The sequence below is a fragment of the Taudactylus pleione genome, unplaced genomic scaffold (genome assembly GCF_031769625.1).
Source record: "Taudactylus pleione unplaced genomic scaffold, aTauple2 ptg000309l, whole genome shotgun sequence".
Taxonomy (NCBI): Eukaryota; Metazoa; Chordata; class Amphibia; order Anura; family Myobatrachidae; genus Taudactylus; species Taudactylus pleione.
In genome coordinates, this window is record NW_028284710.1 from 9,275,691 (window position 1) to 9,564,048 (window position 288,358).

General features: G+C 43.8%; 1 protein-coding gene and 1 long non-coding RNA gene across 4 annotated transcripts; both read right to left on the reverse strand.

Moving 5' to 3' along the window:
- Positions 1–8,688: 8,688 nt before the first annotated feature.
- On the reverse strand, positions 8,689–231,153 carry MARCHF6 (membrane associated ring-CH-type finger 6). 3 transcript variants are annotated; one of them, XM_088442345.1, is made up of 26 exons: positions 230,929–231,153; positions 192,490–192,586; positions 166,480–166,553; positions 154,623–154,766; positions 138,794–138,866; positions 137,204–137,372; positions 134,116–134,308; positions 132,842–132,903; positions 115,491–115,523; positions 115,028–115,079; positions 102,227–102,285; positions 100,173–100,253; positions 98,790–98,858; positions 98,551–98,625; positions 74,621–74,755; positions 73,566–73,685; positions 67,487–67,587; positions 57,598–57,735; positions 50,445–50,652; positions 36,423–36,492; positions 34,407–34,603; positions 21,666–21,800; positions 12,675–12,764; positions 11,394–11,526; positions 10,667–10,802; positions 8,689–10,409 (listed from the first exon to the last, which is right to left on the reverse strand). In XM_088442345.1, exons 1-26 carry the CDS (start codon positions 230,945–230,947, stop codon positions 10,316–10,318), a joined length of 2,757 nt encoding a protein of 918 aa, XP_088298471.1. In that variant the 5' UTR covers positions 230,948–231,153; the 3' UTR covers positions 8,689–10,315. The 3 variants fall into 3 exon arrangements, with proteins under 3 accessions (XP_088298471.1, XP_088298472.1, XP_088298470.1); XM_088442346.1 differs by having other exon boundaries at positions 34,422–34,603; positions 192,490–192,589; XM_088442344.1 differs by having other exon boundaries at positions 192,490–192,589.
- Positions 231,154–252,609: 21,456 nt separating this feature from the next.
- Positions 252,610–279,170, reverse strand: LOC148511407 (uncharacterized). Its single transcript, XR_015868741.1, has 3 exons — positions 279,110–279,170; positions 254,390–254,548; positions 252,610–252,748 (listed from the first exon to the last, which is right to left on the reverse strand). It is a non-coding gene; the product is annotated as an uncharacterized LOC148511407 (long non-coding RNA).
- Positions 279,171–288,358: the final 9,188 nt, after the last annotated feature.

Sequence of the window (288,358 nt, forward strand, 5' to 3'; positions counted from 1 at the left end):
GTGCAACCCTTATACTAGGAGCTCTGTTAGTCGATATAGATCAGTCGATAGAAGAGAAGGAGTCAGGCATTTTCTGAAACCTCATATTCAACACATTCTCATGGAATAGGTATGATTAGTCGGCGGCTGAAATCCCAACAGCGGAAGGACGGGTGGATCAGAATGCCGGCAGCGGTGGATACGTAGGCTAACCTACCCCTCCTAACCCCCCCCTTGGTGGTGCCTAACCCTAATCCTCCCAGTGGTGCCTAAACCTAACCCCCCCTCCCCACACTCTAAACATAACCCTCCCGGGGTGGGGATGCCTAACCCTAACCTCCTCCCAGTGGAGGCCAATCCTAACCCCCCCCCTTCCCCTAGGGGGTGCCTTACCCTAATCCCTCCCCCCAGTGGTGCCTAAACCTAGCCCCCCCTTCCCCGGGGACTTTGCTGTTACTTACCCATCCTGACAATCAAGATTCTGTTGCTTCGTGATGCAGGAGTCAGTGTCCAGTTTACTGTCGGGATATCTGCGTCGGTAAATTGCCGGGATGCGGGCGTCGGGATATCGACACCCGGCATTCCGTCCGCCAGCAATGTGATTGCATACTCTTCTCACTCTACAAGTGTCACCTTTAAAACAGGCAAATCAGTTCACCAAAACACACACTAGACAATTTTTTGAGCAATTTGCGACCCCATACAGCGGGATGCGGCAGGGGCTTACCAATCGGGTGGTCAGGCACCGGATCTAGTGTGTACCAGCCGTCCAATATATCAGCCCACCGGCGAGGGGTTGCTGGTCGCATCACTGGGTACACGTCGTTTAGTGTGTATCCAGCTTAAGGCTGAAGAACAAACTGTGGGCCTGACTAATTATGGACTGCAACTGAGAATACGCATGCAGACGGCTGATTGTTGCATTCTGTGCATGTGCACAAAGGGTTCACTTCGATCACACTGTTATCTCAGGCGCTAGGCAGACCCAGGCATGTCAGTGCATTTGAATGCTGTTACAGGAGCATGCATAAATTAGCCACTGCAATGGCATAAGCAGCTTGAGCTCCCATTGTGTGCGACGAGGTTAGCAATTTCTGAGTAAGGTCTGACATTGTGCTATTGTGGCCACAATGGCACTTGATGTAACCGATGGTTTCGCTGTTTTGCAAAGTATTACGGATGTGAGAAAGGGGATGTAGGCCTCCTTATGTTGGGCTGTGATGGCATAGCGATTGCAAACATTAGCATATTTTTGCAGTGGACCTGTGTGTGTAATTGCAGCTGTGATTACAATAGCAATCCATATTGAATCAGGCCCTATGTGTTCACAAACTTCACAAATCCCTGAGGAGAATCTAAGGCCCGTATTCAATTGCCGGCAAAAAGTCCCAGACTTTTTGCATGACGGAGATTTTGCCGTCATCGCTAGTTTTGCCACCGGAAAAGTATCGCCACCGCGATTCGCCCTATTCAATTGCAAAGGATGTGAGAACGTATCCCAACGAAAAGAACGGTGTCAGATTTGGGGAAATTAACCTGACACCCCCCAAAAGATGCAATGACATGGGGTCCACTATGTATAACCCCAAATAGCCCTGCTGAGGTATTTGGGGTGCTTAAATGCTCTCAATTGGTGCCATTTAGCGTCTTTGTACAAGAGGTGAATAGCATTTAGCAGTTTTTCTTGGGCAAAATAAGTAGTCCCAGCAAATTTGGGGTACAAGAAAATGGGTGCAAGCATGGTTAAAAATCGCTAAAGTGCGTTTTTGAAAAATGCACTTTCAGCAAGCACCTGCAATAAAAAAAAAATAATTAAAAAAAAAAACAGGTTGGGGATACTTGGGGGACCCCCTGGAGTCGATTTCTCTAGTTTTTATGCTTGTACCCCAAGTTGTTTTTTTTGCCCCCAAAACGAAAGTACTTTCTTGGGGTGATCTAAAGTATTTTTTTTTACTTTTTTGGACGCAGTTTACCTTTGGGGGACTGTCCCAAGGCAGCAGGGGTGTTGCCGCAACTTTGTACCCCAAACCTGCAATTCTGCACTTTTTTGCACCTCCTTTCATAGGTGAATCTTATCCGCTGGTTTCAAGGCGCAGACTTTTCGCACCGGTGGAAACTCTTTGCAATTGAATGCGGGGAAAAGTTCTCGCCTTGCGAAATGATGTCACCGGCGAAAACTTTTCACCAAGAACGGCTTTTCGCCGGCAATTGAATATGGCCCCATGTGCGAGTTTAACATTTCTGACTCTGTACTCTTAAGAGATGCCTCCTTCCACCATTTCAGTACAGTTCAGTGCGGAGGGCAAATGTAAGGATGAGCAGCACAAGCAATGATGGTAACATAGAAATTGAGGATGCTACGGTGGACATGCATGCATCATTATAAACCGATTGACGGGAAGTGACCATACGGGGGTGTGACAAGGGGTGGTCAGTGAAATGCAGGCGTGCCAGTAAGTTTCAATGCCATTGCAGGGGCATGCAAATTATCCACTGCAATACCAGATGCCGTCTGAGGCGTCATAGCATGCGCAAAATTCAGTATTTCCTGAGTAAGGTCTGCGTTTCATTAACTGTCCGATGTTATAGTTTCTCTATGTTGTCAAAGTATACAGATGTAAGGGGAAGTGGGCATCTTTATGTTAGGCTCTGATTGCAATGCCACTGGATCATTTATAGGTCACCGCTGATATTAGCAACTGCGTTGCGTGCGTATAAGCAGAATATCGATCCATAGTGAGTCAGGATTAATATCCTACCTCAATGCATTTGGTTTTAGACAGTTAAATGAGGTACTGTGTCCCCACTACCTGATTCCATTTTACAAGAACAGCAATTCCTTGGCTGTACCGGGACATTAAAAGAAAACTAGTTCTTGGCCTAGAAAATTTAATTGTACAAACTATCCCCTTAACCACAGATATGTGGACAAGTGGTACTGGTTGAATGAAAGTTGACATGACTATGGCAGCCCACTGGGTGGCTGAATCACCTTAAAAAGCAGCAGCCAGTAGGGGATGGTTATTGAAGAACTGCTTGAACAATCACCTGATTGGAAAATGTCTGGAGTGATAACTATCCCACTTCTGCTCTCATAGAATGTGCCCTGACAATCTCTAGCACCTCACATCTCTTCTTCCTTATCTGATCCACTTTACAAGCAGCTTTAATCTTATCATGGACCTTCAGGAAGTAAAAAGGATTATCTGTTTTTCCCTTATATTTAGAATTCTAAGATAAAACAGCTCTAACCAGATTTACTGTATGCAACTTTTCTTTCTTCTTTATTGGCTCCAGAAGAACAATTTCTTAGTTGACATAAAACTTGGAGACTACTTTAGGCAAGAATGCAGAATTTGTTCACGGCCTCACTTAATTGGAATGTGTACTCAGAAATTGTTACTTGTATATAGACACTTAAATTCTTCCACTCTTCTGTCAAACGAAAAATATTACTTTAGGTGTTAGGAGTGATACTTTTGAACGGGTTCTACTGTTAGTACTTCTATTCCATAGAAGGTCAAAAGATTTTATGTACTGTAGTTTAAAATTATTTTGGCTGCTTAAAAACCACACTGCTCTTGCCTCCAATTTTCATTATTTTTTTCTTTTCCTTTTGACGTAATATACCTTATTTACTTTTTTGTGAACAGGGACCCTCCAATCCTTAGTGCTTAAATTTGTGATCAACAGTCAAAGCCAGTTCTGAGCTGGTACTACCCTCTTTGTTCTTGCCACTAGTCCAGACACTTTCTAGGGTTGTACATTCGTCTTAAAAGTTGACTCAGGGTTCCTGGTTTACAATCTCATTATTTGAGCAGTTTAGTGTCTGACTGTTTTGTACATAACGCTGATGTTCACGGAGTTGAGCAATTTTTTGCAATTGCATGTGTAAGAAAATCCCTAAAAAAATCATATGGTGCATGTGTTAAACAGAGTATACTGTATGCGCAAAGGTGCAGTTGCATTTGAGAAGTACAGCATCAGAAATGTCTTGGAAAAGTGCAGGGAATTCCTGAAGAGTTAATGGGAGGTGGCCATCTTATGGACGTGTTTAGGGAGAGTCACGGGGGCATGTTGCTAAAGTGTTTGCATGCACAGACACTTCATCGTTCACATTGGGGACCATAATCAGACAGAAAATCTGCATCTGTCAAAGGGTTGGTGCAAGTTTCCATGGTGCAACAGATAGTGGAGTCTAAAGACACACCAGGTGGTATAACAGTGGTTACAGACTGAGTGTCTGTCCTTACACATTTATACACATGGATGTACACCAGGGAAGGGATTGGTAGAATTTGCATAAAGTCGTAGAATGGCGACCGTCAAAAATGCAATCCCAGTCGCTTCTGAATACATCTGGGCAATTCCATGAAAATATGGACATACAGCCTAAAACATAAGTAAACATAGGTACAGGATGTTGGCATTGTTAATCAGTTGAAATGCTGTATTTTGAGAATACAGGATAATAGTTTTGATTTGTGATCTAGCACTTCATATTAGGGCTCTTTAAACTATAAGTGTTCACTGAATAAAAATATTATGGGCAGGCTTTTAATTTACATATACAGCAATGAAAATATATGTGTTTGATTAAATGATCACATATAATCTCAATATCAGGATTAATATACTGGAAATAAGGCAATTTAAGTAATAAAGAATAATCTATCCATGATATAATAAAATGTACAACAGTAAAAGTGATTCTGCTACAGAAAAATATAAAAGTTTAAACATTTAATTTTATATTATTACAATATTTTACATTGCTTAAAAATTCAGTTTTGTATTAACATTTCTAAATAGAAGATCACTTTTAAAAGGTGGGCCTAACATTTTTTTATTTAAGCTGTAATTTGTGATAATGGAATCACATTAGGTTGCTCCTTTAATAGGAAGTAGATCTAAAGAGGACGTGCCACCATTTATACTGCTGACCGCAGCCACTGATGCAATGAACCATGTGCAGAGTGATTTTTGAAATAATCCTGAACCAAGGGGTCTATTTACTAAGCTGTTAGAAGTGAAGAGTGATAAGGTGCCAGCCAATCAGCTCCTAACTGCCATCTCACAGGCTGTGTTTGAAAAATGACAGTTGGGAGCTGATTGGCTGGCACCTTATCACTTTTCACTTCTCCTAACACTGCTTAGTAAATAGACCCCCAAGAGTGTTGGATATAATTCTCAAAAAATTTCAACATATCTCTGGTGAATATATAGCATAAAATTTTAACTCTACTTACATATTTCAATTTGTAAAGAGACATATTCAATAGTTCAGAAGTTAAATTTGTTCAAACACCCCAATATCGATAATAGGGAACAATATTATTTAGTCGTCCTGTTCAGTAAAGGCTACATTTCATCAATGCACTGTACTACTTGGCCAATTATGACTTTGCTTTGAATTTACCTATTTGTAGCATACTTGTCTGCTGTCCCGCACACCCCAGGAAGAGTGACCGGAACTCTTGCATCCCACCCACTTCCTAGTGAAGTTGACAGGATGGGGAGATAACTGGAGGGAATTGTTCGTCGGAAGGGGGTGTGGCTAAATTGAAGCAAATCGTGTAATTTTAGCTCCACCCCCTACCCACAACTCGTGGAATTTCACAGTTACAAAGGCAGGGACTAATGTCATAACAGTCCAGCCCTGTCCCCTAAAATGGTCAGCTGCGTCTCCTCTCCGGGCTTAAAACCAAAAGTAGACAAGTATGATTTGTAGTTGATATTTTTGATTTTCACTTCTACTAGGTATCTGAATCTATGTTTCTATGTTTAGGTCAACTTGTTGATAAGTACAAAAATAACCCAATTTGGAATGTAACAATTTTGTAAAATATAATAGGAAATATAAGCAATAGTAATTGCATTAGGAGGTAGCAAACATATTGTAATCAGTACACTTTACCATGCTCATTACCCACTTGGTGATTCCATTACTTTATTAATAACAATATGCCCAGGTTACACAAATGGTCATAATTTACCTTATATAGATGTATCCCATGAACGTCTCCATCTTGCAAAAAAAATTGTGAATCAATTACTGAAGCGGATTTCATCAATTTTATGTACACATAAGTAACATGTCTCATGAATGGTGATTCCATTACTGACTTTCAAAGTAGGCTGATATATCAATAATAACACACAAGACAACACTTAAGCTATTTTGATAGTTTTTATATGGGATTTATTGTGGGCTGTTGGGTTATGATGATTTGGTCACATTAGTGGTGGCAGTTGTATAATGAACAGAATTAATCACTGTAAAAAGGTGATTCTGTTACCAGTGAGACTGCCCACTACTGATTCAGCCCCTTAGTTGCAAGTTACACATATGCCAAAGTGCAAAGGAGAGAAGACTGGAAGTAGAGGAAAACATTTCTAAGAGCTTGAGATATTGCATCACTGAAGATCTGAAAGATTACTGCATCAGATAAGACAGTTGATTAATCTTTTGGATTCCCTTTGTGACACTGATGCAACACTTTGTAAAGGTCAGGGGGATGTAGAGGCCAAATAAAAAACACAAACTCAGAACATGGTGAGGCACTGATGTTGTGGTGAAATTGGTATACATCTTGAAAACACAGCTTTGAGGAAGTCTCAGTCTATTGCTCAGAGAATGAAAATTGACACACCCAATACAAAAATATTTTGTCTTTTCAAACTGATTGTGTCTCCTAAGATTTTTATTTCTCTACCAGGAAGAGATTAGATTAAAATACTATTCTCTTCTAGGAAGAAGGCACTTTGGAAATCACTTATTTCTCCAAAGTGTTTGTATATTGTAACAGACAGCTATTCTAGGTAAGTTTGATTCAGACACTCTCAGCTGAAGAGAAAGGAAAAGTGGAAGGGGTCAAACTAGGGGGCATATGTATCAAAGCTTGATGTGAGATAAAATTGTGAGATATATATATATATATATCACCAACCAATTAGCTTCTAACTTACATTTTGCAGGCTGTGTTTAAGAAATTATAGTTTGGAGCTGATTGGTTAGTGATATATATTTCACAATTTTATCTCACATCAAGCTTTGATACATACGCCCCTAGATACTAAGAAAAGTACCAACTTTTTCCTCTCTATACTCAGCTGACCGAAGTTTAAAGCATGTCAGGACTGGTATGCGGTGTGAAAAGAAACATCTGTTTGACATAGATACTGTATGAAAAATGTTCAATATACTAACAGGTAAATACTTCAGTTACTAAATTTTAATGTAGACACCAAAATCTTTGATACAAAAGTAATAATTACAATGGAGACTAGTCCAACCATATGCCTGTTTTCACAAGTGCTAACATGCCAGAAAATAATACCTGTGAAACTCCCTATTAGAAATCAGTGATACTTCCTTAAATCAGTGATACTTCCTTAAATCTTAAGATATTAAGAAATGGCTTCATTGTTTCAAGTAATTGTTAGTAAAGCTTTTCAATCTTATTGAGGGATTACAGATACCAAAAACAATTACAGGCACATTGTCTCAGAGCTCAAATGTAACATAAAACATATAAAAGTTTTGATTGAATTTCAGAGTAGCTAAGGATACAGCAACCAAAACATATTGTCTAAATTGCAATGTTCCAGATAGACAACATATTTGGAGAAACCAGAGACAAGTTAGTTTGTGAAATGGATCAATTAGGGAATGTGGCTTATGCTAACTTTTCTCTCTGTACCAGACAGATGTGCAAAATGCTTTGTATCCAATGCTCTTATTTCTTCAAACTTAGAAGCTCCAACTGTTTAATAGCACTGTGTTAGGTCTCCAGACTTTGTCAATAAGAATATACAATTTGGGGGAAGTATGCTCACTCATTCCCAAATAGTCATTTTCAGTGAATATATGCCTTTCTTCTTAATGCTGTAGTCCAAAAATTCTTCGCAAGGTCAAAGCCATGGGAATGGCATATTCAGCCTCGTGAACAAAGGCTGAAACTCGGTCATCCTGACTCTAAAAAAATGACAAACTATTTCCTTAGGATTCCCTATGAATAGTTCCTAAAATGTGTAATCTGTTAAAAGTTCCACAAGCAATGCAAGATACAGTTTCTGTTAAAACTTAGAACAGGATTAATCTATCATATGTAGGACAAGGGAAGCACTGGAGCATTTCTAATCCTATATATGTTCTTTTGAGGGGTACTCTTTTTTTTTTTCAGGTGAGCTGCAGGAGCATTATCACAATTGGATTTTAGCTCATGTTGGGTTGGACATACATATTCTTTAGAGCCTGTTTCTTTCTAATTATTTTTTGATTATCAGTAGCAGTGAACCTTTGATATTCTAAATATTTTTATGGCAGATTTAGATACCAATAATCTATACACCTCACTGCAATACTGACATGCCCTTATGGCTGTTGCAGTTAGGAACCATCCTTAATATTACAAATGCAATCATGTTAAGGAAAATATAGAAGACCCATTTTTATGCATTGTTCAGTGACTAAATAATAGTTTGCATATGTTTTAAAGTTAAACTCTCATTCACCACAAATTTCCACAAAACTACAAGGCTGGATGATGTCAAACTAGCTGTTCTCCATTTTAAATGGCTGCCATTGCAGATAGCCATCTCTAATCAAGATTGCAGCTAGGTTTCTGTACTGGCTACAATTCAACAACACAATTGCAGCAATATATTCTTTGTTGTAATTTTATCATCTAATCATGTTTTCACGTATATAATTTATTCTTACGTTTTATTGTTCGCTAGGATTTAAGGATTGTCATCAGTTAGATACAAAATCAAAGAGGATCAGAGGCTTCCAGGATACAACTACAGAGCATTCGGCAACAGTTAATTTGACTCATAATGTGGGCTCATTTCATACATAGAAAGGCAATTTCTGCTCCTCTCTAAAGTTAAAATTTGGATTTTGGTCATAATGTGATATGTGTTTTGTTCCATAATTTGTATGAAATTTTATAGATGCTGGATTATCTAGCTAAAATATTGCATACCTATACATTTTTCTAATTTAAAAAAAAATATATTTGTAAGCCTTTCAAAACAAATAATTTATATAAAACCATTGTGTAAAAGATCTAAAATATTTAATAGAAATGTTAGCTGTTGTATAATTGTTCAAACAGCTATTATGCTGATATCTAGGTTTCATGCTTTCTTCCTATCGGGGGACACTACTACCATGGGGAGGTGTAGCTAGTGCAGGAGGTGGGATTTAGAAATTTACTAGGAACCCACTGAATTTCTTCCTTTCTAAAGCCCATCAGCAATATACCCCAATCAAGACTTAGAGCTCAAGGAGCCAGAGTATAAACTTTCAATATTTCTCAGGGCAAGTTGTCTTGAGCCAATGGTCTGTGTTGGATCAATCCTGATTTAAGTGCAGTATCGTGTAGGTCTCTTTTCCTGCTAATCCAGAATGATAGGTCTCAACTGCATACAAATCCTTCCTTATGGTTAAAGGTGGTGAAATATATTCACATCCTCCAGGAACAGTATGCTTCCTTTTTTGTAAAGGTCTGAATTCTTGCAGAAATCAAGACTTTGCTTCATTTTTCTTAGTTGTTTTTGTGGAAGATCTACTGTGTGGAACTTTGAGATTTTCAGGCAACAGATGCACTTTATAATGTGCAGAAGAGGTTGGCTTGAAACTAAACAGCCCATTACTATTTGGATTAGATGTGTTGTTCATCAGTCCTGCATCTGTTCTGGCATTCTGACTCCAGGACATATTTGCTCATAATATAAAATCGGTGAGTGCTCAGCTACTGCACCAGTTCTATAATCCAATGGTAGCAGTGTCCCCAACAGGATCAGATAAATGAATTCAACAGTACAATAAATACTGTTTTTGGTGTTTTATGCAATGTATCTTAGGTCACCGCAATGTCAGGAAGCAGAATAAATGTCATTAATATGGAGACAAAGCTTTAACAGATCTGCAATAGCCAACTGTGGCAAAAAAAAAAAAAAGTTACAAGAAAAAAAATAAAGGGACAACTAGATTTAATAAATTAATATACATTTTCTGTGTAAGATTTACAATTAAGATATTCACAGGATGCTTCATTAGATGCCCACTTCCCCCTCTGCACATATCTGACCATAACATTCATGAATACAAAGACAATATGGTGCCGATAACAGCAAGTCAATGTATTTGAGCAGGTTCTGACCAGTGTGAATTCTGAAGATGTAACTGTATGTACAGACTGTGCATGTGAACTGCCAAAAACAGAGAACTGTGCTGTAGGACAATAACATTAGTAAATGTCTTTGAAAGGCATGGCATTTCAGGAGTCTCTGAAGGTAATTGAGTCCTTGTCCTTTTTTTTTCCTTTTAGTCATGTGCCAGTTGAGAAGAGTGTGCTGAAGATATATTGGATTTGGCCAATTTTCGTTCATAATTTACTAAGCGTTGACCGACAAGGTATCTGAGAATGAAGAGAAAAACAGAAAGCGTGGTGAAATGTAGCACATTGACAATTACTGTATATGAAAAAAGAATGTACTACATAACATTAATTTATATTAGAAACCCCAAATATGTAGTTTTATTCGTTTACGCTTACAGCCAGTCATTCTAATAAATGAAAGTGTTAAACAACAAAAACAATTCCCCACATTAAAATACAGTTTAAAATGCTTGCCATCAAACGACTTGATAAATACAGTACAAAACTATTCTCACTTGTCATTCTTTATGTGTTCATAAAGGCGCTTAAACTGCCGGATCTGGAAAGATAGTATTCCTATCAATATCACCACCATTAGCAAAAAAGGATAAATACGACGCTGAACTAGATTCTGCATTTCAGGAGTGACACCTGCAAGGTAGAATTCAAAACAATTTAGTATACAACAATAATTGAATGATACTTTGAGAAATTATTGAAAGATGACCACATTTAATGGTTACTCTGTAATATATTAGGAATGCAGTCCATACATCTAGATTTTGAAACTGCAGGACAATGTATGAACGGAAATGTAGTGTTCATGATCTGTAACCTCAATAATGTCTTTGTATAGGAACTCTGCATTCTTCACAGGAAATAACTATGCCTATTTTTAGACTCTAGATAAAAACTGTCAGGGGCAATACACCGAACAAATTTGCAATCTCAACTTTACATCACTGGGAATAAGAAAATGTTGCAAGAAACACTAATCTGTAAACAGGAGATATATATTGTATATTATGTCACAGATTGAAATTGAGGGATAGATCAAATAAAGCAATAATTTCCGTTAATGTCCATTTCAACTCATTTCAAGCTTTCCTTTATGAAAACAATGTGTAAACTGTGCAATTGTGTTGATTTCATTAACATATTATTATACTCTTTTATATTTGTTATAATTTTAGAGGCATGTATACACATGGGTGGCAAACAAAGCACAAATGAGTAACATACCAATTAATGGTACAATTCCTGCAGAAATAATGCATGGTATGCACAGCGACAGCAAAAGTACAGAGATGACTGGAGCAGCTAGTTTGCGTATTATAAAATGTAGATCAATATTGCGTATTCCATTTGCATAAACCTATAAAAAAAAAATAATAGTGAATAACACAAATGTTCACAGTCAAAGTATAGTAACCAAACAAAAACTATATATAGTGAATTATGTTGCAATATATGTCAATTTGATGTTTTGTTGTTGCTATTTTAACTAAGTATGTAGTTTTTGTGGTAATGAATTGCAAAACTTAAATATAGCTTTTAATATACACTTTGGACAAGCTTTTTCTCAATCAATCCTACCCCAAGTATAGCAAAGAGTGGGATTTATAGAGGCCTCTCTCTGGAGCACTGATGAACAATATTAATTCAAGAGAGTACCGTTACTAAGAACACGAATATTTCAAGATGAAGGTGTGTTTCAGAAAAAGGTCAGAAGGAGGTCTTTTGTCTCCCTACTTAAATTTTAAAATTTGTCCATCAATTTACCAACATCAATAGAAGCTCACCTACAGAAGATTAATCCTAAAAGAGAACTTATTTTCTAAAGAATAATTAGTTCAGTATATTATATTACTATAGACTAGAGCAGAGGTACCCAAAAGTGGTTCTCAAGGCTCCACAACAGTTCAGGTTTTAGAGATATCCATGGTTGAGCATAGATGGTTAATTCAAATTGACTGAGGTACTAATTAAAACCCGCAACTAATTAAGCCATGGATATCTCTAAAACCTGAACTGTTGGGGAGCCTTGAGGACTGCGTTTGGGAACCTCTGGACTAGAGAGATGAGCGGTTTGGTTTTACTTTGTTATGTTCGGATGTCAAAACAGACATCTTAGTGGCTGATCCGACTCTCAAGTGTTTTGGATAGCCAATAAGAATAAACTAAACTTGCACTAATTTGGCAAAAAGAACAGAGTCAAAACCGAACCGCTCACCTCTACTACAGGCATGAGTTAAGGTAGTTGTGGACAACATTTTTCTAGGTTGTACCTTCTATAAGATGTATACTGTATCTGAATGTTGACAGGCACTATTGGTGTACATATCAGACATTTGCATTCTGTATTGACTTTTTTTCAGCAACACATACTTTTATTATTAGGCTGTTCAATGCACTATGAATGATGCATTAATACAAACATTTAAAAAAAAAAAAAAAATTATATATATATTTGTGCCCATTTTGGCATATCAACAACAAATTTTCTATCAATGTTTTACTTACTTGTTCAATTACAGTTTTCAACCACCACTGAGGACCCATCAGAGTTATAGCAGCAATTATTTTGGCATGTAAAACTCCAAGAGCCCAGTCCTGCAAAAAAAAAAAAAAAAAAAACACACTTTAATGACTATTTATGCTTTCAAACCAATAGCATTCTTTCAACAATTATTTAAAGAGAAAGTTACAAAAAGCATTAGGTTTTGGAGCAAACATGATTTATAATGGTACATTAGAACTTCTCTACATTAGTTAATTTTTTGTTTTAAGTAGCTTTAATTCATTTAATAACACCTCACCTCAACCTTTGTGATTTTCAGTAAAAAAAAATTCTCTAAATTAAACAAATGTTTTTAAACTTTTTAGATTCATTCTAATTTTTACATATCATGATTAAAACTTAGAAACCTACACTAATTTACAATAGTTTTTATTTCTTTAAATTACTGTGGTGTGAATGGCATTTTGTTTTTGGATGTTAGTTTTGATATAGAATTAACCATTTGCCTGGCATGGTTGTATCAGATACTGCCAGCGGCTACTGGAAGCTGATCTTCCGGGAGCCGCCGGGATCAGCCTACCAGGCTGGCTCCTCCATTGCAACCTTTCCCTAGCCTACTCCTGCTAGCAGGGCTACAAGAGGGGGACAAACCTAAAAGTCAGTCTTCCAGCAGCCCGACTTGTAGGAGCTCAGTGCAGCCGCAGGTAGCTCTTTTCGGCCACTCACACTGATTGGCGATCTTAATAGGATCGTCCCCAGGCTGCAGCGGGCTCCCCTCTACAGCACAGCCATGCCCCCCCCCCCCCCACTGAGATGGGCAATACAGATCTGAATGTTCTTCTTGCTCAAGTCCTGCAAGAAGTAGCTTTAAACAGTAAATAACATACAACAAAAACACCAATGCTAACACATACATGTGTATTTATATACCTACACAGAGTAAAGGTTTTTTTATTTTAAACTATATAAAAACTATATAATTTTTTTTAAAAAACAAACAAACATTCTCCCAAAACTTTCCCAAAATAGATGGTCTATTTTTTTTTTTTTTCTGCAAATTACATAGACTTCATTCAGTATAATTTTATCATATCATATCAAATCAGCAGGTTTAATTATCTGTTATTTACATAATTTGATCATTTGGGGACATATTTATAAAAAATATTAGTTAAGTGATTAAATTAATCCTTTCATGCATAGATGCCACTACAGTAGACAGCCGTTTATCAGTCATTATCTTCAATAAAAATATTTTTACATCACTAGTGCAGGTATCCTCTTCATTGTACATCTACCAATCATAGAAGGTATGCCACCTAATGGCAGCTTTTAATTCCTACAAAAACAATAAGGTCAAAATAAAATGGCTGAGAAAAGTTTACCAGCACGAGCACTTCAGTGATTTCTGTAAAATATTTTTACTTAAATTTAGCAGAGCAGGTAAAAAAAATAAATTCAAGGAAAGCAATATTTAGGGCATAATACTGTAGATGTTTTAATCAAATACTCAATTTATTATTTTCACAGCTGACGTAAAATTATATGTCCACTTCAGTGGACGTCGGCAATACAAAGATACTGCGAGCAAGGCTTATCATGGTATATAGGTGTAACCTTCATATTGTCCTCATATAATAGCTATATCTGCATACCACAGCTTTGACAGCAGATAGATAACATATAATGATGTATATAAGGCTAACTTTTTAAAATTGTAAATTATTCAATTATCATTAGTAGCAGCTCTGGTAATAGTGGTGAATGCTTTAGTAGTATTGTTTTTATTTACTCCAGACATCAGGAGCATCTAGCAACAGGGTTAGGGACAGACTAGTAGAAGAGATTCCATCAAATTCCAGTGGTACCGACACTGACTGTGATGATGGTGAATGGCAGCCAGACCTGAAGAGAGAAGGAGCAGGGAGCTTTAGTAGCTGCAGTGAAAGTGGTAGTGAAACAAACGATGAATATGATGATGAAATACTTCAGGTAGCAAAAGGAAAACAGAAACACAGTAAATTGTGGAAAACCAAAAAGACAGTGATTTTGAAGGTGTCTTGTCCACATTTTTAGGACAGCACGAAGTGAATGCTGATGGTACAGAACCCATACACTTCTTTATGCACCTATTTTCTGTTACCCCGACTGACTAAAGTGTCCACAACACAAATTTGTACACACTCCAGAAAGGGAAAGAATATCTGTCACTGACAAGTCATGAATTGAAATGTTTTCTTTGGAAAAAATATGGTATATGTCCAATCTCAGATATCCCAGATCCAGAATATATTTGTCTGCAAATGAAGGGACTCGTCTTAACTGGATTGCAAATGCAATGTCTGTAAAAAGATTTGTAGAGCTTCTCAGTTTACTTCACTTTGTAGACAATTATTCTCAACAGCAACGAAACAAAGACAAACCTGTCAAAGTTCAGCCTGTGTTAGACAAACTGAAGGCATCCTTTAGTGGAGCAGTTGATCCTGATGAGTTTCAGTTTGTTGATGAGCAATTCATTCCGTCTCAAGGGCCATCAGTCCATCAAGTAGTGCATTCCCAAGAAACCCAAGCCATGGGGTTTGAAGGTGTGGGTGAGAGCAGGAATATCTGGGTACATGTATAGATTGAGATGTATTGTACATACCAGGGAACAAGTGGAGACAGGGCTGAAGTTAGTGCACTGGGTATGTGTGCTGGCATGGTTCTTGGCTTGTGTGATGACATCCAAAACAAAAATCAAAAGGTCTTTTTTTGATAACTTGTTTTGTACCTTTACTCTCCTCCAGAAGTTACGCAACTAGGGCATCTATGCAACAGAGACATGTATAGCTAACAGGCTCATGGGAACACAATCAAAGTTGAAGAGTAAGAAACAGCTGAAGGTAGAAGGAAGAGGCGCATTATCAGTTGTTACCAATGGTGAAAACATAACCAATACATAAATGAATAGACAGTTCATTGATTCATGTTGTATCACCCTGTGCAGGCATGCAGCCACAAGATTCTGCCCAGAGGTGGAGCAAGAAAGAAAAGAAGTGATCCACATGCCTCAAACATTTGTTATTAAACTTTATAACACGAACATTGGGGGGGAAAGTTGTGGATCTCATGGATCAGTGTGTGGCGATGTACCCACACAGACGCAAAAACAAGACATGGTATGTTATGGTGTTCTTTTACTTTCTTGATGTGACTTGTGTAAACACATGGCTGCTGTATCGAATGTATGGATTCAATGACAAAAATCAGTTGGATTTCAAAGCATCTTTTGTTTGAGAATTGATCAACCCTGACTCTATAGAGCAACGTCGAAAGAGTATGACCAAGCAAGACACCATTTCTGTTTAAGCGCAGAGCAGTGTCAAAGGCACTCCACTGAAATCAGGTTTAGTGATGGGAAATCAAAAGCTTTTGGCTGCAAAACATGTTAAAAGGTGCCACGATGTAGCTTGTACACGTAAAACTAAGTACATCTGCATGCAGTGGCTTGAGCCTTAGAAGCCAGGGTGCTTCTGTAACTTTCACATGAAGTGTTAAAATCAGTCAAATTTGTTCATGAAAAAGGTAAAACTTTCTAGATAAGAAGCAAGCTCAAAAGTAAATGACAATATTTGTGTTCTAAATACTGAGATTTTTACTTCTGGATAACTATAGCCATAAATCAGCATAAAAAATGCATGGTTTCAACTTAAGAGGTTTTTTTTGTTATGGAGAAAATAAATACAGTAAGCTACTTGATCAGAACAAATTGCAAAAAAATAAAAAATACAAATGTCTGGTATGGTTTCAAAGTTAAATGAAAAAAAGTACTTTCACGGTTAAAATACTGCACCACAATAAATAGAGCAATTTTTTATGTTGATGATGCATGATGTCCACTCAAATGGACAAGTGTATACCTTCTTTAGTTTTACAATTTAAATAAAGCAAACATTTTTTGTATTTTTAAAAGCCCTGAAGACTAATAAGAAAAAAAAAAATATTTTACAATGTGATAATAGTGTTATAGTACTGACTGGGTAGCATTAGAGGAAATATTTAATTTATATACTGTACTCATGGTTTGGATTTACAAAGTATTATGTGATCAGTGATAATAAAGTGTTTATTTTTTCATTTAAATATTTGATTCAAGCACTTAAATAATTATCTTTAATAAGTGGTGGAATTCTTGCTTTCAATGTGTGAACAGGTACACTTTAAGAAAATGAAGCAGGTAGTTTTCTTAATGCATCAGTTCTAGTATAGCAATATTTTCAATATATTAAAATAGGTTATTGCACTGGTTACTAGTATGTTTGCTATATCTCTATCTAAAACAAGTGATATAGCATGCATAAATAGAGTTTTATTTTACATGTATTTTTGAAAATTGATTGTTAAATGAATATACATATGACTTTAGATGAAATTACGTCTTGGGTGCAATCCTTGATATAAATATAATTGTCATTGCAGCAATTTAAGCAGATAAGGTGCACTGATACTTTGCAAGTAGTTTGTTAATGAATTACTTATGAAAAGTTAATGGTCAATAGTAGATTTGGTTCTATAATAAAAACTCTCAATGCTAGGGAAAATATAGAGAAATAGCACTTCCTTTTACACTATTTATAAAGATTATAATAAATCATACACTCATTACTCATATAAAGACGGGAGTCAAATCAATAAGCTAAGCTCCAAGCGTTTCCTATGGAAGTGTTCATGTAACTCTCCAGGCACAGTACAAGAAATAAGAGATGCCACTAGGGCAGCAACAAAGGTGCATGGACTTGCACTCTCGTGTTGGCGACACTGCTCACACACCCCTATTTACGCCCTTGTGGGTAACTAGCACAGAGAGGACCTAAAAAATGCTATTTATTTGGCTATAACTGAATTTGGCCATCTACAAGCCAATAAATTGGCACAATCTGAAAATAGAAAAACACTTTTACATTGGTGGTGTACCATCTGCGTAATACCCATATGAATAACATTCCAAACTATTTTTAAAATAGACAATCTATAATGTGTAATGATATTCATATACATATTTGTGCTGCCCAACAGTATATTTTGCCTCAGGCATATATGCTTTGCTGATTTGACCACACACAGGTTTATTAATGTTTTTCAGCAATATATATCAATTGTGTTTTAGTAAATGAAGTCCATATATGTACCATCTAGCAGACTGTAGGCCATATTCAATTAGATACGAAAAGCCAGTATCCGCTGAAAAGTATCGCCAATCCCGGCTTTACGTGTGGTTGGAACTTCTCTCCAAATTCAATTCCAGACGGTTTTCGCGTACGCAGAAAGTCAATGCAATGTAATAGGCGAAAAAGATTCGCCTAAGAATAGCAGGAGAAAAGAAGTGCAACATTTTTATTTTGGGGTGCAAAGTTGGGGAAACCACTCAGAACCCTTGGGACAGCCCCCCAAAGGACAACTATGCCAAAAAATCTGGGGCAAAATAGCCACCTTAGGGGTCTGCAAGGATGGGTCAGGTGTTTTTAGAATTGCCGATGCGTTTTTCAAGTTTTTTTGAAACATCACTTTAGAGACTTTAAAACATGCTAGCACCCATTTTCAAGTACCACAAATTTGACTGGACTACTTATTTTCACCAAAAAATACTGATTAATGCCATTCTTCACCACTTTAACAAGAACACTAACAAGGATTTTAAATAACTTCAGTACCCCAAATACTTTTATTATGGCTTTTGGAACACTACTACAGTGATCCCCAATGTTAGTTCATCTTTTTGGGGCGTTCAGCCTGATTTCCCCTATTCTGACAGTACTTTCCGCCTGTTTTACATTCGCCACTTGCCGTTTTCGCCTTGTTTGTAATTGAATACAACGAATAGCGGGGACGCACACGATAAGTTTACGCGTTCAAAACACACGATGTAGGTGAAAAGTCCAGCAGGCGGAACTTTTTCACGGACGCAAAACTAATTGAATATCGCCCTGTGTGTGAATAATTAAAGACTCAAGAGAATGTGAGGGAATCATGATGTAGAAAACGGGATGCAGTCAAAAAACCTACTATTGGGATGCCGTCTATTGAAATCCTGGCGCCGAAATCCAGAACTGCAAACAGAAGACCGGCGCCGGGATCCCAACAGCCGGCAACCCGATCATAAGTACAGCGGTGGCTCTTAGCAGTTACCTGCGGGGGAGGGCTTAGGAACTAACGGGGGAGGGTTAGGTTTAGGCACTAATCAGGAGGGTTAGGGTGCGGAGTAGGGAGGTTTAGGGTAGAGAAAAGGAGAGTTAGGGGGTGAAGGATAGCATACCCCTGTCGGAAAACTCAGGATCGGGATGCCGCTATCGGTCTTTAGACAGCCGTCATCCCGACTGCCTGGGATTCCATAGCCAACCCCTAGAAAACACCTACTAACAGGGCACATAGTAGAAGCTACGTCTGTTCGCTACTTTTGATCACATGGAAACATTTAATCAGATTTTTCATTCTGCTTGTTTCCCTGACAGCAGGGTATCTGCAAAATATCCATCAGCAAAAAAATTACAAATCACTAGGGAAACCATTGTATTAAGTATGCTGGTATTGTATTTTCGCGTGCAGATTATGATTGGTTAAAATTTACATATAGACCTGAAACATATTTGACTTGCTGAATATCTTATACACGTTGTACAGCTTAATTATGTTCCCATTGTATGAACAACGTTTTTCAGCTCCATTATATATGTTTGACGCGTGTGAGGATTTAACAGTCTTACATACATGATTAATTTCCCGCTGAACTTTTTGAGTCCTCTTATTTGCGTCATAGCCTATTATTCTTTTGTGAATATAGGCATTGGAGATCTATGTTAAATGATATACGATACATAGATTTTGACAGTGGCGACAGTATAGGATCAGAATTATTTTAATCACGTTTTTAATTCTTTTCACCATTTGTTTTATTTAAAATATTTTGTTATATAGTATATTAAAAGTTTAAGATTTTATTATTATATTATTAAAATAAGCAAAAATAGTTAATCTCCTACAAGCTCTAGCAGTGACTATCCCTCGTGGGTGGTTTGCAGACCTACACTAGGGATTAAAATAATTTGTGTGGGGTGGGAGATCATCTCGGTTTAAACATGATGTCCTCTTTAGACGATGTCACCTTGGTGGACTTCAGCTCCCTCATATTCACACATACTAATGGGGTGGTTATGCTAAACAATGAGTGTTCATTGAAGGCTCTGTTTTTACAGTCTCCTATATCCTTTCTGCCCTGGCTCTCTTGTCTGCCTAACATATCTCACCCGACCGTGAGCCCTACACAAGCCATTTGGAAGTGATTTATAAGATTAGACTATCTCCTCTCTCTCCCTACCCCCCCTCTGACTATGATATTTGCAAATCAGCTTTTCCCCTCTGGTGTTTCCAAAACGGCCTCTAAACTTTGGTCTCAAGAAGATATTGAAGATATTTTATGGGTAGGACAGTTGCATTCATTTAGTAATATCCAGATCAAACTGCATTTACCCAACTCTGAATTTGGCGATACCTCACTATGAAACATTTTCTCAAAACAAATGATCTCTTATGAGTGGGAACTCGAAGCTTAAAGCCCTTTCAGCAGCTGACTGTCTCCTACTTATCCCACCCAAGTTTGTCAAACATTTATAGAGTTAAAGGCCACTTTTCCACCTTTCAGAAATGTACTGGTCTCAATTCAGATTTTTAAATAAAGTGGTTTCTAAAATGAAACACATACAAAAGGTTTGTTCTCCCCCCCCTTCTTCTAGAAAAGATGAACAAAACAAGTAACTGTTCCATCTAATGCGGTTTAATAAGGATGGCAGGAATATGCTAAAATATGTATTTGTACCATTTTTAATTATTATTAAGTGTTGAACGCTGCTCTACATCAATGGCAATAAATAGGGATGCTGGAATATGTTAATTATAAGGATTGACAATGAATGTGAGTTTGGTAATATTTTGCAAGCTTTAAATGTATTTATTGGAAATTGTTTTGTTAATTTTTTTATGCTGTTTGAATTGTATTTAGTAAAAATACTGGGTAATTATTATGCAATATCAGGAACACGTATATAGTATAAGTGTTGGCAATGTGTACACTGGATGTTTGAAAATACAAGTATGACCACCTGACCACATTCAACTGTGCCTTACCAAAGAACCATTAGGGTAGACACGCGTCAGCAGCAGCAGATGAAGATAGTCATTTATTGTGGAAACTAGTATTCCTACTATACCACTACCGGACAGCGGAAGAAAGGAGGCGGGTGTCGGAACCCAGGTCCCGGGCTAATAACTTGTCAAACTTTTTCATCATAAAACACTCATTGTTTCCAAAGTCGGGTATGCAGATTTATTTAATAACAGTTTCTTATATAGCACAGCATATTCTGTTGCGCTTTGCACCTGCTTACAGTGACAGCTGTAGTCCTGCTTTTTAAGACTGCTCTTGTTTTTTAAGACATGATATATATTGCAGCTGTGCACTTGTTTTAAGAACATGTAAATGAAAAGTGTGGCTAGGCACTTAATTTTTTTTAATAAATACATTTTAAGAGCATGTTCCGTGCTGTCAGTAGAAGAGTACTTCCTGATAAGTGAAATCTACTTTTATTAAGACAAAAGGATTTGCTTTATAGACAAGGATGGATGTATGCACTGAATCTGTATACGAAGCACAACGGACCTTGGTGTGAAAAAAAAAAAAAACCAGCAGCAGCTGCATTGTAGCACTCGTATACACATTCAGACTGTTATACTAAAAAAAACCTTAAGTTTTAAATACAAGACATAATTGTGTGAAATGAAAATGCTTTGCTCGCACTGTGAAGTGCATCTGATTTTTCCTGTATATTGAATAATACACCTGTACGAACTGCTTATCTTAAAATATTGTGTTTTATGTTAATATTTTGCTAAATCCATTATTAAAAGTTTATTAGGGAAAATAATCACTGTTAACAAATACATAACTAACCATTTCAACTTACCTGCCATGGGTAAAAAAGTGGAGTTTGATCCAAAGGTACCCGCAGAGGTGCAACGATTACTAATTCAAATAAAAGCCCAAGTAGAAGAGGAATAGCACCAGCCAAGAGAAGGGCAACGATCAGCGTCTTCAAGATCTAATTTGAAAATATGCATGTTAAAGTGTCTTTTTCTTTAAATAAACATGGTTACGGCAGAGTTTCCCATACTCAACTATTACAGTACAGGTTTTAATGATATCCATTCTTGAACACACGTGACTTAAGTACCTCAGTCAATTTGATTTAACCATCTGGACTCAAGCATGGATACCCTTAAAACCTGGACTGTGATGGCAGAGTTTGGGAAACTCTGTGTTATGGTATAAACCAAATGGTCATGTGATACTTTATTATACAGGTTGAGTCTCCCATACCCAAATATTCCGAAATACGGAATATTCCGAAATACAGAATAATTTTGGCATGACTGAGATAACGAAACCTTTGATTTTTAATGGTTCAATGCACACAAATTTTGTTTAAGGCACAAATTATTAAAAATATTGTATAAAATTACCTCCAGGCTGTGTATATAAGATGTGTATGACATATAAATTAATTTCATTTCTGAACACAAACTTTGCTTGAGCCACAAAATTATTGAAAATATTGTATAAAATGACCTGCAGGCTGTGTGTATAAGGTGTATATAACACATAAATGCATTCTGTGTGTATATTGGGGTCCAATTCCCAAGATATTTCATTATGATATGCAAATATTTCAAAATACGGAATATTCCGTTATCCAAAATGCCCCTGGTCCCAAGCATTTTGGATATGGGAGACTCAACCTATATAATGAACTCAGTGGATGTTTAAAGTGTGTACTATATACCAGACCAATATGAGTGGCCACGTCATGCCACCCGACATGTATAGTTATGTTTAATCTGCAACTTTGTTCACATTTTATACCAATTCCTTTGCGACTAAAGTACTAATTAGCATCCTTAAGTACACTCTCAGCAACTTTCTATGTGGACTATGATGCAACTAACATGCAAAGTTAAAAAAAAGTACACATTGTTATCTGTGGCCGTGATTACACCAAGAGTGTCACGCCATATGGTGCAAAAATGCTAGGTGAATGAGTTCACATCTGTAAGTGCCAGTAGGACGCTTGGATAAGAAGCAACATAAGGCCAATGTTGTTTTTATAGTCCTTGTGGTAACAGCACTGCCAGTAAACTATTGAATGCTGGTTGTAAACATATCAGTCACATGCTTAGCACCAACCATAGCCTATTGCTTATGTCTATATGCTGCTTGTATCAATATTTTGTCTTGGTTAAGCAGCATTTAACCACTTTAGTGACATGGTCGCAATTTTCAAACAACACCAGGCACTTTATCTGATCTGGTCGCAAAATTTCGACCAGTCAGATAAACAGTGAGGGCGGCTGCAGGAAGAGAATCTATAGGGATACTAAATAGTAGCCATGGTGATATAAACATAAACAAGATATACACATCGGTGGAATATCCGAACCTCATTTACATATTTGCTACTAAATATATATGATCAGACCACATTACCATGATTAAAAGTAATTCAAATACAGAAGAAAAAAATTAAATATACATAAAAAAATTAAATATGCATATATATATATATATATATATATATATATATATATATATATATATATATAAAAATATTTATAAAAACATAAAAAACATTTAATAAAAAACATAATTAAAGAAACCATTTAACTTCCAAATCATGATTCAGACCTGCGGGCTTCAAAGTATTCAAATTGTATATACATCTCATTTCTGTTTGGGCTAAACGTAAATCCCTATTGTTTGATCTCCAGTTCTCTTTAATAATCGAGATACCACAGAATCGTTGAATACTCTTGGGTGAACTATTATGTTGGCTTTTAAAATGAGCTGAAAAAGGATGACCTTCCAAACTTTTTGCAATATTTCTTACGTGTTCTGCCCATCTCGTTTTTAATGCCCTTTTAGTTTTACCTACATAAACTAAATTGCAAGAACACTCAATAGCGTATATAGCATAACGTGTATGACACGTAATAAAATCAGTGATTTTATGGTTTCTACCTTGTGTTTTACATTCAGTAACTCTAGATAAACTACTAGGACAAGCCTTCTAAAGCTTACAGTCACCACATCTATAGAAACCCTTATTTCTCGGGAGAAACCTTTTACCATCCATAGGTAAAGCACTAGATACCAAAGAATCCTTAATAGTCGGTGCTTGTCTGTATATAAATTTAGGTTTATTAGTAAGAATTTTCCCAAGGGCTTCATCCTTTAAGAGAATATTCCAGTTCTTTTTAATAATACTTTCTATATTTTTATATTGCCTATTGAAAGTAGTACAGAAAGACATAGTAAACTTGTTCTCTACACGTTCCTTCTTCTTTTCCCCTAAAAGGACTCCCCTATCCATGACTGCAACCAGTGCCTGTTATCACCATCCATCCGGTACGGAGGTTTTACCCCCTATCTTTTTAATTGTTTGTTTATTAAATGTAGTTTTAAATACTACACCATGTGAAGTTTTCTTTTTTTCTCTGAGAGATACTGCTCTTAATGGAAGATAAAGAAACCTTTAGGAGATTCATTACAGTTATTCTCAAGTAAGAACCAATGTGAGCATCTTGCTATTCTATCTGTGTGATGGTTAAAGAAACCTTGATGGGATTCAAGGGAATCGTATGAGAGATCGGATCTGATACAAATTGCCCGTGTATGGGCACCTTTACGGCTGTGGCCTGCAGCATCACTGCTGCAGCAGCACCTTAGGATCACTCTTTACAGCATGTTGCGAACCTGTTGGCCTTGAGCCTGCTACTGCATCGTTATAGAGGAGGGTGCCTGTGATCCTCCCCTGACCATATTTCCTAAAACACTTTATCTCTGTGAGAGAGCTTGGAACCAGGCTGGACCAAATCTATACAAGATTAATCCTTTCTGTCCCATTGGACACTCAGGGAAGTCTCTGGCAACAGCTGGGTATTAGAAAATTCTATTTCTTTGACCCCTTTTTATATATTTCAGTAGAGTGGCTTTGTGTTTCGGGATGTAGTGGGCAGGGGTTGGGAGGGTTAGGCTGCGGGAAAGGTGGGTTGGGGTGGGTTACTTACCTAATTCTGTCAGGATTCAGATGCTGCTGACGGTATGACCGCCGGCATCCCGACCACCAGGATCCTGTACCTAACCCTGTGTTTCTTATTATTTCCAATGCACAGCTGCAATCCAGTGCACATTAGAAATATCACCTTTAACTACTCTGTTGTGACTGTTTCCTGCGGAAAAGTTACATACTGGACACTGTGCTAGAACATTGAAGGCTCAGGGGGCTGCACTGTACCACTTTTTACCTTATTTCTTATTATCCATACACATTTCCAGGATACGCTCCCAGTCCCGTGACAGTCATGTGGATTGACCTTCTGACTTAGCCGCAGGGCTTGTGGTGCCAGGGACAGCACGTCCCCTGAAGGTCCCTCTCCGGGGACCCCTAGACACACTCCGGAAGGCCTTAAAGCTTCCCCTGCCTTGATCCTGAAAGGAATGAAACCTAGGGGATTTCATTTTTGGTGTAGTTACAGGAAGGTAAGGACTTGTAACCTGAGAAACAATTTTTGTTAATTCTGGACCAAACAAAGAACCTCTTTAAAGAAGCAATGCCTCTAAAGCATGCTTGGATTCCATGCCTGCCTTCCATGTTTTGAGCCACAGCGAACTCCTGGCGGAAATGGCTAAAGCTGAAATAAGAGACTGTACCTGAATAGTATCTATTAAAGTGTTTATATATGTGTTGTGGTAATAACAGTATTCCTAACCAATCTAGCAATAGGAGCATCCACCGTGGGTGGAATTTCCCAAAGCTTGGCAACCTCTTCCGAAAAAGGATAAAGACACTTAAATTTTTTCGGAATATGAAATTTGGAATCGGGTTTTAACCAGGCTTTTTTTTTCAAAATGTGAAAATTCTGGGAAAATATACATCTCTGTAATAGCTGTTTCTTGCAGATGCAAAGTCTCCCTGACCGCATCTATCAATATAGAAACTCCTGAATCATAATGGAAGTCACCCTCCTAGTGTTAGGTGTCTTCCCAGTCATAATCCAATTCCCCTTATTCCTGGGAAGAGGTTGTTAAAACCATTTTATTTAGGGAAGTTGCCATCTGAGCGAGACATCGTCCCATATTCTGGGCCCATCTGGGCTCTACCGGGGATCAGAGGAAAATAGGAGCTTGAGCACAGGGTATCAGATTTTCTGGAGAGTGAGGTAATTCACCTATGGCCTCAACCATAGATCTGGCCCAATCAGGCATCACCGGCTGTTCAGCCGAACCTCCTGGTAATGAAACCCCCTGTGAACAACCAGCACAGAGTGACCCTGAGTCCCAATCTTTTGACAATTTTTCTCACATTTTATACAAGTATAAAAAGTGACTATCCCTGTTTTTTTAGAACCCTTGTCTGGCTTATCCATACAGAATAAGAAAGACAAGTCTAACCAATACAGATAGCTACCTAAATTCCTACGAAAAAAGCACTTTTAAAAGGTGTAAGTTTTTTCCACCCTTATTTCGGAGTTCAAATTTCAATTGTGTTTCCTTATGGTGCAAGCCTTTTTACCCTACGGAAATGGGATTTTTTTTAAGAGCAACCCAAGTAACTGACTAACAATCATTCTTTACTAATTGGTTATATAAAGCTGTCTTATAAAGTATGAGAGATTAATACAGTTTCTAAAAGTACTAACTAAATGCCGGCATAAAAAGTTATCTGTGGCCACAGTTTGATACTAATATAGAAATTGACAATATTACAATTTTTTTGGAATACTGCGTGTTTATTATTAATGTATGTGTAATCTTGCACCATTTGTTTTTAATTCCTTGTCAAATGTATGGATTTATGAATATATCAATACTTTTAGCAAAGCCTAATTTTTATTAGGAGATAAAAATTGTTCAGAACAGGCAGTTTTATTTGAACTATTTTTCATTTGTTGACATATTTTGGTCAAAAATGTGTATTTCAGTGAGGCAGTGGTGTGCTGCTTTTCTGTGAGCAGTGTCTCTGAGAGAGATCTTAATGTTTACACTTGTGGAGTGATACAGCTGTGGCTTTGTGATGAGGTTCAGATAATAGTAGGAAGTAGATCAGGTGTTAGGTGTGCGGTCGTTGGGAAACAATGTACGGTCTTGTGATCTAGTGTGTCCAATCATGTTGGTTTACACACACACACACACACACACACACACACACACACACACACACACACACACACACACACACACACAATGAATCTGGCACTCATTAGTTTATAAAGTGTAATACATGCCAGGTTGCCTTCCAACACAGTCCAAATAGGAATGTGTAAAAGAACAATACTAAATGGCGGGACTTAAAAACATTGAAGCTACACACTCAAGGATCCATGATGAAAATGAAACGCTTACTGGAACATTGGAATTAAGGAGTGTGTAGCTTTCATTTATTAATCCCTGGAGAGCAGCCATTTAGATATAGAGAGATATATATATAATATATATATATATCTCTATATATCACCCAAAATAGCCGGCACACTCAACAAATTTGAATAGGTGCCTTCCTTGTGTATCTCACATACACCATATAATCCTCCAATCTTGCGGCGGCACTCCTAGGACTTTGAACATTGATAGAAAAAAAAAAAAAACTGCAGACACGCAGATCAATAATCCAACATTTCAATTCTTCTATGAATTTTCTGCAGGGATATAACTATATATAAAAATCGCTGCTCTCCAGGGATTAAGAAATGAAAGCTACACACTCCTTAGTTTTTTTTTTTTTCTATCAGTGTTTAAAGTCCTAGGAGTGCCGCCGCAAGATTGGAGGAATATATATTCCCCCCCCCCCCACCGATCAGAGTCAGGCTCGACTTTTCCCGCCTGACTCGGATCTGAAATCGAGGCAGAACGTCATCATCCCGCCTTCCGAGTCTCGCGGGTTTTGGATCCTATATAAGGCACCCGCGTCGGCGCCATTTTCTCACTCGGCTGTGGACAGTGAAAAGGGAGGGTGGGAGTTATGGCTGGCTGGGCTGTGTAGTGTAGTGCAGTGTAGTGTTGTGCTGTGCTGCTGTTGTCCAGAGGGGCTGTGTCCACTCCAAAGTCCTGTGCAGTGTCCCAGTCCTAAAGGGGTGCTGTAGTGTTGTCCAGGGGGTGCTCTGTCCATCAGAGGTGCTCCCCCCAAGTGCAAAAAAAAAAATATTTTTTTTTCTGTGTTTGTGAATTGTGTGCACTGTGGCTGCACGTGCATCAACAAAGAAGCAGCGCCAAGCGTGCGCCTGTGTCCCATAAGTAAAAGGCCGGCTGGCTTGTCCATTAAAGGGTGCTGTAACCCCCAAAGGGCACTCCAAACAAAATAAAAATATATATTTTTTTGTGTTTGTGAATTGTGTGCACAGTAGCCGCACGTGCATCAACAAAGTAGTGCCAAGCGTGCGCCTGTGTCCCATAAATAAAGGGCCGGCTGGATTGACCGCTAAAGGGTGCTGTAACCCCTAAAGGGCACTCCAAACAAAATAAAAAAAAAAATTCTGTGTTTGTGAATTGTGTGCACTGTGGCTGCACGTGCATCAACAAAGGAGCAGCGCCAAGCGTGCGCCTGTGTCCCATAAGTAAAGGGCCGGCTGGCTCATTTCTTAAAGGGTGGTGTAACCCACAATGTGCACTAGTCGCCAACAAAAATAAAAAATTATTTTCTGTGTTTGTGTGCGCCTTAGCCGCACGTATATATATCAATATAACATAAATGGAGGACCAAACTTTCTCCGATAAAAATAAAATAGGGAAAGATCAAAAACCACTTCCTCCTAGTGCTGAAGCTGCTGCCACTAGTCATGACAGACGATAACATGCCATCAACGTAGTCTGCCAAGGCCGATGCCCAATGTCATAGTAGAGGGCACATCCAATCCCAAATGATAAAGTTCAGGAAAATGACCTTAAAAAAAAACATTTAAATCATCTGAAGAGAAACGTAAACTTGCCAATATGCCATTTACGACACGGAGTGGCAAGGAACGGCTAAGGTCTTTCCCTATGTTCATGACTAGTGCTTCAGTTTCACATGACGATGGAAGCCCTCCTCCCGCTAAAAAAATCAAACAAGTTAAGCTGGCAAAAGCACAGCGAAGAACTGTGCGTTCTAAGAAGATATCACAAATCCCCAAAGAGAGTCCAAGTGTGGTGGCGGTTGCGATGCCTGACCTTCCCAGCACTGGACGGGAAGAGGTGGCTCTTTCCACCATTTGCACGCCCCCTGCAAGTGCTGAAAAGAGCAGCCACAGTCCACTTGCTGAAATGCAAATTGAAGATGTCACTGTTGAAGTACAACAGGATGATGATACTGGTGTAGCTGGCGCTGAGGAGGAAGTTGGCGAGGAGGATTCTGATGGTGATGTGGTTTGTTTAAATCAGGCTCCGGGGGAGACAGTTGTTGTCCGTGGGATGAAAAAGCCCATCACGGTAATGCCTGGGCAGAAGACCAAACATTCCACCTCTTTGGTCTGGCAATATTTCTATCCAAATCCGGACAACAACTGTCTTGCCATATGTACCATATGTAAAGGTGAAATAAGTAGGGGTAGGGACGTTAACCACCTAGGAACATCCTCCCTTATACGGCACCTGCAGCGCGTTCATAAAAAGTTACTGTCAAGTTCAGAAACTTTGGCTAAGACCATAAGCAGTCCAGGGACACCTAAATCCCTTTTTCCTGTTTTATCCAAGGAATCGGTGGATGAGGAGGATGAGGACGACATCTTGCCTCCGTAGAGCCAGTTTGTGCAGGGACACATTAATTGCCAGCTTGTTTTGTGGGGGCCCAAACGAACCAATCATTTCAGCCACAGTCATGTGGCAGACCCTGGCGCTGAAATGATTGGTTTGTTAAAGTGTGCATGTCCTATTTATACAACCATAAGGGTGGGTGGGAGGGCCCAAGGACAATTCCATCTTGCACCTCTTTTTTTTCTTTGCAGTATGTACTGTTTGGGGCCTAGTTTTTCAAACTGCCATCCTGTCTGCCACTGCAGTGTCACTCCTAGATGGGCCACGTGTTTGTGCCGCCACCTCGTGTCGCTTAGCATAGTCATGCAGCTACCTCGGTGCAACCTTTTGGCCATTAAAACAATATTGTGAGGTGTTCAGAATAGACTGGAAATGAGTGGAAATGAAGGTTATTGAGGTTAATAATTGAATACGAGCATAAAAACCCACAAATTCTGGGATTTTAGCTGTTTTTATGCTTTTTTAAAAAAAAATACAGATCCAAAACACAAAACCCAGAACCCAAAACACGGAAGGGTGGTTTTGGCAAAACCAATCCAGATCCAAAACACGAAGATATATATATTGTATATACAGTGGGGCAAAAAAGTATTTGGACAGCCACCGATTGTGCAAGTTGTTGCATCATAGGTACACTTCAGCTGTGAGAGACAGAATTTGAACAACCAATTCCGGAAATCACATTGTATGATTTTTAATTTGTATATTCTTGCTGAAAATAAATATTTGGACAATCCAAAAGTTTAACTCAATACTTTGTAAAGTAACCTCGGTTGGCAATTACAGAGCTCAAACTTTCCTGTAGTTTTGGACCAGGTTTGCACACACTGCAGCAGGTATTTTGGCCCACTCTTCAATGCAGATCTTCTCTAGATTAGTAAAGTATGGATTTTCTCCACTGAAAACCGTGTTGGGGCTGTCGCCGGGCAACACAGATTTTCAACTTCCTCCACAGATTTTGTATTGGGTTGAGGTCTGGAGACTGGCTAGGCCAATCCAGGACCTTGAAAATGCTTCTTACGGAGCCACTCCTTAGTTGCCCGGGCAGTTTGATTGGGGTCATTGTCATGCTGGAAGACCCAGCCACGTTGCATCTTCAGTGCTCTTACTGAGGGAAGGAGGTTTTTCCCCAAAATGTCACAATACATGTCCCTATTCATCCTCTCCGTAATACGGATCAGTCCTGTCCCCTTTGCAGAAAAGCATCCCCAAAGCATGTTTCCACCCCCACGCTTCACAATGGGTATGGTGTTTTTGGGATGCCACTCATCATTCTTCTCCCTCCAAACATGGCATGTGGAGTTTATACCAAAAAGTTCTATTTTGGACTCATCTGACCACATGACATTCTCCCAATCCTCCTCTGGATCATCCAGATGGTCACGGGCAAACTTTAGACGGGCCTGGACATGTGCTGGCTTAAGCAGGGGGGCCTTTCGGGCGCTGCAGGATTTGAATCCATGACGACGTAGTGTGTTACGAATGGTAACCTTTGTGACTGTGGTCCCAGCTCTCTTGAGGTCATTGAACAGGTCCCCCCGTGTAGTTCTGGGATGATCCCTCACCGTTCTCAAGATCATTGATACCCCACAAGGTGAGATCTTGCATGGAGCCCCTGGTCGAGGGAGATTGTCAGTGATCTTGTATTTCTTACATTTTTTAATAATTGCGCCAACAGTTGATCTCTTCTTACCAAGCTGCTTGCCTATAGTCGAGTAGCTTATCCCAGCCTTGTGCAGGTTTACAATTTTGTCCCTGGTGTCCTTAGTCTGGTCTTGGCCATGGTGAAGAGGTTGCAGTCTGACTGTTTGAGGGTGTGGACAGGTGTCTTTTATACAGTTAACCAGTTCAAACAGGTGCCATTAATACAGGTAACGAGTGGAGGATAGATGAGCTTCCTAAAGAAGAAGTAACAGGTCTGTGAAAGCCAGAATTCTTGCTGGTTGGTAGGTGTCCAAATATTTATTTTCCACAAGAATATACAAAAAAATTGTTTAAAAATAATACAATGTGATTTCCGGAATTTTTTGTTCAAATTCTGTCTCTCACAGTTGAAGTGTACCTATGATGGAAATTACAGACCTCTCTCATCTTTTAAAGTGCAACAACTTGCACAATCGATGGCTGTCCAAATACTTTTTTGCCCCACTGTATACAATATTTATACGGGATATATATGTATCCCCGTATAACAAAGTGGCACTCTGTCTGCTTTCAGTGGAGAAAATCGATACTTTACTACATCAGTGTATCAATGTTTCGGGGTCCATCCCCCGTCTTCAGGACACGGTTATATATACAAAATTTCGATACTCCTTTACAAATACAGGAATAACAGGAATGGCGACACTCTGCATTTTATGCTAAATATTAATTTCTTTATTCCAACATTTCGGGACATGTCCTGAAACTTTGGAATAGAGAAATATAATATTTATTTGTCACCCATGTAATAAGTAGTTTTAGGAGATATATGGTATTGTAGAATGTCTCATATGTTTTCTTCTAAATAAAGAGAATACAAAAAGATACAATTTATCGAGCAGCTATAAAAAAAATATCCTAATGCTGGGTACACACCGACAGATACATTGGCCGATCAATTGATAGGCCAATGTATCTGTTGCCTGTCGGCCAGTGTGTACCTGCGATATGTTGGTGAACGTCGCTGTTCACTGACATATCGCATTGGCTGTGCTGCAGACATATCTGTCCATCGGCAATTGTGTAGGGGCGGTCTGCAGACTGTCCGTACACACACAGCGGCAGCCGCGAGGAGGGTGGCCGGACACGCCCGCCGGGTCCCGACCCCGGGAACCCGAGGGCACAAGCAGATGATGGCCGTTCAGTGTTTATGAACGGCCATCATTTGCAGATATGTCTCCAGATCACTCCATCTGCAGATGTATCTGTCAGGTGTGTACCCACCTTAAAGCTGCCCATCCACTAGCAGACCATAGAAACGACAGCACGATTACGACATTGTAATCGTGCAGTCGTATCTATGTCTGTGATAAGCCTACACTGAACGAGCAGTCGTTCAGTGCAGGCTCATCAATCATCTGGCAACATGCTGAACCTGACGTTATCGTCAGGTTGACCAGCATGTTGGAAAGATGATAGATGTCTAAACGACCAGCGGGCACGCGCATCGCTGGTCGTTTTAGACATTTTTGCAAACCATTTGCAAACGATTGAACGATCGTTATCGTTCAATCGCTCAACTTAATCGTCTAGTGGATGGGCAGCATAAGTGTACCAAAAGAATGAGTTTTGGAGGCACAGAAATCACTAAAATTTTAATCTTCAAACAGCTGCGTTTATTATATAGTAGTTCAGAGGCTTAAAATGCAAAGGGTGGAGATGTGCAGCGGGTCTAAAACACCCCAAATTTCCAAAATTCATCATTATTTTAGTTTAATAACAAAGTCCCAATTAATGAAACACAAAAGGGGCAGGGTCTGGTGCAACTCAAGTGATAAAATACCAATGTTCAGCAAAAGTTAGAAACTCTCTACTATTCTGAATAAAAACAGCTCTACAAGCCTCTATGTTTAGTGGAGATTTGAGCGATTTATAGGTCTTTGTCTTTTGGTACACTGGATATGTTTTATAGCTGCTCAATAAATTGGGGCATTTTTAATGAACTATGGATCACTTCCTTCTCATTTGTCTAGATTCGAATGAAGCCCCAGAGGATTCAGGTAAAAAAAAAAAGTCACAGATGGAATAAAATTTTTAGTGCAGAAGGAACAACAGTATAATACAATGTTGTATTGAATTAAGAAAAAACAGTTCTAATTATAAGCAGCAGCATAGTCAATTACTAGTGGTCAAATTATAGACCAAAGCTCCAGATACATCAGCAATGGACTGGGCCAATTCCCTGATCCCCAGATACTGGGATTGAGGCTTCGGTGAAATCCAATGGTTGGATTTCCCTGATGTGCTGAAATAAGATCATGATCAGCAAATCAGGGATTTTGTAACATGAAGAATTTCACAGATTCCTCGATGGATCGGCGATCATTAATGGCAGTTGATCTGTGATTTCAATGAGCGGATTAGCAGTTCTGGTCAGATCGGAGAAACAGCTGCCTGACGCCCTTTAGGCAGGGTTTCCCAAAATCAGTCATGAAGGCACCCTAACTGTCCAGGTTTAAAGGATATCCATGCATGTGCACATATAGTATAATCATACTGACTGAGGTACTAATTCATTCACCTGTGCTGAAACATGGATAGCATTAAAACCTGGACTGTTAGTCTAATGGTTCCCAAATTCAGTCCTCGAGGCACTCTAAGACTATGGTGAAGCGCAGTGTCAAATAAATAAATTACATATTACAATATCTTATAAAAATCATAATAGTCTCAGGTGCTCTTGCCACCAAATATTAAATACACTATAAAATCAATCTATAATCTTTAGTCAGCAAAGATTGCATGGTTTTAAATACATAAATATACATGCACACACATATACAGTACACAATGCAATGTATATATATGAACCAGTTTTAGTTTAATGGTCAAATGTCTGAGTTGTTTTAGTGCCACAGTCATATATAACCAACTACATTTTGGGATTCATCTATGTGGCTTCGAGTTACACTACTGACACCACCTTTGCACTTCTGTCCTAACCAATTTTAATGACTAGATTTCATGATTATTCTTATAAAATACCATAAGGTCCTGAAGAGGAGCATAAAGTTAAAAAATTTAAGAATTGGAAACATTTTGACTTCCAGATCAGGTTCAGTTAATGTAACATCATTTATTAATTTGTAGGAATTAATGGGTTTTACATTTTTAAAATTAAGGCATTGAACATGCAAAAAGAAAAAAAATGTGTAAATGTTACCTCTAATGGACTCACCATGAGAGACCATTCTTTAACTTTCAATAGAATCACCTGGCGGCCTTGAGGCATCCATGCAACCAGTACGGTTACTGCTCTAATGGTTAGCCAACAAACATAGAGGCCACAGGCAGCTGTGTATAATTCATGTATTTTTGCAGTCCCAGTCCAAAATGACATTAACCAGCGTCCCGCAAACACTAAACACAGCAAAAAAAATGTATGTTGGCATCTTTTAGAGTATACAATAGTCATATAAAACATTTATTGGTATACATTGAAGAAGTTATGTTAAATATTTTGTTCCAAACCTTCTCAGAATACTATTTGTAATATTACTCAGGTGAAACCAAATAATTTAACTACATTAGCATAGTTAATATTCAATGTTACAAATGGAACAAAGAGAATAAGAGAGCACTGGACAAAAGGTATAATATTTACATTTAAAATCGCTTATAACACATACATTTAAAACAAATTACGTAATATATAAAATAGACAATAAGAAAATTAATGATACTAAAACCAGGATCAACCAAATTAGTACATGCTAAAAAGTTCAGTTTAATTCCGAGCACTTCAGAGGTTAGAAAATGGTCAGTTTGCTAGTGCAGATCGATTGGCATAGATTAAAAGTGGCAGCAATGTTACAATTACATATATGTTTTCAAAGGTCTGTGCTCCGAGAATTCTAAAGGAACAACTCTGGTTTGTTTTAAATTTAGACTTGAAGAGCTTTAGAACACAACAAACATAGTTTGTGAAAATTATGATGCTTGAAGAAGGTAAGCCCTGCATCCTAGCACAAAGCAAAAAAATATTACCTGTCTGCTTAAGCTAGAGACAGGAAAAGACAAAGTGGAAGAGGAGCTCCATTATATAGCAGTCAGGGAAGCATAACCATTCCACCAAGATGGTAAGGCCATGCTCTCTCAGTGACAGCTTCTATTGAGAGCATCTAAAGGGGCCACACCTAACCCAGTACCGGGGCCAGGCACATCTCTTCACTGCCCTAAGTATCACAGACTCCTGTGTTTCAACTGATGTTTGCAGAGTTTACTAAATGATCATTTAGTACAATATTTTTCCCATATGTGCATTTGTCCCAACAGGTTCCATAGATTGGGTACTGCAGACTGCTAGCTTTTAGGAGTGCCTAGTACCCCTGGTTAACATCTGAGCTACTTTGTCCAAACCAAATGTATAATTATAAAGTACTTATCTTTTGGTTGTGTAAGTTCATTGAATAACCGGTTATATGTATTATGAAGATAGATTAAATTAATTTGCTTCTCATATAGAGCTATGGCTATATTGCAGTGTCCTACGTCTGTTCAGGGCTGTTATACAGTATAACCTGAAATTAGCACAGCAATGCTATGTCCTGTATTGATTTCTGATTGTTACAGTACGAACAAACACTACTATCTTACAGATAGATTGCTATTTGCCCTAAATATTAACCTCCCTGTACAATTTAACTTCAGGATTCATGTTGTGCCCCATTCTTTCAAAGCAATTTTTGTTGACATCTGCTTTGTGCAGGCACCACAGGAAGTAAAGAGAAATGGGGGGGGGGGGGGGAGGGGGGGAGATAGATGACAGGAAGAGAGAGAAATGGGAGGGGGAGAGAGAGAAATGGGAGGAAGTTAGGCAGTGTGTGAAATGGGGGGGGGGGGAGATAGATGGCAGAGAGGGGGAGATTGCAGGAGAGAGAGAGAGAGAGAGAGAGAGAGAGAGAGAGAGAGACAGAGAGAGAGAAGGCAGAGAAAGTGGGGCAGATGGGACAAAGGGGAGCAAAAAAAGCCCTAAACTCTGGGAACAATAACTAGTGACCTAACGAATGAGAGGTCCAAACCACTAATTTTTAACATATAAAATGTCTTTAATATGTAAATTTAAATGCCATTATAAAGCCTACTAGGCTAGCAATTAATAATGTTATGCACCTGAAAATTGTAAACCAAAAAGGTCTGAAAGACAAAATTTTTTTTTATTTTATTATACACACTTTACCTGGCAACGTAAGGCATACGAGACTTGCAATTAATAATGTGATACACATGAAAATTATTAACATAAAGATCTGAAAGACAAAATTTTTTAAACATTAAACATACTGTGTAATACAAATGTTATAATGAAATATTAGAAATAGTTTAAGAATCACTTTCAGTAAATTGTGTTCAATAATGAGGTTTACATGTAAAGTTTATTATTCTATATACAGTACTAAATCCCAAAACAGTAGTTAAGACAATTCTAAACACTTCAAACATCTATACAAAGCATCCTCAGTCACAACAAGATACATGGACTGACAGCACCACCAGTTTAAATAGCCATGAACATGCTCTCTCTCACTTTTATGAGAGAATTAGGCTACAGACACCCCATTGGCATATTGTTCTAACAAGTCGCCAGGTGGCAGTTGTAAAGCACTGTTGCAGGGTTATGTGGAATATGGACTGAGTTTATAGGGGTCACACCAGTCAAGATTTAGTTTCAAGAACAGCAGAACAGGGATTGATAATCTGCAGGCACGACTGCACCCTTAGAACAATACAAATTCCATTTATAAAATAGCAGTTTACTCCCACAGACTGGAGGCAGAATCGACAGGAAGTCTGTAAAACAATAAGGAAGATAGGCGAAAACTCCAATCAAAAGAAAGTAAATACAAATAATGACCGATTGAATCAGTTTTGGCTACTGCAAGCAAGGCAGACAACAAAGAAAGAAGGGATTTAGGCCCTGATTCAGACCCACTTGCGAGCGGCTGTCCGCTCGCAAGTGGGTCAATGGTCTGCACTGCGCATGCGCAAGACGCGACGAGCGAAGGACTTTCCTTCGCTCGTAGTGTCTGATCAAAGGGGGCGTGCTGTCGATGTTGATTGACAGCACGCCCCCTTTGGTGGGCGTGCCGGGGGCGTGCATGCCAGACGGAGGCGTTCCCAAGGGAACGCCTACCGTCAGAAGCCGGCCCCACTGACATCACTAGTGATGTCAGTGGGAGTGATTTTGGCTCTGATAGAGCCAAAATCACTCCTGGCCTTGCGGTTGAGAAACTCAACCGCAGGCTTCTGCTCGCAGTGGCGATGGTCGCGATGGTCAAGACCATCGCGACCATCATCCTGCACGCTCGTATATGCTGTGGGTGGTGACCCACAGCTATACGAGCGTCCAGGAGGACGCTCCATATTTATGTAGGTGGGCCCTGATTCAGAGCGAGCGCTCTGGTCAAAGCGTCCGGCTCTGAATCAGGGCCTTAGTGCCTTTTGATTCAGACTGGTGTAGGATGCGGTTTACAGTTGCTGGCAGAAATATCCAAAACCCTCCTTCATCCAAGTCTCCTACAAGGATGACCAGCATGCTCAATAATAATTGGGCAAAGCAGCAGAGAGCAAGCTCCATATTGGTAGGGTAACCCATTAAAGGCTTCCAGGTATGCCAGTTTGGCACCAAAGGCCACCTTTTTCAATGCACACCAGTCAGCTGTGCAGCAAAACGCTAATCACTGGCCTAGTACTCTGGTAGTAGGCAAATATTTATGCTGGGTCACCTTGGTTTGCCCCTCACTCCTCCCTGACTCCAGGGTGGAGAAGAGGGGTTGTAAAAGTGTTCACCTACCATGCAGTGTAATGATAAAGGGGGTGAAAAAGTCCATTATTTTAAGAAAAATAAGTAAAAGGTTTATGGGTCCATTTACTAAGCAGTGTTAGGAGAAGTGAAAAGTGAAGGGTGAAAAGTGATAAGGTGCCAGCCAATCAGGTCCCGTCATTTTTCAACCACAGCCTGTGAGATGGCAGTTAGGAGCTGATTGGCTGGCACCTTCTCACTTTTCACTTCTCCTAACACTGCTTAGTAAATAGACACCTATGTCACTTCCTCTAATGTAATGTTTAGAACACGTGCAGCTGCTCCACAGTCTAGAGGGATAAGTGTAAATATCCACTAGGTTAAAGCTGTGATAATTTACAGCTGAGTTTTGGTGTTTAAATGGTCACCTTTTTGTAATAAATGTGTATGGTTACACAATGCACAATAAGAGCTTCTTAGACTAATCTGCATAAACACAAAAATGTTGACAAAAGAGGGAAGGATAACGGAACAATTCAGAGTATAATATAATGGATAAATAGATCTCAAAACGGAAAATTTTCAGATATCAAAATATGAAGTAAATAATATATTATTCAGCGGTAATCCAATATCCTACTGCAGCTACTCAGGAATACACTTCTAGTAGTATATGCCAAAATATATATGTACTATATATTATACTAATATGTACCAATAGTACCAAGTTAAAATAGCACTATCAGTTGGAAAACTTCATGCCCTTTTGAAACATGCCCTGTCCACAGTTATCAGAGATCTGCATTTCCCTGCCATCTGAAATTGGTTGCTGTCGTACCCACACAATTAAAAAAAAAAATTAAGAGTTATGGTAAGAACCCTTGTTAACCATTTCCTCGAAGTCAATAGGGTCCACAGGGATTACCATGAGGTGTAGTTGATTGGAGTGAGTCTGGGACAGTTAAAGCTTTAGCTCCCAGGACGCACTGGCCCTCCTCCACATATACCCCACCCGCAGCCAGCCAGTTTTGTAAGCAAGCCCAAGGGAGGAGTAGGAGAGAGGAGAAGGCAGAACAATCTACACAAGAAACACTCACAAAAGATGACAGAATCAGTGGCCGAGAGAAAAATACCCAATGAAGCCATGTGCATCAGGGTGGGCGCCCTGTGGACCCTATGGACTTCGAAGAAATAGAGTTAACAAGGGTTCTTAGATAGCACCTGATTGGCTGCACGCTTCCTTCCAGCTGGCTCTGCTTCCATCGCTCCCGTGAGCACAGAGACGGACACGCTGCCGTATTATAGCTAACTGGGACATACACATTGGAGTTGTCACGTGGACCTCCACTTTTGGCTCCCCTTTGCCGCTTGGACCCTTAGCGGCCAACAGACAGCAGACACGCTGTTGCTCATCAGCTATACATTGGAGCGGTTACCCGGACCTCCGTCCCTGGCTTCCCCCCCTCTTGCCGCTTGGACTTACAGTGGCCAATTGGCAGTGGTTTATTCTCCCTGGACGGCTGACAGTTAACATCATTTCAGCTTTGAGAAGCAGCAGACGCCACCTAGTCACTTTGCCGGGACGCCGGCTATCAGTTCAAAGGTGGTAAGATTCTACTGTCAATTGACACCTACATAAGGCTCACACTGCCGTTATTGTCCTGAGCTAATATACTTTTCCAGCTGGAATGACAATATGCATGTAAGCCTCTTGTCTACTAACAGCCTGATTCACTAACGCTTTTCAGCTCAAATGTGGAATGCATGAGATGCTTTGCAACTAATTTTATGTTTATAAAAGCTGTTTGGTGCATGCTGCCCTTTGCTAAAGTATATGTTGATTCCCTCTTTGGAGGATTTCAGGTGGTTCATTTAATCTGGGATTCATGGATTTATACTGATATTTATGCTTATAATTGATAGTTTTTTTATTATATTATGCTATGTTATTGTCATTGATTATTAAAACATTTACCTCTGTCCAGCGCTCTCCATTATTTTCTTTTTGTATATCTTACCATAACTCTTAATTTCTTCTTCAGGGTCCATAAGGGGTCCACAGGATTACCATGGGAACATCCTAAAGCAGATTCCCCTAAGGGTGGGGACGCTCCTGAGCAGAAAGGAGAATCCTGCGCCCAAAGGAAGCATCCCGAGAGACTCAAAGACATAGAACCTAAGGAAGTTGTAGACGGAAGCCCAGGGGCCACCTTGCACAATTGCCTAGCAGAAACGCCACGGCAAACCGCAAATAAAGGTCCGACAAACCGGAACCACACAGAAACCCCTAAAACCGTAGAGTCATAACGTCTGGGTGAGCACCCTTGAAATTAAGAGTGCTAACCTTTGTGACAGATGTGGGCTGAGGAAGGCTTCCTCGCCCCGAGCATCGCCCTGACCACAGAGCTAGAGACATTTTTGGCTCTTAAGAAGGAAAACTCAAGAGCCTCACAGTCAAAGACAGACGAGGGAGTCAGAGTGCAGACAAGGACCCAGTGCTAACAGAATAGAGGAAGTGGAAAAGGAGTGTCTATGGAGAGAGTGGCACATGGGCTGTGGTTGTGATGTGAGGCCATGAGGTCTACGTCTGGTAGGCCCCATTTGTTCACCAGGAGTTGAAAGACATCCGGATGAAGAGCCCATTCCCCTGCGTGTACATCCTGATGGCTTAGGAAGTCCACTTCCCAGTTGAGGACTCCGGGGATGAATACTGCAGAGATTGCCGGGAGAGAACGTTCAGCCCACATAAGGATGTGTGATACTTCCAGCATGGCTGTCCGACTTCGCATGCCTCCCTGATGGTTGAGGTAGGCAACTGTGGTCGCATTGTCGGTCTGGATTTGGACCGGCCTGCCTTGGAGACTGTCGCGCCAAAGTGAGCGCTCTGTTCACAGCTGGAAGCTCCAGGATATTTATAAGCAGGTGACTTTCCTGAGTATTTCATCTTCCCTGAAAAGTATGATGACCTGTCACTGCTCCCCATCCGCGAAGGCTGGCATCCGTAGTGAGAAGTTCCCAATTTGGAATCCAGAAGGGGCGACCCTTGTCCAGACGGGACATCCATAGCCACCAGAGGAAAAGCCGAACCTCCGAAGAGAGGAGGATCATCTGGGACCGGATCAGATGATACTGTCCGTTCCACCAGGAGAGAATCAGATGTTGAAGGGGCCTGGAGTGGAACTGGATGTATTCCACCATATCGAAGGTGGATACCATGGACCCCAGGGCCTGCATTGAATGGATACTCTTCAATTGCAGAGCAATTTGTGCACACAGAATTGCAGTACCAAAATCTTGTCTGCTGGCAGAAAGATCCTTTGTATCTGAGAATCTAGGAGTGCACCCAGATGTACCATCCTCTGTTGGAAAGAGGGAGGATTTTTTCCAATTGATGATCCAGCCGTGTGCTTGCAGACAGGCAATGGTCAGTTGGAGATGGCATTGTAAAATAGCCTGTGACTGTGCCAAAATTAAGAGGTCGTCTAGATATGGCAGGATTCTGACTCCCTGATGCCTCAGCTAGGCAGTCATAACCGCGATTATCTTGGTAAAGACCTGAGGGGCCGTTGACAGACCAAATGACAGTACCTGAAATTGGTAATGCAGATACGCATCCTGAATGTCCAGGGTAACCATAAATTCCCCAGGCTCCATTGCCAGAACAATAGCCCGTAGAGTTTCCTTATGGAACTTGGGCACTCGGATAAACCTGTAGAGGGTTTTGAGATTCAGAATAGGCCGATGAGACCCATTCGGTTTCTGAATCAAAAAGAGAGTGGAATAGAAACCAAATCCTCAAAGAGCTGTAGGAACAGGTATTACCACACCTGAACTTAGCCTTGTCCTTGATGGGGTCTGATGGAAGACTTGTACAAAAAAATTGATGAGGAAGACGTCTCTGGAAAGTGAGAGCATATCCATGAGAGACCACCTCTGACCCAGGCGTCTGTGGTTGTCTGATGCCACGAGTCGGCGAACCGAAGAAGTCGGCCTCCCACTTTGGGAATGCCCGCCCCATCAGGCGGAGGGTTTGTCATCAGACGTAGGAGCTGGACATCTGGCCGCCCAAGATCTAGACTTGTTGATCTTGTCTGAAGCAGGCAGCCTTGGAAAGGACTGTCCTTGTGCCTTACATTGGGGACAAAAGGCCCAAATGGAATACCTATTAGGCTTAGGAGTAGCTGCTGACGGCAAAAAGGTAGATTTTGAGGCTGCCAGAGTAGCCACTATCTTGTCCAATTCTGCGCCAAACAGTACATTGCCAGAGAAAGGCAAGGATTTGAGGGCCTTCTTAGATTCAGAGCCTGCTGTCCAGGATCGTAGCCAAAGGACTCTGCGGGTGACTACCAAGGTCGCAGATGCTTTAGAAGCAAGGAGTCCAGTATCCAATGCAGCTTCTTCCAAATAAGAGGCCACCTCCCGGATATGGGAGATGAAGGAGAGTTGCTCCCTGGTACCGTCTGACGACATGCAGTCTTGCAGTGCATTCGTCCATTCTTCAATAGCCTTAGCACCCCAGGCTGCGGCTCTAGTCGGCCTAGTAATAGTGCCAGATAAAGAGACTTAAGACAAGTCTCTAGTTTTCTACCTGTAGCATCCTTAAGGTAGGATGCGGATGGTATAGGCAACGTAGAGCTCTTAACTAAACGTGCTACATGGGAATCCACCATACTGTAGGAGGGACTTCCCATTTAGTACACTCACCAGCTGGGAGAGGGTAAAAAGACGCTAGTCTTCTTGGAATATGGAACAGTTTGTTAGGAATATTCCATGCTTCCCCCATAAGCTCAGTGAGCTGTTCTGATTGAGGGAACAGCCTTAACCACTTTTTGTCTTTTAAACACCAGGGCTTTAAGCTTAGGAGCAGGTTCCTCATCCTCTATATTCAAGATTGATTTAACCGCCTTTACTAAAGAAGGAACATCCACTATCGAATGAGGGCCTCCTCACCTGAGGGAGACCCTGGAGGAGAACCCTGTGCATCATCTGCCTCCTCAGATGATGTGGAATATGATGGGAAAGGGGAATGGGGATATCTGAGCACTGGTATGAAACCTCTTATTTAGTAAAAGGTACTGTATGTGCAGAGATGATAGTGGTGGATATGCTACCGTGATAAAAAATTAACCCAATATTAGTTAAAAATTAGTACACAGGGGTGCTCTCATGAGAGTAAAATAGAGTACACAATAGGTTGCTCTATATAATTGTGTTGTATATTAAAATTGTTCCTAGACTTACATACATGATATATTGCACTATGAAGATGACAATCTTTTTTGAAGACCTTTGGAATTTGATATAACTTTACCCTATATATTTTCGCCAGGGGGTAGTATTGCATTATTTCAAAAGAAAGAAATTGATTATTTTTGCATACACCTTGATTCACTATATAATGTTTGCCAACTGTTCCCGATTGGATTTAATATGATTCTTATCATACGCAGAAATCTGTGGTTATTTAAAGTATACATCTGATGAGTCTGAACCATATACTGTATGTATTATTTCAAAAATTATGGGACCAAAAAAAAATCTTCTTAACGACATACCACTGATTTGTGCCATTATTTGTTTGTGTGTTGTTCTATTGTAATATATGTGAGTTCTTTCTTTTTATCTTTGATATATTTAATTAAAAGTTAAGTTTTAGTATATATCAAAATTTGCTGATTTCAGGTGTTGGATTAGTTTCCCACAAAGGAGAGTGTCCCTTTTTCCTTTATCCTCAGATGATGTGTCAAATTTGAAAGCTGGGCAGACTGAAATAATACAGGCCGCCTATGTGCTTTGGTGGCTAAACGGTCTGTCTGCCTGTAACATATCTTGCTGAAGGGCGGCAGATGTATGAGCCATATCCTGAGCTGGGTGGGCATAAGCATCCATCCAGGAAGGATGTATGGGGGGTACAAACCTAGCGGGCTCTAACTGTTGTGGATACCCCACAGTGGGAGGAAGCGTGGAGGCTGATAAGCGATCCACTAACTTCGTCATAACCTGTGCAAAGGAGGACACCCAAGGTGGCTCCTGCACCAGTACTGGTAAGGTAGGCTGGAGAGGAGGTACATGACAATTAGCACACTGACCATCTTGCACAAAATCCTGAGAGGACAAGCCTGATGAACAGGTTATGCATGTAACCAGCACAAGGGTCGATACCTCTTGTTTACCCTTGCCTTTGGATGACATAGTAATACCAGTAAGCAGCACACAATAAAGTGTATATCTAATAATGCCATGTGACAGCCTTTACAAATACAAGTAAATGTGAAGTACAAATGAACCCCTACACACCTGGTAGTGACGGGTTAAGAAAGAGCAGGGATAGATTAACTGACAATCAGAAAGTTAAAAGCAGTATATCACCACAGCAGAGTTAGCACAAGTCATATACTGCAAATGAATACAAATATAAATATACTTGCAATGGGCACTGAATCAACTACTCAACCAACACTAGGCTGGTAGGATTTGAGTACTGTATAACCTGGCTGGCTCCAGGGAAAGGTATACAGGGAGACAAGACCCAATCTCCTGAGACCTACAGCTTCAGAAAAGCCCTGATTAAAGGCACCTGAGCATCTCATTAGGAAGAAGAGTGTAGGAGGAGTAGCTCAGATGTCGGAAGACTCCTGAGAAACCACACTCTGAGCTGGAGGAGGAGCTGTCAGGGAAGAGCTTACTTCCCCACTGCTGTATTAACTCCCAGGTCTACTGGCTTAACAAAGGCCCCAGGCGCCAGATTTTACTGCCCTGGTGGTGTAGTGGGGGAGCGGACGCACCAGTTGCCCCACAACAGCGGCCTCCGGCTGGTCTCCACAGCTGGAGGTAAGGACATGGTGCTGGTGACCGTGTAGGAAGCATAAAAACTGCATAAATAAAACTGCATAAATAAGTCTAACAGCAGCTGCTGCCAATGACAACTCTGTCGGGCGCTTGAAAAAAATCTAGAGCCCCTGACAGCAATAGAGATCGAATAGATTAAGCTTTTGAAAGTGCCCTCTATACTCCAGTGTCCTCTATGAACTTTAGAGTAGATCATTTAAGCACTCTCAGGAATTATTTATTAGATAGAAAAACATCTGGATTAAAGAATATCTGTAAGCATACTAACAATCATACAGTAAATTGTACCTTTTAAAGAACCAATTAAATAACTGTAGTTAGTTGGAGGGTAGCTTCACTGACACATCCAGTAAACCAGCCTGCACACTGAGCTATGTGTACCCAGCGGATATGTCAGCCCGACATATCAGATCCTGGATACACATCAGAAAGATGAGCCATATCCTGAGCTGGGTGGGCATAAGCATCCATCCAGGAAGGATGTATGGGGGCACCAACCTAGCAGGCTCTAACTGTTGTGGATACCCCACAGTGGGAGGAAGCGTGGAGGCTGATAAGCGATCCACTAACTTCGTCATAACCTGTGCAAAGAAGGACACCCAAGGTGGCTCCTGCACCAGTACTGGTAAGGTAGGCTGGAGAGGAGGTACATGACAATTAGCACACTGACCATCTTGCACAAAATCCTGAGAGGACAAGCCTGATGAACAGGTTAAGCATGTAACCAGCACAACGGTCGAAACCTCTTGTTTACCCTTGCCTTTGGAAGACATAGTACTACCAGTAAGCAGCACACAATAAAGAGTATATCTAATAATGCCATGTGACAGCCTTTACAAATACAAGTAAATGTGAAGTACAAATGAACCCCTACACACCTGGTAGTGATGGGTTAAGAAAGAGCAGGGATAGATATAACTGACAATCAGAAAGTTAAAAGCAGTATATCACCACAGCAGAGTTAGCACAAGTCATATACAATGCAAATGAATACAACTATAAATATACTTGCAATGGGCACTGAATCAACTATTCAACCAACACTAGGCTGGTAGGATTTGAGTACTGTATAACCTGGCTGGCTCCAGGGAAAGGTATACAGGGAGACAAGACCCAATCTCCTGAGACCTACAGCTTCAGAAAAGCCCTGATTAAAGGCACCTGAGCATCTCATTAGGAAGAAGAGTGTAGGAGGAGTAGCTCAGATGTCGGAAGACTCCTGAGAAACCACACTCTGAGCTGGAGGAGGAGCTGTCAGGGAAGAGCTTACTTCCCCACTGCTGTATTAACTCCCAGGTCTACTGGCTTAACAAAGGCCCCAGGCGCCAGATTTTACTGCCCTGGTGGTGTAGTGGGGGAGCGGACGCACCAGTTGCCCCACAACAGCGGCCTCCGGCTGGTCTCCACAGCTGGAGGTAAGGACTGCATTCAGATGCGAATCCCCGCAAGTGGTAATCGCCTTACCAGACATCCCTGTTGCAGTTCAGGGTCTCCCAGGGAAGCGCTAGCTAAGCTCCGCTGGTGTCCGTAATCACCAGACCGCTCACCGATGTTGCGGCACCGGCGGGGGTAGTAGGAGCAGTCCCGCAGGTGCCCTTTTGGACGCTCAGCGCAACTTGCTCAGAAACCAAGTAAAAACTTTAAAACATAAAATAAAGATGTAATGAACAACGGAACGATCACTAGCTCCATCCTTCATTACACTGCATGGCGTTGCATGCAATATCATCAGGTTTGAAGTGTAGCACAATAAATCTGACTACGTCGCATGCGACCACGAGGGGCGTGCGTATCGTGCATACATAAAGCAAAAATATGCAGAATTTTGTTGTTACGATTTGGCCAAATCGGAATGACATCGCTCCAGTGTGTCCCCAGCAGATTCAGGGATGTACGCAAACCTGATAGTTTGTGTACATCTCAGATTGCTGGGGGCCTGCATGAACGCTCACAATTCCCCCTTAGCAGCAGCATGTTTGACATGCTGCAGCGTTTGGGTGTGGATACAAGGACCGTTCTCCAAAACGGAGGAATGTCGCCCTATTTTGGAGGTGTGCAGAACCAGAGTACACCTCTCGGATGCAGACTCCCTGGACCCGGCTGTCCAGATCCGACCTCCAGGTAGAGTAAGTCGCAGCCTGGCCAAACCAGCGTCGACGAAAGCTGCTCTTGGATCGCCGATGCATGCAGATGTCTGTAGGAACAGACACCTCCTGATGAATTAGCATTTTAGTCGAACGGTATTGCAAAGTCGCTTGACTGCGGATGTGCAATACCATCCATCTCTGATAATCAGCCCCTTATACTGCTGGTCTAACTGGCCTGAAGAAACCTCCACTAACGGTACTTTATTATATGGTATAGGAAAATAATTATTCTACTAACAGCACAGACGGTTGACTGGAAAATTGTGCTATAGTAACAATGTTGAATATTTGATTTCATCAGTTTTAACTCTTGGTGCTTAATTTGTTATTGACAAATATCTATACTTTGATGACATTGGAATCAAGGAGAAAGGGTTTTGCAATACTTGGAAACTTTGCTGTCACTTGGAGGTATGCTGCACAGGATTAATAATTATCTGTCTACTAGAATCAATTCTAAAAATCAGAACTTGGAATCACTAAGTTAGTTGGCTAATCGTCATCATTGATATTTCTATCTGACTTGGGGGTAAATTTTGCTGAAGATCGATTTTGGGGCGATTTTCTGATTTTCTGTGATATTCCATCGTTTTTACAAATCGGAGATTTACTAAAGGCAAAACCAATGGGAAATCACACGTCAAAACACAACTTTAGAGCGCAACAGACAGCATTATACCATTTGTAAAAAAATGGAATGCTTTACATTAGGGATGTGCAGGCTTGGATAGGTTCGAGTTTGCACGCCGAGTTCGGATTTTTCCCTCCAAAAAAATGGAACTCAGAAAGAGGTTAAACGTCATCTTGCATGGACAAACATCATCATTCCTGGACTTTTGTCCAGGAATGATGATGTTTGTCCATGCAAGATGACGTTTAGCCTCTTTCTGAGTTCCGTTTTTTTGGAGGGAAAAATCCGAACTCAGCGTGCAAACTCGAACCTATCCGAGCCTGCGCATCCCTACTTTACATAGACTACAATTGTAAATTATTTGATTTGGTTCTGGACCATCAACCCATGGCACCCCTGCGGAACACTGGAAAAACAAATAAAAAAGTACACAATTGTGTATATTGGCTCCATCCGGACCACTCCCCCAAACACTTGTCCTATCTCCTCACAGTGGCAGCTGGCTTCCACTGCAAGTACATTGAGGAGACAGGACAGATTTTCTGAAATTAGATAGAGAGGGAGGGAGAGATGCACTGCAAGCAGAAAAATTGCATAAACTATAGTAGATGAATATTTATGAGCAAATAAACTACTATAGTTTATGCATTTATCATTGGGATTAAATACACTTTATAAAATGAATAATTTTGAAATTTATTGCATAGCAACATGATCAGCTAACATTGATCAATCATAGATGTTCAGTCCCATTTAAGTTAGCCAGTTGTTTTGTGTTGTCACCATATATATTGTTTTATAGCAACTGTGGCTTGAGCCTGATTTAGCGTTGCTAAATGCCTACACTAACCTACCCCATTACAACTCCAATTCGGCATACAGTATATAATTCACCAACTTGTCACACATTTTAACATAAGTGGTGATTTTAAAATATATTAGCTTTTTTAGATGTACTTAAGTGAAGTGTGTTTGAATGGTGCATTACGTATCCTACATTTAAATATGTTCATCTTAATTTAGTATACATTCTATGTTACTTTCCATGTTTTCCGTTTACACCTTTCTTGCATAAAAGATGATGTCGCCATCATGGAGCACATGTACTGCACTTAATATTCTCAAACAGTTTTACAGAAAGCATGGCAATTATACTGGATGACATTCAAACAGAGGAAACTTATAATGCAGTGGTTGCTAAACTTAATGGTGGTGTGATATTTGCCTTCACAAATGCTACACAATTCAGAAGTTTTCATTAGAAAAGCAACTGTAAATGGAAAAGTATAGGGCCAGCTAACAGTGTTCTTTTACATCACAAGCTAATACTTCGGCTGAGGCATGACATTACTGCAGATATTTTGCTTAAATCTGAATTCAGGGCCTAATTCACAGATGTATGTTAATGCTGTCACTGCTGCATCTTTGTACACAGCAACTGTGCAAGAATATGCAAATGTGCAAGCGCTGGGATATGTATTGTGACATCTAGCTGCGGTGGGGATGGGATGGAGATGTGTAATGCCACAATTAAAGAAACTTAGTTGATAGAGGTATTTTAAATTAGGTAAAAATGGCACCGGTCACTGGGGGAGAGGTGTGTGCAAAAATGGGCACTTATAACACTGGGGGAGGGGGTGTTGCACAACTGGGGATCTACCACCACTAGGGGGGTAATACAAACAGAAAGCTAACTGGAGATGGTCTATTTCCAATAGGGGTGGGAGGTAATTTTACAATGGGGGCCTACGGACACAGAGGGTCAGAGGAAGTAGAGCTAGACATGGGGAAAAGCGCGAGGAAGCGTTAACATATGGTACTGAAATAATACTATGGAAAATGAGGTGTGCATAGCAAACTAGTGTTATTCAGCACAATGAGAAAGTGCCAGGAGGACCATCATTGTAGAGGTAAACAAAGATCCCAAACCCTGTAGAAGACTGGTCATGAAGAAGACTGGTGGGAACTGGTAATATACTCCATTGATGTCACATACCAGACTTTAATTTATCACAGCGGATATTGAAAGTGCTACAAGCATGCCTATGATGGGGTGATTTGTACTAGCAAACATGGGGTGGTGCCATATATATATGTACTAGCATATGGTGGCTGGAGGTTTACACAACTACCAGCCACCCTAGGCTAAGAGAGCCTTGGGAACCAAACAACCTAGGACCTGGGTATAAAGGTCTACAATATCATGCCTTGAAATTTGCACATAAGTACCCCTTATGCCACAGCATCTCCAGCACTAATCAGATATCAGTGAATAAATGGTATTTACTCTGATGGGGACTAAATGACATTTGACATACAATACATTTTAGAAGTATTTTCTCTTTTAGTGTTGTAGTATCAACTTTATTATTTTAAATAATGTATAAAGAAAGTGGCCCAAAGCTAAGAAGAGTCATTGAAAAGCTGTGAATATTTTGTTTATTCAGGAAAAATGGCACTGCCCCTTAAATTATACCACACATATTGCACTTTAAAATGAATTAAAGATTGAATGGACAAGGTGAACTCACAACAGAAGCAATGGCCCTGATACAGGCTTCATTTTCATTGATGGACCTAATCAGGCTGCACTAAGCACTGGTGAGTGAAGCCTCTAATCAAACGTGCCATATTTAGAAATAACCGTGTACTGAAGAATAACTTCTTTTGAAATGATTTGTTGAATGTTGTCTTTAGGAATAAACCAAGAGCTGACCACATTGAAAAGTTGAGATAAAAGTTACTACAAACTAATGTGGAATCCTAGATTACAAATAAAAAATCTTAGATAGTCTTTTCCATTTAAGCATGCACAACACATAATAAAGTTACCCTGAGAGGAAATTTGATGGGCCTGTGGTAAGGCTGAAACCCTACAGGGCCTCCTTGTTGAAGTATGGCTTGGTGGGCTGCATGCAGACCTTCCCCAACTACTGGAACAGCGTTGTTGTTTCTAGCATGTTGGTTATTGTTGGCAGCTTGTTGATTAGCATTGTTCTCATTCTCTTCTTGGTCTCCAAGAAGGTAAGAGTGTAGGTCACTAGATAAAGCAGAAATCATGTTTCACATATTAGCACATGATCTTGAAAGAACATATGTTTTAAATATAAAAAGTTTATGGGAGGTTCGCGCTCAAGGTTATGCTACACAGTGATAGCCTTTAGCTGGTTGGCACATGGAGGGTATCCCAACCTCCTTTTGTAGTTTCAAGAATATGGTAAAGTGTCAACGCTCGGAGGACTATCTATCAGTACTTTACAATCATATGAAATTATAACATAAAGATATTAGTTGTTATTCAAATGGGTGGGTTTGGAGGTTGTGTCTATAATAGTCTCAATGTTTTCCACCCAATGCAGACAGTGGGGTGGGTGTTCTTATATTAGCAACGTGCAGTCAGAAAAAGTCAATCAGCTAGTAGTGGGTCACTGGTCGGCAACATCTTGGGGCAGAAAATTTCATCTGTATAACACGTATCAATGGCGGTGATAATCTATAATAGTTGCGTGTTGCAGATATACTTCTCCCCTCTCCAGCTGGTCACTGTGCCAAAAAATGCTGCCACTCCGCCTCAGAATTCACACCAGAAAACAAAATAACATACAAACCAGGGTGTCAGGTATGATGGACAATATAGTGCAGAAACGGTGGGTAAGATATGCAGACTTACCCAGGGTCCGATGTATTCTTGCTGGTCCACCTGACGTCTTCCTCTGGCTCGAATGATGTATGTTGGTGTAGGCGGGGTGGGGGAGGGAGTGAGCAGAGGACTCTCTGGTCCAAAAAATATATAGATGACACTATGTGCTGGATAAATAAAAGGTTCCGTTTATTTGTCTGTCCACATGCCTGGCTCGGCTTCTGTGGTGTCAGATGATATAAAATGCTGATATACAGCTAAAATACAAGTGCCACAAGTTTAGGCATATACATAATGACAGAATGGTAATAAATCAATGGGTGGTGTACCAATGTATTCCAACGCGTTTCGTCCTGTTTGAGGACTTTTTCAAGGGTAGGTGAATGGTAAACCAAAGTATAAGAGCTTAAATACCTGGTGTTCTGTATCGCAATTGGCCAAATCCTGTTACTTCCGGTTTTCGCGCTCCGTTTGCACACTCTGCAACAGCCGCTAGAGCCTGCTCTGATGTCCTGTATGTCTAAGCAACTGCGCATGCTCTATGGGCTTCGCGCACACCTTATTCATTATTGCAGTCTGTCCCCATGGTCTTCTATGTTATTAGCAATAGCTTGGTCTCCGGGTGAGGGGAATGTAAGGAATTGGTCTCTACTATGCGGGCGGCCATTTTGGGTATGACTTTTTACAATAGTGTCTCTTCTGTTTAACATCTTTTATATGATTAAGAGCATTGTCCATCAAAGATTCTGCTGATCGTTATTCATTATTGAATGGTGATTATTTGAAATGCTCATTTATAAACACAGCCACTATATTTGTTATGCAATATTGGAATTAAATATATTAAATGCTGAAACAAAATTGGTATATTCCTTGGTGGTCCTATTTTGTGAAATAGCTATGGGTCATTATTAATTATCGTCGTTTAATGTAATTTTACCACCATGTGCGGAGGAGTGCTATGTTCCTTATGCCATATGTTATATATTAATGAGCTTCCAATATATATACCGTTCTGATCACTATAGCATACTATCACCTTCTGTTATCATGTTTTATTGAAATATTACTTAGTGGTATCCTGAATCGAGAGGATGTTCTTAGATTCTCTGTAACACTCCCCAATTTGTTATGGGTCTATATTCAGGCCCTCGGGTTGGAGTGTCTTCATCTCAAAGATCCATCGACTCTCCACTTTGTCAATTCTTTTGGAATGAACGCCCCCTCTCCAATTTGGTTCCACTTTCTCTAATCCAGTGAATTTTAGTCCATCTGGTTGGCAATTGTGCTGTGTTCTAAAGTGATCTGAATGCTGTGGCCTATGAACCCCTTCTTAATATTGTTAATATGTTCATTTATCCTCACTCTCAAATGTCTCATTGTCCTACCTATATACTGAAGTTGGCATGGACATTCCAGCACGTATATGATGTTGTGGCTATCACATATGATTATATCCTTTATTCGATATGATTTCCCAGTTTTCAAGGCAAATAGTTCCCGAGTAGGTGTGGTACTGTTATACTTGAGTAGTCTGCATGCCTTACACCCCCCACAGTGATAGAACCCTGATTTGACTGTTTGACCGTCTAGAGTGGATTGTATCTGATGTTTCTTACTGTCCCTAATGTGATTGATCACTAGTTTTTTCCCCAAATCTGGCGCTTTTTTGAAAACCAGGTCTGGTGTGGGTGGTAGTACCGTCTGTAATTGTTCATCCATATGGAGTATGGACCAGTGCCTCTTCATGATGTTCCAATTTTATTGGCAGATTTTGTGTAATTGGTAACGAAATATATCTTTAGTCTCCTTCTGTGTCTTTTTCTCTTTATATTTTAAAAGGGGGCCTCGTGGATTTGTTAGCGTTTTGTTAAATGCCTTCTCAACCCTTTCCATATCATAATTTTTCTCCTTAAAAAGTTGTTTTAGGTTGGTGCCCTGTTCTACAAAGTCCTCTATATTTGAGCAATTTCTCCTGACTCGTGTGAACTGACTCAATGGTACACTATTAATCCAATTGGGGTGATGGTTACTATCCGCCCTGATGTAGCTGTTTACATCAACTTTCTTGTAGTGTGTTTTTGTGTGTATCTCATTATTCAAGATAAATATATCTAAGTCCAAAAACTGGACCCGGTCTCTGCTGTATTGTGTTGTGAATACCAAATTGCGGTCATTAATGTTGATATAGGTCAAAAAATTCTGCAGTGATAATTCATTACCTTGCCACACAAAAAGCATGTCATCTATATAACGCCTCCAGAGAACAGAATTTTTTGACCTATATCAACATTAATGACCGCAATTTGGTATTCACAACACAATACAGCAGAGACCGGGTCCAGGTTTTGGACTTAGATATATTTATCTTGAATAATGAGATACACACAAAAACACACTACTAGAAAGTTGATGTAAACAGCTACATCAGGGCGGATAGTAACCATCACCCCAATTGGATTAATAGCGTACCATTGAGTCAGTTCACACGAGTCAGGAGAAATTGCTCAAATATAGAGGACTTTGTAGAACAGGGCACCAACCAAAAACAACTTTTTAAGGAGAAAAATTATGATATGGAAAGGGTTGAGAAGGCATTTAACAAAACGCTAACAAATCCACGAGTCCCCCTTTTAAAATATAAAGAGAAAAAGACACAGGAGGAGACTAACAAGATATATTTTGTTACCAATTACACAAAATCTGCCAATAAAATTAGGAACATCATGAAGAGGCACTGGTCCATACTCCATATGGATGAACAATTACAGACGGTACTACCAACACCACCAGACCTGGTTTTCAAAAAAGCGCCAGATTTGGGGAAAAAACTAGTGATCAATCACATTAGGGACAGTAAGAAACATCAGATACAATCCACTCTAGACGGTCAAACAGTCAAATCAGGGTTCTATCACTGTGGGGGGTGTAAGGCGTGCAGACTACTCAGGTATAACAGTACCACACCTACTCGGGAACTATTTGCCTTGAAAACTGGGAAATCATATCGAATAAAGGATATAATCATATGTGATAGCCACAACATCATATACGTGCTGGAATGTCCATGCCAACTTCAGTATATAGGTAGGACAATGAGACATTTGAGAGTGAGGATAAATGAACATATTAACAATATTAAGAAGGGGTTCATAGGTCACAGCATTTCAGATCACTTTAGAACACAGCACAACTGCCAACCAGATGGACTAAAATGCACTGGATTAGAGAAAGTGGAACCAAATTGGAGAGGAGGCGTTCATTCCAAAAGAATTGACAAAGTGGAGAGTCGATGGATCTTTGAGATGAAGACCCTCCAACCCGAGGACCTGAATATAGACCCATAACAAATTGGGGAGTGTTACAGAGAATCTAAGAACATCCTCTCGATTCAGGATACCACTAAGTAATATTTCAATAAAACATGATAACAGAAGGTGATAGTATGCTATAGTGATCAGAACAGTATATATATTGGAAGCTCATTAATATATAACATATGGCATAAGGAACATAGCACTCCTCCGCACATGGTGGTAAAATTACATTAAACGACGATAATTAATAATGACCCATAGCTATTTCACAAAATCACCAAGGAATATACCAATTATGTTTCAGCATTTAATATATTTAATTCCAATATTGCATAACAAATATAGTGGCTGTGTTTATAAATGAGCCTTTCGAATAATCACCATTCAAAAATGAATAACGATCAGCAGAATCTTTGATGGACAATGCTCTTAATCATACAAAAGATGTTAAACAGAAGAGACACTATTGTAAAAAGTCATACCCAAAATGGCCGCCCGCATAGTAGAGACCAATTCCTTACATTCCCCTCACCCGGAGACCAAGCTATTGCTAATAACATAGAAGACCATGGGGACAGACTGCAATAATGAATAAGGTCTGCGCAAAGCCCATAGAGCATGCGCAGTTGCTTAGACATACAGGACATCAGAGCAGGCTCTAGCGGCTGTTGCAGAGCGTGCAAACGGAGCGCGAAAACCGGAAGTAACGGGATTTGGCCAATTGCGATACAGAACACCAGGTATTTTAGCTCTTATACTTTGGTTTACCATTCACCTACCCTTAAAAAAGTCCCCAAACAGGACGAAACGCATTGGAACACATTGGTACACCACCCATTGATTTATTACCATTCTGTCATTATGTATATGCCTAAACTTGTGGCACTTGTATTTTAGCTGTATATCAGCATTTTATATCATCTGACACCACAGAAGCCGAGCCAGGCATGTGGACAGACAAATAAACGGAACCTTTTATTTATCCAGCACATAGTGTCATCTATATATTTTTTGGACCAGAGAGTCCTCTGCTCACTCCCTCCCCCACCCCGCCTACACCAACATACATCATTCGAGCCAGAGAAAGACGTCAGGTGGACCAGCAAGAATACATCGGACCCTGGGTAAGTCTGCATATCTTACCCACCGTTTCTGCACTATAGTGTCCATCATACCTGACACCCTGGTTTGTATGTTATTTTGTTTTCTGGTGTGAATTCTGAGGCGCAGTGGCAGCATTTTTTGTCACAGTGACCAGCTGGAGAGGGGAGAAGTATATCTGCAATACGCAACTATTATAGATTATCACCGCCATTGATACGTGTTATACAGATGAAATTTTCTGCCCCAAGATGTTGCCGACCAGTGACCCACTACTAGCTGATTGACTTTTTCTGACTGCACGTTGCTAATATAAGAACACCCACCCCACAGTCTGCATTGGGCGGAAAACATTGAGACTATTATAGACACAACCTCCAAACCCACCCATTTGAATAACAACTAATATCTTTATGGTATATTTTCATATGGTTGTAAAGTACTGATAGATAGTCCTCCGAGCGCTGACACTTTACCATATGTTTTAAATATACCTGCTTAGAACACTAGCCAAATAGGGTATCTGGAGTTTGGTTATAAAACTAGGCAAAGATATAACAATGTTAAAGTGCAAACATCTTATGTACCTACATGTGTAAATTTTCAGTATGCATTGTGCTTATTACACAAGGAATTTAGATTGGAGTCCAAACCAGTGTTGGAAGATATCTGTGTCACAACAGTAAACTGGAAATATTACAAAATACAAAATTAGAGCTGTATTGAAGTGTCTTAAAAAGGGACTTGGGGGGGGGAGGTTGGACAAGTGACATGACATGGTTCTACAGGAGCAAAATCGAAGAAAAAAAAATACTTAAGCACATATTAATGCTTACATAGTTTTCATTAATTAGAGGTTTATTCCACTATATTTCTTTCAATTTTAACACCTGCACAATATTGCACCAAGTATTCGAGATGCCGTGAGATCAGTCCTTCATCTACTAGACTTATATATCCTCAGACTATTCGTTCTTGCATTGGCTGCTGGACAGTGCTACTTTACTATATCCCTGGCTGCATTCCATTGGCAAGGTAGCATAATCTTTACCACAACCTAAGTGCATTACCATACACTTGATTATATATGCAAGATTGTCCTGCTAATCAGAGAATACCAATAATAATAATACAAATACATAAATAAAATAGATAGGAGAGTCTCCAGTTCTGATCGATCACTGAGGTCCCCCAGTAACAACTTCTACCCAACCTAAACATGTTCCATTTACACAATCCCCTGCTTCTGACGCTTAAGCTATTAAGCAGCCATGTACTTATCCAAAGTACCAGAAACCAGTATTAAATAGGGGTAAATAAGGCAATTCAAAATCTCAAGTGTACTTTGAAGTGTTAGGCAGAATTACATTCAATATAATGGCAGTCATGAGACATACTAAAATAAAGGATTTTCAAAAGTTACACCAAACCTTCTAAATAAATACTGAATAAGTGTTCTAAAGCTAGGTACACACTACACAATTATCTGGCATATAGGTCAGATTTTTATGTTCGGCCAGAGAGTTGTGTAATGTGTACGCATGTACGATATCCATTTATCACAGATATATCGGTCTCATCTCCTCATTGCATCTTCAAGTGTGCTTCAAAAATGAGTTAAATTTGGTGACTATCTTACACATCTTAGTGTGTACGGCCTAATGACCAACTTGCAGACAGATCTTCCAATAGCCGAGGATGTAAATTTTTATTCATTACAATAATTAGGACAGATACATAATGAGGAAAGAACAACTGTATAGTGTATATGCACGAAATTGGATGTTTCCTCGCAAGGAAAAATTGTGAGTTGAGTACATCAAATCTGAAGTGTACCTAGGATTAGGTAATGTTAAAAAAGCTGCTCTAAAATTAATTATTTTGTGTCTTAACTGCCTAATAATGAAATTCATCAGTTTCAACTTACAGTAGGTAACCTGCTGTTACAGTCCAAGCCCTGACAAGGCCCTTCAGCCACTGCCTGGTGTGCCCTTGTTCCAGTAAGGCAGGAAGAACAACCTGCAAAAGTAGCAACTCCAAAGATAGTTCACTCACTGGAGCATCACTAGAAAAAAATAGCGGGAATATACATCACATTTAATAATAGACTGATTTAATTGCAATTATTTGCCTAATCAATTTAATAAAATAAAATGAGTGCTGTACATTAGATACTGTTTACTTGAAGATTTAGAGAAAACCCTATACCAATAAAAAGTTTGACATTTATTTTGATAATCTTTGTGCAAAAAGCAACTATAAAGGAATAAGTGATATTGGGGGAAATTCAGTTAGCCGTGATAATCTGTTTACCAGGGGTTAATGCAGATAAATGCAACTTAAAGCGGCTGGGTGCAAATTTTTTGCTATTCAATTAGCTTCACAAATGAAACAGTATTAATTCTCCATAGGATTTAATGCGTTTGCTGAGGTAAAATGATGAGGAAAATCCCTATTTTAAGGTAAAAGTGATGGGACTTGGTCCAGAACCATCCATCCTAATGATTATTGAGGTACTTAGACATTTTTAATTACCTTAATTTGGCCAATAATGACATGTTATTTTTGGGATGATATTCTGGAAAAATGAAGAATAATGGGTTAAATGATGTGGAAAATGTATTTGGGGGTGTTGTAGGGACGGGAGAGTTTTTGAGACTTACAGGTGGGAGTAAAGTCTGGTATCCACTAGCCGATGAAAATGAGCGATTGAATGATAACGATATAGTTCATTAATCGTTCACAAATCAGGCATGAAAATGTCAAAAACGAGCAGCGATACGCGCTTCTGCTGATTGTCTTTGACATCTATCATCGCCTGAACGTGCTGGTCAATCCGCTGATAACGACCGATTGACCATGTTCAGGGATGAGGGAGGGTGCCTACACTGAACGGCCTATCGTTCAGTGTAGGCACTGCAGGGGAAGAAAAACGACTGGACGATTACAATGTTGTAATCGTACTGTCGTTCCACTATCTGCTAGTGGATACGCATCTGTATTAGTGCTTTTTAACACATTTTTAAAAGTGCCAAAAAAAAAACAAAAAAAAACTACTTATAGGCATTTTTATGCTCCTCAAATTCATTTAGAACATTGATTTGCTGAAAAGCACATGCTTTTTATTTTTTTTACTGTTTTTAAAAATGCAAAAATCAGTCATTTGACAGCTTTGAAGAGCCCCAAAAACAGTTTCTTCCACTAATATACTTCTAAATTGTCCATCACTAGTTTTTCCTTGCACCCCATAGAGGTGAGCAGGAAAACTTGAGATATTCAATCTACTATACTAGGTAAATATGTGCTCAGCCGAATATCATAGGATGTCAGCGTCAAACAGCCTCTAATTATATATATATATATATATATATATATATATATATATACACACATACATATATACATACACACACACCTTACACTATTTTTGTTTTATAATAGACACAAACACCTAAAACATATATATATATATTATGAGATATGGTAAGAACTTACCTTTGTTATCTCTATTTCTATGAAGTCCATAGGGTTCCACAGGATACCTTGGGGTATAGGTGATGACGTCAGGCATCGGGCACCATAGAGTTAAGTTTCAGCCTCCCAGGATGCACTAGGGTCCCCCTCCTATACCCCGCGCCAAGGCATCTCAGTTAGGTACCAAGCCATAGGCCGGAGGAGGAGAAGGAAGAGAGAGAAGAAAGATCTGAACACACACAAGAATCACATTCTCACCAGAGGGAGACGGAAAAACCAGTGACCAGAGCAAAGCCCATCTGCAGCACAGGTGCGACAGGGCGGGAGTCCTGTGGAACCCTATGGACTTCGTAGAAATAGAGATAACAAGGGTAAGTTCTTACCATATCTCATATTTTCTACTTCAGGGTCCATAGGGTATCCACAGGATACCTTGGGGATGTCCCAAAGCAGTATTCTTTAAGGGTGGGGACGCTCCTGTGCTGAAAGGAGAATCCGCCGCCCGAAGGAAGCATCCTGAGAGGCGAAGGTGTCAAACCTGTAATACCTCACGAAGGTATGGACAGAGGACCATGTAGCAGCCTTGCAGATCTGGACTGCAGAGGCACCACGTCGAGCTGCCCACGAAGGACCCACAGACCTAGTGGAATGAGCCTTCACAGAAGGAGGAACCGGCAGGCCTTCATGAAGATAAGCTTCAGAAATAGCCATACGGATCCAGGCTGCCAAAGTTTGCTTTGAAGCAGGCCAACCCTTTTTACGGAAGCCATAGAGGACAAACAAGGCATCCGACTTCCTAAACGAAGAAGTGCGGTAAACATAAGTCCTTAAGGCCCGCACAACATCCAAAGTGGCCTCACCCACTGAAAGGCCCGGTGAGTTAAAGGCCGGAACAACTATTTCCTCGTTAACATGAAACTGGGAAACAACCTTGGGAAGAAATTCAGGACGAGTGCGTAGCACTGCCCTGTTCCCATGAAAAATCAAGAAAGGGGGTCTACAAGAGAGAGCCCCTAAATCAGAAACACGTCTGGCCGAAGCTATGGCCAGAAGGAAAACAGTCTTAGCTGTTAGCCATTTAAGGTCCACTGAGCCCAGTGGTTCAAACGGCGGTCCTTGGAGAGCCCTCAGGACCACAGCCAAGTCCCAAGGCGCCACAGGTGGAACAAATGGCGGCTGAATTCGCAGAACACCTTGCATAAAGGTGCGCACATCAGGGATTGAAGCAATCCTACGGTGAAACCAGACAGACAGGGCCGAAACCTGCACCTTGAAAGAAGCAAGGCGAAGCCCATGGTCTAGTCCCGCTTGTAGGAAGGAGAGTACCCGAGACAGACGAAACCCCCGCAGTGCATAACCTCTCGGTCGAAACCACTGGAAGAACGTATGCCACACGAGATGGCATATTCTCGCGGAAGATGGTTTCCGAGCTCTTAGCATGGTACGCACTACAGAGCTGGAAAACCCCCTGGACCTTAACATGGCTGTCTCAACAGCCACGCCGTCAAAGACAGCCGAGTCAGGTCCGGGTGAAAACAAGGACCCTGTGACAGAAAGTCCGGACGGAGCGGTAAGCATATAGGACTGTCCACAGACAGACCTTGAAGGTCTGAGAACCAGTGCCGTCTGGGCCATGCGGGAGCTATCAACAGGAGCGTCCCTCCTTCCTGTTTGAATTTCCAGATTACCCGTGGAAGAAGTGAAACCGGAGGAAAGAGGTAAGCAAACCGGAACGTCCACCGGACGGACAGAGCATCCACCAGAGACGCCTCTTCGTCTCTTGTGCGAGACCCGTACACCAGCAACTTGTTGTTGTGCCGGGACGCCATGAGGTCGATCTCTGGAAGACCCCACCTGTCCACCAGCAGTTGAAAAACGTCTGGGTGCAGGGACGATTCCCCTGGATGAACGTCCTGGCGACTGAGAAAGTCCGCCTCCCAGTTTAGCACTCCCGGGATGAAGACAGCTGATATGGCCGGAAGATTGCGCTCCGCCCATACCAGTATCCGAGACACCTCCACGAGAGCCGCCCGAGTTCGGGTTCCTCCTTGCCGGTTTATGTAGGCCACGGCGGTAGTGTTGTCTGACTGGACCTGCACTGGGCGACCTTGGAGAACCCGATGTGCCTGCTGGAGAGCATTGAAGACCGCTCGGAGTTCCAAGATGTTTATTGGAAGCTCTGCTTCTGCCGGAGTCCACCTGCCCTGGAACAAGTGTGGACCCAAAACTGCTCCCCAGTCCCGAAGACTGGTGTCCGTTGTCAACAGGACCCAATTCGCCACCCAGAACGGACGACCCTTGTTGAGATGGGTCGTCTGCAACCACCAGGCAAGGGACAGACGAACCTCCGGAGTGAGCACCATCGTCTGGGATTTTAGAGACTGAGGCAGTCCATTCCATTTGGACAGGATCAGGTGCTGCAGAGGTCTGGAGTGAAACTGGGCATATTCCACCATGTCGAATACCGACACCATGGAGCCCAGTAACCTCATCGCCGAGTGCAGATACAACCGGCGGCTCTGCAGACAACTGCGCATCCTCGACTGTAAGGCAGAGATCTTTTCCCCCGTCACAAAGATCCTTTGCTGTCCCGAGTCCAATAAGGCCCGAGGTTCAGAATCCGCTGAGACGGGATCAGGGTTGACTGTAGTAACGCAATGGTCAGGTCCAAGTGGCGGAGGAGTTCCGGAGAGCCTGCCACTAAGAGAAGGTCATCCAAGTACGGCAACATGCGGACTCCCTGCAGCCACAGGGAAGCCGCCATGACCGCCATCACCTTGGTGAAAACACGTGGTGCTGTCGCCAGTCCAAAAGGTAACGCCCGGAACTGAAAGTGGTCGCTGCGGATTGCAAACCTGAGGAACTGCTGATGGCGCAAAAGAACAGGGACATGCAGGTAAGCGTCCTGTATGTTCAATGACACCATGTAGTCCCCCGGTTCCAGCGCCAGAATGATGGACCGTAGAGTCTCCATCCGAAACTTCGGCACCCGCAAAGATTTGTTGAGAGCTTTGAGGTTGAGAATCGGACGAAACGACCCATTGGGTTTCTGCACCAAAAAGAGATTGGAATAGAAACCCTGGCCCCTCTGGGAGAATGGAACAGGCACTAGAACTCCAGCCTGGAGCATAGTGTGCAAAACCTTCCGCAGCTCCGTGGCTTTGTTCCGGGCTGATGGTAGACCTGTGGTGAAGAATCGAGCCGGGGGTCTGTGCCGGAAGGAGAGGGCATACCCGTGTGAGACCACCTCGAGAACCCAAGTGTCTGTCGTGATGACCGACCAACACCGGGCGAACTGCAGCAGGCGGCCTCCCACTTTGGGATCCCCCAAAGGGAGGCCCGGACCGTCAGGCCGCAGACTTGTCATCTGACTTAGGGGCCGGACATCTGGTACTCCAGGCCTGCTTCCGGGGCTTGGCCGATTTCTTGGGGCCAGCCTGTCGGGGAAAGGACTGTGCCTTAGGCCTGCCCTGGGCCCTATAAGGCCGAAAGGATGGAGTACCTGAACGAGAAGGAACAGCAGCCGAAGGGAGACATGCTGATTTAGTTGCCGCCAGCGTGGCTACAATCTTGTCCAGGTCCGGACCGAAGAGAACTTCTCCGTTAAAAGGCAACGCCTCCAAACCCTTTTTGGAATCAGCGTCCGCCTTCCGGGATCGCAACCACAAGGTGCGACGAGCAGCCACAGCTGCCGAAGAAATACGAGACACCAGGGTACTAATATCCAAGGCCGCTTCATTGATATAAGTGGCCGAATCCCGGAGATTGCCGATCAACTCCGTCTGCTAAGTCGGAATCGACGGACGCCTCCAACGTATCAGCCCAGCGCTCCATAGCTCTGGCAACCCAGCAAATGGCCATAGCTGGCCGCGCTGCCCCCCCCGCATGGGAATAGACGGACTTCAGGCAGATCTCCACCTTGCGGTCCGTAGCATCCTTAAGGGAGGACATGGATGGCTTGGGTAATGTGGCACTACGGACAAGGCGTGTCACATGAGAATCCACCTGTGGAGGGGATTCCCACTTGGCAAAATAATTGTCCGCAAACGGATACGCCACTGCTAAATGCCTTTGAGGCTGATATCGTTTGCCTGGCTGTTTCCACGCTTCCTCTAGGTGGTCAACTAATTGTCCCGAAAGAGGAAACACTGTGGTATCTCCTTTAACATCCAGAACGGACTGCACGAATAAGGCCAGGTATATACACCTTAGACTTAGCGTCCGACTCTTTAGGACGGGGAGGTTCCTGGTCAGAAAGATCCAGAATCTCCCCATCGTCGGTCATCCCGTCGTCGTCCGACCGCTAGCTGTGACCCCAGATGCCTACCAGCATCCCCGGATCAGTACCGGCGTTCTGGTACCGGCGGGGGTGTAGGGAAGACAGCATGGACGTCAGAACTGACTGTCCATGCTGTACTTCCAGATGTGCAGCCACAGCTGCAATGAAGAAACTTCAGGGGCTCTTCATAGCCCCCCTCTAACAGGTGCATCCGACTCCGGCCGGGCACCAAACTAAACTGAGATGCCTTGGCTCGGGGGCGGGGTATAGGAGGGGGACACTAGTGCATCCTGGGAGGCTGAAACTTAACTCTATGGTGCCCGATGCCTGACGTCATCACCTATACCCCAAGGTATCCTGTGGATACCCTATGGACCCTGAAGTAGAAATACATATATAGTAAATTTGTCCTTGCAAAGAAACACTCTCGACAGCAGTTGTCCTTGTGTCCTTGCCAGATGGCTTTTTATTGATGAAAATGTTACATCTTCACATTTCCCAAACAGCATGTGGCTCAGACACTCAGCTAACATTAGCAGTTCACTATCACCTGGCTGACTAATACAGCATTAGGAGCACCTTCCCCATGACTGCCAGAATGCTTTATGCTTCACACAGACACACACCAATCAAACCCATGCGGAGCAGCTGTATTTTAAAGCTATCCAGCAGGGTACAACATCTTTACACAGGAAATGAGCCATGTTCTTTATAGCAGAACATGTCAAAGAACCCTCTTTGCCTCTACCTTTCCCCTTAGCTTCGCCATGCTTGGTGAAGCAGACCCTTTAACTGAAAAGGATTTTACTTTTCCCATCTCCCCATCACTTAGCTTTGCCAACTTTTGCAATACAGCTGCCCTGTAAAGCGCAAACTTCCATGAGCTGGCATCAACATTATTTTGGGAAGCCACAGTTTTGATTTTCTTGTCAGCTCCTTCTGTAAGCTGTTGGAGGTGGGGGTCGAGGACGAAAGGGCCTACGGAACCCTATCACTTGACAAGGGACTGGTGCATGTGTACACCATTTGGCCTTTTGGTCAAACTTCTTGTCACCTGCATTATAGGAGCCTATGAAGGCTCGGGTGTCAGAACCCTCTTTCGCTCCCTTGTGCCACCTTTAAGCATTGCTTTGCTATTGAACCTGGGATTGTATGAAGGGTTACCCGGGGAACTCTATAATTAGGTCTAGGTACAGTCTGTTGGAAGATTGTACAAGCTTGGCAGTATTTCTTAACCGCCATGCGAATGCCTGGCCATTACAACCTTTGGAGTATCCAATTGAGAGTTTTCTCCTCTCCCAAATGCCATCGCTTGGGGTGTATATGGGCCGCTGCCAATATCAAAAGAACATGTGCCCGTGGTACCAGGAGCTGTTTAACTCGTTTCCATTGAACCACCGCTACTCTACATAGCAGGTCCCCTTCTAGTCTAAAGTTTGGTTCTCTTTTAGCCAGTCCCGCAGATTTCCACATTCCATTCATTTCACTATTTGCATCTACCCCTGAACACCTAGAGATAATATGGTGTGAATGCATTCACAATAACAAACAATTACTGTACTAGGCCTACATTGAAACACCCCTGTCCTGTCCCATACCTTCAACCAGGTTAAAAAGTCTACCATCCTCCTCCTTTACATGATCTCATCAGTAGAGGACAAACCTAGGTTGTACACACACACACACACACACACACACACACACACACACACAGAAAATCATAACTCCATGTGTACTGAATCCAACGTTTCAGATTTTACTCCTTTATCAAGGAACAAATGTAAATACAAGACACACATACAAATAACATCAGGATGGCATTACATCGCTCCGCCATCAGAAGGGCACTGAGTGGCAAGAACATAGATCAGCCTGTTGCCAAACATTTTGTAGAAGCAAAACACAACTTGGCTGCATTGCACTATATCATCATTGACCAGGTATTCGAGGATCCAAGAGGAGGCGACTGTGACTAGAAATTATTGCAGAGGGAAACGCAATGGATTCATCGTCTAGACACTGTGAGACCCAGAGGGTAAAATTAATACATTTCTTATGCAGTGTTCCTGTAGAGAGTTGAGACCGCATACATTTGTGCATATATGAGTGCACCTTGAATAGACCACTCTTCTTGTTTCCTTTTCTCTTTTTATTTTTTGTATTGGTTATGTCATTTTTCAGTGTTATTTTTTGTTTTGGGCATACAGTGCAGAGGGTTCAAGGTGGTATCACATGTTCGCATGTCAGAAGCGCTGTACTCAGCTTTTGCACATACATGAATATGTTCTATTAGTACATCTGGGATTATATACATTTCATTTTTTGTGAACATTATGTTCATGAAATTTTTTACTTCACCTGTATAGATACAGGTGTTGTGCACACTCCCCATCAGACATACATATGCTCCTGCAATATCCATATTCGCACTAGGATGCAGAGCATCATTAATCATAGATATTATTTATATGTTAGATTGTGAGCTAGCTTTGCCACAATGTGTTATTGTTGCGCATTGCTTTTAGTCCTTTTTTTATATTCTTTGTAACATAAATATTTTCTTCTGCACAGCAGTGGGCATGGTGTGGGTCCTCGCACGATGCAGTTTCCATGGTCACGGAGTCAACTTACCAACTGACGCGCTTCCGGTTTTGGAAACCGGAAGTTACTGTGAACCGGAAGTGCGGCTGATGCAGACACCGGACGAGCAGCGTGAGGAGGGACCTTTCTGTAGGCACTATTTAGATAAGAAGTTATTTGTATGTGTGTCTTACATTTATTCCTTGATAAAAGGAGTAAAATCCGAAACGTTGGAATCAGTACACATGGAGTTATGTTTTTCTCAGTCCAGATGAGTGCCGCAATTGGGGATAGATTACACACACACACACACACACACACACACACACACACAGTCAAAAGTTTGGACCCTCTCATTCAATGGTTTTGATTTATTTTAATTATTTTTAACATAGTAGATTAATACTGAAGACATCAAACTAGGAAAGAACACATATGGAATTATGTTATAAACATAAAAGTGTTAAACAAATCAAAATATGTTTTATTTTTTAGATTACTCAAAGTAGCCCCCTTTTGCACATTTAACCAGCATGGCTACCACAGCATTCTGCAGCGCCATGCCATCCCATCTGGTTTGCGCTTACTGGGACCATCATTTGTTTTTCAACAAGACAATGACCCCAAACACACCTCCAGGCTATGTAAGGGCTACTTGACCAAGAAGGAAAGTAATGGAGTGCTGCATCAGATGACCTGGCCTCCACAATCACCCGACCTAAACCCAATTGAGCTGGTTTGGGATGAGTTTGACCGCAGAGTGAAGGAAAAGCAGCCAACAAGTGCTCAGCACCTCTGGGAACTCCTTCAAGACTGTTGTAAAACCATTCCAGGAGACTACCTCATGAAGCTGATTGAGAGAATGCCGAGAGTGTGCAAAGCTGTCATCCAAGCAAAAGGGGGCTACTTTGAGGAATCTAAAATATAAAACATATTTTGATTTGTTTAACACTTTTTTGTTTATCACATAATTCCATATGTGTTCTTTCATAGTTTTAATGTCTTCAGTATTAATCTACTATGTTGAAAATAATTTAAATAAACAAAAACCATTGAAGGAGGGTGTGTGTCCAAACTTTTGACGGTGTGTGTCCAAACGTGTGTGTGTGTGTGTGTGTGTCTGTCTATATCTTGTTACTCCAACCACCCTGCTATATTTTAAAAACAGCATCTGTAATGTGTGAGTTGAAAAATTACAGTCTTACATGGAGGTTAGCAATACATTGTTATAGCCCTGAGCAAAATGCCTCTTGCCACTGATTTACTATTTTATTGTGTGACTGGGACCAAGCACATGTTACAATCTTCATACATATTACACACACATTTCAAACACTACATTTTGTTGCCAATATAACATATGGACAAATAAAGGATATACTGAAGGTATGCTGTAGTGTGCATTAAAAAAACAAAAATAAATTATATGTATAATAATGAGCTCTATGTATTTAAATGTGTACAAATAATCAGCATTACTCACCTGTACAACATCACATTATATGGCAAGAATGTAGGCAGCAAGTGTTTGATAATACGAATAGGAAGCCAGAGCATAAGCAGCACAATAGACCCAAAGACAATCTGAGAATTGAAATACAAATTACTTAAAATCACTTTTCGAAAGATTGTTTTGACTGAATTTTACACACAATTCCCTAAAAAAAAATCCTGAAAGACTACACATGACTTATGTATATCAATGTACCGTGCAAAATATCACGTAATACATTTAATATCCAATTACTAGCTTGTTACTATAAAATGTGATGGAATCCATCTGGGGGATGCCATTACCTCTGGGCACTAACTTATTAAAACTGACTCCCACCCCCTATAAAACCCCTCCCCTTCCACTAGAACCTCAGTCTAGGTTTAACAAAGCCAGAAAAAGACCCATGGCAGAACTGAGAAACCAGAAACCAACAGGTAACTAGTATGAAACCAAACAAGGGAGGGATCCTGGCAACTCCCAGATGGACTTCAAGGAAGAGATTTTTTCGGTGAGTAAAAACTGTATTTCCTTTTTCATCCATCTGGGGGATGCCATTACTTATGGGAAGTACCAAAGCAAGCCAATTAAGGAGGGGGGGGTGGTGGAGGGGGGGGGAGGGGGAGCATTGGAACCAACTGCTCAAAGAATTTTTTGCCCAACACTGGCGTATGGAAGGGGTAAAATTTTGTACAAGTGTGTACGGATGACCAGGTAGCTGCTTTGCACAGCTACTCAACTGAGGAGCTTCTAGCTGTACAGCCCAAGAAGCCCCAACAGCACGAGTCGATTGGACCCAAATAGAGGTCGTAACCGTAACATTTGACGACAAGTATGCCTGCGATGGATCCTTTCGAGGCTGGCCAGCATCTTTTTGGTGCATCAATCAACAACAACAAGGAATCCGTACGCCTCAAAAACGCAGTACTCTCCAAGTAAATGTGTAACGCACATACCACATCCAACAGTGCTAAGGAAGAAGCTTCACTAGTCACTGAATACTGGCAAAAACCTGGAAGGACAGTATCCTGGTTAATGTGGAAAGCAGATACTACCTTTGGAAGAAAGGAAGGTTTAGTGCGTAACATTACCCTAAGCGGAGATTTACAAAAAAAGCCGCTAACTCAGATACCCTTTTAGCCGAGGCAATGGCCAACAGGAAAACAACCTTCAAAGTGAGATATCGCAATTCTACAGATTCCAAAGGCTCAAACAGTGCCTTTTGAAGTGCCTCCAAAATTACATTTAAGTCCCAAGGAGGAACCAGCAGGACATAAGGAGGATGTATGAGAAGAGCCCCCCCCCCCCCTGCAAGAAGGTTTGAATTCAGGAATGGGTGCCAATTTCCTCTGAAACATGATTTATAGAGCTGAAATTTGTCCCTTAAGAGAGGACAATCTAAAACCCTTAACCAACCCCTCTTGCAGAAAAGACAAGAGACAAGACACTCGGAAAAATTCTGGTTTGAACTTGTGTCGTTCACACCATGAAATATTTATCTTCCATATCCGATGATAAATATGGGAAATGACTGGTTTGCGAGCCTGTATCATGGTTTTCACAAAAGATTCTGAAACCGCTTTGGCCCTCAAGATATTGGATTTAAGAACCATGCCGTCAAAGCCAAGGGTGACCATGCGAGGCAAATCAGGGTGACGACATGGACCCTGAAGTAGCATCTGGATGCAGGGGCAGACGATATGGAACATCTGTCAGCATGCTCCGAAGAATTGTGTACCAATGATGGCGTGGCCAGTCTGGAGCCACCAGAATAACTGGCCGTGCTACTGATCGAATCCGCTAAATTACCTTTGGTAACATTACCAGAGGAGGAAAGATGTATTCCAGCTGGAACACCCAAGGTGTTGTCATGGCATCCACCAGAGATGCCTGAGGATCCTGGGACAGACATCCATATGTTGGAAGTTTCTTGTTGAGACGAGAAGCCATTAGATCTATGTCTGGTGATCCCCATCTGGAAACTAATTGCGCAAACCCTCCTGGTGTAATTTCCATTTTCATGGATGCACACTGCGGTGACTTAAGAAGTCCGCCTCCCAGTTGTCCACCCCATGAATGTAAATTGCCAAAAAAGCTGACACCCAATTTTCTGCCCAATGGAGGATGTGAGAAACCTACCTCATTGCTTGCAAGCTGTGTGCCCCACCCTGCTTGTATATATAAGCAATTACCGTGGCATTGTCTGATTGGATTCACACTGGTATGCTCCTATGTTCTCTGAGCGAGTGCGGGTGTATCTGCATGCGAAATGCTATGTTACAGTGTCAGCGGCTGTAACACTGTAATGTAGTGTTTAGCATGCAGATACACCCAAAGACGCACCTTGACTCTGTAAACATTGCCCCATGTCTAAAAGGGATGACCTCTCAAATATACGGCAGTCTCATCGATGCTACGCTCCCTACTAATAATCCCCACGAGTCCTCTTGGGAGATATATCTTGGTCCTCCACCTGATGAATAGGCTTGGGACGACATGAGACTGGCAATTGCTAAAACCTCTATCTCTATTCGCCTCAAAGAAATGTCTTACAAATTATATTAGCGCTGGTACTGTATCCCAGTACGGCTCTCCCATATGTTCCCCTCTGCTTCACCCCTCTGTTGGAGAAAATGTGGCCTTCGAGGTACCCTCACCCTTACCTGGTGGAGCTGCCAGACCCTTGAACCTTTCTGGACCGCGGTTCATGCTCTTCTGAACACTGTCTTTGGGACCCAGATTCTGAAGGACCCATGGACCTTCCTTTTATGTTACCCCCCTCCTGATCTTAGTAACCACTCTGTTAAATTGTTATCCCACATTGTAGTTGCTGCTAGAAGTTGATTGCTCGTAACTGGAAAAACCCTCTTCCACCAACCCTCTCTGCCCTAAAGTCACAAATCTGGCATATAGCAGAGATGGAAAATATTACCTACTACCTTCATGGATAGAGGCCATATGTTCTATAAGGTTTGGGCTCCATGGCTCTCATACGATGACACTTGCTTCCTCTGCTCTCCATGCTCACTACCCATGTGTGATTCATGCGCGATGGCTGAGTCTGCTCCCCCTAATCCAACCCCTCTGTGACAAACTCCCCCCAATTAACTAAATACCTTTCTCTATTGTTCTCCAAGCGGCACGTTTTTTCTTCCTTTTAATGCTTCCTGTCCAGCATCTGGTATTCTCTATGGTACCTTGCTTCCCTTGGTAGTCCCTTCCCCCCTTCATATATGGCCTCAGATATAGACCTGGCCCAATCAGGCATCACCGACTGTTCAGCCGAACATCCCGGTAATGAATCCCCGTGTGAACAACCAGCACAGAGCGACCCTGGGTCGGTACCTTTTGCCAATTTTTTCTCACATTTTGTACAAGTATAAAAAGTGACTGATCGTTGTGTTTTTGGAACTCTTGTCTGGCTTCTCCATACTGAGAGAGAAAGACAATGCTAACCAATACAGATAGCTACCTAAATTCATCTGGAAAGTGTAGCACTCTTTGAACAGAAAAAAAAAAAAGTTTTTTTTTTTTCTTTTTTTAAAAACAACCACTGCTACTGAATAACAGAAAAAATTTGGAGGCTAAATAAGACTCTAAATCGCCTATATGTTTAAATGCAAAAAAAAACCCCGAACTCCTTGAAGTCCATATTCACTTGCAAATACAGTTTAGATTCCTGAGAAACACTGCAGTAAAAAATTTTTATATATACACATCACAATGTTATAAGACCAACATATATCACCAGTTTAATACCCAAAAGTAATAATCCCAGTTAAACTGCTTATCTGTAACATACAGCCACCCCCCTGTAATTTGCAATGAGTCTCTGCCAAGCAGAACTGCCGTCGGCTTCCTGCTTCATTCAGGACGCCTGACTTCAATCCTAGGCGTTACCTAGCCTCCGGCGTTTCTATCCAAAGACCACAGAGCTCTGAGGTTACCACGGCTCATATAGATGACGTCACATCTATATGTGCCGCGCTGCGTCCTGGGGGCGTTCAACAAACCTCTCTCTCCCACAAAGCCAGCAGCATTTTGCTGCTCTGTAATCCCAGCCGTCGGTCCCCCAGGAGGAATAGTTTGGGTTTGAAAGCGGCTGGTGCTGTGGAAACCCGGGGAGGTGTGAGGCATGCCGGGCCCTACAGCTGCAGCCACTTGAGTAATAACATGCCCGGCTGCTCTTCTTAAAAGCAATGCGCCGGGAGGCAATAAATACAGAAACAAGGTATTTTACATAAAAAATTTATACTACTTAGCTTTTTGCCAGCGGCCCCCTCAGAGGTGTGCCTGGTATGGAGAGAGACCCAGGGACTAAGTAGTTTGATGACTTTTAGAGTGGGATACAGGGTTACACTCTATTCCATCAAACTCCCACTGCTAGTTATGGTCGTCTTTTGCCAGGAACTAAATACCCAAACCAAACAGCAAAATAAAGAAATTAAACCTAACTAGAAGCTAGGACCTAGCTAGTGCCTTACTCCAAGGGACTAAAAATAAGACTGAGGTTCTAGTGGAAGGGGAGGGGTTATATAGGGGGTTGGAGACAGTTTTAAATAATTAGTGTCCGACTCCACACCTCACTACGCATAGCATCCCCCAGATGGATGAAAAAGGAAATTAGTTATAAAGATCGCAATGTTTAAGAGCATACAAATGAATCCTGTTTCAATAAAAGCACCTACTGGACCTGGCTCTTGTAATTTGTGAGTTATAATTATCACTTAGATGACCTCACTCTGCCAGGCATAGATTGGTATTGTACATAGAAGGAGAAAGAAGGAAACGTGCAGCCCCCGTCAGGCTCCTACACCAGCACCTGGAATGCCTCCTTTCTGGCTATGTGAAGTTGCGCTGCTGCAACACCTCCTGGTTAGTGTAGGCTAACTACCCACTGATCATTAACCAGGGACCAGCCTACACTTGGAAGCTGGCAGAGGCTTGAGCTTGGAGAAACTAAGTTCAACCCAGAACAGCCAAGCCAGAGCATACAGATGTTCTTCACAAATACACTCTTCTCAAGATTATCAGAGGATAGATACAGATTATATAGAGATAGATAGATTTTTTATATATATATATATATATATATATATATATATATATATATATTAAAAAAAAAATCTCTCTCTATATAGTCAGGGACAACTAGTGTGTAGTAACCTGTGATCCCTAAGAAGGCCAAAACCTGTCGCTGAGTTGTGGGCTGGGGCTAGTCTTGGATTGCTTCTGCTATCTATATGATTTAGGCTGCACCTTGCTTCCCTCCACACAGTGCCCCAGGTACTGAACTTCTGACATCCCCATTTGGCACTTGTCTGCCAAGACTTGTCCACTGAATCCTTTCTAACACCAGTACCACTTGCCTCAGGTGATCTTCCAAAGTTCGTCAGAAGATGGCTATATCATCCAAGTGGGCCACAGCAAAATCTGTTTCCAGACCATTCAGCAGGTCATCGGCTATGCTCTGGAAGGTGGCTGATGCATTCTTCATCCCAAAGGTATATCTTAATCTTAAACAGACCAAATGGGGTGATAAATGCTGATTGTTCTTGAGCCTCAGAAGTCATTGGTATTAGCCAATACCCCTTGCTCAAATAAAAAGTTGAGATGTACTTTGCCACTGTCAACTTGTCTAACAATACATCAATGCAGATTAAGGGATAGGCGTCAGATTTAGTCACCTCTTTCAACCGGCAGTAATCTACACAAAAACCGAATTGTCCGGTCCTTCTTGTGAATGAATACAATGGACTGTTGGAGTGCATAACTGTGCCTAGCACGAACATCTCCTGTACCTCACTATAGATATTCGCCTATATCAGGCATGGATAGTTTGACAATTAAATGTAAGGGAACGTGCCTTGTTTGTATGTATAAATTATGTTTTTATTACCATGGCAATATAATACTAACAGCGAAGAACTTATACGAAGAACTTTTCTTTTTCTAAAAGCTGAAAGTAGAATGGCACAGTATCAGAACTAAATACAGTATATACATCTTCATATCACCAAAGCAAAATTTTACAGTACTTAATGTTGAGTAAAGAATATTATGTAATTACCACCGATAATATAAATCTCCTGAGATGTCTATAAATTGGCAAGTGAATCATTTCTTGAACTGGGTTAAAATCTGGATCATTCAAATTTCTGAGAAACCACAAAACACCTGGTCTTAAGACCTGAAACAAACCAAAATGAAATTAGTCACCTATATTACCAACTCAAAGTTCACATGTATCTGCAAAGTATCTAATGTTTTTAGAAATCTAAAACACACATTGTAATGCTATTTAACTGTGTATATAATATATTAAATGAAAAGTATTTATCAATAATAACTAGGGAATACCAGCGGTAACCGCATTAGTTATGGAGGATAGTTACTGAGCATATTATGGAGATAATGAGTCCGTAATTTGAGGACATTTGTCATAAAGAGTTCTGCTAAATATGGTGGAACAACCCTTTCCATTGTGACTGCTGTCTGAGAAATGGCCATTCATCTCCTTTACCAAGAAGTGTAGGGCACCACAGTTCACACATTGCACGTCCATAGGACCCAAAGAGTAATATTGTGGTGAATAGGTCATGTCCAACGCAAGCGGCTTATCAACTGATCTTGTTATATGTTAAGATCTTTGAACTGCGCGCTCTGGATCACCTGTAAAGGTTCCACCACGTCAACATTCTTGAGGCCGGCCCCTTGGCAAGTTTGGTGTAAACAATGCGAGGTAAAGTGAATAATGAAATAACACAGCAGTTGGTCCCCATAAGACGCGCTGATATACGTTGCTGAAAAGCTGTCACAGTTTCCAGATCACCCAGCAGGTCACATGCTCCAGGTCATCCAGCAGGTGCACAGCGAGAGTTTATCAACGGTTACATTTTCCAGAGCTCAAAGGTGATGCATTGTAAATGGCGGGCAGACATATTGCTACATAACTCCGAAACAAAGCAACTAATTACAATGCCAATATTTTTCTGCAAATCTATGGACCAAGTTCTTTAATTTGGTATATGATATGCACTACTCAGACAATGACATCAAAGAAATATGTCACTCATAAAAGTCATTCTTCTGCTATTAATATATAAATAATCTGCTATTTCTTACCTCTCTTAGTAGTAGAATGAAGGATGCAAAATAAAACACATAAACCATTCCCACAAGCCAATGAAGAAACATTGTGGTACCAGGTGCAGACTGAAAGCTAAGCTCCCGGTCTTTCAAAGTGGCATCAAACATTTCCTGAAAAATATAATTATACAGTATCATAAACTATGAGGCAAAAAATCTATATGTTTATCAAAATTACATAACCTAAGCAACTTTCTATTCAATCATGTTCCACAGATAAGAGTGATGAGCAAACATCATGATGTTTTTTTTATATTCTATGTTAGATATAGAAAAATTGTCTAACTGAATAGAATGCCTCAAAATACAAGTATATGAGTGTGTCTGAAAAATGAGTGTGCTGTTCTATAAACACGTACAAATGTAGGCAAAATAAATGTAAAACCAAAAACAAAAAGGTAGACCTGGAGAAGTGAGGGACACCAGACTTAAGGTGCCCATACAAGGTGCGATTTGCACCTTGCAACACGATGGGGGATCCGACGGCCGACATATTGGGCAGTCGCCACACACAGTGCGATCAGGTGGCCACCGGCCGATATTCCAGCACCCCCCTCCCCCACCTGCATAGCGCTACATGGGATCGTACATCGCATCCCCAGATCAAATGAACCTGCAGTAAGATCTGGAGGTGGGATGTAGGACCCCACGGGAGCGCGCTCTGTCCGATATCATGCCCATACACTCTAAGATATAGCAGTGATATCGTACAAATCCGTTGGATCATCTGCTATATCGCACCGTGTATGGGCACCTTCACTCAAATCAGGGGCTTGTAAAATAGGTGTGGTTCATTAGCTAATTGAATTCATGGCTTCAGTTCAACTTTTAAAAGGGATGATTGTTGTGGTGCATCTTGTAGAAGCGTCAGTGACAAAAATTGTTCAATTTGCTAATGTTACATGAGAAAGGGTGTCTATGGTGATGTAAGCATGGAACTCGGTAGGAAAAACATAGTCATCAAACTTCAAGAGTAAGGGAAAGCGCATTTAGCAAGTATAGGTGAGGTTCATTTATAAACAGTCTGGTGGGAACTCCATAGGGAAGAATGTCATAAGTTTGGGTTGCAGTGGATAAACTCAGTACACGTACAAACACACTAGACTGCAATCAAACGGCTATGTACATTTGGTCTGCACAATGGTAGCAAACAAAAATTTTTATTTATTATGTACTCAATGTAAAATCCTTTCCTTGTAATCCATCTGTGGGACACTGCAGAGCTGATGCTGGGTTAGCTGCGCTGGACCACAGGAGCAGGCACTAAAGTGTTAACTATCTCCGCCCCCTACTAACCCATCCTGCCTCTCTCAAACTTCAGTTTAATTACTAACAAAGCCATATGGAAGTAGCAAATCCGAATGTCAATCAAATAAGATAGATAGGAACAGCAAGAACACTAGAAAGGGAGGGAACATAGCGTCCCCTAGATGTATTATAAAGAAAGGATTTTACGTGATTACGTAAAAAACATCCAATTTCCTCATTTGATCAGTGGGACATTGCAGAGCTGATGCTGATGCTTCCCAAAGCAAGCCCAACAGGGGGAAGCCACCTCAGGCAAGACCGCAAGCAAAACACGGCGGCAAAAACCAGCATTGGAATAACCGAAAGTATGAAACCGGCAAAAGAGGGCCACAGTTCGCCGCTCTCCATAATTGCTCCACTGAAGCACCATGGTGCACCACCAAAGAGGCTCCGACTGCACGAGTCGAGAAGACCCTGAGTGAAGGCAGAAGTGTTGCATCCGAGGACAGATATGCCTTATGAAAGGCTGAAGTGACCCACCTTTGAGGTCGGCCAGCCATGCTTGGAGAATCCACAAGGACCAAAAGACAATCGGTACAGCGAATGGCCGAGGTACAATTCATGCTAGTCCATAATGCCCGCACCACATCAAGGAGATGGAGTGTAGAGGTGGTATAGGATCCAGGAAAGGAGAGGAGAACGATGTCCTGGTTCAGGTGAAATTTAGAAACTACCTTAGGCAAAAATGAAAACTTAGGACTTGATTCAGAGATGTACGTTAATTCGATGATTAATGTGCATCTCAGATGTTTAGAGTCTGTGCCTGCGTAGGACCCGTTCTGCGCATGTGCAGAACTGGTCCCCCGATCTTGCTTGCAGGCAAGCCACAGCACGATTGACATTCTGCAACATGTAGGTGGTTGAGCGGGAGCACGTCTGGTTACAGTTTTCTAGAAAGAACAAAGCCAGGTTAGGGGTCGGTGGACACAGATTCCTGGTCTCTTAAATGACCACCACACGGTTAGACTGTGGGAAGATTCAGCTCCGGCAGCCTGACCAAACAAGCAACAATAGCGAACATTGATGGTTACAATGGTGAACCCCAGCCTGGGTCGTCGGTCGCAGTGCTGGGATCGCAAATTGAGCAAGGAGGTGTCTGACACTTCCTTCTGCATTTGCATCGGAGTTGGACGGAATTGCAGTGTCGCTTGTGTGTATCTCTGCAAAACTGTCCATCTCTGAATCAGGTCCAGACCATAACACCACCCTATAGGAATGAAAAATAATTAAAGGAGAGGTGTGTGCCAATTCTGATAACCACCAAGCTGAGGCAGAGGAAAACAACTTTTAAAGGTAAGGTAGCGTAGTTCTACAGACTCAGGAGGTTTAAAGGGGGCCCTTTTGAGGGATTCCAGAACCAAATTTAAATCCCATGCAGGGATAGAAGGAATATATGGTGGATGGATGCGAAGCACCCCTTGCAGGAAGATCAGCACCTTAAGGATTGATTGTCAATCACCTTTAAAAAAGCACAGAAAGAGTGGACTCCTGACCCTTCAGAGAGGAAAGGCGAAGACCATTTGACAGCCCCTCATGTAAAAAGGATAGTAGATGTGAGAAATGGAAGAGAATATAAAAGGCACCAGACCCGATAATGTATCCTGGAAGTGAAAGGCTTTCTAGCCTGAAGCATGGTAGAAACCACTGGCTGCGAAAATCTCTGCGCTCTCAAATTTTTGGTCTCAAGGGCCACTCCGTCAATTGAGGCAAACTGGGGTGAAGGCACGGTCCTTGTCAAAGTAAATTCTCTGGAGAGGGAGATGTAACACCAGAAGACCCTGCAGAGACAAGTACAAAGGCCGTTGTCGCCAATCCGGGGCAATGAGAATGATCGGAAGCCCTTCTCACTGAACTTCCTGAATCACCCTGGCCTCCATGGAAAGATACCCCAACCGGAAGGACCAGGGAGCTGACAGAGCTTCCACTAAGGTTGCCTGAGGGTCCCTGGACGGTGCTCCGTACACTGGAAACTTCTTGTTAACGTGAGAGGCCAGGAGGTCTATGTCGGGCGTTCCCCAAAGCTCTGTTATCTCCTGAAAAACTTTCTGATTGAGTTCCCATTCCCACAGGTGGACTGTGTGATGACTGAAAAAGTCCACCTCCACCCCGGGAATGTGAGTGGCTGAGATGGCAGGCACCCAGGCCTCCTCCCAAGATAGCATGTGAGCAACTTCCACCACAGCCTGTTGAGTCCTTGTTCCACCTGTGGTGGCAATGTACGATTGAAGGGAAACTGGCTTCTTGTGCAGGACTTCCTGAGGCTGAAAGAGCCAGTCATACTGCTCTCAATTCCAGAATGTTGATCGGGAGAACTGACACGAACTTGGACCAGTGGTCCTGTAGATGAAGCTCGAGGGTCACGGCTCCATGCCAATAAGGCTGGTGTTGGTAGTGACCAGGGTCCAGTCCCAAATCAAGATGGGGGAGCCTTTTGTCAAACTCTGAGACTGAAGCCACCACTGGAGAGATTGATACGTCTGAGGTGACAGGCAGATAAACTGTCTAAATTAGGTCCCCTTCGGATTGAATAAGCAAGGAACTGGCTCTGCCGGAGGAAGGAAAAGTCGCTAACAGCTAAGACCCGAAAAGAGGAAACCTAAGAAGATCATTTGCTAGGACTGAATGAGATTGGACTTTGGATAGTTGAGTCACAAACCGTGAGACTCTAGAGTGTATTTGACCACCTGCAAGTGCTGAGAAAGAACAGACTCCGAGCTTGCCTTTACCAGGATCCGGTATTGGAAATTACAGTATCCCACCAAAAAGCTGAGCAACTGTTGATTATCTTCCCAAACTGGGACGAGAAGATAGGTATCCTTGATGTCTAGGGAATCCCCTTCTAACATGGAAGAACATAGGACCTCTCTATTTTGAAGTGCCCCAACTCCAGGTGAGGATCGAGCGGTTTCAAATTCAGAATTGGACTGAAAGAACCATTTGGATTTCTCACCAGAAAGAGGTAGAGTAGAATCCTTGGCCCTGTTGGCGCACAGGAATTAGAACAATAACTGCTAAATCTAAAGCAAAACAACCACCGTCTGGAGGGTCTACCGGCATATCGGGTCTTGAGGTAGAGGAGTAGCAAAGAAACGCCTTGGACTGGGACCCGTAAAATCCAGAAAGTAACCCATTTCCAGAAAGCCCCAGACCCAACGGTCCAACGCCAACTGGATCCAGACATCCTGCAAATATAGTAAGCAGGCTCCTACTATCTCTAGGACGGAGGGAACCCCCAAAGCGTCAAAGATCATCTGTAGAACAAGCTGGACTGACCCCTGAAAGAATTTAATCTACCATGTCCCGTGCACACCAGGATCACAAAAGAGCACAGGGGGCCACTGGTTCTCATCGACAATTGGATCATTTTGCATCACATTTCCAACGAGGAGGAGATCTGTTTTGAGATTGAGGTTCTCTCTCCTTTTCAGCCATGCTGTTTGAGTACAGAAACACCCAATAAGTGATGAGTGTAAAAAAAAACAACCTGCCTCAGTTCACAGAGAAGAATTGCAGGTACAATTTCAATATGTCCGCAAACTTAACAATACCGGTCTAAATTCACAGACAAAAAATAAAGAGTTATGGTAGACTCACAATGGATAACTTTTTTTTCGAGGTCCATATGGTCCACAGGGGTAATGCGGTTGGAGAGATCCAGGCACCAAACAGTTAAAGCTTTCAGCTCCCAGGATGCCTCGGATCCTCCCTCATATACCCCACCCCCAGCCACTGGCCTTCAGTTGTGTAAACAAGCCTCAAGGCAGGAGAAGGAAAGAGGAGAAGGAAGAACAATCGTACACCAGAAGTACTCTCACACAAGATGAGGGAATCCATGACCGAAAGAAAAAATACCCAATGTAGCCAGGTGCGTCAGGGTGGGTGCACTGTGGACCCTATGGACCTCAAAGAAAAAAAAGAGCTCTCAATGGTAAGTCTACCATAACGCTTATTTTCTTCTTCAGGGTCCATACGGATCCACAAGAATACCATGGGGAATCCTAAAGCAGTTCCCCTAAGGGTGGGGGACGCTCCTGAGCAGAAAGGAGAACTCGTCACCCAAAGGAATCATCCTGAGAGGCAAAAAGTATCAAAGGTGTAGAACCTAGGAAAAGTGTGGACAGAAGACCACGTGGCTGCCTTGCACTATTGTTCAACATCACGACTAAATGCCCACGATGGCATTCCAGACATAGTAGAATGTGCTGTCACCGTGTTTGGGACAGGGAGATCAGCCTGTGTGTACACCTGAGAAATAGTCATACGTAACCATCGAGCCAGGGTCTGCTTGCTAGCTGGCCATCCTCGTTTAAACCATATAACACAAAAAGAGCATCTGATTTTCTAACAGAGTTTGTACGCTCCACATATAAACGGAGAGCACGAACTACATCCAGGGAGGCTTCACCTACACAAAGGTCTGGAGCCTGAATAGCTGGAACTACAATTTATTCATTTACATGAAAACGGGACACTACCTTAGGAAGGTAAAAATTAAAAAATGGGGAGCGACAAGAGAGCGCTGTCAAATCAGAGACTCTACATGCAGAAGAGATAGCGAGGATAAAAAAGGGTCTTCGCTGTCAACCATTTCAAGTCTACAGAGTCCAGAGGTTCAAACGGTCGAGCTTGTAGCCCCTTAAGAACCAGACAGATCCCACTGTGCCACCAGTGGGACAAAAGGAGGCTGAACTAGGAGAACTCCCTGAAAAAAAATTCTAACATCTGGTAAGGAAGCAATCTTTCTCTGGAACCAGACTGACAATGCAGAAACCTGCACTCTCAAAGTGGCCAGGCGGACACCAAGGTATAAACCAGCCTGGAGAAAAGCTAGCACCCGGGAAACCATAAACACCTTAGAATCATACTTGCTGTGGGAACACCATTGACCAAAAAAATGCCAAACCCTGTAATACTGTAGATACAGGCTTTCGTGCCCTAAGCATCGTTTGAATCATAGAGCTGGAGAAACCTTTGGCTCCTAAGATGGAAGATTCAAGAGCCACGCCGTAAAAGCCAGACGAGATAACACAGGGTCCCTGCAGGCATCCGGACTTAACAGATCCTGCCATAGAGGAAGAGGATACAGACTGTCTATGGATAGATTCTGTATGTCGGTGAACCGTCTGGGTCAAGCCGGAGCCACTAGTATTACTGTTCCGCCTTCCTGCTTGAATTTCCTGAAGACTCTTGGGAGGAGGGAAATTGGAGGAAAGATATACCCCAGCTTGAAGTCCCATCTTACTGCCATGCGTCCACAAAAGCTGCTGATGGGTCTCTGGACCTGGACCCGTACCTGGGGACCTTGTGGTTGTGACATGATGCCATGAGGTCTATATCTGGTAGACCCCATTTGTTCACAAAGAGCTCAAAAACTCCCGGGTGGAGAGACCACTCTCCAGCGTCTATGTCCTGATGACTAAGGAAGTCTGATATATGAATATTGCTGAGAATGCCAGAAGATGACGTTCTGCCCAACTCAGAACTTTTGTCACTTCCTTCATGGCTGCATGACTTCCCGTGCCTCCCTGATGATTGACATAGGCCACTGTAGTCGTGTTGTCGGACTGGATCTGGACCTGCCTGCCGTGGAGCAGGTCCTGTGCCATGATAAGTACTTTGATTGTTGCTCGCAGCTCCAGAAGGTTTATTGGCAGACAACTGTCCTGATTTGTCAATCTTCCCTGAAAGTGTGATAACCTGTTACTGCCCCCCATCCGCAAAGACTGGCGTCCTGCGGTGAGAAGCACCCAATATGGAATCCAGAATGGGTGCCCTTTGTCCAGATGATCCTTTTTCAGCCACCACAGGAAGGAGAGACAAACTTCTGGAGTGAGAAGGATCCTCTGGGACCTTATTAACTGATACTGTCCGTTCCACCTGGAGAGAATAAATTGTTGCAGACGCCTGGAATAAAACTGAGCATAACCCACCATGTCGAAGATGGATACCATTGATCCCAGGACCTGCATCGCTGATAGAATGGATACCCTTCGCTTGCGTACTCTCAATGATAGGGCTGCAATCTTGTCCTCTGGTAGAAACACCCTTTGTACCTGAGAATCCAGAAGTGCTCCAAGATATAACATCTGCTGTGTTGGAGAAAGAGAGGATTTCTTCCAATTGATGATCCAGCCATACTTTTGTAGGCAGGCTATGGTCAGTTCAAGATGGCATTGTAAAACAACTGTAGTTTGTGCCAATATCAGAAGATTGTCCATATATGGTAGTATTCTGCTAGCCAGACGCCTGAGATAGGCCGTTATGACTGCCATTATCTTGGTAAATGCCCGAGGAGCCATTCATAGGCCAAAGGGCAGTGCCTGAAATTGGTAATGTTGTTGTAGGTCAGCAAACCGTAGAAATTGTTGGTGGGATACGCATCTTGAATGTCCAGGGAAACCATAAAATCCCCAGGCTCCATTGCCAAGATAATTAAACGGAGAGTTTCCATACGGAACTTGGGTACATGGATAAACCTGTTGTATGTTTTTAGATTTAGAATAGGGCGATGAGACCCATTTGGTTGCTGAACCAAAAATAGATTGGAGTAACCACCCCTTCCTTGTTGCAACACAGGAACCGGGATTATTACCCCTGCCTGCAGTAGGGAGTGAATGACCTCCTGAAGGGCCAAGGCCTTGACCGCAACTGATGGAGGATCTGTGCAAAAAAACTTCTGGGGAGGATGCCTCCAGAAAGTGAGGGCATACCCCTGAGAGACCACTTCTCGGACCCAGACATCTGTTGTTGTTTGATGCAAGTAATCCGCAAATTGGAGAAGTCTGTCTCCCACCCTAGTATCCTCCCAGGAGGAGGCCCACCCCATGAGGCTGAGGGTCTGTCGTCTGGTTCAGAGGCTGGACATCTGGCCGGCCCAAGCCTTTGAAGCCGCCAGAGTAGCTATTATCTTATCTAACTCTGCTCCAAAAGTATATTTCCATAGAAAGGTAAGGATTCAAGTCTCCAGCCATAAGCTGGATGAGTAACAGATCCTGATGATGAAAATATTGCCTTAAAACATGTTTCAATTTTCCGATCTGTAGAATCCTTAAGAGAAGATGCTGACGAAATCAGCAACGTAGTTCTGACTAAGTGCGTCACGTGACCATCCACAGCAGGAGGTACCGCCCACTTAGTACATTCAGAAGCTGGGAAAGGATACAACGATGCTAATCTTTTATTTACATAAAACAGTTTATTTGGGTTACCCCATGCCTCTTCCATAAGCTCAGTGAGCTGCTCAGATTTAGGAAACTCCGTTTTGACCACTTTTCGGTGTTTAAAAACTGGAGACTTTACTAGGGGCTGGTTCATCCTTCTTTGGTGAGGGTGGTTAAATCAATTCTACATATTCAGGATGAACATCCACCGTGGACGGCTGGTCCGCCTCTCCCGAGCTAGACCCTGGGGAAGAATCCGATTCCACTGATGATGCGTCTGAATCCATATGCTGAGCAGACTGATAAAAAGATAACTTGCAGTTAGGCGCCTTAGTAATTACCGGTCTGCTTTCAAGAGTCAACTATGCCATACACATCCCTCCAGGAAGGCTGTATAGGAGGTGCAAACATGGCATGCTGTGGACAGCCCATACAAGGAGGCAGCACGGGAGTAGCCATACGATCCACAAACTGCTTCATTACCTGAGACAAGGAAGACACCCAAGATGGCTCTTGTTCAGAGGCAGGATAACTGGACTGGTGAGCTGGCTCTTTAATACAGACAACACACAAACCATCCTTTAAACTAGCACAGGGGCCTCCACCTACTTTTTTCCTTCCTTTTGACATTCAAAATTAAAGGCAAGAAATGCAATACTATGTGGCAGCATTCACAACTACAAGTAAATATGAAGTACCCAGAAAACACCCCCACCCCAAAGGGAAAAAAACAGTGATAGCTATAATTGAAACTCAGAAATAAAAGACAGTATCAATACAGCAGCTAGCAAACAGTCACATACAATGCACATGTAATATACTGTAGTTGCAATAGACTCTGAAACAACTACCCAAACACGAGGAATGGTAGGATATAGAACACTATGGCCCTCATTCAGAGCCGTTCGCTATTTGCGGTCGTTCGTTTAAAAACAAGGGGTGGCTATTCAAATGATCCGTACGCACATTGCAGTCTGTTCACACCTCTAAGTCTGAACGAACGAGCAAAACATACGCTCGTTTATTTGTTAAAAACGCCCCCTGGCCGCTCGCACCATACGTCATGTCCGCTATTTATTAGATTAATCGAGTACATCGACCAGCGTATGAACTGCTCGCTATTCTTGTGGTTGGTGTTTGCTACCACAAATTTGCGAGCAGTTCTGGCTATAAAATAACCCAGTGACGTGGACAATGACGCTGCTGTTTTAAATATACACACCCATAAAACGCCCGTTTTGACCTTTAAGCACGCCTGCGTTCGGATCTCCACTCCCCATTTTCAAGCACCTTCCCCTGTTACCACCCACATACGCCTCATTCTGTCACTCAAAATAGCAGGCACTCGCAATATAGCGTACAAACGATTTTCGGCCGCACTGACTAGTTCGCACATGCGTACTAAAAACCGTACGCATGCGCAGATGTGCAAACATCGCTCGGAACGAGCGTACTGCCGCTAACGAGCGGCTCTGAATGAGGGCCTATGTACCTAATCCAAGGGAGAGGTATACAGGGAGACTGACCCAAACCCTACTGAGACCAACAGCTACAGCAGCACACAGAGAGTGGACTGTGAGCATCTAATATACACGTGGAGGTTCGGCGGTGCGACCCAGACGCGCAAAAACCTTTGATGGATCTGCGTCTGGGTCGGGGGAGGAGCGCCTACCTCCCCCTAAGCTGCATCAACTGGCCGGGTATGCTGGCCTCGTGACAGTAAAAACATCTGCTGCCTTTCCCCGGCGTCAAACAATAAGGCCCCGGCGGTCTAGTGAGGACACGGACGCTCCAGGCCCTGACCGCAGTGGCTTCCGGTGAGTCTCCGATGCCAGAAGCAGGGATTGCCACTCACGATTCCCATTAGGCAAGGAATCGCCTTACCCGACCTCTCCATGCGTCCAGTTGCAGTCCGGGTCCCAGCCTCGTTGCTAGCGAGCTCAGCCGTGAACCACCGAAATAAACAGCCCCGTTACTGGGGTTGTGGCCCGGTGGAGGTAAACGGAGTCGCAGTAAATGCGTCTAAATTCAGACGCTCAGTACTGCCAACCCAAAAACATAGAATATAAAATAAAACATAAAATAAAAGCTTAGGACTGCCTGAGCAGTCCCCTGTTACAAAGGTGCGTCTGAATCCTGCCACACCAAACGAACAACTGAAGGCCTGTGGCTGGGTATATATGGGGGAGGACCCGAGGCATCCTGGGAGATGAAAGCTTTAACTGTTTGGTGCCTGGATCTCTCCAACCACATTTGCCCCATGGTAGCCCTGTGGATCCGTATGGACCCTGAAGAAGAAATACAGGAACTAGATGCAGCATCGTTACCAGACTTTGTGGCTATACACACTACAGGTCTAAGTAAGGCTATACACTGTAAAAGGGAGCCTGACTTCCTAAGGACTAGCTTAATAAACAATACAATAAGGAACAGTGTGAGCCTACTGTGCAATCCCCCTGCACAGTAATGCCTGCTCACCCCTCGGAACCAGTAGCAAATTTAAACAGATCAGAGGAATTTGTAGAAGTGGCTGCCTGACGCTGAACTGGATCTATCACGATGGCGCCTCAGCGTCCTGTCCTTAGAAGACCGCCAAGGAGGGGAAGGGCGGGGCTTACCACCGCTCAGCAGAGTGCCTAAATGGCGCATGAAGCGCTGTAAAAGAGGCATCTGGTCACAGGGTCTGTGTTCAGGTGGCGGTGTTGGCACCTCCTCCCAGATTTCTCTAATGACCAGATCCTGGAGCCACTAGTAAAGGGCCAGTGATCTGAAGCCAGCTGTGCTGCTGCAGAGTAAAGGTGGGCAGAGCGTGCATCTTACCTAATTAATTACAACCACTCTAATGCTGCCTGAGCTGGAATTGAGGCCAGTGACAAAAAAAGAATATCAGAGTTATGGTATAACATACCTAAGATAACTCTTTCTCTTCGAGGTCCATAGGGTCCACAGAATCTACCTTGGGGTATGTAGTTGGGAGATCCATTGCACCAAACAGCTTTAAAGCTCCCAGCATGTACTGGTCCTCCTCCTTATATACCCAGCCTCCAGCCACAGGCAGTTTGTAAACAAGCCTAACGACAAGAGACGGAAAGGGAGAAGGAAGTACAATGTATCCAAGAAACACTGAAAATACGAAGAGGGAATCAGTGATACAAAAAAGCAAAGAACAGATCCCAACTGAGGGCAGGTGCATCAGGGAGGGGTGCTCTGTGGACCCTATGGACCTTGAAGAAAAAGTTATCTAAAAGGTTTGTTATACCATAACTCTAATTTTCTTCTTCAGAGTCCACAGAATCTACCTTGGGGACCTCCTAAAGCAGTTCCCTTAAGGGTAGGGACGTTCCTGAGTAGAAAGGAGAATCTGCCGCCCAAAGGAAACATACTGGGATGCAAAAGTATCAAATGCAAAGAATTTGATAAAGGTATGATGGAAGACCAAGTGTCTGCCTTGCACAGCTGTTCAGCCAAGGAGCCATGTCTAACTGCCCACGACAGTCCGACAGACCAAGTAGAATGTGTTGTCACCTTGTTAGGAACAGGGAGATCAGCCTGTATATTGACTTGAGCAATAGTAGTACGCAGCCAGCGAGCCCACGTCTGTTTGTTAGCTGGCCATCCTCGTTTGTGAAACCCATATAAAACACAAAGTTGCGAATCTGATTTCCTGATGGAGCTGGTACGATCCACGTAGATACAGAACCACATCCAGAGAAGCTTCACCTGTAGACAGATGCGGGCTGAAGCAGGCTCCCTTGTCATCATCGTATGGATCACAGAAGCAGAGAAACCTTTGGCCTTTAAGAAGACACCTCAACAGCCACGCCGTCAAAGCCAGCTGAGGTAAATCCGGATATAGGCAGGGACCCTGCACTAGCAAATCCGATCATAGAGGCAGTGGAAGTGGCCTGTCTATGGATAGACATGTAAGATCGGTAAACCAATGCCTCCTGGGCCTGGCAGGAGCTATTGGTATTAACCTGCCGCCTTCCTGCTTGAACTTTCTGACTACTCTTGGGGGGAGGGATATAGGAGGAAACAGGTATGCCAACCTGAAGTTCCGCCTCATCGCCAGAGCGTCCACAAAGGCGGCTGAGGGGTCCCTCCTTCAAGAGCCGTACCTGGGGACCTTCTGCTTGTGGCGTGATGCCATGAGGTCTACGTCGGGTAGTCCCCACCTGTCCACCAGGAGTTGAAAGACATCCGGATGAAGAGCCCATTCTCCGGCGTGTATGTCATGATGACTTAGGAAGTCCGCTTCCCAGTTGAGAACTCTTGAGATGAATATTGCCGAGATTGCTGGAAGATGGCATTCTGCCCACAGCAGAATGCTAACCACCTCCCTCATGGCTGCCGGACTTCGTGTGCCTCCCTGATGGTTGATGTAGGCCACTTAGGTCATGTTGTCGGACTGAATCTGGACAGGCCTGCCGTGAAGAAGATCCTGCGACAGAACAAGCGCTCTGTGCTTTGCACAAAGCATCCGTGGTGAGGAGTACCCAATCTGGGACCCATAACGGATGACCCTTGTCTAGATGAGTCGCCTCCAGCCACCGAGCGAGGGAGAACAGAACCTCTGGCAAGATGCGGATCATCTGGGACTTTATCCGATGATACGGCCCATCCCAATGAGACAGAATCCATTGATGCAGGGACCTGGAGTGGAACTGGGCATATGCCACCATATCGAATGTGGATACCATGGAGCCAAGCACCTACATTGCCAGCTGAACTGACACTGTTTGCAGAATACACTGCGCACACGAGGCTGTAGTGCCGAGAGTCCAGCAGCGCCCCCAAGTGCACTATCCGCTGAATTGGAGAAAAAGATAACTTTTTCCAATTTATTACCTAGCCGTGTTCCGCAGGTGACATTGGAACAACTACTGTGATTGTGCCAATATCAGGAGGTCGTCCAAATATGGCAATATCCTGATCCCTTGTCGTCTGAGATGAGCCGTCATCACTGCCATTATTTTGGTAAATAACCGAGGGGCTGTGGCCAACCCGAAGGGTAGAGCCTGAAATTGGCAATGTGATCTACCACCAATCTTGGAAATCTATGGTGGGATTGCGCAGTCAGAACATGCAGCTATGAATCCTGCATGTCCAGGGAGACCACAAAATCTCCAGGCTCCATTGCCAGCATAATTGACCGTAGGGTTTCCATATGGTATTTGGGCACAAGGATGATTCTGTTGAGAGACTTCAGATTCAGGACAGGGCAATGTGACCCATTTGGTTCTTGAACCAAAAACAAATTTGAATAATAATCCCTTCCCTGTTGCGTCACAGGAATGGGGATTAGGACTCCCGACCTCAGGAGGGCTCCAATAGACTCCTGGAAGGCTGAAGACCTGACCGGGTCTAAAGGTAGAGTTGTACCAACAAACCTTTGAGGTGGATGCCTCAGGAACATGATGGCATAACCCTGAGAGACCACCTCTCGAACCCAGGCATCTGTCGTGGTCTGATGCCAGGCATGAGAAAACTGTAGGCGTCGGCTTCCAACCCTGAGACCCCCCAGGGGGAGGCCCACCCCCTCAGGCAGTGGGCTTACCATCCGGCTTGGAAGCAGGATGCTTGGCTGACCAGGACTTCTTGGTCTGCAGTCTCCTGTGGGAATTATCCTCTCTAGAGGAAGACTGTCCCTTTGCCCTACCCTGTTGGTGAAAGGACCAAGCTGACGACAGCCTACACTTAGGGGTAGTCGTAGATGGCAACCCCGCAGATTTAGCTGCTTATTTGGAGAAGACCATGCTTCAGACAAGAGATTCATCAGTTGCTCAGACTGAGGAAAATAATCTCTAGCCACCTTTTGACGCCTAAAGACCGGAGTCTTCACGTTCGGCGGCACCTCCTCTTCCTCTATACTGAGGACAGATCTAAACGCTCTCACCAGAGAGGGGACATCCACAGAGGATTGATGGTCTTCTTCCACTGAGTAAGACCCAGAACGTTGACTATCGGAGTGTGATGAGGGTGGGTCAGAATCCTGAGGTAATGTCTGAAGAGAGACTCTCTTATGTCCCTGCCTCTGAACTGTCACTGGTCTATTCGCCTGCACCACCTGCGGAGGGGCTATAGACGGCAGCATACTCTGACTAGTGAGCAGAAGAATCAAACCAACAGGGATTCATAGGGTACATGTACATAGAAGAATGCAACTGCTGTGGGTATCGCGACACTGCGATCTTATCCACTATATGCGACAAAACCTGCGACCAAGATGCCACCCAAGATGGCTCTTGTGTAGGTGCAGGTGTACTAGACACGAAAGGTGGCTGTTTACAACCGGCACTACACAATCCATCTTGCACAAAATCCTGTTCAGACAGGCCTGCCAAACAGGATTTACATGACTTGAGCACCAGAGGCTCGCTCTTCTCACCTTTACTCTCAGACATGCTAAATGTGTGATCGGTATAAGGTGTACAGTATGAAAGCAAAGTGACTGACTTGAAAAACCCAACACACCTTTCGGAGGGATGAGGAGAAACATAGTGATAGGTATAACTGACAGTTTAAAAAACAAAGTCACATACAATGCATGAATACAAACATTTGCTATTGCAAATTGACTCTGAATCAACTAACCAGCCCTGCCGGGGTATTGGCAAGATATAGAGCGCTGTATACCAGACCCAGAGGAGAGGTATACAGGGAGACAGACCAGACCTCTGAGACAACCAGCCTGCAGCAGTATGCACAACTGTGAACTGCGAGTGTCCCACACACGAGGTGGTCAGAATTAGCAACCCAGAGGCAGGAATCTGTAACTGGAAGTTGCGTCTGGGTTGGGGGAGGAGCTGCCGGGGGAGCGCCCATCTCCCCTAAACTGTGATTTTAACGGCACGGGTATGCTGGCTTCACAGTAGTAGACGCTAACTAGTGCATCTACTACCCATCCCCAGTGACAGACGATAATATGAGATATGTTAAGAACTTACCTTTGTTATCTCTATTTCTATGAAGTCCATAGGGTTCCACAGGATACCTTGGGGTATAGGTGATGACGTCAGGCATCAGGCACCATAGAGTTAAAGTTTTCAGCCTCCCAGGATGCACTAGGGTCCCCCTCCTATACCCCGCCCCCGAGCCAAGGCATCTCAGTTACGTACCAAGCCATAGGAGGATAAGGAAGAGAGAGAAAAAAGATCTGGACACACACAAGAAGCACATTCTCACCAGAGGGAGACGGAAAAACCGGTGACCAGAGTAAAGCCCATCTGCAGCACAGGTGCGACAGGACGGGAGTCCTGTGGAACCCTATGGACTTCGTAGAAATAGAGATAACAAGGGTAAGTTCTTACCATATCTCATATTTTCTATATCAGGGTCCATAGGGATACCTTTGGGATGTCCCAAAGCAGTATCCTTTAAGGGTGGGGACGCTCCTGTGCTGAAAGGAGAATCCGCCGCCCGAAGGAAGCATCCTGAGAGGCAAAGGTGTCAAACGCATAATACCTCACAAAGGTATGGACCAAGGACCACGTGGCAGCCTTGCAGATCTGGACTGCAGAGGCCCCACTTCGAGCAGCCCACGAAGAACCCACAGACATAGTGGAATGAGCCCTCACAGAGGATGGAACTGGCAGGCCTTCATGAAGATAAGCTTCAGAAATTGCCATACGAATCCAACCTGCCAAAGTCTGCTTTGAAGCAGGCCAACCCTTTTTACGGAAGCCATAGAGAACAAGCAAGGCGTCCGACTTCCTAAACGAAGAAGTGCGATCAACATAAATCCTTAAGGCCCGCACAACGTCCAAAGTGGCCTCACCCACTGAAAGGTCAGGTGAGTTGAAAGCCGGCACAACGATTTCCTCGTTGATGTGGAAACTTGTAACAACTTTAGGAAGGAAACCAGGACGAGTGTGCAGCACCGCCCTGTTCCTATGAAAAATCAGAAAAGGGGGTCTACAGGAGAGAGGCCCTAAGTCAGAAACACGTCTGGCCGAAGCAATGGCCAGAAGGAAAATTGTTTTAGCCGTCAGCCATTTGAGGTCCACTGAGCCCACTGGTTCAAACGGGGGTCCCTGGAGAGCCCTCAGGACCACAGCTAAATCCCAAGGCGCCACCGATGGAACAAAAGGTGGCTGAATTCGGAGAACACCTTGCATAAAGGTGTGCACATCAGGGATTGCAGCAATCCTACGATGGAACCAGCCGGACAGGGCAGACACCTGCACCTTCAGAGACGCAAGGCGAAGCCCATGGTCCAGTCCCGCCTGAAGGAAAGCTAACACCCTAGACAGAAGGAACTCCCGAGGAGCATAACCTCTCGGCCGACACCACTGGAAGAACGTATGCCACACACGATGGTATATCCTTGCAGAAGATGGTTTCCGAGCCCTTAGCATAGTTTGTACTACAGAGTTGGAAAACCCCCTGGACCTTAACATGGCCATCTCAACAGCCACGCCATCAAAGGCAGCCGAGTCAGGTCCGGGTGAAGACAAGGACCCTGTGACAGTAGGTCCGGTCGTAACGGAAACCGCAGAGGAACGTCCACGGAGAGTCCCTGGAGGTCTGAGAACCAGTGCCTCCGGGGCCACACGGGAGCTATAAACAGGAGCGTCCCTCCTTCCTGTTTGAATTTCCGGATTACCCGTGGAAGAAGGGAAAACGGAGGAAATCGATAAGCAAACCGGAACGTCCACTGGACGGACAGAGCATCCATCAGAGACGCCTTTTCGTCTCTTGTGCGAGACCGGCAACTTCTTGTTGTGCTGTGACGCCATGAGGTCGATCTCTGGAAGACCCCACCTGTCCACCAGAAGTTGAAAGACATCCTGGTGCAGAGACCATTACCCCGGATGAACGTCCTGGCGACTGAGAAAGTCAGCCTCCCAAGTTTAGGACTCCTGGGATGAATACTGCTGATATGGCCGGGAGATTGCGCAAAACCAGGATTCGGGACACTTCTACGACTGCCGTCCGACTTCGGGTTCCTCCTTGCCGATTTATGTAGGCCACGGTGGTGGCGTTGTCCGACTGGACCTGCACAGGGTGACCTTGGAGCAACTGATGGGCCTGCTGGAGAGCATTGAAAACCGCGCGGAGCTCCAAGATGTTTACTGGAAGCTCTGTTTCCGCCTGAGTCCATCTGCCCTGGAACAAGTGTGGACCCGTGACTGCTCCCCAGCCCCGAAGGCTGGCGTCCGTTGTCAACAGGACCCAATTCGCCACCCAGAACGGACGACCCTTGTTGAGATGGGTCGTCTGCAACCACCAGGCTAGGGACAGGCGAACCTCCGGAGTGAGCACCATCGTCTGGGACTTTAGACTCTGAGGCAGTCCATTCCATTTGGACAGGATCAATTGCTGCAGAGGTCTGGAGTGAAACTGGGCATATTCCACCATGTCGAATACTGACACCATGGAGCCCAGTAACCTCATCGCCGAGTGCAGAGACACTCGGCGACTCTGCAGACAACTGTGCACCCTCAACTGCAAGGCAGAGATCTTTTTCCCCGTCACAAAGATCCTTTGCTGCCTGGAGTCCAATAAGGCTCCGAGGTGCAGAATCCTCTGAGATGGGATCAGGGTGGACTTCTGCCAGTTTATTAACCAGCCGTGCCGTTGCAGTACCGCAATCGTCAGATCCAAATGGCGTAGAAGGAGCTCTGGAGATCCTGCTACAAACAGAAGGTCGTCTAGGTACGGCAACATGCGGACTCCCTGCAGCCGCAGGGAAGCCGCCATGACCGCCATAACCTTGGTGAACACACGTGGTGCTGTCGCCAGGCCAAAAGGTAACGCCCGGAACTGGAAATGATCACTGCGGATTGCAAACCTGAGGAACTGTTGATGGCGTAAAAGAATAGGGACATGCAGGTAAGCGTTCTGTATGTCCAACGACACCATGTAATCCCCAGGTTACAGCGCCAGAATGATGGACCGTAGGGTCTCCATCCGAAACCTCGGCAACCGCAAGGACTTGTTGAGTGCTTTGAGGTTGAGGATCGGACGGTACGACCCATTGGGTTTCTGCACCAAAAACAGATTGGAATAGAAACCCTGGCCCCTCTGGGAGAATGGAACAGGCACTAGAACTCCAGCCTGGAGCATAGTGTGCATAACCTTCCGCAATTCCATGGCTTTGTTCCGATCTGATGAAAGACCTGTGGTGAAGAATCAGGATGGGGGCCTGTGCCGAAAGGAGAGGGCATATCCGTGAGAAACCACCTCGTGAACCCAATTGTCTGTCGTGGTTACCGACCAACACTGGGCGAACTGCAGCAAGCGGCCTCCCACTTTAGGATCCCCCAAAGGGAGGCCCGGACCGTCAGGCCGCAGGCTTGTCATCTGACTTAGGGGCCGGACGTCTGGTACTCCAGGCATGCTTCTGGGGCTTGGCCGATTTTTTGGGGCCAGCCTGTCGGGGAAAAGACTGTGCTTTAGGCCTACCCTGGGTCCTGTAAGGCTGAAAGGATGACGTACCTGAACTGGAAGGAACTGTAGCAGACGGGAGACATGCAGATTTGGCTGCCGCCAGCGTGGCTACAATTTTGTCCAGATCCGGACCAAATAGGACTTCTCCATTAAAAGGCAAAGCTTCCAAACCCTTTTTGGAATCAGCGTCCGCCTTCCAAGATCGCAACCATAAGGTGCGACGAGCAGCTACAGCTGCCGAAGATATCCGAGAAGTTAGGGTACTGATATCCAAGGCCGCTTCATTAATGTAAGTGGCCGAATCCCGGAGATTGCTAACCAACTCGGTCTGTTCAGCCGAACAGTCGGAATCCAAAGACGCCTCCAAACTATCCGCCCAGCGCCCCATGGCTCTGGCTACCCAACAAATGGCCATAGCCGGCCGGGCTGCCCCCCCCTAAGGGAATAAACGGACTTTAGGCAGATCTCCACCTTACGGTCCGTAGCATCCTTCAAGGAGGACATGGAAGGCATGGGCAACGTGGCACTTCGGACCAGGCGTGTCACATGAGAATCCACCTGTGGAGGGGGTTCCCACTTAGAAAAATAATTGTCGGCAAACGGGTAAGCCACCGCCATGCGTCTCTGAGGCTGATACCGTTTACCAGGGTTTTTCCACGCCTCCTCTAAATGGTCTACTAACTGACCCGAAAGAGGAAACACTGTGGAGTCACCCTTAATATCCTTAAAAAAGGCATATTTTGACTTGGACACCGGAGGATCTTCATCCTCAATCACTAAAGCCGTACGGACTGCCCAAATAAGTCCAGGAATATAAACCTTGGACTTAGCGTCCGACTCTTTAGTACGGAGAGGTTCTTGGTCAGAAAGATCCAGAATCTCCCCATCATCAGACGTCCCGTCGTCATCCTCATAAGGAGCGGACAAAGACGCCACCGGCCGCTTATGTGGCCGCAACACAGACTCCCCTTGTAACACGTCCGACAAATGCTGTACAGAACTTGTCAGTGAATTAACCCACGCAGGCTCCTGAGAAACCAGGGGAGGGGAAATAGGGAGACTGTGGGGTACCATCAATTGTCTCGGGAAACCCTGCATGGGTGACGACACCACTGACTGCTGGGACAATCCCATCTGTGAAAAAGCAGGCTGCGGAGCTAACTGGCCCACCAGGGTTGTAAGCGCTTTGGCGAAACAAGCCCAGGGCGGCTCCTGTACCGAAGCCGTGAAAGTAATTGGCCGCGCCAATAAATAACACTGCCGACATAGCGGAGGGGGAAGGTAATGCGGAGGGGCTATTGGTACCTTACACGTAGTACACAGAAGCTGGAGAGGAAAATCACTCTCAGACATGATGGTAAGTATGTGACCCCTCTCACTGATACTTGTTACTATAGTGGGAGAACCACCCTGCAATCACCGCACCGCAAGGGCTTTAGCAGAAGAAGAGCAGGGACAGTGAAATGGCTGACAGTAGAAAGTGAAAGTACAGGCAGCAGACGCTAGCAGAAGTCACATACGAAGCAAAGAAATCAATTCCTGCATTATCAGCGCTGATCCTCAACTACGCAGACACAGAGCCTGGTAGGACACAGCGCTGCATACACAGACCTGTACCAACGGAGGAGAGGTATGCCGGGGGACCCAGACCACGATGCCGCCAATCATCAGCGTCCAGCAGCGCTCTCCATGCTTCCAGCAAAGATGGCCACCGAGGAGCAGAGAGGAGGCCGGCCTGGGGGAGGAGCGCTGCCACAGGGCCAGTCAGCAGATGCAGAGAGGGCTGTGTGCAGCGGGGGAGGTGCCGGCTGTGTACAGGGAAGGCGCGCTCCACTGGCATGCAATTAACCCCTGTGACGCCGCAGCGCTACCGCTCAACCGCAGTCCGCTGTCCCAGGGGGGTAGTGGAAGCGCAGGTTGGTTACCAGGCTCCACGCTGCAGCCAGTCCCCAGGGAGCCCCCTGCCTGGGGATTCTGGACCATGTTCTCAGCAGGGACCCACCGCGGGACCCCGCTGCTTACCTGCTGCCCCCTTGAATCCAGCCATGGTCCCAAACATCTGGGGTCACCGCTAGCTGTGACCCCAGATGCTTACCAGCATCCCCGGATCAGTACCGGCGTTCTGGTACCGGCGGGGGTGTAGGGAAGACAGCATGGACGTCAGCATTGACTGTCCATGCTGTACATCCAGATGAGCAGCCACAGCTGCTGTGAAGAAAACTTCAGGGGCTAATCTTAGCCCCCCTCTTAACAGGTGCATCCGACCAACGAAAAGTGAGGTGCCTTGGCTCAGGGGCGGGGTATAGGAGGCGGACCCTAGTGCATCCTGGGAGGCTGAAACTTAACTCTATGGTGCCCGATGCCTGATGTCATCACCTATACCCCAAGGTATCCTGTGGATACCCTACGGACCCTGATGTAGAAATGGCCCCGGCTGCCATAGCGAGTACACGTTACACGAGGCCTTCACCCGCAGCCGCCTCTGGTGCGCCCTCTACACCGGAGGCCTGGACTGCGTCGTGCACGTTTCCCCTCACGAGGAATTGCTTACCTGCCATCTCCGTGAATCCGATCGCAATCTGGACCCCAGCGACGCCACTAGCTAAGCCTCACTGAGGCCCGCCGAAATCCCCAGGGCATATAGTTGTACTGGCGTTTCGGCATCGGCAGAGGTAGATGGAGTTGCAGTACCTGCGTCCCATTCGGGACTTAGTACTGCTCAACTCAGAAGCTCAGAAAACTAAGGTAAATCATAAAAGAAAAAGCCTGGACTACCTAGGCAGTCCCGCTGTTAACAGGTGCGTCTGGATACTTGCCACGCACCAAACAAAAAAACTGAAGGTCTGTGGCTGGAGGTGGGATATATAGGGAGGAGGACCAGTGCATACTGGGAGCTTTAAAGCTGTAGCTGTTTGGTGCAATGAATCTCTCCAACTACATACCTCAAGGTAGATTCTGTGGACCCTATGAACCCTGAAGAAGAAAAATGAAAAAACCTGAACACTAATACTAATGCTGGGCATACACTATACAATTATCTGTCAGATATCTGTCCAATCTGGCTGGCTGGAATGAATATCTGGTAGTGTATGGGAGCAAATGACAATCGAACATTTGTTCACAATAACTGTAAAACAGACAAAAACGAACGTTCAGTTAAATTAGTTAAATAAAACAAATTTAACCAATTTGAACAATCGTTTTTGCCTGTTTTCCAGTGTTTAAAACCATATAAAATCGATTGTCATTTGCTCCCAAACATTACCATATTTTCATTCCAACCAGCCAGATATCTGACAGATAATTGTATAGTGTATGCCCAGCATTAGTGCGTAACTCCACAGGCACTTAGAAAAAAACAAAGTATGAGGGAAGGGTTAGTATGGGACGGAGATAGATAACACTTTAGTGCCTGCTACTGTGGCCCAGGCAGCTAACCCAATGTCAACTCTGCAGTGTACCCCAGAGCGGATGTATGATGAAATCAAGTTCTAAAATAGGCACCTTAATACTGATTAACTCATATTGCACAAAGATAATCTTAAATTACTAATTCATTTGCATGTGTTATATGTTCTAATTTTCAACTAATGTTTCTATCATATTAATTGTTTTAATAGTGGACGTCTTTTGTAATTGACACTTTAGTACTGTTAAGTATCTATAACCTCCACCATTTATAAGGAGGTAATCTTGTTCAGTTTTCTATGCATCAATTTCTGTCACAAGACAATTATGTATAACTTTGATGCAGGGCGCACTATGGCCCAGGTTAACCTGGTCTCTTATCATGGGGCTGCCAAAACTTCCCAAAGTGGTATATTTCTGCCAAACTACACGTTTATGGATTTTTTTCTTAATAAAGGGTATCCCACTTGATCTATTATCATCTGAAATTTCTTTAAGCATTTTATATCCAGGAAGGGCAACAAAGATGACCTTAATGCGTTGGGCCTTAAGTAAACAAAGCTCTTAATACTAACATAAAAGCACATATTAACACTGTCTCCTAATACCACAAATGAACTTGACCTATTTCTGGTCTGGTGCTAATCCCCCTTCTTAACTACACTATTGGGGCGATGCAATTCAGCGCGAGTTAAATAGTGCCTGCAAATTGGTCCTAGAGCTATTTAAATAAGTGCGCTGTTTAGTCCAACTGTTACAAGTGTCGGAGAATGCCGGTCCTCATGACTTAATCTGGGTGTTAAGTTGGCATTCTCCGACTAAAGTGCTGGCTGCGAGGCTGTTAGCGCAGCGCTTAGCAGGAAAACAGCATGACGGCCGGCACTTTAGTTGGATTTCTCCTCGCACCTTCAGGAGGTTGCGAGAATAAAAGAATTGAGTCACCATAGCAGCGTGCTGAATTGAATAGCTACGGGACAAAGTTCCCTGCGCTATTCAGCTCCCGCTGAATTGAATCGTCCCCTATATGACTTAAAATACTGTATGCAGTTGTTTAACATCTCAGTTCGAAACCATAGGCAAAAATATGGTGATTTTAGAACATGACTCCTGGGATACATATCCACTCAAACAAAAGAGCATTAAGCAGCCATTCGGCAAACCGTTTTTTGATGTAGCTTGCTTTGTGTAGAGGACCATTGCCAAGCTGTTCCACAAAATTGGAAGCATACAGTTCTCAAAAACGTCAGCAAAAATTGTCCAGGCTTAATTGTGAGAAACAGCTCCAAAATTTTTTCCTCTTACACCAAACTTTACAGTTGGCTGTACACATTTGGGCAAAATAACATTCTCATGGCATCTGCCAAAGCCAGACGGTGAAGATAATGATTTTCCACTGCACTAATGTTATGTGCCTTTGGCATGGAAACCTAATCTATGAAGCTCTCACTAAACAGTTCTTATGAGGACAATGCTTTCATAGACAGTTTGTAATTTGGTAGTAAGGGTTGCAAACAAGAGCAGACTGTTTTTACAAAGTACGCGATTTAGCACTCAGAGGTCCCGGTTCTATGAGCTTCAGTTCTATATGTGATCAGAATCCTACTATATTATGCAAACATACACAATTGAAATTCTTACCAATGAGCAAATATCCAACCACCAGCCACAAATCAGAGGGAACACACCAATTTCAACAACCACTAGTAAAGAAACCTTTAAGATAAAAATAGAAAAAAAGTTATTCACCATAGGTTACCATCCATAGCTTGTCACAATTATTTTAAACATTTTACATAAAATAAAAAAACATTAGTCCTAGAGTTTACATGGAATTAACACTTTTTTACATGCAGTAACTATAATGATTCAAACATTACCTTTACAACAATGTAGCAAATACCCAATAATCGTCGTGAACGCTGAAACTTCACAACTGCTGCTATACCCTGGAAAGATGTTTTAAGGAAAGTATTATGTATAATAGTATTAGAAGTTAAAAAAGAAAGCATTGGGAGGTAAATGCATTTAGAAATTATGCAAAATCAGTGCAATGCACAAACCGTGTATAGGTGGTAGCCTCAATACTCGCATTTTTAAACACACCCCTATGGAGCTGTGAACTAAAATTAGTAAGCTAGAGTGCTGTTGCCAGCTTGGATGAATATAAAGAGATGGATAGATAGACTATATGGACAAAAGTATTTGGTCACACCTGTTAATTAATGAATTTAGGTGTTTTAATTAGGGATGTGCAGGCTCGGATAGGTTCGAGTTTGCACGTTGAGTTCGGATTTTTCCCTCCAAAAAAACGGAACTCAGAAAGAGGCAAAACGTCATCTTGCATGGACGAACATCATCATTCCTGGAGTTTTGTTGAACCTTTCATCAGGAATGTCAATTCTACATTGAGCAATCTCATAATGCAAGGCGGGCTCAGTAGACTTTATTGGGTTGGATTTTAAAAGTTGTTTGATTTTTTGTTAAGTAAAACCATGCATGTATAGTATTGGGAATTCTTTAAACCACGGCTTCATCATCCACTGGGGCCGACTGCTGTAAGAGGATTCCTTTCCTGTACAAGTCAACCCCCACAATAAGCGGCTGACCACTTCTCTATGGTGTACACTGTCCCCCCCCCTTCAAGTTCCCAATAAGTAACTAAAAAAAAAAAAAAAAAAAGTTGGAAACAAAAAAAGACAAAAAAAAATCTAAATCAACTGCTATTAAAGCTTAAAATCTTTGTGTGTGTTTTTAGTGACTATTTGTTTAACTTATAAAACATGTCTTCCTCATTACACTACACACATTAGAAAAATGTACAACCCGCTTAACTATTAATATAGAAAATAAGAAAAGGCCACAAATAAACTATCTTGTACTGACTGGCTTTAATATAGAATAATAATATTTTTAAGAATTTTAGCAAACCTGTGAGTGGATTGGTGAAACACAAACCAGTGACCTCTTCTGAGCAAACCCCCCACCCCCAAAGTCACAATAGAAAGAACAAGATATTAGCTAGATTTGTATCAGTCAGAGCATTTTGGAAACCAAACCGTGCACCCAACTCTACGGCTAGTTACAACATATGTCAAAGGAAAACTAAAAGGAAACAGAACTATGTTCTATCATCATATGGTTAGAAATATTGTGGGAAATATCCAATATGTGAGCAGAAACTCCATAGTGACTTGATATCACTTTTTATCAATACATTATCTTACACAACACTAATCTGTTGAAGTTCAATGTAAGGATACATGGCATAGAATCAAGGTGACTGCTAGCAGCACATAACCGACTATTGTGGTTATGAGGCCTTCAAAGTGAGATGCTTTTACCTGCAACAACAAAAAAAACAGCATAGCTGTACATATTAAATCTTTAATTAAGTTTATGTGAAGTTCAGTTTAACTTTTCTAACGGGCATTTTTAGTGCTGAAGATCTAGTTTAAGACAAATCACAGAACATTCCAATCACCACAAATTACTTTTATCTACCGCTTCTGGTGGAAGCTTCTTACAAGATGTGTTTTGACTTGTTGTCAAGATCATTAAGACAATATTTAGATGGCCATACACTTGAACAATATTGTTCCAACCAACCAACTAGTTGGCTTGTTGGAACAATAATCTGCTAGTGTGTGGGAGCAAATGTTAATCAGTATTTGCTCCCACACACAGGAAAACATCCAAAAACATTTGCTATAATTAGTAGGAGAAAGACTTGATGTCTCTCAATTTGTTGGTAGACTAATACCTCTTTTCCACCAAAAACCCAGGTCCGACCTGGGTTTTTGGACATTGTTCCAACCCTGGTCAGACCCATTTACACTGCACCTTTGATTTGGGTTACTTCCAGGTCAGCCCTGTTCACACTGAACTCAGGTCTGCCCTGCTAAACCTGTGAGGTCATAAAAAGTGGGAGGTGAATGCCCCACAACCACCAATCAGCTCATTTTAGGGTTGCACCGTTTACACTGCACCATTACCCGGGTCCAACCCTGGTAGCTACCTGGGTTGGATTGCTGGGTCACTTGACCTGGGTTATTTTTCAGGGACCCTTTTACACTTAGCTGCGACCCGGGTAGACCCAGCAAATACCTTTGCTCTGGTGTAAAAGGGGTATAAAGGTTCCCATCCACTAGCAGAGATGAAAACGACTGAAAGATTACGACATTGCAATCGTGCAGTCGTTTGTCGGTCTGTGATGAGCCTGCACTGTACGAGCAGTCGTTCAGTGCAGGCTCATCAATCATCTGCAAACATGCTCAACCTGACGTTATCGTCAGGTTGACCAACATGTTTGCACGATGATAGATGTCTAAACAACCAGCGGGCACGCGCATCACTGCAAATCGTTTGCAAAAATGTCTAAAACGACCAAACGATTGAACGATCGTTATCGTTCAATCGCACAACTAAAGGACCCCATACATCTGCGATGGATTGCCGCGATGCTGCAACCCGGCATCGCAGGATCGCAAAAATCCAACATTTTGGATTTTCCCGATTTCACAATCGCGATCAAAAAAATGATCGTGATTGTCTAATTGGGGACATTTAACATGGAAATTTTCAGCGATTCTGCGACGGATCGCTGACTATCGATGGTGGCCGGCTGCCGTTTCCACTCGGAAGATTGGCATTTCCGATCGCGTCACAGGATCGCGGAAACCTCTCTCTGATGTATGGGCACCTTTAATAGTCTAGTGGATGGGCACCTTAAAGATGCCCATCCTCTAGACGATTAAGCTGAGCGATTGAACAATAATGATCGTTAAATCGTTTGCAAAAATGTCTAAAACGACCAGTGATGCGCGTGTCCGCTGGTCATTTAGACATCTATCATCGAGCAAACATCGTGGTCACCCTGACGAGAACGTCAGGTTGAGCATGTTTGCAGATGATTGATGAGCCTGCACTGAACGACTGCTCGTTCAGTTCACTCTCATCACAGACAGACTGCACGATTACAATGTCATAATCGTGCAGTCGTTTTCATGTCTGTCATGTAGTGAGTGGATGGGCACCTTAAGATTTCAGTGTCGGGTGAAAGTTGGGGGGAAACGTGTCAGACTTTCCACTACACTGAAACGATAATCATCCCGCTACTGTAGTTGGGAGAAATCAAACAGGTTTAATTTCTTCTGCAAGTTGGACAGACTGACTTCTTCTGTTGTTCAACATCGGAGTAGATGACAACCACACACTACTCAATTAAGGTTCCAACCAGCCAACTAGTTGGCAGGTTGGAAGAAAATCGTTCTAGCTTTTGGCTAAAAAATGTGAGATAATGCTGCTGTATACTCACATAGCGTTCAAATCCAAGACCAACGACAGAGAAGTGCCCAATGTGATAAGGACAAAATGCTGTAAAAGAAAAATTAATTTAGGCAAATACATAATTATAAAAATATCTAGAACACAAACGTATCTATAACATAGGACATTGGAGAAGGTGACAGTGCCACACTGCTAAAGGCATTATTTAGCTAATTATTGAACTACAGGTTGAGTCTCCCATATTCAAAATGCTTAGGACCAGAAGTATATTGGATATCTGATTTTTCCGTATTTTGGAATATATGCATACTATAATGAGATATTTCGGGAATGGGACCAAAGACTAATCACAGAATGCATTTATGTTTCATATACACCTTCGATCAGTGTTTTTCAACCGCTGTGCCGCGGTTCTCAGATGTGGTGCCGGGGAGCTGCCCATCAGTGCATATCCGCGCTGGTGGTTTATCTTCAAACTTTGGGCCTGGACAGCACTTGGATCTTCCGGGTTGCTCAGACACAGCCCAGGCCATGACCTGTGTCCTGTCCTATGGAGATGCGGTGGCGTGACATCATAGGTCATGCACACTGGGTCGCTCTCTCTCCCGCCTGCACAGTGCTCTCTGCTCTGCTCTGAAGTGGGCGATTAAGCAGGCAGGCTCTTTCTACTCCAGTGCTTCAAGCAAGTCCTGCCGATGAGGGCTAGGGACAACCATTTTTCTCTGCTACTGGAAGATATGGGCCAATGTGCTTTATTTTGTTCTGTGGGGGCCACTGGGATTGTGGTGGTTCTTTGGAGGCCACTGTTTGTGTTTTTTTTCTGTGGGAGCCATTGTTATTGTATTCTTTTGTGAGGGCCACTGTAATTGTGTTTTTTATTTTTTCTGTGGGGGCCATTGTAATAGTTTTTTTGTGTAGGGACAATTGTGATTGTGTTTCTTCTGTAGGGACCCATTGGCATTGTGTTTTTTCTGTCGGGACAATTGTGATTGTGTTTCTTCTGCGGGGGCCACTGGCACTGTTTTTTCAGTGGGGGGGGGAGAATTGTGATTGTTATTATTTCTGTCCAAATTAGAAATAAAAAACAGATATCAACTTATATTAAATATATATTTGTTTTTTTATATATTATATTTGAAAGAAAAACTAATGGTGTGCCTTGGCAGTTTTAAAATTTTGTTTAGTGTGCCACGAGTTGAAAAAGGTTGAAAATCACTGCCTTAGCTTATAAACATAGCCTGAAGGAGCTTTTATACAATCCTTTTAATAATTTTGTGCATCAAACAAAGTTTGTGTACATACATGAAATTCATATATGTTTCATATACACATTATACACACAGCCTGAAGATAATTTTATACAATATTTTTAATAATTTTGTGCAGTAAGCAAAGTTTGTGTACATTGAACGATCAGAAATCAAAGGTGTCTATCTCAGTCGCACTCAAAAAATATTTGGATATGGGAAACTTAACCTGTACTGTCATTTTTAATATATATGAGTCAGCAAATGCTTTTTCTTCATTTAAAAAGACACAAACCACATCACATTTCATTTAAAAAATATTTAGAAATGATGGCTTGGAAAATGGGAGAATTCTCTTAGTAAAATACTATTTACCTGCACTGACCGTAGTATCAATTCATTAGTATTGTTTATAGAATAACATATCAAATTATATCATTATTATTATTTAATGCTTCAGAATATAAGAGATGGGAACCTAGTATTTAAATAATTCAAAATCGCATATCGCTGCCAGATATTAGAAATATCTGGCAGTTTATATGCGGTAAATGACGAACGACAAACGATATTAACAGCAGTAAGAAAGCACTGGAGAGGAAAAAATCCACTCCCTGAATGATGTCATGCAATTTCGTTAATCTTTTGCAAAAATCTGTCATGTACATGACCGATATCTTTCAGCACAGCCACCGGAATTTTCGATATCTTTTGTCTTTCATCGTTCAGAAAAACATCTGCTAATGGATAGGCCCCTTGACACCCCCTCAAAAGATGCACTGACATTGGGGAACACTATAGATACCCCCGAATAGGCCCGCTGAAGGTATTCGGGGTACTTAAATGCTCTCGATAGCTGCTAATTAGCGTCTTTGCAGAACTGGTGAAGAATAGCATTTAGCAGGTTTTTTTTGCAGAAAATAAGTACCGTAGTCCCAGCAAAGTTGGGGTACATCAAAATGAGTCTTTGGAACTGAATACGGCGATACGTGTTCGCCAGACGTAATGACGTCACCAGCGAAACTTTTCCACAGAAAATGACTTTTCGCACCTAATTGAATACCCCCTGTGGCTCCTAAAATGATCCGGGGAAACACTGTTTATCCGATTCTCATATGGAGCCTGGAGACAATCCAGAGAAGAGGTTGACAAGCATACATTAAAAGAAATCAGAGTTATGGTATACCTTAGATAACTGTTTCTTCGAGATCCATAGGGTCCACAGAATCTACCTTGGAGTATGTAATTGTAGAGATCCATTGCACCAAACAGCTACAGCTTCGAACCTCCCAGAATGCCTGGTCCTCCTCCCTATATACCCGCCTCCAGCCACAGGCAGGAAGGAATGTACTCAAGAAACACTCTCAAAATACGAAGAGGGAATCAGTGATACAAAAAAGCAAAGAACTTATCCCAACTGAGGCCAGGTGCTTCAGGTTGGTTGCTCTGTGGACCCTATGGACCTTGAAGAAAAATAATTATCTAAGGTGTTATACCATAAGCAGTGTTCGCAAATACGCGCTATAGCGCGTATTTTACCCACATATGAGGACCCGGGACCCACTTTTTCAAAATGGGAGGGTCCCCAGGGACGCGCTCCTCTGCCGGGCAATCCCAGGGCTTCTGGTTAGATTAATGACGTCTGTTCTGGCTTAACTGCTGGCAAGACTAACAAGGGGTGGAGCCAGCAACAGCTCATACGCGAGGACTGGTGATAACTGCCGCAGAGTGAAGACTGAAGCCCAGCCCCTGGAGTGAAGACTGTGACCCGGCTCCCGGCTCAAAGACAGCACCTGGTATACAGACGGCGCCGCGGACCAGGCAAGACACTGGCTGCACTCCCTGGGACCTGTAAGTATATAGCAGTTAGCGCTAGCGCTGCGATAGTGGGAGCGGGGGGGGGGGGGGGGGGGAGGGGAATGTTGGTGGCGGGTGAGGAAGTTGTTGGTGCAGTAGCGGGCTTGTTAGTGTGATCGGGTTTTGTCATATTGCGCTGAGATCAGGCTCACAAGGTGGAGCAGAAGGCCGGACAGAATAATGCTTTCAATTATGACGGAGAGTACGCAACGTGCCTGGCCCCAGCAGTCCTCGGCTTTGTACCTCTAATCCCTGCCTCCTCTCCACATCTAATACCCTCTACCCAGTCCCTTCTCCTGTCCCTGCTTAATTCTGCAATCCGTAGTTCCCCTCCACCTCCTGTCTGTGGCTCCCCTCCAAATGAAATACCGGCACCCAGCCCCTTCTCCTGTCTCTGCCTACTCCTCCTGTCCCCAGCTCCCCTCAACATCTAATACTGGCACCCAGCCCCTTCTCCTGTCTCTGCCTACTCCTCCTGTCCCCCAGTTCCCCTCAACATCTAATGCTGGCACCCAGCCCCTTCTCCTGTCCCCGCCTACTCCTCATGTCCCCAGCTCCCCTCCACCTATACTCTGACGCACCGATTCTTCATGTTCCCGGATCCCCACCTCCTCCTTCTGTCCCGGCTCCCCACCTCCTACTCCCGTCCCCCCACCTCCTACTCCCGTCTCCGGCTCCGCCTCCCACACGTCAAAAAGACGAGGAGCCATAAGCACCTGCAGGATGAGAGCAGCCCTCCCCATCCATTTCACACAGAATAAAAGGACAGAAGAGTGCACAGCTAGAAGCAGATAATTCTTGAGCATTTTTTTCAAAGGTAAGAGAAGAAAATCTTTTTGGTATATTTTTAAAATGTATTTATTGGGTCGTGGTTTTTCATAAATTTTATGTAGCACCACTATGTAAAAACAGTCTAAAACAGAAGATTTCACAGAAATCTCCTGCAGCAGACTAACTACCGCAGCAGACTGCAGTCCCCATTATTGTTAATGGGTACTTAAGTCTGACATTATGTACAAGACTGATGCCTTTGGGGGTATTAGATGAGCATTCTATGGTTATGTGGGAAAGTGTGGTGGCATGTGGGGAGGTCTGGGGGGTATGTGGGGGGTGCGCTGAAGCATAAATTACAATGGGACACAGAAATGGTCAGGTAGGATCCCATTTTTTTTAAAGTGGCGGCTCCCTGGGACCCACATATTTTGTCGCTGTGCGCGATCACTGCATAAGGGTCTTCAGGGTCCACAGAATCTACCTTGGGGACATCCTAAAGCAGTTCCCTTAAGGGAGGGGACGCTCCTGAGCAGAGAGGAGAATCCGCCATCCAAAGGAAGCATCCTGGGAGGCAAAAGTATCATGCATAGAATTTGATAAAAGTATGGACAGAAGACCAAGTGGCTGCCTTGCACAGCTGTTCAGCCGAGGCGCCATGTCTAACCACCCACAACAGTCCAACAGACCAAGTAGAATGTGCTGTGACCTTGTTAGGAACAGGGAAGATCAGCCTGTATATAGACTTGGGCAATAGTTGTACGCAGCCAGCGAGCCAAAGTCTGTTTGTGTTATATGGGTTTCACAAACGAGGATGGCCAGCTAACAAAGAGCAAATCTGATTTCCTGATGGAGCTGGTACGAGCCACGTATATACGAAGGGCTCGAACCACATCCAGGGAAGCTTCACCTGTAGACAGGTTTGAAGACTGAGCCGGGACTACAAATTTCCTCACTTATGTGGAAACGGGATACTACCTTCAGAAGGTAACCCGCCTTAGTACGAAAGACAGCTCTATTTTGATGAAAAATCAAATATGGAGAGCGACATGACAGTGCTGCCACATCAGAAACTCTACGAGCTGAGGAGATAGCTGTCAACCATCTTAAGTCCACCTTACCCAAGGGTTCAAAGGGGGGAGCTTGCAGCGACCTGAGAACCAAGGATAAATCCAATGGTGCTACTGGAGGGACAAACGGAGATTGCAGTCGTAGAACCCCCTGCAAAAATGTTCTTACATCTGCCAGGGGTGAAATTCTGTGCTGGATCAAAACTGACAAAGCAGAAACCTAAACCCTCAAGGTAGCCAGGCGCAGACGTAAGTCTAACCCAGCCTGCAGAAAAGCAAGTACCCTTGAAACCCTTAGGGTCATACTTTGCTTGGGAACACCAACGAAAATATGAATGCCAAATTCTTTGATAGATGCGGGCTGAAGCAGGCTTCCTTGCCCTTATCATCTGGATCACAGAAGCAGAGAAACCCTTGGCCTTTAAGACGGAAGTCTCAATAGCCACGCCGTCAAAGCCAGTCGAGGTAAAACCGGATATAGGCAGGGACCTTGCACTAGCAAATCCGGACGTAGAGGCAGTGGAAGTGGCCTGTCTATGGATAGACATGTCAGATCGGTGAACCAATGTCTCCTGGGCCAGGCAGGAGCTATTAGTATTAACCTGCCACCTTCCTGCTTTAACTTTCTGACGACTCTTGGGAGGAGGAATATCGGAAGAAACCGGTATGCCAACCTGAAGTTCCACCTCACCCCCAGAGCGTCCATAAAGGCGGCTGAGGGGTCCCTCGTTCTGGAGCCGTACCTGGGGACCTTGTGGCGCGATACCATGACGTCTACGTCTGGTAGTCCCCACCTGTCCACCAGGAGTTGAAAGACGTCCAGATGAAGGGCCCATTCTCCGGCGTGTATGTCCTGACTACTTAGGAAGTCCGCTTCCCATTTGAGAACTCCTGGGATAAATATTGCCGAGATTGCTGGAAGATGGCATTCTGGACCTGATTCAGACTTGGGAATAGAAAGAGATATCTCTCTCAACTGATCATTTTGGTGAAACCATGCTGCACTGCAGGTGGGGCAGATCTAAAATGTGCAGAGAGATTTAGATTTGGGAGGGAGGTGTCCAAACTGACATCCAAATTGTAGAGTAATAATAAAGCTGTGCAGTATTTGTGGGCTACATGCAAAAGCAGCCAGTGTTTACCCCACATGTAATAAAATGTATGTATTTACACCCTTTGCATTGCAGTATGGTTTGTCCAGGTTCACAGTTAAGTGCTATCTCTCTCTCTATTCCCAACTCTGAATCAGGCCCTCTGCCCACAGCAGAATTTTCGCCACTTCCCTCATGGCTGCTGGACTTCGTGTGCCTCCCTGATGGTTGATGTAGGCCACTGTGGTGACATTGTCGGACTAAATCTGGACGAGCCTTCCGTGAAGAAGGTCCTGCGCCAGACTGAGCGCTTTGTGCACTGCACAAAGCTCCAAGATATTTATTGGTAGGTGACTTTCCAGTGTCGTCCACCTTCCCTGAAAGGTGTGATGCCCTGTCACTGCTCCCCATCCTCGCAAACTTCCATCCGTGGTGAGGAGTACCCAATCTGGGACCCATAACGGACAACCCTTGTGTAAATGAGTCGTCTCCAGCCACCAAGTGAGGGAGAGTCGAACCTCTGGTGAGATGCGGATCATCTGAGACTTTAGCTGATGATACTGACCATCCCAATGAGACAGAATCCATTGATGCAGGGACCTGGAGTGGAACTGGGCATAAGTCACCATATCAAATGTGGATACCATGGAGCCCAGCACCTGCATTGCCAGGTGAACAGACACTTTGTTTGTCGAGTAGACTGCGCACGCGAGACTGTAGTGTCGCAATCTATTGAGAGACTTCAGATTCAGGATAGGGCGATGTGACCCATTTGCTTTCTGAACCAAAAACAAAAATGAATAATAACCCCTTCCCTGTTGGGTCACAGGAACAGGGTTTACGACTCCCGCCCTCAGGAGGGCCCCAATAGAGTCCCGGAAGGCTGAAGACCTGACCAGGTCTAAAGGTTGGGTTGTACCAACAAACCTTTGCGTGATGGCATAACCCTGAGAGACCAACTCTCTAACCCAGGCTTCTGTTGTGGTCTGATGCCCGGCCTGAGAAAACTGTAGGAATCAGCCAATCCTGAGCCCACCCAGGGGAAGGCCCGCCCCATCAGGCAGTGGGCTTACCGTCCGGCTTGGAAGTGGGACGCTTGGCTCACCAGGACTTCGTTGTGGGAATTATCCTGTCTAGAGGAAGACTGTCCCTTTGCCCTACCCTGTGGGCAAAAGAACCGAGCTGACGACTGCCTATACTTAGGGGTAGAAGGCAACCCCCGCAGAATTAAATGTCGTCAAAGACACTATGTCATCCAGCTCTGGTCCGAACAGTACTTTCCCCACAAAAGGCAAGGAGTCCAGGGCTCTCTTGGAACCTGTATCCGCCTTCCAGGTTTTCAGCCAAAAGGGTTCTTCGAGCTACAACTGAAGCTGCCAATACCCTAGACCAGAGGTTCCCAACCACGGTCCTCAAGGCACACTAACAGTCCAGGTTTTAAGGATAGCCATAGTTGAGCACAGGTGTCTTAATTAGTACCTCAGTTATTTGATTTAACCATCTGTGATTAAGCATGGATATCCCTAAAACCAGGACGGTTAGTGTGCCTTGAGGACCGAGGTTGGGAAACACTGCCCTAGACGCTAAGATACCTGCGCATCTGACAGAGGGAAGACAACTGTTCTCTGGTAGCATTAGGCATGCTATCGTCCAGAGACTTCGTCCATTCTACCGTAGCCTTGGCTACCCAGGCTACAGCCATAGCTGGCCTGGTAATAGCTCCAGATAATGAAAACACTGACTACAAATAGTTATCAAGTTTTTTTCATCTGTAGCCTCCTTCAAAGAGGATGCAGCAGGAATGGGTAACGTAGAGCTCTTGATCAATCTAGTCACGTGAGCATCTACTGATGGGGGAACTTTCCATTTGTTACATTCACCCTGAGCAAATGGATATCGAGAGGTTAAATTCCTTGTAGTATGGAAATGCTTATTTGGAGCTACCATGCTTCAGACATAAGATCCGTCAGTTGTTCAGACTGAGGAAAATAATCTCTAGCCACCTTCTGACGCCTAAAGACCGGAGTCGCTTTCACCGGCACCTCCTCTTCCTCTATACTGAGGACAGATCTAACCACTCTCACCAGAGAGGGGACATCCACAGAGGATTGATGGTCTTCCACTGAGTAAGACCCAGAACTCTGACTATCAGACTGTGATGAGGCAGCAGAGTCAGAATCCTGAGGCAATGTCTGAAGAGAACCTCTTATGCCCCTGCTTCTTTACTGGCACTGGTCTATTCGCCTGCACCACCTGCTGAGTGGCTATAGATGGCAATATACTCTGACTAGAGTGAGCAGAATATCAAACCAACAGGGATTCATAGGGGACATGTACATAGAAGGATGCAACTGCTGTGGGTATCCCACAGTAGGAGGGAATATCGTGGCAGGAGCACGCAACGCTGCGACAAAACCTGCGACCAAGACACCACCCAAGATGGCTCTTGTGTAGGTGCAGGTGTACCAGACACGAAAGGTGGCTGTTTACAACAGGCACTACACAATCCATCCTGCACAAAATCCTGTTCAGACAGGCCTGCCAAACAAACAATATTTACATGACTTGAGCACCAGAGGCCCACCCTTCTCACCTTTATTCTCAGACATGCTAAATGTGTGATCGGTATAAGGTGTACAGTATGAAAGCAAAGTGACTGACTTGAAAAACCCCACACACCTTTCAGAGGGATGAGGAGAAACATAGTGATTGTTTTTTAAACTGTCAGTTATACCTAAGTCACATACAATGCATGAACACAAACATTTGCTATTGCAAATTGACTCTGAATCAACTGACCAGCCCCGCCGGGTATTGGAAGGATATAGAGCGCTGTATACCAGACCCAGAGGAGAGGTATACAGGGAGACAGAGCAGACCTCTGAGACAACCAGCCTGCAGCAGTACGCACAACTGTGAACTGCGAGTGTCTCACACACGAGGTGGACAGAAGTAGCAACCCAGAGGCAGGAATCCGTATCCGGAAGTTGCGTCTAGGTCGGAGTGACCAGGGGAGCGCCCATCTCCCCATAGCTGCAATTTTGACGGTACGCTGGCCTCACAGTAGTAGACGCTAACTAGTGCGCTCTAGTGCATCTACTACCCATCCCAGGCGATAGACGATATGGCCCCGGCCGCCTTAGTGAGTACACCCGTAGCCGCCCCTGGTGCGTCTCCTACACCGGGGGCCTGGACTGCGTTGCGCACAATTCCCCTCACGAATCGCTTACCTGCTTCTGTGTCCAAAAAAAAAAAAACCTACAAAAGTTTAAAATATAAAAACAAAAATTATTTGGGGTTAACCCCCGGAATCCCGACGCCAGCTTCCCAACCGTAAGTAGAGGGGTTAGGGCTTTGGGTTAGGCACTAGGAGGCAGATTAGGTTTTGGCTGGGAAGGAAGGGGGGGGGGGTTAGATTTAGGCTGCGTGGAGGGAGGGTTAGATTTAGGGGTAGAATATTTACAGACGTGTCAGTATTCAAACTGTTCAATTCTGTTGGGATGCCAGCGTCGAGATATTGACTGCCGGGATTCCGTACCCAACCCGACACAGGGGTCCCCCATACTTCATCATCCTGTACCAGGCTCAGTGAGTCAGTCCTGGTTGTAGAAATACGGGGGACAAAATGAGTAGGGGTTCCCCATATTAGCCACAAGCAGCAGAGTCTTTCTAGCGGGGTTGTAATGCCACAGCTGTGGGACGCGTTTCACTGGGTCCCCCGGCCAAACTATTATCACCCCACGCTAGTAAGCAGAGGCCGGGGATCCCTGGGGAGGTGGGGAACCCCCTAATAAAAAAGGGTTCCCCTTCTCAAGAGCACCCCATGCCTGGGCTGATACCCCGGGGCTATCCCCGGCACCCTTGGCAGGTGGATGACAGGTTGATTGTGTGAAAAAAATCTATAAAAAATATTGTCCTTTACATAAGAACTAGAGGTTCCAACAAGCCTCCCCCACATTCTGGTACTTGGGAGAACCACAAGTACCAGCATGCGGGGCATTAAGGGCCTGCTGGTACCTCTAGTTTACCTGCTAAAGAAATATAAACACACACAAAAGTTTTATTTTATTACACATGCAGTCACTCATTCACTCACACTACATAATTACCTTGTCCCTAGCACCGGTCTTTCCACTTGTCCAGTAGAAACAAGATAGTGACCTGTAAAAATTAAAAAGAAAAAAAAAAAAAAAAAACATTCTCACCTACCCCTTGTCTCTTCGGTCCTTGTAGACATCCTTGCTCTTCTTAAAATACAAAAAAGGTGGACCACCGGACATAAGGTACTTAGAGCATGACGGCACAGCTGCTGCATTTCCCATAGAAATCCACTGACTGAATGTTCATTGGCTGAGAGAGGCTCTCAGCCAATGAGCGGTTTCCACCTTGGACTTCCATGATGGGAACCGCTGGGTTACTAAAGTGCACCAGGGATCTCCGGCCTGGGCTAACTAGAGTAGGGTGATAATACTTTGGCCGAGCGACCCAGTGAAGCTGGCACCTCGGCTGTGGTATTACACCCCCGCTAGAAACAACTACTCATTTTGACCCCCGTATTTCCACAACCAGAACTGGCTCACTGAGCCTGGTGCTGGTTGATGAAAATATAGGGGACCTCTACGTGTTTTTCACCCTGTATTTTTACAATCAGAACAGTCTCAGAAATGCCAGGTGCTGGTTGTGCTTTTAGGGGGGACACCCCACGTAGTTTTTTCAGTTGTTATTTTAACATTTTTCTAGTTTTTCTAACAAAGAAGCATGCCCGGATCTCAATGATCTGTGCATGCTTCTGTATAATTCGCACCTACTTGCTAGCCAGAAGCAGGTCTATTTTTTTTCAAGTTTTAAGTGGGTATTATTGTGCGAGTTAAAAACTTGCAATCTATTACATTGGCCGAGTTGTATGTTTTCCATGGGACAACATCTGGATGCGAGTTTCGGAAGTGCGAGTTGCGGGGTGTGAGAAACATGCAAATTTACATGTTCTCGTACCTTACTACATAGGGCGAGTTCTACAAAATGTGTGAGTATAGCACTAAGCTCGCACATTTACAAAAATCGGACCAGATCACATTTAGCCCATAATTTGTAGTGGCAGGCCTTATACCTACTGGCATTTGATTTGCATAAACACAATAAACAAACACACAAAGGGGGAATTCGATTAGCTGCGATAAGCCATTTTTCGCAAATTTGTACTTATCGTGCAATCCTATTATCTGCGACTTTTCGTGGGTGCGAATTCTCCATACCATTTACCGTGAAAAGTTTTCACCCCCTCTTGAATAGATGAAAAGTTGTGCAAAACCCGTTTTTGGCTAAAAATGTCGGGACATACTTCAGAACCGCTGGGTACCCTCCTTAATGACGAAGACAGACTAAAATTTGGCCAATAATCACGTCATTTTTTTTTTGTGAAAAAGTGCAAAGTGCAGGAAAACTGGTTAGTTGATGTGTTCAGGTATAAGGGGATTTTTGGTTACTTACCGTTGAATCCTTTTCTCTGAATCAGGCTGGGGCACTGGACTTTTGGGGTTGTAGATGGGACTGCAAGTAGCTGGCACTTAACAAAACTCTAACTTTAACCCAAGCGTCTCCCCTCTACAACCCAATGACTGCACTACAACTTCAAAAGTTCTTAGTAAGGAGAAGCAGTAACTCAGTGACACTGTCATAACAATAACCAAATTAACGGTACCACCGGGACAGACGTTGTCAAAATTACTACGCAACACGACTGAACGTGAGGGAGGGAACGCAGTGTCCCCCTGCCTGATTCAGAGAAAAGGATGCGACGGTAAGAAACCAAAAATCCCCTTTTTTCCTTCATCAAGGCTGGGGGAAACTGGACCATGGGACGTTCAAAAGCCGCCCCAGGGGACAGAACGCTCTGGTTGTCTGACCGGAATACTGTAGACCAAAGTGGGTGTCACCGAAGGCAAAAACAAGAAACCTGTAAGAACACGCAAACGTGTGGACAGAAGACCAGGTAGCTGCGCAACAGACCTGTTCAGCCGAGGCGCAGTGGCGCGCTGCCCAGGAGGTCGCCATCGCCCAAGTAGAATGAGAAATCTCACAGTGTATGCCGGCGACATCTGCGGCTGGCAGCCGGCCAGATAAAATGTCTGTCGGTCTGACAGGCATTTTGTCTGGCCGTGTATGCCCAGCATTAGGCATTTTTGGGCATCCCCAATTTAAGTAGAACATTTATTTTGAAAAAAATTAAATAAAACACTTGTTTTCGATCAGTATTTGACTATTTTAGAAATATATATATATATAAAACAGACATTCGACACAATTTAAGTACTACAAATACTTTTACTAGGGACACTTCTATTTTGTTATCCTATATCACTTTGCCTTTTTTGGGGGTAAAGGATGATTTCCCCATTTTCACCTATACTTATGGCAGGTAAAAGCAGGAAGTATTTTAGTGTGAATGCTGCTTTGTGGCTTTTGGGATTGAACTGCGTGAAAACAGCTACGTGCAGAAACGCAATAAGGGGAATTCACGCAAGAAAGGTTACCGCAATTTTCCAACCAATTTCATACCCCCCCAAAGGCTTGCCAAATGCAAACACTTCAACTGGTGTCCAATGCAGTTTTCAATGGATAAAATCATCTTAAAGAAAAAAAAATAATAACTGGCAAATTACCAATAATCACATGCTACTTACTCTATACATACATCACACCACCTGTTTTGTTAAATATAAAACTCTCAAATTGATCTACAAACAGATTCTATGTAATTACATTTTCTTTAAAATGTAAGAGCTGAAATACATACCAAAAACAAGTATGAAGAGGGTATTTAGAGATACTACCCAGAAGACATGTTCCTATGTACGAAATACAAATCAAGAGGCATTATCACTAGCAAAAAAATAAAATATAACTACAGGTAACATACAGTACTTGAAAAAGCATAATTTCTTAAAAATTAATTATGAACATCTTGCTCACAGAATGAAAATATATTGTTCTGATTCAGTAAAACATTTATACTGTAATATATTTTCAGGGCAGCAAATTTTATTTACAAGCTAGTTGTTTTACTGGTCACATCTGAAACAAAGTTTTTTTGCTAACTAGTATATAAATCAAAACATTAAATTCTTCTGTTTTGCCCTAGTTAATAACCCTGGTACTGTACTTGCACATGGTAGATCTATCAATCAGAGAACTGTAATGTCTGTATTAGAATGTAACTCCATTGTGTGCTAGCAAAATAAAGACAGACAATGTCCTACCAGGAAAACCAGAGATCCATCCAGCCCCAGCATCTAAAGTAAAATAAACATTTTCAATCACTATCATACAATATCTATCATTATTAAATACAGAGACTAATAATAAACACATTTATGATAATTAATGATAAATTGCCACTATGCAAAAAACACAGTAAATGCAATCCCCTGACATGGCTACGTCACTTATATTTTTTTTATACCCAGTACCTAAAAACGCAATTAAAGAGAGTGCTGTACATCTTTGTATACCACAACCCTAATTTCATGTACCATGTTTGGAACCCCCCATGGATGTGTCCTTTTGGCAACGTGTGATGTAGAGTTGCTCTACACGAGCATCCAACATAAAATGGGTATTCAATCAATTAGATTCTTCCTTGAAAAGTTTGGTCATTTTCTTGTCAAATTATTGACTTTTGTTTTGATGAAAAAAAATTCTCATCTTCAATGACCGTTTCTACTTACAAAACAGAGGCACGGCAATGGGGGCGGCTTGTGCCCCCATGTATGCCAATATATATTTAGGTTGGTGGGAGGAAACGATAGTTTTCAGTGAGACGCACGAGAAGTTCACTTGCCATGTACTGATGTGGATAAGATATATAGATGATCTCCTGATAATATGGGATGGCCCCCAGGACAAATTTGAGGAGTTTATTAATCTTTTGAATCAAAATGATTTAAACTTGAAGTTTACCTATGAGGTAAGTGACACTGGAGTAACGTTTCTGGATCTTAATATACGAAGAATGAAGGATGGTAGGATATCAACGGACTTATATCGTAAACATACAGCAACAAATAGCGTCCTGCATAGAACTAGCTCACATTTTCCACCAGTTGTGAAGGGGATTCCGAAAGGGGAGCTCCTACGACTCAAAAGGAATTGCTCCGATCCTGTGCAGTTTGCTTTCAGGTCTGAGGAACTAACCAATCGATGAATTAATAGAGGATATAGTAAAAGAGCTATTAAAAAAGCACGATATGAAGCAAATCAAAAGGATAGGAATGCTCTCCTATATTCCAATCGAGTTAAACCCAAGGAGCCTGAAGTGGTTAGATTTATTGGAGATTTTTGCACAGAATGGCAAGAGATCCAGCGTATTATACAGTAGCATCGGTGCGTACTGACATTGGATCCAGACCTTGATAAGGCCTGGGGACCAAGAGCCGCAATTAGCTGCAGACGTTCAGCAAACTTGAAGGATAGGTTGGTTCAGAGCCACTTCACAATAAGTGGGAGAAAGGAAGCAGCGATCAAAGGCTCACATAAATGTGGGAACTGCAAGGCTTGCAATTATATGAGTCGTACTAACAAATTCCTAGACAAGTATGTTAAAAAGCACGTTATACGTGACTTTATCAACTGCAATAAATCCCAGGTAATATATTGTATCACATGTTCATGTGAAAAGCGATATATTGGCATGACAATGGAACCCCTTAAACAGACGGTACTCGAACATGTGGGAAGTGTGAGGAATTCAAAATTGTATTTGAGTAAGTTTAAGCAACTGACCTCGGTTGCCAGACACTTTCATGACTACCATCAGTGACCCCAAATATATGAGAGTTCATGGAGTGTAGAAATTACAGCTTGGCATTAGAGGCGGAGATATTACGCAAGTATTACTCAAACAAGAGAGTCACTGGATATTTCTGCTAGGACGACTACAACCAGAGGGACTTAATGAGAACATTAGTTATGGGGTATTTCTCAGGCAATAATATCAGAGAAGGGTCTAGATAAGGTACTTGAATATGACGGATGATTAATGAGAATATATTATATACTGGAATTAACTTTATTATGTATCCATATCAAGGATATGATTTCAGACAGGGGATTAGTGAATATTATTTTTCACATTCTTTTTTATATATTCTAGTTATCTGTGTGGTTTCACTAGTTTTAGTATTAACCCCTCTTTTTTTTTTCTCTCTTTACTCACTGATACCTATACATTATGATAGACACAGTCCATTTAGTCACTATAAATTCAATTTATGTAAATATAAATTATACACTATGCAAATTATTAATTCATAGTTATATCACTTATAATATTCACATAAAGATTTGAGGTGGTTTTAGTTCACAGCACTATTCAACGGTGTCTTCTATGTATAAGGATAGAAGATATTAATTCACATGATATTCACATAATACCAATGAGAATTTTGTTATATGATTTATTATTATATGCCATTTAATGGATTTAGAATTAGACACCTGGTCTTCAATAATAATGATAGGTATAGATTAAGTGATTTGCTCAATTCAGTATTTTACATATAATAATCACAATCCTTTTCCCTCTGACCCTCTACTTTTTACCCTATAACCTCTATATTCGCTAGAAGTATCGATGGTGAGTGCTGATAAGGTGATATTATTGTTAGGTAATCCAGCTAGGTATTTATTTATATATTTCCTTTTTATATTTTATTTATGTATATATATCCTTTGTATATTCCTATCATCTCTAAAGTAGAGGCAGAACAGCCAATGAGGAAGCCGACAGGCAGATCTCATTGGCTGCACAAGCTGTCAATCACGAGCTTGAGCTGTATTGACTAGAATGAGTGTTAGTCATTTTTATATTCTTTAGAAACACGGATGATGAGTGCCTATATGATGATAGCAACAAGCCTAGCAACAAGCAGCCTAGTCAGATAGTTACCAGAATATTTACATGTTGCCGTTATCTTCTAAACAGAGACAGTGCAGCCAATGAGAAAGCTGACAGGCAGAGCTCATTGGTTGCAAAGCCTGTCAATCGCGAGTGGTTTTCCCATTAGCTGAGGGGAATGTCAGTCATAGCCAGGGTCACTGACTGGTGGAGAATCATGTTATAGTAAGAGGCAACCCGGAGGTCGGGTTGCACCTACGATTAAGCGGAAAGCGAAACGCATGTCAGGACTGAGGGACACGCTATGCTGGCGTGTCCCATGTGTTTTTAAATGTTGTGTCTCCGCAAACCAGGCTATTAAGCTGATATATGTGACCGATTGTTCGCACACTAAACACAGACTTGTAATAGACCCATCCTCTGTATTAGGTATACTTGTATACGCTGTGAAAGGATGTTGATTTATGGGGAAACATGACTCATTACCTAATGTGATAAGAGACTGAATCAGTGAAGATTAAATTACTAAAGATTAAAGAAAACATCAGTCTCTAACATAATATGAGGTGTTTATAATGCGCATGTGCCATTCACCTGACTAGTTAAATGGATTAATCTTTATATACAAATCCAGCACATGATACTTTGAGAACATAACATTGTATCATCTGAGTTACATCTATGGTTTCAAATGACAATAATAGCATGAACACTTTAATCTGAGGATTGTGACTATATTAATCAGGTCTGAGGTCTATGATATAGCCTTTATCTGTGATATAGTGGACTTTTGTTATATTTAACCCTATCAGCCCCTGCAGCATTTAACTACTTGATTTTTGTGTCTCTGAATTAACAGTCCTTTATTAATAGATAACACTATTTAGTGTGATAATTACTCCATTCCGGAATGAATCATTAATTTAATTGAACTGCATTCAGGGTTAATATGCAAGTTTGTGGCAATCAATAATTGTGGAGACACCAACTTTTTAATTCACGAACACATTTTTTATTAATAACCATTACATACATTAATAAATATAATATAAATATGACACATTAATTAACACGTTTTGGTTTAAATTTTAAGTTTTAATATTTTGCTGACCTTATTTTAAGGATTTATTCAAAGTTAAATTTTAATACAGTGTATGGGTTACTAATGATATACCCCTTAGCTTTATTAATCCATGAGTGCCCCGTTATAGGAATACTTGGTCTTCTTTTTGAATTGTGTTTATATTATTATTTCTGGGTGCACCTCCCCTTACTTTGATGGTGTATTTATTTCATGAATTGAATATTGGGGAAGGATATACTATATAAAAGGGTCTGTGCAGATTTTTTTTCGATTAACCCCCCCATAGTTAGACTGCTGCCTCTCACTAGCAGCCATGAGAGCATAGGACCTGATTCATCATGGATTGCAATTGCAACAGCGTATGCACCGCAGTGCACAGGCCAGGATTACGATACCATTGCAATCACGTACGTAGACAGAAAGTCATCTGAAAGTGAGTGATGAGATGTCAGCGTTTGGGGGTGATGACAAGGGAGTGGTCGGAGAAACGCATACGTGCCTGTTCGTTTGAATGCAGTTTCCTAGGCATGGATAAATTAGCCACTGCGACGGCATTAGCAGCTTGAGTACTCACTGCGTGCGACGAGATTTGCAATTTCTGAGACATCTCCTGTAATTCTGCATGAGGGTCCGATGTTACAGATGTATACGCAGGACTGCGAGGTCTTACATATGTGAGAAAACAAGAGATATGGTAAGAACTTATCACTGTTTCAACGAAGTCCATAGGGTCCACAGGGTTGACCTTGGGATATAGCTGGATCTGGATCCACGGGCACCACGCAGTTAAAACTTTGCTGCTCCCAGGATGCACTTGGGTCCGTCCTCCTCTATACCCCGCCCCCGAGCCACAGGCACCTCAGTTGGTAAGCAGGCAAGGCCGGAGGAGAAGACTAAACAGAGAGAAGGAAGACTGGAACACACAAGAAACCATACTCACAGAAATGGGAGACGGAAAACCAGTGACCAGCCACACAGCCCATTTGAAGCCAGGTGCGTCAGGGCGGGCGCCCTGTGGACCCTATGGACTTCATAGAAACAGAGATAACAAAGGTAAGTTCTTACCATACCTCTTGTTTTCTACTTCAGGGTCCATAGGGGTCCACAGGGTTGACCTTGGGGATGTCCCACAGCAGTTCAACTAAGGGTGCGGATGCTCCTGTGCTGAAAGGAGCACCCAGCGCCCAAAGGATGCATCCTGAGAGGCGAAGGTGTCAAACGCATAGAACCTCAAAAACGTTTGAATTGAAGACCAAGTGGCCGCCTTACACAGCTGAACAGCAGAGGCGCCACGTCTAGCAGCCCAAGAGGGACTCACAGAACGAGTGGAATGAGCCTTAACAGAGGCTGGCACAGGTAAACCCTCCTGCGCATAAGCCTCACAAATAATTGAATGAAGCCAACGGGCTAACGTTTGCTTGTTGGCAGGCCAACCCCTCTTATGAAAACCGAATAGGACAAACAATTAATCAGACTTCCTAACCGAAGCAGTCCGGTCCACATAGATTCTAAGTGCCCGGACTACATCTAAGGAAGCCTCACCAGCTGAAAGGTCAGGTGACTGAAAAGCTGGCACAACAAGTTCCTGATTAATGTGGAACTTCGAGACCACTTTGGGCAAAAACTCAGGACGAGTGCGGAGCACCGCTCTGTCCTGGTGAAAAATCAGGAAAGGAGGGCGACAGGAAAGCGCCCCCAATTCAGACACCCTCCTGGCAGAAGCAATTGCCAGAAGAAAAACGGTCTTAAACGTCAGCCACTTGAGCTCCACCGACTCAAGAGGCTCAAATGGAGGACCCTGCAAGACCCGTAGCACCACCGCCAAGTCCCAAGGAGCCACAGGAGGCACGAAGGGAGGCTGGATCCTGAGAACACCCTGGAAAAAGGTGTGAACATCCGGTAGTGTAGCAATCCGTCGCTGAAACTACACGGACAAAGCAGACACATGAACCTTCAGAGAGGCCAGGCGTAAGCCGAGGTCCAAACCTGATTGAAGGAACTCCAAGATTCTGGAAACCCGGAATACCTGAGGATCATAGTTTCTGGATTCACACCACTGAAAATAAGTGCACCACACCCTGTGGTAAATCCATGCGGAAGCAGGCTTGCGTGCCCTAAGCATGGTACCAATGACCGAACTGGAGAAACCCCTAGACCTCAAGACGGCTGTCTCAAGAGCCACGCCGTCAAAGACAGCCGACCCAGATCCGGGTAAAGGCAGGGCCCTTGAGACAACAGGTCCCGACGCTGAGGGAGAAGGTACGGAGCGTCGATGGAGAGGCACCTCAGATCGGAGAACCAAGGACGTCTGGGCCACGCCGGAGCCACCAGCATGAGCATGCCGCCGTCCTGCTTGAATTTCCGCAGAACCCGAGGAAGCAGGGATATCGGAGGAAACAGATACGCCAGGTGAAACATACATTTCACCGACACCGCGTCTACCAGACTGGCGCCTGCGTCCCTGGTCCTTGACCCGTACACGTGCAACTTGTGATTGTGATGAAGGCCATCAAGTCCAGCTCCGGCAGCCCCCACCTGTCCACGAGTAGCTGAAACACCTCTGGGTGAAGCGACCATTCCCCGGGATGCACGTCGTGACGGCTGAGGAAGTCCGCCTCCCAATTGAGGACTCCGGGAATGAAGACTGCCGAGATCGCTGGAATGTGACACTCCGCCCAAGCAAGGATGCGAGACACCTCCGACATCGCTGCCCGACTGAGAGTTCCTCTTTGGTGGTTGATATATGCCACCGTGGTAGCGTTGTCGGACTGCACCTGAACCGCCCTTCCATGAAGAGCGGGACCGGACGACTGCAGGGCCCTGTATACTGCCCGCAGTTCCAGAATGTTGATGGGCAGAAGAGCTTCTTCCGCAGACCAACGACCCTGAAGTGTCAACGAGCCGGTCACTGCCCCCCAACCCCGAAGACTGGCATCCGTCGTGAGCAAGACCCAGTCCGGGATCCAAAAGGGGCGCCCCTCGACCAGATGAGCTGTCTGAAGCCACCAAGCCAAAGACTGCCGAACCTCCGGGGACAACACCAGCAACTGAAAGCGGATCCGGTGAGGTAACCCGTTCCATTCAGATAGAATCAGCCCCTGCAGGGGCCGGGAATGGAACTGGGCAAATTCCACCATGTCGAATGTCGACACCATGAAGCACAGAACTCTCATAGCCGAATGGACCGACAGGCGGCAACTGCTCAGGCAACTGTGTATCCGCAGCTGCAGGGAGGAGACCTTCTCAGGAGTCAGGAAGATCCTTTGCTGACGAGAATCCAGCAGGGCTCCCAAATGAACCATCCGCTGAGATGGAATCCGGGAGGACTTTTTCCAATTCATCAACCACCCGTGCGCTTGCAGGCAAGCGATCGTCAGGTGGAGATGTTGAAGCAGTACCTCCGGGGAGCTCGCCAGCAACAGGAGGTCGTCCAGGTACGGCAGCAGCCATACATTCTGGTTCCGAAGATGTGCGGCCATGACCGCCATAATCTTCGTGAAGACCCTCGGTGCCGTGGAGAGACCAAAGGGTAGCGCCCGGAACTGATAGTGGTGTTGAAGGATAGCGAACCTCAGATACTGCTGGTGCGAAGGTGCTATCGGAACATGGAGGTAGGCGTCCTGGATATCCAGGGACACCATGTAATCCCCCGGTTCCATCGCCAGAATGATGGAACGTAACGTTTCCATCCTGAACTTGGGAACTCTGAGGAATTTGTTCAGAGACTTCAAGTTGAGGTAAGGGCGATGAGAACCATTGGGTTTCTGCACCAGAAACAGAGAAGAATAGTACCCCGTCCCTCGTTGTAATTGAGGAACGGGAACAATGACCCCTGCTTTCAGCAAGGACTCTATAGCTTCCTGAATCTGTAAAGTCTTGGTCGTATCCTGAGAAGGACTCGTGCAGCAAAAACTGGTGGGGCGGTCTGTGTCGAAAAGACAGGGCGTACCCCTGGGAGACCACTTCTCGAACCCAGGCATCCGTGGTGGTATTGTGCCAGCACTGGGCAAATAGAAGAAGTCGGCCTCCCACTCTGGGGTCCCCCAGAGGGAGGCCCGTCCCATCAGGCAGAAGGTTTATCTTCCTGCTTGGAAGAAGGGCGCCTGGCACTCCAGGCCTGTTTCTTGGGCTTAGAAGCGGCCTTGGTTGCCGACTGCCTCGGGAAGGACTGACCTTTGGCCTTGCCCTGAACCCGAAAGGACCGAAAGGCAGAGCTCCGTACCTTGGTAGGTGCAGAAGCCGAAGGGAGGAAGGCTGATTTAGATTTAGCCAGAGTGTCCACAATTTTGTCCAAGTTTGGACCAAAAAGCAACTCCCCATTAAAAGGTAAGGCCTCCAGTCCCTTTTTGGAGTCAGCGTCAGCTCTCCAAGACCTCAGCCACAAGGACCGACGCGCCGACACCGCTGCAGCCGACACCCGAGAGGTCAGCAGGCTTGCATCTAACGATGCTTCCCCAATGTAGGAAGACGCATCCCTAATTTGTCCTATCAACGCTCTCTGGATCTCCGGAGCATCCTCCGGAAAGGTATCCTCCAAAGCGTTGGCCCAGCTCTCGATGGCCTTAGCCACCCAAGAGATGGCCATGGAAGGACGGGCCACCGCCCCCGAGAGAGAGTAGATAGACTTCAAACAAGTCTCCACCTTCCTGTCCGTGGGAATTTCAGGGAGGAGATCGACGGCAAAGGCAGCGTAGCGCTTTTAATTAAGCGGGTAACGTGGGAATCCACCGCGGGCGGAGTTTCCCACTTCCTGCAATGAGCCTTCGGAAACGGATAGTACGAAGCCAACCGTTTCTGCGGTTGGACCTCTTGCTGGGCAACTGCCAGGCCTCTGCCATATGATCCGTTAACTGGTCGGACAGGGGAAAAACAGTCGAAGCTACTTTTGCCTTCTTAAAATTTGGGTACTTTGACTTGGGGGCCGGCACATCCTCCTCAATGTGAAGGATGGCCCGCACCGCCCTAACCAATGCCGGCACATTAATGGAAGACAGCCTCCACCTCCTGGGCCCCGGCATCCGAGACAGAGTCCTCATGGATCTCCCTGTCATCCGAAGACACGTCCGTGTCCGTGAACTGAGCCACCAGTGAAGCCGGAACGGGTCGCTTGGACGCCCGTGGGGGCAAATCACTGTGCAACATAGATTGAAAGGCCGATGACGAAGCCGCCAGGCTCTGAACAGAGCTGGAAAGAACGTCCACCCAGGGAGGGGGTACCGCCTGAAGATACCCCTGAAAAGGTACCATCGACTGCTGAGGCACCGTGGGGGATTGCACAAATACAGGCAAACCCGCATAAGGACCCACAGTCTGAGACCCGGGAGGAGACTGCACCAGACGCGTCACACCCGGGGAACGGGGGATGGTAGGCTGGGGCAACGCCATAGAAGGGGCCGCAGTCGGGACCGCAAGTCGGTCCGCGATCGACGCCAGCACTTGCGTAAACATCGCCCACGGAGGATCCTGCGCCACCGGGGGTTTAGAAGGTCCAGGTACCAACTGGCACCGCCCGCACAGACAGTCCTGAGACAAATCCTCCCCGTCAACTCCTGCCGAACAGCGTCGGCAGGAAAACAACACAGGAGCCACAGAGCGCTCATTCTCCTCATCAGACATGACACAAACTTTTCGCAATAAAAGTGTATCACCGAAACGAGGTAAGGCGTAGAACACCTATGCACTCCCAAGCATGCAACACAAACAGCCCACCAACTGGTACTGAGTAGCACACCGCAGTATGTGACGGACCTCACAAATACGTAGATTTATATAAGCGAGGTTACACAGAAAGAACACCCTCCCCCACGCACTTGCGGGCCGTAGGAGAAGGAAAGGGATAGGTAAAAAGCTGACAGTAAGTAGCACAACACAGACAGCAGCACTAGCAAAAGTCACATACCATGCAGGAAGATATACTCACTGCACCTTCAGCTACAATCAACCTCCCAGATTCAGAGTCTGGGAGGGCTATAGCGCTGCGAACACAATCCTGATCAGGGGAGAGGTACGGAGGGGGACTGGTCCACTGGAAGCCTGCCTGGGAGCTCTGCGATGCTGCCTGAAGATGGCCGCCGGAGAGCACTGAGGAAGAGTGGCCAGGAGATAACAGCCCAGCGACGCCAGCACACATGAGAGAAGGCGCGCTGGGCTGAGAGGAGGAGCGCTAAAGCAGGGAAGGCTGCCTCCCCTGCTAGTATTAAACCCCCAGGGAAGCCGGTTCCCCGCCGGTCTTACACCCTGGAGGTCAGCAGACACACGGGGAATGCCACATAGGGGGGGAGCCCGCCGCCGCTACTAGCGCCGCCGGTCTGTCCCCAGAGACCGGCGGCTACAAGACTGCATTTCCCCCGCCCACAGCGCGAATCGCTGCACGCGGTTTACCTGGCCCCTTGTGTCTGGCAGCAGTCAGTGGGAGCTCCCGGAGCCACGCTAGCACTGACTCCGGGGTCCCGCTGCGATCCCCGGATCAGTACCGGCGTCGCAGCGCCAGCGGGGCTGTTGGAGCGGCAGCGTGGACGTCTAAAAGGACAGTCTGATGCTGCCGTTCTGAAGATAGTAAAAATAAAGGAATAAAAATCTTCTTTAAAAAATAAAAATAAAGCTATGGGGCTGCTTATGCAGCCCCACTGCGCAGGGTGACCAGACTCCGGCCGGGCACCAACTAAAACTGAGGTGCCATGTGGATCGGGGGCGGGGTATAGAGGAGGACGGACCCAAGTGCATCCTGGGAGCAGCAAAGCTTTAACTGCGTGGTGCCCGTGGATCTAGATCCAGCTATACCCCAAGGTCAACCCTGTGGACCCCCTATGGACCCTGAAGTAGAAAGCGGTAGTAGGCATGTCTATGCTGGCTGAGCAGTTGCCAACATTAGCATATTTCTGCAGCAGAACTGAGTGCGTAATCGCAGCTGCGATCGCAAAAGCAATCCGCAATGAATCAGGCCCATAGTGCAGTAAGTGTGAAATTGACTGGATAAAGCTCTGCTCAGTACATAAGTAAATCGGTCTCCTGAAAAAAAAACATAAAAAACACTAAATGTATTCAAGACCTTAAGTCTTTCAGTGATAAGGACAAGAGTTACTCATCCTTGGCATTGCTTATATGAGATACTCTTCCTTCGCACTGCACGATTTCCAGATGTGGATGATTTGTACACACTTATGTAGCTCCTCAATGCACATCCTGTATGAATTACTGACACAGGGTTCTGCTTAAGCCATTGTCATTCAGTCATTTAACATTTTTAATAAATTTTAGGTTTTAATATAAAGTTTTTTTTTTCTAAAATAGGGCCCCGTTTATCAACTATGCTAAACCGCTAAAGTGGTTATGTCATCCTTTCTTTAATCAGCGGTAATCTAAGATTACCGCTCTTTGTCAATGCATCGCTCTCATCTTTAGCCTTTCAGGCATTGCTGGGTCCCCACCAGGTTAAAGTGTCATGCATATATGCAGACGGACAGTCGCGCACGCACATTACACAGAAGCCCGCTGCTGGCAGCGTTAGGCTGCCAGCAGATGAGCACAGGACTACGCTGAAGGGGAGGACATCGGTGGACCTCACCGGTGAGGTAAGTAATGATGAATACCAGTGGCAATTTCTTTTTTATCATTGTGATACTTAACAAATTATGCCACTAGTATTAAGCTTAGTTAATAAATTGGGCCCATAGGGCCAACACATCAGATACCATTTTCCTCTGTCTGTACCCCAGTAGTTACTGCCAGTTGGAGCAAGGGCAATAACTATGCCATAACACTGTGGTGTGATGAGGTCAATAATAGCCACCTCTTCCCAGCCACTACACACAGGAGATTCTGAAGAGAAGGAGAAGGATAGTATTTGTGCCTCATTTACCCCAACCTGGCCATTGCACAGTCAAGGGCACAATTATTTGAAAGACTGAAGATGTCAATTTCAAATGATGAGCCCTTTTACTAGGTATTTACTACTTATCACCAGCCAATAAAATTCTGTACTATAGAAAGTGTTAAGCCTTCCAGGGATACAAAGTTATAATTCCAAACTCAATCATCATGAGACAAGAAAAAACAGGTGTACCCTGTCTAGTTTTAAAATGGTCGAGTTACCATATTATTCTTGAACATTTTAAACATTTCATTCAAAATGGTGCAAACTAGAAAAACAAAAAAAAAAAAATCAAATAAACATTTTATCGGGAAATCCAATGTACAGTATCCCGCTGTTTGTGGTTTTGGACATGTGGAATTATACATAGCAAAGCCACAAAGTGTTTCTTAGTGGTTGTTAGAAAAATACGTTTCCTTTCAGTTCTCTTCACTGCAATAAAAAAAAGAAAAAAAAACTAACTTTTTTTTTTTGCTATGTTGGAGAGATTTTCTTTACTGTAAAAGGAGGTACCGATGTGCCCACATACATCTATTCGCCGTGCGCTACAAGTCGCGCCACACAACGCGGGAGCTCTGTGTCACTCGGTAGCGCAGAGTGTCTTTTTGTGCGTCTTTTTTCCTTCAAATGCGTCTTATTTGCACAATGATGCAAATATATAGCACAAGCAGCTTCTGCTGTTTAATATGATATGCAGCATGCCTAAGTTCCCAGAGCGAGCGCGGGTGTATCCGAATGTGAAATGCTACGTTACAGTGTCAGCGGCTTTAACACTGTAACGTAGTGATTAGCATGCAGATACACCCGCAGACACGCAGAGAGAACAAATGCATGCTACATATTTTAATTAGCGGAAGCTGCTTGTGCTATCTATTCGCATCGTTGTGCGAATAAGACGCATTTGAATTTAAAAAGATGCACGAAATGTATGAGATTTCAGGCTTTAAAAAAAGGTACTGCATAAGAAAAAAAAAAAAAAAAAAAGTGTTATGGTAAAACTTACCTTTAACTCTCTTTCTTCGAAGTCCATAGAGTCCACAGGGAGACAATGGGGTGTAGGTGGGACCTTGGAGGACTGGACACCTTCTCCCTATACCCCGCCCACAGCCTAAGGGCAACTCAGTTTTGTTAATAAGCCCGAGGCAGGAGCAGGAGAGGAGAGAGGGAAAGCTGGTACACTGAAGAATCACACACTCACACAGAGAAGGAAACAAGTGACAAAGAGAAGAAATTCATAGAAGCCAGGAGCCTGAGGGTAGGTGCCCTGTGGACCCTATGGACTTTGAAGAAAGAAAGTTAACTAAAAGGTACTGTAAGTTTTACCATAACTCTCCTTTTCTTCTTCAAGGTCCATAGGACTCCACAGGGAGACAATGGGGATGTCCCAAAGCAGTTGTTCAAGGGCGGGAATGCTCCTGAGCTGATAGAACCCTCTCCCTCCTGAGAGGAAAATGTATCAAAGGCATAAAATATAAGAAAGGAGTGGACAAACGACCAGGTGCCTGCTCTGCATTGCTGTTCAGCTGAGGCGCCATGCTGGGCTGCCCACGAGGGACACACAGAGCGAGTAGAATGAGCAAATACTGTAGCCGGCACATGAAGGCCAGACTGCGTATAAGCCTGTGAGAGTGTCATGTGAATCCATCTGGCCAGAGTGTTTGTTAGCTGGCCATCCCTTCTTGTGGAATCCATATTGGACGAAGAGGGAGTCCCGATTTCCTGATGGAATTAGAATGGTCCAGGTAGATCTTTAGAGCACGGGCCACATCCAAAGAGGTCTCACCTGCCGAGGAGGTCTGGTGATTGAAAAGCCGGAACAACAATTTCGTCATTTAGGTGGAAACGAGACCATCTTGGGAAGGAAGCCCGGGCTTGTTCTAAGAACCGCCCTGTCCTGATGAAAGATTATAAAAAGGGGGAGTGACATGAAAGCACCCCTAAATCCAATACACTACAGGCAGATGCGATAGCCAGAAGAAACAGTCCCCGCAGTGAGCCACTTGACATCCAATGATTCCAGTGGTTCGAATGAAGGTTCTTGAAGTGCTTAGAGCACCACTACCAAATCCCATGGAGGTACAGGAGGAACATAGGGAGGTTGTGTACGTAGAACACCTTGCAGGAAGATGTGAACATCTGGTAGAGGAGCAGTCTGCGCTGAAACCAGATGGATAAAGCAGAGACCTGCACTTTCAAAGATGCTAGGCGGGGGCCTAGATCCAATCCAGCATGAAGAAAGGCAAGAATTCTAGACACCTTAAAAACTTGGGGTCATAGTTTCTTGGAGCACACCATTGGAAATATGTATGCCATATTCTGTGATAAATCATGGCTGAGGCCGGATTACGGGCCCTGAGCACGGTCTGGACCACAGAGCTGGAAAATCCCTTAGCCGTTAGGAGAGGTGTCTCAAGAGGATGGCCGCCGGTCTCAATCCCAGCAAGGTATTTAACAGTCGAAACACCAACGCCTATTTTAATCCCAATGCTGGAACACTGAGAGGACGCCGGACCCATTTGTCCACCAGGAGCTGAAAGACTTCAGGATGTAGAGACCACTCTCCTGCATGCACGTAATGACAGCTGAGGAAATTTGCTTCCCGAATGAGAAGTCCCCGGGATGAATACCACAGAGATGGCGTTAAGTCCATGTGAGAATGTAGGACACTTCTGCCATTGCTGCCCGACTCAGAGTGCCTCCATGGTGATTGAGGTAGGCCGCTGCCGTGGTGTTATCGGACTTTTACTTGTACTGAAGAATATCCTGAGCCAGAGTGAGAGCTCTGTAGATGGCTCGAAAATCCAAGACATTAATTGGTAACTCTGCCACGACTGGGGTCCAACGGCCCACCCTGACGGTCACTGCACCCCACCCTGGGAGGCTTGCATCCGTGGTGAAGAGAGCCAAATCTAGAATCCAAAAGGGGTGACCTTTGTCTAAATGGAATGTCTGTAGCCACAAGGCTAGGGACAGCCAAACCTCCGGAGGGAGGCACAACGTCTGGGATCAAAGTAGATGGGGTAGCCTATTCCACCTGGAGAGGATCAGGTGTTGTAGGGGCCTGGAGAGAAACTGACCGAACTCCACCATGTCGAAGGTGGACACCATTGTACCCAATGTCTGCATTGCAGTGTGAATTGACACTCAGAGACTGCGGAGCAGTCTGCACACTCCGTGTTGCTCTTGTCTGTTAGAAAGATTCTCTGAACCTGAGACTCCAAGAGGGCTCCTAAATGTACCATTCCTCGCCTTAGGAAGGATAGCGCACATTCGTGGGACACCACTTCTCTTACCCAGGCGTCTGATACCAAAACTGGGCGTATTGAAGAAGTCGGCATCCCACTCACCCTGAGAGCCCCAAGGGAGAGGCCCGCCCCGCAAGGCTGTAGGCTTGTCCACAAACTTGGCAGGTGGAGATCTAGTAGCCCAGGCTTATTTGGCCCTAGGCTTGAAGGCCTTGGCTGATGCCTGCTGCCGTGGAAAGGACTGACCTTTATCCTTTCGTCCTCAAGGAAAAGCTGACATCTGAGGCTTTGTATTATATGCAGAGGGCAGGAACGCAGTCTTGGAAGCTGCCAAAGCAGTCACAATTTTATCTAATTCTGGACCAAATGGGATATCTCCAGAATAAGGAAGAGACTCCAGAGCCCTTTTTGCGCACGAGTCTGCTTTCCAGGAACGGAGCCAAACAATACAGCGGGCCTCTATTGAAGTGGCAGATATACTGGAGGCCAGGAGAGCCGTATCCATAGCTGCTCTCCCAAGTAGGAGGCTGCATTTCTAATGTGAGATATGTAGGATAGTTGTTCCCTTGAAGCATCAGGGGGAAATGTTTCTTCTAGGCCCTCTTCCCAACTCTCATTGGCTTTTGCCACCCAGGCCGTAGCCCTAGCAGGACAAATAGCTCCTGTAAGAGAATACATAGATTTATGACAAGCTTCTATACGCCTATCTGTAGTCTCCTTCAAGGAGGTTGCCGTATGGATGGGTAAGGTGCAATTCTTAACCAGACGTGTTACATGAGAATCCACTGCTGGGGGAACTTCCCATGTAGTGCAATCCATAGCCGAAAGAGAGTAAAAGAAACGGAACCGGTTTGGAATTTGAAACCTTTTGGCATATTCCAAGCTTCACTCATGATCAGATAGCTGGTCAGAGTGAGGGAACACTGATAAAACTACCTTGTGTCGTTTAAAAAGTGGTTGTTTTTCCTTAGGAGCGGGTTCTTCCTCTTCTATTTGTAAATGAGATTTTACAGCTCTCACAAGAGCAGGCATACGGAGTCAGAGTGAGAGAAGTCTTCCTCCCCAGATGTAATATTCAAATCAGATAACTGGGTGGACTGGAAAGATAACACAGCACGTTTAGTAGGTAAAGGCTTTTACTTTTGCAGCATTTGCTGAAAAACTGTAGAGGTATTAGCAAAACTCTGTACTGAGGTAGACAGTACATCTACCCATGGGGTAGGCAACGGATTTGCAGGTACTACCTGCTGTGGCCATTCCACAGGGGGGCAACCACGGGAACTACTAAGTGGTCCGCAATCTTTGACAGTACCCGAGAAAATGTAGCCCAGGGTGTGTCCCGAGGAGGAGACACCGGGGCTGAGGGGCCTGAGTATGTGCAACAATTTGTACAAAGACCATCCTGAATAAGGTCCTCTGGGGCAAAGCCCGCTGAGCAGGACTTACAAGACACCAAAGTAGGAGCAGCAACATTAGCCTGCATGTTATTCTTTCCTGCAGTGGCTTGTAGGATTTAGCGCTGTATAGCCTGGCCAGTGGGAGAGTTATACAGGGAGACCTGTGAAGCAGAAACTGGCTGCGAGGCATCTCTGAGGGGGCGGAGGGTGTAAGGAGCAGCTCAGGGAACGGCTAGACCGCAGTTGAATGGCGCCCTGAGCTGGGGGAGGCGCTGCAGGGAGAGCGCCTTCTCCCCGTGCTGACGTTAACCACGGGGTCCCCTGGCCTTTGAATATGCCTTTGTGCCAGTATATTAATGCCTGGGTGGTCTAGTGGAGTCGTGAGCGCACCAGTGTCCACATCAGTGCCTACGGTCCATCTCCTGAGAACGGAGGCTAGACTGCGTAAAGACGCGGGCCCCCGCAAGCGGGTGTCCGCCTTACCTGTCCCCTGGATTCCGGGCTGCAGTCTGGGCTTTGGGGAGCTTGCTAGCTAGTCGCCCCAGGAGAGCCCCACGGGAGTAGCTAGCCGGGGCTTGGGGTCACGGCGCCGCGTAGGAGTGATGGAGCAGCAGTGCAGACATCTAAGGGACAGTCTTTTGCTGCTGCTCAGGTTAAAAAAAACACTAGAAATAAAAAATTATAAAAAGAAGCTTGGGATGCTTGAAGCAGGCCCACTGTTAAAAATGGTGACCCAGCTCCTGCCAGACACCAACGAAACTGAGTTGCCCTCAGGCTGTGGGCGAGGTATAGGGGGAAGAACCGGAACATCCTGGGATTGAAAAGTTTTGCTGTTGGTGTCCGGGTCCTCCAAGGTCCCACCTACACCCCATTGTCTCCCTGCAGAGCCCTATGGACCCTGAAGAAAAAATTACAAATACTGATTTGGTGAGAAGACCAAAAATTGCCAAATTAGGATCATCACAGCGGTGATAAAAAGTCACCTGTGAAAAGGGGATATAGTAAATTTTATGTATTTGGTACAGCAGCATCAACAACATAATTCCAATAATAGTGGGAATGTTCACCAAAGGGTTACATCGTTCAAATTATCAGATATTACAAGGCCTGTGTACTCACCCGTTCCCAAGTCAGCTCCTCTGCAGCTCTATCCCATTCCAACGCATTCCAGTTCATATCATCTGCACCCACAACACAAAACAAGTTCAAAGACAACTTTATTTTAGTGGAAAAAACAACATTGTTGCATCCACTTCAAGGCTCAGAATCACATAGATGTGTCCTTCTACACTTTTGCTGCAGTCGCGCCAGACGGCCCTTCTCGGTGCATCAGGTCTCATGCAACTCTACTTGTGTTGAGCGTCTTTTTCGCCCAATAATGAGTCTTTGTTACAACTAGATGCGACAAACCACTAATTATGGAACACTTGTATAGCTGAATCTGTACAGAAAGTGCTACGATGCAGCAGCTGCACCTATTTTACACGCCAAGAGCCTGATTCAGCAAGGAACACACGAGAGATTGCATGCACTTGGCCGATGTTTTTGCTCTGCGCATGCATCGCACTACGCGTGCGCGAACTTGCCAGTGCGATCGGATTATGGAACGCAAACACGCAGACCCTTCTGAAGTTGATTGACAGGAAGTGCCGTTTGTGGGTGGTGACAGGGGGGGGGTTGGGCGATCGCAGGCGTGATAGCAACGTTATAGGGGCGTGCATAATTAAGGCAGTGCGGCAGAATACGCAGCCATACCGTAAACTGTACGCAGGAAGCAGCCAAATTACTGCAGCAAGGCAGGTCAACCACTATTATGCTAATGGGTCCGATGATTCTCAATGTTTATGCTATCTTGCGTGCTGATCAGGCTGTGAGTAAAGGGAGATGGGCGGCATAGTATGGGGCTGGACGTCTGCATCTTGTGCTGCGGTCTCCCTGCGCATGCATGGATTATTCTCTCAGCGGACGGGTGTGTGCGTTCCTTGCTGAATCAGGCCCCAAGTTCCATAACTTCAGTATACAGACTCAGACATACACAGCTATACAAGTGTCTCATATCAAATTAATCAGTGCAGTCTTCTGAAGTGGTTAGTCACATCCAATTGCGACTATAATCCATTTTCGGTCAAAAAAGACGCGAAAAAAAACTAGGCACAAGCCAAGTTGCATGGGACATGGTGTATTAAGGCTAGGTGTAGGAGGACGAGTGTATAAGAATTCTGACTACATAATCATTTTAGTGTATAGTAGTAATACATGAGGTTACAGTTGACTAATGATAAATTACAAACTAATTAATTACATGTTGCATTTATTATTTATTAACAATCATGTATATCGCACCAGCATATTCCGTAGTTGTTTACAGCTGAAAAGAAATGCATCCTAAATACCTTGTGCACCATTGTTTGGATCAGCTGCATCTTCAATAACTGCATCCTCCTCATCATCATTGTCTTCCTCCTCCTCATCTGCTTGTTCCTCTGGCATCTCAGGATTTTCGCCAACCACCACATTATCTACCGGAGGGTTGGCTAGCTGGTCAAAAGCTACATTTTCGGCAACTGCATTTCCAGCACCTTGTACCTGTAAACATCAGAAGTACATTCTTAAGCTGTATGGAGAAGTTGCATCGATAAGAACAATTATTTCTACAAATGTTTTATGTGCTGGATCAAGCTACATTTCTGAATAAATATATATCTGCTCGGTATTGAGGCACAACATAAAATTTCTATGTTAAAATAGTTTTTTTTATAGCAAGAAAAGTAATGTTTGGAAGATGCAGCTAGGAAGATAAAATATATAATTTTTATTTATTTTCTTTAAAAGAAATGTGATTCATAACACAAACAACTTTTAAGGAAATTGGTGTGTAATAAGAAATAAGCGAAATAAAAAGCTGTTCAACCGTGAACTTGTGTATAGTCTGGTATTTAGAATTGTTTATCCGTGTTCATTCTAGCTGGTGACCAAAAACAATGAACTCTATTATACTGAAGTGTAACTTTCTTTGTAGGTCTAAGTATAATCCTTTAGCGTTTAACTGTGAATCCACATATTACTCTCCTTACGGAGTGCCATCCTTCCATGGCTTGTAATAATGCTCAGATTTGGTAGTAGAATGATATGTATTTCCAAGTATTTTTTAGCAGTAGCTGATTAGCCGCTAGTTTTTAATAGTGTTATATCTCCATATATGAAGTGTGTGTATATAGGTAGGTAGTCTTAAATCTCTATATATTAATAATAAAAGTGTTTAACAATCTGCTTCTGATGGAAACATTTTGACCTATTATTGACTCCGTAACTGAAATTGAGACCATTTTCTATGTTACATCCCACATAGTTTGGAGTTCAATTAGCTCCATTAGCTCAGAGTTACATTTCCCTTCTAACATTAAATAGTTTTTATTTTCAAGCATCCAGACAAGAATCACATGAATTAGGGTGAATTAGCTAGTGACTGAACACTACCAGTGAATGAACATTTGCAGGTTTAATACAGTAATCTTAAATTTTAGTACATACAATGTAAGATTAGGGGGGAATTCAATTAGACCAGACATGTTTCCGGATGTGAAAAACAAGTGTTTGTTGCGGGAGGTTTTTTTTTTTGGTTTTTTTTGATATGCCCAATCTAACTGGGTTTCCGTTTTTCCACCCCAAAAAATATTTTTCGGGTGGCTAAAGCACATAAATATGTGTGCTAACGCAGATCCTATGTGTATTCGCGGCCCCGGCCGCAATAACGGGGCTAGTTATCGGGCATTTTTGTATACCTTCCTCGGCCCAATAAATGCCGGTTTCCTGTCAGCAGCCCAGCAGACGCGAGTGCAAGCATACAAGAGACAATGAAAGTGTAGGATGAGAACAGAGGGCCCCACACGGGATGCAGTCAGAATGCAGCCCACTGGGATTCCGGTGGTCAGAATACAGTCGCCGGCATCCCGACCGCCGGAATACTGAAGGTAAGTACTAGAGTTAGGGGTAGGGTTAGGCCCTAGGGGGGAGTGTTAGGTTTAGGCACCGGGGAGGGAGGCTTACTCATCTGGGGCGTCGGCATTCTAACCTGTTCGGGATTCTGACCGCCGGGATCCCATACCCAATCCCTGCACAAATATCATAAATTGAAGTCTGCATTTCTGCCCACTGTTTGTGGATAATGTTTTTCCCTCAGAGATACATAATGATATCTACAAACACCGTTGCTAGTGAAATGTTAAGAAGTTGGGCCATCACGGTAACTGAAACTCCCCCAACAATCACCCCACTTTCTTCTTGCAGCCATGCTAGCAATAATTACTGGTAACCAGCTCAGTTTACCATTCTTAAGCTGGGTACACATTAGAATATGTGTACCCAGCCGATCTATCGTGCACGACGGACCCGGCGGAGGTGCAGGCATCGGCAAGTGCATACACACTTACCGATGCTGGCAGCGATGACGGTGGGGTTAGCGGGGGGCCATGCTGCATTCGGCAGCATGGCATCTCAAGGTGACAGTCTCAGATCTTTCTGCATGTACAAAAGATCTGAGGATGCGACGGACGACCCATGAGGAGTGCGCATCCGCATTGAGATAGTGGGTACACACTGGACGATTTGTCAGTACAATGCGTTAGAATGGGCCAAATCGCTCAAGATATCGTCTAGTGTGTACCCAGCTTTATACATGTTCCAGACCATGCTGAGTGGTTATTTAACACGAGCCACACTTGGATAAAGCATACTGAAAGTAAGGGCTTAAAGACATGTGGTTTAATTTTTTTTGTTCACTAACGGTTGATTGCCCATGTTATTACTATGTGAAAAAGTCAACCCTCTAATTTAATGCCCTGACAAAGTTCACATGAAATTATTGTTACTTTGCAAGAGAGTTTGACCTAGACTCACATTGCATTGATTTAAATGGGAAGAATACTAGACTGCTTAATTTGCAGGGCTCACGGACAAGCACATTTGTTCTTACAGAGTAAGAAACCAAATCTTTTGTGACCAACTGACATATTAATATGTTTTAGTATTGTGGCTTTAGTTGACAGGAACTAGTTTACCCATTTTGTTTTTTTAAGATATACCAACTCCAGCAGCCTATCCACTGTAACACATGCATATTAAGAATCACAGTTTTTGATTTATTTTTCTCATTCTACCTTCATAACGTACTTACCTGCTCCTGTTATGCTGAGCTTCAGTGAAGGAGAGCTACTGTGGTAACACTGCCCTCGCACACAAATGGAAGACCATCTTTGTCTTATCAAAGCAGCATGAAATTATACTTGCAAGAACAGACAGAGATGGCCTCCGCTCTATGAGGCGACAGTGAAACTCCTGCAGGGAATACTTAGTCATGAAAGAGAATACACATAGATTTGATGATGCCTTCAGTCTCCATAAATTTTATTAGGATGGCCAGACATTTTCTATTAAATTTACAGACTAAAGTGATGGTTTTTTTACTTTAATTAAAGGCCTTACCTCATTTCGCTGGCCCAAATCATTTAGAGGCTGTGGATGATTTTGCTCCAGCCACTGAGGTGCTCCTCCATGGACTATTTGTTCTCTTAACCAAACAAGACTTATAAATGCACAGAGTGTACACGTGACAACAAAACACCCCTGCAAGCAGTCTGCTAATAAATTTTCTCTGCAAAGAAACAAGAGTAGTGATCAATGGCAGTCTCAAATTAGCTCACTGTTCATGCATAAGAAAGAATTATGTAAAGCTTAACAAGGGCATGGCATTTGCTCAGCGTTTTTTATATTTAACCTGTTTCAAGTCTATACTAGTCTTAAACAGACTGGTCAACGACAAACTTATTACTACAGTTCCCGTCCACCAGACCAATGTTCACGGTGTTCTAAGTAAACATTGTGTAAAACAGAGTGCTTCTGCACTTATAAACTCCATGTAACCTCGAGTTGTCCTATTATACAACCGTTCTGGGAGGAGGTTTGTGTCCTCAATATTAAAATCCCTAATATCTCACTCTCACCGTACCCAGTGCTAGCCCTACTCCATGGGTATCCTTTTTGAAATTACATTGTATCGTTATTTCCGTGGACATATCCAGATAGCAGCTTGAGCCATATAGCAAAAAAATCCAAGTCCTCCCCCCCACCCCATATACCCAGGGATATCTCCAAGATCAAATATCATTTTGCAATGGAAACTACAGGATAATCATAGTGCACACAAGCCTCATCGTTATTAATAAAGTGATTTCTCTGGCATGTATATATTACTGAAGAAGAGAAGGCTTCTCTCCAGAACTGCAACTTTCAACTTGGAACTCTGAAAGTTGATAAAACCTTTGATTACCATGCTATAGAACAATGTACTCTGTAAATCACATGCCTTCTGTTATGCTCATGTACTGAATGAGGTCTCTTCCTTGTGCAACTTCCCTTCACCTTTTTTTCCTGCACTTGCCTGGCGGTTTTCCCTGACACTGTTCCATCTGGGGTCCTCGGTGGTCCTACGGTAGTAACTCACTACCAGGTACGGCGGGAATTATAGATGTATAAATCATAGATTCCCCACACACACACCTATCCCCTATCTCTTTGTATTTCTGCTTCATCCAAGCTTGCAGAGCTGGTGAGGTCATGTCAACTTATTGACCTGTTATTTTGAAAGCTATTCTGAGTGGCTGCCATCATGGCCATTTAATTAAATTACTTATACACTACTTTGATCTTAATAGGTTTTTTTATTCTTCTCTACTTCACTGCATTTCAAAGTACTACATTGTACAATGTCTCAAAATATATGTAAATAAATAACAATAGTTATAAAAGTAGTTGATACTGTTAGTTCAATAAATAACAAAAACAAAAGCATAGGTCATATTGCAAAAAAAAAAAAATCTAGTGTTTTCACTTTCCTTGACCGTGCAAGAACAGTGCTATTAAAAATGGTAAAGTCAAATATTTGCAAAGATAACACACAGCTTTGTTTCAAGTTTAAATATAAATGCAACTTCAGTTTCAAATAAAGACAAATAAAAGTTATCAGACATAGAAAATTGCATTTGACAGCAGTAATGATATGAACTTCTTACTTACGTAGACAGCATATCTAAGGGCAGGGTCAATAGTGAGCTCACAGAGCCAGTAAACAAGCACTTGTAAATACGACCTATAGAGGAAAAATAAATATTATTTACTGCACTGTCTAATGTGTTCTCGAGCAACCACAGGAATGTAACTTTAACATGTGCAGATTATAATAGACATTACCAATTTTAATGTTAATGTGTTTAATAACAATATATACAGGTTGAGGCTCCCATATCCAAATATTACGAAATACAGAATATTCCAAAATACGGAATATTTTCCGCATGACTGAGATACTGAAATCTTTGCTTTTTGATGGTTCAATGTACACAAACTTTGTTTAAGGCACAAAATTATTAAAAATATTGTATAAAATTACCTTCAGGCTATGTGTATATGAATCATAAATGCATTCTGTGTTTAGATTTGGGCCCTATTCCTAAGACATTTCAATACGGTATGCAAATATTCCAAAATACATTTTGTCCCAAGCATTTTGGATATGGGAGACTCAACCTGTATATATGTGCGGTCAGGTGAAGAAGAGCCTTTCCTGTCATACTTGGGTATACTCCACAGTTTTTACTATAAAAATAAGAAAAATTTTAAGAAAATACTATAAATATCTTCTTTGTATCATTTTAATAATTTTTTTGAATATTTTTATTGAAGCAATGAATGTTATAACATATAACAAATAGATTAACAAATTAAAAATGGCAATTAGATGAGAGGTGTATCATATAGTCCGAAAAGTCTAAATACAGAAATAGTTATGCAAGGTAAACAATTCAACCAGTTTTCATTACAAATACAGTTATTTAGGAACAAAGTGGTTCAATGGATAACAGTAACCTTTTAGCACTGAAGGCACACAATAAACAGGAAACAGACCAAATAACACCACCATCTCAATATACAAGAAAAATAATTAATATAACAATAAATAAAAGAGAAAAGAAAATTAATAATAAAATAAATAAATGAATTGTGCTCACTCTCTCTCCCCCAATACCATGCAACTGGCTGAAAAAAAAAAAAAAAAAAAAAAAAAGGAGAGGACAATGGGTGGTTCACCCTCTACCATACGGGACATGTACCAAACAGTATTAGACAATGAGCCGTGGAGTTGAGCTCTAACTGCACAAGATAAAGTTGTAATGTAGCTCTCCCATACAGCAAAAAATTGTTCCACTTTCTCGTCTCCCTCCAACACCACTCCCACCCATTCCATCCGGAAACTATAAGATAAACGAGTTTAGCTTTAAACAACGACAAAGATGGCAATTCAGGGTTTATCAAAGTTTGTAAGATAGCCTTACGAGCTGCTGCACTAATTGCAAGCAACAATTTTTTACCACTTCTACCTCTATTACTCCCCTTGGAGTAATACTAAAAAGCACCCATTCAGGGCTTAAAGGCAGATAAATTACGAAGTGCTCAATTGAGAAGTTACGCACCTGTACCCAGAACCTACGAACTAGGGGACAGAGCCAAAGGCAATGGTAGATTTCTGCGTGTGATTCCCCACATTTAAAACCGTTATGAGTGTTAGAGATTCCTATAAAAAATCGTTTATGTGGGTAAAGATAGGTTCTATGCAGCACATTCACAAGCATTTCCTTATACATTGAGGAGAAAAACATTTGGCATGATCTAGAATGTGCCTGCAAAAGATCATCTACTTGAAAATCAGGGAGGTGTCGAAAGATGTTAAAAGTTGAAAAATATGTGGTAGAGAGTTTAGATATATATACAATAAAATATCGCCTGCAAAGGCGGTCATCTTTGTTTCAAGGGATTCAGATTGGACGTTAAGAAATAGAGGGGTCATTCAGAATCTGTCGCAAGCGCTGAGCGCTTGCAACCTAGTCGATGTTGCCCCACTGGGCATGCGCACGACGGAGCCGGCTCCGTCGTGCGCATGCGCGAGACCCGTCGCTAGGGGTCTCGCAGCAGACGGGGCGAGCTGTCGATGGTGAGTGACAGCTCGCCCTGTTTGGGAGGCGGGCAGGGGGCATGCCTGCCCAAACGGAGGCGTTCCCACCGGAACGCTTGCCATTTGTGGGCGGCCCCACTGACATCATTGCTGATGTCAGTGGGGAGCTTCCTCCTAGATCAGAGCAGGAAGCTCCCTGGGGCTTACGAGTGCCCAGACCCAACCTTAGGGTCTGGTCGTAAGCCGTGATGGTCACGATGGTCTTGTCCATCGCGACCATCACCCATGTCGGTCGCTAGAGTTGTGAGTGTTAACCCACAGCTTAGTGATTGACAATGAGGTGGTCGTTCAGGATGCAAGCAGCCGCTTGCAACTAACAACCGCCTCTGAATGAGGTCCAGAGTGTCATCTTGTAGTAAATAGCCAAATTGAATAAAAGTGGAGAGAAGGGGCAACCCTGGCGTGTTCCGCGGTGCATAGAAATAGGATCGCTGCAATAGCCATTGAGCAGCAAGGAGGTGGAGGGGGACGAGTAATATATTTAATTATTTAATAAAGTCCGGATAGAAATTCCTATGTTACAACACTAAAAACAAGTGCGACCAAAACACAGTGTCAAAGCTCAACAATACGTTTTGAGAATTAGAGGTTTGCGAAGATGTAATGACCACAGAAATTGCTGATCGAACCCCTTTAACAGAGTTTGTTGCGGACATATCCAAGTTGGTGACATGTCAGAGCCTGGGGGAGAAATGCTTGAAGCCTATCAGCAAGAAGTTTTCCTAGTAATTTAATATCCATTTTAAGTAATTTAATAGGCCTATAAGAGCTTACAAACTGTGGATCTTGGTTGGGGTTAGGGATTAAAATTGTGTGGGCGGTATTAAAGTGCTGAAACGGGGTGTAATGCTGTACAATATCATTAAAAAGCTCCAGTAGAGTAGGAGAATTTTATAGAATTTGTTAGAAAGACCATCCGGACCTGGGGAGCTATGTATATGAAGTTTTGAAATGGCCGCATTGATCTCCTCAAGGGTTATAACACTGGTTAAAGATGCAGATTGGGACTGAGTAATAGGAAGCAAATTAGCTCCCCTCAATATTTGGGCATGGGTTGCTTCATCAAAGGGAAGGTCGGAGTATAGCTCCGTATATGTTTCATAATGGTTTAGTATGGCGGAAGAGTCTTTGAGGAGTTGTCCAGTATGTTGATATTTAATAGCTGTAGCAAAATGACTAGCTCTTCGTTTTCTGGACATAGTTGCCAAAAGGTGGCCCGCCTTATTCCCCCATCAATAATACTTAAATCGGGAGAAAGTTAGATCTCGTTTGGCTTGTGATAATAAATAATCATTCAACAATTGCTTAGCTTGGATGTATAATTGTAAATATTCTTCACTAGGGGAGGTCAAGTGCATCTTGAGGGAATTGGCCAAGGAATTGTGCAGAGTGGCACGTTGCAGACGATTTTTTTTTTTCTGTCTAGTAACATACTCTATTATTTGGCCACGAAAAACAGTTTTAGCAGCACCCCAAAATATAGTTGGTCTATCCCAGTAATCCAAGTTGTCATCAAGGTAATTCAGCCAACTATTAGTTAAGAAGTTATGAAATTCATCTTTACCCGATTGTAACGACCTCTCAAGTAATAAGGAAACTGGGGCGTGGTCGGAGACTAATATACTATGAATATCAGTATGCTTAACCTGAGCTACCGGGGAGTCAGCTATTAAAATAGTATCAATCCTGGACCAGGAGTGATGGACTCCAGAATAAAATGTATAAGTTCTATCTGTAGGATTCAGAAGTCACCAGATATCTGTAAGCTGGAGAGTGGATCACATGATTTGGACCTGTTTCCACGCGTTAGAGCCAGCATTGCATGGTGGATGCCTTTTGTCCAAGATGGGGTCATCCACTGAGTTCAAATCCCCCCCCAAAATAAGTGGGAAATTATTACGTTGTAGCAAAAGACTGATTAAGTCTTGCAAACAATCAGGAGTAGCAAGATGGGAGGTATAAACATTACCTAATGTGTATTTGGAACCCCAACTTCCACATCTAAAACCAAATAACGGGCATTGGGATCCGCCACCGAGTTCAGGACAGTGTAGTGAAGGTTTTTGTCAAATAGTGTAGCCACTCCTCTAGCTTTTCTGTGGAAATCAGCTGAAACACACTGTTTCAACTAAGGGGCTCGAAGAGTGTTTTTCTTGAAGAAAAATAATTTGAGGGCGGATCCCTATTAAGTGCGTCATCACCCCTTTATGCTTAAAAGGGGAGTTAAGGCCGCCCACGTTCCAGGAAAGAATCTTAAAATGTGATCCGGCAGAAGATTTAGCTATCGAGGGAACATTTACATCTATAGTAGCCAATGCCTAGCCGAGGATAGATATGCAAAAAAGGAATGTGCATGTCATTCCCAATCTCCCCATCACAGCAAGTAGGGAGAATCCGGGGGAAAAATTCCACTATGATAACGTGGGAATATTCAGTGGTTCAGGGGAGAGGAGCGAAACACAAACAAAAAAGATTTGAATCATTTTTATAGTCAAAACTCTGGACTAAAAAGTGAATGGCACACACACATACATAAAACAGGAGATATGGTAAGAACTTACCTTTGTTATCTCTGTTTCTACGAAGTCCATAGGGTCCACAGGGTTGACCTTGGGGTATAGGTTGGTAACCAAATCCGGGCACCACACAGTTAAAGCTTTTAGCTCCCAGGATGCACTTGGGTCCACTCTCCCTATAACCCCTCCCCCCAGCCAGAGGCACCTCAGTTTGTAAGTAGCCAAAGGCCGGAGGAGAGAAAAAGAGAGAAAACTGGAACACTCAAGAACCACTCTCACAGAAAAGGAGACGGGAAACCGGTGACCAGTAACACAGCCCATATGAAGCCAGGTGCGTCAGGGCGGACGCCCTGTGGACCCTATGGACTTTGTAGAAACAGAGATAACAAAGGTAAGTTCTTACCATATCTCCTGTTTTCTACTTCAGGGTCCACAGGGTTGACCTTGGGGATGTCCCAAAGCAGTTCGACCAAGGGTGGGGACGCTCCTGTGCTGAGAGGAGAATCCGCCGCCAAAAAGGAAGCATCCTGAGAGGCAAAGGAAACCAATGCCTAGAACCTTAAAAAAAAGGTGTGGACAGAAGACCACGTGGCCACCTAGCAAGGCAAAACAGCCAAGGCGCCACAGCGAGCCGCCCACAAGGGTTACATGGCCCGAGCAAAAACAAGCATCAACAACAGAAAGGCCTACCCATGTGTAGGCCCCTGAAGAAGACATACGAGGCCATCCAGCCAACATCTGGCCATAGGCCGGCCATCCTTTCCTGTTAAAACCAGAAATCTCAGACCACCAATAAGGAGTCCGATTTCCGTAAGGAACTTGAACGGATCACATAAACCCACAGAGGCTGGACCACAGTCAATGAGGCCACACCAGCCGAGAGGACTGGGGACTGAATGGCCGTACCATAAGTTCCAGAATAATATGGAACCTAAAAATCACTAAGAAGAAACACAGGGCGAGAGCAACTCACACCCTGACATGATGCCCTCCAGAAGAGGGAGCCACATGAGAACGCTCCCAATTCCGACACTCACCTGGTCGATATAAACACCCTGAGAGAAAGAGAGCCAAATCAATAGACCATGTAATGGCTATCACAACCAGCGGTTCCATTGACTGTCCCCGGAGGGAACGAAGAACCACTACTAACTCCCAAGGAGCCCCTAGGGAGGATAAATGGAAGCATAATCCAGAAAAACACTCCAAAGGATGAACTGGATACCAGAGTGGAGCAATTCCACATCTTAACCATACTGACAGTGTAGAGATCCACACGGTCAGGAAGGCCATGCTGAGGGTGAAACCCAAGCCAGCCGGAAGGAATGCCAGAATATCTGGAAATCCTGGACACCGGAGGATCGTATCGACAGGTACGATACCATAAGAATTATGTATGCCACAGTCCGTGGCAGATGCCAGCAAAGTCTGGCCTATCTGCTCTAAACATCTCAATGAAGACAGAGCCAGGGAAGCCCTAGGACCACAGTAGGAGCGCAGTCAAATAACAAACGATCCAGGTCTAGGGAAAAACAAGGACCTGGAGACAACAGGTCCAGATAGTGAAGCAGTAGGAACGGAGCATCGATGAGGAGACTCCGAAAATCTTAGTACCAGTGATGTCTGGGACAAACTGGAGCCCCCAGAAGGAAAGCCCCTCCGTCTCGAATTAAACTTCCGAAGACCTCGAGGAAGAAGGGAGACCGGAGGACACAGGTACACAAAGTGGAAGGACCACTTCACTGACAAAGAGTCACTGAAGGTAGCTTCAGTACTCCTAGAGCTGGACTGTAACACCGGCAATGTGTGATAGAGTCAGAAGGCCATAAGGATCAATCACCTCAGGGAGGCCTCCTCTGCTCACCAGGAGTTGAAACCTGTCTTGGAGAAGAGACTAGTCCCCGGAATGCACGTCGTGACGGCTGAGGAAGCCCGCTTCCCAAAGGAGAGCTCCCGGAATGAACACTGCAGAGTTGGCCAGGAGAAGACCCTTGGACTATGTAAGAATGTATGACATTCCTGTCATTGCCACCCAACTACCAGTGTTGCCTAGATGGAAGCCACTGTTGTGACACTGTCGGACTGAACCTATTCAGGGTTCACCGTGACATATGGGTTAGGCCAGAGTGAAGGCCCAAGACAGCCTAAAGTTCCAACAAGTTAAGTGGCAGGGCGGAAGCGACAGACGTCCAGCTGCCCCGAAACGAATGCGGACCAGACACCGTCTGTAGCAAAGAATACCATGGACGAGATGGCCATAGCCACCCGGACAGAGACCGACTCGCCTCCAGAGAGAGCATCATCGTGCGAACAGCGATCCGATGGAAAAAACTCGATCCATCCGGAGAGGAGTCAATTATGGTAAGGCCTGGAATGTAACTGAGCACATTCCACCCTACCAAAAGGTAGACACTCTGGTAGACCGCGCATCACCAAGAGTAATGACATATGTCGACTGCGTAGACATCCGCACACTCCAAGTTGAAGAGCTGAGATCTTGTCTTATGCCAGAAAAATTCTAATATTCTGAGAATCCAGCAGTGCTCCCAGATGAAGAATACCCTGTGAGGGATGCAGGGAGGACTTTTTCTCCGTTGACTACTTATCTGTGCCGAGAAGAAGTCACGGTTAGCCTGACCTAGCGGTAAAGTACCTCGGTGATCCTGCTAAAAGCAGGAGGCCGCCCAGATAAAGGAGCATTCGGATACACTGAACAGGTGAACTGTCAGAAAATCCATAAAGCTTGTAAACCCCGGTGGAGTTGGGGACAGTCCCAACAGGCAGAGCCCGAAACTTGCAAATGTTGCTGTGGCACAGCAAACCTGAACCCATGCTGATGAGAGGGCTATGTATGTACCCGTAGGTACGTGTCCTGAATACTCAGATATACCATAAAATCCCCAGGTTCCAAATGTCGGATGATGGAGCATGAAGGATTCCACCTGAGTCCAGGCACCCTTGGAATCTGATTCAGGGATTTGAGACAGAGTATAGGCAAATGAGGACCAGTCGGTCACTGCCCCAGAAAGAAAGTAGAACAACCAGTCCCTCACTGAGATAGTGAGGCTGGCCAAAATAGCTCTGCTTACCGCCAAGACTGTATAGCTTTCTGGGAATGTAAGGCCCTGATCGTCTGAAGAAGGGCCCGTGGAACAACGCCTGTGAGGAGGCCGCCTGAGCAATGAGAGGCCGTTGAGAATCAGTACCTCACTCTGGAATTCCCCAGATGTAGACCTGTCCCGTCAGGCTGAAGGTTTATCCTCAGGCGTAGGGTCGTCCGTAAGTCCAGGACTGCTCGGTACTGGATATGGTGGCCCCCGTGGAGGCCGACAGCCTAGGAAAAAACAGGCCTTTAGGCTGACCCCGAGGACAAAAAGACTTAACAGAGTTAGTCCGAATGTAGTGGGACTAGCTAAAGACAGTATCTCTCCATTAGTGATACTGCCAATGATGCAACAATCTTGTCAAGGTCAGGACCAAACAAGATCTTCCCCATGGAAGGAGTCTGCACCTCTGCTTTCCCATAACGTAGCCATAGGGTATTGCGGCGGATACAGTCGCAGCCGAAACCCTGAAAGCTAGAAGACCGGCATCCCATTTAGGTAATCTCACACGACCACTGCATATTTTATGTGAGCGGCAAAAGACATTTGAACCCCAGAAGTGTTGGAGGGGAAAAACTTTACAAAAGCATCACCATGCGATGGCCATGGTAGGACGGGCAACAGGCCCTGAAAACGAGTACATTGATTTCAGGCAAAGCTACCACCTACGGATCCGTAAAATCCGTCCAGGCTGGGATGGGAGGCGTATTAATGCCTGTAATCCGATGACGAACATACAAATCCACCCCAGAAGGAGATTCCATTACTTGTGAGGACCCTCAGGGAATGGGAAACAGGAGGCCTTTGTGACTCCTCGTATCTGGCAACAGCCAGACTTCCGCCATGAGATCCACCCACCGGGCAGAAACGGGAAATGTATGATACAGGTGCAGGATCGACATTCTCTATATCCAGAATGAACCTGGCTACCAGCCCCAAAGCAGGGATAATAATACTTGAAATCGGCTCCCCCCATGTGAGAGGGAAAGAGCCGAATACATCATCCAGTTCACGGCAGAGCCACTGGGAAGTAACCACAGGGCGTATATCACGCCATTTAGTATTTCGTAGAAAACGACATCCACCAGGGTGGCCATTGTGGTAATCCCTGCAAGGGGAATGACAGACCGATGTGGTATCGGAGGTAATTCATGTACTGTGAAAAACCCCGTCAGGGAGCGATAGTCTGTGACACAGGGGTAAACTGCAAGAAATTGCGAGATACCCCGAGTTGAAAAGGGCAGTATGGTGAAGTCACTCCAAGCGAGTGACGACAATGGGGCCCGCCCGGCGATCCTCAAAGGAGAGGATCCTGAGAAATAAACCGCCCTTTAAGGGGGTCGTGCAAGGGGCCCGGCACCAGATGGCGCCGCATACATAAACCTTTCTGAGTTAAAATCCTCCGCACTAATTCCTGCAGGCTATGACTTGCAGGATAGCAATAATGGGTGCAGTATCGTGTGCAATCTCCTGGTCAGATATATTTGACTATCTTGACGGAAATATTAAGCAGCGCCATACCGGTCCTGACTAACGCTAAGAGTAGCTGCAGGGACCCATTATCAGCGTATGCAACTCACAGTTCCATCTAAAATATGGCAACGTGCAGCACGCAACAGTATGTGACAAACCTCACAAATATTAACAAGTATATATATGTGAGGTCTCAGAACCACCCCAGGTACACCTGTATTAGGGCAGATAAAGAAAAGGGATAGATATACACTGACAGGTGAGAGAAAAAGCAGACAGTCAGCACTAGCATAAGTCACATACAATGCAGACATATACACTGTACATACATAAGCATGACATATAATATACTGCACAATGTCGCTACATTCAACTGCCCAGATTCAGTGTCTGGGAAGGCTATAGCGCTGTGTACACTCACCCAAAATGGCCAGGTACGCAGGGGGACTGGGCTCACTGTCATCCTAGGAGTTCTGCAGCACCACCGAGAGAAAATGGCCGCTGGAGACCTCAGAAGAAGCGTGGCCCGCGGAGGAAGCAGCTCAGCGACGCCAGAATGTAGTATTGAAAGGCGCGCTGAGCTGAGGGGAGGAGCCGCTAGACAGGGAAGGCTTCCTCCCCTGGCTAGCAATTAACCCCCCGGGATGCCGGCTCCCGCTACCGCTATAATCCCTGGTGGGCTGTGGACACGCGGGGTATGCCTCCATGGAGGGGGAGCCCGCCGCCACCGCTAGCGCCTCCGGTCTGTCCCCAGAGACCGGAGGCATAAGGCTGCATGCACACGCGGGTCACCGCAAGCGGTGACCACGCGACTTACCTGTCCCCGTCGATCCGGCAGCAGCCCAGGGAGTCCTCCAGAGCCCGGCTAGTACAGACTCTGGGGTCCCGCTGCGATCCCCAGATCTGTACTGGCGTCAAAGCGCCGGCGGGGTGTAGGAGCGGCAGCTTAGACGTCCATTGGACAGTCTGATGCTGCCTCTCTGAAGCGTAGTAAAAAAATAATAAAATAAAACTCTTTAAAATAAATTCTAAGCCCCCCTGCAGTAACGGTGACCCGACTCCGGCCGGGCACCAACTTAAACTGAGGTACCTCTGGCTGGGGGGAGGGGTTATAGGGAGAGTGGACCCAAGTGCATCCTTGGAGCTAAAAGCTTTAACTGCGTGGTGCCCGGATTTGGTTCCCAACCTATACCCCAAGGTCAACCCTGTGGACCCCCTATGGACCCTGAAGTAGAAAGAATGAAGTGCCGAAAGTCATAGGATAGATGCCTAGTATCGTGTAGGACCCCCTCCAGCCACAAGTAAACGTAAGGCCTCAAAACCTCTGGAAAGATGTTTGGATAGCTTCCCACAGCTCCTTGATATTTGTAGGAGCGGGATCTTGGGTGCGAATGGACCTCTCCACCACGTGCAATGGGGGTAAAAATAAATAAATCAAGTAACTTTGTACCTGGACAAACCATGTTGCAGAGCAAGGGGTGCAAATGCAAATACTTTTATTTTTTTTCATGCAGGGTAAACACTAGCTGCTTTTGCACGTAGCCCACAAATGCTGGACAGCTTTATGTTTATACAACAATTTAGATTTGAGTTTGAACACGCCCCTCCCAAATCTAAATTTTTAATCTCCCTCACCTGCAGTGCAACATGGTTTCGCTTTGCTCCCAACTCAAGGGGCTCACACAGTACCGACTGATCGCCACAATGTTGCGGTCCTGTACTGCAGGATCGGTAAAATCCAACATGTTGGATTTCACTTATTTTCAAAATATGATCGGGATTTGCACATCGGTAAAATTTAATATGGTAAATTTCACCGATACTCTGAGGGATCGCGGAACATCGATGGCCACTGGTCGACATTTCCGACCCAATCACAGGATCGTGCGACCGGCCGGTAGGTGAATGGGGGCTATTAGAATCATTCCCATAGTATGCTCTCTGTTTAAACTGCATATTTTAAAAAGAAAGAAAAAACAGAACATGTCACACTTGCTATGGTAGCAAGAATGAAGTTCTGTAAGGCATGACCTATAAACAAATTCATACATTTCAATATACTTTTTCCTAGAAAATAGACCTGTTTTTCAGCAAGTGTGACATTATTAAGGTGGGCATTACACAACCACATATGAAAGTTTAAACCACAAACTTTAAGCAACGGGAAGCCTATCTACAACTAGGTAGTTGAACATAATTATAGTGTTCCCGCTAGAAAGCTGGCAGGGTGCTGGGGTTGCCGGCCGGGAGCTTCTGCTCGTGCTCCCAAATAGGGAGCGTGGCCGATCGGGGAGGGGCTTGTCACAATTAGTTACACTTGGGGGTGTGCCCAGCACTTATGGAGGTGCTGGGCTTACCCCAAGCTCTCCCCTCACGGTGAATAGATGCTGTGCGCACTGCAGCCCGCAGGTGGGGAAGGCTCAGGGCAGGCTGTTTTAGCGGGGCACCGCTAAAAGGGCAGGGCACATTTTGTCCTTTTAAAAATCGGACATTGCAGCAAAACTATCATTATACGATGTAGGGCAGCATCACACTCTGGTGCCAACCTAAGTAACTGAGCCTGCACTTGCACACTCGATTCTAAATAGCATGGAGTGGAGATATTCGCACAAATGGTCAATGTTTTTCAACTGTGCTTGCATCTAAGTTGCCGAAAAGTAGCACAGCACGTGTCCCTCTGTGTGTGCACAGAGTTGCAATAGCCACTAAGATGCACGGTCTCAGAAATCGACTGAAAATGTAGTGGGCATTCCTGAGCTATTATGACACAGAGATGAACTGTCTAATGGGCGCGCTATGGAAGTGTCACCTAGCATGGGGCAAGTGCAAACTGAGATGATGCAAAAGATGGTAGCGTCTAAAGAGCCACCAAACAGTATTTCGGCATCTAGAGATGCACAAAGTGGGCGTCCCAGTCCTTGCACCAGTGTTTCCCAACTCCAGCCCTCAGAAAACTCTAGTGCATGTTTTCCAAGTTTTTTTTTTTTTCTTCCTAGTTTTAGCATTACGTTGCTGATGTGACTAAGGGAAGAGATGCCAAAAATGGTTGCGGCAGCAGCAAGCAAATCAAAATCAGTCCCTTAGGGAATTATATTATAGGAAAATGTGCCATTTGCTGCTGTAGGGTAACAATGTTATTTATAGGCTCCATAATTAAATGCAATAAGAGGTAGGGATGGGTGTGATGTAAAAAATGCATGATATGATTTTCTGGGATTTAAAATTTGATTTTGAGGATTACCAAGCACAAAGTAATTACTTTTTATGTGCAAGAGCAGAAGTCATCTAAAATATGAAGCAGTGTCTTGGAACAGATTATTGAATCGACTAATGTCAACGCAGTCCAACGAGCCTTAGGCCCTGATTCAGCAGTGCACGCATGTTCACTGCTGAACGCAGATTCCCGGTGGTCGGGAACCTGCGTAGGCGCCAGACCCGCCTGTGCTAGGTGACACATGTGCAGTATGGGTCCTGCGTGATCGCGCGCAGAGCGTCAGCAGACTGCAGGGATTCATAGTCTGCAGTTTGCGGGAGGGGAGGGGAGGTGGCGGCGACGACGGCCTCAGTTTCCCTAAACGAAGGTGTGTCGCCACCGTTGGGGGGTAGGGAAAAGGCCAAAATCTCAGTTGGCTGACGGAGATTTCCTGGCCTCTTTGTTGCATCTGCGGTGGTCAGGCTTGCGTGACCCTGTGGGTCACTCAGCCGGCCGAGGATGATCACAGATTATCCGTTGCTGCGTCTTTGGTTGGAGCTTGGATAAGGAATGCATGCAGGAGGCGTGACGCCTCCTGCTGCATTACCATAATGGTGCTATCGCAGCTGCTCACATATTAGCAGCTGCGATAGCACTTGCGACCGCAGCTGAATCACCCCCTTAGTACACAGGATGTGCAAGTACACTAACCGACATCCACGTTTCCCAGGCGACTGGAGAAAGAACATAACTAAATTGTCTAAATGAGTTTCTTGCTCACATAATGTACAACAAGAATGGTCTTCTTATCATGTAGACACCTGACTTTTAGTAATACATTAGGTCAGTGGTTCCCAAACTTTCTAGTCACAGCACCCTAGAGAACCAGCATTATTTCCACTGCACCCTTAGGGCAGTTTCGTATTAGGAAATTCAGCAAAAAAAGAAGTCCTCTTTAGGTTCAGTTATGTGGTGGTGGACGAGATGCACTTCTGTTTGTCCACACATTTCATAATTGGCAGCCATCTGCGCTGGTTTGATATTAAATAATTTGCTTTGGTACTAGACCAACAACTCGTGGCACCCCTACAAGTTTACCACGGCAACCAAATTGGGAACAACTGCATTAGATGCTTTGTACACCGACAAATTCACATTTAGTTTAAAAATATAACAGGCTAATAATTGTCTGCCTACTGACCGCTGGTACAAGTAATACAGCCTGGGGTCTTCTGAGACGCCAGTCAAACACTCCAATAGGATGGAAATTTGAAATATTAAAATACTATTTTTACTAAAGCTATTATGCCACTATACACAGAGCCCACATACAGTCAGGTACATAAATATTGGGACATTGACAGAATTTTCATATTTTGTCCTCCATTCACCAACACAATGGCTTTGCAATGAAACAAACAAGATGTGCTTTAACTGCAGACTTTCAGATTTAATTTGAGGGTAATTACATCCAAATCAGGTGAACGGTGTAGGAATTACAACGGTTTCTATATGTGCCTCCCACTTTTTAAGGGGCCAAAAGTAATGGGACAAACTAAACAATCCTAAATCTAACTTTCACTTTTTAATACTTTGTTGCAAATCCTTTGCAGGCATTTACAGCCTAAAGTCTGGAACGCAAAGACATCTCCAGACACTGGGTTTCATCCCTGGTGATGCTCTGCCAGGCCTCTACTGCAAATGTCTTCAGTTCCTGCTTGTTCTTGGGGCATTTTCCCTTCAGTTTTGTCTTCATCAAGTGAAATGCATGCTCAATCGGATTCAGGTCAGAGGATTTACTTGGCCATTGCATAACATTCCACTTTTTAGCCTTAAAAAACTCTTTGGTTGCTTTTGCAGTATGCTTCGGGTCATTGTCCATCTGCACTGTGAAGCGCCGTCCAATGAGTTCTGAAGCATTTGACTGAATAGGAGCATATAATATTGCCCGAAACACTTCAGAATTCATTCCGCTGCTTTTGTCAGCAGTCACATAATCAATAAATACAAGGGAACCAGTTCCATTGGCAGCCATACATGCCCACGCCATGACACTGCCACCACCATGCTTCACTGATGAGGTGGTAAGTTTTGGATCATGAGCAGTTCCTTTCCTTCTCCATACTCTTCTCTTCCCATCACTCTGGTACAAGTTGATCTTTGTCTCATCTGTCCATAGGATGTTGTTCCAGAACTGTAATGGCTTTTTAGATGTTGTTTGGCAAACTCTAATATGGTCTTCCTGTTTTTGAGGCTCACCAATGGTTTACATCTTGTGGTGAACCCTCTATATTCACTCTTGTGAAGTCTTCTCTTGATTGTTGACTTTGACACATATACACCTACCTCCTGGAGAGTGTTCTTGATTTGGCCAACTGTTGTGAAGGGGTTTTTCTTCACCAGGGAAATAATTCTTCTGTCATCCACCACAGTTGTTTTTCGTGGTCTTCCGGGTCTTTTGGTGTTGCTGAGCTCTCCGGTGCATTCTTTCTTTTTAAGAATGTTCCAAATAGTTGATTTGGCCACACCTAATGTTTTTGCTCTCTCTCTGATGGTTTTTTTTTTATTTTTCAGCCTAATGATGGCTTGCTTCACTGATAGTGACAGCTCTTTGGATCTCATATTGAGAGTCGACAGCAACTGATTCCAAATGCAAATGTCACACCTAGAATCACTCCAGACCTTTTACCTGCTTAATTGATAATGAAATAACGAGGGAATGGCCCACACCTGTCCATGAAATAGCTTTTGAGCTGATAGTCCCATTACTTTGGCCCCTTAAAAAGTGGGAGGCACATATAGAAACCGTTGTAATTCCTACACCGTTCACCTGATTTGGATGCAATTACCCTCAAATTAAATCTGAAAGTCTGCAGTTAAAGCACATCTTGTTTGTTTCATTTCAAAGCCATTGTGGTGGTGAATAGAGGCCAAAATATGAAAATTCTGACAATGTCCCAATATTTATGCACCTGACTGTAGCTATATTGAAGCAATGATTTTGAATTACTTTCCTCACCCACCCAATGCTTATAAATTGGTGACACCAGAGTCATGGGTAAAGAAACCAGCAGATTAGAGGCAAATAGAGGAAGGTGCAATAAATGTCCCCTTCGCTCATTACCGAACATCATGGGTTGAATGTGAGAATGTAAAGAGACAAACAACAATAATTCGATTTGATCAACTTCAAAAAAATAAATAACCATTATGAGTATGGGCCAAAGCCCTAAATTAGAGGTATAGTCAGATGCGTGTCGCAGCACAAGTTGGAAGTAAGAGGTTACTTTTCCTTCACATGTCACATTATGTGACAACAAAAATTGACCAGTAAAATAACCTAGGAGTGAACAAAATAAAGACACTGCTTCCTGTACAAAATTAACTCCATGAGTCAACTTTAATATCTTATTGCAACTCGTGCAGTACGGGCTGATTAATCAGACTATGCATACAGATGGTGGTTAAAAGAATATAGTGTTCAGTTTATGGTTGGTCATCATTTTAATTTTCTAGGCATTAAAATTGTAGAAAGCACATTGATACTTACATGCTGTAAGGGGTACCACTCCCAACCATGCAAACGCCACTAGCGTGTAGTGAAACCAGTATCTAATTGCAGTGCCAATACTTGTAATTAGTCCAGCACAGATGTCCTGGATTGGAAGCCGAGAAGGCATGTCTGGGGAATAAACTGTAAGAAAAACAAATTAATTCAATATTCAAACATTACATTTTTAAATGAAAACAAAATATACAGTTGTAATAGTATTTTTTTTTTATCTTGTTGTAATCCACTTGATTTTCCAATATGTTCAATACCAATATTTAGCCTATATTATGACTGTTACTAAAACAGTTTAACATATAAACAAGGAGCTGCTGGCTCCACATCAAGCAAGGTGATAGAGGTACCGCATTCTGCCTGTATGTGGGACCCTGATGTATGTATGTATGTATGTATGTATGTCATGTGACCCTGCCTGTGTGTATGCATGTGTCTGTATGACCCTGCCTGTATGTGTGTATGTATACGTATGTATGACCCTGCCTGTGTGACCGTATGTGTGTATGAATATATGACCCGGTCTGTATGTGTATGTATGTGTCTGTGCGTGACCCTTGGCTTAGGGGTGCCGTTAAAAAAAAAATTCTGAAAAAATAAGGGTGCCAAGCACAGAGAAAGTTTGGGAACCAGTGGTATACGCTATTAAATTAGTGCAGGAGGGGTAAGCGCTATTAATTTAATGAAGGGTAACTACTACTTTTGGAGTGATTGTTGTGGGCACTACTTTATGGTGGAGTGACAGGACTGATCATTTTAGAGTTGAAATGGTTTAGAGGCTATTAATTAAATGTGGGACTGCATTTTATGTAGGACTATTTGTTTGGTGTGATAACTATTAATTTTAAGGGTTTAGCTGGTTGGGGAGGGTGATAGGTCAAGTTATGCTATAGAATGCTAATTATTTGCATTTTGTGTATAGATGGGGGTAGAGATGCCTATTTACTAATCATATATATAATTGTTTTAATGTGGGAACTGTTTGGTGGGAAATTACTATTTATGAAATGTGAGACTTTGTGACTTTTCCACAAGGTGAATATAAAAAAAAAAAAAAAAAAAAAAATAGGATTACCTTTGAATCCTTTTCTCTTGAGCAGGCTGGGGGAACACGGGACCATGAGATTGTAGGTTGAGGCTGGAGCTAGAACTTAAAATTAAACTGTAGCTCTATAAAGAAAGCTCTTCCTCCCCCCCCCCCCCCTGCAATCCCACAATGCCAGTACTTTTTTAAGAGTCTGGAGAGAAACAGCAGGAACCCCGTAAAACTGTTAGATTAACCAAACAAAACAGTAGAGGAGAAATACGGTCAAGAAACAAAATCTCTCACAACTGAGCGGGAGGGATTGCAGTGTTCCCCAGCTTGTTTAAGAGAATAGGATTCAACGGTAAGTTGACCAAAAATCCTATTTTCTTTTGCAGCAAGGCTGGGGAACACTGGTTGTTCAAAAGCCGCCCCCAGGTGAGGGAACGCTCAGGCTGCCTGACTGGAGAACTGTACGCCTATAGTGGGTGCCGCCGGAGGTAAAAAACCTGAAACGGAAAAAAATTAGCAAAACGTGCAGACGGGACTAGATAGCCACACAACGAACCTGTGCTGAAGTTCCGAGTCGCGCTGCCAATAAGATCGCTGCCGTCCTAGCGGAAGGCGCTGACACCCGGTCTGGTGGGTCCTGCATCAGAATAGGCTTGAGTAATGACCGAGCGGATCCCACGTGCGGCGTACAAAAAGATGACATGTCCAAGGAAATCTGCAGAGCTCAGCCCAACTAGCAGAGAGAGATCATCCCAGTCGCAGAAGGAGGAAGACCAGAAGGACAATGTCCTGAGTAAGTACAAGGCCAAAGCAAGTGTCGGCTGGAACATAAAACCTGTGCGGAGCAACCGCACAATCATTATGGAAGACAAGATAAGGCGGCTTGCCAACCCCAAATAATGAATGATGCAGAGGAAAGACAATAAGCCCTAAGGAAGACCAGCTTCCAAGCAACAAACTGAAGATCCATTGAATGCAACAACGCCAAATGGAGCCTGGGTAAGACTAGATTAAAATTCCACGCCTCCACCTGCGGATGAAACGGTGGCTAAATACGCAGCACACCTTGTAAAAACGCTTTGGACCCTCGGAAGAAGAGCCAAACACTGCTGGAAGAAAATAAAAAGGGCCAAAGCCTGTATCGTCACAAAACAAAGTAGTCAACCGGCCTCCAAACCCTCCAGAAGGAAGGCCAAGAAACAGAGGCAAAAACATGTAACAGTTACACCACAAGAGGTAGAGTTCCAAAACCCGGAGGTAAGCGTGAGATGGAACCAGAGTCCAGGCTCGCAGCCTAGTACAGACCACAAGAGAAGAAACTTGCAGCTTTCTCATTCTCAGTCACAGAAGTCCCATGGCGTAAACTAACCAAGGAAAGTGTCCTTGTAGAAACGAGTCAAGTTGCAGCAAGTCTGGATGAAGTGGAAGACGCCACCCTGGACCTACCGACCTTGGGAGAACGTTCACGTACCATGACTAGCGTATTCAGCCTGGAGCCACTAGGATTATCCTCATTCGGGAAACCTCAATGCCCCTGGAGACCCGAGGGATCAGTGGGACGGTGGAAACAGATGTTCTGGATGAACAATTTCACGGAACAGGCAAGTCAGCAACTTGCGGTAGCCAGTGGATACCCAGATACCATACCAAATGGTGGAGCCACATAAACAGGCCAAGAGGTCCCGAGATCCCCACGTGTCCACCCCGGAAGACTTCAGCATCGCGTGCAGCACTTTTGTACCTGCCCGAAAATGTACATATGCCACTACCGGGTCGGGGCCCGACCGACTGCCGTGAGGACGGACAGGCCCCCAATATAGCAAGAATGATGGCGTAGAGCTCAAGCCCATCGAACAGCCTGGCCTTTGTGGATGGTGACCCAAGGCCGCGAAGCTGAAAAAGCAACTGCACCACAGACCAGGATACTCGTGGCTGTGGTCACAATGAGCCAATCCGGAAGGACCAAGGATTGGACCTGAATGCAAAGAACGGAAACCCTCCACCAATGTAGAGTGACGGGAACTGTCAGACAGAAGGGGAACAGAGACAGGAGGGATGCTGAGCAATCCTGTCCAGTTTGGAGAATTACCCACTGGGACTCCCGTGAGGAGAACCTGGTCCCCTGAATGGTCCCCTAAGTGGAGACCAACATGCCCAACAACTGAATGATCCACAAGGTTGACTGATGAGGCATCGACCAATCCTTAGACCAAGGTCGGCAGGATCCATTCACTGTCCGCCGCAAGAAAAACACCATGTAGAGCGGTATTGGATGCCACCCACGGAACTGAAGGAGCAGAGAAAGAAGGGAGACCTTGCATAGTCGGAATACAGCACTGATCCGAAAGTACTTGAAACCTTCACAAGTTGACCACCGAAGAATCATTCGTTCTGTGCGCACAATACGCGGGGGCAACAACCGTATTATGTTGCAAAACCATGGAACCGGGGCTCCAACGAACGGTAGGGTCCGGACTAGACGGGACCAAGTCGATTACTCGCTGAAGAAGCATAACTACCCGCCCAAAACGAAACCTAAATACACACGTTCCAGACTTGTTGGCCCCCGCGTTGTGGATCCCTGATCGGAGGGAGTTTCTGCAAACTGAACGACCCCTTCCCTGGTGCTCAAGGCACGAAGAGACAAGAACGGTCCAAATTATCCACTCGGCATTCGAACTAATAAGGGGATAGAACCCCAGTTTCCGTACCTATGGCGGTACTGGAGCAAATGATAGCACGGACCAATGTCACCGCGTTCCACCGCTTCCTGGGGGGAAAGCGGTGGGAAAAGACAAAACACAATGCCCTGGTGGTGGACTCAAGAGGTCCCAGATGGAACCATGGTGAAAGATGCCAAGCACTGACTGACTGAAGACATCACTTAACGATCACTAAACCGGAGCAACCACCCTACCACTTGCAAGCAAACTGGATAGAGAGAGAGACACTTTGTTAGGCCCTAGGCTTCCTTGAAGCAGTGTCCCCAGAACGTAGAGTGTTACTAAAAATGCCCCCGGACCTCGAACCCATGCGGGGGAAGAATCGTCTCACATCAGACTGACCTAAGACGCACCACCATGAAAGAGGAGCAAAAACCTGGAAATGCAGACCCACCGCATGGACGCCCCGACAGAAAAGTGCTTTTCCGATCGGTGGGAATTATCCAGTTTTGGCCAAAAGAGAACGTCCTTATCCAACCGATAAAAGTGTAAGGAACACCCTGATAATGAGTGCCTAAGCAAAGCGCAGAGCCACAGGGTCTTTCAAGTCAAACCGGCCTTAGCTGAAGCCCGGAAGCAACCTGTGCCTCATCTTGCCTGGCCTCCCACACAGAGCCTGCCGCGAATGTCTCCCCAATTCTACAGGGAATCACAGGGCAAATCACTGTAAAGCCCCTAGACAAATTCATTAGCAAAAGAGACCACATCTCATGCCACCCATGTCACAGCCCAACAAGGCAGGATAAAGACCCTAGAAACTATCAAAACAGACCGGAGAAAACCCTCCCAGGTCTAGTTGGTGGATCCCTGGCAGACTGAGCCCTGGACATTACCTGGGGAGGTGTTTCCACTTGGATATTCAATCCGCTGGAAGCGAATGTGTGAGAAATGGATCCCTCTGAATCCAGCGTCTCCTAATCCTCCCTGTGGAGACCGGAGAGATACGCCGATGGGAAAGTAGCGACTTTCCATCGCCAACACTTGGACAGACCCACAGCCACCGCTTGGGAATCCATACCTAAACCACCTAGAGAGTGGCGCAGAACCGCAATGAATCGAAAAGGACAGCAGGTTCTCATCCTTTGGGACCACGCAAAGTTTCTGTGCATGCGAAACGTCTAATGGGGCCCTGGAAAAAGGAATATGTCTCTAAGACCAACCTCCACCTGTGCCGCGCACAGCAGAGGAGTCCTGAAAAAGTGTATTAGGAACATGACATAAATCATGACACCGCCCGCTGCCAAGAATGGAGCCAGAGCGGGACTTACCATTTACCCTATATAGGGAAAGGAGCCTGCGCCCGAGACGAGGTAATACCCCAGCCTGAACTTGGGTTCCCTGCAAAGCGAACCAGCGCCACTAGGGTGTACACTGACCTGATTAGAGCCTGAGCACACGTAGGTCCCCTCCAGTGGACGCAGCACCCCAGATGCCTTCGCTTAACCGGACCCATACACACAAGGCGTTCGAGGCCAACTGCCCAGTACCCAGCACAGGAGAGAAAACTGCCCAACAAACAGTCAAAAACCCCACATACAAACTCCACACAGTTAGGGCTGTAACATGAAACAAAAAGACAACCGCCATGCGGTGAGGCTGCAAAGCTAACCATTACACAGTCAGCGCCAATTACGCCCTCTTGCTAACCGTTCAACCAAAGACGGCAGGAGCGTTTCACTTTAAAGCAGGCAGTGGTGACAACAGTGTGAAAGAGCCCACGTAGACATAAGCACATCTGCAGCTGAACACATAGGCAGCTAATACTATTACAAGTATAAAGTACTTAGCCTTCCAGGAGCTGCAGGGGAGAAGTGTGGATTCGTCCCAGGGCTCTGTGTTTGTTGAGACTGACAGCTGTCGTGGTGAGCCACAGCCATCCCTGTGAAATGCAGAGAGAAGTTAGCTGTCCCAGCAGAGGCAGGATGCTCTGTGCTGGCATGCTGCGCTGCTGCAGGAGGGGAAGTGTAGCGTTTGAAGCTCCGCCCCCTCAGTCTCCACGCTCCTCAAACCTGGAGTACTTTCCAGTGCTAGGGAAAACTCTGATCGTCAAGCCCTGTTGTTGACACAAGGGCTGCCTGTCAGCGGGCGTACACCCCATGTTCCGTGAGAGGGGAGCCGCCACAACAAGCCCGGCGAAATGGCGTCCGCCATCCGCAACCGCACCCTCCGCCAGCACCCTCTGAAAGGGCGACTGCATGCGCCGGTACCCGGGCCAAGGCAGTCTTTCTGGAGACCGGTGTGCTGCGAGTGGTCCCTGCGATGCGCGAACACCACCACGTCGGGCCACTGACCAAAACCAGCAGCCGCACTCAGACTATACAAGCGGCGCACAGGTACCTAGCTGAGGAAGTAAGTGCCAGCTCCAGACCCAGCCTACAATCCCATGGTCCAGTGTTCCCCAGCCTTGCTGCAAGAGAAATAAACTAAATCCCTTTTTACAAATTGTCAAGCAGCAACCGAGTTTAAGGGGCCTATGCATCAAGCTGTTTCGTGCAAAAAAAAAAAAAAAATTGTAGAAACTTCAGTTTCTGCAGATTTTTATGTATTGCACCGATGTATTTATAGCACAATGCAGATTTCACATAAATCCTTGGCAAAGTGCTAATAAGCACTACAGATCGCAGTCCCCATTGTTATCAATAGGGACTATGATCTTATCCCTATGTACCAAACCACAAGAGGTAAAGCTTTTAGGAGTTAGGCCCCGGTAGTTTACATCATCTTAAGATGGTGTAAAATGTATTAAGCCTATGGATGCTCCAGGAGCACAAGAGAGACCTTTCGCTCTCTCGCAGCCTCCGGCCGGCTCTGGAAGCTGACACTGTGCATGCTCAGTGTCAGCTTTCCCAGGAGAGGTCTTGCACAAACATGAAAAGACTTCTACAATTTGCTGGGGATATAACTCACAGGGACCCTTCAAGTTCCTTTTTGTACATAGCTGGGATATTTTCATTAAAAATGAAAATATCCCTGCGATATGGATACTTCGTAAACGCGTGAGTTCCCCGATTATTAGTACTTAGACTCCTAAGACACCAGCCGCAGGTATTCAAAGCTGGAAGAACAGGAAGGAGAGATAATCACTGTCTGCTGCCCCAATTCTGGTGGGAGAGTCCAAATTTAATAGGGAAAGGCAGAAGGAATAGATGAGGAATATAAAGCTCCCATAGTAATACAGCAGTGAATGAAAGTCTCTTTTATTACAATACCATTCACAGCATCAACCATCAGTATTTCACTTCCTTATCACTAAAAGATATAGTAATACACAAACACACCCACAGGGATGGTCAGGAAGCCGACGGCCCTCCCGACTGTCAAATCCCGGCAGGGTACTAATGACAGGCGTCGAAATCCCGACGCCTGTCATTATACCTACGCCGGGAGCCCGACGCTCAGCATACCGAACGAAGGTAAGCCAGGCGGCGGGCGCAGACAGCCGTGGGGGGGAGGGTTAGGTTAGGGGCTCCCGGGGGGGCCTTAGGGTTAGGCAAAACCCCGGGAGACTTAGGTTTAGGCTGGGGGGGTTAGGTTTAGGCACTAGAGGGGGAAATTAGGGTTAGGCACCCCATAAGGGAGGGTTAGTTATACTTACCTAAATCCCCTGTTGGAATTTTCACTATCGGTCTGCCGGCATCGGGATTTGAACTGATACCGTTTCAAACCCACATGTGTCAAAATGTCAGTGTATTACATCAGCATCGATTATGGGACCCTTAGACAACTCTCTATAGTTTGCAGCTGTCATTAGACATCTCTCCATATTGTACAAATTACAATATTTTATTTATCGTAAAATATATGGTTATATTTCTTATCACCACTGTCAAGGGGTTATTGTTTTGTTATCACTCAACCCAGTCAGAAGGTATGTCCTGCTTCATGCTGTTAGGTGCATGCAGCTTCACCTTTAAAGACCGAACAGGTAGCATGAAGCATGGTCAATGTATTTAAAGGGGAAGGGGCTGGATGGCAAGCTTGCGCTGTCTAAAATGACAGCCAAGTGCCTTGCATTAGGGCTACTCCCACTCAGGTGGTTTGTTGGCATCTAGACTGGCAGAGTAGTGGTACATACACTGACCGCCTTCTGACAATTTGACACCACCAACTAACAATTTGGATATACCTACAACATTAAGCAACATTCGGACTATTTTCAAGGGCTACTTTAAGTTCCCAATCCGACCCTATTTCCATAACAACCTGTTAACCACTATCCAGGAAGACTGTGCAAATCTAACGATAACAATGACTTGAAGGATGCTGTCATTTCATCTATATCATTTTCCACAAAGGAATGGCCATATCATATGGGTTTAAACCATTTTGGTGGGAAATAAAAAAATTTGCCTTAAGCTCTTCTCTAAATCTTGCTCCCATAACGAGTAAAGTAAATATTTTTCTGTTCAGCTGTGAAGGATTAACTTCGGCAACTTCGAATATCAGCAAGTCAGTGACATGCAACAAAGTGATCCTCACCGTTCTGTAGCAGATACTTTATACACAGGAGCATGGAATCGGTATGATTTACCGCCGAACCCATGCCCGGCGGTTGGAATCCCGACAGCGGCATCCTGGCAGAGGAAATTCCGATCGTCCTAAGGTAAGTATTGACTAACCTATATCTACCCCCTAACCCTAAGCCTCCCTTAGGGGTGCCTAATCCTAACCTTCCCCCCACTGCCTAACCCTAATCCCCCCTGTAAGAGTATGGCCTCCTGTGCTAATGGTTGTGCATCTTTGGATGCAGCCATTAGCCCCGGGTTTATCGCACAGGGAATTTGCATAATAATTTAACAGCTAGGGCCGTTAAACCATAAAAATAAAAAGATATATAATATTAGAATCCATGACTAAGCTTTAGACAAACGCATATCAGAGATCTCTTCTGCATTATGACACGGGGTAAAGTAACCTTGGGGGCGGAAAAATAGGATCGCAGAGTAAAGTAAGCTAGGGGGCGCGAGAATAGGATCGCATGCAGGCGTTGGCATATGCCGTTACTAATACAATTGGAGATAACTGTGTGACTAGGTGGTCTACAATTTTGATATTTGTGTAATGTAGTTGTAATTTTCATATCTTCTAATTTTGGGATGCTATTAGTAGCTGCTATTATTCTGGGCTAAATTAACATAGGGTGCCTTAGAATATTTTGTCCAAATGTATGTTGGAGAATGCCCGGGTGTCGGAAATTACCAAGGAAAGGACACTGGAAAAATAGCAAGGACATTGGAGAACATGTATTGCATTTGCAGTTGCTAATCTATGTGGAGAAGATCCGATTACTATGCAGATGTGTCCACATGCATCTTACCTCCGTGCGCTACAAGTCGCATTAAACATAACGCGAGTGCCCTGCAACTAGGTAGCGCCGAGAATCTTTTTGTTCACTGTTTTACCTTCAAATGTATCTTAAATACAAAGCAATGTGAATTGGACGCACAAGCATCTTCTTCTGATTAAAATGATATGCAGCAGGCCTATATTCTGTGTGCGACTGCGGGTATATCTGCATGCTGCTTGTGCATCCTATTCACATTACTTTGTGAATAAGATACATTTCACGATAAAAAGTTGCATGAAAAGACGCTCGGTGCTACAGTCACGCCACTGCATGGCGCTACGCAAGGAAGGAAGATGTACAATTGTTAGTTGTAATTGACTTAATCTAAGGTAATGGTACTCAACTTTAACCCTCAAGTTTTCACAAAAGTTCATATTTTGAGGATTTCTGTCTGCAAAATAGGTGAACTCACCTCTGTGCATGATTAAAGAAATCCCAAAACATGACGACCTGTTGGTATGACTTGAGGACTGCCATTGAGAACCACTGAGCTAAGGTATTGTTCACAATACCAAAACATTTTCAGTGTCTTACCAACTCCACATTGGCTCCCGAAATATGGGTGCCCCTGCAACTTGGAATTACAGATATGTCCATATACATCTATCCTCATACATCTACAAGCCGCACCATAAATAACGCGGGAGCTCCGTGTCACTCGATAGCGCTGAGCGTCTTTTCATGCAACTTTTAACCTTCAAAGGCGTCTTATTCACATAGCGATGCTAATAGTTAGCTCAAGCAGCTTCTGCTGATTAAAATGATATGCAAGCAGGCCTATGTTATTTGTGCGACTACAGGTGTATCTGCATGCTGCTTGTGCGTCCTATTCACATTGTTTTAGGAATAAGATACATTTGAAGATAAAAAGTTGCACGAAAAGATGCTCGGTGCTACAGTCATGCCACTGCATGGCGCTACGCAAGGAAGTTAGATGTACAATTGTTATGTGTAATTGACTTAATCTAAGGCAATGGTACTCAACTTTAACCCTCAAGTTTTCACAAAAGTTCATATTTTGAGGATTTCTGTCTGCAAAATAGATGAACTCACCTCTCAAAGTAGTAAGATGAATGTGGACACATCTGTAACTTTACAATTGTTATGTGTAATTGATTTAATCTAAGGCAATGGTACTCAACTTTAGCCCTCTGTGTGCAACTCTCTTCTGTGTGTAGGTGTATCTGCATGCGAAATGCTACGTTACAGTTTTACAGCTGCTGACTGTAATGCAGCATTTCGCATGCAGATACACCCACACTCACACACAGAATATAGGCATGCTGCATATTATTTTAATCAGCAGAAGCTGCATGTGTTAACTATTCGCATCGCTATGCGAATAAGATGTATTTGAAGGTAAAAAGTTGCACGAAAAGATGCTCGACACTACCAATTCACACCACGGCATGGCGCGACTAGAAGGCCTGTTTAGTGCACAAGGAGGCTAGATGTATGTGGACACATCTGTAATAACAAGGGAATTTTTAATGCCATTTAATAAAACTTTTACCCTAGTGCATTGTATTACAAATCTTGAATTATTAAAATAAAAATTACACTGGTGAATAAAAGAATTTCCCCTAAATTACTGTATACGCATGAGATGAGTTTTAATACTTCAAAACATGCAAACACATGTATTTGGCACTGGTGTAAAAAAAACTACACACACCAATAATATATTCGATAATTGCAATGTGTGTCCTTACATTGAGAAACAGCAAATATAAAGATTATTCAGATTAAACCACCCTATTACATCTGAATGGCATTTAAGGACCATATGAAAAATATAGATACTAACTGAAAAAGTGTCACAATTATTGTAATTTTGTACAATAGTACCCTTACAAGATCCTGGATATTTAGTAGGGTGAGGTATCTATTGATCTCAGAAGATTTAAAATTATTCACTTATTGCTATATTTTTTGCTAAACTTGAAATTACATAAAGGTCAGACCCAGAGATCGACAGATCGAGAATTAGAAGCGATATCACACTAATATTCACATAAAAAAATTATATTTTTAAAACGTAATTGACACTAAAAGCACAGTTGAGAAAAAAAAAAACGTTTTATGGCACATGGGGGGAAATCAATTCAACACGAATTGAATCGCGCCTGGAGGGAGCTCCCGAAGCCATTCAATTCAGTGCGCTGTTATGTCGGAGAATGCCGGTTCTCGCGCCTAAAGTGCCGGACGCGTGGCTGTTAGCGAAGCAGGAAAACGCGTGCTGAGCACTTTTGTCGGATATCTCCTTGCATCCCCAGGGGGTGCTAGAAGAAATCCTTAGCCCGCCCAAACACCGCGTTGAATTGAATAGCTTCGGGAGCTCCCTCCCACAACTATTAAACATCGCATTGAATTGAATTACCCCCATAGGAGTTGCATTTCCTATGTGAAATATATTCTGCTACAAACTTGGTGCCTGCCTTACTGCATTATTTGGATGCATATTAGGCAAGCATGAACTTATTAAAAGTATTGTGACGCTTACTGTTTTTTCTTTTGTACAAACACTGGACAGTTTTTTCTGCCAAATCAGCAATATAATATAAATAAGACAGTTTAAGCAAATCATCCTTTGGTTTACAAGAACAGAGATAATTTATAGTTTATGTGTATAATGACATATCCTGAAATTATGTGAGACACTAAAGCAGTTAGTGTCAAGTTCTGCAAAATCAACTTAGTATCTGTTCAATTAAAGCACTGAAGAAATAAACTTACTTGGAGTAAAGGCAAATCTGTGCTTGCATAATTCACAGTATTCTTTCCTGCTGTGTTTAAGCCACTGAACTAAGCTGAAAAATGAAAGTGCAACATACTGTAAAGAACATTACAAATAACATTACAAGCAAACAGATTATTCAGATTTAACTGTTGAAATATCGTGCTTAACCTAGACTTGTGTGCCAGACGACAAACAATTTACTGGTTACACTATATTGAATCTTTTACAAAGAGTTGGGCCAAGGTGATAACTGGGTGATTGCGTGATTTATTTATTATGTGCATCAGCTGAGATTTAGGGGTTTATGTACTAAGCCTTGGAGAGAAAAAGTACCAACCAATCAGCTCCTGTCACTTTACAGGCGGTGTTTGAAAAATGACAGGAGCTGATTGGTTGGTACTTTATCTCCAAAACTTAGTACAGAGACCACCATGTCTTCATAGTAACTATAGGAAGAGTAACTATGGGAATGCGTCCAAGGAGTATCAATTAATGACTTTCTGAATAAAGGGCCTGATTCAGAGCCGGATGCAATTAGCGCTCGCTCGTCCTGAAAATAGGGGTGGCTATTCAAATGAACCGTTCGCTGTTTGCGGTCTGTTCACGCCTCTAGGTCTGAACGAGCGAACAAAACTTGCGGTCGTTTTTTGGGAAACTACGCCCCCTGGCCGCTCGCATCCTACGTCATGTCCGCTATTTATTAGATTAATCGAGTACATCGAACAGGGTATGAGCTGCTCGCTATTCTTGTGGTTGGTTTTTGCTACCACAATTTTGCAAGCAGTTCTGGCTAAAAAAAAAACCCAGTGACGTGGTCAATGACGCTGCTGTTTTAAATATGCACACCCATAAAACGCCCGTTTTGACCTTTAAGCACGCCTGCGATCGGATCTCCACTCCCCGTTTTCAAACACCTTCCCCTGTTACCACCCACATACGCCTCATCCTGTCACTCAAATTATCAGGCATTCGCTATTTTGCGAGCACATGAATTTCGGCCGCACTGACTGGTTCGCGCATGCGTATAACGATCCATACGCATGCGCAGTTGGGCAAACATCGCTCGGAGCGAACGAGCTGCCGCTTACGAGTGGCTCTGAATCAGGCCCAAAGTGCTTCCATTTAAGAAATCTTTATTTTATAAGTAGTTTAGAGTATTATTTTTCAATAGTAGCTTTAATTGTGACTTTAAAAAAAAAAAAAAAAAAAAAAAATTACAATCTATCACCACTTACTCCGCATGGTATATGCACAGCAAAAGACTACACTGAGTGGGTAGGTCTCCATTGACGAACATTATCTATGGTCAAAGCTCTCAAGAGTTCCACTTTCAAATAAACTTAATGCTAAGGGGAGATTTACCAAGAGCAACGTTTATGGCATTTTGACACCAAGATTTAAAACACACTACTTAAGCCGTTTTGTATTTCAGGATATAATTAAACTAAGAAAGAAAAGAAAACACTTCCTCTACATTTTCTCAAAGCCCAGTCTGCTCAGCAATGGGTCATTGCTGGAAAGGGAGCTGATAAATTAATATGCTGAAGTAGAACTGGGACCCTCATGGTACCCTGGATAGTGAATAAAATAAATGTACGTTCCCACTATAATGAATAAAATATAGATGCTCCCATAAAAAAATAAATTTTATAGTGTTCTTTTGTATAAAACAGGGACCTCAAGGAGCAGTGACAGTTCATGTTTTCCAGACCACCTGTGGATCTTTTAAAATGTGTTAGTAATAAATACATATGTACCCTAGCTAGGGGATGTAGAGATATTTGACGATTAATGCAGGCCATACATCTGCCGGGCATTTCCTTGATGCTGATCAGTGATCTGATACGTACTCCAATGATCTGCACTATTTTGTGGGAGTGAGGAAATACATGTTGAAAATCCCCAATTCCAATCTTTTTTGGGCTGAAATCAGCAAATAGAGATTGTCCAAAATGTTGGATTTTCACAATACCCGGGGCCCAGTCATCTGCAGAATGGGGAATTGCTCCAATCAATTGCAGATGTTTGGGACCCACATGTTTGGCCACCCCTGGTATAAAACATGCAATTAATACTGCCACCTTATTAAAATATTATGTCCCACAATAATTTTAAATAACTTTTTTCCTAACACATACTAACCTAAAATCATCTTACCTAATTTGATGTAATCTCTGTGGGTATTAAACACTAAGGAAGCAATGGAACAATGCAAAAATATTTAATCTTAAAAGATGTGCAACCAATTAGGAAAGGTCTCATCTGTGATTGACTGAGCGATGTAAGAGACCGCTCCTATAAGTAGACAGGGCTACCAGAAACCATCTTCTATTGCATCTGGTGCTCCTTGGGAGCACTCAATGTCATTCATAGGTATTTGTTTTGTTTCCCCAAAATCGCAAATAGATTAGGTCGAATCAAGAAAACAGCAAAGTATATTTATTCTTCATTCCTTTTCCTTGAAATACTCCATTGCAGTCATTATAGTGGGTAACTTCCTTTAGGTTAGAGACAGGCTAGATAAAGAGCCCTATAGACCATACGTAAAGCAACTTCTCCTCTAAACATTGGTCTGAGTAACTTCCCAAACAGTTTCTGAAAAATATATATAGCCTCTCTGACAACATGGGTAGAAAACCTGGGCTGCCATAGAGTATTTCAAGGTGAATAAATATTATTTGCAGTTTTCCTTTTCAATATTCCATGGCAGCCATTACAATCACATGTACCCAAGCAAAATAGTACCGAGGGATAATAAGAAAGCTAAGCCACGTATGCCAAATAGTCAAGAGAGTTTATTTATTTAAGTGGATTTATGGAGGTACAGATGTGTCCTCACTCATCTTTGCTGCAATCGCGCCAAACAGCCCCTCTTGGTGCGCCCGATACTGTGAGACTCTGCTAGCGTCGGGTGTATTTTTTGCTGAAAATATATCCAAGTTGTAATGCAATGCGACTAGGACGCACCAGGATACTGCGCTGATTAATTTGATATGCGACACTTAATTCAGCATGTGAAGTGCTACAATGTAGCAGCTGCAGCTTTATTCCAAACCAAGTTCCATGTACAGACTCAGTCGCACACAGATATAGAAGTGTCACATATCAAATTAATCAGCAGTCTCCTGGTGCGTCCTAGTTGCATTGCGACATAGATGCATTTTTGCTAGCAGAGTTGCACGAGACCTGTTGGCTCACTCACTCCATGTCAGTATAGAACATTATATCTAATGTGATAGTGACTATATAAAGTATGCAAAGATTTCCAAACTGCTCCCTTTCAAAGCATGGTTACTGTAGTCTGAGCAGTTTATGTACAAAAGGTAGCCACTATTTATGAGGAGTGGGTTTTCAGGATCTCTAGCACCTTATGCCCATTTATTTTGTATGCCTGCATGATTACTTCTCTGATCCATCCTAAAAAGGCATGTTTGAAAAGGCCATGACCTTCCCTGGGTCCTCTTGTAATCAAGAGCAGCAGTTCTGTATTCCCTCACTACTGGATACCAGTACAGTGATCACAACAAATCTAGTACACTTGGTTACCACTCCTTTCAGCCACAACTTGTGGGTAAAAAGATGGTAATAGAACCCCCTGGTTGATATTACATGTAGATACAACTCTGGCAAGAAAGTTGCATTACAACTTAAAATCCCCTTCATCTTTGTATATACTAAAACAGGGTTCCTTGCTAGTAACTCTATAACCATTCTGGCAAAATTAACTGCCATTAGAACATAACAAAAGAGGAAACCTCATCACCACTTGAAAAAAGGAACTTATGAATTCTACTGAGGCTAACTTGGTATACAATAAGGCAAAGCACCACTGATATTTGTACATTGGGCACGATTCTATTCTACGAGATGTGAATAGCGCCGGGAATCAGCTCCCGGAGCTATTCAATTCTGCGCAATGTTAGATTGGGGAAGGCTCGTTCTCGCGCCTTAAACAGGGTGTTTAGGCGCGAGAACAGGCATTCTTCGACTAAACTTCCCGGCGCGATGTTGTTTTCCCGGCGCTAAGGGCAGAAAACAGCATCGTGCCTGGACTTTTGTCAGATTTCTGCTCGCATCCCCGGAGGGGTGTGAGAAGAAATACTTAGTCGGGCTAAGCAGCGCGGTGTACTGAATATCTCCGGGAGCTCACTCCCGGAGCTATTCACATCGTGTAGAATAGAATCGAGCCCGTAGAGTGTGGACAAGACTTGAATCCATTCTTCAGAAAGTCAAGAATGTGTGGAATGGTTTATTGTATGAATCTAACACAATTACACTCAATGTCATCATTTTCAAACTGTGTTTCTGCCTGCAAATGTGTGGATTACAAACTCTGGCACAATCACACACTGCACATCCTTTATGCTATCTTTACCTGAATGATAATCACGTGATTTGCACAATTATACCTGCTATGAGAATTTATACATATCTGTCTTGAGGCACAACTGTTCTCACATGACTATGTTCATGTTTTATTTTGTGTCCTTGCAGGTCTGGCATTGTAGAACTTTTGATAGAGAGAAACCTGCTTGTGATCCAATAGGGTCAATAATTCCAAGAAGAGACAACACATGTGCCAGCTTGCTCATGAGCCAACCCTTATGGTGGAAGAAAACATTGCTAATAGTTGAATCCTTTCCTTACTGTTGGGCACTGCTGGATTTACAGCTGATGCACCAAGAACTGTGTCTGGACACACCTTTCTTATGACAGTATTATTTTGTTTTGTATAGTATTTACTTGCACACCAAGAAATGTTATTATAGAACAAGATGACTGTACTTTTCACAATCCAGGCAAACTCTTGTAAAACAGTAATTACTTGTATTGTCTTGGAACTCACAGCATGTTCCAACCTTCCTATTACCAGCATGTCATCCAAATATGGTTACATACTGACTCCATGTTTAGTTAATTCAGCCACAGCACTTTTGCTAAAGGTTCTTGGAGAAGGCCATAAGGCAGACAGGTGAATTTTAAGTGTTGGCCCATGACCTCAAAACCCGAGAAAATTTCTATGCTAAAATTGAAATATGAAAGGAATTAAATAGAAGCTCTAAAAATATAAGAAAATATCCTTTGCTTATAGATGTCGCCAATTCCATTCAAAATTGTTTAGCATTGACAACGTTCATGAGTCTCCTCAAATACAGAATAGTGTGAACAGCTCTTGAGTTTTTTGAAAAAGGGAATAGTTTAGAATAAAAGTCTTTGCCCTTCTGATGTGAACTGGGGCAACTGTGCTCGCCTTGATTAAGGCTTATTGAAGGCCACCAGCGATGCAGAACCTGACCAAGTCTGCTGTTAAGAGATGTGTTTCAACCAGATCAATGATCATATAAACCCCTGTATTACAGTGAATTAAAATAGAAACAGAATGAAATATATTTTTTATTATATATCACACACACACACACACACACACACACACACACACACACACACACACACACACACACAGCCTTGCAAAAGTATTCACCCCCTTGGCTTTTTGTTACATTAGACCCTGTAATGTATTTTATTTTTTTTATCTGAATTTTATGTGATGGCTCTGCACAAAATAGTCTAATTTGGTGAAGTGAAATGAGAAAAATATATATAAAAAAAGAAAATTGGCATGTGCATATGTAATCACCCCCTTTGCTATGAAGCCCCTCAAAAGTTCTGGTGCAACCAATTACCTTCAGAAGTCACATAATTAGTTAAACGAAGTCCACATGTGTGAAATCTAAGTGTAGCGTTCCCGCTGGGCTGTTTTAGCGGGGCGCGGCGCCCTCTTTCTGGAAGGCAAAAAGCGCCCTGTCCTCTAAAAGGAGGGCAAAAAGCGCCCTGCCCTAACAGCCTGCGGGAACTGCCTTCACCCGCGGGTCGCAGTGTCCCGCGGGTGAAGAAATGTGCGGTGACCCGGTCACCGCCGGAGAATAGACGCCGGGCACATCTATTCTCCCTGTCTGCAGGGATTGGGGGCTGCCCGGCGTGTCCGTAAGTGCCGGGCACACCCCCAAGAGTGACGGAAAGGGCGCGCGCACAAACGTGCCCTCTCTAGCTCCGGCGCGAGGCCTCGCGCCGCAGCTACAGTGAACACTATAAGTGTCATATGATCTGTCAGTATAAATACACCTTTTCTGAAAGGCCACAGAAGCTAAGCAAGAGGCATCACACCATAGAGACCAAGGACACCTCCAAACAAGTCAGGGACAAAGTTGTTGAGAAGCACAATTCTGTGTTGGTTTATAAAAAAATATCCAAATCTTTGATGATCCCCTGGAGCACCATCAAATCCATAGTCATCAAATGGATAGAACATGGTACCACAACAAACCTGCCAAGAGAGGGCCGCCCACCAAAACTCACAGACCGGGCAAGGAGGCCATTAATCAATCAGAGAGGCAGCTCAGAGACCAAAAGGTAACCATGAAGGAGCTGCAGAGTTCCACAGCATGTGACCACAATAAGCCGTACACTCCATAGAGCTGGGCTTTATGGAAGAGTGGCCAGAAAAAAGCCATTACTGTGGGGATGTTTTCCAGCAGCAGGGACTGGGAAACTGATTTGAGTCGAGGGGAAGATGGATGGTGCTAAATACAGGGATATTCTTGAGCAAAACCTGTTTCAATCTGCCAGTGATTTGAGACTGGGACAGAGGTTCACCTTCCAGCAGGACAATGACCCGAAGCATACTGCTAAAGCAACACTCGAGTGGTTTAAGGGGAAACATTTAAATGCATTGAAATGGCCTAGTCAAAGCCCAGATCTCAATCCAATTGAGAATCTGTGGTCAGACTTGAAGATTGCTGTTCACAAGCGGAAACCAGCCAACATGAAGGAGCTGGAGCAGTTTTGCCTTGAGGAATGGGCAAAAATCCCAGGGGCAAGATGTAGCAAGCTCATAGAGCCTTATCCAAAGCGACTTGCAGCTGTAATTGCCACTAAAGGTGGCTCGACAAAGTACTGACTTTAGGGGGGTGAATAGTTATGTACGCTGAAGTTTTCTGTTATGTTGTCCTAAATGTTGTTTGATTCACAATATAAAAACAAAAACACAACTGCACAGTTGTAGGCATGTTCTGTGAATGAAATGATGCACACATTCAAACAATCCATTTTAATTCCAGGTTGTGAGGCAACAAAACATGAAAAATGCAAAGGGGGTGAATACTTTTGCAAGGCACTGTAATATATATATTAAATATATTTTTTTATTTATTTTTTTCTCTATCTGTGCTAACTAGTTTAGGAGATTGAAAAAGAAACAAGGCAGGCAGCATTGCAATTCCGTCCTTGCTAATATGCAAATGCAGCAGAAGGTGCATGACACCCCCTGCTGCATTTGCGCTCCCAGCACTGCAACTGAGGTCGCAGGCTGGGATCACCATCGAGATCATCAGTCGAGATGGTGGACGGCCCCCGGCCAGCTGAGTAAGCCTCAGCTTACTCCGGCTGGCCAGCTTACGACGCCAGGAAACTGCATCTGTGGACGCAGCTCCTGGCCTTGCCACTCCCGCAAAAAGTTTCCAGGAATGCCTAGCATTCCCGTCCCTGCACTACCCCTTAAATGCCTCTGCCTGGCAATTAGGCAGAGGCTGTGCGTGATCACGCAGGACCCATTCTGCACATTTGGGAATCTGCATTCAGCATTGTACATAAATGCAATGCTGAATCAGCCCCTAAGATCGCTAATAAAATAAGAGTTATGGTATAACATACCTTTGTTAACTCTTTTTCTTCAAGGTCCATGGGGTCCACAGCCATTACGTTGGGTATGAATCCCGGTCACCAAACAGTTAACACAAACGAGCTCTCTGCTCCCAAGATGCACCGGGTTTCCTCCTCATATACCCCACCTCCTGCCTCAGGTAGCCAGTTCATTACCAAGCTCAAGCAGGCAGAGACAAACAAAGGGTAAGAAAGAAAAGACCCTTACTTACGAGTCAGGACTCTCAAGAGAAGAAACTACGGAAAACCTCCCCCAGAACTACAGGTGCGTCTGGGTGGGTGTCCTGTGGACCCCATGGACCTCGAAGAAAAAGAGTTAACAAAAGGTATGTTATACCATAAATCTTATTTTCTTCTTCGGGGTCCATGGGGTCCACAGCCATTACGTTGGAGATATCCCAAAGCACTAACCCTACGGACGGGGACACTCCTGACTCTCGGAAGAGAGGAGAATCCTACGCCCGAAGGAGGCATCCTGAGGCAAAAGTGTCAAAGGCATAAAATTTGACAAAGGTATGGATGGAAGACCATGTGGCTGCTTTACATAATTGCTCAGCAGAAGCACCCCGGCGGGCCGCCCATGATGGACCTACCGCCCTAGTAGAATGTGCCGTCACTGAATCCGGCACACGCATACCAGCCTGTGTGTAAGCCAATGAAATTGCCATGCGAATCCACCTGGCCAGTGTGTTTATTGGCTGGCCAGCCACGCTTATGACAACCATAAAGCACAAAAAGTGAATCGGACTTCCTCCATTTGCTCGTGCGTTTAACATAAATTCTCAACGCACGGACCACATCCAGGGAAGCCTCACCTTGTGAGAGACTTGTGCCCTGAAATGCTGGAACTACTATTTCTTCATTAATATGAAATTGAAACACCACTTTCGGAAGGTAACCCTCCCTAGTACGTAGTACTGCTCTATCTTGATGAAATATCAAGAATGGCTCCCGGAAGGAAAGCGCAGCTAAATCCGACACTCTACGTGCAGATGCCATAGCAAGGAGGAATACCGTCTTTGCTGTTAGCCACTTGATGTCTATTGAATTTAAAGGCTCGAACGGAGGAGCCTGTAAAACCTTCAGAACTAGAGTCAAGTCCCACGGAACAACCGGGGAAACGAAGGGAGGCTGAATCCTCAACACCCCCTGAAAAAAAAAAAAAAAGTCTTTATATTCAGTCTCAGAGCAATTTTATGTTGGAACCAGACTAAAAGAGCTGACACCTGTACCCTTAAAGAGGCCAGGCGTAGCACTTTTTCCAGACCGATTTGAAGAAAATCCAGCACTCTCGATATCAGGAATTTATGTGGATCATACCCTTTCAGTTCACACCACTGAAAGAAAGTATGCCAAAACCCTAGAATATATACGGGCTGAGGATGCTTTCCGTGCCTTCAGCATCGTCCGTATAACAGACTCAGAAAACCCCTTTTCCCTCAAGACGGAGGCCTCAAGAGCCATGCCGTCAAAGATAGCTGATGAAGATCCGGGTACCAGCAGGGACCCTGTAGCAACAGATCCGGTCTCAATGGCAGAGGCCATGGAGTGTCTATGGAGAGAGACCGTAGATCTGTGAACCAGTGCCGTCTCGGCCATGCCGGAGCTATTAATATGACGGTGCTGCCCTCTTGTTTGCTCTTCTGCCCAGAGTGGTCAGAAAGATCAAACGGGGGAAACAGATATACTAGCTTGTAACGCCACTTTACTGTCAGTGCATCTACAAACTCGGCTCTCGGATCTCTTGTCCAAGATCTGTACCTGTGAACCTTGTTGTTCCTTCTTGATGCCATCAGATCTATTTCTGGTAGACCCCACCTGTCCACAAGGTTCCGAAAAACCTGTGGATGTAGGGCCCATTCCCCTACATTTATCTCTTGCCGACTGAGAAAATCAGCCTCCCAATTCAGGATTCCTGGAATGAACACGGCAGATATCGTGGGCAGATGAGTCTCTGCTCATACCAGGATTCGTGATACCTCTGCCAAGGCGGCCCGACTCCTCGTGCCCCCTTGATGATTTAGGTATGCGACCGCGGTGCGATTGTCCGACTGTATCTGCACCGACCTGCCCTTTAAGATTTCCTGGGCCTGCACTAAAGCTTTGAATATAGCTCTTAGTTCCAGAATATTTATCGGTAGCCGGCTTTCCGTCACTGACCACTTTCCTTGGAAAGTGTGTGACCCAGTCATCGCCCCCCAACCTTGAAGACTGGCATCGGTTTTGACTAATGTCAAATCCGACACCCAAAAGGGGCGACCCTGCCTGAGATGCTTTGTCTGCAACCACCAGGTCAGGGACAACCGTACCTCTGGAGAGAGATGCAGCAGCTGGGAACCTGATCGTGCGATGATCCTTGTTCCAACGAGACAGACTGAATTGCTGCAGTGGTCTGGAGTGGAATTGAGCGTATTCCTCCATCCTGAAGGTGGCCATCATCGACCACAGGACCTGCATGGCTACTAGAACGGATATTTGCCTGTTGCGAAGCAACCTGCGTATTCGTCATTGTAGAGCAAGGATCTTTTCCTCCGGCAGATATATTCTCTGCACCACGGAGTCCAATCTCACTCCCAAATGACACATCTGTAGTACCGGACAGGGTGACGACTTTTGCCAGTTTATGATCCAGCCGTGACTGTACAGACATGATACTGTCAGCCTCAAATGATCCTGTAACTGCTGTGGGGACTGCCCCAGCAACAGGAGGTCGTCCAAGTAAGGCAAAATCCTGACGCCTTGGCGCCTGAGGCATGCCATCATCACTGCCATCACCTTGGTGAATACCCGAGGGGGCGTGGACAGGCCAAACGGCAGGGCCTGGAACTGAAAATGTTCCTCCCCTACCGCAAAACGAAGACATTTTTGATGAGCCTGTGTGATTGGGATGTGAAGGTAGGCATCTTGTATGTCAAGGGATACCATATAGTCCCCCTGTTCCATTTCCAACACAATCGATCGCAATGTTTCCATCCTGAACCCGGGGGCTCTAACAAATTTGTTGAGCTCTCTCAGATTCAGAATAGGCCGGTATGACCCATTCGATTTCTGAACCAAGAACAGATTGGAGTAAAACCCATCTCGGAACTGGTTCTCTGGCACCGGAATCACTACTTCTGATGCTAGTAAGGCAAGAATAGCTTTCTGAAGGGCCAAAGCTCTTTCTGAACCCACCTGCGGGTTTACACAAAAGAACCTTTGAGGAGGAGTCCTCCAAAACGTCAGGGCGTACCCTCGGGAAACAACTCCCCGAACCCAGGCATCCTCCGTCGTGGGGTGCCAGGGCTCTGAGAACCGAAGCAGTCGGCCCCCCACCCTGGGATCCCCCAGGGGGAGGCCTGTCCCATCAGGCCACTGGTTTATCCTGGACGTTTGTTCTGCCAGGGCTTCCTGGGTCCTGCCTTTCTTGGTGGAAATCTCGCTGAGAGCTGACCTTTGGCCTTTCCCTGCGGCAAAAACCCCCCAAAAGGACGCCCTCCTCAATTTAGACGAGGTTGCTGATGGCAAACCTGCCGTCTTTGAGGCTGCCATGGAGGATACAATTTTGTCCAGTTCTGGACCAAAGAGCACACCTCCTGTGAATGGAAGGAATTCTAGGGCCTTTTTGGACCCGACATCTGCCCTCCAATCCTTCAACCAGAGGATCCTACGTGCCACCACGGACTCAGCTGAAACTTTAGAGTAAAGGATCCCTGCATCCAAGGCGGCATCACCCAAATAAAAGGCCCCTTCTCTAATAAAGGAGATAATATCCAGTTGCTCCTTAGAGGCATCTGGTAAAGTTTTGGCCCACTCCTCAATAGCTCTTGCTACCCAGGCAGTGGCCATAGCTGGGCGGGTGGCCGTTCCTGCCAGCGAAAAAATTGATTTGAGACAAGTCTCCAGTCTCCTATCAGTGGTTTCCTTCAGCGAAACTGCTGGGATTAGCAAAGTGGTACGTTTAATCAGCTGTGCCACATGCGCATCAACTGATGGTGGATTCTCCCACTTGGCACAGTCCTCTGCTGGAAAAGGATATAGAAGCGCCTTCTTTTAGAAGAATGGCTTATCTTATCCGGACGGACCCAGGCTTCCTCCATAAGTTCTGATAAATGTTCAGACTTTGGGAATTCTACCTTAACCACTTTTTGGCACTTGAACAGGGGGGCTTTCCTAAGCGGAAGATCCCCTTCCTCGATATTTAACACTGATTTTACAGCCCTTATCAGAAAAGGGACATCGGCTACTGGGAAATGATCATCACCCTCCTCGGAGCTAGACTCCTGCGAAGAGTCCTGTGCCTGTTCCTCCTCGGAGGAGGCACTCGAGTACTCACCCATGTAAGGCGGTACATGGCGCCTAGATTTAGGCTGCTTTGGCTTGACAGCCTGAGGCTGAAAAACCCCCGAGGATGATGCCATAACCTTACCAGCACCAGGATCCATCCAAGGCGGCCACATCATGGGCATAGGATGCATCTGCTGAGACAAACCCCAAACCGGTGGTACCGGGGAAGCCAGCCGTTCCGCCACCTGAGCCATAACCTGAGAAAATGACGCCCAGGGGGGCTCAGGGCCTGAAACAGGCAAACTTAATTGGTGTCGTGGCTGTCTGAAACAGTTCCCACAAAGCCCATTTTTTAGAAAGTCCTGTGGGGACAAAGCTGCCGTGCAGGCTACACAGGATATCAGCAACGGGGCTCCCGCCACCTGACCCTCAGACTCCTTAGACATATCAACTATGCCACTGGTTCTGAGTGTATATGTGCTGCTTTCTACTCTCAACCCACACACCTGTAGCAACGGAAGGGGAGAGACAGTGACAGTATACAGGAATTACAGTTCTTTTACAGAAGAAACAGTATCCATAAACAACAATCACATGTCATGCATAAATACTCTGCAAGCCATATGCATATAAGCTCTCACTACCATAATCAACCTCAGCTTAGGTAGGATAGAGCCTTGTAAAAACCTATTCCAGCAGTAGGCAAGGTATACAGGGAGACTGCCCAGCGTTCCTCTTGTAGGAGCAGCGTTCAGAGAGCAACTGACATACACTCTGGCTGCCCTATATGGAGGCTGGGAGGTGTAATCCACAATCAACTGTGCCAGAGGACTGAACTAGTGTGTGGATTGGTGGAGGGGCCGCCGGGGAAGCGTACCTCCCCTATGCTGCTTGGACCTGCCCGGTAAACTGACCTGGCCGCCGCCACAAGCCCCGGCTGGTCAGGAACATCAAATCCGGGCGGTCTAGGCTAGGAGAACAAGCCGTATGCCTCCTGACTGCAGTGCGCCCCCGGCAAGTCTCACCGCCGGAGGCCGGACCGCCACGTGGTCAAATGATCCAGACTATCCACATAAATAAGTCTTGGATGTATACATGTAGTATTGCAGGTGATTCTGCGCCGAGTCAGATTTCTGATATCAAGATAGAGTCTCAGTATGACTCAATGTAAAAAAAAGGCTTCACATAGTGTATTTACTTTCATTTTTAAATAAGTTATTTCCATACAAACCAAGACATATTAACAATGTTATCCACCAATAGTAAAGAGTGACTGCGTAACAGATCAGGAACAATATGTCGCCTTAAGGATAAACAGGATAGTAATTAGTCAGTCTGGAGTACAAATAGTAGTCTCCTTTCTAAGCATAATTCTGTGTAATTTATTTTGCGTACTACTATTTGTCTTAATTAAGCATCGATACAGGTGCATCTTACCTCTAATGAGAGGTGATATTTAAACATGCAATGAGAATTACATTTTAGACTGCCTTTGAGAAAGCTGTCTGTGACAGGGATATTCGTCAGGCCCACCACCAGAGGTCTCCTCATTTTTGTTGGACCATTCACTAAACATTCTTCCCGGGAAAGGACTCCTGTTCTAATAAGGAACCGTATAACTTGAAGATAAGCCACTCTGAAACAAACTATCTTTTGGAGTTTACTATAGCCAAGGGACTGCACAGGCTGCAGGTTATTATTACCCTGCTGGACATTGTTACTTCTACCCTAAGTGACTAACCGGCAACTATATACACTATATGGATCCTATATTCAACCAATATACAGTGATTTAGTTTTGCGGAACTGGTCCTTCCGCCTGGTGGATTATATAAAATATATACCCCCATACACATGAGTAATAGGTCTAACTACTATTCATTTGAATGATGTATATGTCTTGACATTTTTAAGAATGCACAGTGTGCTTATTAAATGTGTTTTATTCCTTAAATGTTACTCACAAGGTTTTTATTTATTTTTATAGCATAATTTGTTTTACATGCACAATACATATGGTAACATTAGTGCAATGATAGATTTGCAATTTATGTGCTGTTTAGTGTAATCAATTTAGCTCCTTTTTTGATTGTGATATTCTAGACTTATCTCCATGACCATTTGTTAACTATTAAAAAACAAAAAAAAGCCAGACATAATTGCTTGACTAATTGCTATAAACTGTTTCAACTTTTACCCGTTGTTTGGACCTTCCTGGTTTATATAGCTCACTATATGCGAGTTAAGTATTTGTCCTTTGAGTCACAGACACAACTATCACAGATGATTCACATTCATGGGAACCAAGGGTATTACCCCAAGTAGAATTACAGTGTCATAGACACTACCTCTAGTGTATTCCTAAACACATTTAATAAGGGTTCCTATCAGTGCCGGAGAGTACTTTTCCTTTTACAGACTATCCCTAGGGTCTTGTTTTCTCATTTGGCTGCAAATTCAAACACAACTTTGTTATGCCAATCCCATTTCTAATTTTGCCAAGTGTCTATTTTAAATCAATTTGCATACCCACATATTTCTCACATAGGGGCAGATTCAATCAGCGTCATTAGCAGAAAGGAAAAATCTGCGTTAAATACACCATCTCTGGGACTTAACGCATGGAGTAAAGGCCCCCATACACTGCAGCAATCGTGAAATTTGCAATCGATTGTGTATAAAAAGGTTTCCCTTTTTCAATCGATTGCAAATTGCACGACTGCTGCAATCAATCTCTGATATATGGGGGCCTCGAGACATAGATACCTGCAATTAACGGAATCTATGGGTAAACAAGCATTACCTTTGCAGTAAACACCACAAGTAATTGAATCTGCCACATAAACTTTAGTCTACAACAGTGCAGTCTCAAAGGCCAATAAAGGAAATCCAGTCCAGGACCATGTAGGGGATCCTTGAAAACATATATCCAAGCCGGACAAATGGGTTGTTAACGTCAGATGATTCAGCTCTATTTCGGTCCAAGGAAAATAAAGAGAGTTATGGTATAATATACCTTTGTTACAGGAAGTCAGTTATCAAGCCCAAGCAGGAAAGAAAAATTGAAAAAGGAAGGAAGTACCCTTGCATTCCAGACACACACTTTGTAAGAAGAGGCAATCACAGAAATACAACATAAAATAATTTCCCAACAACAACAGGTGCGTTAGGGTGGGTGCTCTATGGACCTCGAAGGAAAAAGAAAAAAAAAAAAATTAACAAAAAAGTATGTTATACCATAACTCTTTTCTTTGGGTTCCATAGGGTCCACAGAAATTACCCTGGGATGTCCCAAAGTAGTTTCTCCTAGGGGTGAGGACGCTCCTGTGTCTCAGTAGAAAGGAGAATACTACGCCCAAAGGAATCATCCAGAGAGGCAAATGTGTCAAACGCATAAAATTTGACAAAGGTGTGGACGGAAGACCACGTGGCTGCCTTGCAAATCTGTTCAGCAGAGGCACCCCGTCGCACCACCCACGATGGTCCCACAGATCTCGTAGAATGTGCTGCAACAGTGTCCGGAACAACAATATCAGCTTGTGGGTAAGCTTGAGAAATTGTCATACGCAACCATCTGGCCAAAGTCTGTTTATTAGCTGCCCAGCCTCGCTTATGACAGCCATACAACACAAATAAAGAATCTGTCTTTCTAATGGAGCTAGGGCGGTCTACATAGATATGTAGAGCCCGCACAATATCCAATGATGCTTCACCAGCCGAAAGGCCAGCAGCTTGCAAAGCCGGAACCACAATTTCTTCATTCATATGAAACAGAGATACCACCTTATGAAGGTAGCCGGCCCTGGTACGAAGAACAGCTCTATCCTGATGAAATATTAAAAAGGAGAGCAAAAAGATAAGGCTGATAAATGAGACCCTGCGGGCCGAAGCGATAGCTAGAAGAGAAACGGTCTTCTCTGTCAACCACTTCAGGTCTACTGATTTCAGGGGTTCAAATGGAGGAGCCTGTAAAGCCCTGAGTACCAATGTCAAATCTCACAGGGCCACCGGGGGAACAAAGGGAGGCTGAACCCTCAGAACACCCTGAAAAAATATTCTTACATCAGACAAGGTGGCAACCCTTCTCTGAAACCAAACCGACAGTGCAGAGGCCTGCACCCTCAGAGTAGCCAGACGGAGACCTCTGTCCAACCCGGCCTGAAGAAAAGAAAGCACTCGCGAGACCCTAAAACACCTTAGGGTCATTCTTCCTCAGTTCACACCACTGAAAAAAAATGAGTGCCAACTTCTGTAATAAATGCGGGCAGAGGATGGTTTCCATGCCCTCAACATTGTCTGTATTACAGAATCGAAAAAACTATTTGCCTTTAAGACGGAGGCCTCAAGAGCCATGTCGTCAAAGACAGCCAAGGAAGGTCCGGATACAGGCAGGGACCCTGTATTAACAAGTCCTGCCTTGGAGGAAGAGGCCACAGATTGTCTATGGAGAGACTCTGCAGGTTGGTGAACCAATGGCGTCTGGGCCAAGCAGGAGTTACCAGCATTACTGTACTGCTTTCCTGCTTGACCTTCCTGATGACCCTGGGAAGAAGGGAAAACGGAGGAAACAGATACGCCAGTCTGAAATTCCACCTGCCAGAGCATCCACAAATTCGGCCGCAGGATCCCTGGTCCTGGACCCGTACCTGGGAACCCTGTGGTTGTGCCTTGAGGCCATGAGGTCTACCTCTGGAAGACCCCATATGTCCACTAGGTTCAGAAATACCGGATGATGAAGAGCCCATTCTCCGGAATGTATATCTTGCAGACTTAGGAAGTCAGTTTCCCAATTTAGGACTCCTTGTATGAACACTGCAGATATTTCCGGGAGGTGGCATTCTGCCAAGACCAGAATGTTTAACACTTCCAACATGGCAGCCTGGCTCCACGTGCCTCCCTGATGGTTTAGGTAGGCTACTGCGGTGGCGTTGTCCGATTGTACCTGGACAGGCCTGCACTTTAATATTTCCTGAGCCTGAACAAGCGCTCTGAATACTGCCCTTAGTTCCAGGACATTTATACTGTAGACAGAAGACTCTCTTGCCGTCCACTTTCCCTGAAAAAGTGTGACATCCTGTCACTGCACCCCATCCTTGGAGGCTGGCATCGGTTGTGGAGAACCCAATCTGGAATCCAGAATGGGCGACCTTTGTTGAGCCGAAACGTCTGCAACCACCAAGACAGGGGTAGTCACTTCTGGCGAGAGACTGATTATCTGTGCCTTTATTAGGTGGTACTCCCCTCTCCAGTGAGAAAGGATTAACCTATGCAATGGTCTGGAGTGGAACTGGGCGTACTCCACCACATCGAAAGTCGACACCATGGAACCTAGGACTTGCATTGCTGCATTTATTGATACTGATCGGCTGAGAAGAAGCTTGCATATCTTCAGCTGAAAAGCCGCAATCTTGTCCTCTGGCAGATAAATCCTTTGTGCCAGAGAATCCAACCTTACCCCTAGATGCACCATCTGCTCTACTGGAAGAAGCAATAACTTTTTCCAATTTACAATCCACCCATGTCGGTATAGACACACTACCGACAGTCTGAGATGACGCTGCAACTCTTGTGACAACTGAGCCAATATCAGCAAGTCGTCCAGATACGGCAGAATCCAGATTCCCTGACGCCTGAGGCAGGCCGTTATTACTGCCATGACCTTGGTAAACACCCGAGGGGCCGTTGATAATCCAAAAGGCAGTGCCTGAAATTGGAAATGCTCCTGTAAGACTGCGAACCGCAGGAATTGCTGGTGGGATTGTGCAATTGGCACATGAAGGTATGCATCTTGGATATCCAAGGATACCATGAAATCCCCTGGCTCCATGGCCAACAAAATCGACCGCAGAGTTTCCATGCGAAACGGGTTGAGCCCTCTTTGATTCAGAAACCCAACGGGTCTCACAGGCCTATTATAAACCTAAGAGGTTGGAGTAATATCCCTTTCCCAGTTTATTCACTGGAGCCGGGATTATAACCCTTGATATCAGCAGAAAGTATATAGCTTGCTGGAGGGCCAAGGCTTTCGCAGAACCCGCTGCCAGAGTTGTGCTGAAAAACTTTGTGGGGGACTTCTCCAGAACGTAAGGACGTACCACTGGGAGACCACCTCCCGAACCCTGGCATCAATTGTTGTAAGATGCCAGGCGTCTGAATACTGAAGAAGCCGGCCTTCCACCCTGGGATCCCCCAGAGAGAGGCCCGTCCCATCAAGCGGCAGGCTTGACATCTGACCTGACAGCCGGACGTCTGTTTGACCAGGACTTCCTAGACTGTGGTTTCCTATGAGCATTGCTTCTGGCGGAAGACTGACCTCTTGCTTTTCCTTGCGGCCGAAAGGCTTACCGCTTAGGTTTAACAGTGGATGCCGAAGGTAGACCAGCCATTTTAGAGGCTGCCACTGTAGCCACAATCTTGTCCAACTCTGTGCCAAACAAAATGCCCCCCGTGAACAGAAGGGATTCCAGAGCTCTCTTGGACCCTGTATCTGCCTTCCAATTCCTCAGCCAGAGGGCTCTCCGGGCCACCACTGAAACCGCTGATGCTTTGGAGGATAATATCCCCGCATCTAAAGCTGCCTCTCCCAAGTAGGACGCTGCTCCTTTAACATAAGAGATGGTTGTCAGCTGTTCCCTGGAAGCTTCTAGAAGAGAAATTTCCAGTGTCTTCATCCATTCCTCAATGGCCTTAGAGACCCGAGCTGTAGCCATGGCTGGTCGGGTAACCGCACCAGACAGAGAAAATATTGCTTTAAGACAGGCTTCAAATTTCCTATCTGTGGGGCAATTAAGCGAAGAAGCAGAAGGTATAGGCAATATAGCACTCTTAACTAAATGTGCCACATGTGCGTCCACTGATAGGAGGAACCTCCCATTTAGTGCATTGATCCACTGGAAAGGGGTATAAGGCTTCCACCTTCCTTGTAATATGGAACTTCCTATCTTGCAATTTCCATGCTCCCCCCATGAGATCCGAAAGGTGCTCAGGCTTGGGAAACTCAGGTTTTATAACCCTCTGGCATTTAAACCCTGGAGCCTTTCTTTGCACTGGCTCCTCCTCGTCAATGTTTAGCACAGCCTTGACTGCCCTAAATAGATAAGTGACATCTGCAGCTGGAAAACTGTCTTCCTCGTCTGAGGGCGATTCCTGAGAGGAACCCTGTGTATCCCCCCGTCGTCAGAAGATGTACCAGAATCTGAAGGCTGAATGGTGTATGAAGCAGACCTCCTTCTGGACTTTGGCTGTACCGGCCGAATCGTCTGTTTAGGCTGCTGAACAGCTGCTAACGACGAAGCCACATTCTGACTTGAATTAGCATACATGTCCAACCAGGACGGATGCATCGGGGGGAAAATCATAGCAGGTTCCAAATGCTGAGAGGGCCCCATCATTGCAGCTGGCCCAGGGGCTGCCAATCTCTCAGCAACCTGTGCCATAATCTGGGAAAAGGAAGTCCAGGGGGGCTCCTGCCCAGAAACTGGTAAATTTGACTGATGTGGAGACTCCTTGACACAGCGGCCACATAACCCATCCTGTATGAAATCCTGTGGCGACAACCCCGCTTTACAGACCATACATGATACCAGCACAGGAGCCTCAGCCACCTGTTTTCAGACTTTTGGACATACTAATATCTCTATTGATATGCAAAGTCTGAGTACAAATGTGACAATGTTTCACACCCAATATACACACCTGCCACAGTGTGTTAAATGAGGGGAAATAGCAGTGATAGATTATGATGGTCAGTTATTCAGATAAAGGCAGCATAACACACAGTAGATTTCAAAATAGTCACATGCAATGCATATAGATTCATAGTTTGATATATATATTATAACCATATGCACCAAGCTCTTTTAGCCACTACCATATAGCCATACATGACACAGCAAAGGCCTGGTAGTATATTGAGCTCTGTATAACCTGAACACCGTAGAGAGAGGTATACAGGGAGACTGAGCCAGCCTCCCGAGAACCTAGCCACCGAGAGCACCTGAGAGTGGTCACTGGCCGACTCATATAGAGGGATGCTGGGAGGAGCAACCAGGAGGCGGGAAGTCTTACGACTGAACCAGTATCCAAGTCGGGAGAGGGGCCACATGGGGATAGAATACCTCCCCTCATGCTGTATGGATCCACCAGGCACACTGACATGGCCGCCGCCATCAAGCCCCTGGCTGTCAGGATCCCTCATGTCCCAGTGGTCTAGTGCCGGAGACAGTTTCCACATGGCTCTGCACAACAGCGTCCTCTGGCAGGTCTCCTACCGCCGAAGGCATGGACTGCCACACCCGGTCCCCCTCGTCAGCGGCCTCAGGGAACCCCTTACCTGCCGTCCCCAATGTTTTCCGGTTGCAGTCTTGGGCTGGTGAGGCCCGCCGAAAGTACTAGCCTGACGCTAGAGTTGCAGCCTGGCAGGGGAAGACGGAGTGGCAGCACGAGCGTATATATAGATGCTAAGCGCTTCAGGTCTCCCCTCCGTCAGCCACACGCTGCCACTCGGAGAAAAAGAAAAAAAAAACGTTTGGGGACTGCTCCTGCAGTCCCACTGACCGCATGCTGCTCCTGCGCCAAACAGCAAAGAACTGACTTCCTGTAGCCAGGGGCGGTGGAGGAGGACCCAGTGCATCCTGGGAGCTAAAGCTTGTTGACTGTTTGGTGCCTGGATCACTCCAGCTACATCCCAAGGTAATTTCTGTGGACCCTATGAAACCCGAAGAAGAAATTGTATCTACCATAGCTGAATCTGGGTCCTCCAGCTTATTCTTCTAACCATTGTTTCAATATCTCCAAAGACATCAGCAGTAAAAAAGCAGGTAATTTCAGCAAAAGTTATCACTAAATTGTGAATGTTCTCAACTAATTAACTGTCAACTTTCCATAGGTGGGAATTATTAGGTCAGGAAAGGCACTACTAATTTAAGCCTTTTTTCCATCCCCCTTTATTAAGCAAATTTGAAGAACCATTCTTCTATTTTTTTCCTAAATACCTAAACTCTTGAATTACCTAGTGTAGTGATAGACAACGTGTGACACTCCAGCTGCTGTGGAACTGCACATCTCAGCATGCTCTGCCACAATTTTGTGTATGCTAAAAATGCGGCAGGGCATGCTGGGGCGTATAGTTCCACAGTAGTTGGAGAACCACAAATGGCCTACCTCTGACCTCCAGAATGCCTCAAGGGAAACCAAGGCCTCTACACTCATCCAAACCACTACCACAGGGTCCAGTCTGATCTGCCGTTCTGCATGCATAAAGAAAATTGGACGTGGGAAATTCAAAACATTTTAATTGCCCAAGTCTCCTGAAACCTAGCAGAGTTGAAACTCACAGGTAACCATCCTGTCCTTCAGTTTCGCAGGGTATCTGGTGCATCCCCAGAAGATAAGCCCCACTGCCTGCACTAACTAGAAACAGGAAAAGACACAGGAGAAGACGAGAATCTCCTACATATACAATCATGGGGCATGCCGATAATATCTAGTACGGAGTTTAACCCACTGTAATGGTTGCCATAGAGTATATAGAAGAAAAGGAATGATCAGCAAGCATAATTACTACTGTTTTCATACATAACTTGAATGCTGTATACCCATATTTTTTTTTGTTTGGGTACATTCCATCAGGGCTGCTATGGAGTCCAAGAAAGAAATAAGCAAAATATGTTTAACTATTTATTAATTTCTTTGAAGAACTTCATGGCAGCACTAATATTTCCCTCCCACATTTCTGTTCGGATATTTTTCAGAGGCAGTTTGAAAAGTCACTTAAAGAAAATGTTTTGCCTTTAAAAATATTTAAAAAATTGGCACTTTAAATCTAGCAGCTAAATCCCTGAAATCTCGCAGGGTATTTCATTTGGCCCCATCTCTCTACTCAGCTGAACAAGAATTAACCCGGTATCAAGAGAGAAGATTTACAATGTCTAGATAGATCGTCAATAGGTTGACACCAGATGGATAACAGGGTCAAAAGGTCACCATAGAAAAGGGCGTCACATGGTTTTTCATGATTTTTAGGGTTAGGCACTTGGCAGAGGGTTAGTGTTAGGCACCAAAAAGTGTTAACCATTTCTGTATCAACCATTTCACCCTGTCAACCTTAGTTCCCTGAGGAAGTTTGGCTCAAACGAAACGCGTTGGAAGTTCCTACTCACGGTTTTCCAAAGCTTGCAGCAATTGCAGAAACACCATTGCTGTCTGGAGTTCCCAGAATTCGGTACCATTTTGGTTGGACTACCCAGATCCCGGGTTGGGTGATTCATATTTGTTTACATGCATTGTGTCAAGTGGTTTTCATGTAAGTGTTTTTAATCCTCACTTTTTTTGATAAAGTCGATACATGCTACCTTATGAGTTTTTTCTGATCTTGTTTTTGGTGCTGTGCTGTATTCCGAATTTGGAGGCTTTAAAGAAGTATTGGGTCTTGATTCATCATACCATCGATCAAAGTGGAATTGAGATAAGCTTAAATATTCTTATTTAATGTACGCACAATACTTACCATAATAACCAAACAGGTTTTGAAAATACTACACTATCAGCGCCTTCTTGTCTTGTTGTTTGCAACCTTAGTTCATGTAGACATTTTAACTGTCAACCATTTGACCCTGTCGGCCTTCTGGAATGTCGACCTAGTGACTGTCTATATAGATACTTTTGATCTTTTATGCCACACCCAACGACACCATGGACTTCTTCAAAAAATGACATCATAAATTAAATAATTTACTTTTTTTTTTCTCACCACGGGAACGCCTTTATTTATGGGAACACCAATTTATTATGGTATTTATAGAGGCACTATGAATTAGTTTTAAAAATAATGGGGGCATTAGTAATTATTTACTTCTGGAGCATTATCTTTTGACACTATTAAGGTCAAGTATGCGCCAGTGTATGCTGGTGTTTACAGTGCCAAAAGAGTATGCACTATATAATAAGATTATGAACCTCATATTCAACGGCCAAAGATACCAGAAATGGCTCAGTATTACTCAGCATTTTTTTGGGACCACTACCACTCGACTACCAAAGCCAATAATAGTTTGCAAACCACCCCACATTGGATGCAGTTTGAGTTTTCAGTCTCCAAACTACAATATAGTAAATCCTGCAGTTAGGGACTGAAAACAGCATACAGTTTACAAACTGCCACTTAGGATCTATAGAGTCTACAATGCTCATCTAGTATAATGGATCTATTCAATCTATATAATATTTGAATATGACCTGTCCTTTCTCCGCCATGCGCAGTGGGAGTGCACCCACCATCGGATCCTACCGCAAAGATGGAGACGGGACAGACCAGGAGAGGAGAACTGGCTCAAATTAAGTATAACAGTGCAGAAGCAGTCCCGACATATGAAGGGTCCGAGACTACTTGTGTTTATATAACATAAGAACATGATGAGACTCCTCTTTCGGGATCCCAGCAAACTGCACAACATATATCTGCAAATATATAAAACTTAGTGAGGAAAAGGAAAGATGCTGAGTTCACAAGTTTGTCAAAATCCCAGCACAAATTACTTTTGAAATTAATGTTATAATGTAGAAACGCCTATTAAGTAGAAGAGGAAACAACTTCTTAAAAAAAGGCAGGGTCACAATAAGTCTTTATAAGCATATTAACTGACAGGACACTAGTAGATTAAAGATATTTTTCTTTAGTGACAAACCGATCACAGCAACTTACTAATTAGTCTAGTGCTGAGGGTTATAGGAAGGCATCTGGCTCAAACCCATTTTTAGTTAAGGGTGCATAAAAACATGCAATTTTCATAGTACTATTGTATGTTCGGTCTGAGCTGTTCACCTCTGGGTCAACAAGCAATGTCAATAGGGAGAAACCAAACAAAACAGTGCCTACAATACACACAACCGTGGATCCTTAACACGGATGCAGCATGTACTTATAGTCTTGCATCCATGTCGTATCGGCACTGAATGCTTTTGTTTACTTTCCTCAGAGTTTTTCAAATCAGTGGTTTAAAATACAGTATCAAGAAAATTAACTATTCACAATGTCCTAAAACTTTATAAATCTAATTTCATGCAACAAATAATATATAACAGACTTCACACTGTTAATATTAATTAATTGAAAATAAAATAAAAACAAAGAAGCAGTGTGAAAATAAAGTACATCTTCACTATTTCAGAACAATAAAGAAAAAGGTGAAATTGAACCGAGGGCTGAACAAGTGCCCTTCATTATTAAAGTAACGCCTTCGCTGCTGAGGGTTTTCTCACCTTTGTGCTGAGGTAATGTTTTTAACATTTGCATTCGTCACATATCAGCATCGCTGATTTTTTTTTTTTATATGGTACCCACACAAATTATGCCTATTTTTTTTCCGAATAATATGTACTTTCTGAAAATATAATCTTTTTACTCATTATAACAACATGTCAATAAAAAGTGTTATTTCAATTTCCTGAGCGAGAACAAAAATCAAATGTGATTTTTTTTTTTTTTTTTTTTTTTTTTTTTTAAGCACCACAAAAAAATATTTTGTGGTTCTTTTTCACCAGTAATCCACCTTTCCAAAATAGTAAAAAGCAGGATTTTATAGGGGGAATTTCATTAATCTGCATTTTCCTTGTGCGATGAGCTATGGGTTGACAAAATTTAGCAAAATTCCACCCGCTGGGGCGTAGCGCGCAGGGTTGCCACAGCTAACTGAATCATGCACGTGTTCAATTAGCAGCAAAGTAAACCCTGCACATAATTGAATCTCCCCCCCATTTGTAGAAGAAAAATCTCAAGATGATCAATTATTTACAAAATAGAGAACACTATAGGCATACTCAATCTTGCCAACTGTGGGTAAATGAACTCTTATGTAAATCTCAGAGTAGATACAAAGAAAAAAAGCCATGGGTCATGGACCTACAGGCCCCTGTATGCAGGAAATATTAATATTTTTGAGTCTATGCTCATAAAAAAAATATATGACCATGGAAGGGTGGCCAATGTTGCAAGAGACTATGGAACAGAGGGCCTGATTCAGAGTTGGTAATAGAGTGAGATACCTCTCTCAACTGTGAACCTGAACAAACCATATTGCAATGCAAGGGGTGTAAATACATACATTTTGTTTACATGTGGGGTAAATACTGGCTGCTTTTGCATGTAGCCCACAAGTACTGCACAGCTTTATTATTACTCTACCATTTAGATGTCAGTTTGGAAACACTCCTCCCAAATCTAAATCTCTCTGCACATTTTAAATCTGCCCCACCTGCAATGCAGCATAGTTTCACCAAGACGATGAGTTGAGAGAGATATCGCACTCTATTCCCAACTCAGAATCAGGCCCAGATTCCTCTGTAGAGATTCCTCTGTAAAGGTTTTTATTTGACATTATTCAACTCATTATCCACAGTTGAATAATTACAAATAAAAACTTTTAATGCATTATCATACAAGATTAGATTTATAATATTTTAGGGTTTAGTGAGTATTAGAGAATTGTAATTTTAAATAGGGGTGTATACTATTTTTAAAGTTTTGTAATAAGCTTTTGAAGCTTTGCTCAAGTACAAGATTCTGGACTTGAGCAAAACTTCTTTACAGTTTATGGATGAACTGTATGATGCAAAGAAATAAGTTGGTCAGGTTGCAGGTACAAGGAACAAAAAGAAAACAATGCAAAACATATTGCTGGGGTGTGTCTGGATTATCGGTTCATAATAGTGTCTGAGCAGACTACAGACAAATTAAGTCAATTAATAGTTCAACTAAATTTAAACATTACAGGTTCTTCATGTGGGCTATAGTTATTACATTTCCTTCACCATATAAATTAAGTTTTTTGTGCTTTGAAATGTATTTTTCTGCACCATTCTAGGGGAAAACAGCACCAAAATGCATTTAGATTAGGGTTTTAGTGGTCATCACCTTGGCCAGAATGTCTAATAGAGATTTATGTAATCCCAAATCGGTGAAATTAATTCAAACATAATGAGACAACTCAGGAACAAAATAAATAAATGAAAAAAAATAAACTTACCACTCTTGATGAATAAATTTAATACTGCCAGTGCAAACACATGGGTGAAAGAGAGGCTTTTCTGCAGTTCCTTCTGATCGGCACACCCTGCATATATCTTCTGAGCAAAAACAGAAAAGGTTATCAACCTTTGCCACCCAAGTAGAAATAGGTATGTAAAGCACAAGAATAGATAAAAGGATTAGAACTCAAAGCCAACCACATCTAAAATGTACTATTAGCCAACACAACCCATCTATAGTGTTCCTTCTAGGTCTGAGGCAGCGTAGAAAATGGCCAAAAAAAAGGGGCGTGGCCACTAGAAAAGGGGGTGTATCATTCTCATTCTAGGGGATGTGCCCAGCACCTACGGACATGCTGGGCTGCCCCAAAGCTCTCCCCATGGCATCTATTCACTGACTGTGAGCGCTGCACTGCAATCCCTCCCACCCCACATGGACACTGCAGGGATGGCACACGGCACCCCTGGCAGGCTGTTATAGCAGGGTGCCGCCTTAAGGGCAGGGTGCATTATGCCATTTAGAAATTGGGCAGGGCACGGTGCCGCTCCCTGCTAAAACTGCCTAGTGGGAATGCAACATCTAGCATAAATGCAGAGGAGGTTTCATAATTACAACTGTTTTAGTTCAGGAGAACTCATCTGAAAGAGTGTTACAATCCCTTAATGCAGTGGAACCCTGACAGTGCATGTTTTCCAGGCCTCCATACAGAATCACAAGCAATATAATGAGTCAGCCAGTGATGAATACACCCGTGTTCCAGCACAGAAATATTGACAACCTGCTCTGTTAGGGTTCCCTGAGAACTGTTGCTGGGAAACACTGGCTTAATGTAGAGATGTGTCCACATACATCTAGCCTCATTGAGTGCAATGCAGTGGTGTGATTCGGTAGCAATAAGCATCTTTTCGTGTGACTTTTGAGTCTTATTCTCACAAGCAGCTTCTGCTGATTAAAATGATATGCGGCATGCCTATATTCTGTGTACGACTGCAGGTGTATCTGCATGTGAAATGCTATGTTAGTGCCACAGCTGCAGACACTAACAACATTTTGCATGCAGATACAACCGCAGTTGCACACAGAATATAGACATGCCGCATATTTTAATCAGCAGAAGCTGCTTTTGTGTAATAGTTGCATCACTTTGCGAATAAGACGCAATGGAAGGTAAAAGGTTGCACGAAAAGACGATCAGTGCTACAGAGTCACAGGGTGCTCACGCGTTGTGTAATGAGACTTGTAGCACACGGAGGATAGATGTATGTGGACATATCTGTAAGTACATGTGCAGTGCAACATGGTTTTGCCAAGGTGCACAGTTACTTGTACTTTTCTGCTTTACGCCCAACTCAGAATCAATTCCTACATGTATATCTCTCTGATCTAAGAATACTCCAGAAAAAGGAACTATATACCAGACCTACAAAAGATCAAGAAGATAAGACTCATTATCACATATTTCTAGCACACAGATTGAGGCCATATACTTGGTTTACATAGGCACTAATACATTGTTAGCTGTCAAAACTATGCACACTATGCTGTACTTTTGCGTTCATTTCTAGAACTTATCTTAACGAGGAAGATATGACTATCAACACTTGATCATCACTTGGAAGCAAGAATTCCATGTAAGCCATTATTTTTTTGCTGTACACAAATCATTAATCACGAGCATTTTGTTGAAACGAACGATTATAAAATACATTAGTACGTGCACTCTCCCTTCCCACAATTACAGATAGTCACCACAGGACCACCAAGCCTGCATACCAGGGGGTATATTTACTAAAGTGCAGGCTTTTAGAAGTGGAGATGTTGCCCATAGCAACCAAATCAGATTCTACTTATATATCTAGCACCTTCTGGAAGATAATAGCTAGAATCTGATTGAGAGTTTTTAGAAGGGGAGATATTGCCCATAGTAACCACTTTAGTCAGCAGCCTAAGAGTCAGCAGCCATCCAAGATTAACTAGGGGATTACTTTGTTTATTGTATCTATAAACAATTCTATGATTATTAGATGCCACAGTATTACCTCTCTCTTTATAAACACACACAAATAATCCACAAATAATTTTATACACAAATACACCCATTATTCAGCTGCCTGTCATATGATCAGATTTTTGGGTGAATTTATTGGAATGTGTACTCCATTTGTAAAATAATATACTAGAATGGAGGAATTCAAATTGCTTGTGAATAGCCTTATAACCCTTTGCAGAAGGATTAGCCGTAACAATTCTAAAATAATTGTAGAGTTTTTTTTTTACTGCTTAGATGCTGCACTATAACATAAAATACAGAATTATGGTGTGAACATACCTGTTGATAATTATTTTTCTTCGAGGTCCATAGGGTCCACAGGAATTACCTTGGGATACATAGTTGGACGACGTCCATTGCACCAAACAGCAAAGCTTTGGAGCTCCCAGCATGCATTGGTCCTTCTCCCTATATCCCCTGCCCCCAGCCACAGGCATTCAGTTTGTGACTAAGCCTTGTGGCAAGGAGACAGACAATGTAAAAGGAAGAAACATCTTATGATACATCTAGTCTTAAGAATAGGGTCCCCCTGAGGCCAGGTGCGTCAGGGAGGGTACCCTGTGGACCTCGAAGAAAAATAATCATCAACAGGTACGTTCATACCATAAGTCTGTATTTCTTCTTCGGGTTCCACAGGAATTACCTTGGGACGTCCTAAAGCAGTCCTTAGGGGTGGGGACGCTCCTGAGAAGATAGGAGAATCCGCCGCCCAAAGGAAGCATCCTGGGAGGCGCACGTGTCAAAAGCGTAGAACTTAATAAACGTACTCACAGAAGACCAGGTGGCCGCCTTGCACAGTTGTTCAGCAGAGGTGCCCTGTCTTACTGCCCATGACGGTCCTACTGACTGAGTAGAATGGGCTGTCACTCTGTTAGGTACAGGCAAACCCGTCTGCGTATAGACCTGTGAGATGGTCATACTAAGCCAGCGAGACAATGTCTGCTTGTTGGCTGGCCAGCCTCTCTTGTGGAATCCATATAAGACAAACAATGAATCTGTTCTCCTGATGGCCTTTGTTCGGTCCACATAAATCCTGAGAGCTCAGACCACATCAAGTAAAGCTTCGCCTGTAGACAGGCCTGAAGTCTGGAAGGCCAGCACCACAATTTCCTCATTAATATGAAAATGAGACGCTACCTTCTGGAGATAACCCGCCTTGGTCCCGAGGACAGCTCTATTCGGATGAAACACCAAATACGGGGAGCGACATGACAAAGCTGCCAGATCAGACAACCTACGAGCTGACGAGAAGGCCAGGAGAAACAGAGTTTTCGCCGTTAGCCACCTCAACTCTACTTTATCCAAAGGTTCAAAGGGAAGTGTTTGAAGTGCCCTGAGAACCAGAGCCAAATCCCACAGTGCTACTGGTGGGAGAAAAAGGAGGCTGCAGTCGCAGAACCCCCTGCATGAACATCCGGAAGAGAAGCAATTTTACATTGGAACCACACAGTCAAGGCTGACACCTGAACTCACAAGGTGGCCAGGCGGAAACCCAAGTCCAATCCGGCCTGGAGAAACCCCAACACTCTAGCCACTTTAAATATTTTAGGGTCATATTTCCTGTTAGGACACCACAGAAAAAATGACCGCCAAACCCGGTGATATATGCGCGCAGAAGCTGACTTCCGTGCCCTGAGCATTGTCTGCATCACAGACGGAGAAAACCCACTGGCTTTTAACAGGGAAGACTCAAGAGCCAAGCCGTCTATGCCAGCCGGGGTAAATCCTGGTAACGACATGGACCCTGGATTAGCAGGTCTTGTCGCAGAGGCAGTGGAAATGGACTGTCTACTGACAGATGCCTCAGGTTCACAACCAATGCCTCCTGGGCCAGGCAGGAGCCATTAGCACCACCCTGCCACCTTCCTGTTTGAACTTCCTGACCACCCTTGCGAGGAGGGAGATGGGAGGAAACAGGTATGCTAGTTTGAAGTCCCATCTTACCGATAGAGCATCCACGAAGGCTGCTGAGGGGTCTCTTGTCTTGGACCCATACCTGGGAACCTTGTAATTGTGACGTGACGCCATCAGGTCTACTTCCGGTAGGCCCCATTTGTCTAACAGGGTTTGAAACACCTCCGGATGAAGGGCCCATTCTCCAGCGTGTATATCCTGGCGACTTAGGAAGTCTGCTTCCCATTTGAGCACTCCTGGGATGAACACAGCTGTTATCCCCGGAAGACTGCTTTGTGCCCAACGTAGAATCCCTGCCACCTCTCTCATCGCCGCTGGGCTTCGTGTGCCTCCCTGGTTTATATAGGCCACTGTCAACACGTTGTCGGACTGAATTTGGACATTTTTTTCCCCCGAAGAAGGTCCTGTGCTTGAAGGAGTGCCCTGTGCACTGTCCGGAGCTCTAACACATTTATTGCCAGACGACTTTCCAGGTCTGTCCACCTTCCCTGGAAAGTGTGCTGACCTATGACTGCTCCCCACCCTCTGAGACTTGCGTCTGTGGTGAGAAGTACTCATTCCGGGATCCACAAAGGATGACCCCTGCTTAGACGATTCACCCCCAGCCACCAGGCTAAGGAGAGACGAACCTCCGGCACGATCAGAATCATCTGCTGGTTTATCTGATGATGTTGCCCGTCCCACTGCGCCAAGATCCACCGTTGTAGGTCTCTGGAGTGGAACTGCGCATAAGCCACCATGTCGAACATGGCTACTATTGAGCCTAGCAACTGCATGGCCAGGTAGACTGACACTACCTGACTGCTCAATAGAGCGAGTACTCGTGCCTGGAGCATCCCAGTTTTGTCCTCCGGCAGAAAGATCCTCTGTTGCTGAGAGTCCAGTATCGCACCCAGGTGTATCATCTGCTGGATTGGTGATAGAGAGGATTTCTTCCAGTTGATCACCCACCCGTGCTCCTGTAGACAAGCTACAGTTGTCCGTAGATGACACAGTAATGTCTCCTGCGACTGAGCAAGTATGAGAAGGTCGTCCAGGCATGACCGCCATTTACTTTCGTAAACACCCTTGGAGCTGTGGCCAGCCCAAAAGGTAGAGCCTGGAACTGAAAATGTCATTGGTTTACTGAAAACCTGAGAAATCTATGGTGGGATTTTGTGATTGGGAAATGCAGGTATGCATCCTGAATATCGAATGAAACCATGAAGTACCCTGGTGCCATTGCCAACATGATTGACCGTAAAGGCTCCATGTGAAATTTTGGCGTCCTGACAAACTTGTTGAAAGTTTTCAGATTTAGAATGGGTTCTGTACGACCCATTGGGCTTTTGGATTAAGCATAAGGTTGAGTAGTAACCCCTTACCTGTTCTGTCACAGGGACTGGGACGACCACCCCTGCTTTTAGAAGGGCCTCCACCGAATCCTGGTAGGCCGGAACTCTGACTGGGTCCCCTGGCAAATCCGTAACCACGAACCTCCGAGAGGGGCGGCCTCTGAAAGAAATGGCATAGCCGCGGACTTCCAACTCCCGTACCCAGGCATCCGTGGTAGTCTGATGCCAGGCCCGGGAGAACTGTACCAGTCGGCCTCCAACACCGACATCCTCCAGGGGGAGGCCCGTCCCATTAGCCAGCAGGCTTACTGTCTGGTTTGGCTGTTGAATGCTTGTTTGTTCAAGACTTCCTGGGTGGTCCCTTTCTCTGAGACTGCCGTCTCTTAGCTGAGGACTGTTTCTTTGTCTCTTGCGCCCGAAAGGACTAAGACAGTCACTGTCTTCTGGTCGTAGAGGTAGTCGGTAGTTCTGACGACCTTGGTGTAGCCAGAGATGCCAGAATCTCATCTAAACCTGGACCAAAAAGCACCTTACCTGTGAATGGCAAGGATTCTAACGCTTTCTTGGACCCTGGATCCGCTCTCCAGGGTTTCGACCATATGGTCCTACGGGCTGCCTCCGAGTTAGCCGACACTCTCGATGCCATTATGCCCACATCGATGCCTGCTTCCCCCCCCCCCCAAGTATACCGAAGCCTCCTGTATCTGACCCAGCAAAAACCTCTGTTGGGTCTACAATCGTCTCAACCAAAGCTTTGGTCCAATCTTCCATTGCTTTAGCCATCCAGGCTATCGCCGTGGCTGGTCTGGTCATTGCCCCTGACAGGGAAAACATGGTCTAGAGATAATGATCCAACCTCCTATACACACCGTCCTTTAGGGAAGATGCCATATGGATAGGCAATGTAGCACTCCTAACCATTCTAGTAACATGAGCGTCTATTGTGGGGGGAACCTCCCATTTGCTACACGCTCCCAACGCAAATGGGTACCTAGCAGAAATCTTTTTAGTAGACGAAAAATACTTGCAAGGGGTTTCCCATGCCTGAGAAAAAAAGATTTGTTAGCTGCCCTGAATGTGGAAAATAATCTTTTGCCACAGTTTGACGTCTAAAGACCATCTCTTTAGATGCTGGTAGGACCTCCTCCTCCTGTATATTGAGGACAGACCTCACTGTCCTCACCAAGGCAGGAACATCCACCAAGGATTGGTAATTATCATTCAATGAGCCTGACTCAGAAACCTGAGACTCCTCCTCTGATGAATCAACCAGGTCTGATTCTGGAAGAGACATACGACGACTCTTATGTCCTCTTTTCCTAGGCCCTTGAGGGGAGGACCAAACCTCTTGACTGGGACCGCCCACTCTGGACCAACCAACATTCATAGGGGTATCCCCATAGGGAGAGCCCGTTGTGGGAAACCCATAGCCTGAGGAAACTCCATAGCTGGAGTCCACCCCTCTGCAACCTTGTTTATTAAGAACGATGGTACCTCTGGACTGACAGCCACCCAAGAAGACCCACCGGGCACCTGTTTACTGCAATTTTTACAGAACCCTTCCGGATTCACATCCTGTTCCGATAGGCTTGTAGCACAGGACTTACAAAACACCAGCACTGACAAGGAATAGTAATACCTGACAGTTTGTGAAATACAGGCAGTGTACATACAGCAGCTGGCACACAGTCACATTCAATGCCTAAAGACGCGCAACTGCGTCCGCAATGTGTACTCAATCAACTAAACCAACCCCCGGCGGGGGACAGTAGGATATAGAGTATACTATATACAAAACCTAAGGGAGAGGTATACAGAGAGACTGACCCAAACCTCTGAGTACTCCGCTGCAGCAGCTGAGCAAATGCTAAACTGCGCGATTCCCATGCACGAGGCGGCCATTTATACCAGATGCTGGAATCCCTTGCCGTAAGTCAGCGTCTGGGGGGAGGAGCGGTCGGGGGAGCGCCAATCTCCCCTAAGCTGCGTCTATTGACGACTGGGTACGCTGAACTACAAAGTGGAAAGGCGCCGACCAGTGCACACTAGTGCGTCCTGCCATCCAACCCCGGCAACAGTCAATAAGGCCCCGACCGCTGTGGTGAGGAATAGTCTGTGTTACGAGTACAACTCTCACACACAGTGGCCTCTGAAGCGTCTCAACACCAGAGGCTGGGGACTGTTCGCACATGATTCCCCGAAGGGAATCCTTACCTGACATCTCGGTTTGCCCGGCCGCAGTTCTGGACCTCAGCGTCTTCCGGCCACCAGCTAAGCCATGCGGAGGCCGGCCAAAAACACTCAGGGCTATACAGCGAACTGGTGTATCGGCTGTCGGCGGAGGTAGATGAAGTCGCAGTATAGCGTCTAACCTGGCGCCGTTACCGCTAAACTCCTGAAGTCTCATAACTTTAAGGTAAGAAAACATATAAAAAAAAAAAAAAAGGCTTAGGACTGCCTAGCAGTCCCACTGTATAATAAGTGCGTCTTGCCGCGCACCAAAAGAAAAAAACTGAATACCTGTGGCTGGGGGATAGAGAGAGGAGGACCAGTGCATGCTGGGAGCTCCAAAGCTTTGCTGTTGGGTGCAACGGATGTCATCCAACTATATATCCCAAGGCAATTCCTGTGGACCCTATGGAACCCGAAGAAGAAAATTATAATAGTCAGCAAGACTCCATCCCAAATACTCAAGCAGAGTGAGGCTGGAATAGTTTCCACTTAAAAAAAAAAAAAAACCCTCTCTCCCTCCTGATGGGAGTTTTTCTGGCCTCCTTTTCCTGTGGAGACCAGACTAATTACTGGCACTCCTAAAGCATTAACATCCTCATTACAGTATATTAGTTCTACTAAATTTGCACATGTTGTATTTAAATGTTATATATTAAATTACATTATTTACAATCAGTAAAATGGTGAAAATATTGAAGTATTTTAGGAGAAAGAAAAATGCTATATTCAGATACTAAAAAACTAATTTCCAAATATGCTGCTGGGATGACCAGACAAATCCTTGCATGTAATAAAAATAGTAAGAGTAAGGTATACATTAAAATTCCATAGTGTCTAGTGTTACCATACACATATTCAGAATGCTATGACGACCATCGTGAATGACAAATTGCGCATACACACTGCACGATCTCTATGATATATCGTTCTGATCCACAACGGAATGATATAGATCATACAATGGATTGTATCAAGTGTATCTAGCATTACAGTGGGCCATTCATATAAGACAAATATAGCTCAGGTAAACATACTAAGTACTTTCTCATTCAAGCTGGATAGTTTTTAATATACACCCTCATGTATCAGAAAGTTATTTCTCACATTAGTGACAAATTCTCTTTACTTATTTTTATTATACGAACAACCACATTGTAACTGAATTCCTCTAAACCAACCTGCATTGCACTAATAGTTAAAAGTAGTAAACCTGTGAGGTGTACGGTTTTTCCTTTTTATTTGACAGAAGAAAAAAAATGTAGCAGGCTTATAAGAAGCAGAATTGTAATTATTTTTCATTTAGTTTGCATATTCAGATAACTTTCAATTTGGTAAATTTAATTGAACGCGATTTTGTTTAGCTACGGGCAAGAATGCCCGGAACTATGTAATAGACGACATCGAATCTGACTCTTAAGTCGGTAGATGCTGTTTACGCGACTATATGCCTGGGGCTTAATTGCGATAAACTGCATTTTCCAAATTGTTTGCGCACGTGGAAACCCCACAACTAGTATTGGAGCATTAGTTAAGTCAGATATCTGCTCACACCTCAGGAGAGTGCGAGCAGAAATGGACTACCAATGGCAACAACAGTCATAGGGCCTGAGTCACTACTGATCGCAACTGCGATTGCAATAGTGATTACGCAAGCATAACATAAGGGCGCCCACTTTACCTTACACACATCCGTAATGTTTAGCAAGCCTGCAAAACCATTGGTACAATCAAGTACCATAGCAGCCTCACGCACACTTGTAAAAGCTCTGACCTTAAGCTGCATACACACGGGACGATTTTCCTGAACGATAACGTTCAATGATAATTCGTTCATATCGTTCATTTTTATGCAGTGAACGATCGACCAACGATGCGCGTTCGCCGCATGAACGATAACGATATCTATGGTCTTTCATGAATGCAGGCCAACTTGGACGATTTTGTCAAGATTTGCCTGTATAAAAGATAGATACTTCAGTGAAGCTATCAGTGTGTACAACCAAAATCGTTTGCCCTGCACTACAGAAAGTTGGAGGGAAGTCTATCAACGATATCTATGGTTGTTCAAGTCGTACAGTGTGTATGCAGCATTACTCAGAAATTGCTAACTTCATCGCACGCTATGAGTACTCAAGCTGCATAAGGCATCGCAGTGGCTGATTTATGCACAACCATGCAACAACATTCAAAACGCCCTGGCACGCCTGCGTTTCTTCAAATCCACCCCCGTCACCTTCCACAAACAGCACTTCCTGTAAATCAATCAGCGATGGGTCTGCGTAGTCACTGCGATTGCAGTCCCGATTTCAGTGGCCGGTACAGACACTGCAATGCATACGCAGTACGTAACAACTGACTGCGTGCGTAATCGCAGTTGTGATTGGAAATTAAATCAGGCCCATAGTACAGACCAACCTCTCCTCTCTTTGCCTTCACATGACGGTGCAGCAGACCATGGGGTCTCTCTAGGAGCAACGCACATTAAGGTTCTGCACAAATTGCCAGCGTTTATAGTAACAAAAACATTGGTCATATTTGCAGAGCGAGCAGAAATGCGCTTAGATCATTAAACATTCAGTGATCGCAAATACGCACTACATTGCATATTTTACCCGGTATTGAGGATCGGGGAATCACTTTTAAAAAAGGGCCAGGTCCCCGGGACGCGCTGTGCTGTGGTCAATCCCTAACAGGCCGTCAGGGCTTGGCCGCAGCACAATGCGCCCCCAAGAACCCGGCCCAGCCGCCTTTAAGAGAGACAGCGCTGTCATTCAAATAGGCGCTGCTCGTGAACCAATCTAAGCTTGCAGACAGCAGCTGCCGGTCTGTGAGCTCCGATTGGTGTGTGACCGGCGCTAGATTCTAATCACGGCATGGCGCCATCTGTCAAGGCCTGCAGTGCCGATGCAGCTGCCTTCTGACTCGGGCATGGGGAGCAAGTGCAGATGAGAGCTCAGAGGCTGCTAGAGGGAAACAGCGGGAGCTCTCAGGTAAAAGGCTGCTGGGGAGACATGAAAAAGCATAATGTATAAGGGGTATTACTGTGTGGCATAATGTGTAAAGGCCGGGCATTACTGATGGCATAAATGTGTAAAGAGCATTAATGCATGGATTTAATGTGTTATAAGGGGCACTACTGTGGTGTAACATGAAATAGGACACTACTGTGTCATGTAACGTAAATAAGTGACACTATACAGAGAAGAGCTAAAATAGTCGTCGCCAAATGCGGGTCACAACTTCCAGACCTCCTCCACCGCCAGCCATCACACTGCCCGGCGTTTGATCCCCCCCGTTAAGCTTACCTAGCTTGCTCCTCACCTCTATCTGCAGTCCGTACTGCCTCTGCCCTAGGTGAGTGATAACAGGACAGCTCTGACCAGATAAGCCCTCTGCTTCCAGCTACTTCTGGGACCAGAACAGACCATTTGGAGCACAGAGTAGAAGATGTAGTCGCTTCCCAGCAATCCCCATGAGGTTGCTCAGATCAAAGAAGGCCTAGAGGACCAAGACAATAGAGCCCGACGGAACAATATACGCATCAGGGGCATACCTGAAGACGCCGAGCTCCCTTATCTAGAACTCTTTCTCAAAGGCCAACTTTCCCCTGCGACCCCAGAGGACCACCTAATCTTTGACCAGGCCCATCGTGCCCTGAGGCCGCACTTTCAAAATCCGTTGCAGCCATGTGATGTGATTCCTCGCATGCACTACTACACTTTATGAAAGAGACCCATAAGCTTTCTTTGGTTACCTTTATAAACTCTACCCTCCAGATATTTCAAGACAGCTCCCTGCTGACCTTGGCTAAGCGTAGAAACCTTAAACCTTTCACTGCCCGCCACATCAGATACCGTTTGGGTTGACCCATTCGTCTCCTGCTCTGGCATCAGAATCAACTTCACGTGCCTCGATCTCTCGGAGTATAGCTGAAGATTTTGCATATACATCCTCTGCCCCACTTCCCCAAAGGCCTCTTTATTTATTTATTACCAGTTATTTATATAGCGCACACATATTCCGCAGCGCTTTACAGAGAATATCTGGCCATTCACATCAGTCCCTGCCCCAGTGGAGCTTACAATCTATATTCCCTACCACATGCACACACACATACACACTAGGGTTAATTTGTGTTGGGAGCCAATTAACCTACCAGTATATTTTTGGAGTGTGGGAGAAAACCGGAGCACCCGGAGGAAACCCACGCAAGCACAGGGAGAATATACAAACTCCGCACAGGTAGGGCCATGGTGGGAATCGAACCCATGACCTCAGTGCTGTGAGGCAGTAACGCTAACCATTACACCGTCTGTGCTGCCTCTTCAGACGACGTCTCTATGCCCCCCCCCCCCCCCAATCAGAATGGTCTACGGTCCACACGGTCCCTAGATCATACAGGGCATCTACTCCAGTCTCTGAAGTGTAAACTCTTCTAAAAGGTTTACGGTTTTAATGTTTCTACTGCTTTACGTTGGTGCCCCCTAGTTTGAGGAGATCTTCCACTTACTGTGTAGATTCTCCACTGATGTCTCACTGAGCGCCCCTGGACCCGGCCTAATCCTCCTTTAGTCCAACGGGTGTCATGGCCCTCTCTTTTGACCCTTCTGCTAGAGTTTCTATCAACAGAACACCGTTTCTGTCAATGGAATGCCAAAGGCACCAGGCAGGGGATGCCCCCTTTCCCCATTAATCTTTGCCCTGATAATTGAGTCTCTAGCCTCCCTTGTCTGCCTTAATCCTAGCATCAGGGGTGTGTAGGTCGAGCTCATATCCTCTAAAATTGCCCTTTTTGTCGACGACACCTTTACAGCCTCCTGTATAGTTAGAGTAATTGATTTTCTCCCCGGAAAGCTATGAGTCAGAGGCCATGCTTCTTGTCCCCCCTCAGGACAAAGCCCTTAAGTCCTTTTCAAATTTTAAATGACAACACAAAAAAACTTAAATACCTTGGGGATTTTCCCGACTTCTCACTATGACTTTCTGTACCAGGAAAACTATGCACAACTTTTCACAAAACTACGTGCAGACCTGTCCTCTTATCATATCGTGGCTGGGCAGAATAATTGCTGTCAAAATGAATATTCTTCCTAAAGTGCTCTATCTATTCCAGACACTCCCTATAGCTGTTCCCCACTATAGAATCCAGAAGAGCATTACCCGCTTTATTTGGAATGGCAAACCCCCCAGATTATCAACCTTCATCCTTAAAAATCCCATTTACGGGGAAGGTAAGGGTCTTCCAGATTTTAAACTCTAATACTTAGCTACCCATTTCTCCCAAATTGCTTCCTCCTATTCTCCTTCTGGAACAACCTCCTGGCTTGACATTGAAGGCAGCCTAATTAACTTTTTTCGGATCTGTCCTCTCTCTGGGGCTTACATAAGACGCACAGTTCCCACTGTACTTAAATTTCTATTACATCTGTGGACTCTATACTCCGTTAAGTTCTCCATCACCTCTCCTATATCTCCCCTTACACCCATATGGAGCAATCCCTGTTTTCCACCGGGCCTACAAACGACCTGCATGACATGGTGGACACATTTGGCCCCCAAATTTCCTGTGGATTTTAGCGCAGGTTGGCTCTGGTTTTCCCTCTCGGATCTACAGTCGAAAGCTCCTGCCCAACCCCTCAGTCCCTTCAAATATTGCCAAATACGGCACTTTCTACACTCTATGCACAAAATTCACTTCCACGTACCCTCACCCCCTTTGAACGCCTCTGCAGGTTCCACCCCATGTCCAAGGGAATGATTTCCCAAATTTATGGCACCCGCATTGATGCTGCTCTTCCCACTCGCAGCCAACACAAATCTTCTTGGAAGGCAGACCTTGGCCCCCCACCAGACAAGGAGGCTTGGGACGACATGAGACAGGCTATTACCAAATACTCCATTTCCACATAGCTTAAGGAAATCTCATACAAATTAAAGTACCTCTGGTACTATACCCGGTAAGACTCTCGCAAGTGTTTTACTTCCGCCTCACCCCTCTGCTGGAGAAATTGTGGCCTCCGAGGCACTCTTACCCATAGTACTTTTTTTTACCTCGGCCCATACCATTCTAAAAAACCTATTGGAAGCTCCGACCCCACGGGATCCATGGATTTTTTATATTATGCCACCCTCCTCCCGATCTCTCCAAGCGCTCCCAGAAGTTGTCGTCCCATATTCTAGTAGCTGCCAAAAAATTATAGCTCACAATTGAGAAAAAACATCTCCCGCCATTTCTCTCTGCCTTAAAATTGCAAATATGGTATATTGCGGTGATGGAGTACATCACTTATCTCCACGATAGGGGCCATCTGTTCGCCCAAGTGTGGGCTCCATGGCTCTCCTATGAAGGCACCCTCACTCTTGAACCCTATACTTCCTCCAATGAACCCATGCGGGTTGGGGAGGTAGCCAGTCTCATCGCTTCACCCGTTCTTGCTCTATTACCTTGGATAGGTACTCTTCTTCCTAGCCCTGAGATCTTCTGTACATCCTCACGATGTTCTGCTTTCTCAAGTAGCCCTGTTCACTCTCACACACAGACCATGATGTCCGGCTCTCCCTGTATAGGTCAATAGTGCCGGGTGCCTGCACAGAGGGAAATTTCCAATACAAACAGGGATGGTGCAGCACTCCTTGCGACTTGATAAAATAACAGACTCTTAGGGAGACGTACTTTGGCAACGTTTCATTGCCCTTTATTGCGGCACTTTCGTCAGGCTCCACGAAAGGGCACTGAAACGTTGTCAGAGATAGCAAAAGCATTACGTGTGGTCAAATCAACTGTTTGGAACATTCTTAAAAAGTAAGAACGCACCGGAGAGCTCAGCAACACCAAAAGACCCGGAAGACCACGAAAAACAACTGTGGTGGATGACAGAAGAATTATTTCCCTGGTGAAGAAAAACCCCTTCACAACAGTTGGCCAAATCAAGAACACTCTCCAGGAGGTAGGTGTATATGTGTCAAAGTCAACAATCAAGAGAAGACTTCACAAGAGTGAATATAGAGGGTTCACCACAAGATGTAAACCATTGGTGAGCCACAAAAACAGGAAGACCAGATTAGAGTTTGCCAAGCAACATCTAAAAAAGCCATTACAGTTCTGGAACAACATCCTATGGACAGATGAGACAAAGATCAACTTGTGCCAGAGTGATGGGAAAAGAAGAGTATGGAGAAGGAAAGGAACTGCTCATGATCCAAAACTTACCACCTCATCAGTGAAGCATGGTGGTGGTAGTGTCATGGCGTGGGCATGTATGGCTGCCAATGGAACTGGTTCCCTTGTATTTATTGATGATGTGACTGCTGACAAAAGCAGCAGAATGAATTCTGAAGTGTTTCAGGCAATATTATATGCTCATATTCAGTTAAATGCTTCAGAACTCATTGGACGGCACTTCACAGTGCAGATGGACAATGACCCGAAGCATACTGCAAAAGCAACCAAAGAGTTTTTTAAGGCTAAAAAGTGGAATGTTATGCAATGGCCAAGTCAATCCCCTGACCTGAATCCGATTGAGCATGCATTTCACTTGATGAAGACAAAACTGAAGGGGAAAAGCCCCAAGAACAAGCAGGAACTGAAGAAATTTGCAGTAGAGGCCTGGCAGAGCATCACCAGGGATGAAACCCAGCGTCTGGTGATGTCTTTGCGTTCCAGATTTCAGGCTGTAAATGCCTGCAAAGGATTTGCAACAAAGTATTAAAAAGTGAAAGTTAGATTTAGGATTGTTTAGTTTGTCCCATTACGTTTGGCCCCTTAAAAAGTGGGAGGCACATATAGAAACCGTTGTAATTCCTACACCGTTCACCTGATTTGGATGTAATTACCCTCAAATTAAATCTGAAAGTCTGCAGTTAAAGCACATCTTGTTTGTTTCATTGCAAAGCCATTGTGTTGGTGAATGGAGGACAAAATATGAAAATTCTGTCAATGTCCCAATATTTATGTACCTGACTGTATGTGGGCTCTGTGTATAATGGCATAATCGTTTTAGTAAAAATAGTATTCTGTCACTGTCCCAATATTTATGTACCTGACTGTATGTGGGCTCTGTGTATAATGGCATAATAGCTTTAGTAAAAATAGTATTCTGTCAATGTCCCAATATTTATCCACGTGTGTGTGTGTGTGTGTGTGTGTGTGTGTGTACGTACGTGTATATATATATTGATAGAAGCACTGGAAAAGTTGTGGATGGCACATAGGTGTGTCCCAGATTTCTCACATATCTTTTAAACCCCCAGGAGAAGTCTGTTCTGCTGAACAGATTGGAATGTCGGCTTTGGTGAAAAGCCGCTATGGGTCCTGGGGGTGTGGATGTGGGGAGAGGGAGGGCTCCATCCACAGGCCACTCCGGGTGTTTGGCCTTTCAGCCTGGTAGCAGCTCATTAGGGCTTGCACCTGGAAATGGCTGTTATAAGCTGGATTTAGTTCTGGCTGAGTGTCTCACACCTGGGAGAGCAGGCCCACAGGCTAGCTTGCTCTGAGACACTGTTTTGATGCAAACCAGTAAGTACTGTGGATGTGAACTTATTTAGTGTCCTGATAGTGAGGGAACCTACTGTCTAGTTAGAGCCCAGACGGGCTAGGATTTTGTTTATGTTTTATTTTATTTATGTGTCCTGTACAATAAAGACTGGCTCCAACCAGCTTGTACGAGAACCCCAGAATTATGTCCAGTTTCTCCGGCTGCTGTGTGTGTAATGAGGGAGTCCATCTAACCAGGAGAGGGACCCCTATCCCAACTGTGTCACAATAAATGAGATTATATATATATATATATATATATATATATATATATATATATATATATATTTATTTATTTTTTTTATTTGAAAATGTGGCTTATTGTTAAGGCTATCTGCACTCATGTGTATGTTCATATGCGAAGTCTGTCTACTCTGAGTTCTTTAAATGAAGAATTTAAAAATAAAAATGGGCATTCTAGGGGCATATGTGGAGCTCTAAAGCATAATTTATGATGGAACCCAGAAATGGTCAAGCAGGACTCCATTTTTTTTTTTTTTAATTTCATGGGACCCACATACTGTGTCACTCAGTGCAATCACTGAACAGCACATGAAAACATAATGCTACTATCAGGACCCTAAACTAATTGAATTGTCCCCAATATCTGTGGCTGGCAATCAGACAATGCATTTTGTGTATGCGCTATGCACTTTAACTTTGATAAAGCCTCCCTAGAAGCAAAACTAGTGAGAGGACTACTCCCATCTGTCATTTGGTGCTGCTATACCATCTCCATGCTGTACACTGGACCCAAAGAACAACTGGTCGCCAATTGTTTTGATTTTCTGCTACTGCTGCAAGACTGGTTTGTGAGCTCACATGGAGGACAATCTGTTTCCCTTGGTAGTGCTGGTACAAGAGCATATACACTGAAGTGCCAAATGTAATGGGACATAAGTTTGTAAAGGTAATGGTAGGTGAAGTCACCATGTGACATCTTTGAAATGCCCAGACCTGCTTCAGTTGTAATCTGACAGCTTGAAAATTGGCTAGACTGTTGAACAAGGCACAATAGAGGGTGCCCGACGGATAGGACAGTCCATTGCCGTAGTGGTGCGGATATTCAACATTCCTCCCACTGTGGACAACACAGTATCCGACCACAGGTACTTAGTCAAGTGACATGGCTCAAATCACATCCACATTCGCATATCCAGGTCAGTGCAGTGTTCTTTAGCCTCCTTCGAATAAGAAGAAGACCCACCAGAGTGTGTCTGTTAACACTACACCACCGGACACAGTGCCTCACCTGGGCTTGTGATATCGTTTATTGGACTCGAGGACTTGCAACATGTGGCGTGGTCTGATGAGTCAGTTTCAGTTGTTTCGGGCTGATAGTAGGGTTTGAGTGTGGCGCTGACCCCAGGAAGTCATGGACCCCAGTTGTCAACAAGGCACCGTGCAGGCGGGTGGCGATTTCATAATGGTGTGGGGTGTGTTCACGTGGCATGGGTTGGGCCCGCTGGTCCGTCTAAACAAGTCATTGACCTGTAACCGATACATTGAATTGCTTGATGACTTTAAAGTACCCCCACAACAATGGAATATTCCAGAAGGATAATGCAACACGTCATCAGTCCCAAGTTGTCTAGAATTGGTTCGAGGAGCATACTGGAGAGTTCAGACTGATGGTGTAGCCTGACATGAACCCAATAGAGCATTTATGGGACATGGTGGAGTGGTCCATTCTCACTCAAGATCCTGCACCTACAAATATCACTGAGCTGTGGGAAGCTATCTAGACGGCATGGGTCAAGAGTTTACACTTGTGGAGTTGATGTCACATCAAGTTGATGTACGTCGCTAGGCTATAGGGTGTCCTACCCGATACTAGGGGGTATATTTACTAAAGTGCGGGTTTTTAGAAGTGGAGTTGTTGCCCATAGCAACCAATTAGATTCTACTTGTCATATATCTACCACCTTCTGGAAGATAATAGCTAGAATCTGGTTGTAATGGGAAACAACTCCACTTCTAAAAACCCGCACTTTAGTAAATATACCCATAGGCATCTATCCCATGACTTTTGGCACTTCTGTGTACACCTTGTAGATTGTGCTCTGCATGGATTCTCAATTTAAAAAAAAAAAAATCATCATCTTCATACAAGCCGGACATTATATTGGTAATTTGGGACATGCAAGTACACCATTTTGGTGCATATTTAACCATTAAGCCATCACCTGCAGCAGGTGTACGGACAGCTTTTATAGTGTATACAGATGGAGATTCCATTAACTAATCTGATTATTTCTAAACAGCCTTTTATAGAATACCTTATTTTGTATATTGATATTAATGTGATAACTTTTATTGTTCTATGTTGTGCGATTTGATTTTTATGAAAAGTGTTATTGTTTAGTAATCCACATGTCTTTAGTAAATCATTCTGCCATACCAATACCTCTGTTTTCACATTATAAGCGAAGCACCACTCTATTACTTATATTTTTTCTTCTTAGAAAGGTATTTTAGAAAGTGTCCACAAACTCATAATCAGGGAGCTGGTTTTACAATGTTTTTAATTATATTTCAGTATTATTCATTAATAGATTTGACCTTTACTCATTAGTATCTTGACTAACAGCACAAAAAACAAAACTTTGTAAGACATTAAAAAATATATGTATGAAACGTCTATTTGGTTTTAATCTTTTGACAGCTGTTGATAATCAAAATGTAAAACTTGCAGTGCTAAAACCTTGGGCGGGTTTACAAAAGGTTTAAATACATATTTAACTGCCAAACATAAAATAAAAGTACAATAAAAGAGGCCATGGCCATACCAAGTTTAAGTCAAATGAACATTGAACCACCTATGAAATTGCTTATTATTTTGGGCCTTCAGAAAATACACAACTAGAAGCGACTTTACCGTGAATGACAGTTTTGGAATGACTGGTGTTCCAAAAAATGTTCTACATCACAGGAGTTAAGGAAATTATTGATTGCTAAAATATATGTAGATTTACCTTCCACCCCGACTGCCATAAGAAATAGAGATGTGAATTATGCCCTGAAAATCAATTCAAAAGTCATCCAGGAAATGAGTGCTTTCAAAATGATGAAGTGGGTGGACATTTTCTGCGGCATTTGACAAATGGACCTCTACGGCAAATAAATTATATGATTATCTTACATGGCCAAAAAAACTCTAGCGTTTGGGTCTTTTCAGAGTTCACGGAAAAAAAGTGACTGCAGAAAAAGGTCTTGAAACTTTGAAATCATGTTTAATATAGTCTAGTTTGTAGTATGAGTTGGATAACTTCTAACTGCTGAACACCAGTTGTGTCGTCTAGTGCACTTTGCAGTATGTGGTGTTATCTACAAAAAATATGAGATATGGTAAGAACTTACCCTTGTTATCTCTATTTCTACGAAGTCCATAGGGTTCCACAGGATACCTTGGGGTATAGGTGTGACGTCAGTCATCAGGCACCAAAGAGTTAAGCTTTCAGCCTCCCAGGATGCACTAGGTCCCCCTCCTATACTCCGCCCCCGAGCCAAGGCACCTCAGTTAGTTACCAAGCCATAGGCTGGAGGAGGAGAAGGAAGAGAGAGAAAAAAAAAAAGATATGGATACACACAAGAATCACATTCTCACCAGAGGGAGACGGAAAAACCGGTGACCAGAGCAAAGCCCATCTGCAGCACAGGTGCGACAGGGCGGGAGTCCTGTGGAACCCTATGGACTTCGTAGAAATAGAGATAACAAGGGTAAGTTCTTACCATATCTCATATTTTCTACTTCAGGGTCCATAGGGTATCCACAGGATACCTTGGGGATGTCCCAAAGCAGTATCCTTTAAGGGTGGGGACGCTCCTGTGCAGAAAGGAGAATCCGCCGCCCGAAGGAAGCATCCTGAGAGGCAAAGGTGTCAAACCTGTAATACCTCACGAAGGTATGGACAGAGGACCATGTAGCAGCCTTGCAGATCTGGACTGCAGAGGCACCACGTCGAGCTGCCCACGAAGGACCCACAGACCTAGTGGAATGAGCCTTCAGAGAAGGCGTAACCGGTAGGCCTTCATGAAGATAAGCTTCAGAAATAGCCATACGGATCCAGGCTGCCAAAGTTTGCTTTGAGGCAGACAAACCCTTTTTACGGAAGCCATAGAGGACAAACAAAGCGTCCGACTTCCTAAACGAAGAAGTGCGGTCAACATAAGTCCTTAAGGCCCGCACAACATCCAAAGAGGCCTCACCCACGGAAAGACCCGGTGAGTTAAAGGCCGAAACAACGATTTCCTCGTTAACATGAAACTGGGAAACAACTTTGGGAAGAAACTCGGGCCGAGTGCGGAGCACTGCCCTGTTCCCATGAAAAACCAAGAAAGGGGGTCTACAAGAAAGAGCCCCTAAATCAGAAACACGTCTGGCTGAAGCAATAGCCAGAAGGAAAACAGTCTTAGCTGTCAGCCATTTAAGATCCACTGAGCCCAGTGGTTCAAACGGCGGTCCTTGGAGAGCCCTCAGGACCACAGCCAAATCCCAAGGCACCACAGGTGGAACAAAGGGCGGCTGAATGCGGAGAACACCTTGCATAAAGGTGCGCACATCCGGGATTGTAGCAATCCTACGGTGAAACCAGACAGACAGGGCCGAAACCTGTACCTTCAAAGAAGCAAGGCGAAGCCCATGATCTAGTCCCGCTTGTGGGAAGGCAAGAATCCGAGACAGACGACACTCCCGCGGTGCATAATCTCTCGGTCGACACCACTGGAAGAACGTATGCCACACGCGATGGTATATCCTCGCAGAAGACGGTTTCCGAGCTCGCAACATGGAACGCACTACAGAGCTGGAAAACCCCCGGGACCTCAGCATGGCCGTCTCAACAGCCACGCCGTCAAAGACAGCCGAGTCAGGCCCGGGTGAAGGCAAGGACCCTGAGACAGAAGGTCCGGTCGTAGCGGCAACCGCAGAGGACTGTCCACGGACAGACCCTGAAGGTCTGAGAACCAGTGCCGTCTGGGCCACGCGGGAGCTATCAACAGGAGCGTCCCTCCTTCCTGTTTGAATTTCCAGATTACCCGTGGAAGAAGGGAGACCGGAGGGAACAGGTATGCGAACCGGAACGTCCACCGGACGGACAGAGCATCCACCAGAGACGCCCCTTCGTCTCTTGTGCAGGACCCGTACACCGGCAACTTGTTGTGCCGGGACGCCATGAGGTCGATCTCTGGAAGACCCCATCTGTCCACCAGCAGTTGAAAAACGTCAGGGTGTAGGGACCATTCCCCCGGATGAACGTCCTGGCGACTTAGAAAGTCCGCCTCCCAATTTAGCACTCCCGGGATGAAGACCGCTGATATGGCCAGAAGATTGCGCTCCGCCCATACCAGGATCCGAGAGACCTCCACGAGAGCCGCCCGACTTCAGGTTCCTCCTTGCCTGTTTATGTAGGCCAAGGTGGTAGCGTTGTCCGACTTGACCTGTACCGGGCGACCCTGGAGAACCCGATGTGCCTGCTGGAGAGCATTGAAGACCGCACGGAGTTCCAAGATATTGATTGGAAGCTCCGCTTCTGTCGGCGTCCACCTGCCCTGGAACAAGTGTGGACCCGAAACTGCTCCCCAGCCCCGAAGACTGGCGTCCGTTGTCAACAGAACCCAATTTGGAACCCAGAACGGACGTCCCCCGCTGAGATGGGTCGTCTGTAACCACCAGGCAAGGGACAGGCGAACCTCCAGGGTGAGCACAATTGTCTGGGACTTCAGAGACTGCGGCAGCCCGTTCCACTTGGACAGAATCAGGTGCTGCAGAGGTCTGGAGTGAAACTGGGCATATTCCACCATGTCGAACACCGACACCATGGAGCCCAGTAACCTCATCGCCGAGTGTAGAGACACCCGGCGACTGAGCAGACAACTGCGCACCCTCGACTGTAAAGCAGAGATCTTTTCCTCCGTCACGAAGATCCTCTGCTGTTCCGAGTCCAATAAGGCTCCGAGGTGCAGAATCCTCCGAGACGGGATTAGAGTGGACTTCTGCCAGTTGATTATCCAGCCGTGCCGTTGCAGTAGCGCAATGGTCAGGCCCAGGTGGCGTAGAAGGAGCTCTGGAGATCCTGCCACCAATAAAAGGTCATCCAAGTATGGCAACATGCGGACTCCCTGCAGCCGCAGAGAAGCCGCCATGACCGCCATCACCTTGGTGAACACACGTGGTGCTGTCGCCAGGCCAAAACGTAACGCCCGAAACTGGAAGTGGTCGCTGCGGATTGCAAACCTGAGGAACTGTTGATGGCGCAAAAGAATAGGGACATGCAGGTAAGCGTCCTGTATGTCCAATGACACCATGTAGTCCCCAGGTTCCAGCGCCAGAATGATGGACCGTAGGGTCTCCATCCGAAACTTCGGTACCCGCAAAGACCTGTTGAGAGCTTTGAGGTTGAGAATCGGACGATACGACCCATTGGGTTTCTGTACCAAAAAAAGGATTTGAATAGAAACCCTGGCCCCTCTGGGAGAATGGAACAGGCACTATAACTCCAGCCTGGAGCATAGTGTGCAATACCTTCCGCAGCTCCGTAGCCTTGTTCCGGTCTGATGGTAGACCCGTGGTGAAGAATCGAGCCGGGGGTCTGTGCCGGAAGGAGAGGGCATACCCGTGGGAGACCACCTCGAGAACCCAAGTGTCTGTCATAGTGACCGACCAACACTGGGCGAACTGCAGCAGGCGGCCTCCCACTTTGGGATCCCACAAAGGGAGGCCCGGACCGTCAGGCCGCAGGCTTGTCATCTGGCTTGGGGGCCTGACGTCTGGTACTCCATGCCTGCTTCCGGGGCTTGGCCGATTTCTTAGGGCCAGCCTGTCGAGGAAAAGACTGTGGTTTGGGCCTGTCCTGGGCCCTAGATGACCGAAAGGACGATGGTCCAGAACCAGAAGGAGCAGCGGCCGACAAGCCGATTTGGCTGCCGCCAGCGTGGCCACAATCTTATCCAGATCCGGACCGAAGAGAACTTCTCCGGTAAATGGCAACGCCTCCAGACCCCTTTTGGAATCTGCGTCCGCCTTCCAGGATCGCAGCCACAAGGTGCGACGAGCAGCCACCGCTGCTGGAGAAATTCTAGACACCAGAGTACTAATGTCTAAGGCCGCCTCGTTGATATAAGTGGCCGAATCACGGAGATTACCAATCAACTCCGCCTGTTCGGCCGGACAGTCGGAATCAAAAGATGCCTCTAATGAATCCGCCCAGCGCTCCATCGCTCTGGCAACCCAGCAAATGGCCATAGCCGGTCGTGCTGCCCCCCCCGCAAGGGAATAAGCGGACTTCAGGCAGATCTCCACCTTGCGGTTCGTAGCATCCTTAAGGGAGGACATGGATGGCATCGGCAATGTGGCACTACGGACAAGACGGGTCACGTGAGAATCCACCTGTGGAGGGGATTCCCACTTTGCAAGATAATTATCCGCGAACGGATAAGCCACCGCCAGGCGCCTCTGCGGCTGGTATCTTTTGCCAGGCTGTTTCCACGCCTCCTCTAAATGGTCCACTAACTGACCTGAAAGAGGAAAGACTGTGGCATCGCCCTTCACATCTTTAAAAAAGGCGTACTTAGATTTAGCCGCTGGGGGAACTTCGTCCTCAATCACCAAGGCTGTGCGGACTGCCCGAATAAGTCCAGGAATATATACCTTGGACTTAGCGTCAGCGTCCTTAGTATGGAGAGGTTCCTGATCGTAAGGATCCAGAATCTCCCCATCATCAGACGTCCCCTCGTCATCCTCATAAGGAGCAGACAGAGACGCCACCGGCCGTTTATGTGGCCGGATCACAGACTCCCCTTGCAACACATCCGACAAGTGCTGTAGAGAACTCGTCAGGGAGTTAACCCACGCCGGCTCCTGAGAAACCGGGAGCGGGGAAATAGGGAGACTGTGGGGTACCACCAATTGTCGTGGGAAACCCTGCATGGGTGACGACACCACTGACTGCTGGGACAAACCCATCGGTGTAAACGCGGGTTGCAGAGCTAACTTGCCCACTAAGGTTGTAAGCGCCTGAGCGAAACAAGCCCAGGGCGGCTCCTGTACCGGTGCTGTAACCGTAAGAGGCCGCGCCATGGACAAAGACTGCCGGCAGAGGCCCTCCGCGCTACCCTCCCCCTCCGCTAACGGTACTTTACACGTAGTACACTGTAGCCGGAGAGGAAAATCACTTTCAGACATGATGGCACCAAGTATGTGACCCCTCTCACCAATTATATATCAAATAGGCGAGAGACCACCCTGCAGCACCGCACCGCAAGGGCTTAGCAGAAAGAACAGGGATAGTAATAAAGCTGACAGTTGAGAAGAAAAGTTACAGGCAGCAGCGCTAGCACAGTCACATACAATGCAAAGAAATATCAATTCCTGCACTAACAGCGCTGATCAATCAACTACGCAGACACAGGGCCTGGTAGGACACAGCGCAGCATACACAGACCTGACCCAAATCGGAGGAGAGGTATGCGGGGGGACCCAGACCACGATGCTTCCAGCAGCGTTCACCATGCGTTCAGAGGAAGATGGCCGCCGAGGAGCAGAGAGGAGGCTGGCCTGGGGGAGGAGCGCTGCCACAGGACCAGTCGGCAGCGTGCAGTGAGGGCTGTGTGCAGCGGGAAAACGCGCCGGCTGTGAGACAGGGAAGGCGCGCTCCCCTGGCATGCATTTAACCCCCTGGGACGCCGCTCTGCTGCGGTCCGCTGTCCCAGGGGGTAGTGGCCATGGTCCGGAACATCTGGGGTCACCGCTAGCTGTGACCCCAGATGCTCACCAGCATCCCCGGATCGGTTCCGGCGTTCTGGTACCGGCGGGGGTGTAGGGAAGACAGCATGGACGTCAGGACTGACTGTCCATGCTGTACATCCAGACGTGCAGCCACAGCTGCATAGAAGAAAGCTTCAGGGGCTCTTCTAGCCCCCACTCCGACAGGTGCACCCGACTCCAGCCGGGCACCAAACTAAACTGAGGTGCCTTGGCTCGGGGCGGGGTATAGGAGGGGGACCTAGTGCATCCTGGGAGGCTGAAAGCTTAACTCTTTGGTGCCCGATGACTGACGTCACACCTATACCCCAAGGTATCCTGTGGATACCCTATGGACCCTGAAGTAGAAAAAGGCAGCTACTGAACACTAATAATCCACAAAGCCATCTTCATTCTTAACAATGGTTGATTTGTCATGTAACTCTGTCCCCATAATGACAACGTGTAAAAAAATGTTTTGAGATTTTTGCAAATTTAATAATAAAAAAAAAAACAACTAAGAAATGACATGTACATAAGTATTTACAGCCTTTGCTCAATACTTTGTTGATGCATCTTTGGCAGCAATTACAGCCTCAAGTCTCTTTGAATATGATGCCACAAGCTTGGCACACCTATCTTTGGGCAGTTTCGCCCATTCCTCTATGCAGCACCTCTCAAGCTCCATCAGGTTGGATGGGAAGAGTCGGTGCACAGCCATTTTTAGAGCTCTCCAGAGATGTTCAAGTCTCGGCTGTGGCTGGGCCACTCAAGGACATTCACAAACAGTTGTCCTGAAGCCACTCCTTTGATATCTTTGCTGTGTGCTTAGGGTCGTTGTCCTGCTGAAAGATGAACCGTCACCCCAGTCTGAGGTCAAGAGCGCTCTGGAGCAGGTTTTCATCCAGGATGTCTCTGTACATTGCTGCATTCATCTTTCTCTCTATCCTGACTAGTCTCCCAGTTCCTGCCACCACCATGCTTCACTGCAGGGATGGTATTGGCTTGGTGATGAGCAGTGCCTGGTTTCCTACAAACATAACGGCTGGCATTCACACCATAGAGTTCAATCTTTGTCTTTGTCTAATCAGACCAGAGAATTTTGTTTCTCATGGTCTGAGAGCCCTTCAGCTGCATTTTCGCAAACTCCAGGCGGGCTGCCATGTGCTTTTTACTGATGAGTGGCTTCCATCTGGCCACTCTACCATACAGGCCTGATTGGTGGATGGCTGCAGAATGGTTGTCGTTTTTTCTGTACCCTTCCCCAGATTTGTGCTTCGAGACAATCCTGTCTCGGAGGTCTACTGACAATTCCTTGGACTTCAATATTATTATTATTCTTCTTCTTCATTTATATGGCGCCACAAAGGTTCTGCAGCGCCTTACACAGTACAACTTCATGCTTGGTTTGTGCTATGACATGCACTGTCAAGTGTGGGACCTTATATAGACAGGTGTATGCCTTTCAAAATCATGTCCAATCAACTGAATTCACCACAGGTGGACTCCAATTAAGCTGTAGGAACATCTCAAGGATGATCAGTGGAAACAGGATGCACCTGAGCTCAATTTGAGCTTCATGGCAAAGGCTGTGACTTTAGTGGTTTTTTTTTTTGTTTTGTTTTTTAATTAAATATGCAATAATCTCCAAAAAAAAAAAAACTTTATACACTTTGTCATTATGGGGTATTGTGTGTAGACAAAAATTTAATTTATTCCATTTTGGAATAAGGCTGTATCATAACAAAATGTGGAAAAAGTGAAGCGCTGTGAATACTTTCTGGATGCACTGTACGCTAATGCCACCGCCACGTCTGTGTATGCAGCTGCTGTGCAAAAATTTGCAAATGTCGCAGCCGACAGAGTTTGTTTTGAGGCTCCCAACTGTAGCTTTGCAAAACATCTGCATACACAGACGCAGCATCGGTCACAGACCATTCAATTATCAGACTACTGAGCAACCCTGTGGATACTCAGAATGGCCACAAGTACTGAGATGCTGGAGCCATTTTCATTGCATACAGAATTGCAGATGCAAGCTGTATAAAGCCCCGTAAATGGTTGTGACACACCTGCGTTCTTTGGTGCCTGTCCTCTTTACTTCCCACAAACGCTCCCCGTCAATCACGCTACGAGCGACTACAAAAATGTGAGTAAAGGTGCGTACACACAATGATTTTTTGAATAATTTAACTATAATGACGTAGTTATCGTTAAATAGTTTGTAAAATCGTTCATCTTTTTAAGCTGAACGATAATCGTTCATGCGCGTTCACGTTTGTAGTTTATCGTCCATTCTGACTGTCCAACAAACGATTTTCGTTCTAAAAATCGTTCATGTTGTGCAGAATGAAGGATGAACGATTTCCATTCACTGTATGCATGATTAAAAAATCGTTCATTATTTTAGTAACCAACGATTTTTAGTGAACGATTGTCAATCACCTTTTCAAGGGAAAATCGTTCACTAAAATCGTTGGTTACTAACATCTTTGTGTGTGTATGCAGCTTTAGTTGCATGCACAGTTTTATCTATAATTGCGCAACTGCTAAAATATCGGCATTGCGTACATCTCTGAATCAGGCCAGTAGTCTGGTAATCCCAAAAACTCAGGGATTTGTAAATAATTTTGGGGCTGGAAAAACAGCCCTTGACTTAATGTTATGTACTTTGTAGAGCTTATAATAGTACACATCATAAGAAAAGGTCAGAAAAATAAAAACATTGGTTTGCAAAAAGTCCACACTCACATGCAATATTTCTCACATTAGCGTATGTTGAAAATGTGTCTGATCTACTAAATGTGATAAATACAATTTAAAAGCAATAAGGTTAATGTAGCGATGTCCAATGATGTAAAGGCCCCCATACACTAGCGACGGATTGTCGCGATTCTGCGATCCTGAGATGCCAGGTTGGAGGATCGGTGAAATACAACATGTTGGATTTCAGTGATTTGCCAATTACAATCAAAATATGATTGTGATTTGCAAATTAGGGAAACTTAAGAGGTATAACTTCACCATACCTCCGACGGATCACTGAACATCGATGGCTACCGGTCGGCATTTCCAATCTGATCGCAGGAATGGTCAGTCATTAGGTGTAAGGGGGCCTTAACATGCAAGTTTCACATGCATTTTTTTTTTTGTTCACACATTTTCAGTGGTTACCTGGTGCTTCTATGTTCATAGGAAAAAAAGATGCTGTGAGACGCACACAATTATTTTTAAAAGATAACTAGAGAATGTCTTATGCAACATGTTTCTACTTGCAAGCCTTTTGTGTATGATGAAACTTAATTGCAATTGTACATTATGATGCAACAACAGTTGGCCGCGGTTATACACACACCTATAATATATATATAGCGCCTTGGTTTCTTAGTTCATCAAACTGAAATGAAAATAAAAATGGTTCTTAGGTGGGAAAAAAATTGTGATCTTAAATTAAGGTAAACTTAAGCTGGGTACACAATTAACCATGTGTGTACCCAGCGATGCGACAGACGACTGCACAGGCCGACATATCGGGCGGCCAGTACAAATTACACGATAAGGTGCCTAACCGCCTGATATGTCGGCACTAGCCGCATCTCGCTGCATTAGATAATCAGTCACATTGTCAGATTGAGCTGCATGTAGGGCCAACCAGACGATGCGACTGATGACCAAACAGGAGTGAGCACGGGCCGACATATAGAGCATACACATTAGCCAATGTTGACCATATGTTGGACCGTTGTCTCATGTGTACCCAGTTTTAGATCATAGAAAAAAAACACTACATAAAATAAGATGATTACCTTAAAAAGCCAATTTTATCAGACAAGAATTCAGGACAAAGACTTTTGCCCATATCTTAAAGACAGCCACCTAATACCAGGGATCGCAAGATACGCGCTACAGGCACTTGTGGACCCTGCAGGACCCGCTAAGTGCAGCAATGCAGCAGACAATTGCTGTCTGCGGTGTCTCCTCAACTAGTTCCCTCCCCTCCAGCCCTCACCCAATCTCTAACCACGTACACCGGCCGGCCCACCATGCTGTCTCCACCCGCTCCCCGGGAGCAGCAGCAACGTCTGTGGACCGCCAAGCCCGCCCATGGCACAGGAACAGCAGCAGAAGACAGCGCCTCTAGCCCGGCAACACCGTCCCCGCTTCCAGGCTTAATTTGGAGCAGGTGAGAGCCGGGAGCAGAGCACAGCATGGTGACCTCAGGAAGTCCGGGTCACACACTCCCAGACCCACAGCAGCAGACTCAGAGCAGGTGAGAGCCCAGAGCGGAGTAAATATATTTACTGAGAAAAATGTTGATGTGTTCAATACTTATATTACCCGCTTTATATATTGTAAGAGATATATATAACGTGCATGCAAACAGTGGCGTAACTACCGAGGGTGCAAGGAGTGCGGCTGCTATGATGGCCGGGCTGCCTCTGTGGCCCTCAGCTCCCCCTTGTGCCCAGTCACACACACACACACGGTAGGCAGGTCCAGTCAGGGTCTTCGAAGGGGGGCCTGGGTGCCAGCGATGTTGTTTTGGTGCCAGCCCTACAGCTGGCGCACTGGCAGGCAGTCATGGAGAGACAGCTCCGCCAGTCACGAGGCAATCAGAGCTCACGGACCGGCAGCCAGTCAGCAGTGGCTCATGATCATCTGCCGCTCTGAAAATTCAGATTGGCTCGCAACCAGCACCAGATTCAAATTGCGCCGGGGCTGCCTGTCCATGTCTGTTTATGCCTGCCAATGCACCAGCTGTAATTAGCTGGCAGCCAGGTCCCAAATCCACACCTGCTTACTGCCGATGGCACACAGGGGGAGCAGAGAGGTTACTGGAGGGACACGGGGAGGTGAGTTGTTGCGAAGGGGGGCATAATGTGTATGGGGCACTTCTATTGTGAGGAATAATGCGTTATATGGGGCACTACTACTATGTGGCATAATCTGTAAAGGGCATGTGGTATAATGTGTAAAGGCATTACTGTGTAGTGTAAGGGACATTACTGTGTGGCATAATGTATAAGGGGCACTACTACTGTGTGGCATAATATGAATGGGCTCTGTGTGGGGGCAAATGTATGGGGCCTTTTAAGATCTTGCTATGGTGCCCACAAAGTTCTAGTTATGCCCTTGCATGCAAACACAAAGGCTCTGGATTTAATATGACTGAGGTTAAAGGACAGTGTGTGGCCGTGACAAAGTTCAAACCAAGACAAACTACACCACCAGGTCCAAAACTTTAGGGGTGGGAGGGGGGGGGGGGAAGAGAGAGAGGGCGAGAGATCAGTCTAGTACTGTAAAAGCAGTGCTTGAAGTGTGCCAGTATAAATGACAGTCTGTGGACCATTAAATTACATGTAAATTGGTGAAAGTGAACACGCATCATGAATATATCGCAGCAATGCATGCACACGCAACATGCAAGATTCAATTTGAAATGGTGATTTGCTGCAAGATGCGACCTGGAAGAAGTGCATGAAAAAGCGAGATAGCAGGACCATATAGCACTCCATTTCTGGCCATAAGGAAAGTACTAGAGATTCTAAAAAGGGGTTTTGCATTGTTTATTAATGGTGGAAAAAAAAAAAAAGCCAGCAAGTGGTTTTCAGTAAATTAAAGTCTTTACAGTATTTTGGTGATTCATAAAATTATATTCAATACTTTTTTTTGTGTATTTGTAAAAAGTTGGAAAACACATGTTTAACTCCCCTGTACAAGTTCAAATATCCCTTACCAACTTTTTTTTTTTTACTTTAAAATTAAGATTTTTCCTTTCCCTTTACCTGCTCGGGGGTGCTCACAAAAAGCCAGAATTTGCTGGAAAATACAATGAGCGTTAGGAAATGAATTGCAATTCGCAATGCGAAATCACTGATGAAAAATTATAGAACCAATAGACTACTCTGAGGAGAAATAACCATTATCAAATAACCACCAACTGTACAAATGATATTACAGGTGAAATTCTTGGGGGGGGGTCTCTAAATTATAGTATATTATCTGACAACCAGATCCCCAAACATATACATGTGTGTATAATATAATAATATACAACAAACCTCTTAAGTAGGTAGAGTTGGAGCCTCCAGCGTATTAAACTATAGACTTTGTTATCAGTAACACACAGCTCCAATACCAGAATATCACAATAGACATCAACCAACAGACCTATGGAACACGAAACTGTGCATATAATGTAAATTTTGCCTCATATGAAATAAGCAACAGTAAATATATTGTTTTAAAACACCTACACTTTTTATTTTACTATGTTTTTGAAATATATTTAGCTGTGTATATCTAATGAATTTGCATAATTTTTATTATACAAGTTAAAAATGTAAGTATTAAAATATGAGGGCCTATTTATGAAACCAGGTTTCATAAAATTATGCAGAAACTGCATAATTCTGGAGGCATACTCAGAGGAAAGAAATCTTATACTCCTGCAGACTCCATCTGGCTACGCAAACTGAAACGGACACTGTGCACATGTCAGATTCCTAGTTATGTAACTCGCAGGGACAGCGGTTATTACCGCTGTCCCTGAGTGTTAAATTTAGTGCATAGCCGGGACATTTTTGGAGAAATTGAAGTCTGTCACTATTAATACATATAGGCCCCATAGTGTTTATCCTGCGTGTTCTCCTAGTGTGAAAGTCTCAGGCCTTTGAAGTATGTCAAGTTGCCCATCACTGTACTAAGAACTTAGGGCAGAGGTTCCCAAACGCAGTCCTCAAGGCTCCCCAACAGGTCAGATTTTAGAGATATCCATGGTTGAGAAGGGGTGGCTAAATCAAATTGACTGAGGTACTAATTAAGGCACCAGTGCACAACCATGGAAAGCTCTAAAACCTGAACTGTTGGGGAGCCTTGAGGAAGGAATGCGTCTGGAAACCTCTGGAGAGAGATAAAGTGCCAACCAATCAATTCCTGTCATTTTTCTCTCTACAAGCTTTGATAAATCTCCCCCCTAAGACCAAAAGCATTAGGGGGTCTAGACTAGTGTGGAAACCTTTTGGGAAATGTGCATTTTTGAAGTTGAACAGAAATATATATATATATATTTCCCGCTAGGCTGTTTCAGCGGGGTGCCGCACCCTGCCCTATTTCTAAAGAGCAGGAAGCACTCTGCCCTCCGTCACGACATAGCCTGCAGGTTCTTTCCTCACCCTCACCCACAGGCCACAGTGTCCCGCAGGTGGGGAAAACGGTGGTCCGTAAGTGCCGGGCACGCCCACAAGAGTGACGAATTAGGGACGCCTTTTCCTTGGTCATGCCCCCTTTTCGGGCGTGCAGAAGTGTTTATCTCTAGGTCCGGCACCGGACCTAGAAAATATTTTAGTATTATACCAAGAAGCATACATGATTACAATGGCAATTTAGAGCATAGCACAATCACATTTTGAAAACAGTTATACGTACTGAACTGTGGGAAAGTACATTTCTTAGTTTTGCACAATATCCATTAGTACTTTGTTTGGAAGCCTTTTGCTGCAATTACATGTCTTGACGGCCAGTGGGTCAGGACCCTTGGCATGCCTAAAGCGTGCCCACGTCAGGGAAGGGAGTGGAGCCTATGGAAAAGGGGCAGAGCCGCACAGCACCCTTGTTTTCGTCACTGTGGTGGTGTGCTGCCCCCAGGCTCTCTTTGCACAGTGAATAGAAGCTGTGCGCATGTGCACAGCGTCTATTTGCCCGCTGTTTTGCCATGCAGAGCAGTGGTGTGTGCTCACCCCAACTGCCCCCCCACCCACCCACTGCTTTTCACTGATGTATTTGCTGCTATTTAAAGTGTCATTCATCATACAAATTCATCCCACACCTTTTGCTGCCACACATCCCCATAGCATAACACTAACTGGATGCGTCACAGTAGGTGTTGTGTACTCAGGGCTTGATTCAGACCCGCTCACGAGCAATATGCGCCCACAAGCAGGTCGATGGTGGGGCATTGTGTGCGCAAGCCCCGTAGCGGGTGAGAAATTCACTCGCTCCGGGGCTCGCTACAAACAGGGTGGCTGTCGATGTTGATCCACATCTCGCCCCGTTTTGTAGGCGGGGAGGGGGGTGGCTGGACAAACGGAGGCGTCCCCGAAGGAACGCCTGCCGTTTGTGGGCGGCCCTACTGACATCACTCGTGATGTCAGTAGTGAGCTTCCTGCTCTATTAGTGCAGGAAGCTCACTGGGGCTTGCAGGAACGAGACCCTGAAACAAATCTCAGGTGCTCAACTCCAAAGGCTCTTGTCGCAAGCCCGATGGTCGCGATCATCGTGACCATCACCTGGCCGCCCACTAAAGCTGTGGGTGGTCACCCACAGCTTAGCGAGCGACCTGGAGGCCAGGCAAAAAAAAAAAAAAAGCCCGCCCTGATTCAGAGCGAGCGCTCACAAAGAGCATCCGGCTCTGAATCAGTGCCTCAGGTAGCGAATCTTCGCCAATTCTTCTGCAGACATATTTCATTCCAACACTACCAAATATGGATATTCATGTTTCGTCACTCCAGATGACACTGTTCCATTGTTTTTCCAACCAATTAATATGCTTTTCAGCCCATTCTAGTCTTTGCTTGAGAGATAAAAGCGGCTTTTTCCTTTGAATTCTGGCATATCTAAAATATTGAAGTCTGCGTCGAACAGTCCTGGCACCGATGTTTCCACCACAATGACGTAAATTATTTTGAATTTCCTCAGATGATTTTTTTTTCTGTCACTCAAGCACAGTTTTTTTATTCTTCTATCACAACATGGTGTTGTGGATCTTTTCCTACCTTTACCAGTTTGGATTTGAATCGACTGAGTCTGTTGATGCTTATTCCAGTTTCTAAATGCCTCCTTTGGTTACCTTCGTCACGTAAAATAATTATTTTGTATCTCTTTCTAGGTGACCAGTCAACTCATTTTACTTTGCTTGTCATCCTAATTAAGTTAAGGTGCGTATCCACTAGGTGATTAATATGAGCGATTGAACAATAACGACAGTTATCGTTCAATTGCTCATTAATCTTTCACAAAATCGGGCATAAAAATTTTGAAAACGACCAGCGATGCGCGTTCCTGCTGGTTGTTTACAACATCAATCATCGCCTGATCATGTTGGTCAATCTGCCGATGACGACAGATTGTGCATGTTCGGGGATGAGGGAAGGTGCCTGCACTGAACAACATATCGTTCACTATATAGGATGAGGAACGACTGTACGACTACAACGTTGTAATCGTACTGTCGTTCTATCGGAAAGTGGATACGCACCTTGACAAAGTTTACTTCAAGAAATGAAAGTTAAAAAAAAGCATAATAAACAGCGACCAACTTAGTGATAATCAAACAGCTAACTAAGATGTTTTACTATCAATTCTGGTAGCAACAAATGTGCTCCCTATCTTTATTTAGCTATAACTTTTTATGTAATAAAGATAATTCTGTGCAGTGAACTGCATTATATTGTGTATAAAATTTTCTTTCCAGTAAAAAAAAAAAATAAATATAATAATAATAATAATAATTATATATATATTTATTACACACACACACACACACACACACACACACCTTCATAGGATTTTCTTTCAAAATAATGCAGTTATACGCAATTAAACCCTAAACACATACATTTTCCAAAAGGTTTCTACAATTATAGCCACTAGTGTATGTACTAAGCCTTGGAGAGAGATAAAATGGTTGGATATAAAATACCAACCAATCAGCTCCTGTCACTTTGCAGGATATGTTTGAAAAGTGCCAGTTAGGAGCTGATTAGTTGGTACTTTCTTTCTCTCCAAGGCTTAATACATACACCCCAAAGTCTGTAAATTCAATTTGCATTAACTGATCTCAATCGAGTACAAGCTGGTTACACAGTAAACTATGTGTGTACCCAGTGATGCAATGGACGACAGGACGGGCCAACGTGTTTCGGGCGGCCGGTACAAATTAGACGATCCGGTGTCTAACCGCCCGATATGTTGGAACTAGCCGCATTCCGCTGCATTAGGTCACCAGTCACATTGTCAGATTGAGCTACATGTAGGGATGACCTGACGATGCAACAGACGACCAAACAGGAGCGTGCATGGCCCGACATAGTGGGGGACATTAGGTGATTTTGATGATATGTCGGACCAATCCATTGGATCGGGCAAAATATCGTCTAGTCTGTACCCACCTTTAGACCAAACACATACATTTGTATTTCATAAATGTAGCCCTAAGTCATGAATGTGGCAATTCAATTATACACAACGTGCGGCAGCTGCACACATCACAGATAATTGAGGCAGGGCAATATTCCTACTTTTGTGCACACCTATGGGGCTGCAAAATAATATTAACAATATTGTGCCTGCTATGTGCCACCATTACCATAAATCCTACAACATTCTAACCGCACATTGTTTTTGAGTTATCAGGTAAAAGAAATTTGATTAACAGATTATTTGAACATACACAAATTAAAGTCTTCTAGGTAGGCAATAATTAAGCACTTTATGCGTTTGTATTATACACTGAGGAATATGTACAAATTGTCTGTATATAGAGCACATACAGCCATGGGTTGTCTTTAACCACTTGCCTGGCATGGTCGTATCAGATCCGACCATACCAGACTGGGCTTTCCCTGACATGGTCGTACCTGATATGACCAGTCAAAAAAGCTCTGTGGGCCGCCTGCTACTGGAAAATCATTTTCTAGCAGCCGCCAATCACAGAGGGACCTCCTGGACCCTTTGCACACTTTGTGATCGGCCAGCCCAGGCTCACTCCACCTCCGCTATCAGCAGCCTCTCCCCCATGAATAAAGCAGAGCCCTGGCTGGCTGGCTGGCTAATAAATATATATATATATAATCCCCATAGGCGGCACTCTGCACAGACATCATTCAACAAACAGGATCGTGATGAACTCACACACACCGACGTTTCGGGGTCCTTTATTGCCCCGTTTTCAAGGTAACCAACACATGCAGACAAACAACAAATTTATACTAGCATAACACCTCGTGTAGGTTCGCGCCCTCAGGGGCTCCAGGTCCGGGTCACCACATGATGACGCCACACCGCCCGACCATCACATGAGCGTCTCAGCCAGACGCATCAGTGCCGGAGGGATGGGAGACGCCCCCATCCGGCGTCCCGGTAACCATGGAGACCATTGGAGTAGCGAAACTAAAAATATAAATACAGTTCCAAGTACAAAAATAGCATCGAACATATATCATATAAATACATGTATCATATTCAATCAATGTGTCAAAACACCCATACCTATACAAAAGTTATAGATAGAAAACATTAATTACTAATAATATTTTTTGGAAGACGTGAAATATAGTTGGTAGTATGCTATATTAATTTGGTATATTTGGGTGTTTTTATGACACTATTCGATGTTGCTATACTTACCTATTATAATGATGTCCATAGGGCTGATACTTTACCCCCATCTTGGTGATTGTATTATTATTATTAATATGTTTTCTATCTATAACTTTTGTATAGGTATGGGTGTTTTGACACATTGATTGAATATGATACATGTATTTATATGATATATGTTCGATGCTATTTTTGTACTTGGAACTGTATTTATATTTTTAGTTTCGCTACTCCACGGGTCTCCATGGTTACCGGGACGCCAGATGGGGGCGTCTCCCATCCCTCCGGCACTGATGCGTCTGGCTGAGACGCTCATGTGATGGTCGGGCGGTGTGGCGTCATCATGTGGCGACCCGGACCTGGAGCCCCTGAGGGCGTGAAACCTACACGAGGTGTTATGCTAGTATAAATTTGTTGTTTGTCTGTATGTGTTGGTTACCTTGAAAATGGGGCAATAAAGGACCCCGAAACATCGGTGTGTGAGTTCATCACAATCCTGTTTGTTGTCTGATTTCTGCGCAGAGTGCCGCCTATGGGGATTCTATATGGATAAACAACGAGATTGTTTTTCTGGAAGGAAGGCACCTGCTACATTGTTTACTTTACTGGGAGTGCCACCCGCGGACATATACATACATACATACATACATACATACATATAGAAAAAGCAACAGTGGCAGCGGCCCTCCCCAACAAAATATTTCAAGCAGGTTGCAGGGAACCTAAATTCTTTACCTCAACATTTCAAACAAAAGTGATTTTCAGCAGGAGGATGAAAACTGTTGCCACTGTTGCTTGCTTTGTATTTGTTATCTGCAGAGGGCACTCATTGGGCACGATTCAATTCAGCGCGATGTAAATAGCGCCGGGAGATAGCTCCCGGAGCTATTCAATTCATCGCGCTGTTAGGTCGGGGAAGGCTCGTTATCGCACCTTAAACAGGGTGTTTAGGCGCGATAACGGACATTCCCCGACCTAACTTCCCGGCGCGAGGCTGTTTTCCCGGCGCTAAGGGCAGAAAACAGCCTCGCGCCGGGACTTTAGTCGGATTTCTTCTCTCATCCCCGGAGGGATGAGAGAAGAAATCCTTAGTCGGACTTGTCAGCGCGGTGTATTGAATAGCTCCGGGAGCTCACTCCCGGAGCTATTTACATCGTGCTGAATAGAATCGAGCCCATTATTATAGTAGATGAGGAGTGCCAAGCCCTCGAGAGAAATTATATATATCAGCCCCAACCGATGTTAAGGAAACATCGGCAGCTGTGGTCACAATCAATGTTTCTATTGATGGCCATCACTACTATATACCATAAAACTTGCCATTTTTATGGTATACAGCGTTGAAAAACTTTTTTTTTCTTTTACAAAATCATTTTGGCTAAGTTTTAAAAAGCTGTTCCTGACCTAATTCAATCATAAAAAAGAAAACACGACAATTTCGGAGCGGTTTTTGGAAAAATTAGTCAGTTAAGTGGTTAAGACACCTGGCAGGATGGTAGAGCATATTTCCCCTTCGCTAGGGATCTGGAAGTGACGTGTAGTGAGGGCGGAACTGCGGTTCCAAGCCCATAAAGTCCCCTTAAAGCATACCTCCCAACTGAGTTTTTCTGGGCTGTAGTGTCCCGCAAGGTGGGGGGGGGGGGGGGAATAGACGCTGTGCGCATGCGCACAGCTTCTATTCACAGTGCGGAGGAAAAGCCCAGGTGCAGCACAGCATCTCGGAGATGCTAGGCACGCCCCATTAGTGATGCAAACAGGGGCGTGTCATCAGACCACACCCCCTTTACGATCACGCCACACGGAGGTCCCAACTATGGGACTCGAACATTGGGAGGTATGCGTAAAGAAGAAACTTGTTCGTTTTCCACAAGATTATATTCCCCCTCTATGTCCAAGTGACTGGTAGGGAATGACGTTGGACAGTAGCTGATGACGTCAGGGTCCTCTTCGTGTAGGGAATCTAGACACTACCCTGGCAGGACACACACAAAATGTTATCACATACGTTTTGGATGACGACAATAAACAGATACACAAATCAGCTTTTGGTCCCTATGCCAGCAAGTTCATGTGCTTTGTTCTGTGTATAGAGCAGTGTTAGTGCACTGTAGAGTAATAGCGAAGTGAATCGATGCCAGGCTATAGACTACATACACAAAGCGGGTTCTATACACAAAGCGGGATCTATGTTAGGCCGGGGCTGTGCGCCGCCGAGTTATCTCCCCTGTCATTTGCCAACACTGGTCGCCTATTACCTTCCTCCGTGGTCTCCATCTTGTTGGGCCCGTGACGCAGCCTCCGCCTTTGCTTCCCTTCCGTGTGCAGGCGAAGCAGCAGGACGCCTCGGACACAGGGCAGCAGCCGCCGGTGTCTTAGACGTCAGCAATGATTGACTGTTTACGTTCTGCTGGAGCAGGTACCGATTTGAGAGGTCAACTCCTGACGTCATAGGCACGGGCACAGATCTGGCGGAAGTAGCACAAGTGATTCCTGTATCGGTCATGTGATCATAGTGCATTTATATTTACTACTGCACATGCGCCCGGTTCTCTTCTCTACTCACACTGGTGTCTCTGGTTTTGACTGTGTCCTTTTGATGTTGCTGTCTTTATTTAATTTACCTTTGAGCATTCAGTGCAGCTAGTTCCCCGTACTTGCAGATACCATGTTGTCCTGTGCTTGTCGTAATATGAGCCAGAGATGTGTCTAGTTCCACTGTAACTAATCGACCTGTTAGGTGTACTGCATAGGAAGTAATTCTTTTAGATTCCTGCAAAATTGTATGTGTGAAATAGTGTTGGAGTTTTGTGTGTGTTTTTGAAACCCTTCTCCACGATGACTGCACATGCGCATAGTGTCAGTTTGTGAAACTGGCGCTGGATGGAGGCTGCGGAAGGTCCCTCTCAAACGAAAAAGCCTCAAAGCGGCAACTCCTTTTGGAGCTTGGTACATAGAGATTAGACTGCAAATCCCATTGACAATGATTGATGGGGATGGTAGTTAGCCTTTTGCGGGAGATTTCTCCGAGATCTGCGTTACGCACTTGTTGCATACCGGTGATACATAAAACTGCAGAAACTGTAGCTTCTCTGCATACTTTTATGAAACAATGGCTTGATAATCAAAAGCTGGCCATACATCTACCCCAATGGCTTGATAACCAAAAGCTGGCCATACATCTAAAATGATCTTTACAACCGCCAATTAATTAAGCTCCACTGGGGCAGGGACTGATGTGAATGGCCATATATTCTCTGTAAAGCGCTGCGTAATATCTGTGCGCTATATAAATAACTGGTAATAAATTAATTAATTGGCTGGTTGGACAAAAATCTGGTAATGTATGGTAGCAAACAACATTTGAAAATGGTAAATCAAACAAATCGGTTTAATCAAAACAGGATTAACCAACAGTCCATTTTAGTTTGTTTTCCGGCATTTGGGAGCAATTTGTCAAGTGTCATTTGCTCATACATTACCAGATTTTTGCTTCAACCAGCCAATTAGTTGACTGGTTGGAAAGAAAATCTTTATATGTGTGGCCAGCTTAATACAGATCTCTGACAGGCTTATTATGGCAACTTGTTATAGAAGTAATCAACTATCACATACATCAAATAGTACATCATTTTTAAGTCCACAGAAGATTAGCACAGTGGAGAAAATAGTTGCATTTAACATCAAATTTGCCAGCTAGTTCCCCTTTCAAAAGTAACATTTTGCCCCCTGCTGGTTGGATGATGACTTGGAAGGGTAGAGACCACTCACATGGAGTTGACTAGATTCTCTTAAACCTTTTGCTGCTGAGGCTTTTCTCATCCTTGCCTGAGCCTATTGTATATTCAGAACTACTCACATTCCAAAATATATTTCAGTATTTATTTTTTTTATGCAGTACCCACAAACAATGAAAACCTATGAATAAAATCCTAATTTTTGTTATTGTGTAAAGGTGGATTAATGCTGAAGCAAGGACTACAAAGCATTTATTAATAGTGTTTAATAATTAAAAAAAAAAAAAGAAGCACATTTGCTATTAAGTTCACTTCCTTACAGTTTCAATGGCAATATTTTATTTGTCGTCTTCTGAAAAACACAAATCAGCAAGTGAAAATGCTCGGCTTGATAAAAGTCCACACGGTTGGACAAAATGCGCTGTTGCTGCCTTCTGCCATTTGCATTGACTGTATCCAGAGGAGTCCGATATTAACATGTAAACCGGACCAGTAAAGTAACTCAGGACTTAAACTCCCACCGCCATGCTGTAGAGAGTTTGGCGAGTTGTGCAGTTAAGACTGTGACTACAGGAATTGGTAAATTGTACAGCTAGAATCAAAGAGCCATCACCACGCTGCAGAGAGACCAGAGAACCGTACAGTCATACCTCAGCTCCCAGGCCCCAGTACCTAACCAATCACTATTAACCTGGGTACACAGCACTGTGGAGCACTTCAAAAGCAGGTACAAAAAAAAAAAAGAATCCTACATCTATACTAAATTTTGTCCAAAATAGACAGTGCATGATGACTGGATACAGTTTATAAAAACAGGACTAATACTGTCTAGTAATAAAAACCAGAAACAGCACCTTATGCTGAATAATATATAACTGATGTCAAATTAAATCCACTACGGATCTATTTGTGAAATTATCTTATTTATATAGTGGATTGATGTACTGCTTATACACATTGTTACATTGTTTTTAAAATAGCATTTTATGATATTGTAACTTGTAGTAATAGGTTTCTCAATAAATACATGTGTCTTTTAAAGATACCCCAGCTCAGTTTGTTTCACATTTTGCAAGTGAAAATGATAATGCAGTATTTCCCAACCTTAATCCTCAATGCACTCTTAACAGTTTAGGTTTTAAGAATACCCGTACATAAGGACAGGTGACTTGCGTAATTACTACAGTACCTCAGCTATTTTGATTTAACCATCTGTGCTCAAGCATGGATATCCTTAAAAGCTGGACTGTTAGGGGCATATTCAATTGGACACAGGAATATTAAATTTTCTTGCGTCGCAAGTTTTTTTCTATATTTTACGCCTCCAAAGACCTATGCACCTGTTTTTCTCGCGCAACTGTTTTTTTTTGACCGCGAGAAAAACGAGTATGAGCATGCATTTTCGTGCACTTTCATAATAGAAAGTATAGGGGCATAGCTATTCAATTGACCTCACGCTCAATTTTTCAAAATCTCGCTTTTTTTTCCCACACATGTCAGGGAGGTGCGTGATTTTACCTAGGCAGTGTACAACACCATCCAACCCCCAACTAAGCAAGTGGGACGATCCAATCCCACCCTCCAATTTTACAGAAAATACACAATGGAACATTCCAAACAGCTTTAGTCCTGCTTTTAACTGGAAATTTGCTGGAGCAGTCTGTTTCAACCACCACTTGCATATTTCATTGAGATGTATGCATTTGGAGGTGTTTTATGGTTGTGCCTGATTGATGACGTTATGGAGGAAGTTGATAATCAAGACACTGCTCAGGAGCGTCTAAATGTTTCTGCTGGGATCACTCCATCAGCTGATGCAGGATCAATCCCACTTCCACGCTTATATCGTAGAAGGCGTTTGCTGGCAGACGTCCCTGAGGGAGAGGTAATCAGATGGTATCGACTCTCCTCTCATGCAATTTTAGAATTGTATGAAATATTAATTACTGATGTAGAACCCAGGGCTACCCCCAGTCAAGCGATCCCTGGTTTATCTAAATTATTGGCACCCCTACAATTTTTGACTTCTGAAACATTTCAACCCACGCTTTCTGTGATAGCTGGATTTTCCCATGGATTTTTTTCAAGGATTTTGTCACAGGTTTTAAAGGCTTTCCGGAAACAAACTCAATTTTATTAACTGGCCGTCTGAAACTGAACGGAGGGAGATAAAACATTATTTTTTTTCAAATTGCCGGCATGCCAAATTTCATTGGTGCAATTGATTGTACTCAAGTAACACTCACACCGCCATGGAGTAGTGAGGAATGTTTTCGCAATCTAAAAAATTTTCATTCGATTAGTGTACAGATGTTCTGCGATTCGCATTTGAAAATCTTCAACATTTTGGTAGGCTACCCTGGATCATCATACAACTCGTTCATTCTCCAGCAGTCCTTTTTATCCTCATTCATGGAGGACAGACGTGAACCTGGATGGCTTGTTTGTTCATGTATTATTATAGTTTTTAAAATAGATATTTTTACATTGTCTATACGATCCCCACCAGCATTCAAAACATATGTATTAATTGCGGAATGTAGATATGAGTTATTTACATTAACCATAACAATTTATGTTTATTTACCAGGTGATGCTGGTTATGGATGCCGACCTTGGTTGCTAACGCCATTGTCTAATCCACTATCTCCTGCCGAGAAAAGGTTTCAGTCTGCACACATTGCTACAAGAGGAGTTATTGATCTTAGATTTGGTATACTTAAGCCGATTTTGGTGCTTGGACCGTTCGGGGAGGGGTTATTATATTCTCCTTCCAAAGTGTGCGATATAGTAAATGCATGCTGCATTTTACATAACATCTGTATCAGTAAAAATTTGACACAGGACATGGATCCAGATGTTTTATTGGACAAAGATCTTTCTTTGCCTGTAGATGATCACAATGCATTCGAGAACAATGTAAGACGTGAAGTCATCCATAATTTTTTTTCCTGTGAGTATAAATTTATTTAGATTTTGGAGTAATCAATTAAAATATATCTAATTGGGTATTCATAATACATTTTAAATAATTAAAATTATTTGGTCCTAACTTGATTAAAAACTTGAAGGTTTTCCTAGGCTCGTTTATAGCAATATTCCATTGTGAAATTATATAATTTTCATATTTAAATTATGTTCTTTAATGCCTTTCATTATTACATAACCCCAGTTTTTTTTATATATTTGAAACATCCCTGTCCTCTTACAGCTGCACAACTTTTTCACCCAGGTATATTTTTTTAAAAATTCAGTAGTGTTATCTTTCTTTTATAATTTGCTGACTTGACTCCTTGTGAAATGAATAGTACTGACTGTTAAAAAAAAATATTTTGAAAAGAAAAATTAATAAATAAAAAATAACTTTATTTATTGAAAAAAAAGAAAATTAATATATTAGTACAGGTTGAATCTCCCATATCCAAAATGCTTGGGACCAGGGGTATTTTGGATAACGGAATATTCCGTATTTTGGAATAATTGCATATCATAATGAAATATCTTGGGAATGGGACCCCAATATACACACAGAATGCATTTATGTGTTATATACAGCTTATACACACAGCCTGCAGCTCATTTTATACAATATTTTCAATAATTTTGTGGCTCAAGTAAAGTTTGTGTACATACATGAAATAAATTTATGTTTCATTTACAACCTATACACACAGCCTGAAGGTAATTTTATACCATATTTTTAATAATTTGTGCCTTAGACAAAGTTTGTGTACACTGAACCATCAAAAATCAAAGGTTTTATTATCTCAGTCATGCTAAAAATATTCCGTATTTCGGAATATTTGGATATGGGAGACTCAACCTGTATACATAATTTAAATGAATTAAATAAATCTCCATGTTTTTACTCTTCTTCAAGGAAAAAAAATGTAGTGAATGGATGGAGAATCACTACGTCTTATCTCCCTATAAAGGTAATCATTTTAATTATAAATGCAAGGGTTTTAGGAGCGGATGCCACGACTAACAAGCCTAGGTGACTCACTAGTAACAGGCCTTCTTTTCTATGCAATACCATTAATGTGTTTTTTTTTGTTTCATTTACAGACCAAACCATTATCTTCAACACATTTGTTTAAAAGCTGCACATTTCTGGGAATAACATACTTTTCCTAATTAAGATAAACACATCTTATAAGGGAATCATTGTAAAACACTCCATCTACAGCGGGAGTCATCCAGCTTTTCATACACCCGGATTTGGATACCACCTGAGACTATCCCATGGCTATGGTTGAAGCTCGCATTTAACAATTCAGCTACTATGGCATCTAGAGAGCATTGTTGTATTTTGGACTGCTGCACTTGGCATAATCTTTACCATTATATGCAACGTGACCACCACTACGAATGCTAGTCATATTTTGTATGCCTGTTATTTGACTGGCAGCAGCATGAAGCCAAATAGATTTTAATTTTGGTAACCTTTTAAAAGCACATGCTTTCTAGATAATATTTCAATTAACTGTTTAAAAATCCCCATTGAAAATTTAAATTTGACCTGTAAAACATTCAGTATATTTAAAATAAATTTTTGTTGCATTACTTTATTTTTGCTTTGTTATATAAACCCAGACACTAGTTGCAATGTTTGTGTATTGTTACCTAATTACCCTAATATATTCCTTTAGATAAAGGGTTCCCAAACAGCCATTGCAATGGTTGTGTATTTTTACATGGTTCTTACAAACATGTAAGAACCAAGCGGGTCGATGGTGGCCCAGTGCGTATGCGCGGGACCCGGATAGCGACGGGCAAACCTTCGCTCCGGGTCTCGTACCAAAGGTGGCGTGCTGTCGATGTTGAGTGACAGCACACCCCCTTTGGTGGGCAGGCCGGGGGCGTGGCTGCCCAGACGGAGGCGTTCCCATGGGAACACCTACCGTCTGGGGCCGGCCCCACTGACATCACAAGTGATGTCAGTGGGAGTGCTTTCGGCTCTGGTAGAGCCGAAAGCACTCTAGGGCTTGCGGCAACAAGACCCTACCACAAGGGTCTCGTCGCAAGCCCGATGGTCGGGATGGTCTTGACCATCTTCCTGGCCGCTTGCTATAGCTGTGGGTGGTCACTCACAGCTATGCGAGCGGCCAGGAGGCCGCTCTGAAAAACAAGAAGGACGGCCCTGATTCAGAGCGAGCGCTCTGTCAGAGCGTCCGGCTCTGAATCAGGCCCAAAGTGAAATGTGACAATACACAACCATCTATTACCTTTACCAGAAATTACTATACCTTTGGTTAAAGGGATCCAAAACAGCCATTGCAATGGTTGTGTATTGTTACTTAGCTCTTACAAACAAAGACACTACACAACCATCTATTACCTTTACCAACCATTACCCTACCTTTGTATAGATGGATCATACACACCCGTTGCAATGGTTGTGTATTGTTACATGCCTCTTACCCAAAAAACACTTTTTTTTTTTAAAGAGTCATGTGACAATACACACCCAAAATCACCTAAAGATACAATCCTTTAAATATAAAATAAACAAAACAAGGGTATATTTCTTTAATATATTTTACTCCAAAAATGAAAGCATTACATTTCCAAAAAAAAAAAAACGTTTCTTGTTCTTGCATTGACGCTTTCTTGTTGATGTTTTGATGATGCAACTTGAATCAATTCCTGCTTGTGCAGCATTTTAAATTCTTTATATTGCTGAATTGTGATTGGAACCAACCTGTTGAAAATAAAAATTCAAAATAAGTACAAGAATTAGAGCATGAAAGGTAAAAAATTAATAAGAGGATATTGATGATGAGAAAGGAATGGATACATTACATAGTGCCGGAATACTGATACACTTCGGATGCCGGTGGTCCTGATGCTGTGTTTTTAAAAAGTATGTATGGGGGTTGGATGTAGTGGTGTTGGGAGGGGAAGTTTAGGTTCAGGCACTGGGGATGGAGGGTTAGGGTAGGGACCGGGGGAGGGTAAGAACAGGTGTTGGTATTCTAACAGTATCGGGAACCGGCATCCGTATTCTGAAAGCTCAGATCTCAAACAACGCAAATTCATACACATTCCGGGTTTGAAGAAAAAAAATAGAGTAGTAAGAACTTAGAGAAGTACAGAAGTAAAAAAAGGTGAGCAGGAATAAATTAATAGAATTACAAAATAGAGATATAAGAAAGGAAAGAAGGAAGTTGAGAACATGTGAGAAGGAACAAGTATAAGAAAGGAAGACTTATGCAAACAGACCAATGAAAACGAGATTAATGTAAAAATTAAAATACCCACACACTGGCAGGACTACAGACTCCAGACACACAGAAGACATGCACCATACTCCCAGCACGCACGTGCACACACTCGCTACAAGGACTATAGACTCCCAACATGCACACAGCCCACCATACTCCCAAACACACACTTGAAGGACTACAGACACAAAAGACATGCACCATATTCTCAGCACACACTGGCAGGATGGATCTTCGAACACTGAAGATAAGTTAAGTGTAGAGGAATCGTTTCTATATTTTATATATTTCCACCTGGGATGCCAATTACTGAAGATGGAGTCTCCAATAATATTATTTCTTTACTATATTCATAAAGATATTATAAATATAGATAAAGTTCAATTAACATACGTTTTAATATATATATATATATATATATATATATATAATTTATATTATGATTCCAGTGAGTTCAGATGTGAAATTCAAGCTCTGGTGATATTTATTTACAGGCAAATCAAATTATACAGAATGAGATATTCACAGTAGTGACATATATACAAATTATATTTATGCTTCCTAATAAACAATTAACAAACTTAGACAATTAATAACAACACAGATTATATACTTGCAAGTATTCTTAGTTACCGTACTTCCTCCTGCACAAACTTTATGTTCTTCTGGACTCTGTGTTACATTGTGCTTACCTCTCTCCAGACTGAGGGCCTGATTCAGAGCCGGACGCTCTGACAAGAGCGCTCGCTCTGAATCAGGGCCATCCTACCTATTATTGGAGCGGCCTCCTGGCTGCTCGCATAGCTGTGGGTGACCACCCACAGCTTATGCGAGCGGCCAAAAAGATGGTCGCGATGGTCAAGACCATCGACCCTGCTGTAGGGTCTCGCTGCCGCAAGCCCAGGAGTGCTTTTGCCTCTATCAGAGCCAAAAGCACTCTCACTGACATCACTAGTGATGTCAGTGGGGCCGGCCCCAGACGGTAGGCGTTCCCATGGGAACGCCTCCATCTGGGCAGCTATGCCCCCGGCACGCCCACCAAAGGGGTGTGCTGTCACTCAACATCGACAGCACGCCCCCTTTGGTGCGAGACCCATAGCGACGGCTTGGCCATCGCTAATCGGGTCTCGCACATGCACACGACGGAGCTCCCTCCGTCCTGCGCATGCACACTAGGGCAACATCGACCCGCTTGCGAGCGGGTCTGAATTAGGCCCTGAGCTCCTATACTCACCATACCTGACCTCTTCTTACATCTCTTCTGTTCTCCCCCTGTCCTCCTTCAACTAACTAAGCTGTACTTCCAGTGCTGTCTTTTATCCCAAATCTTTCAAAATCAATTTTGCCATCTCCCACTCTGTCCAAAGTGGCAGATAATTACGGGTTTCCCTAAACGTGATTCTGGAGTGTTGTTAAAGTGTCAGCTCAATTTTATCCCTCAGATGGGCAGCAGGGAATGTATTTTGGTATCATAAAATTTGGTATTTGTTTATTCATCAAAAGATTTACCTTTGATTATTTGATGTGCAAACAGGTCTGTTTTAACTAAGGTGCTAGCATCAATAGATGTGACCTCTTGATGGTATAGTACAGGTTGAGTCTCCCATATCCAAAATGCTTGGGACCAGAGGCATTTTGGATATCGGATTATTCCGTAATTCGGAATAATTTTATATTTCAATGAGGTATTTCATTGATGGGACCTAGGAGTGAAAACACAAATGCATTTATGTTGCAATAAACCTTAAACACATAAAATACACACAAAAATCTTTTATTTTGTGCATGAGACAAGGTTTCAAAACATATAACAACGTTTGTGTACTATATCAGGCACTGAATTTGAATGCTACCAATAAGCAATCATTTTCTTGCACATACAGTATGAACACATTTCTTACACTTATTCACACATAGGTACTTAACAGTAAACAGTGCACTGTAGTTAACCGTAAAACATTTCACATTAATACAGGTACAGTAGAATAATGAAAAAATAATGTGCTCAGTATTACTAAGCAGCATCAGAATACTGTACAGTACCAGCTGTTAAACAACAAATAACAGAAGGCTTTACGTCTCAACATACGAAAAAAACATCAGAAGCACTTGAAGAATCAGGAAGTGGGTCCTCTAGAGATGAGGAGGAATTCTGCTGGATTGCTTTTTTAAATGTTTCCTCCAAAGTCGTCTGTCTCATTAACAACGGTTTTTGTCTTTGAAGTCGCTCTTTGATTTTATACACTGACATTACTTTGTGTTCTGTTATGAATGCACGCTGCTCTAGACCTTCAATAAGTCCATCACACATTTTGACCATGTTGTCAATAGACACTTTTTCTGCAGATTTAACAACAACGTCATCTTCATTGTCACTATCAAGATCACCTTCGTTCAGAACCATTTCAGCTATTTCACCATCAGTCAATGAATGAATAACTGGAGCCTCATTATCGATGTCAAAAACTTCTGCAAAATCAGTTTCTTCCAGCTTACAGATGGATTCTGAAGGTATATTTCTCGTATATGCAAGGCGGTCAGACATCATTGCTTGCTCACTTGAAATATGGAATCCTTCAAAGTCACCTTCATCATCATCATCACTGCTGAACATAGTCGCAGGCCACAGGTTGTGCCAGGCATGCTCAACTGTCTCTTTAGTGACTGTTCCAAGCATTGGCAACAGCATATATGGCATCCTTTATGCTAAACTCCTTTTGAAAACCTTGCACACCCATGCCGCTGTTCACTGCTGCTAGCATGCTGTTCAAGAAAGTGTTTTTATATTTACTCTTAAGTGATCTGAGGATACCCTGGTCACATGGCTGAATTAATGAAGTCACATTTGGGGGGAAGTACATGGCATAAACATTATTTTTGATGAGAAGTTCAGCTGAAGGATTAGCAGAACAGTTGTCAAGGAGTAACACAATCTTGCAGTCGTCATCCAGTACAGCTTCCCTGCAGTGAGCACGAGCCTCTGGTACAAAATGTTTGTGAAACCAATCGGAAAAGATTTCTCTGGTGACCCATACCTCTCTGTAAGAATAATAATGGACTGGTAAGAAGTTAACTCCTTTAAAACAGCGAGGACGCAAGCTTTTGCCTATCATAACAAGTTTACACTTATGTGTGCCCGCTGCATTAGCACACCCCAGCACAGTTATTCTGTGCTTAGAATCTTTAATTCCTGTAGGAGCTTTGTCATCAGCTGTAGTCAGTGTCTTTCTGGGGCAATAACGCTAAAACAGTGCTGTTTCGCCAGCATTATAGACTTGTTCTGGCATTAGATTTTCATCTGCAATGACCTCGGCAAACAAAAATAAATTTCTCCGCTGCTTCATGATCGGCAGATGCTTTATCACCACAAATCTTGAAATATTTAATGCCGTGTCTTTTCTTAAATTTCTGCAACCAGCCTATTGTATATTCACAGTTCCCTTCAATATTCAGGGCCTGATTCAGATTAGCTGGTGGCCCAGTGCGCATGCCCACGACGGAGCCGGCTCCGTCGTGCGCATGCGCGAGACCCGGATAGCGACGGGCAAACCATCGCTCCGGGTCTCGTACCAAAGAGGGCGTGCTGTCGATGTTGAGTGATGTCAGTGGGATAGCTTTCGGCTCTGTTAGAGCCGAAAGTTCTCTGGGGCTTGCGGCAACGAGACCCTACCACAAGGGTCTCGTCGCAAACACGATGGTCGCGATGGTCTTGACCATCGCAACCATCATCATGGCCACTCGCTATAGCTGTGGGTGGTCACCCACAGCTATGCGAGCAGCCAGGAGGCCGCTCTAAAAAAACAAGGCCGGCAATGATTCAGAGCGAGCGCTCTGTTAGAGCGTCCGGCTCTGAATCAGGACCTCAGTTCATTGTGAAAAATCTTTGCTTGTTTCATGATCAACATACCAGTAAGTGGCACGTGTTAACTGCGACGCTGATGGATCCACTCTTTCAGTACACGATCTAGATCCACACTTTTAGCATTATGCAGTGTTTTTCTATTAGTTATCAACTTCTGTTCATCACTTTCAGTAAAGCACTTCAACAGTTGAACCTTCTGTTTCTTCAGGTCATATATGGTGGTCACACCAACACCAAACTCTTCTGTAAGATGTTTCACACTTACACCGCTGTCCAGTTTCTGCAGCAGCTTGATTTTATCTGATATAGTTAAACAGCAACGCTTCCTTTTTTTTTCTGACTGTCTACAGGACTTTTTGACATTTATCACCACTATACAGTGTATTTACACCACAGAGCACTTTCTCCTGGTTAATAAGTACCTGTAAAGACAGTCAACGAGAAAGGTTGACTTTATTAAACAACCAGAGTAAATACAAAGTACAGTGCAATGTAGAGTAGGAGTGCACAACATGTGGTCCTCCTGCTATTGTGGGCTTACACATTACACATGTTGTGTAGTTCCAAATCAGCTGGAGGGCCACATGTTGAGCACCCCTGCTGTATAATAAAAGTTGCCTCTTTTGTGCTGAGCCAAAAGCAAAACTTACCCACCAGGGCTTGCAGCCACACAAAAGGGTGATGGCGTTCCAAAGGCCAGCAAGGGAAGGACCTCAAAGAAACAGCAGGTAGGATGTCACATAAAGCCGCAACAGCAGCCAAGGCTGGAAGAAATGAAAAAAAGAGAGCTCTGTTGAAAGACAAATATTTGCGTACCATCTTTTTCTTAAAATTTTGCTTGTGCAGCGAAAACCCACTCAGTGTTAATTTTATTTTTAATAACACTGCCAGCATATTTTACAGACAATTGATAGGTTCCTTCCCACAAATCTTAAACCAGGCCTGTCCACAATCACTTAAAAGCAGCAACAGTGCATTAAGAGTGCAGTTATACCACTGTTTTCTGGATTTCTACGATGCAAAACTCCTGTGAAGAGATTTTTAATTTCACTAAAAATCAGCAATTGTGCCGATGTTCAGGGTGATTTGCCTTCACCCTGGACATCGCATGATTGTAGGGACACACTACAGTGATTAATGAATGACAGAACAATCACTTGTTCCGTCCTTCATGCAAGGCGTGGCATGCAATATAGTGTGATGGCCATGCAGCACGGCCAATCACGTGATAATGCATGTGACTGCAGGAGCACGCAAATCGGGCATAAACACTGCACAAAATGCCCAATTTGTCAATCCAATTTGGAACGATATAGCTCGTTGGTACGCAGCTTTAAATACATGGAGTCACAGCCACGAATGGATGCCACAGATGGGTGGACAATGCCCATTGCCAGCTGCAGGGAGGGATATGCCATGCACAATACTAGCTACAGGAAGGGGTACATCATGCCCTGTGCCAGCAGAGGGGGTACATAATGCCCAGTGGCAGCTACAGAGGGGGTACACCATGCCTAATGGTGACTGTAGAGGGAGGAACACGGGGTACACAATGCCTACTAGTGACTGTACAGTGAGGTAAACAGTGCCCAGGGCAGTTACATAGGGGGTACACCATGCCTAATATTGACTATGGAGGGAGGTACAGACACCTAATGGTGACTGTAGAGGAAGGTACACAGTGACCAGGGCAGCTACAGAGGGGTTACAACATGCACAAGAAATAGAAAGATTAACATACCTTAATCTAGGCTCAGTAGAGCTGAATGTAGCCACTGGTGCCTGGTTCAGCAAGTGCTGTGAGGTGGGGAGAAGGCTCAGTGGAACAGACTGGCCTTTCCGTTGGGGGGGTCCGGTGGGTGCCGTGGATAAGGGATGGGTCTGGTGTGTGCTGCTGTGCTCCTTGGGGCAGGTGGTGTCCGCTTGTGCCTGTCTGGCGGGTGCAGTGCTTGCCGCGGAAGGTCTAGCTCCTGAGGAACAGACGGTGGCCTGTGGGGGACCCGGCGAGTGTTGCGGGTGGGGCGATCCTGCTGAGCAGAGGGCGGCAGCTAGTGCCTGTCTGGCAGGTGCTGGGGAGGTGCGGTGCTTGCCGCGGGAGGTCTAGCACTGGAGGAACAGACGGTGGCCTGTGGGGGACCCGGCGAGTGCTGCGTGTGGGGGCGGTCCTGCTGGGCTCTCTGAAGCAGAGGGTGGCCGCTGGAGCCTGTCTGGCGGGTGCCGCGGGGGTGTCCGCTGGGCACAGTGGAGCAAAGGGTGGCCGCTGGTGCCTGGTCCGGTGGGTTGAGGGGTCCGGTGGGTGCTGCAAGTGGCTCCAGCGTGGTGGTAAAGTGCAGGCAGAGTTCCTGTCACCTATCGTGCCCAGAGTCACCTGTTCAAGCCCCTGATGACATCATTACGTCAGGTCACGTGACACTGCTGCCTGAAAACTACGGTTTTCTGAATATTTTGGTTAATGGAATATATATATGGATATGGGAGACTCAACCTGTAGATAAATTGCCCCTGTCGTTAAGCCCTCAGCTTGGACAATGGATGAACTGGTTTTATGATTACACACCTGTGCATACCAGTGCCCATTTAATTATTTATGACATAAGCAGGAAAACTTGTTCAAACTGTCCTAACAACAGTGCTACATTTGATGTACATCAGACATATAAACTTGATTATTTAAATCATTCCCTACAGTATTTGATACATGTATACATACTCGTATAAACTAATGTAACACATCTACTGAACTTCTTGCTACAAAATATATATATATACTATTCACTATGGTGTAAATCACATTCAATCATTAATGGTATTTTCATTCAGGCAATATCTCTAATCCTCATATTGCTAAAATATGAATCATTACCGAAATAGTAACATTAAGTATACTATTCCTACCCTTCAACCCCCCTAACCCTCCCTCTTCGGTGCCTGACCCTAACCTCCCCCTAGTGCCTAACCCCCCCTTCCCACACCCTAAACAACCATCCTGGGGTTGTGCCTAACCCCCCTCCCTGTAGCCTAACCCTTCCCGTGGGGTGCCTAAACCAAATAATCCCCCAGGGGTGCCTAAACCTAACCCCCCATACCCTGGGACAATGTGCTACTTACCTGGCTCTAGATGTTTGGAATAGTGGGGTCGGGATGACAACGCTAGTACCCTTATATTCATCGGTATATCGATGTCCGGGATCCCACCCACCAGCAAATTGACTACAAACCGCCATGTTTCAGGTGGGTTCAGACTAAGAGATCACAGAAGAGTAGATTTCCAGAAATGCTACTTAAACAAATTAAATATAAAAGTGTAAATTTATTATATACTTAGCTACAATCATCAATAAATTCAATAGAAAAAGCAATCACATAAGCAAATCCAGATGAGTGGCTTCCCAGAAATGATACTTAAACAAATTAAATATAAAATTATATACTTGGCTACAATCGGCAATGAATTCAGTAGATACAGCAATCACATCAGCAAATCCAGGAGCCTTTCAGCATCTAGAGATTGGATTATGGGTCTGATTCTGACCAGGTCGCAAGCGCTGTGCACTTGCAACCGGGTCGATGGTGGGCCAGTGCGCATGCGCGAGACCCGGATAGCGATGGGCAAGCCGTCGCTCAGGGTCTCGCACCAAAGGGGGCGTGCTGTCGATGTTGAGTGACAGCACGCCCCCTTTGGTGGGCAGGCCGGGGGGGTGGCTGCCCAGACGGAGGCGTTCCCATGAGAATGCCTACCATCTCGGGCCGGCCCCACTGACATCACAAGTGATGTCAGTGGGAGAGCTTTCAGCTCTGTAAGAGCCGATAGCTCTCTGGGGCTTGCGGCAACGAGACCCTATCATAAGGGTCTCGTCGCAAGCCCGATGGTCGCGATCGTATTGACCATCACGACCATTTTCCTGGCCGCTCGCTATAGCTGTGGGTGGTCACCCACAGCTATGCGAGCGGCCAGGAGGCCGTTCTAAAAAATAAAAAAGACCAGCCCTGATTCAGAGCAAGCGCTCTGTTAGAGCGTCCGGCCCTGAATCAGGGCCTATGTTCAACCATCTTAGCACTTCTGCAGTCAGTGTTGTTCCAGGAATAAGGCTGATTCTATACTGAGAAAGTACAATTTATATAGGCTGCTCTCTAAGAGAAAAACTCCTGAATAAACATTTTAACAGGTATAAAGGTCATTTTTAGAAATATACATACAAATTAATAGACAGTAGGGAGAACTGTTGCCTCAATTATGAATATTGGAATTGACATCTCAATAACAAGTTTTATGATGTGTATTTTGGATTAACTTAATGTTGATTTTGGGGTTAAGTTTATTTATTACCAGTTATTTATATAGCGCACACATATTCTGCAGCGCTTTACAGAGAATATTTGGCCACTCACATCAGTCCCTGTTCCAGTGGAGCTTACAATCTATGTTCCCTATCACATGCACACACATACACACTAGGGTTAATTTTTTTTGTTGGGAGCCAATGAACCGACCAGTATATTTTTTTTGGCGTGTGGGAGGAAACCGGAGTACCCGGAGGAAACCCACGCAAGCACAGGGAGAATATACAAACTCCACACATGTAGGGCCATGGTGGGAACCGAACCCATGACCTCAGTGCTGTGAGGCAGCAATGCTAACCATTACACCATCTGTGCTGCCTGTGCTGTCTGGTCACATAACTAAATGGTGATCTTTGTCCTTTCTTAGCTTCTCTCTGTCAAAAACACCTTAGGGTTGGCTTATACATATGGAATTATGCTGTAAACAAAAAAGTGATAAACAAATCAAAAAATGTTTTATATTTTAGATTCCTCAAAGTAGACCCCTTTTGCTTGGATGACAGTTTTGCACACTCTTGGCATTCTCCCAATCAGCTTCATGAGGTAGTCTCCTGGAATGGTTTTCCAACAGTCTTGAAGGAGTTCCCAGAGGTGCTGAGCACTTGTTGGCTGCTTTTCCATCACTCTGCGGTCCAACTCATCCCAAACCAGCTCAATTGGGTTTAGGTCGGGTGATTGTGGAGGCCAGGTCATCTGATGCAGCACTCCATTACTTTCCTTCTTGGTTGAGTAGCCCTTACATAGCCTGGAGGTGTGTTTTGGGTCATTGTCTGAGTTGAAAACAAATGATGGTCCCAGTAAGCGCAAACCAGATGGGATGGCATGGCGCTGCAGAATGCTGTGGTAGCCATGCTGGTTAAGTATGCCTTGCATTTTGAATAAATCACCAACAGTATCATCACCAGCAAAGCACCCCCACACCATCACTCCTCCTCCATGCTTCGCAGTGGGAACCACACATGCAGAAACCATCCGCTCACCTTCTCTGCGTCTCACAAAGACATGGCGGTCGGAATAAAAAATCTCAAATTTGGACTCATCAGACCAAAGTACAGATTTCCACTGGTCTAATGTCCATTTCTTGGCCCAATCAATTCTCTTCTTGTTGTTCATCCTCAGTAGTGGCTTCTTCGCAGCAATACAATCATGAAGGCCTGATTCACGCAGTCTCCTCTGCTGATGTCGAGATTTGTCTGCTACTTGAACTCTGTGAAGACTTTATGTGGTCTCTAATCTGAGGTGCTGTTAAGTAGCAGTTTCTGAGGCTGGTAACGCTAATGAACTTATCCTCTGCAGCAGAGGTAACTCTTGGTTTTCCTTTCCTGGGGAGGTCCTCATGAGAGCCAGTTTCATCATAGCATTTGATGGTTTTTTGCAACTGCACTTGAGGATACATTCAAAGTTCTTGAAATTATCCGTATCAACTTACCTTCATGTCTTAAAGTAATGATGGACTGTTGTTTCTCTTTACTGAGTTGAGTGTTTGGTGCCATAATATGGATTACAACAGTAGTCAAATAGTGGTGTCCACTGTGTACTAACCCTACCTCTGCACAACACAACGGATGGTCTCAAACACATTAAGAAGGCAATTAATTCCACATATTGACTTTTGACAAGGCATACCTGTTAATTCAAAACCATTCCAGGAGACTACCTCATGAAGCTGATTGAGAGAATGCCAAGAGTGTGCAAAGCTGTCATCCAAGCAAAAGGGGGCTACTTTGAGGAATCTAAAATATAAAACATTTTTTGATTTGTTTAACACTGTTTTGTTTACAGCATAATTCCATATGTTAATTGATTTTAATCCCGCGCAAGTAATATTTATATATATATTTATTCCTTGTTAAATATATACATATATATATATATATATATATATACAGTATATGTATACATATATATATATATATATATATATATATAAATATACATACATACATGACCCAGCTACAATAACACACAATTTAATGTGTTCAATGACGCATCTGGCTAGGGTGCTACCAATCATTCTCTTAATATAATAAGTCACAAAAAGAAGAAGAGAAAGAGAGTGTCTAATATGGTGCACTTTTTATTGATTCTTGTCTCTATATTTAACAATATTTCTGTTAAAATTATTATGCTTTATTTATTTTCTTTTAAAATATATGAATTCTCTAGATTCCTATTGTATAGGCGAAATATTAAAATTAACAAGTATCACAAACAATAAAGAAATGTGTGTGAAAAATTGGGGAAATAATACAAATGTGTATTTAAAATTACTGTACCACTGTTTATTTTGTATTTCTTATATATTGGCTACAATATTGTTTACATTTTTGCAGCATATGCTGCCTGCCATATGCAGGCTATATTCCTTTAATCACTGGCTGTGAAAATGCAGTATGTACTAACTATCCCATGCAGACTATTATAATCTTGCTGTTATTGTGCAGCTGCAGTCTGTACTGACACACAGATTGTCTATTGTGTAACAGTTCTTATCAATCTTGTTACAAAATGTTACACTGTTACAATCGTGCCTGCTAGCCCCTTATTCTGTATGGTGTTTGCAAGTGATTACATTGATCAGCGTTTATATTGCAGTATATGCTGCCTGTCATATGCAGGCTATATTCCTTTAATCACTGGCTGTGAAGATAGCTTGTTTTGCAGCTTGAAATACGTCTTCTTGTTCATTGGTCCATGTAAACTCAGACTTTCTGGTTACACAGTAGATTAGCCTGAGAATGAGTCCCAAATGTGGCACAAAAGATCTCCAATATCCCAGTGTCCCCAGTACTTGTTGAGCTTTTTTCATTGTGGTAGGAGTCTTTAGTCGAGCAATAGCATCCAACACTGGCTCTGGAATCTTCCTCTGTGGACCAGTCCACCTCATGCCTAGAAACTTTACAGGTTGGGCAGGACCTTGTACTTTGTTCTGGTTAATCACCCACCCTCAATCTTCTGTGTAGGTGGTCAATTTGTGTAGATCTTCAGTTACCTCCTCTGCGGTTGCCCTGGACAACATGATGTCATCAATGTAGTGGTATATCTGACACTTCAGTTGTCCAGTCAGTCTCTCCCTTCCCAGGAAAAGGCAAACTGGTCTTGACTGCGTGGATCAATAGAAATACAAGAGAATGCATTAGCCAGATCAATTACTGCATGCCATTCAGAAGAAGTATCTTCAATCCTCTGTACAATTAAGACCATGTCAGCAACTGCTGCAGTTAAAGGCTGTGTGGCTTAATTCAAAGTCCGATAATCCACAGTCATTCTCCATGATCCATCAGATTTCTTCACTGGGAACACAGGTGCATTAAATGAGCTGATGGCCAGTCTGAATATTCCTGCCTCCACATAGGCTGCCAATGTCTCTGTAATTTCTTTGTGGCCACCTGGTATGCGGTATTGCATCATGTGCACAGGTGTCAGGGACAGGGATATACACAGGGTCCCATTTTGCCTTATCCCTGACTACACTTTTCACTGTCAAGAGGGTGCATGTCCTTATGGCACAACCAAACACATAGGTACCTGTGGGAGTGTCTATGGACTGTCCCTTCAAAATATCCATACCTATGATATTGTCTGGGAGGTCAGACACCAATACCTCTGCATGGAATAAAGGCCCTTTGCCTAGCTGCATCTTGCAGTGACATCATGCTGTGCACATTTGTGTACCCCCAGGCCTTCTACTGCTACCCATGTAGTGGCGCTAGCTGGTATTTCTGTTCTGTGGAACAATGAAACTTCAGCTCCAGTACAGAGTTGTACAGTGTGCAACAGAAGCCCCATTATCTCATGAAATTGCACATAACACATAAGGGCATTTATCTCTGAGTTGTAATATGCATATCTGGTATTTCACAGGCTGTGATCTCCGGCCCGTGAATCCAGAGACTCACCTGACAGTCATAAGGGCTGTGATATAATCCACCCTTCTATTTTTTGAGTTTCTGTTGGAGGGCGTGTCCCCAAAAATTAGTCTAGCTCTGCCCTTACCTCAGCATAGAGTGATGGCATGGAAGAGTGGCTCCAGGGAGGAGCAGTTGGAATAACTTACCCTGCTACTTCCTTGTCTACATCACTCTTTGCTATCTATTTGGTGAGTGTTGAGTTATCACCCTTCTTCTTCAAGGCTAACCACAGTTTTAGCAAGACATCAGTCCCAACCCCATCTATTTCTTTTTTTGGGGTACCAGCATTCAATAACTCGAAAAACATCTGTTTGTGGGATACTTTGTGACGTGTATTACTCTTGGCCTGGGGTCCCTTTTGTGTCAGCTGTCTCTGTCATGGTGCATCTGTCCCTAAATGCCCCAATTGATCTAACATTTGGCTCAATTGCCATACAGTCATACCAGCTGAGGCATCCACCGCTAAATATAGCAGGGTTTTCATGTTTGTGGGTGCTGCCCTTACAAACACTTTCATATTTGTGGGTGCTGACTTTGCAAACACATCACACATCTCTTCATTCAACACACACAAATGCGGACCATCCCAGGAGGTCAGGGTAGTGCCTGTACCACCCGTGGCCACCACTTTTACCAGCCCTCTCACACATCCCAGTAAACGCAATCTACGAATACCTTCTGTGGTGTTATGCCATGGAGTTGTAGGCATCAAAGATATTGGGGTTTTAACCACTTCACATATGACTGCCTGTACTCCTATCAGTAGAGTCCATATACCATCCCTACTACGATACATCTGCAAATGAAACCGGGGATCTATAGTCAAAATTCCCATTTGGGCCATCTCCCTGGCATTTAACTCAATGGAATCTCCTCCCACAGTCTGAAAACCCATTCTAGAAGGGATTCATTAGCCCCCTGTCTCAATCTGCAGGACATGTCAATTAGATCTCTCTGTTTCCAATCTTCCATTTTCATGGAAGCCCACTCTGTCTCTGAAGCAGTGGCTTCCTGCTCCCGTGCCCCTTGTCTCATCCCTTGTATGTTTACAGATTTGGGGGTTTGTATATAGAAGATTCATCACAAACAGCTGTACCCCTCCCGGTACTGTTATAGCTGTTGTCCCATCATTTCCTACTGCTGGTAACATGGAAGGTTGATTATTTGAGTCCATAGCTATCCCATCTGCTAGGACCTGTTGCTGCTGCTATCTACTCTCCTATGTGGATGTACGAGTAGTATGCCTAACAGGGCGCAACTGCCCCGTTACATCTTTCTCATATTCTACCTCAGAATCACTGTCTAGCTGTTCCCAATTCTGAGCAGTATGAAGTACGTATTTGTGCAGCATCATGTCTGATTTTTGTACCTTGCTGTTTCTTACGGTTCACTCTGTTTATCACATATTGTTCAAACTGAGTCTGCAATTCACTGGTACAGTGTTCCTGGGATTATACTGTCATTTCCTGCATCTGTGAGACCAGCTCACAGGCAACCTGTGCAGCTCGACTCTCATTTTCAGAATACATACTTAATCAACATTGTTAAATCTGCTAAAGGTGATACAGTTCTGATTGGTTGCATGTATTTACAGGCAGTTTCCATCATGTCAGCCCAGGGTCGAGATCTAGTCAGCCATGAAGGAAACCTTGCTCTCTTTTTCTTACTGAATAATTGTTTAAATATTTTGTTACATAATACAGTATATAGCACTTTCTGGGGGTCCAAATGGGATCTCCTAGCTGTCTCGCTAAATGTTTCAGGTGGGTTCAGACTAAGAGATCCCAGATGAGTGGATTCCCTGAAATGATACTTAAACAAACAAATTGAATATAAAAGTGTAAATTTATAATACTTAGCTACAATCGTCAATTAATTCAGTAGATACAGCAATCACATCAGCAAATCCAGGAGCCCTTCTCTCAGCATCCAGAGACTGGATTTTGTTCAAATGTCCTAGCACTTCTACAGTCAGTGTTGTTTCAGGAATAAGGCTGATTCTATATTGAGAAATGTCATTTTTTTTTTAAAGGTATGTTTATTATAGATCCACACAAAACACAGAAAAATATTCATACAGAAATACATACGGTATCTCTGAAAATAGCAATAGAAATACACAATAAAAGTATTCAATAATATAAGTGACACTGGGATACAATTTTATGGAGAAAGAAAACAATAAAAGATTTAGAGAACAGTATATAAGGGAAAAAAGAAGGAGAAAGGGGACAGCGTGGCTAGTACTGTCAAAGAGAAAGAATAGAGAGGGGGAAAGAATGAGGAACTAGCATTGAGAAAGGACATCCAGGGGCCCCAAACCTTGTCAAAATACTTGGAAGAATGATTAAGGATACCGGTCATAAATTCCATACGCTGGACCGTCCAGACCCTATTAATAATTGATTGAAGGGAAGGGGGCGATAACTGCTTCCAGTCAGCTGCCAGTTGACAGGAGGCCACTGAGAGAATATGCCTAATTAATTTATTTTGCTGATAAGTGGCAACCGAGATAGATAAGATTAAAAGAAAAAATGTAGGATCCAGAGGGATCGGGAGTTGAATAATCGAAGTGATCAAATTCCTAATGTCTGACCAGAAACCAGTAAGTTTCAGAAAACTCCACCAAATGTGGAAGAAAGTGCCTTCTAACGAACAGCTACGCCAGCATCTATCGGATGTATCGGGGAACATCTTTTTCAATTGGGAGGGGACCAGATACCATCTATAGAGGATTTTGTAAACATTCTCCTTTATACTAACGCTGATTGAGCTATAAGCGGCCCTCTTTCTAATCTCCCAATCATCAGGGTCAAGGGATTCACCCATGTCCCACTCCCAGGCCAGCTCATGTGTCATGGGTCAGATCGTTTACAAATCTAATACCGCCTGTTAGACAAGGGAGAAAAGCTGAAGGTATCATGCCAGGGGGATTTCTAAAGAGTTAAACAGTAGGATGATTGGGGTGGGAGATGGAGAAAGGCCGAATTTTCAGACCGATGTATCCCATAGTGACAGTGAATGGGAAATTATGAGGTGGTCTCAAATTTTTTGGGGCGACTAGCCCATGGGAGCCAGAGGAGGGAAGTAGGAGAAAGCAGCCTGAAGCCTCCATCTCAATCTGAACCCACACTCTACCAGAGTTATTCCATAAGATGCATTGAGCGAGCTGTGCAGAAAAATAGTAATGTTTAACATTAGGGATACCTAGACAACCAACCCGAGTGGATCTCTGGAGGATTCGGAGACGTACCCGTGGTCGCTTACCTGCCCAAATAAATTTAGTTGTCTGGGATTGAAGAAATTTGAAAACATAGGGGGGACATGTATAGGAAGAGACTGGAAGAGGTATAGGAGTCTAGGCAGGATGTTAATTTTAGATGCATTAATATGACCTATCCAGGAAATGAAGTGACAGGACCACAAAACAAGGTCTGATTTAATTTGGGAGAGGATAGGGGGGAAATTAGCCTGGAAGAGTTGATGGTAGCATCTGTTTATAAATATATCCAAATACTTAATCTTTTGGAGACGCCATTTAAATGGGAAGAGACTTTCCAAAGAAACTTTAACATTTTTTGTAATATAAAAATCAAGGACTTCTGTTTTATCAAGGTTAATCTTATAACCAGAGAACTTACCGTATAATTCGAGCTCAATCAGGGTAGGCGAGAGTGAAGTAAGCGGGTTCGTGATGAACAACAAAGCGTTATCCGCATATAAAGCCAATTTGTGCTCTGTGGACCCAACATACACTCCAGATATTTCTGAATTAGCACAGATTCTAGCATCCAGGGGTTCTATAATGAGAGCAAAAATAAGTGGTTAAAGGGGGCAACCCTGGCGAGTATCGTTACATATTCCAAATGGGATGGAGGTAAAACCATTAGCAGAGACAGTGACAGAGGGAGAGCAATATAGGGCCAAGAGACCCTGGAGGATTTTGCCAGAGAAGCCCATCAATCGAAGGACCCCAAACATGAATGGCCATAAGATTCGGTGAAAGGCCTTCTCTGCATCTAATGACATCAGCAAGGAGGGAGTTTTGCAATTATGAATGGTGTGTATTAGGTCAATAGTCCTCCTAGTGTTGTTGGGGGCCTGCCGCCCGGGAATAAAACCCCCCTGGTCAGGGTGTATTAGGGATGGTAGAAGGGGATTCAGTCTAGTGGCCAGTATTTTAGCATAGAGCTTTAGGTCTACATTAAGTAGGGAAATAGGTTGATAACTAGAGCACAATGAATGGTCTTTCCCAGTCTTTGGTATCACCACAATATTTGCTTGTGTCATGGCAGAGTCAAAGGATGCTCCATCCAGTACTTTATTAAAAAGATCTGTTAAGTGGAGTATTAAAATCTCAGCAAATTTTTTATAGTATTGTGCCGTGAAACCGTCAGGTCCAGGGGCAGAGGAGCCTTTGATGGATTTAATGGCTGCCGGACTTGGTCTTGTGTAATAACAGCATTTAAAGAGGAAAGTTGGAACAGAGTAAGTTTGGGGAGAGGGGTGCCAGCTAAATATCTCCAGGTCACCAAACCGGGGAGAGTCACCTTGAGAAGGGGCCAGGAGATTATATAATGAGGTGTAGAATTGCCTAAATTCTTGAACAATTGCAACAGGAACATAAGTAATGGAATTAGTATGGTGAGAATTAATTTTATAAATTCAATTTAGAGCACGTTTCTGTCTTAACTTTCTAGCCAACATTGAGTCAGACTTGTCAGCTTTATCATAGAAACATTGCTGTAGTTTTTGTAGAGTGGAGGCAGCTCTCCAGGAGAGCAGGGTATTTAGCTGGCCCCGGAAAGAATCAATCTGATTTAACAAATCAGCAGTGGGGTTACGTTTATGATTATGATAACAAGATCGACACTGGGGGAATGCCGGTCTTGACCACTCACGATCTCAACCTGGCTCCCCCTCTGCTACAGATTACTCACCTGCCTCCCATAACTCATCGTGGCTGGATCCCTCCTCCTCCTGACCGATGTCCGCGTCTCCTGCTGTGAGCGGTCCTGCTACATGGCTCCGGATTCTTAATCTTCCCCTACTTCCGTGTCATGTGGTCGTGACTTGGTCACGTGATCGGGTCCCGTCTCAATATTCACACAAATAGTGGCAGGGTATACGGCAGTTCTTTAGAGTATGTCAGGTAACTTAGAAATAGCAGGTCAGATAGTGGTTCATGTACAGATGTGTCTCCAACACTTTTCTATCCTTTAGGGTCTTCCTCTGGGAGATGCGATTCTGGCATTAAATGAGTGGTAGGGTTAAATAAGGTGGTTTGTCCCCGCCTTTTGGTGTGATTGGTAGCTTTCCCAGCTAATTGATAGGTGGTTGTCGTTGTCAATTACACACTCATCGTTCAAATCTAAATGAATGGGGGTGACTTTTTTGTGGGGTCAATTAAATGTGCATATATCTCATGATTGCTCTACCTTGTTTCCTTCATATCTGTATGTATGAATTGAAATATAGTGTATCTAATTACACATTCTTAGGTTGATTTTGGTGTCCATTCCTTACCCCTCATTTCCAGATATATGTTTAAATCTTGCTACCAGAGTGACATAACCATGTCCCTGTAACTCATCCTGGAATAGATCTGGGGGATGATGACAAATATGGTTGGTGAAACGGATTCACCTGTTATAGTGGGTGTGTTTATGGTAATTGTACTTGTGCAGAGACTGAATTATGATTGTATGGTGACTATGATTGTATGGTAATCTGAGTGTGGTACTGACAAGGTAGGTTTGCGTAAAGATCAACTACAAATGATGGACCTCACTTCTTTATCAATATTTAATCCCGTTGGTGTTAAAGTGTCCATTGTGATTATTAATTTGAGTTCGTCTTTGTTGATCTGTTTGGTGTAGTTGCCGCCTCTCCAATTTGGTTTAACCAGTTTGATGGCAGTGAAATCTAATCCTGTGTGGTCAGAATGATGGAATTTTTTAATGAAATGGGATGTTCTTTACAACATTTACTCCCCTTTTTGATGTTGCGGAGGTGCTCTCCTATTCTTTGTTTAAGTGGACGGATTGTCCTACCTATGTATTGTTTTCTACATCCGAGGATGTATATCACTCCCTTGTTAAGGCAAGTTAAACCATTTAACAGACCATTTAACCTGCCATAACAAGGGAGTGATATATTTATCAAGACCTGGGTCAAGGATAATGTTAAAGTCCTTGGCTATAATGAGATTACCCTGGACTAGTCACTCAATGCACCTAAACAATTTAGAAAAGAAGGCACCCTATCCTTGATTCGGAGCATACTGTACACCCAAACCTAGGTAACCTTAGTACAGCATAGTGAACCAACAATCGATCCTCAGGATCTGAAGGAACATGATATCTTTTTCCCTCCTACAGGCACCTAGGGTAATAGTACACTTATGTGGCAAAGCCGTTGACATTAACCACTTAATTGACTAATTTTTTTTCCCAAAAACCACTCCGAAAATGTTTTCTTTTATGATTGAATTAGGTCAAGAACATCTTTTTAAAACTATTCCAACGCAATTTTTTTTTTAAACACCATATACCATAAAAATAAAATCTTTTATGGTATACTGTAGTTCTGGTAATTGACAGACCACCTCAAAAGCTGTTAGAGGTACGGATCTGAAATTTGGCATGGCCGCGTAGAACTGTCACTGGGTGCTGCTTGCCAAATTTCAGGGCCAAAACATAAAAAATGAGGATTTGGGAGTAATCTAAAGCTCCAACTGTCACATTTTTCTGACATTCTCAATTAGACAAAACTCAGGGTAGGTGGCGAATTTAGAGTTAGGGTTTGTTTTATTAGGTAGCTATTGTGCCAGGGTACGTGCTTTTGGGGTTCAGGTAAATTAGAAAGTTACAGTTTTTAAACTATTACCTCAAGAATGTGCCATTATAAAGATAGGACTTTTCAACTTGTTGCGCAGCCTCCAGCAGGTGTTCTCACTATGGCTTCACTTGGGTGCACAAAGATGTCCATCGTTTGCGAGCGATAGCGGTGCTGGAAAACCAATGGTAGCAGCAACGGGGACACGGAGGCGGCGGTGGGGACATCAGTGGCGGCGATGGCACGGGTGTCGGCAGTGGCACGGGTGACAGTGGCATAGGAAAATGCAGGGGGGGTTTCCATCTGCCTGGAAACCCCCCTCCCCAGCCCACACCATGACCACAAAAATAGTAATATAATAGATTGTTACTAGTGATGCATGTTCTTCTCAGTATCACAAATGAAATAATTAGCACCACCTGTGGATCTTTTAACATATATCATCCAGTAATAAATAACCTGTGCACCAACTAGAAGATATGGAAAACATTCACTGTTAGAGATGCACTGCTATAAAGCCCAATATGTACATATGTGTCCAGGGCAGTGATAGGTTCTTCTGCTGCTCCTCCAGGCTCCCGGACTTGCTCCTATAGTCTAGAATGGTGCCCACATCTAAAATAAATACATTCAGCTCAGGCAGGATGCTGCCGCATCTACTGGCTTACTGTGATCACTGGTCCTGTATGTCATGGCCAGGGTTTCTTGGCATGATAGTCACCGGGTATTACCTGTGAGGTCGTTATGGCGGGGGGCCCCTGGCAGCGGTGCTGGTGTTTGGCCAGGGGCATTGGCTGTGCGTGGTTCTGTGTGGGCACATTGTCACTAGGCCTGGTGATCTATGGCAGTGTTTCCATTCTGTTGGCATGTGCGCCGCCATCTTGCCTGCGGCCATGTGATTCCAACTGTCCAATCCTGGTAGGTCATGTGCTCATTCCAGCCAGTCACAGCGCGGCACTGAGTATTTAGGAAGGTCCAGAGCCTTCCTTCCTTTGCCAGTGCAACGTGTTTCTCAGCTGCCGCTGAGAGTACCTGTGCCTTACCTGCCTGCTTGTAAATGCTCCTAGCCTGAACCTTGCCTGCTCCAACCTGGTGGACTTACCCTGCACCCTCTGTATACCTTCTCACCTGCCTGAGTACCTGAACCTGTTGTTTTCCTGCACCTTGCCTCCATTCATTCCCAGCTGGACTTCACTACCTCTGCCTGTATTCATTACAGCTCATCATACCTGCATTCAGTTACAGCTCATCATACCTGCATTCTGTTACAGCTCACCATACTTTTATACTGGACTGTTCCTGCCTGTCACTATCTGGACATTCTCCCATTAACCCTCACTACAATTATCAAGTGCACTTTGGTGCTATACCTGGACTTTTTAATTTGTCATTCCCATATATTCTACATCACTTATTAAAAACTCCACTTTTTCATTTAAGTCTGCTTCTGTGTCTGCTCCTATCACCACCCCGGGTCCACAACAAAATCAGAACCTCACACTGTATATGCTGGAATTATTACACACAATACACTTTGTATGATGCTTATTAAAGCTGGTTAAGCACTGATTCTGCTCTCTTCATTGACAGGCCACACTCGCTCTAAAATTAAGCATTTGGAAACCCCCCTCTGAAAATCCTGCGTTTGCCACTGAGCGGCGCGGGTGTCGATGGGACCCAGCGGCAGTGGAGGGTCAATCTGAGGCACCATTTTTTAAATGGGTGCTGCTGCCGTACTCGGCAGAATGGCTGATGGGGACTGGATCCTCTCGGATCCAGGTCCACCGCCGACACATGAACAGGAGCCGGTCCCGCAGCTGCCGGGTGCCGCCGACGATGACGTCGCGAGCCGTGATTGGCTTGAGGCGGCCATCTTTGATTTTCAAAGATGGACGCTGCGAGCCAATCACGACTCGCGACATCTTTGGAGGTGGTAGCACCTGAAGAGGACCACAGAAGCCCTGGAGAGGTGGCAGCCACCCCCCAGGTGAGGACGTCAGAAGCCCTGGCAGGTGTGCGCCCACCAGGCACAGATGCCAAAGCCCTAGTGGGTTGGCACCCACCAGGCAAAGATGCCAGAGCCCTGGCGGGTTGGTGCCCACCAGGCAAAGATGCCGTAAGTCCTAGTGGGAGGCAGCCACGAAAAAGAGCTGACAAAGGCTGCCGCCCACTAGGTGAAGACGCCAAAGCCTTGGCTGGTTGGCACCTACCAGGCGAATATGCCAAAGCCCTGGCGGGTTGGCGCCCACCAGGCGAAGACACCAGAAATCCTAGTGGGAGGCAGCCAAGAAAAGAGCTAACACAGGCTGCCGCCCACTAGGTGAAGACACCAAAGCCCTGGCATGTTGGCTCCCACCAGGCAAAGATGCCGGAAGTCTTAGTGGGAGGCAGCCATGAAAAAAAGCTGATGCAGGCCGCCACCCACTATGTGAAGACGCCGAAGCCCTGGCGGGTTGGCGCCCGCCGGGCGAAGACGCCATAAGTCCTAGTGGGCGGCAGCCATGAAAAAGAGCTGACACAGGCTGCCGCCCACTAGGCAAAGATGCCAAAGCCCTGGCAGGTTGGCACCCACCTGGTGAAGACATCAGAAGTCCTAGTGGGAGGCAGCCACAAAAAAGCTGATACAGGCTGCCACCCACTACACGCAATCAACCTGGCACCCACCACCCAGGGGTGCTGGGGATAGCCCTGGGCTATCAGCCTAGGCCTGAGGTGCCCTGAGGAGGGGGACCCCTTTATTGGGGGGGTCCCCAGCTCCTCAGGGATCCCCGGCCTGGACTGACTAGTGGTCAGGGTTGATGCTGCGGCTGGGGGGCCTGATGAAAGGGCTTCCCTGGCTGTGGCATCAGCCCCCCGTTAGAAATAGTCCAGTGCTGGTTCTGGTGAATACAGGGGGACCCTACTCATTTTTTCCCCTGTATTTCCAGGACCGGATCAGGCTGATAGCCTAGGGCTACACAGGCACCCCTGGAGCGTTGGGTGCCAGATTGATTGTGTAATGTGTGGTGCAAGAAAAGTTAAATATTGTCTTTTGCTGTGGAACTACAGTTCCCTGCAAGCCTCCCCCGCATGCTGGTACTTGGAGAACCACAAGTATCAGCATGCGTGGCATTACGAGCCTGCTGGTACCTGTACTTCCACAGTAAAAGCAATTTTAAAAAACACACAACACATACCTTAGAAATGTAAAATTTTATTAGAACATACATGCACACACACATGTACTCACACATGCACACACTATCTCATATACTCACCTATGTATCCCTGAAGCCATTCTGTCCTCTTCTCCAGTAGACAATCCAATGGATTACCTGTAATAAAAATTCCATACTCACCTCCTCCTATGCGTGGATCTGTCCTCTTCAAAGCAATCCAGTGTCTTGGCAAAAAAAACAAACGAAAAAACGCGGACCCTCGGACATTAGTAGTGTTCTTAGAGAACACTACTAACCGAATGACAGCTCCACCCAGCATTTCAGTTCAGAAATCCCGATGCGGAGCACTCATTGGCTGAGAGAGGTGAGCCTTCCGCCTCTCAGCCAATGAGCTTTTCTCACCATTGACTTCAATGGTGAGAACCGAGCGTGCCCTTTTCAAAAATGGCGCCTCAGCGGATGGGCGGTGGCCGTGGAAAAGAGCTTAAAGGCTGCCACCCCCCAGGTGAAGGTGCAGCTAAATAAAATATTTTAAAAACTGTGTCTGTTTGTTTTATTTTAATATTTCTTTTGGAGGGGTACTATAGGTACCAGCAGACCCTTAATGCCCCACCTGCTGGTACTTGTGATTCTCCAAGTACCAGTGTGCGGGGATGCTTGCTGGGACCTGTAGTACTACTGCAAAAGACAATATTTATATTTTTATATGCACTACACTACATTATCAACCCAGCACTCACTGCCCAGGGGTGATGGGGATAGCCCCAGGCTATCAGCCTGGGTTGCCCTGAGGAGGGGGACCACTTTATTGGGGGGGTCCTCAGTTCCTCAATGATCCCCGGCCTGGGCTGGGGTGATGCTTCGGCTGGGGCACCCAGTGAAAGGGCTCCCCTGGCTGTGGCATTACTCCCCTGCTAGAAAGAGTCTGTTGCTACTGGGAAATACAGGGGCCACTGAGACTGCGTATCAAGTTGAAACTTCCTATCTCTATAATGGCAGATTTGTGAGGTAATAGTTTTAAAACTGTAACTTTCTCAATTACATTAACCCCAAAAGCACCTACCGTTGAACAACTGTTACCTAATAAAACAAACCCCAAGTCTAAATTTGGCCCCTACCCTGAGTTATGCCTTCCCAAAAATCCACCATAGAGAACAGCAGAAAAGTGGTCCTAATTGAGTGTCAGAAAAAACTGACAGTTGGAAATTTAGATTACTCCAAAGCCCTCAATTTTTATGCTTTTGCCCTGAAATTTGGCATGCAGCACCGAGCGACAATTCTACCAGCCCATGCCAAATTTTAGCTCTGTACCTCCCAATAGCTTTTGAGGTGTAGCCCCTTAAACACCATGCCCCCTTCCTCCGGAATTCTCTACGGGAGAATTCCATTTTTTGGGGGGACCCCTAGATCATTTGTCCTCTGTATTTTGGTAACCAGGACTGGCTCTGATTAGCCTGGTGCTGGTTGTGCTTTATACAGGGAACCCCTGCGTTGTTTGTCCCCTGTGTTTAGCACAACCAGCACTGGAGCTCAAAAGCTTGATGCTGGTTGTGCTGTGGGGGCCGTCTTTTTTTTATTACACATTAATTTTTTAAAGTTAGTTAGTGTACCTATTTGTTGACCTTCTGCCCTGCAGGTGGCCCAGTTTGCTCATCAAAACCCTGATGGTTAATAAATTTTAAAAAAGCTATGAAATTCCATAAACAAAAAACCTTACGGTTTCACATGTCCCATTAAGGCTGCTTAGACATGATCTAAAATTTCACGAAACCTATGGAATTTCTGCCACTTAAACTTCAAAAAGCAATGAAATTATGGTCATGTTACAAGTCCAGTCTAGGACTTATCTCCTGCCAGTATTCCTCCTGCTCCTGACAATGCTTCTAGGTTGCCGGTTGCTAGGAGACCCAGACGTCGGAGGATTTCACGTGTTTCCTCCTAGTGTTGCCTGATTGGCAGCTGATCCTATTTGAACTTCCTGGACTGTCGCCGCCCTATCGGCTATAGAGTTTTCATGTGGAACTTTTGGTTATGCAAGCTGCTCTCTGTGCATCCAGACTTCCAGCTATATTTTCTACATGCTGCTTGTATTCTGCTCACCAGCTTTTAAGTGACCCAAGTACCCTGGGTCCAAGCAACGCTGTCTCCAGGGCCTTCCAGGCCATACAGCTATCCTGCTTCTATACCACGTTTCAATGAACGCCGTCTGCAGGTCCCTTCAGGCCATACAGCTATCCTGCGTCTATAACACGGTTCAAGCATCGCTGTCTACAGAGCTTCCAGGCCATACAGCTATCCTGCTTCTATACCACGGTTCAAGCATCGCTGTCTACAGAGCCTCCATGCCATACAGCTATCCTGCTTCTATACTACGGTTCAAGCATTGCTGTCTACTGAGCCCTCCAGGCCATACAGCTATCCTGCTTCTATACCACGGTTCAAGCATCGCTGTCTACAGAGCCCTCCTGGCCATACAGCTATCCTGCTTCTATACCACGGTTCAAGCATCGCTGTCTACAGAGACTCCAGGTCATACAGCTATCCTGCTTCTATTCAAGCATCACTGTCTACTAAGCCCTGCAGGCTATACAGCTATCCTGCTTCTATACCACGGTTCAAGCATCACTATCTACAGAGCCTCCAGGCCATACAGCTATTCTGCTTCTATACCACGGTTCAAGCATCGCTGTCTGCTGAGCCCTCCGGGCCATACAGCTATCCTGCTTCTAAACCACGTTTCTAGCTACGCTGTCTACTAGGCCCTTCAGGCCATAGAGCAATCCTGCTTCAACACCACATTTCAAGCACCACTGTCTACAAGGCCTTTAAGGCCAAACAGCAATCCTGCTTCAACACCACGTTTCAAGCACCGCTGTCTACTAGGCCCTCCTGGCCATACAGCAATCCTGCTTCTACACCAGGTTTCAAGCATTGCTGATGCTAGGCCCTCCAGGCCATACTGCAATCCTGCTTCTATACCAGGTTTCAAGCATCGCTGTCTGCTAGGCCATCCAGCAATCCTGCTTCTTCACCATGTTTCAAGCATAGCTGTCTACTAGGCTTCCTGGCCATTTAACAACTTTAGTTTGGACTGTAAACATACAGTATATTCTATTGACTGTCCTATGGTTTCAGCTCCTTATTGCACCATTGACATGTTGTGTTTTCACTGGTCATCATATCATTTATTTAGTAAATTGCCATGATTTAACTATACTTCTTGTGTTTGTTCTTCGATTTGCCACATATCTCCAACACCTCCATCTCGGTCCTAGCAATTGCTAGAGGATCGTAACAGGTCATTAAGGCTGATGCCTTAATGGACGTGTTCCTTGCATAATACAGATATGGTATGCCATGACATCATGTGGTTAACTGCAGATTCAGCACTCTAACAGAGTGAGATTGCTGTCACTCACAAAATGGTAGAGCTGCTAATTCACAGAATTGTGTGCTCATTGGAATACACACCTGCAGTCTATGCAACTGAGGTCTGAGCAGAACATAGAGCTGCACAGATGGGATAAGAGTATGGTGGATGGGGGAACAGGGAGACAATGGAGGCACCTGCCATCAGGTGCCAGCACCTCCTCCATTGCCCACAATATATGCACCCCGCTTAAGGCTATTTTATATTAGTGTACATATGTAATAGATAGATATGCACAATATATATTTTCAGTTTTTTTTTAGGGGGGCACCAAATTAAAACTTGCCTCCGGGCATCTGGGATGAATTTACGCCACTGTGAGGGAAGTAGACAGAGTGGTGTGGATGGAGCAGACAGAATGGCGTGTAGAGGGTAAGATTAGGCAGTACAGATGGGGGTGAGCCAAAGTGATGCAGATTGGTGGAAACGGTGCACATGGGGGGAGACAGAGTGGCACAGTTGCAACATGAATGGGAGGTGCAGAGTGGCATGGATGTGGGAAGACAGAGCAGCGCAGATCGGTAAAGCCAGATTGGTGTGGGTGAGGAATACAGACTAGCACAATGGGAGAACACAGAACAGAAGGGATCGGGGACGACGGATTGGTACAAATGGGTGGGAAGACAGAGTGGTATGGGTGGGAGGGGAAAGACAGAGTGGCATGGTTGGGGGGGGAGAGAGTGGTGCAGATGGAGAAATAAAGTGTGGCAGAGATAAGAGGAAGACAGAGTGACGTGGCTGGGGGCAAGGCACTGGTGCAGATGGAAGGAAAAACAGTGGCATGGATTCAGGAAGACAGGGTGGTGCACATGGGGAAAGACATACTGGTATGGATGAGGGCATGCAGACTAGCACAGCTGTAGGGATTGGGGAAGTTATAGCAGGCGAAGATAGTGTACATGTATAGACAGAGTACAATAGTTTTAGCAATTGGGAAGCTGAATGTGTATAATGAATGAGATGGATTGAGAAGGATGTTTGGAACACAGTGAAATTTTTGTGGCACTGAGTGGGATGTGTGTGCCACATAACTGCTCAGACCTCAGTTGCATAGACTGCATGTGTGTATTCCATTGAGCACACAATTCTGTGAATTAGCAGCTCCATCATTTTGTGAGTGACAGCAATCTCACGCTGTGAGAGTGCTGAATCTGCAGTTAACCACATGGTGTCATGGCATACCATATCTGTATTATGCAAGGAACACGTCCATTAAGGCATTAGCCTTAATGATCTTAATTTCATTGCTTTTTGAAGTTTGAGTGGCAGAAATTCCATAGGTTTTGTGAAATTTCAGATCCTTTCTAAGCAGCCTTAATGGGACATGTGAAACCGTAAGGTTTTTTTGTGTATGGAATTTTAATATATATATATATATATATATATTTATATATATATATACAGAACATAAGAGATGGCACTCTAATGGCGTTAACAGCAGGGGGGGGTGCCTGGTCCAGAAAAAATCATATAAACACTCTGCCACTAAACAAAGTGACAGCCTGTAGTGTAGAAAAAAACTAGCCCTCACGTTTAGATGAAGAATCCACAGGTTTATTCACATGTACAAGAAAAGAACGTGGAGCATCAGTTAACAGTAGCCCGACGATCGTTTCAACTGTCTCCCAGTTTTCCTCAGGGACTAACACATACTGAGCCCTGTAGCGCTGATATACACAGAAAGGGTGCCATAATCACCAATCAATCACTAAAATATCTTGAAAGAAACATAACCTCTCACATAATAACATGGGCTATGTAAAACACTGGTCACATCTGCCATTATGAGAAACAATCTCCAAGGCCACATATGTGATACCATGTAGACAAGAATAGTGATGATGTCAATCAAGTATATATACAGCAAATCGTGCAGTAATGATAACAGTACACAACAAACACACAACAAACACACAACACAACATAACATCATGCCATGTAAATGAAAAAGTCTAGCACATGGCTATAGAAAACTGGTTACACTGGCCATTATGGCAATGTCTCCAAGGCAACAAATGTGATACCAGTACTGTATGTGTACTATGATGTTCAGTGAGCATAAGCTACCAACCACACATATCCAGGTCCCGTATGAGGCTAACGTTCAAGATAATGGTGCCATTATGAAACATGTGGCCATGCTTCCAAGACAACCGGAAGAGCCTATTGTAAAAAACAGCTCATTTTAAAGTCCCCATTAAGCCCAATGGGTGAGAGACTGTTAATGCGATACCTTCACTGTAGTTCTCTTTGCAGGAGAACTTTTCTCTCTGTCACTACCCCTTTGTAGTGGGGGAATATGATCAATAATGTGACATTTAAGCTTGTTTAGTGGCATGACGTCTTGCAGCCATTCCAGTGCCGAGGGGCATGGCCAAGGCTACACGGCACGATCTGTGCTTTACTGATTATGGCGCCCTTTCTGTGTATATCAGCGCTACAGAGCTCAGTATGTGTTAGCCCCTGAGGAAAACTGGGAGACAGTTGAAACGATCGTCGGCTACTGTTAGCTGATGCTGCATGTTCTTTTCTTGTACATATGAATAAACCTGTGGATTCTTCATCTAAACGTGAGTGCTGTTTTTTTCTACACTACAGGCTGTCAGCTTATTTATTGGCAGAGTGTTTATATGATTTTTTCTGGAACAGGCACCCCCTTGCTGTTAACTCCATTAGAGTGCCATCTCTTATGTTCTGTATACTTACAATTCTTTCTGGGATAGGCACCTGATATTTGGAGACTATATGCAACAATTGTTGCATACAGTCTTATATTCTCAACATTTATTTTTTTCTCAGACTATTTTTTGATCTCATTTGTGATACTAAGTGATTTTTATGAATTTCACTTTTTTCTTTTCATGATTTTTGGACTGAACTTATTGCTATCAACTAGTATTGTGTACAATCTGCTTCCTATTATATTCCAATGTCACAGTCGGACAATAGAGACAGTACAGCTACTCTACAATTTAATACAACTAATGCTGAGAGGATCCTATTTACTGACACAGGATTTAGCCTTTAATAAAGACAGTCCTGAGGAATGTCTTGAAGATCTCCTGAGATTGAGGAAAGGGGAGATAGAACTACAGCTACATGGTCAGACTTTGCCACAATATTTTAAAGAACAACTTATCCCTAGGTGATTCAGACTACATATCAATCTACCTTAGGGAGGCATAATAATGAATTTTGCACCAAATGGTGCAATATATTAAACAAATGCTCCCAGGACCTTATACTCCTGGTAATTGAGCAAGTAGGCATAGACCTTGCCGATATTAAAAAAGATATACTGGAGGTGGAGTCATCTGACCTTTTTATGGTCCTGAATGTGCCAGAGAATACTTCGCTGTCCAAATTGAACACTGAGGTGGAGAAATTCAAGAGTGACCTACTAAGATTTAAAAAGAACAAGTACAAGCAGGTTAAATTGGACTATAAGAAAAACAGTATGTATCCGTGGTTCTCCAGATTGGATCAGAGGAGATACAAACCGCAATTCAGGAAAGGAATAAGAAAATCAAGAGTCCAATTTACTGACATTGACAGTCAGTCACAAACATCAGCGAGCGATTCCGATATTTCAACCAGAGTGGGACAGGAATCTACATATCTGGCTAGATCTGACAGGAATAGAAGGGCGCCAAAAAAATCCTTATACCCACCCATAGAGGTGGGAGGAAGAGGAGCAAGAAAAAGGAATCAAATAAACCCATAGGTTCAGTTATTTTCAATTTGTCTAATCATTCTCTCACTCCTGCAGAGATATCCTTACTTGGAAAAGGACTTTCCTTTGTACCCACTCTTCTTCAGAAGGGCTTTGATTGGCAGGTCGACATGTACAAACTGAATAGACAACTGCGCCTCAAAGACTATTTTTCTCAAAAATCGAATGGCTTGCAACAATCTCCCACTACCACAGAGCCTGAATGTAGCAATTTAAAAGCTGCAAGTAAATTTGATCCGCCTACATTGAACCCCACAATTCACACCTTTATGAGGGTACTAAAAAGGGACACTATACCATTCATAGAAAAACAGGATCTCATACCATAACATCGGCCTAGATGAATGGAATGTGATCAAAACGCTGAATGGAGATACCAATCTTGTGATACGAGCTGCCGTCAAAGGGGGTGGCATTGTACTTATGAATTATGATGATTATGCCCAAGAGATCCATAATCAATTGGCAGACATCGTCTGCTATCATAGGCTTGATTATGACCCCACATGGAGATACAAAAAATAAATCGATGAGGTGATTAACCTAGGTGTCAATAATCGGTACATCAGTATCGAAACAGCAGATTTTCTGAGACAGATGCACCCTAAAATACCAATTCTATACACTCTCCCCAAGGTGCATAAATCCTTGTCACATCCCCCTGGCCAACCGATTATCTTGGCAAGGGGTTCATTATGTCAGCCACTCTCACAACTAGTGGATTTCTATCTCCAACCACTGGTGAAGAATATTGACAGTTTTATATCTGACACCACAGATTTTCTTAAAAAATTGGGAAAGGCGGCGGGGATTAATGAGCACTCGATATTGGTTACATTAGATGTAGCAAGCCTTTACACCAATATTAACAAAGAAAAGGCAAGATATACCTGGCGCCAATCTAATTAAAAAACAACAATCAATTAGTATTGGCTGATTCTGCAGCTCTTTAAATAGGAGATCTACTCAAAAACTCCTGGCCTCATAGGTAAACAAAAAAAAAAAAGGAAAAGAAAGCGCTGAAAATAGCAATACTGATAAATATTTAATAAATATGCCAAAAAATTGTTGTAACAATTAATGTTACAATGGGTTTAACAGTTGCTGGCCAGCAATATACATTAAAAATTTACTAATAATATCCATTAAAATATACCACATATTCAGTTATAAAAATGTATATATATTAGGGGTGAGCGGGTTCGGATTTCTGAAATCCGAACCCCCCCGAGCCCCCCGATCCGAGGCCGATCAGAGTCAGGCTCGACTTTTCCCGCCTGACTCGGATCTGAAATCGAGGCAAAACGTCATCATCCCGCCTTGGGTCTCGCGGGTTTTGGATCCTATATAAGGTATCCGCGTCGGCGCCATTTTCTCACACGGCTGTGGACAGTGAAGAGGGAGGGTGGGAGTTAGGGCTGGCTGGGCTGTGTAGTGTAGTGTAGTGCAGTGTAGTGTTGTGCTGTGCTGTGCTGCGCTGTGCTGCTGTTGTCCATAAGGGCTGTGTCCACTCCTCCAAAGTCCATAGGGGCTGGCTGTGTTGTGCTGTGCTGCTGTTGTCCATAGGGGCTGTGTCCACTCCTCCAAAGTCCATAGGGGCTGGCTGTGTTGTGCTGTGCTGCTGTTGTCCATAGGGGCTGTGTCCACTCCTCCAAAGTCCATAGGGGCTGGCTGGACTGTGTTGTGCAGTCAGTTGTCCATAGGGGCTGTGTCCACTCCAAAGTCCTGTGCAGAGTCCCAGTCCTAAAGGGGTGCTGTAGTGTTGTCCAGGGGGTGCTCTGTCCATCAGGGGTGCTCCCCCCAAGTGCAAAAAAAATTAAAATATTTTCTGTGTTTGTGAATTGTGTGCGCAGTAGCCGCACGTGCATCAACAAAGTAGTGCCAGGCGTGCGCCTGTGTCATAAGTAAAGGGCCGGCTGGCTTGACCGTTAAAGGGTGCTGTAACCCCCAAAGTACACTCCAAACAAAATAAAAAAATATTTTCTGTGTTTGTGAATTGTGTGCGCAGTAGCCGCACGTGCATCAACAAAGTAGTGCCAAGCGTGCGCCTGTGTCATAAGTAAAGGGCCGGCTGGCTTGACCGTTAAAGGGTGCTGTAACCCCCAAAGTACACTCCAAACAAAATAAAAAAATATTTTCTGTGTTTGTGAATTGTGTGCGCAGTAGCCGCACGTGCATCAACAAAGTAGTGCCAAGCGTGCGCCTGTGTCCCATAAATAAAGGGCCGGCTGGATTGACTGCTAAAGGGTGCTGTAACCCCCAAAGGGCACTCCAAACAAAATTAAAAAAAAATTTCTGTGTTTGTGAATTGTGTGCACTGTGGCTGCACGTACATCAACGAAGGAGCAGCGCCAAGCATGCGCCTGTGTCCCATAAGTAAAAGGCCGGCTGGCTTGTCCGTTAAAGGGTGCTGTAACCCCCAAAGGGCACTCCAAACAAAATAAATAAAAAATTTCTGTGTTTGTGAATTGTGTGCACTGTGGCTGCACGTGCATCAACGAAGGAGCAGCGCCAAGCATGCGCCTGTGTCCCATAAATAAAGGGCCGGCTGGATTGACTGCTAAAGGGTGCTGTAACCCCCAAAGGGCACTCCAAACAAAATAAAAAAAAAATTTCTGTGTTTGTGAATTGTGTGCACTGTGGCTGCACGTGCATCAACGAAGGAGCAGCGCCAAGCGTGCGCCTGTGTCCCATAAGTAAAGGGCCAGCTGGCTCATTTCTTAAAGGGTGGTGTAACCCACAAAGTGCACTAGTCTCCAACAAAAATAAAAAATTATTTTCTGTGTTTGTGTGCGCCTTAGCCGCACGTATATATCAATATAACATAAATGGAGGACCAAACTTTCTCCGATAAAAATAAAATAGGGAAAGATCAAGAACCTCTTCCTCCTTGTGCTGAAGCTGCTGCCACTAGTCATGACATAGACGATAACATGCCATCAACGTCGTCTGCCAAGGCCGATGCCCAATGTCATAGTAGAGGGCACATACAATCCCAAATGACAAAGTTCAGGAAAATGACCTTGAAAAAAACATTGAAATCATCTGAAGAGAAACGTAAACTTGCCAATATGCCATTTATGACACGGAGTGGCAAGGAACGGCTAAGGTCTTTCCCTATGTTCATGACTAGTGGTTCAGCTTCACATGACGATGGAAGCCCTCCTCCCACTAAAAAAATCAAATGAGTTAAGCTGGTAAAAGCACAGCGAAGAACTATGCGTTCTAAGAAGATATCACAAATCCCCAAGGAGAGTCCAAGTGTGGTGGCGGTTGCGATGCCTGACCTTCCCAGCACTGGACGGGAAGAGGTGGCTCTTTCCACCATTTGCACGCCCCCTGCAAGTGCTGAAAGGAGCACCCACAATCCACTTGCTGATATGCAAATTGAAGATGTCACTGTTGAAGTACAACAGGATGAGGATACTGGTGTAGCTGGCACTGAGGAGGAAGTTGGCGAGGAGGATTCTGATGGTGATGTGGTTTGTTTAAATCAAGCTCCGGGGGAGACAGTTGTTGTCCGTGGGATGAAAAAGCCCATCACGGTCATGCCTGGGCAGAAGACCAAACATTCCACCTCTTTGGTCTGGCAATATTTCTATCCAAATCTTACCATATGTACCATATGTAAAGGTGAAATAAGTAGGGGTAGGGACGTTAACCACCTTGGAACATCCTCCCTTATACGGCACCTGCAGCGCGTTCATAAAAAGTTACTGTCAAGTTCAGAAACTTTGGCTAAGACCGTAAGCAGTCCAGGGACACCTAAATCCCTTTTTCCTGTTTTATCCAAGGAATCGGTGGATGAGGAGGATGAGGACGACATCTTGCCTCCGTAGAGCCAGTTTGTGCAGGGACACATTAATTGCCAGCTTGTTTTGTGGGGGCCCAAACGAACCAATCATTTCAGCCACAGTCATGTGGCAGACCCTGGTGCTGAAATGCTTGGTTTGTTAAATTGTGCATGTCCTATTTATACAACATAAGGGTGGGTGGGAGGGCCCAAGGACAATTCCAGCTTGCATCTCTTTTTTTTCTTTGCATTATGTACTGTTTGGGGCCTAGTTTTTCAAACTGCCATCCTGTCTGCCACTGCAGTATCACTCCTAGATGGGCCACGTGTTTGTGCCGCCCACTCGTGTCGCTTAGCATAGTCATCCAGCTACCTCGGTGCAACCTTTTGGCCATAAAAACAATATTGTGAGGTGTGAGGTGTTCAGAATAGACTGGAAATAAGTGGAAATGAAGGTTATTGAGGTTAATAATAGCATAGGAGCAGAAAAACCCACAAATTCTGTGATTTAAGCTGTTTTTATGCTTTTTTTTAAAAAAATACAGATCCAAAACACAAAACCCAGAACCCAAAACACGGAAGGGTGGTTTTGGCAAAACCAATCCAGATCCAAAACACGAAGAAAGATCCAGATCCAAAACCAAAACACGAAAAGTGGCCGGTGCACACCCCTAATATATATTAAATATCCAAAAAATTAAGTCATGCACATATGCATCTAAAAAAAGAATTAAAAAGTAATAGTTGTTGTGTCCATGAGAACTTTTGGTCACAGAGAAGATATATCTATTCAGGACAAACAATGATTGAAATGTTTATAATATGTAGCAATAGTCAAAGAGAACCTTAGTGGCAAATGATCTTATTTCTTTGCTCTGAGAGAAATTGATACACAATTTATTATCTGCTGTTCCGTGCAGTTTCCTGGCAACAGCTCCTTCTCCGTGTAGATTAATTCAGCTGCTGCACATGTGCATCAGTTTAAGCCTTTTTTAGATACATGTGGCAATACAATGTAATTTTCTTTTTTAGCTTAAATAAGCAAATCGTTCATATGTAGAGACAGTGTCTTTCTTCTAATGTATATGCCACTGTATATTTATAGGCTTGCCCAGAGTATTTTGTTGTTATCACCTGTGACATACAAGTTTACTAAATGACCCTCATGGCATGTATAGAAAAAAGAAGGGAGAAAAAAATATATATATATATATTGATAAATTGTACTTTTACCAGGGTGTGTGGGCCCTTTGACTGCCACAGACCAAAAACAGGATTTGACCAACTTACTGGGGGCTAGACACTTAAGGATAAAGGATAAGGATAAAGGCCACACTGTCAGACAACTTCACATTATTGATCATATTCCCCCGCTACAAAGGGGTGGTGACAGAGAGAAAATTCTCCTGCAAAGAGAACTACAGTGGATTTATCGCATTAACAGTCTCTTACCCAACGGGCTTAATGAGGACTTTAAAATTAGCTGTTTTTTATAATAGGCTCTTCCAGTTGTCTTGGAAGCATGGCCACATGTTTCATAATGGCATCATTATCTTGAACGTTAGCCTCATACGGGACCTGGATATGTGTGGTTGGTAGCTTATGCTCACTGAATGTCATAGTACACATACAGTACTGGTATCACGTTTGTTGCCTTGGAGACATTGCCATAATGGCCAGTGTAACCAGTTTTCTATAGCCATGTGCTAGACTTTTTCATTTATATGGCATGATGTTATGTTGTCTAGTGTGTTTGTTGTGTACTGTTATCATTACTGCACGATTTGCTGTATATATACTTGATTGACATCATCACTATTCTTGTCTACATGGTATCACATATGTGGCCTTGGAGATTGTTCCTCATAATGGCAGATGTGACCAGTATTTTACATAGCCCATGTTAATTATGCGAGAGGTTATGTTTTCTTTCAAGATATGTTAGTGATTGATTGGTGGAGCTACCGGTGCTGGTCTATAGTCTGGCTAATTCATTTCCATGTTGACTGTTGGTGTTTAAGAGGTTGATACCAGCAGCTATTTGCTTGCTGCCCTAGAGCAATACATGCTATTTTTGCATGTGATTACGTGTGCATACTCTATTAGTGTTGTAGTGATTTGTTTGGTCCACAGTGCTAGCTACAGTATATATACTGACAGCTCAGTGCGTACTGAAAACGGAGGTGGTTTGTTAATATTGTAACCCCGCCCACCCACATGACGCCTTGCAGCCATTCCAGCGCCGAGGGGCATGGCCAAGGCTACACAGCATGATCTGTGCTTTACTGATTATGGCGCCCTTTCTGTGTATATCAGCGCTACAGGGTTCATATGTGTTAGCCCCTGAGGAAAACTGGGAGACAGTTGAAATGATCGTCGGGCTACTGTTAGCTGATGCTGCATGTTCTTTTCTTGTACATGTGAATAAACCTGTGGATTCTTCATCTAAACGTGAGTGCTGTTTTTTTCTGCACTACAGGCTGTCAGCTTGTTTAGTGGCAGAGTGTATATATATATATATATATATATATATATATATATACACACATACACACATATATATATTTATATATATATATATATATATATATACCTCAGAAAAAACGTCACTCCCAGACTGAGGTAATCAAAATAAAAAAAATTCCAGTGCTTTACTGTGTTACAACGCTTCGGGGTCCTCCCCCCGTCATCAGGACAAACAACTGACATTATAACAAAACATACATTTATGCTTAGACAGGTGCCTCAACCCCACAGCGAACAGCCAGCATCCCCAGCATTTGGCATCCTACTTCCGGTTTCACCTATGACATCACACCGGAAGTGACGCCCCCTCTGGTCAGCGGGCTGACACTGTTGATAGGGAAACAAATAGATATGTTATACCAGTGTAAGATGTCTTCAAAATGTTAGAAGACAATACATATATTTCCAATACATAATAAATAATATTATAAGCAACTAAGAGCCATATTCAATTAGAGTGGACCCACGATACTTTTCCACCTCCCAGACTTTTCGCCTACATCCCGTGTTTTGTAGGTGGAAAAGTATCGCGCATGTGCCCGCTTTACCCCGTATTCAATTTGAAAGTACGCGAAAACGGGACCCGGTGAAGCTTGAACAGGCAGAAAGTACTGTCAGATATGGGGAAATCAGCCTGATATCCCCCAAAAGATGCTCTGACATGGGGGTTAGCTATGGTACCCCCCGATTTGGCTTGCTGAAGGTATTTGGTGATTTTAAATAAAATAACATCCCAGCAAATTTGGGGTACTTGAAAATGGGGGCCAGCATATTTAAAAAAAAAGTTAAGTTGAAAAATGTGTGAAAAATCCACCTGTCGCAAGCACCTGCAATCAAAATAAACACTTGGGGCATACATGGGGACCCCCCCAGAGTCAAGTTCACTAGTTTTTAACTTTGTCCCCCCCAATTTTTTTTTACACCCTCAAATTCGAAGTAATTTTTGGGGGTGTTCTTAAGTTTTTTTTTATTTTATTTTGACACAGTTTACCTTTGTGGGACTTTTAGATGGCTGCACGGGGGTTCCCGCAACATTGCACCCCAAAGCCCCAATTCTGCACTTTTTTCCACCTCCTATTCATAGGAGAAACTTTTCCACCTATTACATTGCATTTCAAATTGAATACGGAGTAAAGTCAAAACAGGCAAAAATTACGTCATCGGCGAAAAGTTTCCGCCAAAACACGCGGAAACGGCCTTTCGCCTCAAATTGAATACGGGCCTAAGTGTTGTTTACTTATATATTCAATATGACTGTGCTAGTGCAAATGAACTTTAACTAAAGTAAACCAAAAAAATGAAAAAAATAAAAAAAATATGTAATATCTTTAAACAGTGACATCTTGTGGTCAAAAAGCATAACTACACATATTGTTTATATTACTCAAAAAATACTAAATATATGTGTAAAATATAACCTCTTAATAAATTCTCAATAAATTCAAAAAATGATCTACTAGCATAAAGGGATATAATAAATATTGAACCATTATATATAAAAGTTTCTCTAAAATCACTTAAAGATCGACGTGATATAGTAATCAGAGGAGCTGACAAAGGAGGAGGCATAGTGGTGCAGGACATTGATGATTATAGGGATGAGTGCTCTAGACTTTTGGCGGATAGAGGGACATATGAACTTCTTCAACAAGATCCAACGACCAAATTCCAAAAGGAACTTGAGCTGAAACTCTCAATGGCAGTCTCACAGGGCTTTCTTACAGTGGAGACAAAAAAATTTGCAAATTCAATGTCCAAAGGCCCCATTGTTTTATACAATAGCGAAGATTCACAAGGACACGCAGAGCCTCCCTGGAAGACCTATTATCTCTGCCAGGGGTTCTCTGTGTGAGCCATTGGCGATTTTATAGATGCTTATTAACAATCATGTATCATGGGCATGTTCACCCATTTGAAGGATACCTCCTCTTTGTTACGGGATTTGACAGATATGAACAGTGTAGCAGGGAACCTTACCTTGGCCAGTATTGATGTGGTGAGCTTGTATACCTGCATCCCACATCAATCTGGCCTAATGGCGGTTAAATCCTTAATTAGGGATAATTCACTATATAAAGGTCCGGAGATAGAGTTTTTTCTTTCTCTAGTAGAATTTACCCTTACACACAACTATTTTGTATACAACGGGCAGTTTTTTATACAAATAGCTGGTTGTGCCATGAGCTCATGTGCAGCCCCGGTATATGCAAACGCATTTATGTACCAGGTGGAAAAGGAGCTATTTTTCAGCTCCATTGAGGTTAGCCAATATATCTACAAATATTGGCGGTATATAGATGACTTGTTACTTTTTTTTGACTGGCCCTGATAGTATGTTAGCAGAAATCATTGAAAAACACAAACATTCTACGAGCCCAGTTAAACTCACCTTATCTTTTAGTCAAAACAACATACATTTTTTGGATGTTAATCTAAGTACAGATGCTAAGATGATTAAGACGAAGTTGTTTTCAAAGGTGACGTACAGAAACACTCTCTTAAAATATGAAAGTTGTGATCCCAGGTCAACTGTCTCCAGTTTACCTTTCTCTCAATTTGTGAGAGTTTGTCGGATCAATAATGATCCAAATGAAAAGAAGACACAGTTGAATACCATGGCTCAAAAATTCAAGGATAGGGGGTACCCCAATAAGATTGTAGAAATCGCTAAATATAAGGCATTGGGGATTGATAGAGCAGCCCTCCTATTGGATAAGGATAAAAACAGGGCCAAAGAAGGTTGTTTACCCTGGGTAAATAGATACAATCACAAAAGTCAGGAAATTTCTAAACAGGTTAAACAATTGTGGTCCATGGTTACGTCAGACCCACAACTGAAGGCACTGAAAAACAGTAAATTATTGCCTAGTTATACAAGAGGCCCAAGCCTGAAAGATTTACTGGTGCGTACGGATATATCTGACACAGGCATTTCCAAACACAATTTTTTATCAAGAAAACCTGGATGTCATAAGTGTTTGGGCTGTGTCACATGTGGTTTTCTTATCTCAGGAGACAAATTTAGTCACCCACACACAGGGAAAACTTTTATTATTAGGTATTCATTGACGTGCACATCAAGATATGTAGTATATCTCTTGTCGTGTCTATGTGGCCTGTGCTACATGGGCAAGACAGAGAGACAATTTAAGGAAGGGATGGCCCAACATAGGGCTGCCATTAGGGCAGCCCTATTACAGGGTAATAGTGAACAGGCAGTGGCCCGTCATTTCGTGGAGGCCAATCATATTATGGCCACTTTACGTTACCGGATGATAGATCACGTTCCCTGGTGATAGATCCAAAAGATTGCTCCAAAGAGAGTGTTACTGGATACATACTTTAAATACTGTGAGTCCTTATGGAATGAACGAGTCTTTAAACCTCAATTGATTTTTGTAAATTGATTTTTTACAGCTTGTTATTTGTGTTTTATGTTTTCTGTAGCTTGTATGATACAATCATTAGGGGTCTTATACTACATGAGTAAGGTCATTATAGTCCATTTTTTATATAATGGTTCAATTTTTTTATATATAATGGATCAATATTTATTATATCCCTTTATGCTAGTAGATCAATGTTTGAATTCATTGAGAATTTATTAAGAGGTTATATTTTACACATATATTTAGTATTTTTTCAGTAATATAAACAATATGTGTAGTTATGCTTTTTGACCACAAGATGTCACTGTTTAAAGATAGCACATTTTTTTTTATTTTTTACATTTTTTGGTTTACTTTAGTTAAAGTTCATTTGCACTAGCACAGTCATATTGAATATATAAGTAAACAACACTTAGTTGCTTATAATATTATTTATTATATATTGGAATATATGTATTGTCTACTAAAATTTTGAAGATATCTTACACTGGTATAACATATCTATTTGTTTCCCTATCGACAGTTTCAGTCCGCTAACCAGGGGGGGCGTCACTTCCGGTGTGATGTCATAGGTGAAACCGGAAGTAGGACGCCGAACGCTGGGGATGCGGGCTGTTCGCTGTGGGGTTGAGGCATCTGTCTGTAAGTATAAATGTATCTTTTGTTATAATGTAATTTGTGTGTCCTGATGAAAAACCCAGAAACGTTGTTACACAGTAAAGCACTGGAGTTTTTTTGATTGATTACCACAGTCTGGGAGTGACGTTTTTTCAGAGGGATATATGTGGAGGGGTTCCATACCCCAGGATGAGCACCCCGGCAAGTAAGTATTCTGCTCTAAATTCATAGTGAGTGCCGGTACAATGGTTGATATATAAAATATACCCACATACATATATATATATACATATAAACACATATATATACTACCAGATCACTGTTCCGAGGGGGACACTCAGCCACTCACTGACAGTTGCGCCGAGAGGAGGAGGGGGAGGTCGCTGGGCACAAATCTGCATCCGCCGATGCCGGGCCAGAAGCAGAAGGAGGAGCACATCAGCAGCAGCCTCCAGACACAGAGGATACGGGCACAGAGCGCAAGCTGCAGTCAGACACCCAGCAGCTGCCAACGGGACGGGAGGAGGTAAGAACACTGAAGCAGCCGCCAACGCCAGGCCAGAAGGAGAAGGAGGAACATATCTGCAGCAGCTGCCAGACACCGAGGAGACGGGCACAGAGCAGCAGCTGACGCCGGACACCGAGCAGCTGCCGACGGGATGGGAGGAGGTAAGAACTCTGCAGCAGCCACTGCACCAGGAGAAGGATGTGGAGGCTCGGGGACCAGTGCTGGAGAAGAGAGTGGGCCGGCCCGGGGACACTGCAGCACCACAGGATGTTGTATTGACACCTAACACAAACCAGTACCTCCGTGTGGTCAATGTTTAATTTTATTGCAAAACTTAATCAGGACAAAGATACAGTGCATGGTGCTTACCTTATATACAGTAGAGAAGATTCCCAGTGATGAGACAGCTGCCATGCCCCATTTACCACCCATCAGGTACTGGTGACGTCACAGCAAGCTCAATGCGTGCCCTCCGGTGCTACCCAGAAATCCCTGCGGGGGCTAGAAAGAAAACAAACAGAGAAATTCACCAGGTGCAATTAGTCCCAAAGCCACAAGATGGCAGTAGAGGTAAGATACAAATAACATTGAGGCAATGCACACTGCGTTAGCCTGAAGGAATATGAAACTGCATTCTATAGAATACATTATTACTAAAGTATTAAATAACACATTACAAATAAAAACATATGTATTGATCTGTAAAAACAGCATGTTCAATCTAAATCTAATAATATGCAACTTGCCAATTTTGAATAATCAGTCGAATGTGGTGAGTACATGTAAACTACACACCACAGTTAATATAAATGGACATCCAACCATCCATAATGGATGCTGGAGTACACCAAGATGACATCCTAACATAGTTAACCATATGTCCCATATAAGGTCATACATATGGATAAGTGTAACTAAGGAAAAAAGAATCATCTAGTGATTATACATAAAATGCATGCAAGTAAATAAGAGGATCTACAAAGGAGGAAGAATTACATCATATTGTTAGATGAAACATCCTAAATGGTTGGTTTCATTCAATCCATAAGGACTTATGGTATTAAGGAAAAAAATCCATCGTGCTTCAAGTTGTAATAGACGATTCGCTCTATTACCATCTCTGATTTTTTTTGGTACGCAGTCCAAGATTTTGTAGCGAATCATCACCAGTTAATGTTTTTGTGCCTTGAAATGATGGACGACGGGTTGGTCTTGGCCCTTACCCTCAAGGGCAAGCCGAATGGCTGACCTGTGAAGGGCCATACGCTCCTTAAACTGCCTTGTGGTCTTCCATATATAGAGAAGGACAGCGAATGCAGTATATTACAAATGTACTGGTACATGTTAAAACATGTTTAAATGGGTATTTGTTTACCTGAATGGGGATGAGAGATGAGAGATATACTGTCCACTCTCCATGTACCGGCATGTCATGCACCCAGTACAGGTATAACATCCTGGTTTGCATTGTAAAAAGTTGCTGGAACAAACTGCAACCATAGAAGAAATATCGTTACGGACTAACAGATCCTTAAGATTTTTTGATCTAGTGGAATTTGGCATAAGTGCAGGGAAGAGGTTTTAAATCTGTATCCGAGGTAATTAAGGGCCACATATCCTTAGCATGTAACATATGTTGAGAGCTGGATGGATGAAACCGTTGTACAAAGGTGATTTTATCCTTTTGCGGTTTCTCTTTATTTGAAGTATGTAAGACCTGATCCCTAGGATGGGCAGCACAGACGATGTAATGGTTAGCATTACTGCCTCACAGCACTGAGGTCATGGGTTCAATTCCCACCTCTTCCCTAACTGTGTGGAGTTTGTATATTCTCCCTGTGCTTGCATGGGTTTCCTCCGGGTTTTGCTCCCAACAAAATTAACTCTAGTGTGTGTGTGAGCATGTGGTGGGGAATATAGATTGTAACTCCACTGGGGCAGGGACTGATGTGAATGGGCAAAATATTCTCTGTAAAGTGCTGCGGAATATGTGTGCACTATATAAATAACTGGTAGTAATAATAATACTTTGCGTTTGGTCTCCCATAATTGATGTAAGTCATATCCTAGCCGTACGAATTGTTGGTTCATTTCATCAATGCGTTTCTCTGTGTTCTGGATGTCACCAGAGATCCTGTATGCCCTCAAAAATTGGGAATATGGTAGACAACAGATGTTGGCTGCATGAATGTAAGATTGTGTTGTAGTCTGCTGTTTATATATATTTATATAGATCAGTGTGTAACATGCCATTTTCCTAAGTTACTTGAACATCCAGGTATTGAACTGTGTGTTTGCTGATGGTATATACTGTATATAAAACAATCTAAATAGAACCATCAGAATAAAGATTGTATATTAATGAAAAACAGATGTGGGCTAGAAAAGACATGGAAAACCTGAAGTGAAGTAACTGTCCACAGCCTGAAAAAGCAGTGTCCAAAAAGGGAGCGTAAGCTCCACAGAAAACAAACTGCAAAAAAGTAAAACTTTGGACAATGAAACTAACTTCCCTCCACAGAGCCAGAGACAGCGATGAACAACCAGGGAAAAGGCTCGGGTGGAAGCACTTGAAATGGAATAATAATGGGCAGCGGTGGGTGTCTCACATAGGAGCAGCATCACGGTCATGACATCTAGTAACTGTAGACCATTCCGGAGCTCAGGGGTGGGAACGCTGAAGTTTGGGAGACGAGGGTCTTCGGTACGATGGTTCAGGCAGAATGTCCAGTTTTGCAAGTAGATCCTGACCTTGTTCAAGAGATTTTACGGCAAACAAAGAATTTGCTATGAACACCTGAAGCTGAAAGGGGAAGCCCCATCGATATCTAACATTACAGTATGTTGTCACAGAATTCTAGTAATAGTTTCAAGGTCTCAGCGCTTCTGAATAGTGGAAGGGGCCAGGTCTTGAAATAATTGTATGTCCATATCTTGGTAGGAGATAACAGGTGTGTCTCTAGGGAGTATAATAGTGAGGTGTTTGGCTCACAGCAAGCTGTGCTGTCCCAATACGGTGAGATCCCTGCATGGGTACACTTTGGGTAGAGCTGGCAAATGTGGCCTGCAGTCTGCTTCCAACGTACGACTCACAGGTGAACAATGTACCGGCACGTGTTGGATGACCGGCTTCCTGGGTTTGCTGAGAACACCAGCTTCGGATGTGACTGACGATTGCAGCTGGGCTTGTTCCAAATGAAGCGGCTTTTGTAAAGCAAAGAGCCGTCTAATGACGATGACCAGTAGCTGGCTGTGAGTATAAGGGAATCTCCTGCAGTGTTCACATACAAGTGGCAGTGGCTGACACGTTTCCCTGTGGCTCCTCCCATGGCTTCATCAGAGGCATATGCTGCTAACTCCAAGACACAAGTTCAATATAGCTTCTAATAAGCAAATAGATATCAGCTGTAGTCAATCAATTCATTAGTAGCCTGTGAGTGACAGAAGGAAACATGCACTGAAACAGTATCAGACGTTAGCAACATTGTATCAATACATCTTGCTATTTAACTAGAAGGCCATCTATTGAGAGGGAAAAATTACATTGTACTATAATATCTATAGCCACAATAATAATTTAATGAATAATAATACCAATGTTAAATGATAAATAAAAATTGAATGATATGTCATTAATTATTTAGAGTAGTTACAAGAATTAAACATTAGTTATTTTATTTTATTCTATTTTATTTTAAAATGGTAGACATTTCCAAAGACTTTGTAAATAGAGATATACATTCGAGTAACATCATGTCTAAATATTCGACATGCACACTTTACCAAAGCCAAAATATCAAAAAAATATATACAAGGATGATAAATGAAACAATCCTATATAATGAATCTGCTGGCTAGTGAACCTGAATATGATTCACAAAACAGAATTTAGCTCTATAGCTTAATTGAGATCCTCTGGATAAAGGGAGCCCAACCTGAACATCCAGAAGATCTCCTGTTTACAAAGTTTTTGGAACCTCAAAATAGTAATAAGTTTTTGGAACCTCAAAATCCCCCTCTCACATTAGAGGGTATGAATTCCAAACATGTCAATTTTAAGCACTTTGAATTGGTCCCATGTGCTTCACTAAAATGTCTAGAAACTGTGTTTTTGATATTGTTGCAAAGATGTTCCATGAAGCGAAGCTTCAAGGATCTCGTCATTTGACCTACATAAACCAGGTTACAATAACATTTTAACATGTAAATAATTAATTTGGAATTACAATTAATGAAACTTTCAATCTCATATGTCCTATCTTCACTAGTACAGTATATCGATTTTAGTTTTATTGGAGACAAAATGACAGGTGGTACATCTCGATTTACCATACTTACAAAGCCCTTTAGGTCTAGTATGTAACCAGTTTTTTGTTGCTGAACTTGGTTTACCTATAGGTCTCAAAAAGCTGGGCGCCAGTAATGTTTTGAGGAACTTATTCTTTTTATAGATTACAATAGGTCTTTTAGGGATACTTATTTTTAAAATCACATCATGTTTCAAAATGTCGGAATTTTTATTAATAATTTTCTTAATTTCAATGGAGGTACTGTTATATTTGGAGATGAAGGCCAGATCTTTTATGGCCTGACCAACAGAGTGGTCTATAATTTTATTTTTAGGTTTCTTACTACCCTTTAAAAGGGAAGACCTATCTATTGCTCTGACCTCTTACAAGGGTTTAATTAGGAGATCTTCTGGACAACCCTGTTCCCTGAAAGAATTCAAAAGAACAGAGGCCTGGGTGTCAAATGTCTCCAACTGAGTACAGTTGCATCTTTCTCTATGTAGTTGGCCCTGAGGAATATTCTTCCAAGGAAGATCATGGGAGCTCGAATAATGAAGGTAGTAATTGGTATTAACCTCCTTTGTATAATTAGAACATACAATTGCAGAGTCTACTGCACATCCAGGAAGGAAATGGAGTCACGTCTGAAAGAATGATTGAAGGAAAGATTAAAGGTATTAGTGTTCAAAGAATCAACAAAGGAAAGAGCTGTGTCCAAATCCCCATCCCAAATAATAAAAAGGTTGTCAATGAAGCGACCATAGACAAGAGAGAGACAACTGAGAGACACAAAAGAAAAAAGACAAAAGAGAGAGAGATACAGACAATAGAAACAGAAGAGAGAGAGAGAGCGATGAGAGAGACAACTGAGAAACACGAGAGAGACAAGACAGACGAGAGAGAGAGAGAGGGAGAGGCATGAAACAGATAGATATATATATATATATCTATGTAAAATTGGAAACCTTCAGATACGTCCACAACCACAGTATCGTTCTCTTCTATATTTGTTGGCTGAATGCCTTCTTCTACGTTAACCTCAGATTCCAGTATCACCTCTGGTGGCACGTCTATGAAATTTTATTAAAAAAACGTATTTTATAGAGAGAGAGAGACATCGAGAGATATTGAGAGACATTAGAGAACAAGGGATAGAGAGACATGAGAGAGAGTAACAGAGCCTGAAAGAAAACAAATGAAATATAGAATAAGGGTATATTTATGAAAGTGCTGGTTTTAAGAAGTTAACATGTTGTCCTTAGCAACCGATAATATTCAAATTAACATTAATCTAAACCATTATATTACATACCATCTAGAATCTTTTTAGTTGATATGACCAACATGTCCATTTATAAAAACCTGCACTGTAGTAAATATAATCCCTACAGAGCAAGACAGAAATACAAAAAAACAATATACCTATCTCTGCGATTTTTGGTAGAGTTGGTTCCTGAATTGTTGGACGCTGTGACAAATCTGTGAATATATAATGTATATGTTAAAATGTTTCAAAAAGAATGAAAAAAAATAATTAAGTCTTGGTCTTGCTGCTGGTTGTCTTCCTCTTCTTAGCTGGTGTCCCTTTGTAATAAAAAAAAATTAATAAAATAAGTCATAATACAACAAACTTTACCATACAACACACAGGCACAATCTTAGAAGACACAGGTGCAATCATACATCACACAGGCACTACCATGCAACACATGTTTAACCATGCTACACACAGCCATGACCAAACACACATGCGCAACCATAGAACACATGTGTAGGCATACTACACACTGTACCATAGAACCACAGGCACAACCATAAAACACACTTTACATACAACACACATGTGTAAGCATACTACACACAGGTACAATCATACATTACAAAGGCTCTACCATACAACACACATGTTTAACCAGGCTACACACAGCCGTAACAAAAACAAACAAGCACAATCATACAACACACTTTACCATAGAGCACACGTGTAAGCATACTACACACAGGTACAATCATACATTACACTTTACATACAAAACACATGTTTAACCATGCTACACACGTGTAACCATACAACACACTTTACCATAAAACATGCATGCACAACCAAGTCATACGCACATTTTTAATACAGTAGATGTTCAACTGATTTACAACTTGATTGACCCAGTTCTGCAGATGTCCGTGTCGAGGTCTGTCTTCTGAGTGATGTATCTGCAAACAATGTAAAAAAATTGTCAATTATTATTTTTAGGCGAGTTTAAAAAAAAAATACCTGGAAGGCTGTCAGTTGAAGTATTCATTGAGTCGATCGTTCCGGCAACTACTTTGATCATTTGCGGGCTCAATTATTCTCTCATCCACTCCTCCCATTCCAACCACTTCACTTTGTTCGCAGGTCCACCACCGGTACCGCGGGCATGGCGATATTCTTTTGCCATTTTTGACTTGGTCTTCCGCTTGCAATTTCTGTATCTCCTCTTGCAAGCTTCCACAGTTCTTGGTGCATGACCTACAGCGCTGAATTTTTCTGAAATTCTTAGCCAGATCGCTGAATTCTCTCTGGGAGCTGTGGTTTGGGCCTTGCTGCCTATGATCTTGTCATAGTTTCGGAGTACTTCTTCAAAAAGACAGAGGTTTTCCGGGTTGGTGAACCTGATTGATATCCCACCTGCTGCAGAACTTGCCTCTTTAGAATTTTCATCATGCGCCTCCTTAGAATCTTCATCATGCGCCTCCTGTTGTTGAGATTTTCCTCTTGTTTGCCGCCTTTTCTTCCATGCTTCTTTCTTCTTTTGCTATCTCTGCTCCTCAATTTCTTCACTGGGATTATAGTTAGATCCAAATACTTCGGAAGAAGATCCCTGATTCGGAGGCTGCTGGCTTGCCATTTCTTCTGTAAAGAGAGCAAAATGGATAAAAAATGAAATAAAAACTTAAAAAAAAAACACAAAACAGAAAAAATATGCAGAACATATACTTAAAAAAAGAAAATTATTGACTGTGCTGTTTGTGTAGTGGGGGGAAGGGGGTTGGTGGTTAAAGTAATGTGATGATGGTGGGATGTGTTATGAGGTGTTTTAAGGAAGGCTTGTGATTGTGGTTGAAAAGGGGGTTGTGTTTGTGTGAAGTGATTTGTGAGGGGTGGTGAGTATGAGGATTGTTTGATGTTTGTGATGGGTGTGGCTCTAGTGAATAATATATATTTTTTTTTTAAAAAGTTGGGTTTACAAAAAAAATGTAGGGCTGTGGTATATGTGAGTTGGGGAGGGGAGGTGGGGGTTTTGATTGGAGGGGAAGGTAAAAGAGAAAGAGGATAATAGTGGGCTGTGTGTGAGTGAGGTTAGTTTGGTGTTGTGTAAAAGTGAATGAAAGATGTGCAGTGTGGCGTAAGGGGTGCAAATATATCACCAAATTGATCAGCTTTCCAACAGAAGTCCGTGCGTCCTCTCTCCCTCATGTCTTCCAAAATGGATGCCAAAATCCCGCGAGGTAAGGTTTTTATATGCCACACTCGAACTTTGGATCCAGCCCCTCTCGTGACTCTATGCTAATTCCGCGCAAGGTTTAGTTTCAATTGTATAGTACTCAAATCTGGAGCACGCATTGAAAGAATCAGGCGCAAGTGACGCAAGAATTTTAAACAGACGAGATTTTAAAATACCCACGTTCTAACTGAATATGCCTCTTAGTGTGCCTTGAGAACAATAGATGGGAACAACTGTGATAATGCATTTTCTTGCTAGTTTTGATTATCTTAAACTAAATGCAAACAATGGGCCTGATTCAGAGATGGACGGCTTTGCACTACCGCACACAAGTGATTGCGCAAATCCGTCCATCTCCGATGCAAATGTAGAAGGAAGTGTCAGATACCTCCTTGCTGCATTAGCGATCCCAGCACTGTGTCCTACATCACAGGCTGGGATCACCAATCAAAACCATCGTGTCCTGGTTGCTTCTTTGGTCAGGGTGCGGGAGCTGAAGCTTCCCACAGCTTGACCGGGTGCTGGCCACGTAAGAGGCCAGGAATCTGTGTCCGTCAACGCAGATCCTGGCCTCATCCTTCCATGAAAATGGGATTGACATGCCCCTGTTTCCAGGAATGGTGACCAGGCCTGCCCCAGCCCCCCAAACGCCGCAGCATGTTAATCATTACTAGACATGTGCACTGAATCCCTTGTTTTGGTTTTGGATCTATATGTCCTCGTGTTTTGGATCTGGATTGGTTTTGCCAAAACCGCCCCTTGCATGTTTTGATTTTGGTTTTGGTTTTGATCTGTATTTTTTCTAAAAAAATTAATAAAAACAGCTAAAATCACATAATTTGGGACTGATTTTGTTCCTACAGTATTATTAACCTCAATAACATTTATTTCCACTCATTATTGATTTTTTCATCTAGTTTAGGGCCAAAAGGTTACATCCAGCTAGCTGGCTGACTAAGCTAAGCAACAGCAGTGGGCGGCACTAACATGTGTCAGTTCAGCTTCGAACATTGCACAGAGTGGCATTGCAGTGGTAGACAGGATGGCAGTTTAAAAAACTATACGACCTCTAGGAATTTTAAAAACCAAGAATGTTTTCCTTAACTAGGTCAGAGGCCCGACGGAGATGGAATATGTTTATGGACTGAAGACAGAGAAAGGATAGAAGGATTGATTCGTTTTTAATTTATTTCATGTAATGTTTTGTGTCTTAAAAAAATTATGAGGAAAGATCAATCTAGGATCAAGTTCTTCAGTTCCTAAACGACATCTTTGATCTGGAGGAGGTTTTTAAATTTTTTTATACATCATGATCTAATAAAAAAAAATAGGTGGCCTTGCTTGTGGAGGTGCTGCTAGAACATACTGTAAACAGACATTTATTAGCTTGTACTCAGGGAGGTTGTTAGGGATAATGGGACCAAGACTTGCTGTTTACATCAGAGGAAAGCAGCCTGTAGATCTCTGACTGAATTAGAACTCCCAGCATCCGTGATGCTTGTTGAGCCTACTGGAAGATATCTGTCAACAACAGGTTACCATCTAAATATATTTTATGTGACCAATATGCACAACTAATTTTTGTATTAAACGTATTTGCAGTGCACATTAGTGCAAACATCCTAGCAGGAAGATTCTCTGTGCTGCTGCTGCTCATATTTGCCCACCCCATCAATTTGGTGGTTCAGACTTTTCTTTAAAAATAATGAAAGGGGCATGCAGGAGATGCTGTCTGTGGCCATTACAATTTCCGGACATTCATAAATAATAAAATTAAAAATGTCAGGCAGCAAAGCCCCAAACAGCATATAATGCAAAGGAAAGAGGTGCATGATGGATTTGTC

What these genes read in the sequence shown, in the direction of transcription:
- MARCHF6 (XM_088442344.1), bottom strand. An exon ending in AAATTTATTCATCAAGAGTG is followed by an intron (nt 166,554 to 192,489) that starts GTAAGTTTATTT and finishes TTCATTTTTCAG; the next exon opens with CTTAGTTCAGTGGCTTAAAC. An exon ending in TATAATGTGATGTTGTACAG is followed by an intron (nt 57,736 to 67,486) that starts GTGAGTAATGCT and finishes ATTTTTTTCTAG; the next exon opens with TGATGCTCCAGTGAGTGAAC.